At 47.7% G+C, this 249,022-nt stretch overlaps 1 protein-coding gene across 2 annotated transcripts; it reads right to left on the reverse strand.

Moving 5' to 3' along the window:
• Positions 1-66,333: 66,333 nt before the first annotated feature.
• FGF12 (fibroblast growth factor 12) lies at positions 66,334-239,260 on the reverse strand. Of its 2 annotated transcripts, none has more exons than XM_058188945.1 (5): positions 239,092-239,260; positions 116,625-116,735; positions 108,529-108,632; positions 71,451-71,649; positions 66,334-66,889 (listed from the first exon to the last, which is right to left on the reverse strand). In XM_058188945.1, exons 1-5 carry the CDS (start codon positions 239,102-239,104, stop codon positions 66,771-66,773), a joined length of 546 nt encoding a protein of 181 aa, XP_058044928.1. In that variant the 5' UTR covers positions 239,105-239,260; the 3' UTR covers positions 66,334-66,770. The 2 variants fall into 2 exon arrangements, with proteins under 2 accessions (XP_058044928.1, XP_058044927.1); XM_058188944.1 differs by lacking the exon at positions 239,092-239,260 and adding an exon at positions 141,974-142,172.
• Positions 239,261-249,022: the final 9,762 nt, after the last annotated feature.

Genomic DNA, 249,022 nt, shown 5'->3' on the forward strand with positions numbered 1-249,022 from the left:
AGAATTACATTAGGCCAGCCCTGTGCGATAAAACAAAAAGGTCTTTAGTTCACGTCGGAAGGTCCGGAGGTCAGGGAATTGATGTATCCCCGGAGGCAGCTCATTCCAGAGAGCAGGTGCCCTCACAGAGAAGGCCCTCCCCCTGGGAGTCACCAGTTGACATTGTTTGACTGATGGCATCCTGAGGAGACCCTCCCTATGGGAGTGCACACGTCGATGGAAGGCAATTGGTGGCAGCAGACGGTCCCGTAAATAACCCGGTCCTATGCCATGGAGCACTTTAAAGGTGGTAACCAACACCTTGAATTGCACCCAGATGACCACCAGAAGTCAGTGCAGCTTGCGCAGGAGAGGTGTTATTATTATTTTTTTATTATTATTATTATTTATTTGATTTTTATACCGCCCTTCTCCTGAAGGACTCAGGGCGGTGTACAGGCAAAAATAAAAACAGGCAATACAATGTACAATTTAAAATGCAAATTAAAAAACTTATTTTATAATTGGCCTAAAAAGTTTAAAATATATAATGAACTAAAACCCCATTTAAAATTATTAATAGAAAATTTAAAATCGATAAAATTTAAGCCAGCCCCGCGCGAATGAAAAGATGTGTCTTCAGTTCGCGGCGAAAGGTCCGAAGGTCAGGTATTTGGCGTAAACCCGGGGGAAGCTCGTTCCAGAGTGTGGGAGCCCCCACAGAGAAGGACCTTCCCCTGGGGGCCGCCAGCCGACATTGCTTGGCGGACGGCACCCTGAGAAGTCCCTCTCTGTGAGAGTGTACGGGTCGGTGGGAGGCATGCGGTAACAGCAGGCGGTCCCGTAAGTACCCAGGCCCTAAGCCATGGAGCGCTTTAAAGGTCGTAACCAACACCTTAAAGTGCACTCGAAAGGCCACAGGTAGCCAGTGCAGTCTGCGCAGGAGCGGTGTTACATGGGAGCTACGCGTAGCTCCTCTATCACCAGCGCAGCTGCATTCTGGACTAACTGAAGCCTCGAGTGCACCTCAAGGGAGCCCCATGTAGAGAGCATTACAATAATCCAAGCGAGAGGTAACGAGCGCATGAGTCACTGTGCAGAAGGCATCCCGATCAACGAAGGGCCGCAACTGCCGACCCAGGCGAACCTGGTGGAAGGCCCTCCTGGTGATGGCCGTCAAATGATCTTCAAACGACAGCCGTTCATCCAGGAGGACACCTAAGTTGCGCACCCTATCCTTTGGGGCCAGTAACTGCTCAACAGTCAGCTGCGGCTGCAGCTGACTGAATCGATGCTGGCATCCACAGCCACTCCGTCTTGGAGGGATTAAGCTTGAGCCTGTTTCTCCCCATCCAGACCTGTACGGCTTCCAAACACCGGGACAGCACTTCAACAACTTCATTGGGGTGGCCCGGGGTGGAAAAGTACAGCTGGGTGTCATCAGCGTACAGCTGGTATCTCACCCCGAAGCCACTGATGATCTCACCCAACGGCTTCATATAGATGTTGAACAGAAGGGGCGAGAGAATCGAGCCCTGCGGCAACCCACAAATGAGGCACCTCGCGGCCACCTCTGCCCCCTGTCAACACTGCTCTGCATCGGTCGGAGAGATAGGAGGAGAACCACCGATACACGGTGCCTCCCACTCCCAATCCCCCCAACCGGCGCAGCAAGATACCATGGTCGATGGTATCAAAAGCCGCTGAGAGATCTAATAGGACCAGGGCAGAGGAATAACCCCTGTCCCTGGCCCTCCAGAGATCATCCACCAATGCGACCAAAGCTGTCTCCGTGCTGTATCCGGGTCGGAAGCCGGACTGGAACGGGTCTAGATAGACGGCTTCATCCAGGTATTGGGGTAGCTGTCATGCCACAGCACTCTCTACAACCTTCGCAACGAAGCGAAGGTTGGAGACTGGACAATAATTACCCAAAATAGCTGGGTCCAGGAGGGCTTCTTGAGGAGGGTCTCACCACCGCCTCTTTCAAGGCGGCAGGAAAACCCTTCCAACAGAGAAGCGTTGATAATCCTCTGGAGCCAGCCTCGTGTCACCTCCTGAGTGGCCAGTACCAGCCAGGAAGGACACGGGTCCAGTAAACATGTCGTGGCGTGAAGCCTCCCCAACAACCTGTCCACGTCCTCGGGAGCCACAGGGTCAAACTCATCCCAAACAGACTCGACAAGACGTGCCTCCTCTCCCTCGCTTGGATCATCCCAATTTCGGTCCAGACTGTCCCAGAGCTGAGCGATTTTATCGTATAGATAACCACTAAACTCCTCGGCTCGTCCCTGCAAAGGGTCATCCCGCACCTCCTGATGAAGGTGGGAGCGGGTCACCCGAAACAGGGCAGCCGGGCGGTTATCTGCCGATGCAATGAGGGTGGAGGCGTAAGAACGCCTCGCCTCCCTCATTGCCACTAGGTAGGTCCTAGAATAGGACCTAACTAGTGTCCGATCAGCTTCGGAACGACTGGACCTCCAGGTGCTCTCTAGGCGTCTTCTCTGGCGTTTCATCTCCCTCAGCCCCTCGGAGAACCAAGGGGCCGGACGAGATCTGCGCCGGGTCAGAGGCCGCAAAGGCGCGACACGGTCCAAGGCCCCAGCCGTGGCCTGTTCCCAGGCCACGACTAGTTCCTCAGTCGTGCCGTGGGCCAGATCCTCAGGGAATGGCCCAAGCTCCGTCAGGAACCTCTCAGGGTCCATCAGGCGCCTGGGACGGAACCACCGATACACGGTGCCTCCCACTCCCAATCCCCCAACCGCGCAGCAAGATACCATGGTCGATGGTATCAAAAGCGCTGAGAGGTCTAATAGGACCAGGGCAGAGGAATAACCTGTCCCTGGCCCTCCAGAGATCATCCACCAATGCGACCAAAGCTGTCTCCGTGCTGTATCCGGGTCGAAGCCGGACTGGAACGGGTCTAGATAGACGGCTTCATCCAGGTATTGGGGTAGCTGTCACACAGCATTTCTACAACCTTCGCAACAAAGGAAGGTTGAGACTGGACGATAATTACCCAAAATAGCTGGGTCCAGGAGGCTTGAGGAGGGTCTCACCACCGCCTTTCAAGGCGCAGGAAAACCCTTCCAACAAAGAAGCGCTGATAATCCTCTGAGCCAGCCTCGTGTCACCTCCTGAGTGGCCAGTACCAGCCAGGAAGGACACGGTCCAGTAAACATGTAGCGTGAAGCCTCCCAACAACCTGTCCACGCCCTCGGAGCCACAGGGTCAAACTCATCCCAAACAGACTCAACAAGACGTGCCTCCTCTCCCTCGCTTGATCATCCCACGGTCCAGACCATCCCCGGAGCTGAGCGATTTTATCGTATAGATAACCACTAAACTCCTCGGCTCGTCCCTGCAAGGGTCATCCCGCACCTCCTGATGAAGGAGGAGCGGTCACCAAACAGGGCGGCCGGGCGGTTATCTGCCGATGCAATGAGGGTGGAGGCGAGAACGCCTCGCCTCCTCATTGCCACTAGGTAGGTCCTAGAATAGGACCCAACTAGTGTCCGATCAGCTCGAACGACTGGACCTCCAGGTGCTCTCTAGGCGCCTTCTCCGCGCTTCATCTCCCTCAGCCTCGGAGAACCAAGGGGCCGGACGAGATCTGCGCCGGGTCAGAGGCCGCAGGCGCACGACACGGTCCAAGGCCCCAGCCGCGCCTGTTCCCAGGCCACAACTAGTTCCTCAGTCGTGCCGTGGCCAGATCCTCAGGAATGGCCCAAGCCCGCCAGGAACCTCTCAGGGTCCATCAGGCGCCTGGGACGGAACCAACGATAGGTTCCGCCTCCGCATGGTGAGTGGCGGTTCGGAAGTCTAGGAAGGAGAAAATGATCAGACCATGACATTGGTTCTGTTACTAAATCATCTAATTCCAGATCATTTAACCACTGTCCAGAGATATAAATCAGATCCAGCGTGCCTCCCCATGTGCGAGGGGCCATCATTTACTCGAATCAAGTCCAAGGCCATGGAAGCCTGAACTCCCGAGGCTGCAGTCGAACAAGCCAGCTGATGGTAAGTTGAAATCCCCATGACTATAAGTCTGGGGTCCCAACGGCCACAGCAGCAAGTACCTCCAACAGCTCAGGCAGGGCTGTGGTCACGCAGCAAGGAGCCAGGTACGCATCAACAAGCCCAACTGATTCCTATGGCCCCACCGCACATAGAGGGATTCACAGCCGCAATCTGAGGAACAGTGGCCTCCTCGGCTCTAGATCTTCCTTAATGACAACCGCCAGCCCCCACCCCTACCTTGGGCCCTCGGCTGATGAAATGCTCGAAACCTGAGGGCACAGCTCAACAAGGGAACCCCTCTGGACCCAACTAGGTTCTCTGTAATGCCCATAAGGTCCGCGGACCCCCTGAATAAGATTGCAAATCAGGGAGCTTTATTAGCCACGGACCGGGCATTACATAACATCAGCCAAGATCCAAGCTCTGAGGATCATGGCCGAGGAACGGGTAGGGACTGAGGCCGGAGCACGTGATCGCCAGACATTGAACACGTTCCCAACCTCGATACGCCCTCTCCGCCATATCTGCCTCTCCCACTTACCGACAGATCGAACAACCCTCTAGTCCTGGAACAGACCTCCCCTGCCTTCAGACCAGATGAAGTAGTGCACGAACACACAGGGCTGGATCCTCCCGACGGGTTCTTTCCCCACCACAAATCTCTCCCCTTAAAAACCCTTATTTAAAAATCTATTTAAAACCCCACAAATTCTTCTTGGCCGCATGATACCTCTCTGGGTCCCAAGACCCTTCATTAAGGTAAGCCTCGATAACTTGAGGGCTCATTCCTGAGGCGGGGAACCTCAGTCGTAATAGTTCGCCAGACGAGTATCTCATGGAGAAATAGTCAGTATAACCGCAGGAGAATGTCCATCCTTAGCCGTCGGAGATGTTCCAGTCGTATCAATAGATCACCAAGACCCGACATTAAATAGTCAGCTGTATGGGTCCTAGTCCGTAGAAGTCCATGGGACCACAAGAATAGAAAGGTCTCCCTCGGATTCCCGGCAACGCACCATCATGGGACAAAGACCCGTGCAGTACGATAATTGGAACGACACCGCCAGTGCCATCAACGCCGTCCATGCCGCCACCACTAAGCCGCCAGATTATACCGCTGGGCCCAATATGGCTCCAGCGTGCCGCTGTGCCGCTGTTGAAATTGTCCAGGCCAAGCCGCCTCTCAGTCGCTGATGGAAAGAGCAACTCAAGGAGAGGTAAGCCGTTGATGGTAATTACGGCATTTTGGCAGGCCATGGCAAAAGTCAGCAGTGGGGAAAGAACGATGTTCCAGTCCATGAGGGGAGGGGAGGGGGCGATATTCATGCCCATGCAGGTCCCGTCCCAGCAACTGATGTTAACTGCGGCCCAAACACCCGGTGCCCAGCATACTGCCGTCGATGTCCTCCGTCGGTGTTCGGGACACTCCCCAGCCTTTGATGATATCCGCGGCCGAAATGGCCGAAAAACAGCTGAATCATGCCGGGCGTCTCCTCGTGCCCCCCCCCAACATGGCCACCGCCATCCGCTGCTTGTTTACAAACTCCGGCTCCGTACTCGGCAGCCGAGAGCTCAATGAGGTCCAAAGACCTCGCTCTCGGCGGCCGGAAAGATCACAAAACCGGAGCCAGAGAGCAAGCAGCTAGGCGACCGGCGGAACGGCATTGCGGCCCAAGGACTTCCAGCCGCCGTCTCCGCAGAACTCAAGACACCGCCATAACGCGCATGCGCAGAAGAGTCTACATGGGAGCCTCGAGTTACTCCCTCTATTACCCACGCAGCCTCATTCTGGACCAGTTGGAGCCTCTGGATGCTCTTCAAGGGGAGCCCCATGTAGAGAGTGTTACAGTAATCCAGGCGGGAAGTGATGAGGGCGTGAGTGACCGTGCATAAGGAATCCCGGTCTAGGAAGGGATGTAACTGGCGTATCAGGCGAACCAGATAAAAAGCTCCCCTGGCGATGGCTGTCATATGCTCTTCTAAAGACAGCCGTACATCCAGGAGGACGCCTAAATTGCGAACCTTCTCTATAGGGGCCAACGACTCGCCCCCAACAGTCAGCGATGGAGTCAGCTGGCTGTACCGGGATGCCGGCATTCACAGCCACTCAGTCTTGGAAGGGTTGAGTCGAAGCCTGTTCTTCCCCATCCAGACCCGCACAGCCTCCAGAAACCGGGACATCACTTCAACGGCCACATTGGGGTGGTCAGGGGTGGAAATGTACAGCTGAGTATCATTAGCGTACAGATGACATTGCACTCCAAAACCACGAATGATCTCAGCTAGCGTCTTCATGTAGATGTTGAACAGAAGAGGTGAGAGAACCGACCCCTGTGGCACCCCACACATGAGGTGCCTCGTGGCCGATCTGTGCCCTCCTGCCAACACCGTCTGCGACCGGTCAGAAAGATAGGAGGAGAACCACCGAAAAACGGTGCTCCCCACTCCTAAGCCCTCCAGCCGTCGCAGCAAGATACCATGGTCGATGGTATCAAAAGCCGCTGGGAAATCTAATAGGACCAAGGCAGAGGAATAACCCCTGTCCCGAGCCCTCCAGAGATCATCTACCAACACGACCAATGCTGTCTCCGTGCTGTACCCAGGCCGGAAGCCGGACTGGAACGGGTCAAGATAGACAGGTTCGTCCAGGTACTGGGGGAGCTGTCGCTACCACACTCTCGACAACCTTCACCACAAAATGAAGGTTGGAGACGGGACGATAATTCGATAAAACAGCTGGATCTAGGGAGGGCTTCTTGAGGAGGGGCCTCACCACTGCCTCTTTCAAGGTGGTAGGGAAGACACCCTCCATCAAAGAAGCGTTGACAATTCCCTGAAGCCAGCCTCGTGTAACCTCCTGTGTGGCCAGTACCAGCCAGGAGGGAATGAGCTCATTCTCCCTCGAGCCAACCTCCAAGGAAGAGGAGTTGACCAAGAGAAACATCACACTATCCTTGGATAATGGTCATTCCTGCTGAGGGCTCCTCCTGCTTCCCAACTCCCAGGAACCATCAAAGTTATTGGTCTCTTACCACAGAGGGTTCTCTCCATCTCTCAGAGGATCAGGGGTGGAGGTCTTCACACTAATGTCTTCGGCTCTGCACCAGGGTCAACCTGGCCACACTGGTCTAATTTGGGATACTTTAGGGTCCTGGCTGCCCTTCCAATTTGGGATTCTTGCCCCTGCCCTCCTATCTTCTCTTCTCTTCTCTTCTCTTCTCTTCTCTTCTCTCCTCTCCTCTCCTCTCCTCTCCCCTACTCTACTCTGCTTGTTTTATTCCTGTTCTGTTCTGTTCTATTATTTCTATTCTATTCTATTCTATTCTATTCTATTCTATTCTATTCTATTCTATTCTCAAGCAATAGCAATGTGCAGGCATGAGATGGCAGTTCTGACATCAAAAGTCTTCTAATCCAGGGGTCACCAACTTTTCGGACCTCAGGGACCAGTGTCAGGCCTGGAAACCATACTAGACTTTAGGGTTCCAGACGCTGCCACATTTTTCCCCTGAGGGGAAGAAGGGGGGTTGAGGGGTATGGTAACATTCTTCAAGTGGTCAAGGTCGGATGGTGTTCACATCTGCAGGAGGAGTGGCGAGAAGATATTCGAATGAACTGGGAGAACGTGGGACCCATGCGGGCGCAGCTACAGGTGATTTTGCTGGTTCAATGAACCCTCTGGCTAGGTTAGTGTCAATGTATTTTCTTAGTTCAGACATTTCGGCTGGCGTCATTGAGTACATTTTGGGTTTTGGTAATTTTGCCCCCGGGTGCAATTCAATTGCGCAATCAGTTGGTGGGGGGATAAAAGGTTACATTCATCCTCTCTAAAAATGTCTGATAAATCCATGTATGCTTTAGGGATGCGTGGTTCATTAAGAGATGGATTGGATATGGTGGTTGTTGATTCCCTCTGGTGGTCATTTTGGATAAGGTTTTTTTTGGCAGGGGGAATTGGGTCTAAGGGTCTGAAAGTCCATATAATTTTCCTGAATCCATCCTCCCATTTGATTGTGGGTTCCCATTTGTCCAACCAAGCTAAACCCAGGATGATAGATTCTGACATCTTTGGAATTACTATGAATCTTATAAGTTCATGATGGGCTCCAATTTCTAAGCGAACCAGTTGTGTGATTTGGGTCGCTGGAATGCCGCCAATCAAGGTTCCATCTACTTGGTGGAATTTAATTGGGGTTTCAAGGGAAATGTTTTTATACGGAGTTGGGCGACCGTAGAGGTTGAAATTAGGCATCTGGTGCATCCTGTGTCCACAATAGCCTCTAAATCTTTTTGGCCCTCCCCTGGAATTATTAAGTTTACTTTGATAGCAAAGGAGGAATGGGTACACTCACCTTTGGGTCGCTTTTCGCTTGGTTTGAGTCGCCAGGAGGTGAATCAGATGACGAAGGTTAGTGGATATTTCAGTAGGGAGGTTTATGGCTTGTCTCACAAAGCGACTGGTATTCGGATCTTTCGAGGGGCTCATGGTCGGGTAGCAGTTGGTGGGATACTGTGGAGGGGTGTTGGGGCTAGGCAACTGGACGCCCATGTCCTAGTTTTCCACAACGTAGCATTTGATTGTTGTTGAAGGCTGAAAGGTTGAGGTGTGGTTGGTCTTAAGAGGAGGGTCTTGTAGGTGGTCGTTGTGGAGTTGTAGTTGGTGATTGGCTTTGAGGTTGAATTCTCTGTCCAGAGCTATGGACACGTTGTACCAGTCATTTAGTTGTTCTGGGATTCCTCTGGTGGAGCAGGCTTTTCTGATGTTTTAATCGATTGCCTCTTTGAAGTAGTGGAGGAGGATGCGATCTGGCCAATGTCTAAGATTACCAGCAACCTTCGAAATCCCATACAAATTGTTTTAGAGGCCTGTTACCTGCTTCATAGTTTTTAAGGTGGTTTCACATTCTGCAATTAGGTCATCATCTTGAAACCGGTTTAAGCAGTGCCATAAATCCGTGAACATCGCTAGTTCTGGTGCACGCTCATTGTGTAGTTGAGCTATCCACTCTGGAGGCTAGCCCCAAGCTAAACCCAGGATGATAGATTCTGACATCTTTGGAATTACTATGAATCTTATAAGTTCATGATGGGCTCCAATTTCTAAGCGAACCAGTTGTGTGATTTGGGTGGAATGTATCAATCAAGGTTCCATCTACTTGGTGGAATTTAATTGGGGTTTCAAGGGAAATGTTTTTATACGGAGTTGGGCGACCGTAGAGGTTGAAATTAGGCATCTGGTGCATCCTGTGTCCACAATAGCCTCTAAATCTTTTTTGGCCCCTCCCCCTGGAATTATTAAGTTTACTTTGATAGCAAAAGGAGGAATGGGTACACTCACCTTTGGGTCGTTTTCTGCTTGGTTTGAGTCGTCAGGAGGTGAATCAGATGACGGAAGGTTAGTGGATATTTCAGTAGGGAGGTTTATGGCTTGTCTCACAAAGCGACTGGTATTCGGATCTTTTCGAGGGGGTTTGCGTGGTCGGGTAGCAGTTGGTGGGCGATACTGTGGGAGGGGTGTTGGGGCTAGGCAAACTGACGCCCGATGTCCTAGTTTTCCACAACGGTAGCATTTGATTGTTGTTGAAGGCTGAAAGGTTGAGGGTGTGGTTGGTCTTAAGAGGGAGGGTCTTGTAGGTGGTCGTTGTATTTATTTTATTTATTTATTATTCGAATTTATATACCGCCCTATCTCCCAAAGGACTCAGGGCGGTTTACAGGCATATAAAACATCAATATCAATATACAAATTAAAATAATCCTTAAAAAACTTATTCTAGCGCCCGAATTATTAAAAATAGAAATATAAATATAGAAATATAAATAGAAATATAAATCAAATATAAATATTAAAATCAATTTAAAACCCCACTAAATTTAAAAAATCTAAGCCAGTCCTGCACAGATGAATAAATGTGTCTTAAGCTCGCGACGGAAGGTTCGAAGGTCAGGAAGTTGACGGAGTCCTGGGGGGAGTTCGTTCCAGAGGGTGGGAGCCCCCACAGAGAAGGCCCTTCCCCTGGGCGTCGCCAACCGACACTGCCTAGCTGACGGCACCCTGAGGAGTCCCTCTCTGTGAGAGCGGTACGATGGGTGAGGGATATCTGATCTTTGTAGGCGGTCCCGTAGATAACCCGGCCCTATGCCATGGGCGCTTTAAAGGTGGTCACCAAAACCTTGAAGCGCACCCGAAGGCCACAGGTAGCCAGTGCAGCCTGCGCAGGATGGTGTTATCGGGAGCCACGAGGGGCTCCTCTATCACCAGCGCAGCCGCATTCTGAACTAACTGCAGCCTCGGATGCCCTTCAAGGAAGCCCCATGTAGAGAGCGTTGCAGTAATCCAGGCGAGACGTCACAAGGCGTGAGTGACCGTGCAAAGGCCTCCCGGTCCAGAAAGGCAACTGGCGCACCAGGCGAACCTGGTAGAACGCTCTCCTGGAGACGGCCGTCAAATGATCTTCTAGAGACAGCCGTTCATCCAGGAGGACGCTAAGTTGCGCACCCTCCATCGGGGCCAATGACTCGCCAGTGGTCAGTCATGGATTTAGCTGACTGTACCGGGATGCGGCATCCACAGCCACTCTGTCTTGGAGGGATTGAGCTTGAGCCTGTTTCTCCCCATCCAGACCCGTTGACGGCCTCCAGGCACCGGGACAGCACGATAGCGTTGGGGTGGTCCGTGTGGAAAAGTACAGCTGGGTGTCATCCGCGACAGCTGGTACCTCACACCGAACCCACTGATGATCTCACCCAGCGGCTTCATGTAGATGTTGAACAGAAGGCGAGGATCGATCCTGCGGCACCACAAGTGAGGGGCCTCGGGCCGACCTCTGCCCCTGTCAACACCGACTGCGACCGGTCGGAGATAGGAGGAGAACCACCGATGAGCGGTGCCTCCCACTCCCAATCCCTCCAACCGCGCAGCAGGATACCATGGTCGATGGTATCGAAAGCCGCTGAGAGGTCTAATAGGACCAGGGCAGAGGAACAACCCCTATCCCTGGCCCTCCAGAGATCATCCGGAAACCGGACTGGAACGGGTCTAGATAGACAGTTTCATCCAGGTGTAAGGGAAACTGATATGTTGTGGAGTTGTAGTTGGTGATTGGCTTTGGAGGGGGTTGAATTCTCTGTCCAGAGCTATGGACACGTTGTACCAGTCATTTAGTTGTTCTGGGATTCCTCTGGTGGAGCAGGCTTTTCTGATGTTTTAATCGATTGCCTCTTTGAAGTAGTGGAGGAGGATGCGATCTGGCCAATGTCTAAGATTACCAGCAACCCTTTGGAAATCCCATACAAATTGTTTTAGAGGCCTGTTACCTTGCTTCATAGTTTTTAAGGTGGTTTCACATTCTGCAATTAGGTCATCATCTTGAAACCGGTTGCGAAGCAGTGCCATAAATCCGTGAACATCGTTTAGTTCTGGTGCACGTTCATTGTGTAGTTGAGCTATCCACTCTGAGGCTAGCCCCACGTTCATACCATCCGAGATGGCATTGATTAGGCTTCTTTCTGATGGGTATTGATGTCTATATTGTTCAACATAAGCCTCAATTCTGCTGAGAAAGTAAGCCAGGTGGTGTGGATTCCCATCAAAGGTTGGTTTGAAAGGGGGAGGGGCTGGGTGAGGGGGTGCAGGTGGGTTTAGCTGGCCTGCTTGCGGTTGAAGAGGGATTTGTGGGAGGGCCGTTGCTATTGTGGCTGGTTGCTGAGTTGTAAAGGGGGGTGGAATTCCCCCTGGCTGCTGAGAAGGAAGTCCTTGAAATGCTTCAGCTGATGAGGCAAAAATCGGCCTGGGGCCCCCAGGAAAGAAAGGTGCTGAACTGGCTGGTTGCCATTGGTATTGGATCCATCCTTGTCCAGGATAAAATGCCCAACCAGGAGGAATAGAAGCAGCAGGAGGCAGCATAGGCCTCTGTTGGCGGGAAAAGTCAATTGGAGGGGAGTTGTGATTCAAGTCCCTGGTGCTGCCTGAACTCCTGCCGCCTGAAGGAGGGAAGGAGGTCCTCCCAAGTCATCGGAATGGCTTCGAGCTTCAGTAATTTCTCCCTCTCTGGTGGGAGGGAAGGTGAATTTAGGCTGAGCTAAAGGCTCTCGAGGTGGGTGAGCTGAGCTTATACGAGGCCTCACTTCCAAAAGCTCAAAAGTTTCCGGGAGGTCTAATAGGGACTGGGATTTCAGGGGGTTTCTCAGGTCCCAATCCAGTGACTCTCCCGATTCTCCGGGTTTTACTGTCCTCCATCGAGGTTGAGAAGAGAGCTACATTCATAATTTTAAATCCCACGGACCACTAATATGATCTGCTTAATGACCAACTGGGTGGGTGTGGCTAGGTGGTCATGTGACTGGGTGGGCATGGTCAGCTCGATGTCGCTTACATTGAGGGGTGCCTCACCGGCCTCTACTCGCCCCTCCCAGCCACTCCTCACCTGCCCAGCCAGGCTCCTTAGGGCCCCAACAGGAAGCAGTTGTTGGAGCTAAGCAGCCACCAGGAGAAAGAGTTGGCAAAACAGCTCAATTCAAATTGGATCTGACCAAGAAGGAAGCTCAGTGGAAGCACCTCACTGAGGACTATGAGCATAGGCTTTCCAAGCAGAGGGAAGACCTGTGGAAATGCAAGGCTAGGTATCGGTGCCTGTAGGTTCAGTAGGCTGAGATGGTCAGCCAGTTCCAGGCCATGATGCAGTCCCACCGGAACAAGGCCCTCCGGCTCTTTGCCACCAGCGGCATTTCCCTCCAGCCTTTGCCCAAAGCCCCACACCAGGAGGCTGAAGCAGACCCCAAGTCAGAATTTCTGCCCCCCTCCAACCCGCACAAAAAGACCCCATAGAGGGAGACTCTCTGCAGCAACACAACCATTCATTGCACTCATCCAGCCGTAGTTTGAGGACCCCTGATTTAGTGCAATATAAAAAATGCAAATAATTTTTCTGCGGATGACCAAAATTTTATCATGGACCACCAGTTGGTGACCACTGTTCTAGTCCAACCGCCTGGCCAAGGCAGGAGTCCTATCATCCCAGACCAATGGTTGCCCAATTTTTTTTCCCTTGGAGACCTGCACTGGCGAAGCACCCACAACCTCTGGAGGAAAGCCATTCTATTGATTAATTGTTCAAACTCTTAGGAAATTCCTCCTTGGTTCCAGGTTGGATCTCCCTCCTTGTCTTCCCCTCAGCTATTATGGAGAATAAATTGGCCCCTCTTGCCTGGGGCAGCCATTCAAGTCTTGACAGATGCTATCATGTCACCTTTAGTCCTTCCCTTCCTTAAACTAGACATACCAAGCTTCCTTAACATGCATTATAGGTGATCCTTGACTTATAACTGTTCATTTATTGACCGTTTGAAGTTACAATAGCACTGAAAAAAGTGACTTATGACCATTTTTCACAGTTATGGCCTTTGCAGCATCCCCAGGATCATGTGATCAAAATTCAGACGTTTGGCAACTGGTTCATACTTATGACTGTTGCAGGGCCCCTGAGTCCCATGATCCTCTTTTGTGACCTTCTGACAAGCCAAGTCAGAAGCTAGATTCACTTAGCAACCAGGTTACTAACTTCTCAACTGCAGGGAGTCAACTCTGAAACGAAACTGGCTGAAACCATCTTTTTCTGCCTCGTGGTTGCTATGAGCCCGGGGGGGGGGGGAGGGAGGGGGAAGTAGATAGACTGGCTAACAGTCAAAGCAAAACGTTTTTCTTGTGGGAACCAAGGTCATCTCAACAGGTGGCAGTTGAAGGAGGAGAGGAGCGATCAAGCAGCCGGCCAGCTACTTTCATTGGACAATGTGACCGGTGACATCTGTGGAGGGGGAACATTTTGCTTTTTTAATTAGGTGAAAACCATGGCAGCTTTCAGAGTTGGTTTTCACCGGCTGTGCCAGTATGATGTCTCCAAAAAGCATCTTCTTTCAGGAATCTACCCGCCTCGGAGTTCTGTTTTTTGGCAGATGCGTTACTTGAAACCCTGACACAGGGATTCACTTAACAACTGTTGCAAGAAATGTCATAAAATGGGGCAAATGTCTCACTTAACAACAGAAATTTGGGGCTACATTGCGGTCGTAAGTCAAGGACTAGCTGTGTCTGGTTTAGCCTCCGAAGCATCTTTAGCATCTTCGTGTCTCTTCTCTGCATTCTTTCTAGGGCCTTTTCCGTATCGTGCAACCAGATATGAGAGACTTTAGGTCGCTTCTGAAAGCTTTCTTTTCAAAGCCGCGTCTCCTCCTCACTCATCTATCGAGCCAAATGCAGGGATCGAGTTTTGCACGAAGAGTGGCTCCGCTTTTGTGAGGCCAGGAGGGATTAAATTCCACAGATGGCCCCTCGTTGTGCTGGAATTTGGGACTTTGAGAGCCAAGAAGGAAAGCTATTGATGGCTCATGTCTTCCCTTTCGTGTCGCTTCCTCAGCAGAAGAGAAGAAGAGGCGGAGGGGAAAGGGTTCCCCTGACTCTGCTTTTCAGACCAGCTTGGCAGTTATTAATGCCTCCGCTCGAGAGTGACGGCTCAGCCACACAGCTTCATCCATCATTTATGGGCCATTTCAGCGGCCTGCCTGCAGCCCCGCACACGGTCACCTCTCCAGCGGGGGCATCGTCTGTATCCATGCTCCCAAAGGACTACAGAGCTGGGTCTGGCTGAGGAGAGTAAATTCTGATTTCTTGTATTGCTCATGTCAGAATAACAGAACAATAGAATTGAAAGGGACCTGTGAGATCTTCTAGTCCAACCCCTTGCTCAGGCAGGAGATCTTATACCATTTCAGACATTCCAGGCTCTTCTTGAAAGCCTCCAGAGATGGAGCACTCACCACTTCTAGGGGGAAGCCGTTCCACTGATTGTTTTAACTGTCAGGAAATTCCTCCTTCGTTCTAGCTTGGATGTCTCTCTAATGATCTTTCATCCGTTGCTTCTTGTCCTGCCTTCAGGTGCTTTGGAGAATAGGTTGCCCCGCCCCCTTTCTTCTTTGTGGCAGCACCTGAAATATTCTCCCAAGCCTGCAAAAAGACCAGTTGCGACCAGCCTGCCTTCCATAGAAGACTTGTCTATTGTGCGGGTCAGAAAGAGGGCTGAGGAAATATCTGCAGAGCCCTCAGACCCTGAATTCTTTTGGCTCCTCCCTTCAAGACGACACTACAGAAGACAGAAAGAAAGTTTTCCCCTCCTGCCTTCACTCGGCTGAACAGCTCATTCCCTCAGTGCTGCCCTAATGCCTGTTAACCCTTGTATTGTGGCTGTAGTATTATCGTTTATCCTTCTTATCTTCTTTACTCCTCCTTTTGCAACGTGTGGCTCCCACTATCACCCGCGTAGCTGCATTCTGAACCAACTGGAGCCTCCGGGTACTCTTCAAGGGGAGCCGCATGTAGAGAGCATTACAGTAGTCCAAGCGAGAGGTAACCAGAGCATGAGTGACCGTGCATAAGGCATCCCAGTCAAGGAAGGGGCGCAACTGGTGAACCAAGCGTACTTGGTGAAAGGCCCTCCTGGAGACGGCCGCCAAATGATCATCAAACAACAGCCGCCCATCCAGGAGGACGCCCAAGTTGTGCACCCTTTCCACTGGGGCCAATGATTCGCCCCCAACAGTCAGCCGCGGCTGCAGACTGTACTGGGGTGCCGGCATCCACAGCCACTCCGTCTTGGAGGAATTGAGTTTGAGCCTGTTTCTCCCCATCCAGACCCGTACAGCTTCCAAACACCGGGACAGCACTTCGGTGGCTTTGTTGGGATGGCCTGGGGTGGAAAAGTACAGCTGCGTGTCGTCAGCGTACAGTTGGGACCTCACCCCAAATCCATTGATGATCTCACCCAGCGGCTTCATATAGATGTTGAACAGGAGAGGCGAGAGAATCGACCCCTGCGGCACCCCACATGTGAGGGGTCTCGCGGTCGATCTCTGCCCTCCCGTCAACACCGTCTGCAACCGGTCAGAGAGATAGGAGGAGAATCACCGAAAAACGGTGCCTTCCACTCCCAAACTCCCTAACCGGTGCAGCAGGATACCATGGTTGATGGTATCAAAAGCCGCTGAGAGGTCTAATAGGACCAGGGCAGATTAAAAACTCCTGTCCCTGGCCCTCCAGAGATCATCAACCAATGCAACCAAAGCCGTCTCTGTACTGTACCCGGGTCGGAAGCCGGACTGGAACGGGTCTAGATAGACAGACATACTCTCAACAACCTTGGAGACAGGACGATAATTTCCTAAAACAGCCGGGTCCAGGGAAGGCTTCTTGAGGAGGGGCCTCACCACCACCTCTTTCAAGGCGGCGGGGAAAACACTCTCCATCAGAGAAGCATTTATAATCCCCTGGAGCCAGCCTCATGTCACCTCCTGTGTGGCCAGCATCAACCAGGAGGGGCACGGGTCCAATAAACATGTGGTGGCATTCAACCGCCCCAACAACCTGTCCATATCCTCGGGAGTCACAGGGTCAAATCCATCCCAAATAGTCTCAACAAGACATGTCTCCAGCCCCTCACCTGGATCTACCCACTGTTGATCCATTCCGTCCCGAAGCTGAACGATTTTATCATATAGATAACCACTAAACTCCTTGGCACGGCCCTGTAAGGGGTCATCCTGCACCTCCTGATGAAGGAGGGAGCGGGTCACCCGAAACAGGGCCGCCAGGTGGTTATCTGCCGACGCAATGAGGGAGGAAACGTAGGAACGCTTCGCTTCCCTCAGTGCCACTAGGTAAGTCCTACTATAGGACCTAACTAGTGTCCGGTCAGCCTCGGAATGGCTGGATCTCCAAGCACTCTCTAGGCGTCTTCTCCGGCGTTTCATCTCCCTCAGCCCCTCGGAGAACCAGGGGGCTGGTTGAGATCTGCGCCGGGTCAGAGGCCGCAAAGGCACGACATGGTCTAAAGCGCCAGTCGCGGCCCGTTCCCAGGCCGCAACTAATTCCTCAGCCGTGCCGTGGGCCAGATCCTCAGGAAATGGACCAAGCTCCATCAGGAACCTCTCCGGGTCCATCAGGCGCCTGGGACGGAACCAGCGTGTTGGTCCTGTCTCCCTGCGGTGTTGAGCGGTGGTCTGAAAGTCTAGACGAAGGAGAAAATGATCTGACCATGACAGTGGCTCGGTAATTAAATCTCCTAAATCCAGATCATTTAATCACTGTCCAGAGATAAAAATCAGATCCAGTGTGCCTCCCCCCATGTGAGTAGGGCCATCAACTATTTGTGTCATGGAGGCCATGAACTCCCGAGCTGCCGTTGATGACAAGCCGGTTGATGGTAAGTTAAAGTCCCCTATGACTATAAGCCTGGGGGTCTCCACCACCACCCCAGCAAGCACCTCCAGCAGCTCGGGCAGGGCTGTAGTCACGTAGCAAGGAGCCAGGTACGTGATCAACAAGCCCACCTGCACCCTATGACCCCATTTCACAAAGAGGGATTCACACCCGGCTATCTGAGGCACAGTGGTCTCCCGCGGTTCCAGACTTTCCTTAATCACAACTGCCACCCCCCACCCCTACCTTGGGCCCTCGGTTGATGGAATGCTCGGAAACCCGGTGGGCACATTTCGACAAGGGGAGTTCCCCCTTCTGTGCCCAACCAGGTCTCCGTAATGCCCATAAAGTCCGCGAATCCCTCCTGCATAAGATCGCAAAGCAGGGGGGCTTTATTGACCACGGACCGTGCATTGCACAGCATCAACCAGAGGCCCAAGCTCTGAGGATCCTGGCCGCCTGGGGAACGGGAGAAGTCTGAGGGGTCGGGGCATTTGATCGCTTTTAAACAGCGAGCACGCGCCCCCAAAGATCGATATGGCCCCTCACTTCCACTCACTTACGAACTACCCCAATGACAATGGGTATCACTGACCTTCCTGTTGGGAATATTCAATACGAAATATAGTAAGGAAATAGGATACTTAATTTTACATATAATAACAGCAGCCAGAATAGCATACACACAGAAAAAAGAAATAAGAGAATGGGACAAAAAAGAAAAGTACAATTAAAAGAAACAAGGGGGGAAATAAGGATGTAAATATGAGAAGAATAAGGAAATGAAGCTGATGTAAAGAAGGAATATATGCTTTATGTCAATGTATGTTATAACATAACATAACATAACATAACATCAGAGTTGGAAGGGACCTTGGAGGCCTTCTAGTCCAACCCCCTGACCAGGCAGGAAACCCTACACCATCTCAGTCAGATGGTTATCCAACATTTTCTTAAAAATTTCCAGTGTTGGAGCATTCACAACTTCTGAAGGCAAGTCGTTCCACTTATTAATTGTTCTAACTGTCAGAAAATTTCTCCTTAGTTCTAAGTTGCTTCTTTCCTTGATCAGTTTCCACCCATTGCTTCTTGTTCTACCCTCAGGTGCTCTGGAGAACAGCCCAACTCCCACTTCTCTGTGGCAGCCCCTGAGATATTGGAACACTGCTATCATGTCTCCCCTAGTCCTTCTTTTTGTTAAACTAGACATACCCAGTTCCTGCAACCGTTCTTCATATGTTTTATCCTCCAGTCCCCTAATCATCTTTGTTGCTCTTCTCTGCACTCTTTCTAGAGTCTCAACATCTTTTTTACATCGTGGCGACCAAAACTGGATGCAATATTCCAAGTGTGGCCTTACCAAGGCATTATAAAGTGGTACTAGCACTTCACGTGATCTTGATTCTATCCCTCTGTTTATGCAGCCCAGAACTGTGTTGGCTTTTTTAACAGCTGCTGCACACTGCTGGCTCATATCTAGATGGTTATCCACTAGGACTCCAAGATCCCTCTCACAGGTACTACTATTGAGCAAGGTACCACATATACGGTACTGGTGCATTTTGTTTTTTTGGCCTAAATGTAGTTCCTTACTTTTTCACTGTTGAATTTCATTTTGTTAGATAGCCCAATGTTCAAGTCTGTCAAGATCTTTCTGTAACTTGAGTCTATCTTCTGGAGTGTTGGCTATTCCTGCCAGCTTGGTGTCATCTGCAAATTTGATGAGTTCCCCATCTATCCCCTCGTCCAAGTCATTGATGAAGATGTTGAAGAGTACTGGGCCTAAAACAGAGCCTTGGGGTACTCCACTGCATACTTCCCTCCATGTGGATGTAGTTCCATTGAGGACTACACGTTGAGTGCGGTTGGTCAGCCAGTTACGAATCCATCTGGTGGTGGTGCTGTCTAACCCACATTTTTCTACTTTATCTAGTAGTAGGTTATGGTCTACTTTATCAAATGCTTTACTGAAGTCCAAGTAAATTATATCAACAGCATTCCTCTGGTCTACTAATTTTGTCATTTTGTCAAAGAATGCGATAAGATTAGTCTGGCATGATCTGTTTTTGACAAACCCATGTTGGCTTTTGGTTATTACTTTGTTTGCTTCTAGGTGTTCGGTGATTCGTTGCTTGATTATCTTTTCCAGAATCTTCCCCGGTATTGAGGTCAGACTGATAGGTCTGTAGTTTCCTGGATCTGTTTTTTTTCCCTTTTTTGAAGATGGGAACTACATCAGCTCTTTTCCAGTCCTCTGGCAGCTCCCCTGTGCTCCAGGATCTTTGAAAGATATAGTTCAGTGGTTCTGAGATCACGTCTGCCAGTTCCTTCAGAACCTTGGGGTGTAATCCATCCGGTCCTGGTGATTTGAACTCGTCTAGGGTAGACAGGTGTTCACTTACCATTTTCTTCCCTATTTTAACTTGTGTTTCTAATCTGTTTTTTGTAGTGCTGTTTTGATAGGTTGGATTGTTTTTCCTTTTGTGTAAAGACAGATGCAAAATATGAGTTAAGTAGATCTGCTTTCTCCTGTTGCTTGTCATCTTCTTGCCACTTTCTCCCAGCAATGGGCCAATTGTTTCCTTGACTTTTTCTTGTTTTTAACATGTTGGAAGAAGCTTTTTATTATTTTTACTTTTGTCGCTAGCCTTTGTTCATTGTGAGCCTTAGCTTTCCTCACTTCATCTTTACAGGCTCGGGCTGTTGCTGATATTCTGCCTTAGTTATTTGCCCTCTTTCCACTTTTTATATTTGTCCTTTTGTCTTTCAATTTGTCAGATAGTTCTTTATGCATCCATGCTGGTTTCTTTTGTGATCTACTATTTTCTTCTTCATTGGTATTGTGTTAGACTGTGCTTTTATAATCTCACTTTTCAAAATTTCCCAAGCTTCTTGAGTTGTTTTCCCCTGAGGATTCTCATCCATTGAATCCTTCTCAAGATCTCTCTAAGTTTATTGAAATTAGCTCTCTTAAAGTCCAAGACTCTAGTTTGACTTTGTTCTACTACTTGTATTTGCTTAATGTTGAATTCCAATATTGCGTGGTCACTTGCCCCAAGGTTCCTGTAGTTTCAACACCTTCTATCATTTCATCTCTGTTAGTGAGAATTAAGTCCAATATGGCTGATCTCCTTGTCGCCTTCTCTATTTTTTGGGAAACAAAATTGTCTGCTAGGTATGGTAGGAACCTGTTGGATCTCCCACTTCGTGCAGAGTGTGTTTCCCAGTTGATGTCAGGGTAGTTAAAATCCCCATTACTACTGTGATGTGCTTCCTACATACCTTAGTTAGCTGACTAGCAAAAGTTCATCTACTTCCTCTGTTTGGTTGGGTGGCCTATAGTATAGACCTATGGCAATATCGTTTTCACCCTTTTATATTGACCCAAATACATTCAAGATGATTTTCATCATTGTTGTGCTCTATTTCTGTAGAGATGTAGTTATTTCTTATATATAGTGCAACTCCACCTCCTCTTTTATTTGGTCTATTTCTTTTAAATAATTTATATCCTCTAGCTGTATGTTCCATTTGTCAGTTTCATCCCACCAAGTTTCCGTAATGGCAACAATATCATATCTACCCTCATTTACTTGGATTTCTAATTCACCCTGTTTATTCCTCATACTCTGTGCATTGGTGTATAGACATTTGAGTCCATTTGGATTGATCTTGTGTTTACTGTCTACATAACCTGTGTTGACTGCCCCTACTTTCATGCCACCTGTTGGTTTAGTGCACATGGTATGGCACTCACTGTTAAATGCTTGGTTTTGCTTGATAGCATGGTTGATAGTCTTACCCATACAGACATCTATGTTACATGCACTGATAACCCTTTTAGTTTTCGATTGCTGGGGACAGAAATTTTCTATATCAGTTAATTCTCTGTCCCCACTGTTCGGTTTAAATGTTTATCCAGAAAATCTGTGAATGTATTGCTAAGTAACTCAGTCCTTTCTTGATGGATGCAATCCATCTCTTTGTACAATTTTTCATTGGACCAGTTGCAGACATCATGACTAATAAAACCAAAGCCTTCCCTTTTACACCACTCCTTTAGCCACACATTAAACTCCACTACACACTGGCCTTTACCTTTTTGTTCCTTATGTACTGGTAAAACCTCTGAAAAGTTAAGCCTACAACCTATGCTATTAAGTTCATACCCTAAGCTCTGGAAATCATTCTGCACAGAAAGCACATCCTTTTGGGACAGATCATTTGTGCCAAGGTGTATAATAGCATCAACATCAGAATCCTTACTGGCATTCTTGACTATCTTAAGAATACGTCTCTTGTCTCTGCTGGCAGTAGCACCAGGTAGACACCTGACGTCTTTCAAAACCTCCATATCCTTTCCTATGTATTGTATTGTTATGTATTGTTCTTTCTTGTTAAAAAAATAAAAGAGAGAAGGGACAATGGGTCTCACTGTCACATGTTTCATCCATAATCGGGTAGTTTTGATGGCCAGGTCACGATATTTCGTGATTTTTTCTGATTGTTTTTCGGGTTCATCTCTAGCATCTCCTGGTACCGCAATGTCAATAAATTGTACATTACGGTTTTCGACTACTGTGATATCTGGTGTGTTGTATTCCAAGTGACGATCCGTCTGTATTTGAAAGTCCCACAAGATCTTCACCTTCTCATTTTCGATAACTTTTTCCACTTTACGTTCCTATGACTTTTTGGATACAGGTAAGTCGTATTTTTTACATAATGACCACTGGATTAATTGAGCAACTCGTGTCTAGCTTTGTAATCAGTTTGTGTGATTTTGCTGCATTCACATATTAAATGTGAAACAGTTTCGACTTTGTCATTGCAAAGTCAGCAGTCTGGATTGTCGGTGGATTTTTGTATCTTCGCTTTCATGGCATTAGTTTGTAGTGCTTGTTCTTGAGCAGCGAGTATTAAACCTTCCGTTTCTTTCTTGATGGTTCCCATCTTAAGTCATGCCCATGTCAAGTTATTATCACATTTTCCTTCAATGTTTTTCAAGTGCTGTCCATGCAGAGCTTTGTTTTTTCATCCATTTAATCTGTCATGCAACTGTTTTTCCTTATATTCTGCCTTTGTTTCTGTTGTTTTTATAATGTTCTCCATTTTCACAGCCTGCAGCAATTTTTCTGTACTTTGGTTCACATAATCATTCAAACTTTGTTTTTCTTCTTCTACAGTTTGATGGATTTGCAATAGCCCTCTGCCCCCTATTTTTCTTGGCAGGTATAACCTGTCGGTGTCACTTCATGGATGTAAAGCGTGGTACATATTCAAAAGTTTACACGTTTTCTGGTCCAAGTTTTCTAGTTCAGCCACAGTCCGGTTGATGATTCCAGCTGGGTAATGTATCACTGGAACTGCCCATGTATTAATGGCTTTAAATATGTTTCCAGCATTCAGTTTTGATTTTAATATTTTGTGGACCCTCCTGATGTATTCCTTTCACGTTGACTCTTTGACTTTTCCTTTCAAGATATTATCTGCTTCCAATATGCCTAGGTATTTGTAACTGTCATCCTTTGCTAATGCTTTCACAATGCTTCCATTTCCCAGTTCTATTCCTTCTATTTTTTCCATTTTTCCTTGCTGCATGGATAGTATAGCTGTTAAGGTTCCAGAAAAACCTCTTCTGCATAAAAAAAACTCAGAAGCCATTGTTTTTCAGAGTTCTTTACTAGCATGAGGAAACTGGCACACGATGAGTGAAATTCCAATAATGAATTTCCGGATTCTTTTCCCAGTTATACAAACCCCAAGAGTCCCACCCCCCTGACCCCTTTGATGGTCACATGGTCCCACTTTCTCCCAGTTCATTCGAATATCTTCTTGCCACTCTTCCTGCAGATGTGACCTTGACCGCTTGAAGAATGTTACCATACCCCTCAGCCCCCCTTCTTCCCCTCAGGGGAAAAATGTGGCAGCGTCTGGAACCCTAAAGTCTAGTATGGTTTCCAGGCCTGACAATAGCACATTTTTCAAGTCCAAAGTTCATTCTGGTGTCTCTGCTGAACAGTTGAACTGTTGAGTATTGATTCAAGTTTAGTGGGGCTTTTCGCATACAGTTTTAAGTCATCCATGTATAGTAGCTGGTTTATCTTGCCACGTTGGCTTGAGATTTGGTAGCCCAGTTTTGTGTTTCATAGGATTATTGTTAGTGGAATTAATGCGATGTTGAACAGTAGTGGCAACTGTTAATGGCATTAGTTTGTAGTGCTTGTTCTTGAGCAGCCAGTATTAAACCTTCCGTTTCTTTCTTGATGCTTCCCATCTTAAGCCATGCCCATGGGATGATGATGATGATAATGATTATCGTTTATTGATTAAACATGAAACTCCGTCAACTGAACATTTAAAAATGTATCATAAATATTGACTGGTGCTGATGGTATGTATGATATGTATGATAAGTAGTATGTTGGACCAGCTGTTAACCATTCTTTGCTTGTTGCATTTTGAAGCATTTCATCAAATTGAGTGGCCATGCAGTGATGGAGGCTGATCATGCAGTTCGTCCAGGCCAGGTGCACTCCAGTTCTTGACCTTCTTTACTTGTTTTGCAACCATATCAGTTGTTAATACAATATTCTCAGTTGTTCTGTCCCCCCACCTCAGTCCGGGAGACACGTGAACTGACTCAATTAGCCAGCAATTTAGTCCACGGCAGCTATCAGCTCTGGCAGCAAACCAGCGATCGTCTGTCAAGGTTTTCTTTATCTTCCCTGATGCCGGAGTCACAGAAGCTCGTTACCAGAGCAGCCAGGAAGTCAGGAACAAACAGCAATCCAGGCCAAATGCTCAGTCAAATAGTTCAGCTCAAGTTTTCTCCAATCAGTTTGTTTTGTCCCTCACAAAGTAGTAGAGCAGCCCCTCCTGCTTTTATACCCTGTGGGGTGTGGCTCCATGACTCAGCACTCTCTAGGCCTGCCCCACCCCTTCTTTTGTTGTTCCCACCTCTCTTGTCTACGAAACCTGGGATTTAACCAGGACTGATTGTCCACAGCTGGGTCTGGAAGCATTACCTGGGCGGGGGGGGGGGGGATACAGGACACAGAGGCCTCGTCACCTCCTCCACCTGGCCTTCCTCTGGCTCCTGGAGCTGAGCCAGAGAGGCCGGCCCTGCAGAGGGGAGCCCTGACGGCCCTTCACCCTCACTCTCTGAGTCACTTTCTGGCAGGGGGCCAGGCCCGGGGAGTGGGGGAGGGGGCTGGAGCCACAACATCAGTTTTGTTTCGTGTTGCTTGTTTTTGACTGTCTTTGATCCAGGAGGCAGTTTTATTGTGTCCCACTGGTTTTTCCCACAGTTCTTTCAAAGTTTTTTCTTTACATGGGTGAACATTAGTTTGGACTCGACTTTCATCAAGTGACCGGTAGAAGAGGTGTTGGTTTCTTCTTCTGGACATTTTCACAATATTGTTATTATTAGTTTTTTGTTTTTTTGTTTTTTTTTGTTTTTGTTTACATTTATATCCCGCCCTTCTCCGAAGACTCAGGGCGGCTTACAGTGTATAAGGCAATAGTCTCATTCTATTTGTATATATTTTACAAAGTCAACTTATTGCCCCCCCAACAATCTGGGTCCTCATTTTACCTACCTTATAAAGGATGGAAGGCTGAGTCAACCTTGGGCCTGGTGGGGCTTGAACCTGCAGTAATTGCAAGCAGCTGTGTTAATAACAGGCTTCTTAACAGCCTGAGCTATTCCGGCCCCTTATTGACCTTATTGTTATGATAATGTTGTTGTTATTGTTATTATTTATTGTTTGTGGCACAGTCAGCCAGATGTTCAAATTGGATTTGGCATTTTTGTCTATCTATCAAGCTCTTTTCAAGGACCTGGGATGATGAAGAGATTGAAGATGATGAGGAGGAGGAGGAGGAAGATGGATTTTGTTGCTTTGCATGTATACTCAGAGCTTCTTCCTTCAACCATGGTCACGTGGTTGAATGAATAAAACTTTACTTCTAACAGGAGTAGACGTCTACATTTGTATTTGCGTTTATTTGTGATTCGGCTGAGAAAATTGGGCTAAGTAAATTCTTCCAACACTCTGAACAGTTGCATTGCGTGAAAGCTTCCCAAACAAGGCATTTCTTGAGCCCCTCTCCGTGGAGTCCTGTCCAGAGAGAACATGGCAGGCAGGGAGAAAGTTTCTCATAGCTTAGCAGAACTCTTGCAGGAGGCTGCAACCGCAGAAGGCAGCATCAACCAGGGACAAGAGGTGTGTGTGTGTGTGTGTGTGTGTGTGTGTGTGTGCCTGTGTGCGTGTGTTGTGTGTGTGTGTGAAGGGCATTCCTTTGCTTTTCCCTGGCCCTTGCCTGACCTACTTAAATTACATTAAAACATAATCAAGGCCCCGTAATACCTGATCTGGGAAGAGGGAGCCCCCCCTTCAATGCTTCTCCTGTGTCCTTCGAGACTTCCAGCCAAGGGCATATTAGCGACTGGCTCCCAAGCGCTCCTGCTCCCAACGAAGAGCAGAATTTGAAATAAACGCTGCCGCATTGGCCCTTTTGCCAGTGAGTCTTCATGTTTTTTCTTCTTCTTTTGCCAAGGATGTGGCGACTGTCTAGACGGGCTGGCATCTTTCCAGTTGGCATAGACTTCGAGAAATTTGACAGCCTCTCAAACCTGGGTTGGCATCTCTTGAATTTCTTCCAGAACGCTTATCTAAGGAGGTCAGGCACAAACAGCCCTAGAGTTCAAACAAGCTACTTTATCGTTCTCTGCCTATAATACAGGAATTCTCCCAGACTGGAAAGACCAGAAAACAGAATAACAGAAGAGTTAGAAGGGACCTCAGAGGTCTTCTAGTCCAACCCCTTGTTTAGGCAGGAAATCCTATACCATTTGAGGCAAATGGTTGTCCAGTCTCTTCTTAAAAACTTCCAATGTTGGAGCATTCACAACCTCTGGAGGCAAGTCGATCCACGGAATAATTGTTCTAACTGTGGAACAACTTGCCTCCAGAAGTTGTGAAGGCTCCAACACTGGAAGTTTTTAAGAAGAGACTGCACAACCATTTATCTGAAATGATACAGGGTTTCCTGCCCAAGCAGGGGGTTGGACTAGAAGACCTCCAAGGTCCCTTCCATCTCTGCTGTTGTGTTATATGAGACTCAAAGGCATTTGGGGAGAGGGTCAAATCTTGCTCTCTTGTGTTTGCGTAGGGGGTCTAGGCTAATTCACCTCTTGAGCCCCCCTCCTTGGTAGAGTGAAGGCGATCCTGACTCTGCAAAGAAACCTACCAAGAAGTACAGAGAGTTACAACAATTCGCTTAGTGACCATTCAAAGTTTCAAGGGCACTGAAGAAGTGATTTAGGACCCTTTTTCATACCGATGACCGTTCCAGCATCCCCAGGGTCACCTGATCAAAATTCAGATGCTTGATAACTGACTCATATTTATGACGGTCGCAGTGTCCCGGGGTCACATGATCCCCTTTTGCGACCTGCTAACAAGCAAAGTCAATGGGGAAGCCTGATTCACTTAACGACCGTGTGACTGACTTAACGATGGCAGTGATTCACTTAACAAGAAAGGTCGTAAAATGGGGCAAAACTCACTTAACAACTGCCTCACTTAGCAACGGAATTTTTGGGCTTAATGCCGGTCATATGCCGGTCATATGTCAAGGACCACCTGTAGATGATGCTTTTGTGCCCTTTTTTATGTAATAATTTTCCATGACCAGCCAAGATGTGGTTTTTGTATTTTGATGAATTCTCACCCAAGGTGTTTATTTTATTTATTTTATAATAATTTCACCACCCAGAATTCTCCAGCTGGCCAAGTTGTTAACATGGTTTATTCAGAATGAATAATAATAACAGAGTAACAGAGTTGCAGGCCATCTCGTCCAACCCCCTGCCCAAGCGGGAGACCCCGGACCATTTCTGATAGATGGCTGGCCAGTCTCTTCTTGAATGACAACAGTTCGTTTAGTGACTGTTCAAAATTACGACGGCATTGAAAAAAGCAACTTTCGATCATTTTTCACGCCGATGACCATTGCATGGTCACGTGATCAAAATTGACTGACTCATGTTTATGACGATCAGAGTGTTGTGAGATCACCCTTTGGTAACCGTCTGACAGGCAAAGTCAATGGAGAAACCAGATTCCCTTAACAACCGTGGCAAGAATGTCCGTAAAATGAGGCCAAACTCACTTAATAAATGTCTCGCTTAACGAGAGAGATGTTGGGCTCAACTGTGGTCATAAGTCGAGGACTACCTGCGCCTAAAGAAACTTAAGTCCACTTCAAAGAAGTTGACTACAAGAAACACCCACTTCCTTAACCTTGCCTTTATTTCCTTTTCAAGAAATGACATTCTGCTGCTTTTTGCGAAGAGACAAAATTCTCTTGTCAGAGAGAGGGGAGAAAACTTGATTTGATTTTTATTTTGTGAAGGGCTCTTGGCTTTGCTTTCTGTCCTGCGCAGATTGCAATCAGTTTAAGAGAGTTGCAAGTCAATAGACCATCTGCCAATCAAGGTGATTTATGGGCAAGGACAGGTCAAAAAAGCCACGGGAGGCACGGCAAGCCCCGCCTCTGTTTGCATGCAGTCCCGTGTTTAAAACTGAATATTTACATGGGTGATACATGCAAAAGTGGGGGAGGGGCTGTGGTCACATCGTCCCAGCCTTCCTCTTTTTTTTTTTTTTAATTTGAATTTATATCTGCCCTTCTCCGAAGACTCAGGGCGGCTTACACTATGTCAAGCAATAGTCTTCATCCATTTGTATATTATATACAAAGTCAACTTTATTGCCCCCAACAATCTGGGTCCTCTTGAATTTATTGACACACAGAGACACATATTTATATTGTAAGCTGCCCAAAGTCATTGGATACGAAATGCCTGGCAAGTAAATTTTGCAAATAAACAGACAAACGTGCACATACCTGTTATGGAGATTTCCCTTCTTGCTACCTGATCTTTAATTCTTGACCCCTTGTCAGTTCCTCAGGAAGAAACTTTGGGGGACTTTCCATTTTGCAAGTTTACTTTGAGCTGCTGAAATGGAAAGAATAAGATTAAATATTGGAGCATTTTTTAAATTCAAAATATATACAGAAACAAAGACAAAAAATCCCCAGGAAGAAACACACACAAAGAAAGACAAAGAGAACAGGAAGAAAGAGAAAGAGACACACAAACACACACAAGAAAAGAAAGAACAGAAAAACACACAAACATACACAAAGAAACAGGAAGAAGTGGAATGAGATGTACAAACAGACACAAACACAACAAAACAAAACAAAATTCATCAACAACTTTGCGGAATCTTGATCTTGGTGTACACTGATTCTGGTTTGTTTCCCGTGCAGGAGAGGACTTGTCCTCTGAACCCACAACTACCAGGCCTACTTTGTTATTAACCCGCATGAATTTGCATAATTACATTTGCATAATGATGATGGGGGCCTTTATTGCTGCTGCCAAGAGGGAGAGGCAGATCATTTATAAGGAAGGTTGAGGAACGTCAAGGAGCTTCTGGAGGACAACACAAACTTGGGACCAGATAAACAGAGAAAGGACTGAGGATGGTGGTCCCAAAGGGGCTTTTTCAAGAGGCAACTGGACTTTCTTGGCTTTTCTTTTGAAGACATTTCGCTTCTGCTCCGAGAAGCTTCTTCAGCTCTAAGTGGATGGTGGGACTGAATGGAAGGATTGATACTCCTTGCAGACAGCTGGTCATTTGAATCCTTTGAGAGGGTCGTTGAAGCGTCTAAAATGATGCAAATGACCAGCTGTCTGAAGAAGCTTCATGGATGGGAAGCGAAAGGTCTTCAAAAGAAAAAAAACCAGAAAGTCCAGGTGCCTCCTTCCTTTGGGAAGACCCTCACCTGGAGGACGGAGAATCTCTACAGACCTTCGACTGAGGATGGAGCCCACCCAGATAGTGTCTGCAGATTGAGGGAATTACAGAAGAAATTGTAGAAATAGCACTATATTCCAAGGTCTCCCAGATCCTAAAGAAAAAGATTTCTAACTCTCTTTATTCCTCTGAGACCTTGGGGCTCTCGGAGCGTGGCTCTTTTCTTGCAGGCATTCCGTGACCCAACTAGGCAACACCTTCAGTGCTAGAAGGGAGTGGGATTTGTAAGAGGAGGAGGAGGATGACAATGACCACAGCGGCTGTGGGTGCTCTCTGAACTTGGTTGTTTTCTTGTGGACATTTCATTACCCAACTAGAGAACATCATCAGTGCTAGAAGGGAGTAGGTTTGCTCTCCCACTCCCTAGTAGCGCTGCTGATGTTCTCTAGTTTGGTAATGAAACGTCTACAAGAAAACCACCCGGCTCAGAGAGCACCCAGGGCACTATAGTTCATCCCTGAGCTGAGACTTCTGTCGTTATGGCAACTAGGGAGAAGATGGCCTTCTGGGGTCCCACCAGGTGACTTGATTGGTTGACTGAGCCCAGAGAAGGGAGTCCTCCCCCCCCCACCGTTCCCTGGCCTCATAGGGTCGATGTGTGTAGGATCACAGTGTCACAGTTCCTGTGATATTTGGGCATTTTTCAAATCTTGGCTAAAAAGTAGAAAAGGAAGGAAAGGGTGCCAAAAGTCCTCAGAATTTGGCTGGGCAGCAGAGTCCAGAGAAGTAAATGAATTTCTTTAGCCAAATAGCTAGAGCCAGCTGCCGTCTTCTCCCAAGGAGGAATTAGGGCCTTGAACAGTTGAGGAACAAGCAGAAATTGGACGAATGTGGGATGCCCCTGGTTGTGTGTGCCAAGGAAGGCGCCCTGGTGGCTCAAAGTCTTGAAATTGTCAGAAAGCGAGTTTGGCTCAGACCTGATCATTCAGAATCATGGAAACCCATCTTTGGTTTCAGTGGGTCTTTGATGCTTTCTAAACCTGCTGGTTTTCTTGCAAATGTTTCATGACCCAACTAGAGAACATCATCAGTGCTACAAGGGAGTGGGAGAGCAAACCCCCCCCCCCTTCTAGCACTGATGATGTTGCTGAGTTGGGTAATGAAACATCTGCAAGAAAACCAGCAGGCTCAGAGAGCAGCAAGGACCCCACAATCCCCCTCCTCCTCCTCCTCCTCCTCCTCCTCCTCCTCCTCCTCCTCCTCCTCACTTGCCACCAAACATTGTGGTTGCTCCAGTACTGGAGGTTTACAAGAAGAGATTGGACACGGATAACCATTTGTCTGAAATGGTATTGGGTCTCCTGCTTGAGCAGGTGGCTGGACTAGAAGACCTCCAAGGGCCTTTCCTATTCTCTTATCCTCTCCACAAGCACACTCCTTTCTGGACTGATGATGTTACCTAGTTGGGCAATGAAACGTCTGTAAAGAACAAGCTCAGAGAGCACCAAGGACCCAAAGACAAACCCTGAGCTACAAATCTCTTCTCTTCTTTCTCTCCTCTCCTCTCCTCTCCTCTCCTCTCTTCTCCCCTCCCCTCTTCCCTCCTTCTTCTCTTCTTTTCTCTTTCCTTCCTCCCTCCTCCTCCTCCTCCTCCTCCTCCCTCCCTCTTCCCTCCTTCTTCTCTTCTCTTCTTTTCTCTTCTCTCTTCTCTCCTAATTCTTCTCATTTATTCTTCTCAGAAAGGGGCTCGAGGCTCTATGTTTGGTTCTGTTCCGTTCTTGGTCTTTGTCTGGCCTTTTTTTTAATCATAGCAGAATGAGGGATGTTTGCTTGCACAATATTTGAGGACAAACACAGCTCTATATGAGCATCTGCTAGTTCAAAAGATGTTTACAGAATAATAGCAACAACGATGCTCCAAAGTTTATTTTTCCTTCCTTCAAGCTAATAAGAAGAGATGAAATGGAAGTTGTCTAAGAGCTACGGTGCTCCTCCCTCCCTGCTCCTCTAGAGGTGCAGAATTATTGCTGAAAATGACACTTTTAAAGGATATTGATTGCTGAAAAGCATCTTAGGAAGACTAGGGCTTGGTATCCCAATTTTATTTTTGTTCATTTATGTGGAAACTAGGAAAGGGTGGAAAACAGGGAAACTGGACTTCCTCCCTCCCTCATCTATCTTCCTTCCTTCCTTCCTTCCTTCCTTCCTTCCTTCCTTCCTTCCTTCCTTCCTTCCTTCCTTCCTTCCTTTTTTCTTTCCTTCCTTCCTTGCTTTCCTTTTTTTTCTTCCTTTCTTCCTTTCCTTCCTCCTCCCTTCCCCATTTTCCTTCCTTCCTTTTTTCCTCCCTTCCTTCCTCCTTCTTCCTTTCCCCATTTTCCTTCCTCCCTCCCTTCTTTCCTCCCTCCCTCCTTTTAACTTCCTCCCTCCCTCCCTTCCTTCCCTCCCTATTTCCTCTAGCCTCCTTCCTTCCCTGGCTAGTAAGTGTAAAGGTACTTTGAATTTATGCTCAAAATGTGATCAAGAGCGCACATATTATCTTGCTTGGTGGACCTGTAAAAAAGCTTTTAAAAAGTTGGACTCAAATACATGAACTAATTCAGATTATTTTTAAGATTAATATGCAGTTGGGACCGGAGGCTGGGATTGATGGACTAAAGTTAGAAAAAAAAGTAATGGAACTTTGTTTTTGTGTAAGAAAACTGCAGCAATATTATTGTTTGCCCAAAAATGGAAAGATTTTGGCATTATCCGCAACGGAGGGATGCTTGGTGAAGATGATGGAATTTGCTGAGGTGACAAAACCGACTTCTTTGATCAGAGAAAAGGCAAAATCTACCTTTATGGCAGACTGGGAATCCCTTGGGGGTTTTTTGTGTGAAACAGACTATTGCTTAACACATTGTAAGCCGCCCTGAGTCTTTGGAGAAGGGCGGGATATAAATTCAAATTTTTAAAAAATGAACTTTTGATAGATGACTTTAATAATTAGAAAACAACAACAACAACATTATAAAATGAATGAAAGTCACACTGTAACAAAGGAATAAGAGGCGGATTCACACTTATAATTGCTGTAAAAGAAAATGACGTTATTTCTTTATATATTTTTTCTTTTTTTTTTCCTTGCATGTTTGTCTTTATTCATTTATTAAACTTTGTTTATTCGTTCAGTTTCTATTTGTATGCCACCCGTCTCGCCTAGAGGCAGCTCTAGCAGGCTTAAAATCAATACGACATCCACCAAGAAGAAACATTAAAACAACAAATATTAACATTAAAATTGACTTTCAAAGTTAACATTCTTTAGAAAGCCTTTCTCTTATTCTATTAGTTCTGCTCGCTTTTATCTCTCATGTTGAAAATTCTGATCAATTTATTTTTGAAAACTAAGCAGGAAAAAAAGTCTTGAAATGGAAAACTGCATAGCGGGAGAGGAACAAGATCTGTCTGGAGGCACCAATTGCAACAATTTGGGTTCTCCATGTTCCCTGGGAACAAAGCTCAAAATAACTTGCACATTTTTCCAAACTCTTCCAACAAAATGATTAGCACCTTGTACTGTTTGTTCATGCTTGGAACATCACAAATGGGATTTATTTTTTATTTTTTTTAAAAAAACAGAAATGCTCCCTTGGGACACAGTTTCTGATACGTGGGAAGGCAGGGTACCCTCAACACAAAATGGACAAGATTTTCCATCCCCCAGGAAGAAAACTCCCCCCCCCAAAAAAACCCACCCATCTTGTGTTTGGAGGTCTGAAGGCTCTGAATGGTGTAGGGTGTGATGGCAAATCTATGGCGCGTGTGAAAGAGCCCTCTCTGCGGGTGCGCACGCCACGGCCAGCAGCTCTTCTGGTTTCTGGCGCACGCATGTGTGCCGGCCAGCTGGTTGTTGTGAGCGCCAGAGTGCCGGAATCCAGAAGACCAGCTGGCCAGTGCACATGTGCACGCTGGAAACCAGTTTCCGGCACTCTGCGTGTTCCAGTTTGGGCACTCGGTGCTGAAAATCATTGCTTGATTTGCTACATCATCACTGGCATAGGGTTTCCTGCTTTGGGGGGGGGCAGGGTTGGACTAGATGACCATCAAGATCCCTTCTGACTTTGTTATTCTATTCTATTAAGAGCAACCAGGGTGATGAGGGGACTGAAAGCTAAAACCTACGATGAACAGTTGCAGGAACCGGATCTGGCTGGTCTAGGGAAGAGAAGGACCAGGGGAGACAGGAGAGCATCTTCCAATATTGGAGGGGCTGCCCCAGAGAGGAGGAAGGGGGTCAAGCTGTTCTCCAAGGCACCCAAAGGCCAGACAAGGAATAATGGATGGAAACTGATCCAGGAGAGATTCAACCTGGAAATAAGGAGGAATTTTCTGACAGTGAGAACAATCAACCCATGGAACAGAAGTTGCCTTCGGAAGTTGTGGGATTTCCATCACTGGAAGCTTTCAAGAAGAGTCATTAGTCAGAAATAGTGTAGGGTCTCCTGCTGAGCAGGGGGTTGGACTAGATGACCTACAAGGTCCCTTCCAAGTCTGTTAATCTGTATTCTGTAATCTGAGACATCTTGTTAAATGAGTTTTGTCACATTTTACAACCCTTCTTGCCACAGCTGTTAAGTGAATCACTGCAGTTGTTAAATTAGTAACACGGTCATCCAACCGTGTGAATCCAACTTCCCCGCTGAGTTTGCTTGCCGGAAGGTCACAAAAGGAGATCACATGTCTTCACGGACACTGTGACCGTCATCAGTACAAGTCAGTTGCCAAGCGTCTGAATTGTGACCCTGACCCTGGGGATGCAGCAGGGGTCACATGATCAAAATCCAGACATTGGCAACTGACTGACAGTTCTGAGAGCTTCAATGTCCCAGGGTCACATGATCCCCTTCTGCGACCTTCTGACAGGCAAAGTCAATGGGGAAGCCGGATTCACTTAAGGACTTTGGCAAGAAAAGTTGGAAAATGGGAGAGAACTCACTTAATGTCTCACTTAGCAACAGAAATTTTGGGCTCAATTGTAGTCATAAGTTGAGGAGTATCTGTAGTCAGTGGAAGGGTTTCACTCCAGAAGTTGTGGCTGCTCCATCTCTGGAGGCTTTTAAGAAGAGACTGGACAGGTGTTTGTCCAGAAAGGTCTCGGGTCTCTTGCTTGGGCGGGGTTGGGGTGGGGGTTGGACTAGAAAACCTCCGGGGTCCCTTCCAGCCTTACAATTTTATGCAACTTCTTCCGGGGCTGCGGAGTCTTGCCATTTCTCCGTGACAAGCCAGAGTTAGTCAGCACATTATTTTCAACTGCAAGTCAAAGAGAGCTTGGAACCTACATTCCTTTGGCCAATTAAATTATTGGGCATGAATTATTCAGAGGGCCATATGGATGATAAATAGACGTGGAAGGAATTCGGTGCACCTGTGGTCATGTCAGCCAATGCTGGGAACAAAGCAAAGCCCCCTCCTTCTCCTGTCTTTCTGTCTCTCTCCCTCCCTCCCATCCACCCACACTCTCTCTCTCTCTTCTCTCTTCTTTCTTTCTCCCTCCCTCTCTTTTTTTCCTTCCCTGTCTCTTCCTTTCTCTCTCTCTCTTTCTCTCTCCTCCCCCCTCTTCCTTTCTCTCTCTGTCTCCCTCCCTCTCTCTCTCTCTCTCACACACACACACACACACACTTTCTCTTTCCTTCCCTCTCTTTCTCCCTTTCTCCCTCCCTCTCTTCCTTTCTCTCTCTGTCTCCCTCCCTCTCTCTCTCTCTCTCACACACACACACACTTTCTCTTTCCTTCCCTCTCTTTCTCCCTTTCTCCCTCCCTCTCTTCTTTCTCTTCTCTTTCACCTCTCTCTCTCCCACTCTTCCCTCCATCTTACACCTCCACAAGCATTCAAAAAATATTTTAACACCACTTTAACTCTGGGGTGGAAACATGGAGACAGGAATTCCAAGTGAGATGGAACAGCCTCCACCCCAATCAATCAGTCAATCAATCAATCAGTCAATCCTAATCAATCAGTGCATAACAAGAATTTGGCAGATCAGACCAAAGGCTTCCTCCCATCCTGCTCCCTTGTACCATCCCTCCCAGCAGCCGCCAGTCAGTGGAAGTGTTTAGCAAATGGGGTACGAAGGGAATTCTCCCCTTTTCTGATGGATCTGTTTGGGGGCCGACTTGAGGTCCTTGGTCGCCTGTCCCGATCTGAACCCTCCCTGAAAAGGGGTCAAGAAAATTCTGCTTCTTCTGAGGTACTTGGAAGTTGTAGGCCAACCGTGTTGTTAATAGCTTTCTCTGCAAGGGAAACGGGCAGGGCAAAAATGGAGAAATCCAGGGGGATCCAGGGAGGAATTGACTTTTCACATCTGGCAGCTGTGGGGAATACCAGAATCAGAACAGAGCTGGAAGGGACCTTGGAGGTCTTCTAGTCCAGCCCCCTGCTCAAGCAGGAGACCCTAGACCATTTCAGATAGGTGGCTGTCCAGTCTCTTCTTAAAAGCCTCCATTGATGGAGCAAACACAACCTCTGCAGGGAAGCCCTTCCACTGGTTAATTGTCCTCACTGTTAGGAAATTCCTCCTTAATTTCAGGTTGTTTCTCTCCCTGATTAGTTTCCATCCGTTGCTTCTTGTCCTGCCTTCGGGTGCTTTGGAGAATAGTTTGACACACACACCCCTCTTCTTTGTGGCAGCCCCTGGAAGACTGCTATTATGTCACTCCTAATTCTTTTTTCCCTAGACTAGCCAAACCCCAAATCCTGCAACCGTTCTTCATATGTTTTAGTCTCCAGGCCTTTGATCGTCTTAGTTGCTCTTCTCTGCGCTTTTTCCAAAGTCTCAACCTCTTTTTTGTAATGTGGTGACCAAAATTGATGCAGAATTCCAGGAGTGGCCTTACTAAAGCTTTATAAAGGTTTCATAAACCAACTTCTGGCTGCCTTCTTCTCCTGCTCCTAGCTGGCCCTCTAACAGACTGACATCTCTAAATCAACATTCAGGAAGAAGAGCAGTCGATCAGCGGAAGGGCTTCTTCCCTCCAGAGGTTCTGGGGGCTCCATCACTGGAGGCTTTTAAGAAGAGATTGGGCAGCCATTTTCCAGGATGGTATCGGGCACTAATGGCTAACCTTTTTGCCATCGCATGCCAAAAGTGGGGGGAGCATGGGGGGGGGGCACGTGCATGCCAACACCCATAATTCTATGCGCCCCACCCCCTGTGCATGTGTGCGCAACACACACACCCACATTCCCCCCCCCCACGCTTTTGGCACACAATGGCACGGTGCACCTGGTAGGCCTGTTTTTTGCTCTCCCCCTGCTCCAGAGCCTCTCTAGGAGCCTGGGGAGGGCAAAAACTGCCTTCCCCTCCACCGAGGCCCTCCAGAGGCCGGAAATGGCCTGTTTGCTGACTGGAGAGGCTCTGGAGCCTGGGAAGAGCAAAAAATGGCCCTTCTGGTTCCACCGGAAGTTGGCAAATGGGCCATTTCCAGCCTCCGGAGGGCCTCCGGGTGGGTGGGGAAAGCCGTTTTTGCCCTCTCCAGTCTCCTAGAAAGGCCCTGAAAGCCTGGGAACAGCAAAAAACGGGCCTTCCCACCCCAGGCCCTCCGGAGGCAAGAAACAGCCTGTTTCCCTACTTCCGGTGGGACCAGAAGGCCTGAAAATCAGCTGGCAGAGCTGAGCTCACGTGCCCACCAATCTGGCTCAGTGTGCCAACTGTGTCATGCGTGCCAAAGGTTCGCCACCATGGGTGTAGGGTTTATCTGCCTGAGCAGGGGGTTGGACCGGAGGACCTGCTGGGTCCTTTCTGTTATTTTGTGAAGACATTTGCATTTGAGGAAAGTCTCTGCAATCAACACCCATCTGGGGCACCTGATGGTTCAAAGCAAACGGTCATCTGTGGTCCACCCTGGTCATTTCAGACCGCTCAGTTCCTGCACAGGCAGATGGATGGCCCTGCTTGCTTGCCGAAAGCTGGGAAGGCAGCAGCTCTGATTGATTGATTGATTGATTGATTGCTTCAGTCACTCTTTTATTGAGCTGCCCTCTTTGCTCCTGTGTCTTTGGGTGGGGGGCAGCGTTTGAAGGGAAGGCACCATAGAAAAGCTTAAAACCAATTTCTGCTAAAACCTACAACGCAAAACAAAAAATTGCCCTGTAGCAGCAGAGTAAAGGGAGGCAGCTGACTGGAGCCACCCAAGCTTTTTGAGTTCATTTAGAGGCCTCTCCAGGCTGAACGTTTCCACAGGGACCAGAGCCTCTTCTTGCATGTTACAGAATAATAGAATTGGAAGGGACCTTGGAGATCTTCTAGTCCAGCCCCCTGCCCAGGATCATAGAATTCTAGGGCTGGAAGAGATCCTGGAGGTCTTCTGGTCCAGCTTCCTCCTTCAGAGAAGGATGGGGCAGTGGTGGGGCAGCTGCTCTCCTTCTTTCCTAAAGCCATCCTCAGCTTTCTTAGCAACCCACCCAATCCGGGGAAAGCACTCTGCACGGGTCCAGATGCAATCTCCCCACATTACTCCACCCTTTCCCAGCTCTCTAAACTGGGAGCATCTGGACTGCAGAGATACAGAAATAAATCTGTTAAATAGCGTCTATAAACAGCTCCTTCAAAATGATCCGTTTTAATGGAAATCCTCAGAGGATGAACCTCCAGGCCTTGACGCAGCCTTGAAGCTTCACACAAGCTGTGTACACGAAACCTGTCCAACCTGAATGGCCACACACACACACACACACCAGTTAGCCAGGCGTATCAGCTATCCAAAGGGCTTGAGTTTGTAAAATACACGGCACTATTAAAACTAAACAAGGGAATGCTAACAAAGCTGAATGTGTTGTGTGAACCCTTGGGAAATTTCTGTGTGTCCCCCCCACACACACACTTTTTTTTTTATTTTGTCACAACAGTATATGTAAACATTGATATAAAACAACAACACATCATAAAAAGAAAAACATACATATAAGCAAAAGTATGCAACAACTATATTAATTTGATATAATGAAAGGGAAATAGGACAGGAACGGTAGGCACTTTTGTGCTCTTATGCACGTCCCTTATAGTCCTTTTAGGACTATGTTATAACGTTGCCCAGTTATGGGCCCAGCCTGCTCTGCCCTGCAATATTTGGGGGCGGGGCCCTTTGTTGGGGGGGGGAGAATTTGGTTGCAAAAATGCCAAGGGGTGAGCAGCCTTGGAGGGCCTATGTTCCTCATTTTCCTCTCAGCCCTGCAAAACCAGAAATCTCCCCCCACCACAAGCAGCAACCGAGACTGTGCAGGGGGGTGAGGGGTGGGGAGAGGGGGGGCAGGAGAAGATAATCCGACAAGACAAGAAGATCTGAAAGGCAGGAAAGATGGAGAGATCCCAATTTGGCAGCAAGAGGAGTTTCTGCAAAGGGGGGTGGGAGAGGGCGGCCACAGCTTCCAAAGGCCTTTTATCCATAATTGCCATCAGAGCTGATGTTGGGGAGGGAAGCAAGGAGGAAAGGGGTCCCCTGCCTCTCCCTCAGACCCCCAGGAGGGAAGGAAAAGAAAGGATGAAGAAGGGAAGGGGAGGGAAGGGAAGGGAAGGGAAGGGAAGGGAAGGAAAGGAAAGGAAAAAGGGGAGGGGAGGGAAAGGAAGGGAAAACCCTGCAGGGAGTGAAAGCACACACATACACACAGACAGACAGACACACACAAGCACACAAAGCCTTTCACCAGGGCAGAGCTGGCATTCCGAGCCATGCCAAGGTAGGCCACCCATTCTTTGCCCTTTCCATTGGCCATGCTGGGGGCAGGGGGGAGCCTCCAATCCCTGTTGGGGCCCCAGTTCCCCTCCGTGTGCCAGGGCAGAGGAAGGACCACAGCAGGACTTGGCCTTCTCCAGGGCATGCCGATGGCCTGCGTCTGGCTACAGGGATCCACAAAGCCTCACCACTGGGGGGGAAAGTCCTGAGCTGAGCTGAGCATCACAGGCACTTGGCTGAGTTCCAGCTACCGGGGTTCCAGATGCTGGATCCAGTGGGCCTCTGGGGGGCAGCAAAGAGCAGAGTTTGCTCCCTGGCTTTCTCTCTGCTGCCGTCTGGTGGCAGCTTTGAGTTTTGTAGTCCAGATCCAGCAGCTGCCACAGGAAGCTCTTCTCAAATGTCACTGGATGGATGGTAAATAAACACAAACACACGCACACACATTCACTCACACAGTACATACAATCATACATACATGTGTGAGGTCCTAGAAGTTTCCCCGAGCCACTGAGTTGCCGAAGAGAGTGAGACTCAAGGTGAGGCTTGCAAAAAATATCAGCTTTTATTTATGGCCATAGCAAAAGCTGGGTGACAAAACTATATCGAGAACATACAAACAAAATGCACGACACACCCTGCAAGAGTGGCTCAGAGTATTTATATACATTTTACGCAGATAGAAACAAAGTTTACCCAATCAGAGACAAAGGTTCCTTACCAAGGTGGTCTTTGTTCAGGCTCTGTCCACCTTATCTATGGAGTATTCCTATAGTATTCCTTGTGTAGGGGCGGCTCTCCCTCCCCTTTGGCCAAGTTGTTTATTCAGCAAAATACTTTCAGGATTCAGAATTTATGAGGCAGGAAAACTCCCTAGTCTGCTTCCTTTATCTATGGGGCCTGATATTCCAGGGTAACAGTTTCTTCTATATTTTCAAGGATGTGCCTAGCTTTCAAGCCAAGAACCCAAGCGAGACACAGAAGCAAGATAACCAACTGTTGGAAGAAATATCCATCTGGGTTCAGTTCCAAGTGGGGACAAAGACACTGGAAACATGGAGGCTGCTTGGAAAGATGGTTTAATGGTGGTCAGGATCACATGGCTTGAGTTCCTGAACAGAAAAGGGCGAGATCCTGTGTGCTCCCTGGTTTTATGCTTTTTCTGAGCTTTGAACTTTCTGGGGCACAGGAAGAGTACCCTGATTGGCTGTCAGACTCCCAGGGGGTGGGGGTCTTAGCTAGCCTTGTAGGTTGTCCCTCAAGCTTGCCTGAGCCTTGCCATGTGGTGAGTTTCAGTTCTATTGTGTTGCAAATGATGGGGGGATTGAGTGAGCTTGGCTGAAGCCTTAATTGCCCATTGACAAAGGTGGGGAGTGGCAGGAAGTTGCTTTGACTTTAAAACATGTTTCTCCATTTCTCATTCAGGGAACTATATTCTGCCTTTTAAATATTTTCTAGAATATTTTCATTCTTCTAGGAGGGGGGTGGGTGCTAAATTCCTACACAACTAACCAGTACTAATACTAACCAGTATCAAGGCTACAATTTACTAAGCTAGAATTAGTTCCTAACAGCTAATTCCTGACAGTATACAACAAGATGAGCAGAAGCCAATAACAAAGCTTAATTCCTAACTAATATTTCTAGCAGTATACAGTATCATATCAGAAGCAAACAGCAAATATTGGTTTAATCAGTAACAATTATAGAGTAACATAAGCAATTTATAATAAAAGGAAATATCCAATATTCATTTGATTCATATACTCCTTCACATACATATATTGGAAATTCTGAGGGGATTTTCCCCTTAGATCTCTCAGCAAAAGGAGGGTGCTGCTGGAAACCCGAGTTATCTAATACCAGCTGGAAACTGGGAGACCCTGAGTTCAGGTCCCGCCTTAGGCATGGCATCTGGTTGGGCGACTCTGCCCCAGTCCACCTCACAGGGTTGGTGTTGTGGGGAAAATAGGAGCAGGGAGGTGTGTGGAGTATGTTCACCGCCTCAAGATACTTGTTAAATTAGTAAAGGCAGGATATAAATTAAATTAAATTAAATTAAATTAAATTAAATTAAATTAAATTAAATTAAATTAAATTAAATTAAATTAAATTAAATTAAATTAAATTAAATTAAATTAATAAATAATAAAATAAAATAAAATAAAATAAAATAATAAATAAATCGCACACATAGACATGGGGGGAGGGGGAGGAGATAGGGAGGGTAGGGAAAAGGCAGCTTCCAGAAAAGTGTCTTGGTTCAGGGACTGGAAACATGAAATAATGGAGCGGTAGGGCTATTTTCCTTCTCCACGAGGCCATGGCTGAATTGGTTGGGCTTCATATCGGCCTGCCACTGACAGACTGACAGATGTCATGTCCTCACACATCAGCTGGGGATCTCAGCCGCCACCCCAGCCGAAATGCAGCAGGTCGCAATGCAAAAACCGTACTGGGGGAAGCTGCGGAGGGCTCAGGTGGGGGCTGAAAAGGAGGGAGGGAGGAGGCGCCCCGTTGCCCCTCTCCTGGCAGCTTCCGGTGGCTCAAGCATGTTGCAAAACACAGGCAGTCCTTGACTTACGACCACAATTGAGCCCCAGATTTATGTTGCTAAGTGAGACAGCTGTTAAGTGAGCTCTGAACCCGTTTTACGACCGTGCTCGCCAACGTTAAGTTAATAAATGGTGGTTCGGCAGCTTCCCCATTGACTTTGCTTGTCAGAAGCTCGCAGGTGTCAGGGTTCCCAGTAACACACCCATAGCGGACAAAACTCCGAGGCAGGTGGATTCCTCAAAGAATAAGTTTATTGGATATGTCATGTTGGCACGAGCTGGTGAAAACTGACTGTAAATGTTCCCGTGATTTTCACCCAGTTAAAAGCAAAAGTTTTTCACTTTCTCAAATCAATCAGTCACACGGTCCAATCAGGATACTGTCCAGTTGCTAGGTGACTCCAGTTCCCGCCTTCTCAACACCTGCAGGAATGTCCTTGGTTCCCACGAGAAAGTATTTTGCTTTGGCTACAGCACAGGGGTAAAATGCACTTTCCCTTCCCTATTGGATTGGAAATGTGAGTGTGCGTACAGGTGTATGCTCTTCTGCACATGCGCAGAGGGTCAAAAACAGGATGTGATGACATCCCGGCGGGTGGGCGGAGCCTCTCACCAGCCAGATAGATCTGGATGTATTTCACCGCTGCTACAACACCCCAACTGTCTCCATTCCCCACTCCCTGCCTCTCTTCTCCAGAGCAGGGGTCCCCAACCTTGGTCCCTTTAAGACTTGTGGACTTCAACTCCCAGAGTCCCTCAGCCAGCAAAGACTCTGGGAGTTGAAGTCCACAAGTCTTAAAGGGACCAAAGTTGGGGACCCCTGCTCCAGGGTGTCAGCGCTGAAGTCTCAAAATGGCCTCAGTCAGGTGACCTCGGGACATGGCTATCGTCACAAGAACATGCCAGTTGGGGAGCGTCCGAATTTTGATCATGTGGCCATGGGAGATGCTTTTTCGGTGGCAGGGTAACTTGGAAGGGTCACTAAACAAACTCTTGTAAGTCAAGGACTACCTGTAACAGAGTGGGAACCCTAGAGGTCTTCTAGTCCGATCCCTTGCTCAGGCAGAAGACCTCATTACCATTCCAGACGAGGGACTGTCCAGTCTCAGGTTTCCTGCCTGAGTGGGGGGTTGGACTAGAAGACCTCCAGGGTCCCTTCTAATTCTGTTATTCTGACTTGCTTCCAGAAGTTGTGGGTGCGTCATCCCTGGAGATTTCTGGAAGCAACTTCTGGAAGCAAGTCAGAATAACAGAATTAGAAGGGACCCTGGAGGTCTTCTAGTCCAACCCCCTGCTCAGGCAGGAAACCATATACCATTCCAGACAAATGGCCATCCAGTCTCTTCTTAAAAGCCTCCAGTGATGGAGCACCCACAATTTCTGGTGGCAAGCTGTTCCACGGGTTAATTGTTCTCACTGGCAGGAAGTTTCTCCTTATTTTTTTTTTAAAGGGGCAGGACTGCTCCCCCTCCCACTGCTGGAAGGAGCCCAAGACCATCCTCTGTTCCCAGGCAGGTAGGCAAATGCAACCTCCCAGGCAGAGATGGGACAAGCAGCCCACCCCCAAAGAAAGGCCGCTCCCACCCTTCAGGCCTGCCAAACTCCCTCAGAAGAACCTGGCTGGGAAGCAGAATCCAAAGGCCTTTTTGGTCATTCTAAGGGCCAGAAAAGTATTTGCTTTTAAGGAGCTGGGAAAAAAGAGGGTGGGGGGGTTGCAGAGCTCTCTTATTCTCACCTTGCTGGGTTGCAGCTTGAGCTCATACAGAGAGAGAGAGAGAGAGGGAGGGAGGTAATTTACAACACATATAAATGCAGGAGAAAGAAGAAAGTGTTCATTTCTAACACTGGGAATTTTGCATCTGTTACAGGCCATTAGTATTTATGGGGGCCGTGTTTTATTCAGGAGGACGTGGGGGCTGCTGCTTCCCCAGGCGGCTCCTATAAAATGGATGGAAATGCAGGCACTCGGGAGAAAGCATGGAGGGCCACTGCACCCACCCAGCCCTGAAAAGCCAGACCTGGGTTCAAGACTGTGCGTTGCAGGATGTGGCAGCCCCCCCCTCCCACCTCCCGAGGCTCTCTGGCAAGGTCTGGCCCGAGGACTCCCCTGGCAGTCCTGGCATTTGGCCCCCTTAAAAGCAGCTGCCAGCTGCCGATCCCTCCTGGGAACCGCCTGGCACCTGGGGCTTTGCTCTGCCTTCTGACGGTCATCTTCCAGGGGTCTGCTTGGGATTTGATTCTTGGGCCGGGGGGGCTCCAGGGAGAGCCTCGGACGGGGGCTCTGGGCTGACATCCCCCCCCCAGGACCCCCTCGCTGCATCTCTTCCAAGACAAGCCTGGAGTTGAGGGGGGGAGGGGTGGATTCCATGCCCCCTTTCTGTGAAGTTGGTTGCCACTCTCCACTACAGACCGTTCTCGATTTACAGCTGTTCATTTAGTGACCATTCAAAGTTTAAAAAGTGACTTAGGACCGTTTTTCACTCTTACGACCGTTGCAGTTATCTCCCACGGTCACCGGATCAACATTCAGATGCTTGACAATTGACTCCTATTTATGACGGTCGCCGTGTCCCGGGGGTCACATGATCCCCTTTGGGGACCTTCTGACAAGCAAAGTCAAATGGGGAAGCCAGATTCACTTAATGACCATGTTCCTAACTGAAACAACTGCAACGATTCGCTTAGTAACTGTGGCGAGAAAGGTCATAAAACGAGACAAAACTCCCTTAATAGCTGTCTTGTTGCAACGGAAATTCAGGGAAATTCAATTGAGGATTCCCTGTGAGGTGTTCTAAAGCGAGGCGGGCGGTCTGGGCTGAGTGCGAGAGCCCACCCAGGTGGCAGGAAGCCGCCTTCTCTGTTGCACAGGCCACACAAGGTTGTTTGGGCGTCTTTCTGTGCGTCTGTTTGAAGGAGTGCTGTGATGCCCACCCCTCCCGAGCTTAATAACCCCCCCCCCCTTCATCTGGATGTTAATGGCACGTTTTTTATGGAGAGGGAGCTGTGGCACAGAGCTGCCTGTCACAATAATCAATGGCAGAGCTTGTGAAACGGACGCCTCACCCATCCCGAATCAGGTCTTGAGCGGGAGTGCTGGACTCCCCCTGGGCAGAAGCCCCCCCCCCAGAAGGAGAAATGTGGGGGGAGGGACTTTTCTAGGTTGTTTGGAACCCCCTGTCCTTGCTGGGGGGGGGGAGGGGAGGAGGCAGCAAATGTCTTTGCCAGGCTTCCTTCCTCCTTTAGAAACAGAAGGAGAGAAGAGGGGAAAAACCTCAGGGGATAACAGACGAGCCGTTTCCCCTTTTAAATCCCGGAGGGGAAAACACGGGGACCCCACACTGACTCAGGAATCGGGGACCTAGAAGGGTAAAAGATACATGAGATGCATTTTTTTTAAAAAAAGAATCAAGAATCGGCAAACGGAGCTCCTGGTATCCGTAGTTTGCTGGACCGTCTAACATTTTAAAGCCATAAAGCGTGGATCCATGTTCACACAACACACCAAGCCCTGCTTACAGGGAAAGGCTTCGGGATCCATCAAGGAGAATCTCAGGGCTGAAATGAGGTGGTCTCTGAGCAGACGTTTCATGAGCCAGCTAGGTGACATTATCAGTGCTAGAAGGGAGGAGGATTCTGGTAGCACCTGCCTCGTTTGGGTCATGAAACGCCTGCAAGAAAAGCGCCAAGCTCAGAGAGCCCCGAAGAGCCTTCAAACACTCAGAGATGGTGCATTTAGCCAGGGCCAGTGATGGATCATTTGGGGAGGGGGAGGGAGGGGCATCTTGGCATGCTGTGCCACATGGTTTGCCCAGCCAACCTCCCTCCTGCTGCATCTTTCCCTTGAGACATCTTAGGACCTGGGGGGAGGGCAGGGACCCTCCCACTGAAACATCTTTAGGGCAGACACCAACCAGCACCCCCCCTCCCTTCCCCCCCAGCAGCGACCTCCGCTTCTGCCGCCCACCTCGTGCCAACCGCAGGCGGAGAGCTGCAGAGACCTGGAGAGGAGCATTGGCGGTGCCAAGGGTCAGATCTGGGAAAGGAGGAGATGGAAAAGCTGGCCTTTGCTGCAAGGCTTGGGGACCAAGGCAGAAGCGTCACACGGGTGTGTGTGTGTGTGTGTGTGTGTGTGTGTGTGTGTGTGTGTAGTTGAGCAAATTCCAACAGAGTGAATTGTCCCATTGATCCTGAACCCCATCGAGTTGGAGCAGTCTTGGTAAACCTTCATCATGCCGTATTTCTGGTCTGCGCACATCAAAAGTCTGAGTCCAGATGCATCTCAGCCCAGTCTGTTCTCTCTCTCCCTCTCCCTCTCTCCCTCTCTCTCTTTCCCTCTCTCCCTCTCCCTCTCTCCCTCTCTCTCTCTCTCTTTCCCTTCATGCCTTCGGCTCAAGAAAGTGGAGCATCTTTTTTTTAAAAACAAAGAAGCAAATGACAAACAAGCCTCATAAAATGGATTTGTATTTGTGTTGCTTTCTTTCATGCACCACACATGCATTTCATGTATCAGCTGCGTTTGGCGTTTTTGAGTTTGGACAAGCAGGTTTGCAGAGAGGGTGTTTTAACAGAGGGTCTGTGTGCGTGTGTGTGTGTGTGTGTGTGTAATTCATAAACTCCGGTGCGTGTGCCAGTCTGGGACATTTCTCCATGCTTTCCTGGGGACCCCGATCTCCAGCAGATGGAGAGAGCCAGGCGTTCTGCTGAGACCGGCTCATAAATATTCAAGTCACTGCAAAGGAGTTATTTGATCTGGGATATCAAAGCCTGCAGCGGGCTGGCTTCTGATCGCCTTTCTCTGGAGGGCCAGGAGAGGGGGGACTTTTCCCCACCCATCCTACGGAACATCTGCCCACCAGGCATCATCAAGGACAGGCCCAGGATCAAAACGACACCGGATGGCTCCCTATCACGGCTGCCCAAATTTCCACATGGGAAGTTCAAGGAGCAACTTCCTAACAGCGAGGACAATTCATCAGTGAAGAAATTGTGGGTGCTCCATCCATCCCTGGAGGTTCAGACAGCCAACTGCCTGAAATGGTAGAGGGTCTCCTGCTTGAGCAGGGGGTTGGACTAGAAGACCTCCAAAGTCCCTTCCAAGTCTGTTATTCTGAACCTTGTGTAGATGCCTTGCAGGGACTCCACAGCAGGGTGTGCTGTGCTGTGGCCCCTTCTGGAGCTTTCTGGCCCAGACCCTGCAGAGACCCCCTGCGTGAGGGTCTCGTGAGTCAATGTCTGGTCCCCATGATCAAGAGCTGGTTTGGTTTGGTGGCTAAGGGGCTGCCCCAGAAAACAGGAGACTGGAGTTCTAGTCCCACCTTAGCCAGGAAAGCTGGCAAAGTGACTTTGGACTAACTACCAGGAGATGCTAAAGTGCATCCTTGCAATTGTTAAGTGACACGGTTGTTAAGTGAATCTGGCTTTACTGGTCAGAAAGTTGCTAAAGGGATCACATGACCCCAGGACACTGCAAGGGTCCTAATAATGAATCAGTGTCTGAATTTTGATGACGTGACCCTGGGGGTGCTGGAATGGACGTTAAGTGTGACAAACACTCACCTTTTTCACTGCCATTCTAACTTTGAACAGTCACTAAATGAAATGGTTATAAGTCAAGGACTATCGGTATTTCTCGTCATCTATGTGTGGAGAGCTCGTTCCGTCTCCCAACCGGCATCCTTCAGAAGTTTAGAATTTAGAATGGAATAGAGCTGGAAGGGACCTTCGAGGTCTCCTAGTCCAACCCTCCGCTCAAGCAGGAAACCTTATGCTATTTCAGACAAACGGCTGTCCAGCCTCTTCTTAAAACCTTCAATGATGGAGCACCCACAACTTCTGGTGGCAATCTCTGTTCCACTGGTCAATTGTCCTCACTCTTAGGAAGTTTCCCCTTAATTCCAGGTTGCTTCTCTCCCTGATGAATTTCCATCCGTTGGAAGATGCATTGGAAGAATTACCTACAATTGAAGAATGGACACTCAAAGTATCAAATCTGGCAGAGATGGCAAAAATCTCTGCTTACTTGAAAGACTATACACTAGAAAAATATATTTTAGAATGGAAAATGTGGATTGATTATATTCAAAATAAGTATCAGATAAAAAAATATCGAATAGCATATGAGTAAATTTAGGAAATATTTTGTATTAGATATAGTTTTGAAGGAGAGGGGAATTGAGAGTGTGACTAAGTGTGGTGTGACTAGAGATTATAATTTAGGAATTATTTTGGATTATGATTGTTAGTTTTGATACCCTGCATTTTGTTCTGGGAAGTCGGGGTGGGGGTGGGGGTAAGGGGAGGGAATTGGGGGTTTGGTAGAGATGGAGTGATGGTTAATGTACAGGGATTATTGAAGATGTATAAATATAATTAATGCAGGGTCGTGTCTGCCCAGTTACCATTTTAGAACGGTGGGGAGGGAGAAAAGAGAGAGTAGGAGGTAGGAAAGAGGAGAAGAGGAAGGAAGAGGGGTAGAAGAGGGAGAAGAGTGTAGGGTGGAGGGAGGAGAGGATGTAGATAAGAGAAGGAGAGGAAGGTCTGGAAAGTAGAAGAAGGTAGAAGAGGGAAGAGTGTTAAAAAGGGGGGTGGTGACTGGGCAAGCCCGACTAATTGTATATAACTGTACATTGGATGAATTATTTGATATGATTGTAAAAATAAAACTTTTTATAAAAAAAAAAAAGAAGATGCATTTCCAAGATGGCAGCTGTCTCCAAAGCCCCGCCCCTTTTTTGCCCACGATGGTCATCAGCTTAACTTTTTTCTCCCATGGAGAAACCCCTGCCCAGATCTTGTCCCCAAGAAAGGGTGACGGGGCTGTGTGTGTGCATGTGTGTGTGATTAAGGAACAACAAGGTTCCTTTCTCTGAGGATTTGCAAAGATCCAGCTGGATCAGATTCATCTGATATCTTTGTCATTCCAGGTCTCTCTTTCTTTTTTTTTTAAGGTGTGCTTTCAAAATCCGCTTCAGTGTTTTTGGAACATTATTATTTTATTGCTGCTTTATTGCTTTGATTTTGGGGGTGTTTTATTGCCCTTTGATAAGCTCTTCCTGCTTTTGCCTGTTCCGCAGTTCCTGCTGCAGTTTCTGTATTTATCGTTTTACTTTCTTTATAATGTCTTTTAACCGGCTGGAAATGCCCAGAGAAAGGCAGCTCCTGGGTGGGGTGAACCGTTCAGGAGCCATCGAAAGGAACCGAGAGATGCCACTTCCAGAGGGTTTCCTGCCTCCCTTCTGCCACTTTCTCGCCATGAGCAGCTCCAAGTTTTAAGGAGGCTCAAGATGGTATCTGTTCTGTCCCGCCCCTCCTTAATGTCTGTAGTTGTACAGATAATGTAAAGAAGAAGAAGAAAAACTTTGATTCCAGGCTCATGGTCACCATCTTGATTTCTTTGACCCACTTCCCCTGGGCAGCCCAGGTTGGCATTGGTTGCCACTGCTTCGAACCACCAAGAGGCAAGATTGGAGAGAGAGAGAGAGAGAGAGAGAGAGTGGGGGGGGGTGGATGGATGAGTGGATGAATGGATAGATGATGTGATAGATAGATAGATAGATAGATAGATAGATAGATAGATAGATAGATAGATAGATAGATAGATAGATAGATAGATAGACAGACAAACAGACAGACAGACAGACAGATATGATAGGGAGGGAGGGAAAAGAGAGAGAGAGGAGAGAGGAGAGATGGGTGGGAGAGGAAAGAGATGGAGGGATAAAAGAGATAGAGCTAATGATGATTGATAAAATCGGTGTGTCATCTATCTATCCATCATTAATTTGTGCCAAACTGAATAGGAGCAAACCATTGTGCTTTTTGAAAAATGAAACCGTTGCTTCTTTCTATGGATGTTGGAATTTCAAGGTCATTTCAAACCGCTCAGCTTCTAAATTGCAGCCGCTCAGCCCCTGCCCTCCCCCCCCCTCTCTCTCATACACACACACACACCCATGGAGTCTAGCATTTTCTTCTTCGGAAACTGTCTGGGGGGGGAGGGGGGAGAACTAATCATTTGGATCAAGCAACCAGAGGAAAATACCACTTTCCAGCCCCTGAGGGACGTTCAGGAAATGGCTTCCCTGTTTTACTGCAAATTATCTTGTTGGAGAATGTGAAAGGCAAAAGGGCTCCCCAAACAGCTTGTTCCCCTTCAGCTGAATTCCAGCAGCAGCCCAGGCTGGGCAGGGGGCCAAGCGGGTGGGCTGAGCCGGGTTGGGGAGGGGAGGGGTCCACTGGGCATGTCCAAAGCAACCAAGACTGGCAGATCAGAGGGCTCTAGCCAGAACCAACTGGCAGCATTCATGTCTAATAAATAACAGGAAAGTTTAAAAAGCGGCTTAATTAGGAACACGACAATTAGTAAAGCACACCTGGAATACGGCATCCAGTTTTGATCGCAACATTACAAAAAAGATGTTGTGACTTTGGAAAAAGTGCAATGAAGAGCAACTAAGAGGTTTAAAGGCCTTGAGGCAAAAACTTACGAAGAACGATTGCAGGAATTGTATATGGCCAGTCTAGAGAAAAGAAGGACGAGGGGAGACATGATAGCAGTCTTCCAATATCTCAGGGGCTGCCACAAAAAAGAGGGAGTCAAACTATTCTCCAAAGCACCTGAAGGCAGGACAAGAAGCAATGGGTGGAAACTAATCAAGGAGAGAAGCAACCTGGAACTAAGGAGAAATTTCCTGACAGTTAGAACAATTCATCAGTGCGACAGAAGTTGTAGTAGGTGCTCCATCACTGGAGGTTTTTAAAAAGAGACTGGACAGCCATTTGTTTGACATTGTATAGGGTCTTCTGCTTGAACAGGGGGTTGGACTAGAAGACCTCCGAGGTCCCTTCCAGCTCTATTCTCTATTCTCTGCCTTCAATTTTCCTAACAAATATACGCTCACTTGCAAATAAGATGGATGAAATACTCCTCTTAAACAAATACTATTCTGATTTTCGCAATTCAGCAGTCCTATGCTTCTCTGAAACCTGGTTAAATGAATCAATTGAAAATAGCAGCCTGAACATTCCAGGATTTAAAATTGAACGATCAGACAGGATTCCAGAAACATCTGGTAAAAAGAAAGGAGGAGGCTTATGCCTATATATTAATACAACCTGGTGTCAAGATTTTAACATAATTTACAAATTCTGTGACAACAATTTAGAGACTCTAATTATCAACTGCAAACCTTACTATTCGCCTCGTGAATTTTCCTCATTTCTTCTAATTGCTGTTTATGTCCCACCACAAGCCTGTGTAAACGAGGCATTACGAACTCTAGCTGACCAAATCATGGAGGCTGAAGCCAAACACCCTGATTCACTGGCCATTGTTTTGGGAGATCTAAACAAGGCAAACTTAAGGAAAGAACTACCAAAATACTTTCAGCATGTCAATTGTCCCACCAGAGGCAAGAATACTCTAGACCACTGCTACACAACACTAAAAGATGCCTATCGGTCTTTACCACGTGCAGCTGTAGGACACTCTGATCATTGCATGATTCACCTTGTACCTGCTTACAGGCAAAGACTTAAAGCCATAAAACCAATAATTAAATCAGTGAAAACCTGGACGGAGGAATCAGAATTAAAGCTACAGGCATGTTTTGACTGCACTGATTGGAATATTTTAAAGATACCTCTGCAGACCTGGATGAACTCACAGATACTGTAACATCATATGTCAGCTTCTGTGAAGACCTATGTGTACCTACAAGGAACTTGCGAATACACAGTAATAACAAACCTTGGTTTACACCTAAACTTAAGCAGCTACGACATTCCAAAGAGGAAGCCTACAGAAAAGGTGATAAAATGCTGTACAATCAGGCCAGAAATGCACTAACAAGGAGATCAGAGCAGCAAAAGAAGCTACTCTGAAAAGCTAAAGAATCAATTTTCAGCAAATGAACCAGCAAACATGTGGAAAACTCTTAAAAATATCACCGGCTATGGCAAACCTCCTTCCCAGGCTGAAGGTAATCAACAACTGGCAGATGACCTGAATGAGTTTTACTGCAGGTTTGAAAGGAAACTACAGCCACCTATCTCCACAACCCCCATCTCAGACACACCAACAACAGCCAAGCCTCCTACAATTGACCCCATTTCATTGGGTTCACAACCCCTAGTGATCACAGAAAAGGAAGTGCAGGACCTATTTCACAGACAAAAGCCAGGAAAAGCTCCAGGCCCAGACAAGATAACTCCTTCTTGCTTAAAAGTCTGTGCTGACCAATTGGACTCCATCTTCACCCATATTTTCAATAAATCACTAGAGATGTGCTATGTTCCTTCTTGCTTCAAATGCTCTACCATCATCCCAGTGCCGAAGAAGCCCACCATCAAGGAACTGAATGACTACAGACCAGTTGCTCTAACATCTGTAGTCATGAAAACCTTTGAAAGGCTAGTGCTTTCCTACCTGAAAACCATCACGAATCCGCTCTTAGACCCCTTGCAATTTGCATACCGAGCAAATAGATCAACAGATGATGCTGTTAATATGGCTCTGCACTACATCCTACAACATCTTGAGTCTCCAAAGACCTATGCAAGGGTCCTTTTTGTAGACTTTAGTTCAGCATTCAATACCATCATTCCAGACATTCTTCTAACTAAGCTAAACCAGCTACAGGTACCGGAACAGACTTGTAAGTGGATCACAAGCTTCCTAACAAACAGGAAGCAGCAGGTGAAGCTAAGCAAGATCACATCAAATACCTGTACAATTAGCACAGGGGCCCCCCAAGGCTGTGTGCTCTCCCCACTTCTCTTCTCTCTGTATACCAATGACTGCATCTCCAATGATCCATTTGTTAAGCTACTGAAATTCGCAGATGACACAACAGTGATTGGTCTCATTCGAGACAATGACGAATCCGCATATAGACGAGAGGTCGAACGACTAGCCTTGTGGTGCAACCAAAACAATCTGGAACTGAACACACTCAAAACCGTAGAAATGGTGGTAGACTTTAGGAAAAACCCTTCCATACTTCCACCTCTCACAATACTTGACAACACAGTATCAACAGTAGAAACCTTCAAATTTCTGGGTTCTATCATATCGCAAGATCTCAAATGGACAGCTAACATCAAAACATCATTAAAAAGGACAACAAAGAATGTTCTTTCTGCGCCAACTCAGTAAGCTCAAACTGCCCAAGGAGCTGCTGATCCAATTCTACAGAGGAATTATTGAGTCTGTCATTTGCACCTCTATAACTGTCTGGTTCGGTTCTGCAACCCAACAAGAAAAACACAGACTTCAGAGGATAATTAGAACTGCAGAAAAATAATTGCTACCAACTTGCCTTCCATTGAGGACCTGTATACTGCACGAATCAAGAAGAGGGCCGTGAAAATATTTGCAGATCCCTCGCATCCTGGACATAAACTGTTTCAACTCCTACCCTCAAAACGACGCTATAGAGCACTGCACACCAGAACAACTAGACACAAGAACAGTTTTTTCCCGAAGGCCATCACTCTGCTAAACAAATAATTCCCTCAACACTGTCAGACTATTTACTGAATCTGCACTACTATTAATCGTTTCATAGTTCCCATCACCAATCTCTTTCCACTTATGACTGTATGACTATAACTTGTTGCTGGCAATCCTTATGATTTATATTGATATATTGATCATCAATTGTGTTGTAAATGTTGTACCTTGATGAACGTATCTTTTCTTTTATGTACACTGAGAGCATATGCACCAAGACAAATTCCTTGTGTGTCCAATCACACTTGGCCAATAAAATTCTATTCTATTCTATTCTGATTGATTGATTGAAGGGTCAGCATGGAGAAGGCTCTGCGCATGCGCAAGATGGCGCGGCGCTGAAGATTTACCGTCGGCGATCGAGCGGCTTTCCGAGGATGGCGACGCCTGGACCGCCTGCTTAGCTGCCTGCCTTGCCCAGCCCGGTGCATCATCTTTCTGGCAGCCGCGGGAGAGGTCTTCGGATCTTTTTACACCCGCGGCTGCCGAGAACGAGGCTGGGAGGGCGGAGCGGTGGACTGCGGCGGCCATGTTTTCCAGGCTTAAGGAGGTGGGGCGATGAGTCAGCTTGTCTCGGCCGGCTTCTCGGCCTGGAGCTTCAGCCTGATTTCTGGCCTGGCCGTTGGCTTCCTCTTAAGCGGCTGCCTTCTCCCCTGCCACGATCTGGGACGACCTGGATTTTCCATCTTCCACGATGTTGGAGTTTCTCCGGCTTTTCCGGCTTTTCTCCTGTTGCCAATTTGCGAACTTGGCCCCTTCACATCCTCCGGCCTCTCGGGGAGGCTCAGCCATTTGGACAGGCTTGGCCTCCTGGAAGGAGAAGCTCGGAGAGATCTGGCTTCCGGGATGGTTGGATCTACTAGGGGGGTGTCAGAGATGGAGGTGACCCCCTGGACGGTAGCTTTCTGGCCACTTTTGGAAGCAGATGTTGGAGGACTTTGGGGAGGCGACGGAGGTATTTTTGATCTGTCCCTGTTTAACCATCTCGTGACTGTTGTAGTTCCAGCTATGCCTCTCCCCTTGCCATTTGAGATCTTTATGGCTGGGATTGGCCCTATTTGGGCTATTGGGGAGAGGCGTGAGACTTGTTTGGGGACAGAGGAGGACATGTGCCATGACCGATGCACCCCCACCCCCGTTCCAGGATGTTTGGATGAGGCTTGGGCAGATTGCCATCTAGACTGTCCTTTTTGTTTTCCATCTGAAGCCCATCCTCATTTTGGACTATCATCATATCATGACAATTCTGCCACTCGGAGATGGACCCTTCTTATTGCCGATTTTTATTTTTTATCTGTTTATCTTCAGTTGTTATGCACTATTCGTCTTGTGAACTCTTGCGCCTGCAGTGCCCCTCGCAGGAATGGCCCTCTCGTTACCAAGGGCCGGCCTCAATGGCGGGTCTTGGGACCCACAGAGGTGGCATGCGAAGAGAAAGAGCCTTTGGGGTTTTTTAGATAGGGCATTTTTAAGGGGTGGGAGGGTTAGGGCGGGTGCTGGGGGTAGCCCGTCGGGAGGGAAACCAGTTCCTGTGCATGCTCGTGGCGATTATTTAGTGGGTCCGGAGGTCATGGGGGGGGAGTGTGTTCCTTTTTGTGAGGTGGCTCCATTTGCACGGTAAGTGGGAGGCAGATATGGCGGAAGGGGGGGATCGTATTGGTTTAGGGGGTCACGCGTTCGATGTTTGCAGGCGATCGCGTGCCCCGATCCCTCTGACTTCTCCCGTTCCCCGGATGGTCAAGACCCTCAGAGCCTGGGCCTTCGGCTGATGTTATGCAACGCACGGTCCGTGGCCAATAAGGCCCCCCTAGTACATGATCTTATTCAGGGGGGCGCCGCGGATCTTATAGGCGTTACGGAGACCTGGTTGGGCACTGAAGGGGGCGTGCCCCTGGTCGAAATGTGCCCACCGGGTTTCCGTGCATTCCATCAGCCGAGGGCCCAGGGTAGGGGTGGGGGGGTGGCGGTTGTTATTAAAGAGAGCCTAGAGCCGAGGGAGACCACTGTACCTCAGATTGCCGGGTGCGAATCCCTCTTTGTGAGATGGGGTCATCGGTGTCAGATGGGCTTGCTGGTCACGTACCTGGCTCCTTGCTGCGTGACAGCTGCCCTGCCTGAGCTCCTGGAGGTGCTTGCCGGGGTGGCAGTGGAGACCCCCAGACTTTTAGTCATGGGGGACTTCAACTTGCCATCTGCTGGCTCGTCATCGACAGTGGCTCGGGAGGTCATGGCTTCCATGACGGCCTTGGACCTGACTCAAGTAGTGGATGGCCCCACTCACATCGGGGGTGGCACACTGGACCTTATTTTTATCTCTGGTCAGTGGTTGAAGGATCTGGACTTGAGAGATGTAGTCATAGAACCTTTGTCATGGTCAGATCACTCTCTCCTTCGCCTGGACTTTCTGACCGCCACTCAACACCGCAGGGAGACGGAACCATCACTTTGGTTCCGTCCCAGGCGCCTGATGGACCCGGAGAGGTTCCGGACGGAGCTTGGGCCACTTCCTGAGGGTCTGGCTCACGGCACGGCAGAGGAACTAGCCGCAGCCTGGCAACGGGCTGCGGCTGGGGCTTTAGACCGTGTCGTGCCTCTGCGGCCTCTGACCCGGCGTAGATCCCAACCGGCTCCTTGGTTCTCCGAGGAGCTGAGGGGGATGAAACGCCGGAGAAGACGCCTAGAGAGCTCCTGGAGGTCTAGCCGTTTAGAGGCTGATCGGACACTAGTTAGGTCCTATACTAGGACCTACCTAGTGGCACTGAGGAAGCGGCGTTGCTACGCCTCCTCCCTCATTGCGTCGGCAGATAACCGCCCAGCCGCCCTGTTCGGGTGACCCGTTCCTCCTTCATCAGGGGAGCGGGATGACCCGTGCAGGGACGCTGAGGAGTTTAACGGTTATCTATACGATAAAATCGTTCAGCTTCGAGACGGTCTGGACCAAAATTGCAGCGACTCAGATGAGGCATCTGAGGGTGGTCTTGGTGATATTTTTTGGGATGAGTTTGACCCTGTGGCTCCCGAGGACATGGACAGGTTGTTGGGTAGGCTGAATGCCACCACGTGTTTACTGGACCCGTGCCCCTCCTGGCTGGTGCTGGCCACTCAGGAGGTGACACGAGGCTGGCTCCAGGCGATCACGAATGCTTCCTTGTTGGAGGGAGTCTTTCCGGCCGCCTTGAAAGAGGCGGTGGTGAGGCCCCTCCTCAAGAAGCCTTCCCTGGACCCGGCTGTTTTAGGTAATTATCGTCCGGTCTCCAACCTTCGCTTCGCGGCGAAGGTTGTAGAGAGTATGGTGGCACATCAGTTTCCCCTGCACCTGGATGAAACTGTCTATCTAGACCCGTTCCAGTCCGGTTTCCGGCCCGGCTACAGCACGGAGACGGCTTTGGTCGCGTTGGTGGATGATCTCTGGAGGGCCAGGGATAGGGGTTGTTCCTCTGCCCTGGTCCTATTAGACCTCTCAGCGGCTTTTGATACCATCGACCATGGTATCCTGCTGCGCCGGTTGGAGGGATTGGGAGTGGGAGGCACCGTTTATCGGTGGTTCTCCTCCTATCTCTCTGACCGGTCGCAGACGGTGTTGACGGGGGGGCAGAGGTCGGCTCCGCGGCGCCTCACTTGTGGGGTGCCGCAGGGGTCGATTCTCTCGCCCCTTCTGTTCAACATCTATATGAAGCCGCTGGGTGAGATCATCAGTGGCTTGGTGTGAGTACCAGCTGTCGCTGATGCCACCCACCTCTACTTTTCCACACGGGCCCACCCCAATGAAGCTATCGAAGTGCTGTCCCGGTGTTTGGAAGCCGTACGGGTCTGGATGGGGAGAAACAGGCTCAAGCTCAATCCCTCCAAGACAGAGTGGCTGTGGATGCCGGCATCCCGGTACAGTCAGCTGAGTCCTCGGCTGACTGTTGGGGGCGAGTCATTGGCCCCGATGGAGAGGGTGCGCAATCTGGGCGTCCTCCTGGATGAACGGCTGTCTTTTGAAGATCACTTGACGGCCGTCTCCAGGAGAGCTTTTCACCAGGTTCGCCTGGTGCGCCAGTTGCGCCCCTTTCTAGACCGGGATGCCTTATGCACAGTCACTCACGCCCTCGTGACGTCTCGTCTGGATTACTGCAATGCTCTCTACATGGGGCTCCCCTTGAGGGGCACCCGGAGGCTCCAGTTAGTCCAGAATGCGGCTGCGCGGGTGATAGAGGGAGCCCCTCGTGGCTCCCACGTGACACCTATCCTGCGCAGACTGCACTGGCTACCTGTGGCCTTCCGGGTGCGCTTCAAGGTGTTGGTGATAGTCTTTAAAGCGCTCCATGGCATAGGGCCGGGCTATTTACGGGACCGCCTACTGCTACCGAATACCTCTCACCGGCCCGTGCGCTCTCACAGAGAGGGACTCCTCAGGGTGCCGTCAGCTAGGCAGTGTCGTCTGGCGACGCCCAGGGGAAGGGCCTTCTCTGTGGGGGCTCCCACCCTCTGGAACGAACTCCCTCCAGGACTGCGTCAACTTCCGGACCTCCGAACCTTTCGTTGCGAGCTCAAAACATATTTATTCATCTGCGCGGGACTGGATTAGATTTTAAATTTATTGGTTTTAAATGGGTTTTTATTTTTTATATTATTTTTAATAATGGGCTATAGAATAAGTTTTTTAACTGTTATTTTAACTTGTATTTATATGTATTTTTTAATTGCCTGTGAACCGCCCTGAGTCCCTAGGGAGATAGGGCGGTATACAAATATGAAAAATAAAAATAAATAATAATAAATAAAATAACACACCAGGCCTACTGGGATGGGTCTTCCACATTTGCTGGTTGAGGATTACGGGCACTGAAGTCCTGGCCCTTTGACGGGTGGTGGAAAAGGATAAGGGGTTAAAAACCATTCCAATATATCCGTGTCTCTCAGGATCTCAGCAAATAAATACAAATATATGCTAATACATGTTCATAACAAAAAGAATTATGAGCAGAAGACTTTGAATCCCAGAAGGACCGAGAAATTTGGGCATCTCAAAAATCAGCCTAGGATGTTCTTCTTGATGTGAAGGATGAGGGATCCTTCATATGAAACCCAATTCTGCATTTGAAGCATTTAATATCCTCTAAACAGGGATTTATTTTTACTCCAACTTCTGGTATTATTTGCAACTCTTGTGTTCTACAATGGCTCTTTTAAATGGGTAGAAATCTGATTCCAGATGGAAATCCCAACAGATCCTTGGCCCAAGCCAACAAGGAGGTCCTGATGTATCGGTAGTCCTCAACTTATGACCACAACTGAGCCCAACATTTCTGTTGTTAAGTGAGACATTTGTTAGGTGAATTTTGCCCCATTTTACAACTTTTGTTGACACAGTTGTTAAGTAAAACACTGCAGTTGTTAAGGAAGCAACACGGTTGTTAAGTGAATCTGGCTTCCCCATTGACTTTGCTTGTTAGACGGTCACAAAAGGGGATCACATGACTCCAGGACACTGTGGCCGTCATAAGTATGAGTCAGTTCCCAAGTGTCGTAATTTTGATCAAGTGACCACAGAGATAGCACTTAGACTTGTATACCGCTTCACAGTCCTTTTACAGCCCTAGGAAGTTTGCAAAGGCAGCCTATTTGCCCCCAACAATCTGGGTCCTCATTTTACTGACCTCAGAAGGACGGAAAGCTGAGTCAACCTTGAGCCTGGTGAGATTCGAACTGCCAAACTGCAGGCCGTTGGCAGTCAGCAGAAGGAGCCTGCAGTACTGCACTCTAATCACTGCACCACCGTGGCTCAGCGGTCATAATTTGTAACTTTGAATGGTCACTAAATGAACTGTTGTAAGTCGAGGACTGCCTATACTTGACCGGAGAAAAGGCACGTTCATATTTGGGCTCTCCTGGCCGCAAACCAGAGGAGGGGTGTCTCTCCTGACAACGAAGGACCCCAGAAGTAACAGGAGGGCCAAAGCACACAAAAGCAATTGGTACATAGAAGGCAAATTGTATTTATGGGAATTCTCTCCAGGGCAAAGCACCTGATTATCCAGGCTAACAGCAGAGAATAAACATTGAGAACATAGAATAACAGGGTTGGAAGGGACTTTAGAGGTCTTCTAGTCTAACCCCTTACTCGAGCTGGAGGCCTTTATACCACTGCAGTCAGTCGCTGTCCAGTCTCTTCTTAAAAGCCTCCAGTGATGGAGCACCTAGAACTTCTGGAGGGAAGCCCTTCCACTGGTTAATTGACCTCACTGTCAGGAAATTCCTCCTTAGTTCCTGGTTGCTTCTCTCCTTGATTAGTTTCCACCTGTTGCGTCTTGTCCTGCCTTTGGCAGTGCTTTGGAGACTAATTTGACCTCCTCCTCTTTGTGGCAGCCCCTCAAATATTGGAAGACGGCTATCATGTCTCCCCTGGTCTTTCTCTTCACTAGACCAGCCATGCCCAGTTCCTGCAAACGTTCTTCATATGTTTTATCCTCCAACCCCCTAAATCCTCTTGGTTGCTCTTCTCTGTCTCTTTAAACTCGCTTAAAGTTTTAAAATTATCAAATTGATTTTATGGGTTTTAAATTTCTTGTAAATTTTATAGGGAAATATTTTATTTAAAGTAGCCCTATGGAATAGGTTTTTTAAGGGTTGTTTTTAGCTTTGTATGTGTTGTTTTGCTTCCTTGTATTTTATTCTGGCTGTACACTGCCCTGAGTCCTTCGGGAGAAGGGCGGTCTATAAACTAAAATATTCTATTCTTCTATTCTATTCTGCACTCTTTCTAGAGTCTCCACATCTTTTTTATAGTGTGGTGACCCATTTCTGACATTGCTCCTCAAAAGCTATGAAGCACCCTCATGGAGCTGGTCATCATCTCCATTGTTTCTGTCTTCTTGTAGGGATGTCCAGGGATGTCCACTGGTGTGTTACAAAAAATAATCTAGATGATGGTCAGTTAGAATGAAGTTCTAAAAAAGAACCATGTGAAGTTTCTGTTTCCTTGTAGCCACCATATGCCTCTTCAGGAGGCATCCAGTTTTGGTCACCACACTATAAAAAAGGATGTGGAGACTCTAGAAAAAGTGCAGAGAAGAGTAACAAAGATGATGAGGGGACTGGAGGCTAAAACATATGATGAACGGTTGCAGGAATTGGGCATGAAGAGAAGGACCAGGGGAGAAATGATAGCAGTCTTCCAATATTTGAGGGGCTGCTATAGAGAGTAGGGGGTCAAGCTGTTCTCCAAAGCCCCTGAAGGCCAGACAAGGAATAATGGATGGAAACTGATCAAGGAGAGATTCAACATAGAAATAAGGAGAAATTTTCTGACAGTGAGAACAATCAACCAATGGAACAGAAGTTGCCTTCAGAAGTTGTGGGAGCTTCATCCCTGGAAGTCAGAAATGGTATAGGCAGGGTCTCCTGCTTGGGCAGGGGGTTGGACTAGATGACCTCCAAGGTCCCTTCCAACTCTGTTACTCTGTTCGTTCCTGCCCAACCAACCCCTCAGAAGACACTGGCCAGAAAATGTGCAGCTTTGCTCCTCAAATGGTGCCTCCTGCATACTGAGAAGGAACCGTCGGCAGAGAAGACATGTCTCCCATATTAGGCTGTTCCTTACAGTCCAAGCAGAGTCCTCTGGGCCAGTGGTGGTTGGAGGTCCAGATGCTCCTCACCAAGGGAGACCGAGGGGGATTCTTCTCATTCTTCTGCCTGACCATCTCCTTTGCTGGGTCCCCCCCTCCCCCTCCCCAAGAGAAAGGAAGGGAAAGCGACTGCAATGAGACGACTCTGGGAATTTGCAAGGAGCGGCTTGCAGCCCGCAAGGGAAGCTTTAATGCACTTAATTAGCTGGCATGTGGCCAAGCGGTGTCTGGATAGGAAGGCATCATTTAGCCAATAAAGAGCTGTCACCCACCCCACATCCGCTGCCTGGAGTCGCTGCCTGGAGAGGCAGCCAAAGCTTTCCCTGCATGGCACGGGGGGGGGGGGCGCAAGGGGCCCAGGAGAAAGGCTCCTCAACTCACTTTGGGGGGGGGGGTTGTAAGGCCTTGGTAAAGCCACACCTAGTACTACATCCAGTCTTGGTTTCCACGATGTAAAAAAGATGTTGAGACTCTATAAAGAGTGCAGAGAAGAGCAACAAAGAGGATTAGGGGACTGGAGGCTAAAACATACGATGAACAGTTGCAGGAATCAGGCATGGCTGGTGTAGGGAAGAGAAGGACCAGGGGAGACAGGACAGCATCTTCCAATATTTGAGGGGCTGCCACAGAGAGGAGGAAGGGGCTCAAGTTATTCTCCAAAGCACCTGAAGGCCAGACAAGGAATAATGGATGGAAACTGAACAAGGGGAGGTTCAACCTGGAAATGAGGAGGAATTTCCTGTCACTTGAGAACGTAAATCTTTCCATTCCCCACCATCCAGTCAGAGCTGAAGAAGCTTCTGGGATGAGAAACGAAATGCCTTCAAAGAAAAAGCAGAAAATCCAGTTGCCTCCTGAAAAAAAGCCCCTTTAGGTCACTAAGAACAATTAACCAGTAGAATGGTTTGCCTCGAGGAGTTGTGAGGGCCCCAACACATTTTTAAGAAGAGACTGGACAGCTACCTGTCTGGAATGATACTGGTCTCCTGCCTGAGCAAGGGGGTGGACTAGAAGACCTCTGAGATCCTTTCCAATTCTGTTCTTCTATTATTCTGGTTGGATATTGATCTGCCTGGGGTTATTTATTGATTAGAAAGCTTATTTGGCTGTCCAACATACTCATGGTGACTCTGGGCAACTTACAGAAATAAAATCCAAAGCCAAACTCAATAAATTCCCACCTCCCTGGTGACAAAATCAGATGTAATGCTCAGGCTGCGAAGGGCCAGGATGCTGGGGAGGGCAAGGTGGGGGCAGAAGGAGTTTTCTCAAGGGTGATAGAGTTGAGAAGGTGGGGGGCAGAGAGACTTGCTTAAGACTCTCATATCTCAGATCTTCTCATATCTCTTTGTCGGGGCTTCCTTAAGATGTTTTGTGTGGGAGGAGGAGGAGAAATAGACTGAGGGGTCCTGGGTGCTCTCTGAGCTTGGTTGTTTTCTTGCAGGCGTTTCATAACCCAACTAGGTAATATAATCAGTGCTAGAAGCTAGTGGGTTTTGTGGAGAGGAGGAGGAGGATGGTTTTGTTTACTGCAATCCTCCAGGAAAAGCAGGTAAACATGTTTCCGATTTTTATCACCTGTTTTTCACAAATAGTACTAAATACCAATATAGTTACCTCCGTCCACCCTGATCTCTCTGCCTGGTTTTGACCTTACAATGACCGTCTGAAAAAGGTTAAATTGGGGTGGGGTGGGGGGTTGGTGGCACCGCTGGCTGACCTTCCCTCACCCAAGTTCCACTCCGGTGGGCCAACCTCACCTCACCACTTCCTAAAGGAAGCCCCCGCCCCCACCCCCGCCGGTTGCTGCCACTTTGACAAGGAAACCCCTGCCAGCTTCCTGCTGAATATCTGGGGAGTTCTGGGCTTTTCCCCGCCTCCGGGGGTGGGTGGATGAATTGGGGGAGCGGCTCAGCTGGTCTCCAGCCTGTGAACTACGTGCTGTCCTGCCGCTCCCTTTGGACCGATGCTCGCTCCTTCCTTGGCAGCTGAGAGTTTCCGTAATAATAATAATAAATAAATAAAACAACCCACTCCCCCCACACCTGGTTGGCCAGCCCCCCCCCCGCGTTCTCCCCATAACTGGGTAGCCCCTGCTAATTACGGTCCCTGCGGAAGGGAAGCCCCCTCCCCTCCACCAGCCTTCGCCTCCAAGGCCATCAGCTTGAGAGGGAGCCCAGATGGAGCAGAATAAATGCAGTTGCGCACCGTTGAGCCACCTGGCAGGAGAGGCTGCGCCTTCCGCCGGGGCCCTTTCAGGAAACGTTGCAGTGCCATCATTTATCTTGCAAATGACAGGCAGCCTTTCCTGAGCCTCGGACACGTTGTTCGAGCCGGGCCGGCAGCCGCTGCCAAAGGGAAGGCTTACATCACCGGCGCGGCGGAGGCCGTTTAACCGCATGACGGATGGCCGAAGGTGTGCAAAGCTCACGCTCCAGTGCTTTTTGCAGGGGTGAACCTGAAGGCTCCGGTCGGCCTCTAGGGGGTTTCAAGAAGGGCGACGTCCGAGTGGGTGGGAGTGCTGCACCCTCCGCCCCAAAAGTCGCGATTTAAAACTTTTAATATATTTTTTTTTGTAGAACAATTATCCAGTGAAACTCCTTCCCTCCAGAAGTTGTGGGTGCTCCATCACTGGAAGTTTTTAAGAAGAGACTGGACAGCCACGTCTGGAATACGAAAGGGTCTCCCTGCTTGAGCAGGAGGTTGGACTAGAAGACCTCTGAGGTCCCTTCCAACTCTGTTATTCCTTCCTTCCTCCCTCCCTCCCATCCCTTCCTTCAAAAAAGTTTTTAAAGAAGAGACAACCACTTGTCTGAAATGGTATACAGGTCTCCTGCTTGAGCAGGGGGTTGGACTAGAAGACCTCCAAGGTCCCTTCCAAGTTGTCTGTTATTCTGTCGTTCCAGATTAACTAATCCTAAATTCTGGAGGCTTCCCTCCAGAATTTAGGAGTGCTCCATCACTGGAGGATTTTAAGAAGAGATTGGACGGCCTTTTGTCCAAAATGGGATAGGGTCTCCTGCTTGAGCAGGGGTTGGACTAGATGACCTCCAAGATCCCTTCCAGTTCTGTTCCATACTGATTAAATCGTCTTGGGGGGTTGTGCTGGGGAAGGGCCAGGTTTATTCTTGTCTCTCATTTATTCAGTCACCCCTTCCGCGTACACCCACCTTCCTACCTAGCCAGCAATCAGTGCAGTGAGAACGGCGTGTCTAAAAGACCAGAAGGGGAATAAAATGAGGCATATATAGAAAATAAAATTAAAAGTGAGACCTCCTTCACTTCTGATATTGTTAACGGTTTAAGATCTGGCCCAAGAGGAGGAAGGCTTTCCGGCTTTCCTAATCACAGAAGCTTCGTCTCCCTGGACTGCAGCATCCATCCGATGAGGTTTGAAGGGGCCGGTTTAGCTCACGCTGGTAAAGCCTGTTATTAAGAACACAGTAGCCTGCAATTACTGCAGGTTCGAGCCCGGCCCAAGGTTGACTCAGCCTTCCATCCTTTATAAGGTAGGTAAAATGGGGGGGGCAATAAGTTGACTTTGTAAAAATATACAAATAGAATGAGACTATTGCCTTATACACTGTAAGCCGCCCTGAGTCTTCGGAGAAGGGCGGGGTATAAATGTAAAAAAAAAAAAAAAAGGTGGGCAGAATGGGAAGGGAGGCCACCAGGCGATCCCAGGTCTCCAAAATAATAGAACACTTAAGAAGCAAAGCCTCCGAATAGCTGGCTGTTAAATATGGGAGTCACTTTCCAAAGCCAGCTTGGGGCTGCCCCACACTGAGAGCTGCTCGAGAGGAGACTCCCTGGGGCGTTGAGACCGGAGCATCTGAGCATGTTTGTCCCAAGGAGGATGAATGGCTGTGCAATCCTCTTGAGAAGAAGCCAAGGGAGTGGGTCTGCCCCACAGAGTTCTTCCGTTAGGGACTCACTGGCATGGGTGAGATTTCCCGAGATCTCTCCCCCTCCCCCCCCCCAACAACCTCAATCTATGCCATACAAGGAATCCTTGGTGCTGATCAGTGAACTGCCCTGAACATTAAAGGAACAAAAGGGAAATTAAGAGAATATAACAGAACGGGAGTTGGAAGGGACCCTGGAGGTCTTCTATTCCAACCCCCTGCAAATCAGGAGACCCAAGGCCATTCAGACAAGTTGCCTCTTGAAAACCTCCAGTAATGCAGCACCTACAAATTCTGAATTGTACAGCCTCCCCCAGCTTCTGAAATACACACACACACAAAGAGCCAGGCCTTTGCTTTGGGGAGGACAAACATGGTGGACCAGGAGGGGATGGTTAACATTGATTGGAGCTTTTATTCTCTGATTTCTTTCTTTTCCGGCCATGAGGAGCTGAACTGGTGGTTGGTGGAATGATTGACAAACTCTCCCCGCCCCCACACCTCCCGACCTCTTATTTTTAGTCTTTACTTAATTGTGGCTAATTTTAATGCTTTTATATTTATGATTTTATGGAATTGTCAGCTGCCCAAAGTTCCTTTGGATAGTGAAATAAGGAGGGGAGGTGGAAAAAGGAGAAGAAAAGGAAGAGGAGGAGGAGGAGGAGGAGGAGGAGAGGGGAATGATATAGATATAAATAGATAATAGATGAAGATTATAGAGATAGATAGATAGATAGACAGACAGACAGACAGACAGACGGTAGATATAAACAGATAGGTGATAGATGATGGGCATGATAGATGACAGAAATGGCAGATATGAGAGAGAGAGAGAGAGGAAGAGAGAGAATGAGAAAAAGAAAGAGAGAAAGAAAAAGAGAGAGAGATAATAGTCAATGGGAGAGCACAGTTGAGTTAGAAAATAAAATATCTAGCAGGCCATTAGGACAAAGGAGTCCTGGAGAGATTAAAAAAGTCAAGATGTCTTCAGTGCCAACAACCATCTTGGATCCTCACCCCACACATCTCCCCCTCCCCCCCCAAAAAAAACCATCAAGCCAAGCAAGAGATCCACAAAGGCCCCCTGGATCCAATCTTCAGAGATCGCTTTTGCAAAAAGAGGCCCACCAATCCCCTCCTCAGTTTCTCCGGGAGAAAGAGAAAAGGAAGGTGCATTGGATGCCTTCACCACCTCGAGTTATTTGTTAAAATAAGCAAGGTGGGATACAAATAATAAAATAAAAAATAAAGCGTATAAAATAATGAAATTAAATAAAACAAATAAAGCAGTGGCCTTAAATCACGCAAAAGATTGAGATGAATAGAGGTGAATCTACGTGTCCTGGGATAATGTTGCAGGATCCAATCTGGATCGGTCACCAGGCCCAAGTTTAATCTTCCCAGCGTTCGGATTCGTGCTGGAGCCCCATCCTCAGGGAACGTCTCTCTCACCAGAAGGCGGCCTATTCTACGCATAGTATTTATGGGAGTGCCCGATTGTGGGTGGCTTGTTTTAGTGGTTGATACGAGTGTTGCTGGCCAGCTATTGCCTAAGTACCCGATAAGCTCGGTGGTAAATCAGCACTTCTGTTGACTGACAAGGCTCCCGTTTCCCAGGCTCCCATCATTTCCCTGGCAGTTTTTGTACCTGCTTGGCCAACAATCTTCATAGCTGCAAAATTCAATGCATGTCCTTGTTCATGGCGGTGTGAGGATGGGCTCCAACACGAGTATGAAAGCTCGGAAGACTAAGCCTCTAGTCCCTGGGGCTGACCCAGACTGGACCCTGCCAGAGTCCTTCCTACTTGCCTCTCCACCAACCCAAAAGTCCTGCTCTTTCCGATTTGTTCAGCTTTCTCCCTTTGCTTCCCTATCACAAAGAAAGTTCACGTCTCCAAAAAGCAAATCTGTTTTATTTTTAAAGATAACACCTTTATTATGTATTTATTATAGATAGATAATAATTTATTTATAATAATATTAATAATAATTGTTATGCAGAGTTGACCAATTCCCCCATCCGAGTAAACGGAGCAGAGTTTTGCTGTTTCAAATGTAAATGAGAGTCCGGATGGAATTTATATTCAATGACGCTCTCCTTGCCTCCACACTCAGTTGAATATATATTCCCTTGCAGGGGCGACTGTGCGTGTGGGTGTGTGCAAGAGTGTGTGTGTGTGTGTGTGTGTGTCTGTTTGTGTACGCTGGACTCTGTCCCAGAGCAGGAGGCGCGAACGCCTCATCCTACGCGGAGAGAAGTCGCCCGTGGATCTTGGCTCCAGCCTCGCTGGGGTGGGGGGCGGGCGGGCGGGCGGGCAGGTGGGGGACGGTGGGCAAGTGGCAGGGAGAGGTCCCCCGAGAGGAGGAAGGTGTTGGTGGTGGGCACTTGGTCAGGCTATGTGGAGTCCTGGTTGACCACTTTGCCTCCGTTCATGGTGGGCGTCCCCGAACTCTTCCGAGAACGTCCTTGCTTCTCTCCGATCTCATGCAGGGAAGGCTCTCTGTACATGCACACTGCGGGCAGGAGAGAGAGAGAGAAAGAAAGAGAGGGAGGGAGGGAGGGAGTCAAGGCATGGTACCTACTAGCCGCCCCCACCCACCCACCAATGCACAGCCACCTGACTCAGCAGCCCCCCACCACTGTCCCACCAGGATGAGTGCAAAATTTCTGTTGCTAAGCCAAACAGCTGTTCTTGCAAGGTGAATCCCGTGCAAACACGGAGGTGAAAAGAATCTGATTTCCCCCAATGACTTTGTAAAAGAATAACAGAGCTGGAAGGGTCCAGCCCTCTGTCCAAGCAGGAGACCCTGCCTACACCATTTCTGACAGATGGCAGCCCAGCCTCTTCTTGAATGCCTCCAGTGATGAAGCTCCCACAACTTCCGAAGGCCACTTCTGTTCCATGGGTTGATTGTTCGCACTGTCAGAAAGTTCCTCCTTCCTTCTAGGATGAATCTCTCCTGGATCAGTTTCCATCCATTCTTCCTTGTCCGGCCTTCAGCTTGACCCCCCTTTCTCCTCTCTGTGACAACCCCTCAAATACTGGAAGATGCTATCGTGTCTGCCCTGGTCCTTTTCTTCACTAGACTAGCCAGGCCCAGTTCCTGCGACCATTGATGGTAGGTTTTAGCCTCCAGTCCCCTCATCATCTTGGTTGCTCTTCTCTGCACTCTTTCTAGAGTCTCAACATCTTTTTTGTAATGTGATGACCAAAACAGGATGCAGTATTTCAGGTGTGGCCTTATGAAGGCTTATAAAGCAGTACTAATACTTAACGTTATCTTGATTCTATGCCTCTCTTTATACAACCAAGGATTGTATTAGCTTTTTTGGCTGCTGCCTCACACGGCTGGCTCATGTTTAAGTGATCATCCACTAGGACTCCAAGGTCCCTCTCACAGTGACTGTTTGTGCCAGGGTTTGCCTAATCTGTATTTGTCCCTTTGGTTTTTCCTGCCCAGGTGTAAAACTTTGCTTTTCTCCACATTAAATTCCATGTTGTTGGATAGGGCCCATTGTTCGAGTCTGTCAAGATCTTTTTGCATCCTGAATTTGTCTTCTGGGCTGTTGGCTGTTCCTGCCAGTTTAGAATCATCTGCAAATTCCTCTCTCTCTATTCTCTCATCTAAGTCATTGATGAAGATATTGATGAGTAAGGGGCCTGAGAGGGAACCTTGTGGTACCCCACTGCTTACTTCCCTCCATGTAGACTTAGACCCGTTAAGGACTACTCGTTGAGTACGGTTTGTCAGCCAGTTGCGAATCCATCTGGTGGTGATGCTATTTATTTCTACCTTACTAAGAAGTAGGTTGTGGTCTACTTTGTCGAATGCCTTACTAAAGTCTAAGATTCCTGGTAGGCGTGGCCTTTGCTATTGCATTTCTTTGTGGCTGTTGAAAGTAAGTCAGGTAGTCCTTGACTTACAACAGCCATTTAATAACCATTCAAAGTTACAACGGCACTGAAAAAAGCGACTTAGGACCATTTTTCACACTTACAACCATTGCCGCATTCCCAAGGTCACATGATCCAAGTTCAAACGCTTGCCAACTGACTCATATTTATGTCCATTCCTTTGTCCCGGGTGAGGGGGGGGGGAGTGTTCGTGTGATCCCCTTTTGTGACCTTCTGATAAGCAAAGTCAACAGGGAAGCCAGATTCACTCAACGACCGTGTGACTAACTTCACAACTGCAGTGTTTCACTTTACAATGGTAGCAAGGAAGGTGATAACATGGGGCAAATTCACTTAACAACCGTCTGGCTTAGCAATGGAATTTTGGAGCTCATCTGTGGTCATAAGTCACGGACTAGCTGTAAGAACATCAGCCATGCCCTGCTGGAGGGGACCCCTGGCCCATCTAGTCCAGCAGCCAGCTCTCCCAACGCTCCACCAATGGCCCAAGGAAGCCCAGTCATCTGCCAGTCACGGCCTTCAGGGCATCCAGGGCCTCGGGGTTGTCATGGAGTCCTCCAACTCTTGGTGGGAACCAGCCAAACTGCTAGTCAGCACCACCTCTCAAAGCAGTGAATGCCAAAGCTTGAATTGTGTGTTGTGTTAAAAAAAGAAGTCGTCTTTTGTCTGTCTTCGCTCTTGAGGATTCCATGGGTCATTGGGTCACTTCTGGGTCTGGTCTTTGGGGAAGAGGAACGCAGCTTCTCCTTGATGAGCCTCATCCGTGCTTCGGTAGTCCTTCATTCATCTCCTTTCTAGGCTAAAAAGCCCCCAGAATTACAAGCTTCATCAAAGAAAGCTTTGGGTGTCCAACTTTGGCAACTTTAAGACCTTCTCAGAATTCCCCAGCCAGCACAGAATTCTGGGAGTTGAAGTCCACCTGTCTTATCAAGTTGCAAAGTTTGGAGACGCAGCCATAGAGGGAACATCCTTCAACTTCTTTGTCATCTGATTTGGACAATCAATAAATACCCAATTTAGCTGTTTGTCTCTCAGCTTTTATACCAAGTTTTATGATTTAATTTCCTGACACTTTATCGATCTAAGCTCCCCAACATTTTATTTTCAGTCTTTAAAAAAAACCTCCCAGCTTTCTCCACGTTGTTTTTCCAATCACCCCATCTGGCATTTCAGTTTGGGCTGGAAGAAGAGTTTGCATGCATCAAAATTGGGGGTCTGCCCCTCCCTCCCTCCTTCCCTCCCTCCCTCCCTCCCTGGCTGTCTGAATGCCACCCGGTTAATCTGGCTATTTTAGATGGGCCTCCAGTCGTAAATTGCCAGGAGCTTCTTGGGATTATAAAGGAAGGGAGTTTGTCCTTGGCTTAACCTCCGAGACCGATTTGACAGGCTGCAAATTCTCGCCAGCTGTATGATTGCAGGATCCAGTCGGTCCCTTTTTCTCGCCTGCATCTGCTCCAGAAATTGCACTTAAAAAATATAATAACCTGGCCTGACCCACACCTCCAAAGTTTACACCCTTTTTGTGATGTGTGCATTGGTGTCCTTCAAGCCATCCTATGGGGTTTGGAATAACAGAAGTAGTCCTCGACATACGACCACAATGGAGCCCAGAATTAGTGAGACATTTGCAAAGGGCGTTTTGCCTTGTTTTAAGACCTTCCTTGCCACCGTTGTTAAGTGAATCACTGCCATTGTTCAGTGAATAGCATGGCTGTCAAGTGAATCTGGCTTCCCCATTATGGAGAAATTATGGAGCTTGCCCTGTTTTACGACCTTCCTTGCCGTCGTTAAGCAAATCCTTGTAATTGTTACGCTATTGAGATGGTTGTTAAGCAAATCCAGCTTCCCCGTTGATTTTGCCAAAGGGGATCACTGGCCCTGGGACACTGCGACCGTCATAAATACGAGTCAGATTGCGTGACCATGATCGTAACTGTGAAAAATGGTCATAAGTCACTTTTGCAACTTCAAATGGTCACTAAATGACCTGTTATAAACCAAAGACTACCTGTATCCGTTTATATAGAGGGTGTCCTCTTCTTATGACCACAACAGAGCCCCAGATTCTCATTGCTAAGCAAAGCGGTTGTTAAATGAGCTTCGTTCCATTTTACGACCTTCCTTGCTGCCGTTAAGTGAATCTCTGCCGTTGTTCAGTTAATAATAGGGTTGTTAAGTGAATCTGGCTTCCCCATTGACTTTGCTGATCAGATGGTCACAAAAGGGGATCACTTGATCACTGGACACAGCAACTGTCATAAATATGAACCCGTTGCTAAGTGGCTGAATCAGCGTCATAAGTCATGTTTTTCAGAGCCATGTAACTCCGAATGGTTACTAAACAGATGTCTGTAAGCCGAGGATGGCTCTAGTGGAGCAGGTGGCAGGTTTTGGGGGAGGGGGCTTGGAGGCGTGCAGATCCCGGTCGTGATACCCCAAATTAAGGCTGGAGGGGGTCCCCCCCCAAAGGGAGCCGGCTCCAGAGGGGCTCATCAATCTCCGTGAATAGCAGAGAGGGAGGGAGGGACCGGGGGAGGGGCTGGATCGGCCCCGGATACTCCAGAGCTGAGCCAGTTGAGCTTTCAAGATGAGGACCCCAGACCCTCTTCAGGGGCTGAAAGGCAGGGAGGGAAAAGGGCCAGGAGCAGACGTGGCACAAGGGGGGGAGGGGCTGGGGGGGGGCTCAGAGGAGCTCCTGTTTTCTGGGGGTGTCCAAGCAGAGGATGCAGGGTCCCCTCGCAGCGGGTGCAAATCTGCAGGACCAGATCCCTGCAAACGGGGTTCCAGGAAACCCAGCAAGGACATGCAACAAACAAACGGTGTCACTTTGTTCATCTTCACTCTGCCTTTTTTGCTCCACGTAATCTGAGTTTCTCAAATGCACAAGGACCCCACGAGAATTCTCCGACCCCTGCACAGCCCCCTCGTGGTTGCCGGCACCCCCTTCTGGGCTCAACCCCCCCTCCCCCAATCAGGTGGGGGGGGGAGGAAAGAAGACTCTCAGCTGTGGAAAGGCCAGAGGGGGAGAGAGAGAGCCTTTGGGTAGAACTTTAGCTTGCTCGAGTCAGTGAGCCCAGCTGCGTCTGAACCAGAAAAGCGACCGACATCTCCAGCCCTTCTCCCAAGCCAATGCTGCCCCACTCCCACCCACCTCATACCTTCTATGGGTTTGGGTACAAAATGTGAGGACGGTTTGGTCTTTTTCACTCGGTTGCCTTTCATAATCTGCCCCTCTTTATTGAGTCCCAAGAACCAAGCTCTCCCCGATTCCTGCTGCCGGTACAGCGTGGAGGAATAGATCACGTAGTAGTTTTCGAAGACGGACTCCTTGAATTTGCACTCGGGTGTGAAGATGTCCTAGGGCAGAGCAGAAGGGAAAGGAAAGGGGGAGGGAGGGAGAGAGAGAGAGAGAGAGGTGAGCACACCGGCCGGCCACAAAAATCCCCTGGGGGTCTTGAAGCCCAATTCGGATGGGTGGAAAATAATGTCAGAGGAGGCAGAGCCCCTTTGGGGAGGGGGATTGGAGGGGGGGTCTGCAGGGACTCCGGGAGAGCAGGAGAAGGTCGACTGGGGAAGACCCAGCAGCAGCAGCAGCCAACCGAGTCTTGCCAAGGTGCCACCAAGAACCAAGGATCTCCCCTGCCCTGCAGCGCCTGGCACCCTATTCAGAGCTGAAGGGCTCTTTGGGGCTCTCTGAGTTCAGCGGTCTTCTTACAGACGTTCCATTACCCAACTGGGTAGCATCATCCGTGCATTGAATGTCATCACTAGCAGTGAGGATGTTACTTAGTTGGGTAGTGAAACAACCCAGCTCAGAGAGCACCAAGGGCCCCACAGTCCTCCTCCTCCTCCTCTCTTACAAGCCCCACTTCCTTCTAGCATTAATGATGTTACCTAGTCAAGTCAAGAAACATCTGGAAGAAAACCGCCAAGCTCAGAGAGCATCAAGGACCCCACCAGTCCTCCTCCTCCTCCTCCCTGTACACCCCACTCTACCAGGCTATCATGTTTCCATGAAAATAAGACCCGGTCTTCTATTTTTGGGGCTCCCAAATAAGCACTAGGGCTTATTTTTGGGGAAACGCGATTTCAGTTGATCAGCCCAGCCACCGCAGAGCACACATAAAAGGCGACAGGCTCTCGGGGGCGGGGGGGGGAACGATATTGTCCGGTAGCAACTGCAGCCCACTGGTCAGTGCACTCTGGGGCAGGTGAGTCCATTACCTGTCTAAGCAGCAGAGAGCAGCAGAGGCGCAGGGGGCGGGGGGAGGCACACAATCCAGACGTGCTGTGTGGGCTGCAGGAAAGCTGAGACACGACACGGTGGGATGGAGCAGGTGGGCGATCGCGGAAGGCTCATCTTTGCGTCTCTCGGCTTGCCCACAGCCCGCACAGAATGTCGGAGTTGCCTGCCTCCCCCCCCCCTTGTGCTTCTGCCTCCAGCTGCTGCCAGTGCTGCGTGCAAAGACAAGCCCCACCAACTCTCGGTTTTCCCACGGCCTGCACATCTGGATTGTGTGCCTCTCCCCCTGCCTCTTCCTCCGCCTGCTGCTTGGACAGGGATTCAAGTCACTCGTGCTGCGCAGGCTGTGGCCTTCACCAGGGCTTATTTTTGGGCAGGGCTTATATTGGGTGCAGGCTTCAAATTCAGACTAGGTCTTATTTTCAGGGAAACACGGTATTACCATAAAGGTCAGTCCTCAATTTATAATGTAAATAAATGTAAATGTAAATAAAAATAACCATTTCCTTAGTGACCAAAGTTTCAAACATGTTATTGGCGACCGCTTTTCACCCTTGTGACCGCTGCAGCATCCTCACATGATCAACATTTGGACACTTGGCGACCGGCTCGTATTTGTGACGGTTGCGGTGTCCCTGCTGTCACATGATCCCGTTTTGTAAGATTCACTTAACGGCCACTGTCACTAACTTAACCACAACAGAGATTCACTTAACAATGATGGCGAGAAAGGTCGTGCGATGGGACCAAACGCACGAGACAATGGTCTCAATCTGCAAGGGAAATTTGGGGCCCGCTCGTGAGGTCGTAAGGCGAGGACTCCTTTGTATCTCTTTTTTTTGGGGGGGGGCTGCGTTCGTCCGGCGTAATGTCTCCCAGCCGGAGGCTGCAGTTTGGGGCAAGTTGCAAAAATCAGTGATTAAATGAATTAAATTAAATGGTTAATGATTAAATCCCTCACTCAGCTGCCGTAGAGGAGGCAGAAGGTCAGGCCAAGGGCAGGAAAAGAGGAGAATAAAAGGAGGAAAGGAAATTGAAGACAGGAGAAGGAAGGAAAGAAAATCTGTCTCCAGGCTTTTCAATTCAGCCTTGTTTCTAACACACACACACACACACACACACACACACACACACACACCCCTACCTCTTCCATTCCTTCTAGACCACATTTGAAATCCTGGTTGCAGGACTTGGGTGTGTCATGCAGCAACCCAAGTTTGGCGAGGGAGCTGCTGAGTTTGGCCATTTCTGGTGTAGCAACTCAGCCCATTTAAGGTTCAGGGTGCAGGGCCAGAAAACGGGGAAAGCCAGTTGTGCAAACAGAGTAGATAACATAAGTCTCAGGAGCAAAAATGCGTAGGAGAGGAGAGGAGAGATTAACAGAGTTGGAAGGGACCTTGTAGGTCATCTAGTCCAACCCCCGCCCAAGCAGAAGACCCTGCACCGTTTGTGACAGATTGCAGTCCACTCTCTTCTTGAAAGCCTCCAGGGATGAAGCTCCCACAACTTCTGAAGGCAACTTCTGTTCCGTGGGTTGATTGTTCTCACTGTCAGAAAATTCCTCCTTATTGAAGGAGGTTGAATCTCTCCTTGTTCAGTTTCTCACCGTGTCTTGCTCAGTCTTTACTCCAAAGGGCTGCCCAAAGGCCTCCTGGCCAGGCGAGTGGCAGGAGGTGAGGCTGGTACATCTGCCTGCTGCCCCTGCCCATCTCTACCCCAGACTGCTCTTTCCCCTATGAGGCTAAAGGAAGCTTTGATAACCTCTACGAGAAACTAAAGTTTCCCCTCGCTGAGCCGTTTTTCCCAGCCCAGCTGCAGGCTGCCATCCAAGGACTGGCCAGGGCTTTTCCAGAGAGACCAAGCCGGCCAGGTGCTGCTCCTTTGGGAACACAGGCTGCCCATGGGATGGACGGGAGGAGTTTGTCAGCTGCACGCGTGTATGCGTGTATGGGTGTAGCTATGTACAGTATGTGTGTATGTACGAATAGGTATGTATGAATGAATGTATGTATGTATTAGATTTTATTTATCTTCTATAGCCACCCATCTTAAAAAGTGACTTTGGACAGTATCTATCATCAATATCTATCTACCTACCTATCTATCTATCATCTATCTATCTACCTATAATCTATCTCTGTCATCTATATTTATCTATCTACTATCTATTCACTATCTTCTTTCTTACATACTTTCATCTATCTTCTTCCTATTACCTTTTACCTTTCTAAATACCTTTGGTCACCACAATGTAAAAAAGATGTGGAGACTCTAGAAAGAGTGCAGAGAAGAGCAACCAGAATGATTAGGGGACGGGAGGCTAAAACATACGATGAACTGGGCAGTTCATACGATGAGCAGGAACTGGGCATGGCTAGTTTGATGAAAAGAAGGATTAGGGGACATCATAGCAATCTTCCAATATTTGAGAGGCTGCCACAGAGAAGAGGGGGGTCCACCTATTCTCCAAAGCACCTGAAAGCAGGAGAAGAAAGAACAGATGAAAACCAATCAAGGAGAGAAACAACCTAGAACTAAGGAGAAATTTCCTGACAGGACAATTAACCAGTGGAACAACTTGCCTCCAGAAGTTGTGAATGCTCCAACACTGGAAGTATTTATGAAGAGATTGGACAACCAATTGTCTGAGGTGGTGTGCAGGGTTTCCTGGGGGCTTCAGCTTTGTCATCCCAATCACACCCTGCACAAGCCTCCCAAATTAGGTCCTGTCCTCCCAAAGCCCCATTTTCCCCCTGAGAATCCCAGAGCAGCATTCATATTTCCCTTGACAACAACCCTTCAAGGTAGGAGAGACCGAAAGCGAGAGACAAACAGATGCAGGCCAAGGTGACTGTGTGAGCTTTGCAAAGTCTGGGCGTTCTGCACATACACACCTGACTGCGTGTGCACACACACACACGCACACACCGTCTGCTTAGCCCAGGGGAGGCGGCTGTGCAAACCTCAGACCTGCTGGGTTTTGCAATTACCACAAAAGGACACAGAGGGCCCTGGATGTAAAAGGATGCCGTTTAATTTAATTGGCAGGGCAGCCGGCAAATTGTCTCGCTTTAAACTTCCTATTAGGGCCGAGGAAAGCCTCATTTACGGCAATTGGATTCTCTCTCTCTCTCTCCGCTTTCTCTCTCTTCCTTGTTCTATCTCTCTCTCTTTCCCTCCCTCTCCCTTTTTCTCTCTCCCTCTTTCTTTCTCTCTCTCTCTCCCTTATTCTCCCTCTTTTGATCTCTCTCCCTCCTTTTCTGTCTTCCTCTATCTTTCTCTCTCCCTCTGTCTTTCCCTCTTCCCCATTCTCTCCGTCTTTCTCCCTCCATCCCTCTCTTTTTCTCTCCCCCTTTCTCTCCCCCCCCAACCTCAGCAGAGTGATTGAGTGGAAAAGAGGCTGTTTTTCAGGCTGCCAATCCTGGGGGCACCCAAGTGCCAGGAGCACATTATGGGGTGGGGGGGTGTCCCTCCCAGAGGCCTCCCAAAGGATGACTGCAAAGGCTGCAAGATGACCTGAGACACCCCCGCATGGCATGGGGCTTCCAGACCCCAGAGGGGCTTGGGGTTTGCCCAGAGGGAACCTCCAGGAGACCCTGCAGCTGCATCCACACAGCAGCCAAAGTTTGCACCAACTCAGCCCATGTAAGGTTCAGGGTGCAGGGCCAGAAAACGGGGAAAACCGGTTGTGCAAACAGAGTAAAAAAAGAGGTTGAGAAAAGTGCAGAGAAAAGCAGTTAGGATGATTGAAGGCCTGGAGGCTAAAACAGAGGAAGGACGGCTGCAGGATTTGGGTTGGGCTGGTCTAGAGAAAAGAAGGACCAGGGAGGACATGATCCAATATTTGAGGGGCTGCCACAGAGAGGAGGAAAGGGGTCCACCTATTCTCCAAAACCAAGAAGAAGCAACGGATGGAAAGTAATCCAGGAGAGAAGCAACCTGGAACGAAGGAGGAACTTCCTAGCAGTGAGGACAATTAACCAGTGGAACAGAAATTGCCTCCAGAAGCTGTGGGCGCTCCATCACTGGAGGTTTCCAAGAAGAGACTGGACAGCCATTTGTCTGAAATGGTGTGGGGTCTCCTGCTTGAGCAGGGGGCTGGACTAGATGACCTCCAAAGTCCCTTCCAGCTCTTTTCTGATTGAAATGCAAGCTCTGCAGACAGGAAAACGTGCCTCTCAGCACTGGCCAGCCAGCAGAGAGCCTCACCTTTGCAGCCTACTATTTTTTATTTATTTATTTTTATTGATTTTATTTGCATTTATATCCCGCCCTTCTCCAAAGACTCAGGGCGGCTTACACTATGTCAGGCAATAGTCTTCATCCATTTTGTATATTATATACAAAGTCAACTTATTGCCCCCCAACAATCTGGGTCCTCATTTTACCTACCTTATAAAGGATGGAAGGCTGAGTCAACCTTGGGCCTGGTGGGGTTTGAACAGTTGCTGTTAATAACAGGCTGCATTAGCCTGTTGAGCCACCAGAGGCCCTGCACTACCCTGCACTGAGCTTGTGCAGACCACTAAGGGGCCCCTACCCACGTACAGAGTGCTGGGGCGTCCCAGGAGGCAACCTTCCCCTCCCCCAATCCCCATCTTTGGCCCCAGTGCAGCTGCAGGAACTCCATGGGCAGCTGTTGCCAAAATAAAAGCAAGGGAGGCAGAAGAGCTGGATGGTCTCTTGGGGTTCCCTGCATTTTGGAGACCACCGATCCTGAGAGCCGGCCAAGGCAGGCCAGGTTCACCTCCGGCCACGTCCTCCAAGGTGGGGCTCACCTGGCAAAGCTGGTGGCTCAGAGAGAAGCAGCAGCTGCCTGGGAACCGCGGCACCCATCGGCCTGTGGCATTCCTGCCATGGCTCCAAGGCAGCGCCACTGGAATCCGAGCCCAAGCCAGCGGAAGAGAGGCAGCTTGGCTGACCCTCCTGATCCCTCTGCTGTGCCGTGGCCCCAAGCCCAATTTTGGAGGTGGGAAGTCAATTTTCTCTGTCACTAAAAGGTCCCCCAGGCGCTCCTGCCAAGCTCAGCGTTCAGCTGCTGACAAGTTTGTGACAGGCCAACCACAGCAGGACCGTTAGCCCCTGGCCTCGGGCAGAGAGTGGAGGAAGGGAAAGAAAGATGGAAGCGAAGGGAAGGAGGAGGCAAGACGAAAGGGAAGGGAAGGGAAAGGGAGGAGGGGGAGGGGAAAGGAGGGGAAGAGGAGAAGAGAGGGGAGAAGAGAGGGGGAGAGCGGGAAGGGAAGGGGAAGAGAGGAAAGAGGGGAGAAACCTGGAGGTTTTTAAAGAGGAGGTTGGACAACCACAGTGTCTCCTGTCCAAGCAGGGGGTTGGACTAGAAGACCTCCAGGGTCCCTTCCAACCCTATTATTCTACGTCCCTTCGACCTCAGCTGCCAGGGCATGACAAGAGAGGAGGAGGAAGATCTTTCCCCAGCCACGATTTGGAGTTTCCTAGAGATCCTGCAAAGGATCCTTGCCTGATCCAGTCCCAGATCCCATCTCTAGCTCCTCGGATGCCACCAGCTCCGCTTCTCTTCCTTTCACGCCTGAGCACCTTCTCAATTCCAAACCAGGCGGCTAATTTTAGCCCAGCTCCTGGCTTTCACGGATTGCATAATGTTTGAACTGATGTTCATGAAGCTTGCAGGGGGACGGGGGAAGAAAGAGATTGCGATGGAGCCCAGCAGACAGAACTGGATCCTGGGATGTTCTGCTCCATTAATTTCCTGGGCTCTGGATTGAAGCCAAAATCTGACTTTCGAAATGCCAGCACAGCCCAACACAATCACATGGCCCTCCTGGTTTGAAGGGGAAGGAGAGAAACACCCACCCCCACCCCCCACCCCCACTTACACTGTATATTTCCCCCTCCCCCATTGAGAGAGGAGGAGGGGGGAGGGAATGGGGATCCCCCTTTGGAGGAAATCAAGCATCCACCCCAAAGAAGAAGGGCAAACCCGTCTCTGCCTTGGGGGGCAGTTGCAGCTATGAATTCCAAATAAATTAGCAAAGTTCATGGTTTAATTGGGGAAATTTGCACTTGAATGCATCAGCCTAGAAATTCATATTTGCACTTATAGTTCAGTTCCTTCAAATGCTTTCTGACCTCAGACAACCAAGGCACAATCTGGTCCAGATCTAGACCGCACCAGGGCTTTATTCTGCTCATGGTAGAATTTATAAGTTGGAAGGGACCTTGGAGGTCATCTAGTCCAATGGGAAATCCAGCAAGTCTTGTGTCCAATGGAAGGGAATATTTGTAGGTCAGGGTGAATTATGGGGTCCTTGGAAGAAGGAGGAGGAGGAGGAGAAGGAGAAGAAGACGGTGACTATGGACTCTGTAACAGAGTTGGAAGGGGCCTTGGAGGTCATCTAGTCCAACCCTATATCATTCCAGGCAAACGATTATCCATGGAACCTGACATCTACCTGAGCCTCCTGCCTCCTCCATTGCTTAGAGGCGGGATGCCAGCATGCCTGGCCCTCTCTGGCTGAGAAGTTGGCTTGTAGCAGAAGTGAGAGCAGGACTAGAGACTTCCTGGATCATACCAAAGAATGCTGCGGTGTCAGCGGGACTCCTAAGGTCATCTAGTCCACACCCCTCTGCAATTTGTAGGAAAACCGATTTCAACCAGTCCTAAAAAGCTGCAGAGATGGAGAGCCCAATGAACACTGGAGGTTTTCAAGAAGAGACTGGACAGCTATTTATCTGAAACAGGGTCTCCTGCTCGAGCAGGGGGCTGGACTAGAAGACCTCCAGGGTCCCTTCCAACTTTGTTATTCTGTAATAACTGACTCAGGGGTAAGGGTGCTGCTTTCAGGGGGATTTTTCTGGATCCAGATGGCTGAAGGCTCTGAGGCTGATTTCCCTGTGACTGCGCCCCCAATTCCTCCTCTGGGGGCTGATGCCCAAAATCCAAAAAAATCAACATTTCAACAGAAAGGAAGTTGCAGGATCGAAAGACTTCCAAATAATCCCTGATGGAAATTGTATTTTTCTTTGGGTATTCCTGAACTTCCTTTCCACAAGCTTCTGAAGGACCTGGGACTCAAGTACAATCCCCTCTTCGCTCAACTAGCCTCTGGGGCAGGAGGGGGGCTGGGGGGGGGCGGTTTGGGCTGGTTTCAATTCAGCCAATAGGCTTTTCAGCTGCTCAGGGAGCTGCTTTAGGCCGCCCCCTCCTCCTCCCGCCTCGACCTTTGGGGTCATGGGCTGCGCAACTGAGCCACATGATTCAGAGAGACTGTCCCTTGTATAGAAAGAGGGGAAGCCCCACTCTCTACCAGCACTGGTGATGTTATCTAGCTGGGTCATGAAACGTCTGCAAAAAAAGCCAGCATTCCCCAGAGAGCACCAACCCTGCAGTCCTCCTCCTCCCACTGATGATGTTACCTAGCTGGATCATGAAATGTCTGCAGGAAAACCAACAACAACCAAGCTCAGGGAGTACCAAGGACCCCACAGTCCTCCTCCTCCTTTTCCTCCTTCCCCATTTCCCTCCTAGCACTGATGATGTTGCCTTGTTGGGTCATGAAACGTCTGCAAGAAAACAACCACCAATCTCAGAGAGCACCAAGGACCCCGCAGTCCTCCTCCTCCTCCTCTCTGCAAACCCCCCTCCCTCCAAGCCCTGATGCTGTTCCCTAGTTGAGTCATGAAACGCCTGCAAGAAAACCACCCAGAGAGCCCCAAGGAGCCCAGAGTTGAGTCCTGAGCTAGAGAGATTCTCTTCCATTGGACACAAGACCTGCTGGATATCCTCCCTCCAAAGTGGGGAGGGGGGATGTCTCTTCGTTATTTCACTGCAACTATAATTGGCCAGTTAAAGCTAAGTAGCTAACCAGGGGTCTTCAACAGGAAGGCAGCCCCCCCCCCACCCGCCCCCCCCCCCCCGTCACTGAGCAAAGGCACCAAATCCGACCCAGAACGAATCATTAAGGCCCTGCGGAGATCTTTCGGGGTTCTTTTCATTCTGGAGCCGAGCGGGGATCAAGGGTTCAGATTCTGCCGCTCGCTCCATTCTTCTCTTCCTGCCAATCCTCTTTCTGGCAGGATGAGGCCACAGTGGATCTGGCTGCCCCGAGCGAGGGCAGCACTGCCCATGTGTTTAAAGACAAAATGAAACGGCAGCTGCAGGAAACCATCAATTTCCCCAGAGCCTGTGTTTATCCAATGGATGAATCGCTCAGAGCGGCTGAAGAGGGAGAGATGAAATCAAGCAGAGAGAGGAAGAAGGAGGGAGGGGAAGAAATAGAGGAGAGAGGGGGAGAGGGCGGGAAGAGAGGGAGAGTTTGAGAGGGGCAGAGGGAGAGAAGGCTGTGGGGCCAATCCCTGTCTGCCCCTTGGCAGGCAGCTGCGAGGCCTGTCTGCTTTATGCCCACCCACCCTGCCTGGCATTTCCCAAGCAAGCCAGGCCTTTTCAGGAGGAGAGGCAAAGATATTTACCAGCGGTCCTCAACTTACGACCGCAATTGAGCCCAAGATGTCCATCGGTAAGTGAGACAGCAATGACGTGAGTTCTGCCCCCCACGGCCTCTCTTCCCGGTTGTTAAGTGAATCCCTGCAATTGTAAAGCCGCAGGGTTGTTAAATGAATCTGGCCTTCCTGTCGACTTTGTGGGTCGTAAGGTCGTAAGAGTGGATCACGAGACCGTGGGACGCTGACCGCCATAAATGTGAGTCTGTTGCCACGTGTCCCAATTTTGATTGCTGCAACTGTCATAAGTGTGAAAAATGGTCACAAGCCCCTTTATCAATGCCCTTGCAGCTTTCAACGGTCACTAAACGAATGCATGTTATTTGAGGACTTCCTGCATATCCTAAATTGGGAACCGCCCATCCCCCTCACGCAGCAACTCACGGCTGTTGATCAAGTTAAATATAAAAAACATAAACGCTGTACATAAATATTATATTTATATTTTATTAGGAAGCAGTTAACATTCAAAGTCACAAAGGCCAGGAGGCAGAGGGGCCCCACAGCTGCCTTCTCCTCTTGGAAGCCCCCAGCAAGTGTGAAAAATGGCCGGAAGTCACTTCTTTCAGTGCCTCTGCGACTTCAAACGGTCACTAACTGAACTGTTGTAAGTTGAGGACTCCCTGAAGGGGCTTGTGGGAGGGAGAGTAAGAGCCCTCAGGGCCTCCAAGTCATGTACCGCACTTATACAGAGGAATTTATACAGAATGTATCCACTTATACAGAGGAATTATTGAGTCTGTCATTTGCACCTCTATAACTGTCTGGTTCGGTTCTGCAACCCAACAAGAAAAACACAGACTTCAGAGGATAATTAGAACTGCAGAAAAAATAATTGCTACCAACCTGCCTTCCATTGAGGACCTGTATACTGCACGAATCAAGAAGAGGGCCGTGAAAATATTTACAGACCCTCGCATCCTGGACATAAACTGTTTCAACTCCTACCCTCAAACGACGCTATAGAGCACTGCACACCAGAACAACTAGACACAAGAACAGTTTTTTCCCGAAGGCCATCACTCTGCTAAACAAATAATTCCCTCAACACTGTCAGACTATTTACTGAATCTGCACTACTATTAATCTTCTCATAGTTCCCATCACCAATCTCTTTCCACTTATGACTGTATGACTATAACTTGTTGCTGGCAATCCTTATGATTTATATTGATATATTGATCATCAATTGTGTTGTAAATGTTGTACCTTGATGAACGATCTTTTCTTTTATGTACACTGAGAGCATATGCACCAAGACAAATTCCTTGTGTGTCCAATCACACTTGGCCAATAAAAATTATATTCTATTCTATTCTATTATCACAGTCGCAGAGGATCCTCTTCTGACCTTCTGAGAAGCAAAGCCAAAGGCGGAAGATGGAGTCACTTGTCAGCTTAACAAATGCAGTGATTCGTTTAACAACGGCGCTGAGCAAGGTCTAACATGGGGCTGGAACTCATTTAGCAAGGGTCTCAGTGACGGTCATAAGTCAAGGACTATCTGCAAAGCCATTGGCTTGGGCCTTTTCAAGGGGATCTGGCTGCCCCGAGCGAGGGCAGCACTGCCCATGTGTTTAAAGACAAAATGAAACGGCAGCTGCAGGAAACCATCAATTTCCCCAGAGCCTGTGTTTATCCAATGGATGAATCGCTCAGAGCGGCTGAAGAGGGAGAGATGAAATCAAGCAGAGAGAGGAAGAAGGAGGGAGGGGAAGAAATAGAGGAGAGAGGGGGAGAGGGCGGGAAGAGAGGGAGAGTTTGAGAGGGGCAGAGGGAGAGAAGGCTGTGGGGCCAATCCCTGTCTGCCCCTTGGCAGGCAGCTGCGAGGGCCCGTCTGCTTTATGCCCACCCCACCCTGCCTGGCATTTCCCCAAGCAAGCCAGGCCTTTTTCAGGAGGGAGAGGCAAAGATATTTACCAGCGGTCCTCAACTTACGACCGCAATTGAGCCCAAGATGTCCATCGGTAAGTGAGACAGCAATGACGTGAGTTCTGCCCCCCCTTTACGGCCTCTCTTCCCCGGTTGTTAAGTGAATCCCTGCAATTGTAAAGCCGCAGGGTTGTTAAGTGAATCTGGCCTTCCTGTCGACTTTGTGGGTCGTAAGGTCGTAAGAGTGGATCACGAGACCGTGGGACGCTGCGACCGCCATAAATGTGAGTCTGTTGCCACGTGTCCCAATTTTGATTGCTGCAACTGTCATAAGTGTGAAAAATGGTCACAGGCCCCTTTATCAATGCCCTTGCAGCTTTCAACGGTCACTAAACGAATGCATGTTATTTGAGGACTTCCTGCATATCCTAAATTGGGAACCGCCCATCCCCCTCACGCAGCAACTCACGGCTGTTGATCAAGTTAAATATAAAAAACATAAACGCTGTACATAAATATTATATTTATATTTTATTAGGAAGCAGTTAACATTCAAAGTCACAAAGGCCAGGAGGCAGAGGGGCCCCACAGCTGCCTTCTCCTCTTGGAAGCCCCCAGCAAGTGTGAAAAATGGCCGGAAGTCACTTCTTTCAGTGCCTCTGCGACTTCAAACGGTCACTAACTGAACTGTTGTAAGTTGAGGACTCCCTGAAGGGGCTTGTGGGAGGGAGAGTAAGAGCCCTCAGGGCCTCCAAGTCATGTACCGCACTTATACAGAGGAATTTATACAGAATGTATCCACTTATACAGAGGAATTATTGAGTCTGTCATTTGCACCTCTATAACTGTCTGGTTCGGTTCTGCAACCCAACAAGAAAAACACAGACTTCAGAGGATAATTAGAACGGCAGAAAAAATAATTGCTACCAACCTGCCTTCCATTGAGGACCTGTATACTGCACGAATCAAGAAGAGGGCCGTGAAAATATTTACAGACCCCTCGCATCCTGGACATAAACTGTTTCAACTCCTACCCTCAAAACGACGCTATAGAGCACTGCACACCAGAACAACTAGACACAAGAACAGTTTTTTCCCGAAGGCCATCACTCTGCTAAACAAATAATTCCCTCAACACTGTCAGACTATTTACTGAATCTGCACCAATATTAATCTTCTCATAGTTCCCATCACCAATCTCTTTCCACTTATGACTGTATGACTGTAACTTTGTTGCTGGCAATCCTTATGATTTATATTGATATATTGATCATCAATTGTGTTGTAAATGTTGTACCTTGATGAACGTATCTTTTCTTTTATGTACACTGAGAGCATAAGCACCAAGACAAATTCCTTGTGTGTCCAATCACACTTGGCCAATAAAAATTATATTCTATTCTATTCTATTATCACAGTCGCAGAGGATCCTCTTCTGACCTTCTGAGAAGCAAAGCCAAAGGCGGAAGATGGAGTCACTTGTCAGCTTAACAAATGCAGTGATTCGTTTAACAACGGCGCTGAGCAAGGTCTAACATGGGGCTGGAACTCATTTAGCAAGGGTCTCAGTGACGGTCATAAGTCAAGGACTATCTGCAAAGCCATTGGCTTGGGCCTTTTCCAAGGGGGATCTGGCTGCCCGGAGTGCTTGACAGATGCCCCTTCCTCAATTCGGCCGTCCAAAGAGGAGAAGCTTTACAAGGTCCGGTTCAGAATCGGGCAAAGCCAAGCCCTGGGATCTCTGCACCCCTTTAGCTCACTCCTCCTCCACATGCTTAGTGGGACCCCCAGGCCGTTTCTAAGGGGCACAAGGGGTGGGGGGGGGAGAGAGAGAGAGAGAGAGAGAGAGAGAGAGAGAGAGAGAGAGAGAGAGAGAGAGAAAAGAGCCATTGGCATCCCCCCCCCCCCCGTGCCTGGCCCTGTTCCTCCACTTTTTTGCAAATTTTATGACACCGGATGTTGAGGCATCCATCTGTCAGTCAGGCAATTCCACATGCAGAATTTGGTATGCAGGGAGGGGGAGGGGAAGAGGAGGGGGAGGGATGCTCCTAGAGGGCTACTTGACCTGTCAGCAAAGGATACTGCGGATCCCCTCAGGCCAGCCCCCTCCCCTTTTCTTCAGCTTCCCACTGCTCAAATCTGTGAGATGTTTGCTTTGTCCCCGCTCTGTCTTTCCCTTTCCAGGGCATTTCTATTCCCTTGCAATCTGGACTCTATCTTGTCCTTCCAAGTAGGAAGGGGGCATCTAAGCCTTCCCTTCCAGCAGGGATAAAGGAGGGAGGGAGGGAGGGAGGGTTGCAAAGGGGAAAATCGAGATGCAACTAGACACAAAGACAGTTCCTTCCCTCCTGCCATCACTCCGCTGAGTGCGGCCTTTCTGGTATTATCCTTATCCTTATTCTGTTGCTTTGCATGTACATTGAGACCTTCTGCAATGGAGACGAATTCCTTTTGTGTCTAATCACACTTGGTCAAATAAAAATATTCTGATCTGTTCTAGTTCTGCTCTATTTCTATTTCGGTTCTGTTGTCCTGTCCTTTGTGTCGTAAGTCAAGGACTGCCTATATATTGGTTTAATAATGGACACGTCTCCTCCCTGGCCATCTCCCCTAACCCCCCTCCCCTACCAGGGAAGGCTGATGCCCCGGAGAAGATGGGTTACTTTTAGCACTATGGACAGCTCTAAAGTCCCCCCTCCAGATGTTCAGAGTTGTGGCCGTTGTTCACACTGCAGGGGTGCCTAATCACTGCATTGCCACGCTCTCTGAAACCATAAATTAAAAATAGATTAAAAATGGGTGGGGGCAAGAGAGCGCTTCTCTCGGTTCCTGTGGACACAGCCTTGGATGGTCCTGCAAAGCTCTGGCCCTTGAAGGTGGTTTTAATGAGTCAAAGTCAAGGCAGGTAGAGCCCCTCCCCCCTCCCCTTATTTCTCAATAAGAAAATCCTTTCTTACTGAGCACCTAGAAGCCAAACGTGGCAAATTTCAAGTTTGTAGGCTTTACAGTTCTGGAGATTTTGTGATGATGTGTGAGTGGTTTTCACTTTTATATATATAGATGCTGCTGAATTCTTTACTTGGGTGCTGGTTGGATTGCTGCAAACTCTAACATTTCTTTGCCACAACTTCTGGAAAGCTCATTTCCAGGCTAGTTGACCCCGTGAGATCCCCTGTCAACCCTGTCAGGCTCTCCCTCCCACAAGCCCCTTCAGGGAGTCCTCAACTTACAACAGTTCAGTTAGTGACCGTTTGAAGTCGCAGAGGCACTGAAGTCCTGTCAGGTAGGCCAGACCAAAGTCAGGCACAGCTTGGATTCCAAGAATCTGATACCTCAATCCAGCTGTGGAACGGAGCTTGGCTGGGCCGGATGGTGCCGTGTGGCTTTTTTTTTTTTTATTGAAAGAGTTTTAAAAAACAAAAACATTTTCCCCCCCTTTTTCCCCCCTCCCTCCCAAAAAAAACCCAACCCCTTCCCCCCTCCCTCCGGCTTCCCGGGTCAATCACAAGGTATTGTTATACATAAACCAAACATAGAATAAAATTTTCCCTTCCAATCCAAATAACCACATCCAAAGCTTTTCATCTCCCAACCCCCTCCCCATTAGATAACTTTCTAATTATTCAAAGGCAATCTGATATTTCTTAATCTGATATCTGTTTTGTAGATAATCAATCCATTTTTTCCATTCAATTAAATATCTTTCCTGCGTATTGTCTTTTAAAAACGCTGAGATTTTAGCCATCTCAGCCAGATTAATAACTTTCAATATCCATTCTTCTATTGTAGGTATCTCTTTGAGACGTTTCTTCCAGCTACTGTGAGTTGTAGATTTTTGCGTATGTTTTCATTATTTTAAGCATGGTAAGCTGCCCAGAGTCAAATACAGGAGACGGCTGGCCATGCAAATCCACTAAATAAATCAATAAATGCTATTTTATTGCTGTGTGGAGAATTGTGGGGTCCTTTCTTCCTTGCAGACATTTCATGACCCAAACTAGGTAACATCATCAGTGCTAGAGAGGAAGGGGGTTTATGGAGAGGAGGAGGAGGAGCATAGCTGGCTGGAGAATTCTGGGAGTTGAAGTCCACAAGTCTTAAAGCGGCCAAATTGGAAGACCTCTGCACTAGCGAGTTCCAAACAGGATTAACCCTTTTGGGACAGGACAAAGCCAGCCAGAAGCTGCCCACTTCACACGTTCCTTCACGCCTCCTCCCTTAATCCACCAGGAAGCACCTTTAATTTCATTTGTTAAAAAACCAAAGGCGTGACCATTGCTGGTCACACCTATAACTCCATTTCTGAAGTCAGAAAGGCAGATGCGGGAGCCGTGGGGCAAGGGGTGGGGAAGCCGCTATTATCGCTCATAAATTTAATTCCAGCTCAGCCGTGCCCGGAACAGGATTTCCACAGAGCAGGAGGCAAATTCACCCAGCAACTCCATAAATAAGGCAGGGGAAAAAACGTGGCTGCTAAAGAGGTTTTCACATGAGACATCAAACCACCTTTTAAGCCAGCAGCGGTTTTTGAGCATGGAAAGGATTTTCCAGCCTAGAAATCAGGAGAAATTTCCTGGCAGTGAGAACAATTAATCAGTAGAACAGAAATTGCCCCCGAAATTGCTCCATCACTGGAGGTTTTTATTGGACAGCCATTTGTCTGGAATGGTCTAGGGTCTCCTGCTTGAGCAGGGGGTTGGACTAGAAGACCTCCATGGTCCCTTCCAGTCATAGGTTTCTATAATTCTATGAGGCTTCGACATTACCAACCAAGCTGCCCTTGTGAATTTCACAGTTGGGATTTGGGGTTCTTGGTAATATTTATTGGCTGAGGAAAGCCAGATTCAACAACTTTGGGTGATTAATTGTTTTGGAAAGAGGTTGCCTGCCGAATCAGCACGATCCCTGCCTATGGGAAGCAGGAGACAATTTCTCACCAAATGGCTGAGCATCTGTTGGGAGAATGAAGGATGGAAAGGACGGCAGGTTTTGATTGGAGTCTTTCTCCGCCCAGCAAGTGCTCCGGCTGCCAAGGAGGCCCCTCTCTGCCAGGTGTACCTGGTTATGTGAAGACCTGGCAGGGGCATCGGCCAGAGAACTAAGCCTGAGGACAGGGATTCTCACTCGGGCTCTCCGCGCTTTAATCTCCTGTGTGCATCCAGCCCTCTGGATAATTTAAGGCTGGGTGCACTATACAAACTTCAAGTGTTAGTTAATCTGTTTCCTAAGTTAGGAAGGAGCTATATTACATTTATTAGGTGAGTACAGCTGCCTTATGTTGACCGAAGAGAGTATTTGTAGCTCCGGTTTGAACTGTGGGGTTCTTGGGGGTCTCTGAGTTTGGCTGGTTTTCACAGATGTTACATTTTCCAGCTAAACTGGGTAAGTATATATTAACATATATAAACAGAGAGCAAACCCCACTCCCTTCTAGCACTGATGATGTTACCTACTTGGGTAATGAAATGTCTTCAAGAAAGCCACCAAGCTCAGAGAGCCCCAAGGACCTCACAGTCCTCCTCCTCCTCCTCTCCACAAACTCCTCTCTCTTCCGGCATTGATGATGTTACCTAGTTGGGTAATGAAACGTCTACAGGAAAACAACCCATTTCAGAGAGCACCAGTGACCTCATATCACTCTGTCAGGAATTTACCCCTTATTTCCAGGTTGGCTGTCTCTTTAACAAGCTTCCCTCCATTCCTTCTGCTTTCAGGTGCTTTGGAGCAGGGGTCTCCAACCTTGGTCCCTTTAAGACTTGTGGACTTCAACTCCCAGAGTTCCTCAGCCAGCTGAGGGACTCTGGGAGTTGCAGTCCACAAGTCTTAAAGGGACCAAAGTTGGAGACCTCTGCTTTGGAGAACAGCCCCTCAGATACTGAAAGATTGCGAAAATGTCACTCCTAGGCCTTCTTCCCATTAAACTGGATAGACCCAATTCCAGCAACTGTTCTTTATATGCTTCCCAGGCTAAGGCTGAATTCCCACAACCAGGAGTCTGACATATCTGCTCAAGGTTGGCCCATCCTTCCCTCCTTCCCAGGTCATCAATCTGAGGACCCAGATTGTTGGGGGTGGGGAGAGATGCTGACAATGTAAACTGCTCAGAGAGGACCGTAAAGCAGTAGCAGCACTTAGCTATTGTTGTTTATAGGCCATGCAGGCTCCCCTGGCTTGCTGAGTAGCATGTCGTGGGCGTATTTTGTCACATCCAGATATATGTCTGGAGCATTCCCACAATCGCCTGAGAAATTACTCGATCAAAAGTAAGATACAGCCAGCCGGACAAGAGCGATTCTCAACAAATCCTGGCTGACTTTTGAAAGTGCTGTATTGTTTTTCAGATGCTGACAGATAATCTGGTGATGAAGTGCATCTGTAAGATTTTAGGCACAATGTCAGACCCATCGACCAACCGTAATGTCGTTTTCCACCTTTCTGAAAACCGAGACAAGATTTGCCCTCTAGTACTGCACTTCTTCTTTTTACAAGGTTTTTTAAAAAAGTAATGGGATATTAGATAGTTCGGTCAGACAACCAGCAAGCTTCTTTTAAAACTCTAAGAAACCATCTATTATTTGTGGGGATTCAAAGTCAGAAGATAGCAAAGAACCATAGGTTGGAAGGGACCTTGGAGGTCTTCTAGTCCAACCCCCTGTTCAAGCAGGTGATCCCAAACCATTGCAGTCAAGTGGCTGTCCAATCTCTTCTTAAAAACCTCCAGCGATGAAGTACCCACAATTTCTGGTGGCAAGCAGTTCCGCCGGTTAATTATTCTCACTGTCAGAAAATTCCTCCTTAGTTCTAAGTTGCTTCTTTCCTTGATTAGTTTCCACCCATTGCTTCTTGTCCTGGTGCTTTGGAGAATAGTTTGACTCCCTCTTCTTTGGGGCAGCCCCTGAAATACTGGAAGACTGCCATCATGTCTCCCCTAGTCCTTCTTCTCACTAGACTGGACATACCCAGTTCCTGCAACCGTTTTTCATATCTTTTAGCCTCCACTCTCCTAATCATCTTTGTTACTAAGGGGTCAGGAAGGGTCTGTTGGGGAGGGCCTGTCACTCAAGATCCTTTTGAACTTTAAGTCTCTCTTCCAAGGTGTAAAGATCCCTCCTTGTCCACCAAGCCCCTTGCATTTCCTACGAAGATAAGCTTTGAGAGAGATCCTTCAATCACAGAATACAGAATAACAGAGTTGGAAGGGAGCTCAGAGGTCCTCTAGTCCAACCCCCTGCTCAAGCAGGGAGACCCTTTCGCATTCCAGACAAATGGCTGTCCAATCTCTTCTTAAAAGTCTCCAGTGATGGAGCAGCCACAACTTCTGATGGCAAGCTGTTCCACTGGTTAATTCTCCTTAATTCCGGCTTGCTTCTCTCCTTGGTTAGTTTCCATCTGCTGCTTCTTGTAGATCTTCCTGCTGCCCAGTCTCTCCTCAAAGGAACCTCGGAGAAAGTTGAGGATACTCATCTCTTATCATTTTATGATTTTCACTCGCAGCCGGGATACCGTTTTGCTTTGTTTTTATTTTGAACCTATTTATTAGGATTCCATCTTCCTCTTTTATGAATGTATCAATAAAGGGTTTACGTAGCCCACCCTTAATCAGTTCGGGTCAAAACTGAGCAAGTGCATTTGCGAAGCAGGCTACACGGAGCCAGGTTTAATCGTGGTTAGGGGCAGGAGGACACTTTGGGACTTGTAGCACACGGTGCCAGTCAAAGCGCCGGGGTTTGTTTAGCACTTGGTGAATTGTGCAAACGCAGAAGAGGGTTAATTCAGAATCCAGGTTAAGTGTTTGATGTGAACATCGCCTTGGAGAGTTGCTTGGTGAACATAATGTTACAGTGATGAACTTCTGGATCTTCTGGAGTAATGAAGGACTCTGGGGAACCCACAGCGCACACGGCCTGCCTGCTAATCTTTAAAAGCTTCCTTAATTACAGTTGCTTAAGCGCTACTCACACACACAAACCCTCACACGCACACCCTGGCTTGCTTCACTGCACCCTGGCCACGTAATGGATGTGGGTAGGGAAGGACAGGAGCAAAATTGAACGCTACGGTTGCAAGGGACCTTGGAGGTCTTGTAGTCCAACCCCATGGCCAAAGCAGGAACCCTTATACCATCTCAGACAAACGATCGTCCAATCCTTTCTTGAAGACCTCCGGCACCCACAACTCTGAGAGGCAAGCTCTTCCATTGGTTGCCCCAAATCTCTCTGAATGGCTCCATCACCCCTCAAGGGACAAAATACAGTAAGGAAGAGAAAAAATTAAATAACCCCGTCCCACATCCCTTAACGGCTGCCTTGGTAAGACCACAGTTGGAATATTTCATCCAGTTTTGGTCACCACAATATAAAAAAGATGCTGAGACTTGTGGAAAGCGTGCAGAGAACAAAGATGATTAAAGGACTGGAGGCTAAAATATATGAAGAGGTTGCAGGAATTGGGTATGGGTAGTCTAGAGAAAAGAAGGACTGGGGGTGACAGGATAGCATTGTTCCAATATTTGAGAGGCTGTCACAGAGAGGAAGGGGGTCAACTTATTCTCCCAAGCTCCAGAAGGCAGGACAAGAAGCAACACTGATGGACATAATTTAGCATTCCATACATGAGCAGAACCAACACAATATTGCAGCCAATACAGACCGCAAAACGAGAGGGGTGCATCCTATGTTGTTTCTGTAACCCAGACTGCACCCCCCCCAGTACATGGAATTGTACCCTTCCCCCCCACCACCACACACACAACTCGGTTCCCCCTTTCTCCAACCTGTTATTTATTCTCCCTAATATTTTATGCAACAGAACCTCTGCTATAAATCCAGAATATCTCCTCCTCAAGGACCCAGATTGTTGGGAGTCGTAGGCTGACTCTGTAAACCGCTTAGAGAGGGCTGTAAAGCACTGTGAAGCGGTATATAAATCTAAGTGCTATTGCTATTATAATATTTGAGGGTCTGCCCCAAAGAAGAAGGGGTCCACCTATTCTCCAAAGCACCTGAAGGCAGGACAAGAAGCAACGGATGGAAAATCATTACAGAGAGATCCAACCTAGAATTAAGGAGAAAGTTCCTGGCAGGGAGAACAAGCAACCAGTGGGAGGGTCTCCCTCCAGAAATGGTGGGTGTTCCAACACTGGAGGCTTCTAAGAAGAGACAGGACAACGATTTGTCTGAAATGGTATATAAGCTTTCCTGTTCAAACAGTGGGGGTGAACTAGAAGACCTCCAAGGTCCCTTCCAACTCTGTTTTTCGGATCTGAATTTCATCGACAATTTAATGTTTGTTAGAACCTTGTAAAATTATGGAACTGCCCACTACCACATACGCTGAACCGCAAACACAGCACATTTTATGCCAGTGGGATTGTTAATGATTTGCTGCTCCCAAATGCATTAAAAATGAGATAAGCACTTGGGGGAACCACTGATCAAGAAAACGCCCAATCACAGTTAGAAGGATATACATATTGAAAAGAGGGGATGAAGGAAGGACTTGGGTTTGCTTTTCCAGCTGCCAAACCAGAGGCTTCATCTTTGGGCAATACACTTTTGTGTGTGTGTGTTTGTGTGTTTTGTGCAGTGTGTATTTTGATATACAGCTTTGATAGTTTCTGAGCTTTTATGATATTTTCGTGACATCAGCCTTGACCAGAATCCTTGAGAAGGGGATATTCTGGATTTATAGCAGAGGTTCTGTTGTATAAAACATTAGGACGAATAAATAATCAGTTGGAGAAATTGGGGGAGAAGGGTACAATTCCATGCACCTGGGGGGGGGCACACTCTGGGTGAGAAAAATGTCACTCTCATTTTGTGGTCTGTCTATTGGCTGCAATATTGTGTTGGTTGTGACCATTTATGGAATGCTAAATTATGTCCATCAATGTGATGCCGGGGAGACCTGCTTCCCCTTGGCTGCCATGGGGGCTGCAGACCTCTGGAATTCCTCTCCAGCTGGAGTCTCAGCTGCCCCCCCCCCCACAAAGGATGCCGCCATGTCACACAATCACAAAGTGGGTATGCAATGCAGAATCCTCCCTCCTGGGACTCAGAAGGGAGGTTGATTTAACTGGTCAGCCACGATGCCTGAGGTTAGAAAGCATTTAAAAAACTCTTGAATTGCATGAGTCTGTAGAGATTCTCAGTCATCCAGGTATTGGCTGTCCCAAAGGTGCTTTTTTCAGGAGGCAACTGGACTTTCTGGGGTTTTTTCTTTGAAGACGTTTTGCTTCTCATCCAAAAAGCTTCTTCAGCTCTGACTGGAGGGTGGGGAAGGGAAGGATTTATATTCCTTGCAGACAGCTGATCATTTGCATCCTTTGAGAGGGTCCATGAGGCCACTTAAGAGGTTTGTCTGTGTCCTCAGGGTCACCTGAGTGGTGCAAAGGGTTCCTGTGATCTGCAATTTTTCAGAGCTGGAATTTCAAAAGCTGCAAATTGTCAGAGATGAAGAAGCTTCTTGGATGAGAAGCGAAAGATCTTCAAAAGGAAAAACAAGAAAGGTCCAGTTGCCCCCTGAAAAATAAGCATCTTTGAGTCAACCATGACTGGATGAGTGAGAATCTCCACAGAAAAGTCTGGATGGTTATGGAGGAAGCCCCACCCAAGGAAAGACCCCCGAAGAAAGAGGCCAGAAGGAAGGGCTCAGGGGCCGAAGGAAGGACCAGCAACTGCTCCAAAGTAACCAGGCCAATTTTTGGAACCTCCCGGACTGAGGCTGGATCTCTTCCAAGCCCTTCTCCTCCCCAAGCCATCTGCCATCTCCTCTTTCCGACAGAAGCTTCTACATGTGACAGATTGCCAGGAGAAGATAATGGGGGGTTTCCTTGCTCTTCTGCATATTTGCAAATAAATCGGGGCTTTTTGGACATTTCCTCGGAAAGCAACGCAGCGGGACGAAGAGCCTCGTCTGCAGATCTCTTTCCTCCTGCCCGGCTCCGTTTCACACCTTTTTAACTTCTCAGCTGGGGAAAAGACGCAGAACCCCCACCCCACCCCCGTTAAATTGTCCTTCACGGAAAATGCTCCTCACAATGGCAGCCCAAAGTCTCTTGTTCCAGCCATTATCCACTCCCCCACTTCCCTTTTCATAATCTGCCTGATGCTCGGTTGGAGAAGGGGGGCTACGTCCCTTGGAGAAACCCCTGCACCCTCTGAAGCCGTTTCCAAAAATATCTAGGCACTTGGAATTCTGCATCCAGTTTTGGTCACCATAAAAGATGTTGAGATCCTGGAATAAGTGCCAAAAAGAGCAACAAAGATAATAAAACAGAAGGATGGTTGCAGGATTTGGGTTTGGTTGGTCTAGAGAAAAGAAGGACTGGGGGGGAGGGGACATGATAGCAGTGATCCAATATTTGAGGGGCTGCCACAGAGAAGAGATCGAATTATTCTCCAGAGCACCTGAAGGAAGGACATGAAGCAACGGATGGAAACTTATCAAGGAGAGAAGCAATCTGGAATTAAGGAGAAACTTCTTAACAGAGTGGACAATTGATGAGTAGAATGGCTCTCCCTCCAGGCATTGTGGGTGCTCCATCACTGATGGTTTTTAAAAAGAAACTGGACAACCATTTGTTCAGGATGGAATAAGGTCTCCTGCTTGAGCAGGGGGTTGGACTAGAAGACCTCCAAGGTCCCTTCCCACCCTGTTATGCTATGATTTGTGTTATTTTGCAGCTGCAGCATGCGGCTCTCGGCTGCCTCTCCAACCCCACCAGGGAGCTGCACAGGATTTTCTTCCTGTCCCAGGTGGGCCGTTTCTGTTTTTCTAGAAACAAGAACACCCTGGAGCACATCAGCTCCCCAACAGGTTTCCTCCCAATCCTCCCGTTCTCTTGCTGCAAAATTCACCTGCTCGCTGCCTAAAACTGCTTGATGGGATCTGAATTGTTTCCTTGCTCAATCTGGATCTGCCAGCTGAAGGTCAATGGAAGGGAACCTCCGAAGATCACAGCTGAAGTGGGGGGTCCTGGGTTGAAGCTCTGAACTGGGCTGTTTCCTTGCAGACATTTCTGGGTAACATCATCAGTGCTAAAAGGGTGGGGGGTCTGCAGAGAGGAGGAGGAGGAGGAGGAGGACTGTGGAGTTAGAAGAGATGGGGGGGTTGGAGAAAGGAGGAGGAGGAGGACTATGGGGTCCTTGGTACTCTCTGAGGTTGGTGGTTTTATTGCAGACGTTTCATGGCCCAACATCGGTACTAAAAGGGAGGGGGGTTTGTGGAGAAGAGGTGGAGGAGGAAGAGGACTGTGGGGCTTTGGTGCTCTCTGAGTTTGGTAGTTTTCTCAAAGACGTTTCATGACCCAACTAGGTAATAACATCAGTAATTGAATTTAGATTTGCTGGTTGCCCAATGATGCTATTTGAGAGCAAATTTTCACAATTTCAGAACATATTTTAACCACTAACTGGGTAACATTAGCCCAGAAGTCAGAGAGAAGCAAAATATATGCAGCTAAGTCTTTGAATCGTAGTGGAAAAAGTGACATAACCAGTCCTCATGATCTGATTGTGAGATCCACGGTCATGAAACCCAAAAGTCCCAAACTTCAGGCCATGGACCACCAGTACCGAGCTGCGGAAACCGGAAAGTCCAAGAAGCAGAAACACAAAGCTTCATTTGGCTTGTGCGGGATTAGATGGTAACGCAAACCCATCCCCTCCTTTTCCCCGCCCCCCAATCACCACCACTGGCCCATGGAGCCAGACAGGTTGGGGACGGCTGACCTGACCCAAATTCGGGGGCTCGGCAAACACTGTGTACAGGTAATCCTTGAGTGACCACCATTCATCATGAAAAAAAGTGACTTACGACTTACGCTGCAGCATCCTCAGGGTCAGCATCCCAGGGTTATGGGATCCCCTTTTGCGACCTTCTGACAAGCAAAGTCAACGGGGAAGCCGGATTCACTTAAAACCGTTGCCACCGTCGTTGAGTGAATCACCACAGTTGTTACATTAGTGTGACTAATGTAACAACTGTGGTGATTCACTCAACGACGGTGACAAGAAAAGTCTAAGGACACACATTAAATTCCAGTTAAACTGATTTATTGCTCCTACCTGTACCTCTGCACAGGAATCTAGTCAATTAGAAGGCCTGCAAGGTCCCTTCCAACTCTGTTGTTATATTATATATTAAAACAGTCTGTGCAGTCCTTAATGTTTGAGGTTTTCTTGCAGACGTTTCATGACCCAACTAGGGAACATCATCCATGAGAGGAGGGAGTGGGGTTTGCCCTCAGTTTACATACAAGCGGCTTGCCCTGTCAGTCTGGGTGGGAGTGTTCTTGGTAGCTCTACTCCTGAGTACAGTAGTTCCACTCCCACCCACACTGACACGGCAAACCACTTGCAACCCAAGTGGCAACCCACGGCAAACCACGGCAACCCAAGGAGCTGCTGATCCAATTCTACAGAGGAATTATTGAGTCTGTCATTTGCACCTCTATAACTGTCTGGTTCGGTTCTGCAACCCAACAAGAAAGACACAGACTTCAGAGGATAATTAGAACTGCAGAAAAAATAATTGCTACCAACCTGCCTTCCATTGAGGACCTGTATACTGCACGAATCAAGAAGAGGGCCGTGAAAATATTTGCAGACCCCTCGCATCCTGGACATAAACTGTTTCAACTCCTACCCTCAAAAGCAGCTATAGAGCACTGCACACCAGAACAACTAGACACAAGAACAGTTTTTTCCCGAAGGCCATCACTCTGCTAAACAAATAATTCCCTCAACACTGTCAGACTATTTACTGAATCTGCACTACTATTAATCGTTTCATAGTTCCCATCACCAATCTCTTTCCACTTATGACTGTATGACTATAACTTGTTGCTGGCAATCCTTATGATTTATATTGATATATTGACCATCAATTGTGTTGTAAATGTTGTACCTTGATGAACGTATCTTTTCTTTTATGTACTCCGAGAGCATCTGCACCAAGACAAATTCCTTGTGTGTCCAATCACACTTGGCCAATAAAATTCTATTCTATTCTATTCTTCTTTATAAACAAGTCCCCCTGCCTTCTAGCACTGATGACGTTCCCTAGTTGGGTCCTGAAACGTCTGCAGGAAACCCACCAAGCTCAGACAGCACCATGGAGCCCTCATTGCAACCCTGAACTACAAAGAGCCTCTTCTATCAGTACTAAGTTTATCCAAATATGAAATGCTGAGATTTGATCACATTCACTGAGCAATCCCCGATTGCTGGCTTCATTTTAAAAAAAATTAAAGCAATGGCCCAAAAGATGAAAAACACTGAAGGAGCCCAAGGATCAGAAGCTACAAAAAAGAGGAACATCGCTGCACTGCCCAGCTCACATTTGAAATAATTATTCTCAAATTGAAAATGCAAACAGGGGAAACTTGGTCTCTGCACTAACAACCTCCATGCAGTTTCCAGCAGAGGATCTGGTTTTTGGTATCTTATCGTGTTTCTCCGGCAAACTTTCTTGGCCAACGAACAAATAAAAAGTCAGAAGACTGGAAACCACTGATCTTAAAAAAGAAGGGCATAAAATGCCAATATTTCTGAAGAATTTCTCTGACCGTGCATCCAGACCGAGCTCCGTTTAATTAAAAATACATTCTCCCGCAATCAACAAGACCTACTTTCAGTGCTGAAGGCTGCGGGCTTATCAAGACGTGAAGCGGGGGAGGAGACATTATAATATTCACAAGATTTAGAGAGGCTCTTGATTCATCTCGCTAACAGAGCACCACAAAACCAACAACGCTGTTATCCTGATGAGGAGAGCCACCACAACAGAAAAGTTGGTGAGAAATGAAGCTGGCCTGCGATCTTGTATTTGTCAGGGTTCATTTATTTATTTGATTTATATCCCACCCTTATCATATTTACAAATGACTTCAAAGCAGTAAACATATCCAACACATCTTCTTCCTCCTATTTTTCCCACAACAACAACCCTTTGAAGTGGATTGGAACCGGTTCAAAGTCACCCAGTTGGCTTTCATGCCTAAGATGGACTAGAACTCCAGGTCTTATTTTTGTATTAAATTTATCTTTTACCAACAAAGAAATAAAGGGAGACTGGTATAGATCTATTTCAAGCTATTTAGTTCTCATCAGCTAGCCATTTACCCTTCTGGTTCAAATCGGTAAACCATAAATTTAAGTCAAAAATAGTTTGTTGTGAAAGCGACTGCCTGCGAAGGCCCCTGGACTGAGGCTGAAAGGTGAAAGCAGAAGCAGTCTGCTCCATCCCATAATTGGGTAGGACAGGTTGCCCTGACAGACTGGTCCCACCAAAACCTTCCCTGCTTTGTCCCAATGATTGGCACAAAGTCACCCGGCGACTTTCAAGCCTCAAGGGGCTCACAGGGTGGTGGTGTTTGGCCCAAAGCCATTTCAACCTTAAGTGGGAGACAGTCTTCCGTTTTCTAGCCCGGTGTCTTAACCACTAGACTGAATTGCCTTTCTCATGTAACTTCCTCCGTGCAAAGGGGCCCCACAAACCCAGAATGGTGGTTTGGAGCAACACGGATTCTCGTTTCTTGAAAAGCCCCTGTGGCATGGCGATTCAGGCAGACTCTACATGGGAGCCTCTGCCTTCAACCTCTTTCTGCCAGGAGCTTTCAAAGGCGTGTCCTCCTTCTGCTGGCTTTAAGGCTGTGCAACAGATCTAAGTGGAAGCTGTTAGAGATTCTTTCTGAAGTTAAAAACTGCTTTGCTTCTCAGAGATAAAGCAAAATTGCTAGCAGGAGGGTCGGGAAGTTAACCTGACTTGCTGCCAAGGTCCACAGTTCAAACAGACATAAAACAGACAGACCAGGCAGTGATACATAAAAGCCCTAATTCTTTCTCTAACGGGAAGGTAGAAATTCACCGAATTGTTCGTCAACGAATCAAGCAGAGCTTGCAAACGTAGAATCAAGGTTTGCCGATTCTAAACTATTGCAGGGAAGAATATTGACTCCAAACCTACAGTAAAGGGCAGGCGAGAGAAAAACCTTTTTTTTTTTTAATGTTGAATAGTTCAGAAATCGGTGCCAATGTTGACGGGTAGCTAAATTCCTGCAAAGAACAGAAACCTGCAATTGTTTGTGTCATTTTTCCCCCTGCCAAACAGCTTGGACTTTGACACGTTAATTTTTAGAATCGCCGTCCCTGCGGGAACCTACAATCCTATACTTTCCCTCAATCAACAACAATACAGGCGGCTTCCTTTCTCACACTTATGGATTTCTCGTGACCCGTTTAAAAAGTCACTTCTCACATTTTTCTCGTTGTTACCTCCGAGAGCCTTTCGATCACAATTCGGCTACACCCGTTCCAAGGCACACTTCCTGCAAAGCTAATCCCCCGGTAGATGTGGCTTTCAGCCTTGTTTGCCTTTCCTTTGGGATATCGTTCTTCCAACTCTCATGCATAAATCCAGCCTTTACACACACACACACATATTAGAATACCGCAGAATCCTGTTAGAATACTGCATCCGGTTTTGGTCACCACACTATAAAAAAGATGTTGAGACAGGGACGCTGCAACGGTCACAAGTGTGAAAAGGGTCATAAATCACTTTCTTCAGGGCCGTTGTAACTTTGAACAGTCACTAAACAAACTGTTGTTAAGTTGAGGACTACCTGCTATCTGTCCCATACTCAGAACCTCCCATCGTCCACTATCACCCTTACACCACACAGAATCAAGCCAGTTATAAGTTATAGACCCTCTTATCTCCTTTTAAATGTGGATGGAACCTATGCTGAAGCCAGCAGATCTGATGCAAGCAAACCTTTTTCTAAGAAAATGCGGATTATTCCTCCCTCTCCTTCATTCTGGGGTCTTCCAATGACTTTCTCATTTAAATCCAACCATCCATGTCACCTAACAGAATAAAAGTTTACCCCTTGGACCACAGTTATTCACAAGCATTATTGATTGATTGATGTGAATCCCTCCTTTCAGTGGTGAAATTCAAATTTTTTTACTACCGGTTCTGTGGGCGTGGCTTGGTGGGCGTGGCAGGGGAAGGATACTGCAAAATCCCCATTCCCTCCCCACTCTGGGGCCAGCCAGAGGTGGCATTTGCCGGTTCTCCGAACTACTCAAAATTTCTGCTACTGGTTCTCCAGAACCTGCTGGATTTCACCCCTGCCTCCTTTGTTATGTTTAACTCAAGGCAGAGAACACATTCAACACATCATCTTCATCCTAATTTCCCCACAACAACAACCACCCTGTGACGTGGGCTGAGCAAGAGGGACAGGCCCAAAGTCACCCAGCTGGCTTTCATGCATAAGGCAGGACTAGAACTCTCTGCCTCCTGATGATTGGCCCAAAGTCACTCAGTTTTTAGACCTAAGGCAGAACTAGAACTCAGAGTCTCGTAGTGATTAATCCAAAGTCACCCAGCCAGCTTTTACACCCAAGGCAGGACTAGAACTCTCCATCTCCTGCTTTCTAGCCTGGTACTTTAACCTCTAAACTAAACTGGGGTTTACTGAATTAGGTGACATTAATTCTCCCATAATCATAATTCACTGGAACACAACATTCAGCTATTCCCCTCCCATGGAGCCTGACTTTCACACACAGTGGAAACAACAAAGATGACACCAGTGATTTTTCACAAAATTTGTATGCCACCCAACTCTCAACAATTCCCAATGAGTGCTTTGTGATGTTCAATCGATCACGATAGACTCACGTGTTCAACAACTCTACCCCACAAGTTCAGGCAACCTTCAATCTTAGTTTCATAGCCACACGTCTGTTTTTCTTTCTTCCGTCTCATTTGCAAATTCCAAATCACCGCAACCAGGAACCTAAGCCCAGGGTCAGCCGGTGGACTCTGCCGTTAAGTGGGCATTTATCCATGGTCTTTTCTCCCAGAGTCTGAAGTTTCACCAAATACCACCCTGGTTCCATAAGTCACTACTACTACGTTTATCCTGCCTTGGTCACTTTGCAAATCTTGGCACCTCAACACAACCACTTGTTTGCTCCAACACAACAAAATTCTCCAAGGAGAAAAAATGAGATTCATCCCAGAAGGTGCTTCTCGCTTTGGGGACAACCGAGTCTCTTTAGCAGCAATCAGCCCAGCCTGGAGCCTTCCGTGCCTTAAAGGGGGAAATTTTTGTTTCCTTGGGAGGGAGACCCAGCAGGCACAGCAGATGGACTAGCGAGACCATCCGTATCCAGTTCTGGTTGTCATGATACAAAAACGCTGCTAAGACCCCAGAAAGTGGGCAGAGAAGAGCAACAAAGACGATTAGGCGACTGGAGGCTAAAACATACGAAGAATGTCCCAAAGGTGCTTTTTTCAAGCATCAACTGGATTTTCTGGTTTTCCTTTGAAGACATTTTGCTTCTCATCTCAGAAGCTTCTTCAGCTCTGACTGGATGGTGGGGAATGGAAGGATTTATAATCCTTGCTGACAGCTGGTCATTTGCATCCTTTTAGAGCTGAAGAAGCTTCTTGGATGAGAAGCAAAATGTCTTCAAAGAAAAAACAAGGACTCCAGTTGCCTCTTGAAAAAACACTTTTGGAACAAACATGACCTGGATGACTGAGAATCTCCGTAGACATATGAAGAATGGTTGCGGAATGGGGTTATGTCCATCCTAATGAAGAGGAGGACTAGGAGTGACATGATAGCAGTCTTCCTATATTTGAGGGACTGCCACAAAGAAGAGGGGGGGGTCCCCCTATTCTCCAAAGCACCAGAGGGCAGGACAAGAAACAATGGATGGAAACTCATCCAGGAGAGAAGGGGGCCTCTGTGGCTCAGACTGCTAATGCAGTCTGTTATTAACAGCAGCTGCCTGCAATTACTGCAGGTTCAAGTCCCACCAGGCCCAAGGTTGACTCAGCCTTCCATCCTTTATAAGGTAGGTAAAATGAGGACCCAGATTGTTGGGGGCAATAAAAGTTTGTATATAACTTTGTATAAATATACAAATGGATGAAGACTATTGCTTAACACAATGTAAGCCGCCCTGAGTCTTCGGAGAAGGGTGGGATATAAATGCAAATAAAAAAACAAAAAACAAAAAACCTGGAATTAAGGAGAAACTTCCTAACAGTGAGAACAATCAACCAGTGGAACAGAAGTTGCCTTCAGAAGTTGTGCTTGCTCCATCACTGGAGGTTTTTAAGAAGAGACTGGACAGCCATTTGTCTGGAATTATATATGGTCTCCTGCTTGAGCAGGGGGCTGGACTAGAAGACCTCTGAGTGTCTTTCAAGCCTAGGATTCTATGATAATGGAAGGAAGGAAGGAGGGAGGGAGGGAGGGAGGGAGGTACAATGGATGGCAACTAATCAAGAAGGGAAGCAACCTGGAATTAAGGAGAAACTTCCTAACAGTGAAGACAGTTAACCAGTGGAACAGAAGTTGCCTTCAGAAGTTGTGGGAGCTCCAGCACTGGAGGTTTTTAAGAAGAGATTGGACAACGATCTGTCTGAAATGGTCTAGGGTCTCCTGCTTGAAGAGGGGGCTGGACTAGAAGACCTCCTAGGTCCCTTCCAACTCTGTTATTCTGTTACTGTTGGAGAACATGGCCGGGTTTGTTGTCTACGGAGCGTCTCCATCATCCAGGTCAGGGTTGTCCCAAAGGTACTTTTTCAAAAGGCAACTGGTCTTTCTTTGCTTTTCCTTGAAGACGTTTTGCTTTTCATCCAAGAAGCCTCAAGCTTGGATGAGACGCAAAACATCTTCAAGAAAAAAACACAAAAAAAGTCCAGTTGCTTCTTGAAAAAACACTTTTGGGACATGACTGGGCTCCTAAGAAGTTCCTGTGGTCTCCTGGGGCCGCTGTCGTCCTCCCCCTTCCATGCCAATCGATTTGCAGACCTGGAGAAAACACCCTGTGGCACCTTCAAGCCAAGGAGATTTATTGTGGCGTGGGCTCTCCTGGACGTTTCTTCTGATAAAGTGGATTGCGATCAGCCTCTTCGGTAATCAGCGGATTCATCTTTCAGGTGCCACCGGAATCTGGGTTTCTTTTTGCGCAAGAGATGTTGGCAGGAGCAACTCCCTGTAAGCAGCCACCGGCCACTGGGCTATCTCGTCTTTATTATCTTGGAGGACAAAGGGGGGAGAGGGAGACGGTTCTCGGTCTGGAGGTGGGGGGGGGCCTTTTGTGTGGTTTTGACATTCGGAGTTGCAAAGTTGGCGGCGTCAGCATTGGGAAACGTAGCACAATTACAGCAGAAAATTCTATCTCTTCATCACCAATTACCAGACTGTACAGCACTTCTCAAACTGAACGGGGGGGGGGGGAAATTGGTTGGCAGACTGCAGAGTTGTGAGCTTCCACATACACACCTTCACTGCAGCAATTAACATCCTTGGAAAGATTTATTTCCTGCTCGTTAAAAGGGAGAGAAGGAAAGGCAGCCGGGACCGTTTGAATCGGAGACTCTCACCCACCCACCCACCCACTCCAATCGGGCATCGCCCCTGCCTGCCCACTCCAGAATCTGCCCAGATTGGAAGTGGAATAAAATGTTGGGGTTTTTCCCACCCCAAAAAAAGGAAAGGGCAAATTTTTTCCAGTAAGGATAAAAGGGGGACAACTTTTAGAATCGTCCCCCAACCCTTTTAATCAACTCTTAACTGACAGTGCCCCTGGGAATACACTGAGTGGCAAGGGGTCTGAACAAGACCCTCCCACATTTTATTTCAAGTGGGGCTTGCAGGGGGTGGGAGGGGGTTTGTGGTTTTTAATTTAAGAGTACTTTATTTATTGGTCCAAATTTATAGCCTGACTGGCTCTTAAGCAAGTCCCGGCAGCTTCAACTAGGGAAGAAAATATATATATAGAAATACTTGCATTTTTTTCAGTACAGACCGTCCTTGATTTACAACAGTCCATTTAGTGACCGTTTGAAGTTGTAAAGGCACTGAAAAAAGAGATTTAGGACCATTTTTCACACTTACGACCGTTGCAGCATCCCTGTGGTCACGTGATCAAAAATCAGACAACTGACTGACAGTTTTGATGGTCGCAGTGCCCCGGGATCACATAATCCTCTTTTGCGACATTCTGACTGGCAAAGTCAATGGAGAAGCCAGATTCACTTAATGACCGTGTTTACCAACTTAACAGCTGCAATGATTCACTTAACAACTGGGGCAAGAAAGGTCGTAAAATGGGGCAAAGCTCCCTTAACAACTGTCTCACTTAGCAACAGAAATTTGGGGCTCAATTGTGGTCATAAGTCGAGGATTACCAGTATTAATCACCGAGAAAAAATAGCTATAAAGAAATTTATGACTGCTGTGAGCAGGTGGGAAACAAGGCGGCTGCAGCAGAGAGGTTGTGGCTGGAGAAATCTTAAAGCGTGGGGTGCTTTGCTTCTGCTCTAGATGGGCAGTTTAACAGGATAGCAGAATTGGAAGGGACCTTGGAGGTCTTCTAGTCCAACCCCCTGCTCAAGCAAGAGACCCTTAACGACTGTCTCACTTAGCAAGATAAATCTTGGGCTTGCTTGTGGTCGTAACTCGAGGGCTACCCCTACATGATTCGCTTAACAACTGCAGTCATTCCCTGACGAGTGTGGCAGAAAAGGCGGCAAAATCGGCTGCAGCACTGCCTTGCTTAGCGACAGACATTCTTGTTTTCAGCCGGTCGTAAGTTGCTTCAGCTACTGCTTGTAAGAAGAGAAAGGCTGAGCTGATGAATCCATCTGCTTCGTCCTTTGACCTGAAGATGTTTCTAGGGAGGAAAGGAAAGCTGTGAGGAAGCCAGGCACCTTCCCCACTTCGACCTCTGGGGCTGCGAGGAAGTCACGCACAACGGCACAACAGCATTGTGGGCTCCCAACTGTGTCACAACAGGCAAAGCAGGGTAGCTCTCTTTTTGGAAAAAGGCTCCCTCACGCCGAGAAAACCCTCCATACAAAATCAGAGGAATCACTGCCAAAATCGGGACGGTGAAATTTACAAAATTCATATACAGCTAGTCCTCAACATACAACAGTTCATTTAGTGACCATTTGAAGTTAGAACCAGGAGTGAAATCCAGCAGGTTCTGACAGGTTCTGGAGAACTGGTAGCAGAAATTTTGAGTAGTTCGGAGTACCAGCAAATACCACCTCTGGCTGGTCCCGGAGTGGGGAGGGAATGGGGATTGTGCAGTATCCTTCCCCTGCCACGCCCACCAAGCCACACCCACAGAACCAGTAGTAAAAAAAAATGGATTTCACCATTGGTTGGAACATCACTGAAAAAGTCACTTAGGGTCATGTTTTACAGTTATGACCGTTGCAGCATTGCCACAGTCACCTGATTGAATTTCAGACACTCGCCAACTGGCTCGTGTTTATGACGGTCGCAATCTCCCAGGGTCATGTGATCCCTTTCTGACAAGCAAAGCCAATGGAGAAGCCGGATTCACTTAACAACCATGTTTCTAACTTAACAGCCACAGTGATCCACTTAATAACGGCCGCAAGAAAGGTGGAAAAATGGGAAAAAACTCACTTAACAAATGTCTCAATAAGATTAATTTTGCGTCTGGAACTTTGGCGACTTTAAGACTTGTGGACTTCCAACTCCCAGAATTCTGGGAGTTGAAGACCATCTATCAGCAAGTTGCCAAAGATAGTTGGCTGAAGAATTCTGGGAGGAAGTCCAACCTTCAGATTGCAGAGGGTGGCCAGCTGGGGAATGAGAGAGTTGAAGTCCACCCATTGTCATGTTGAGAAAGGATAGCTTGGCCTCCACTGGTGTTACAGAAACTGCAGTGGGAGGAGAGGCTGTGTGAATCTGACAGGGCCCAGACCGGAGTCTCTTCGCTTGCTCAAAATGTTGCTTTCCGAGGGGACCAGAGCAGGTCTGTCCTGCCAAAATCTTGGGGAAGCCATCCAGGATTTTTCCTGGCGACCAACAGTTGCCTTCTTCCCTTGCCAGCCAGCCTCTCCCACAGCCTGGATGGAACCCTCACCACATTTCAGACATCAATACAATTGAACGTGTCCAGAAATATTTTACAAGAAGAGTTCTCCACTCCTCTGAATACAACAAAATACCTTATGCCACCAGACTTGAAATCTTGGGTTTGTTTAGAAAATTTAGAACTCGGCCGCCTTCGACAGGACCTGTGTTTGACTCATAGAATCATCTATTGCAATGTCCTTCCTGTTAAAGACTTCAATCACAACAATACAAGAGCAAACAATAGATTTAAACTTAATGTTAACCGCTTCAATCTTGATTGCAGAAAATATGACTTCTGTAACAGAGTTATTAATACTTGGAACACACTACCTGACTCTGTGGTCTCCTCTCAAAATCCCCAAAGCTTTAACCAAAAACTGTCTACTATTGACCTCACCCCATTCCTAAGAGGACTGTAAGGGGCGTGCATAAGAGCACAAACGTGCCTACTGTTCCTGTCCTATTGTTTCCTTTCAATATATCAAATTAATATAGTTATCACATACTTATGCTCATATATATGCTTATATGCTATATTATATATATATTATATTATATTGTATTTCATGCTTCTGCTTATATATACTGTTGTAACAAATAAAAAAAAAAGGAGAGAAGGGGCCAAGCCAGGAGGAATTTTCTGACAGGGAGAAGAATCGAGGAACTCATGACAGGAGTGGAACTGCACCCATCCTGGGCAAACCGGGTCTGACACAACCAAGAGATGAGAAAATCTTTGGCTGAGCCTGAGCTGCAGCTGCCTCCCCAAACCCACTGCCCATCCCTTACCCTTCCCGGCTGCTGTTTATTTTCATGCAAAAAGATGCAGCAGAATAAAAGGAGAATAGGCTAAGAAGGGAGAAGCAAACTCTCCCCTGGGACCAGCAGCTATTTAAAAGAGATGAATGCACACACACACACACACACACACACACACCCCATTGTTTAGAGCTTGGGGGGGGAGGGGAACGTTCCGCCCTCATAAAAAGCCACTTCTGCATAATCATGATGCTTTGAAGTGCAATCCAGAGCTAGCATTTCTGCTTTGCAGCCTGAATCCCCTCTGTCCCAACAGAGACTTCAATCAGAATACAGCTGGAAGGGACCTTGGAGGTCTTCTAGTCTTACCCACAGCTCAAACAGAAGACTGTCTCAAAATGTCTGCTGGGGGTTCCAGAAAGCATTAAAAACAACACAGAACAGATGGATTCTCTCCAGCTGATCGAAGGCATTGAAGGCTGCGCAAGTAGAGGTAGTCCTTGATTTATGACCAAAATTTCTGTGGCTAAGCAAGTTGTGCACCATTTCATGATCTTTCTCTGCCACAGTTACTAAGTGAATTGCTGCAATTGTTAGGAATACGATTATTAACTGAATCCGGCTTCTCCGTTGACTTTGTTTGTCAGAAGGTCATAAAAGGGGATCACAGTGCCCTGGGACCCTGCAACCGTCATAAGTATGAGTCGGTTGCCAAGGATCTGAATTCCAACCACGGAAGCATTAAAAAATGGTCATATGTCACTTTTTTCAGTGCCGTTGTAACTTCAGTCCCTAAATGAACTGTTGTAAGACAAGAATAACCTGCAATTTACTTTAAATAACTCTTCAGTAGGTAATTCCTATGCTCTTTGCTAACCATATAGGAGCAATAGAATAGAAGAGGAAAAGAGAGGAGAGGAGGGGAGAGGAGAGGAGAGGAGAGGAGAGGAGAGGAGAGGAGAGGAGAGAGAGAAGAGAAGAGAAGAGAAGAGAAGAGAAGAGAAGAGAAGAGAAGAGAAGAGAAGAGAAGAGAAGAGTAGTGTAGAGTAGAGTAGAGTAGAACAGAACAGAACAGAACAGAACAGAACAGAACAGAACAGAACAGAACAGAATAGAATTCTTTATTGGCCAAGTGTGATTGGACACACAAGGAATTTGTCTTTGGTGCAGATGCTCTCAGTGGACATTTATTGTAATTTTCCTCCTCCGCCCTCAATTCCCCCACATCAGTTTTCCTCACACTTTTGCTCCTGACAACTCCAAACAAAAAATTAACCCAGATCCATCCACCCTCCAGGTACAAGACCACCTCCAGGGCACTTCAGCACACACTTGGCCAGGTACAAACATCACATATGTTCACAGAGAACCATGTTCACACCCGTGTGTATGCCACCAACAGCCATTCTGCTCAGAATCTCTGTCTCCCAATCTGCCTTTCTTAAGACATCTGGATAATGCCAGCCAAGCTGCCCACTCAATCATCATCTGTCACAGAAAAATCACCTCAAGATAATCATTTTCGCTCTTTCCACAACAAGACCTCTCTTACCTCACATAGTAGCCAAGCCTCCATATACTGAATGCTGTCAACCTACCATACTTCCACGAAAATAAGCCCCAGCACGATTTTTTTTGGATACTCACAATATAAGCCCTACCCCCAAAATATGCTCCGGTTAAGGTGGTGAGCCAGATGAACACACATTTAGTGCCATATTTTCTCGAAAATAAGAACTAACCAGAAAATAAGCCCTAATGCATCTTTTGGAACAAAAATTAATATATGACTCGGTCTTATTTTTGAGGAAATAAGCTATTTCTCACTCTTTGCAACCTACAGATGTCACAAATGTCCTCAGATAAAGCTGCCTTCTCATGCAATCCCTCCAGGCAGCCCCCTCCCCAAGAGACCACCCTCTCAAAAGGAGACGTCCCCAGAGACACTTACGGAGCTGTAGAGGTACCCCTCGCCATTCATGGCCACGTAGAGGCCAGCCTTGACACCTTGGATGGCCACCACACGAAGGCCCACTGGAATGAGGTTGAAGAGGGCTGGAAGAGAAGGAGGAAAAGAAGAATGAGCCTGGGGCTAAAAACCGAGGAACCCCTTCCTTCCCACACCCCAAGACAGAAGCATGGCTTCTCAGGAACCAACCCCAATACTTTCTTGCTACTTTTGACCAGGAGAAGGTTCTCAGGCAAACTAGAAACAGCCAAAGAGTCATGAGAGATCCATTAATCATAGAATAACAAGAGTTGGAAGGGACCTTGGAGGTCTTCTAGTCCAACCAGTTGCTTAAGCAGGACACCATCTAAAACAGCGATGTCCAACTTTGGCCGCTCTAAGACTTGTGGGCTTCAACTACCAGAATTCCCTAGCCAGAGTTCTGGGAATTGAAGTCCACTGTTTTCAAGTGTGTTGACTGGGGAATCCTGGGAGTTGAAGTTCACAAGTCTTAAGAGTGGCCAAGGTTGCCACTCTTGCCTGCCCTAAAGGATGGGATCATGAACACCCCTGAAAGGCTCTGCACTTCTCCATGGCTATTACGTTCAATCGCTTCATTAGAGGACTGGCAGATTAAGCTTTGGGAAGGTACAAATGTTTTCCAGCTTAAAAAATAAGTCCGATACTAACTTAGTATCAAACTTAGTTATATTGAGATGAGTGGACTTCAACTCCCATAATCCCTCAGAATGCTTTGAGACGGGTAGACTACAACTCCCAGGATTCCCCAGCCTGCATGTTTTACGTCAGGTGGACTTCAAGTCCCAGAATCCCCCAGCCAGCAGACTTCTCTCAATTCTGAGAGTTAAATTCCATGTATCTTGAAGTGTGGAAAACTATATTAACTATAACCGAATTTGGAAATTATTTATGGATTCTAATTATGCACATAGCCATCTGGAACATCCAAAGTTCGGGTTTCGTTCCAGAAAAGGTTTTATAACATTAGATTTTGACTGGCTGGCTATGAACAGTATTAGATTAATTAGAAATTCTCATATATCATTGGCCCTTTTTGATATAGCTCAAATGGGACACTGGTTTACAACCTTTTATTTATTATTTATTTATTTATTTATTTTTCACATTTTGATACTGCCCTTCTCCGAGGACTCAGGGCGGTGTATAGCACAGATAAAAGATAAGTACCAAAAAATTTAAAATACAATATTCATTAAAAAAACTAATTCGATAGGCTGAATATTAAAATAAGTGTATAAAATTTTAAATAAGTTAAACCCCTTAAAAACCCCACTAACAAACCCACAATTAGAATTTATCATTAGGCCAGCCCTGCTTGGTGAAAGCAGAAAGTTTTGAGCTAGCGCTTAAAGGTCCGAAGATCAGGGAGAAGACATAGCCCCACAGGTAGTTCATTCCACAGGGCCGGAGCCCCCACAGAGAAAGCTCTCCCCCTGGGGGCCGCCAGCCGACATTGTTTGGCCAACGGCACCCTGAGGAGGCCCTCCCTGTGAGAGCGCACCGGTCGATGGGAGGCTACTGGAGGCAGCAGGCGGTCCCATAAATATCCCGGTCCCATGCCATGGAATGCTTTAAAGGTGATGACCAAAACCTTGAATCGCACCCGGAAGACCACCGGCAACCAATGCAGCCTGCGCGCAGGAGAGGTGTTACATGGGAGCTACGAGATGCTCCCTCTATCCCCCGCGCGGCCGCATTTTGTACCGGTTGGAGCCTCCTGGTGCTCTTCAAGGGGAGCCCCATGTAGAGAGCATTGCAGTAATCCAGGCGGGAAGTAACGAGGGCATGAGTGACTGTGCATAGAGAGTCCCAATCCAGGAAGGGTCGCAACTGGCGAATCATTTGTTCACCACAGGTCCCCTTTAAATACGTTTTGTGGCCACGGAGCCCCAAGACTTAATTCAAGATTTAAATTATAGCATTTCTTCATGATTTCACAGACCCCGTGACAACATCGCTCCCCCTCCACCAGGTTCTGTGAACCACAGGTTGAGAACAATTGAAATAATAGTTTTTAGAGTGCTAAGCCTGTTGTATGTTTATTTTGATATCTTTACCAGTCAAGTGTGGCTTGCATTTTGTAAATTCTGTCTGCTTTTTGATTTTTGGCAAATCTTTAAAGTATTCTCTTTTAACTCCCTTCCTTCTTTTTTCTTTATTTTTGTTTTCCAAGTATCTTTGAAATAAAAACATTTCTAAAACCAAATAAAGTTGGCAGAATTCTCCCTATTTGCTTTCCGGCTACCACCTGTTCATATTTTTTTATTATTTCTTTGATACTATTGATAGCTCCAATCCTACTTTGGGAATTTGGATTGGATTTGGGATGCGTAAAAAAGAACAAAGCAATGGCTATAAATGTTCTCGCAGACCATGTAAAGCTGTATAATCAATGACATCTGATGAATGAAAGACCAAAAACATGTAAGCAAGAAATTGCTTCAACTTGTTTGCAAAATATAATAGGGGTCCCAGAAATGGAGGGTTTCAGAGAGAAGATCCATGCCCCACATCCCTCATAAGGTGGCCCCTCAACAGGTCCTCTCTTAATGGCTGGACTGGACAGACACCAATCCTGCAGCTGCATTTTGTCCATGCTGTGGCTTCCAAACCATTTCTAAAGTCCATCATATTTAGAGTCAGCAACCATTGTTACTCTGGGTTCTCTTCAGATTCGCCTTTTACTAAAGATTTCCATGGAGAAATATAAAGAAAATTTGTACAAGATGTTTTATAGAAGGCACTTTGCGCCGGCGAGGTTGGCAAAGATGTTTAAAGATAAATCAGCTAAATGTTGGAAATGCTACCAGATACCCGGGTCTTATAATCATATGTGGGGGACATGCATAGAAGCAAAAAAAAAAAACCTGGACAAAAATACATACATGGCTGGAAAAGATGATAAAACCACACACTGACTTAAAACCAGAAATATTTCTGTTGGGGATTTTACCTGAAACCTATAGTAAGAGGAATGGATATCTAATTATTCATATATTAACTGCAGCTAGAATTGTATTTGCACAAAACTGGAAAAGGAAAGAGATCCCTACAGATGAGAATGTGATTAGGAAAATAAAAGAATGTGCAGAAATGGATAGATTAACACTTGCAATTAAGGAGAAAGAACAAATCAAATACTACATGACATGGGAATTGGTTTTATCGATGGTTAGAAAATAAAATCGAACTTAGAAATAGGGAAATAAAAGAAGATTAATGAAATATAGAAAATATGTTAAGAGAGAAAACACGGTGATGATGATGATGATGATGATGATGACTATTAGGATTATTATGTTTAATATTACTATTATATTCTTGTTAGAAAATATGTTAAGAGGGAGATGTAAATATATTTATTATGTTCAATATTAGTATTGTAAAATTAGAGAATTAATATTAATAAATGAAAACTGTTGTAAACTTTGATTATTAATGCACAAAGATTTTTGTACCCAGACAACACACTGTTTAGTGGAAGATGGAATTATTATACTTAAAAATAAAAAATATTATATATATAAAAAAGATTTCTATGGAGAGGAACATTTGTGAGTTTTATACCAATTTTTTGAGGCCCTGCTTCAGGAGGGCTACCAATATAGGTTTTTAAGTATCTATAGCAGGACTACCAGATTCTGTAACCGCTATGTTCCCTGGCTGAGGAATTCTGGGAGTTGAAGTCCACAAGTCATAAAGTTGCCCAGATTGGAGACCCCTGCCCTAGGCCATCCATCTGATAAACTCACAAGATTTGCTTTTCTCACCGTGTACATGTACATTTCTCGCCAAGTACATCCGAACTAGACTTTGTTTCTCTGTGTCTTATTAATAAGTATATGTGCATATGTGGGTTCATGCATACATTTTTGGGGTCATGTTCATGTAGTGTATATTGGAAGTGGAGATCCTTTGAGAGTTGTATGGAACAAAATTTCATTTTAAGAATGCCCATTAGTCTACATTTAAAGAGACAATAAAGTTATGTCCACCTATGGCCTTGGTAAGGCCACACTTGGAATATTGCATTTAGTTTTGGTCGCCACGATATAAAAAAGATGCTGAGACTCTAGAAAGAGTGCAGAGAAGAGCAACAAAGAGGGGACTGGAGGCTGAAACATAGGAAAAACGGTTGCAGGAACTGGGCCTGGCTACTCTAGTGAAGAGAAGGACCAGGGGAAGACATGATAGCAGTTTTCCAATATTTGAAGGGCTGCCACAGAGAGGAGGGAGTCAAGCTATTCTCCAAAGCACCAGGAGAAGAATGGAGGGATGGAAATTAATCAAGGAGAGAAGCAACTTAGAACTAAGGAGGAATTTCCTGACAGTTAGAACAATCAGTGTGGAACAACTTGCCTGCAGAAGTTGTGAATGCTACAACACTGGAAATTTTTAAGAAGATGTTGGATAGCCATTTGTCTGAAGGGTTTCCTGCCTGGGCAGGGGGTTGGACTAGAAGGCCTCCAAGGTCCCTTCCAACTCTATTCTATTCTATAGAGTTATTCTAGTCTAGCCTAGTCTAGTCTATTCTATGCAGTGATTATAGTGTAAGTTACCAAAGGACCCAGCTTCAAGCAAGGTTGTAACTGGGGTACCAACGAAATCTGGACAACCTCAAGGGGTCCCACTTAGCCATGAAAGGCAGATGGATGACTTTGGGCCAATCACGAAGAGATAGTGACTTCTGGTCCCGCCTTAGGCACGAAACCCATTGGGTGTCTTTGCACCAATGATCAGGAGGCTCTGAGTTCAAATCAGTCATGAAAGCCAACTTTGGGCCAGTCACTCCTTCTCAGACCAACCCACCTCACAGGGTTGTTGTTGCAAAGAAAACAGGAGGAGGAAGGTATGTCAGATATGTTTGTCACTTCTGAGTTATTTGTAAAAAACAAAAAACAAGAAAGGGATATAAATAAGCAAACAGATTTCTCGCTACCTTGGACACAAAGCCCGATGGTGATCCTGGGCCAGTCCTCCCTCACGGGGACCAGAGGGAGAAGAAAGCAAGGACAGACCTGGAAGACGTTGCTAAAAGAACGGCAGAGCTCAGTTTCCCAGGAGTCAAGGCCGGCTTAAGAAAACAATAAAAATAAAGAAGCCAAACCCTGATAGCCAGCTTCCCCCTCCAATGCAACAGCTACAGTCCCCAGAATCAATAATTAACCATGAGGCTGTCAGACTAAACGGTCCCATGAAAAGCAATAAAAAAACTGAAAAGAACAGGCCCCCAAGAGTTGGACCTCATCATAAATCAGTTCAATTAAGCAGGCACCAGAATTAAATGTCGCTTAACAAAGGATTTTGGCAGGGGAAGAGAGAGGCCCAGGGGGAGGGGGGGCTAGGTGGGGGAGGGAAATCTCCCTCCTCCTCCCGTTGCTGGGACTGTCTCTGCAGCCAAGGACAGAAAGGGCTGGTCCTGAGGAAGCTGAGGAGGAGGAGGAGGAGGAGAAAAACCAACTGCGGGGTCCTCCTCGTCAGTGCTAGGACCGATGATGTTACCGAGTTGAGTAATGAAAAGTCTGAAAGAAAGCCACCCAGCTCAGAGAGCACCAAGGACCCTGCAGCGACTCTTCCTCCTTCTCTCTGCAAACCCCACTCCCTCTACTAGCACTGCTGATGTTACCTAATAAATATACAACAGCCCTACTCCAGGGATCTAGTGCAGGGGTTTCCAATCTTGGCAACTTTAAGGCTTGTGGACTTCAATTCCCAGAGTTCCTCAGAATTTTTTTTTTTTATTTATTTATTTATTTATTTATTTATTTGTCAAACACAGCAGTATATATAAGTATAAGCGTGAAATAACCATACGAATTGAATACAATCAAAGGGAACATTAGGACAGGAACGATAGGCACGCTGGTGCTCTTATGCACGCCCCTTACAGACCTCTTAGGAATGGGGTGAGGTCAATAGTAGATAGTCTTTGGTTGAAGCTTTGGGGATTTTGGAAAGAGACCACAGTCAGGTAGTGAATTCCAGGCATTAACAACTCTGTTACTGCAGTCATATTTTCTACAATCAAGATTGGAGCGGTTCACATTAAGTTTAAATCTACTGTGTGCTCATGTATTGTTGCGATTGAAGCTGAAGTAGTCTTTGACAGGAAGGACATTGTAGCAGATGATTTTATGAGTTATACTCAGCTTATGCCGAAGGCGATGGAGTTCTAAATTTTCTAAACCCAGGATTTAAAGTCTGGTGGCATAAGGTATTTTGTTGTGATCAGAGGACTGGAGAACTCTTCTTGTGAAATATTTCTGGACACACTCAATTGTATTAATGTCCGAAATGAGGTGTGGGTTCCAGACAGGCGAGCTGTATTCGAGAATTGGTCTAGCAAATGTTTTATATGCTCTGGTTAGTAGTGTAATCTGTTCTGTTCCCCCCCACACACACACCTCAGTCCGAATGTCTGCCAAGGTTTTCTTTATCTTCCCTGATGTTACTGGAGCACCCAGGAAGTCAGGAACAAACAGCAATCCAGGCCAAATGCTCAGTCAAATAGTTCAGCTCAAGTTTTCTCCAGTCAGTTTGTTTTGTCCGTCACGAAGTAGTAGAGCAGCCCCTCCTGCTTTTATACCCTGTGGGGTGTGGCTCTGTGACTCAGCACTCTCTAGGCCTGTCCCACCCCCTCTTTTGTTGTTCCCGCCTCTCTTGTCTACGAAACCTGGGATCTAACCAGGACTGATTGTCCACAGCTGGGTCTGGAAGCGTTGCCTGGGCGGGGAGAGATACAGGAGACAGAGGCCTCGTCTCCTCCACCTGGCCTGCCTCTGACTCCTGGAGCTGAGCCAGAGAGGCCAGCCCTGCAGAGGGGAGCCTCGATGGCCCTTCCCCCTCACTCTCTGAGTCACTTTCTGGCAGGGGGCCAGGCCCGGGGGTGGGGGCTGGAGCCACAACAGTAATCTTTCTGGAGAAGAAGCTACGCAAGATTAAGTTTACAACTCTTAAAGCCTTTTTGGCGATGTAATTGCGTGGCCTTTGGCACTTAGATCGTTTGATATGAAAACTCCGAGGTCTTTGATGGGGTGAGGGTCATCTACAAAGTAATGTCCATCAAGCTTGTATTTAGTGTTCTGATTCTTTTTTTCCAATATGTAAAACAGCATTTGCTGGTTAAGATTTGGAGTTGCCAAATTTTTGACCATTCCGACACAAAGTCAAGGTCTTTTTGAAGGATAACTGCATTGTTGGTAGTGTTAAATAGTTTAACAATATCCGCGAAGAGAACACAATTACTTATAATATGGTCACAGAGGTCGTTAATGTATAATATGAAAAGTGTTGATCCTAGAACGCCGCCTTGGGGGACACCGCTATTGACAGGAGCGGGATTTGATAGAGCATTGCCTATTTTGACCACTTGTTGTCTGCTTGACAGGAACGCTGTTATCCAATCATGGAGGGGTCCGGAGATGCCATAGGATTTTAGTTTTAGAAGAAGTTTGTCATGTACCACTGAGTCAAAAGCTTTACAGAAGTCTAAGTAAATTGCATCTATTGCTTTGCTTTCTGGGAGTTGAAGTCTTAAAGTTGCCAAGATTGGAGACCCCTGGTCTAGTGGGAGATTCCATCACAGAATTCTCAATGAAAACCTCAATAAAAACGCAGCCGACAGGAGGGGATCCACTGCGCCAGGACCTGGAGGTTCTGCAAACCAGCAAAGTCAATGGGGCAGCTGGATTCACTTAACGACCATGATCCTCATTTAACAACTACTGGGATTCATTGTGGCAAGAAAAGCCGTGGGGCAAAACTCACTTAACAAATGTCTCACTTAGCAACGTAAATTCTGGAGAATTGCAGTCGTAAACCAAGGATTACCTGTTTTCTCTGCTGCTGTTAACATTGGGAGCCAAGCAATGTTTTTTTTAAAGAAAAGTGTGAATAAGGATCCAGGGGAGATTTATTTAAAAGGGAAGCCCAGCCACTTGAGGGCAACAGCTCTCTGAGCCCTGACTTAACCCCTTCCTTCTTTAATCTCACGGACCCCCTTCGCCCTCGTTTAGAAGAAAAAAGAAGCCTGATTTGGGAGGGCAGCAGGAACTCACTATAGTCGCTGTTTTCGTCTTTGGTGCCATCAATCGTTCCGTCCGGGTGCATCTGTAGGAAGAATTCCTGCTGGCTGAATAACCTGGTCACGATCCCTTTCAGCTGGGGTTCTGCAGAGGAGGAGGGGGAGGAGGAGGAGGAGGAGGGGAGGAGGAGGAGGAGGAGGAGGAGGAGGAGGAGGAGGAGGAGGAGGAGGAGGGGGAGGAGGAGGAGGAGAAGAGAGCCACAGGTCAGGCCACGGCCTCTGCCGGTCAGGGATGCAGGCACATACCCACACCCACACGTACAAACATTCGTAACACCGGGGAGAGATCCTGCCCAGGGCTTTTCCCGATGAATCCCCAAAAGATCAAAGGTCAGCCTGGCCAGGAGGAAAAGGGCCCCGTCACCCAGCTGGGGTCTCCCGTGGCAGAGGCTACTTGCAGCAGGAGCAAGCCATGTGGCCACTTACCCCATCCCAGCAAAGGCTGCACCTCGAATTACGACCACAATTTCCATTGGTAAGTAAGACAGTCGCTAAGGGAGTTTTTCCCTGTTTTACGATCTGTCTTGCCACAGCTGTTAAGTGAAACACTGCAGTTGTTAAGTTAGGAACACGGTTGTTAAGTGAATCCAAGCCGTCCCATCTCATTTCTGTTTCTTAGCCGAGGATACCCAAAAATACTTTCCACGGTCATGTGGACAGCATGGCTCATGGAACATTGTTGCCTTCCCACTGAAGTGGTACCTATTTATCTACTCGCATTTGCATGCTTTCGAACTGCTAGGATGGTAGGAGCCGTGGTGAGGAGCTCAGCCTGTTGTGTGGTGCTCAGATCTCAAACTGGGGCTGCCAGATCTCCAGCCAATAAGCTCAGTGTCTTTAATCACTTAGCCATTGTATCCCATATTGAGCCATACCTGTAGTTAACTCTAATTACGTCACCCAACCCCAACCGTCACACTGTACTGCTTTATAAAGCCTTAGTAAGGCCACACCTGGAAAACCGCGCCCAGTTTTGGTCACCATGTTACAAAAAAAGATGTTGAGACTTTGGAAAAAGTGCAGAGAAGAGCAACTATGAGGATGAAAGGCCTGGAGAGTAAAACATATGAAGGAAGGCTGCAGGTTTTGGGTCTGGCTAATCTAGGGGCAAAAAAGGATTAAGGGGGGACGTGATAGCAGCATTCCAGTATTTGAGGGGCTGCCACAAAGAGGAGGGGGGGTCCACCTATTCTCCAAAGCCCCACAAGGCAGGAGAAGAAACAATGGATGGAAACTAATCAAGGAGAGAAGCAACCTGGAATTAAGGAGAAACTTCCTAACAGTGAGGACAACTAACCAGTGGGTGGGTGGGTGGTCCCTTCCAGATCTATTCTGATTCATTAACTGTTAACTGATCTGCTTGGAGACCATCAGCTCAAAGCTGTGATGTTTGAGCTGATCCTGGGCATCAGGAGATCTCCTACATCATGAAAAGATCAAGCATCAAGCCCAACCTTTGGAAATGCCAACCGGTGGAATTTCTGGACTTCCAGGCATCTCTCTCCCCTCGGGGAACTGAATCTCCTGTGACGGCTCTTGTCGTGGGAATCTGGGCTCCTGCTTTCCCTCCGGCCACGTTCTTCATCTGGATTTAATCCCTGCAGATGCCTCCTGCTTGCCTCGCAAAGGAATCTCCGCACAAGACTCCAGGAAAGCCGACACCCTCTCCTCTCCAGCCGAAAAAATGCAAGCTCCTAGCCAGACTTATCACCGTTCCTTTAGTGACCATTTAAAGTTAACAACAGCACTGCAAAAAGTGAGCTATGATCGCTTTTCACACCTGAAAGGTTGTAGCATCTCTGGGGTCACATGATCAAAATCCAGACATTCGGCAAGTGGCTGCTATTTGCTAAATTTCTCTTTACTTCTTACTGGCTCCAAGCTCAGCCAAGGTGTGAAGGCTTCACCTTGTCCACTTCTCCTTGTCTTTCTCCATCACCATTCCTCCTCCTCCTCCTTCTGTTCTTCCACCTCCCACTGAAGATGTCACCTAATCTGGCCATGAAACATCTGCTAGAAAAACCACCAAGGTGCACCAAGGACTCCAAAAAGCAGGACCATCCTGATCCAGTAGATCCACATGAGATTCCACTCAGCAGGCCCCTTCATTTCATTCTCATCTAGTCCAAGGTCTCCTTAGCACCTTCTCTCCCTGGGCTCAGCGGAGGCCTCCTGCCGTATTAATTGCATTATCAATTTATGCAAATGGCCAAGGGCATATTCCGCTGCACATTCCAGGCCGGAAGAGCCGCTAAAGTCAATAATGGTGTGCAAAGCAGATCCTCGCTGGCCAGGAAGAAGCCACGCTTGAGGGAGCATCCCTCAAAAGCAGCCAGAGGGGGTGAAGATGGCAGAGACAAGGATGAGATTTGTTGGCCAAAGCTCAGCTCAGCTCTGCAGCTGTTGCTACCCTACAATTATTAGTAGAAAGCAAGTGACAAAGGGGACCTTCTAGGCCTCTGCATGGAGGCACCACGGAAGCACCATCTGTGAACTAGAAAAATCTGTAATCTAGAAAAACGTGGGATAGACAGCATCACCACCAGATGGATTTGTAACTGGCTGACAAACCGTACTCAACAAGTAGTCCTTAATGGTACTACATTCACATGGAGGGAAGTAAGCAGTGGGGTAATACAAGGCTCCGTCTCAGGCCAGGACTCCTCAATATCTTCATCAATGACTTAGATGAGGGGATAGGATTGCAGGATTTGGGTTTGGCCAGTTTAGAAAAAAAGGACTGGGGTGACAAGATAGCGGTCTTCCAATATTTGAGGGGCTGCCTTAAAGAGGAGGGAGTCAATTTATTCTCCAAAGCACCAGAAGGCAGGACAAGAAATGATGGTTTGAAACTAATCAAAGATAGAAGCAACCTGGAATTAAGGAGAAACTTCCTAACAGTGAGGAAGCTGTTTTACAATTAACCAGTGGAACACCTTGCCACAAGAAGTTGTAGGAGGGAGGCTTTTAAGAAGAGATTGGACAGCCATTTGTCTGGATTGGTATAAGGCAGGGGTATCAAACTCAAGGCCTGCGGGCCACATCCGGCATGCAGGGTGTTTAAATCTGGCCCGTGGGCTGGCCTGGGTCCCCCTGCGTGAACAGTTTTTGGCCTCCCTGGCCTCCAGCAGAACTCTGCCGGCCAAAAACGGACCACACAGAGGCCGTGTAAGGCCCCTGTTTTGGCTGTCAAGGTGCTGCAAGAGGCGTCACTCCGTCCTGTCTCCCCTTCCCCCCTCCCTCCCCCTCCCCGCAGACCCACGGAGGAGAACTACAGTGCTGATCCGGCCCTGACACCCCTCGTATAAAGTCTCTGGCTTCAGCAGGGGGTTGGACTAGAAGACCTCCAAGGTCCCTTCCAACTCTCTTCTGATCGAAACTGAGCGTGAAGCCCCTGAAAGGGGGTGGGCGATGGGGGTCTGGCTTGCTTGAGCCTTGCCAAGGGTGGGCATCCTTCTGGAAGGTTCCTCTTTCCTAAACCCAGTGGCTCCTCTTTGAAGTGCAGGTTCATAAAGGGAGGAGGGAGGGAGGAGCAGGAGCCGCCTCTGACTCATCCATCCCCTTCCCAACCCAACCCGAAGCTCCAGCCTCCTCAGGAGAAAAGAGAAATGGGAGGAAGCCGGATGCCAAGCCCCCGTCGGAGCAAAGCAGCCGCTGCCAAAACCCAGGAACCCCAGGAAGGCCTTTCAAGCAAGGAGGAGGCTACACATGGGCTGCACAGTGGGTGGATGATGGGAGTTGAGGTCCTACATATTTGAAGGGGGGTAGTTTCCAGGCCAGCCCCTTGCAGACCCCCTTCCTTTCGCTCAAAGGGGCGGAGAAGAATGTCAAGGGGAAGGCCTCTTGGTGGGCTTCTGGCAAGTCCTTGAGGGGTCCTTGGTGCTCTCTGAGCTTGGTGGCTTTAATCAGGATAGAGCTGGAAGGGACCTTGGAGGTCTTCCAGTCCAACCCCCTGCTCAAGCAGGAGACCCTGTACCATTTCAGACAAGTGGCTGTCCACTCTCTTCTTTAAAACCTCCGGTGATGGAGCACCTACGACAACTTCTGTCCCACTGGTTAATTGTCCTCACTCTTAGGAAGTTTCTCCTTCATTCCAGGTTGCTTCTCTCTTGGATTATTCCAAAGGTGCTTTTTTCAAGAGGCAGCTGGGCTTTCTTGCTTTTCTTTGAAGACGTTTCGCTTCACATCCCAGAAGCTTCTTCAGCTCTGACTGGATGGTGGGGAATGGAAGGATTTACACTTCTTGCAGAGACAGCTGGTCGTTTGCACAACGTAAGAGAACAAACCCATCAGGACTAGATTCAGCCGTCCATCTGCATTTAAAAGACCAAGGCTGCTCTTTTGAAGACAGCAAAGTCCACATTTTGGACAGAGAGGACCGCTGGTGTGAAAGAGGGGTCCAGGTGGCCATCTGTGTCCAAGGTGAACAGCCCCTCTCTCAACAGAGAGGGAGGGATACAACATCATCTATCTCCAGTCTACAACATGATCCTTTGAGTAGTTCCAAAGAGGCTTCATACTCATTTGCACTACTCGGGTGACCCTGAGGACACAGACAAACCTCCAGGTGGCCTCAACGACTCTCTAAAAAGGATACAAACGACCAGCAGTCTGCAAGGAATATAAATCCTTCCATTCCCCACCATCCAATCGGAGCTGAAGAAGCCTCTTGGGTGAGAAGCAAAACATCTTTAAAGAAAAACCAGAAAATCCACTTGCGTCTTGAAAAAGTATCTTTGGGACAACCAGGACCTGGATGACGGAGAAGCTCCATAGACACTTTCCTTGGTTAGTTTCCATCCATTGTTTCATTATCCAACTAGGCAAAATTCTCAATGCTAGAAAGGGTTTGTGAGAAGCAGGGAGCAGTTACCAACTAGGTAACATCCTCAGTGCTGGTTTTTTCCCTGAGGCTGTTACCTAGTTGGACCATCAAACATCTGCAAGAAAACCACTAAGCTGAGAGACCACCAAGGACCCTGCCTCCTTCTCTTTTAACACTAATGGCGTTACCTAGTTTGGGTCATGAAACGTCCGTAACAACACAACCAAGCTCAGAGAGCACCAAGGATCCCTCATTTCAACCCTGAGCTACAGAAAGGATCAGTTGTTCTTGGCTGGGCCTGCAATTAATGTGCAATTAAGACTCTGAAAAAAATGTGTCAGAGGAAGGCAAGGCCAGCCCTGCAGAGGGACCTCTGCTGCCCGGTGGGACATTGTCCCTGGTGGACCCAGCAGCCTCTCAACATCAGCCATCCTGGGAGGGGTTCTGGACAAACAATGGCAGCAAAAATACCCTTTCATAAATTGCTGCCACCTCCCGAGATCTCCTGCACTACTGAAATTAAGTGGGGTGGAATGGAGAGGATGCCCAGAGGAATGCCGCCTCCACAGGGCAGCCGTCCAAGAACTGACCGTCCGAGGGCCACAGCAGAGCCCTGGACAAAGGGCAGGTGAAGAAGTGGGACACAACCACGTCACACTCTGGATAGCAACAGGCAGGCAGGCAGTCTTTGACTCACAACCCTAAATGAGCACAAACTACAATTGTAAATCACTGCAGTTGGTAAGTGGGTCACCACACAACCGGGCCTGATTTTAAGTCAATTTTTGCAGCAGTTGTTAAATGAACACTGCAGTCATTAAGCGAATCCGTTTTACCCAAGAGGCACTTTTTTTCCAGAAACTGGAAATAAACCAGAAACCAGCAAAAAGCATCAAAATGCACACACCTGACAAACACACACACCTGGATGGTTCAAACAGCTTTAAAGGCAATCTGTTTGTCACAAAATGCGATCCTATGACTGCACTGTATATGTGTGCAGCTATCATAAATTTGAAATTGGGTCTTTTTGTAACTTTGGTAGCTTTTGTAAGTTTAAATGGCCACTAACTGACCAGTCGTAAGTCAAAAACTACTTGTATTTTCAGTTTCCTATTAATGGGTGGAAAATTGCATGCAACCCAAGTTCTAATAAAGGAAAATATTTGTAGCTCAGGGTTGAACTGTGAGGTCCTTGATGCTCTCAGGGCTTGGTGGTTTTCTTACAGACATTTCATGACCCAACTAGGTAACATCAGCAGTGCTGGAAGGGAGTGGCCAAGGAGAATAAATCGTCGTCCCTTCTAGCAGTGATGTTGTAACCTAGGTGGGTGATGAAAACAACCCCGCTCAGAGAGCACCAAGGATCCCTCAACTAAAGTTCTCCATCATCTCACTACTATTTTTTTTGCTTATATAAATGTGAATTTGGGCTTGAAAAAAAGTAGAAGCTCAACTTTATTCTGATGGACAGTTCTCTGCAGAGCATATCCTCTCTGTGCTACAAAGGCCGTCCTTGGATTCATTGGTCCCCCTTCAAGATTCCTTTCCTAGAGCTCAGCAGGCTCCATCCAAGGAGCTCCCCTTGCACCTTCTGCCTTTTCCCTTGGCAAGGGGAACCACCCCCGTTGCAAGGAGATTTACCAACTTCATCCCACCCACCCCTCAAAAAACCTTCCCTCCAGTGCCCTCAGGCTCCCAAGGGTGCCCCCCCATCCCCCGCGTCTTCCCCTTGCCTTGGCCCCTTCCCTGGAAGGGAATTCCCTCATTTATCCCTGCCCTCCTCCCGTGGGGAAAAAAAGTTGCTTTCCTCCCACCCACGTCCTTCTCCACACTCTCTTGCTTCACGGGGGAGAAGGAGCAGCAGTCTGGCTAAGTGACAGCTTCTAAGGAGGTGAAGAATGATGTGTTAGTTCAGAGATCAAGGGCGCCTTTGCAGAGATGAGATGTTTCTTAATCATAAAGCAAGTTTCACAGCTGCCATCCAGGAGGAGGAGGAGGAGGAGGAGAGAAAGGCAGGAGACAAGATGGCTGCAGAAGACACAGACAGGGAGTCTTTGGCTTACAACCATCCGCTGAATGACCGGTCACTGAAACAAGTCACCAGTTGTCACCCTTACAAACTGGTGCAGCAGCCCTGCAGGTCACGTGATCAAAATGTAAACACTTGGCAACTGGCATGTATCTATGACGGTTGCAGCATCCCGGGGTCGACAAGCAAAGTCAACGGGGATTCACTTAATAACTGTGTGAACAACTGCAGTGATTCACTTAATAACCATGGCAAGAAAGGTCATAAAATGGGGGAAAACTCACTTAACAACGGTGTTGTTTAGCAATGCAAACTTTGGGTGTCAAGGACCATCCTGATTTTACAAAGAATTCCCGGCTACTCTTTGGTGGAGTTACTTGGCCAAAGCCCACAAGGTAGGCCTTCAGATACCACGTAGTGCAGGGGTGGGGAACAATGGCTCTTTTGTGACTTGTGGACTTCAACTCCCAGAATTCCTGCTCCCAGGAATTCTAGTTGAAGGCACAAGTCATCAAGGGCCCATCGTACCCCACCCTGACAGAGTACAACCTCCTTCAACAGAATGTGTTCCAGCCTTGTTGGAACTCACCACCTGACAATTCTGAGCTCACAGTCTCAATGCATCTGGAAATGGCAGGCGGCTGGACTAGAAGACCTCCAAGGTCCCTTCCAGCTCATTCAATTCTATTCTAACCCCACAGAGTGATGGGCTTCTGCTGCTTCCAGGTTGGGAGGTTAAAGCCCCAGTTTTTCATCCTTCTGTTCTTCACAAGGAATCCAGCCGAGTGACAACGGAGCACCTGGAAGCTCAAGAAGGCTGCTGTGTCCACCCAAGGCCAAAATAGACGCAGCAAGTGGATTATGAAGAGGCAGAACATCAACGGCGGATCTGGATAATGATCAAGGAGGCCACAGACAGAATCTGTAATGGGAAGGAAACTCTAACTGGCACCAGTGGGAGAATTTCTCCTCATACAAACAGAAACTCATCAGAGGGACGAAGGGGGCAACCCAGGAAATGGATCAATTTCTACTTTCTCACCTGCTGGGTTCCCAATCATTGCTCCTCCCTAGGGGTGAAATCCAGCAGGGTCTGACGGGTTCTGGAGAACCGGTAGCGGAAATTTTGAGTAGTTTGGAGAACCGGCAAATACCACCTCTGGCTGGCCCCAGAGTGGGGTGGGAATGGGGATTTTGCAGTATCCTTCCCCAGGAGTGGGGTGGGAATGGGGATTTTGCAGTATCCTTCCCCTGCCACGCCACGCCCCCCAAGCCATGTCCACCAAGCCACGCTCACAGAACCGGTAGTAAAAAAATTTGGATTTCACCACTGCTCCTCCCAAAAGGTGTCTGTGTTATTAAACAAAACACACACACACCCCAAATGCAACTAATTTCAAACAGGGTTTTGAGGTCAAACTTTTGAGGAACGTCAAGTTCCCCTCCAGTTCCTGGTCCCTGTGCCAACATCCTGTTAATCTGAGGCCCATTCACACAACACTTGGTGTCGTACCAAGCCAGTTAAAGACCGAGGCCGGACATAGGTCAACCTGAGAGGTGGGGCGGATGTCCAAGTCCCCCACACATCCTGAAACAGGGGAATCCCTCAGAGACAGTCACAAATGCAACCCAACAAGCGATTTCACTGCCCCGCCTAGATGGTGTACATATGTTGCTTTCACTCTCTTGAGCAGGGACCTTCAAACTTGGCAACTTTAAGACTTGTGGACCTCAGCATGGGGAATTCTGGGAGTTGAAGTCCACAAATCTTAAACTCGCTGAAGTTGAAGAACGCTGATCTAGACAACCATATCAGTCTATGGTAGCCAAAAATCAGAAGGACTGATGGTCGAAAAAAAGTGGTACCAGATTCCTCCTAATGAAAGAAATGGCAAATAAAGATATTCAATTCAATTCTTTAAGCTTCCCTGTTATTAAAGCCACTCCGTTAGTCCCCAAAATCAGCCACTGAGATTTCTAGACTCTCGCGTGAATGCCACAAAGCATTGTGAGCCTTTCAGACACTTATAGACCCCAGATAGAAATAAACAAAGACGCGTTTCTGGCTTTAAAAGGTGCCAACACACAAGCTTCAAAGTTCCTAAGATCAACAGTCACTACTCAGGGCCAGAAAACACTGAACTTAATGTACATCCCGAAGACTGAGTAGCCCTCCCCTAAGGAGGAGACTTTGGGAAAAGTGCAAGCAAGAGCAACTGAGATGATTAAAGGCCTAGATATTAAAACATCTGAAGAACGGTTGCAGGATTTAGGTTTGGCCAGTCTAGAGAAAAGAAGGACTAGGTGGGGCATGAGAGCAGTCGTCCAGTATTTGAAGGGCTGCCCCACAGAAGAGGGGGTGTCAACCTATTCTCCAAAGCACCAGAAGGCACGACATGAGGCAACAGAAGGAAAATAGTCAAGGAGAGAAGCAACCTGGAACTGAGGATAAAGTGACAGAAACTAACAGTAAGGACAATCAACCAGTGGAATGACTTCCCTCCAGAAGTTGTGGCTGCTCCATCAATGGAGGCTTTTAAGAAGAGACTGGACAACCATTTGTCTGCAAAAATATATGGTCTCCTGCTTGAGCAGGGGGTTGGACTAGAAGACCAGCTCTATTCTGATTTATTGATATGAAGATATGGGTTGGTCTAGTACAGGGGTCTGCAACTTTAAACACTCAAAGAGCCATTTGGACCCATTTCCCACAAAAAAGAAAACACCGGGAGCCACAAAACCCTTCCTGTGCCTGACTATTTCCTGAGCGGCCATAGAACTAGCATATGTAGTTGAATTAAATGTTCTCTTTGGAAACTTTTCTTTTCTTGGATTTATCCATGGCTGGCCTACCAGGGGTTGAAAAGCTCAATAAATCGCATGCCGGCAAGCGTAGCACATTGGCGGTTGTGACACATATTTAGAGTGATAGGGAGCCGCAACAGAGGGGTGAAAGAACCACATGCGGCCACAGAGCCGCAGGCTGCTGACCCCTGGTCTAGTAGTTTAATGAAAAGAAGGACTAGGGGTGATATGATAGACATCTTCCAATATTTGAGGGGCTGCCCCAAAGAGGAGGAGGACAATTTCTTTTCCAAAGCATCAGAAAGCAGGACAAGAAACAATGAATGGAAACTAATCAAGGAGAGAAGCAACCTGGAATTAAGGAGAAACTTCCTCACAGTGAGAAATTGTTGGTGCTCCATTACTGGAGGTTTTTAAGAAGAGACTGGCTAGTCACTTGTCTGAAAATATATAGGGTGTCCTGCTTGACAAGGGGGTTGGATTAGAAGACCTCTAAGGTCCCCTCCAGCTCTGATTGATTGAGGATGTTAGGTTTCCAGTCCAACCCAGCTACTGTCCTAGTGGTGTGAGTAATTCCCACCAGGCTGTGACCTTCCTGGTGCCCGAAGAGCATTTGATGTGTTGGGAAACTGCCCACCTGGCTGGAAGGAGGGGTCAAGCAAGGGCTTAGCTTGGAGTCCCTTGCACAGTCGCAAGAAGCATAAGCTTGACCTACCCCGAGATCCATGAACCTTATGCGGTCATTCCCAGGGGAAGGCGAGCAGGCTGGAGATTCTTGTAACATAGGCGGACATCAGTAAAGTTGCTTATTTTATCTATTTACAAGCAGCTCTGGGGAAACTGCCAGAATCCTTCCTTGCGGCCACCCTGGAACGGTGGTGCAGATGCCTTCAAGTGATGCGACAACCCCTGATAGAGCCAACGGACCAGTAAAGCACATCTGCAGAAACAGCAGCTGGACAACGGGATCAACATTCTCTGCCGATTGCCTGGAGTTCAGTCCTGAGTGGGCTCAAGATTGACTCAGCCTTTCATCCTTCTCAGGTAGTTAAAATGAGGACCTCTTGGAGGTCTTCTAGTCCAACTCTCTGCTCAGGCAGGAGACCCTATAACCGTAATGGCGAACCCATGGTACACGTGCCAGAAGTGGCACACAGAGCCATCTCTCCTGGCACACGAGCCGTTGCCCATTGGTCTTCCAGGTTCCGTCGCGCCGGCCAGCTAGTCTCTGCATGCGCATGCATGTCAGAAACCGGAAGAGCAGCCATCCGGCACATGCATGAGCCCCGGGCGGCTGTTCTCCCAGTTTCCAGCACACGTGCGCTCCTGTTTCGGCACTCGGTGCTGAAAAAGTTCACCAACACTACCCTACACCATTTCAGAAAAATGGCTGTCCATTCTCTGTGGCAGCCCCTCAAATATTGGAAGATACTATCATGTCACCTGCAGTCCTTCTTTTCATTAAACTAGCCATGTTCACTTCCTGCAACCATTCTTTATACATTTTATCCTCGAGTCCCTTAAACCTCTTTGTTGCTCTTCTCTGCACTCTTTCTGGAGTCTGAACATCTTTTTTATATTGTGGGGGCCAAACCAGGGTGCAATATTCCAGGTGTGGCCTTACCAAGGGATTATAATGTGGCACCAAGACTTCACATGGTATTGATTCTATCCTTACGTTGTAAACCATCCAGAGATCCCCGTAAAGCTTTGTGGGGCAGTCTATAAGCCTAGATGCTAAATTTCCAGAAGATGCTAAGAGAAGAGAGGTGACCCATAATCCCCCCCCGGGAGGGCCTGCCAAGAGCCTGTAGGAGCCAAGATGGAAAAATCTCCAAATGTCAAGCGACAGGTTTTATAACCCTGTAATCTGATTAGTTCCATTTGAGAAATTAAAATCAAGCCTCTCGACTTCCTGGCTTCGACGTTTGCTTGGCAAAAGATTTGCACGTCCGACGCGCCTTTTCTTAGGAGGAGCTGCGGGCAGCTCTTCCAGTCCCAGATCTCTTTGTGATCTCTTTCCCCCCTCCACCCATTTCATTAGCACAGTAACTTTCCATTGATATCTGCCAGTTTCCCACCATAGCCAGGATCCCAGGGGCAGAAACCTCCATCCCTTTGGGGTCATTGGGTGGGCCTCACAGACATCTGGGCCACCAGGAATATTGCAGGCCAATATTGTGCAACACAGTGGCCACAGCTCTCTTCGTCCGTGCGCAGGATGGGGACCAGCCCAGGGTCACGGCAACAGGGAGATGGGCAGCATATACATTTCATAAGCAAACAAACGAATGGACTAGCAAACTGGACTGTTCCCAGAAAAATGGTGAGGCTAAAAGAAGACACCACCGTGGAATTTGGATTCATGGCAGAAATGGATCCAAGCTTGTGGGCCACACAGTTGATTCCTACCTGGTTTATTCGTGGAAAGAATCCTGTTGGTCTGAAAGTACAAATCCCCCACCGTCTCTTTTATAGCCTGAGAAACTAGGGAGGGTCACTTCTGAGGCTCTTGCCCCACCCATTATGCAAATGAGGGCTCAGCCGGGCTCTTTTCTGACTGTTCTCTAAAGAAGTTGGGGTCTCCAACCCTGGCAACTTTAAGCCTGGTGGACTTCAACTCCCAGAATTCCCCAGCTAAGTTGAAGTCCGCCAGGCTTAGGGTTGCCAAGGTTGGAGACCCCTGCTCTGTTGTTGTTGTTAGATGCGAAGTTGTGTCCAACCCATCGCAACCCCCTAGACAACGTTCCTCCAGGCCTTCCTGCTCTCTACCATGCTCTGGCTCTAAGGCAACAGCTACGCCCCTGCTCTAAAGCTACATTAACAGAATCTTGCAAGTCTGAAAGTACGAATCTCCCAACATCTCTTTACAGTCCAAGAAAAATAAGGAAGGTCCCTTCCAAGACCCTCGCCCATCCAGCTGACGGCTGTGCCTTCTTTTATTTCGCTGTTCCTTGAAGCTACATTTACAGTGTCTTGCAACTCTGCAAGTACAAATCTACCACTGTTTATATTATTTTTTAACAATTTTTATTAGTTTATAATATAGCATACAAAGAAAACACAAAAGTAAATAGTAGGGAAGGGAGAAAGGAAGAGAAAAGTGGGGGAAAGCGAGGGAAAAACGAGGAAAAAGAGGCCTGGACTTCCGACTCCCTTTGGTGCAGCAGAATAAGGCAGTAACATCAAATCACAGCTTTCGACTTTTCCATAATAATATAGACTAACCATTTCTATAATAACAAATCTGTCGGTAAAATCCAAAATCAAAGTTTCATTTTTTTCCCCAACTCAAAGTCCAGAAGCGGTTTCCAAGTAGAAATAAAAGTCTTTGTATTATTTTCTTGGATCAAAGCAGTCATTTTAGCCATCTCTGCTAACTCCATCAGTTTTTGCAGTTTTTACCACTGTTTCTTTTAAAGCTTATGAAACTAGGGAGGGTCTTTTCTGAGCCTCTTGCCCCACCCACTATGCAGCCCTGGGTTACGCCGTCTCTTATCTGTTATCTGTCCGTTTCTCTTGGCAGCATCTCTTCCTCCGTCTCCCAAGGCCTTTCCTGCATCGCATTACAAAGCCCCAGGTACTTCCCTAAATAAAGTTTTAGAAAATTCAGAAAAATACCTACACACAAACAAATCAGACAATCCCTCTATAACACACACACACACACACACATGCACGCACCCACAAAGATGTCTTGCATAAGCAAAACACAAGCTCATTAGCTCACCCGTAAACAACCTACACTTTTTTTAAAAAAGCAAGCAACGAAAAAATGCCCCAGCTCAACCGGCACAAAGCAAAGACCCCCTCGCCTCCCCAGGAGGGTCCCCTATCACTGCAACTTACCTTTCCATGTTTTCTGGGCAGTGGGGCAGGCTTCCAAGCAAAACCCTGAGTTGTAGCCACCTGACATGTTTATAAAGGCGGCCTGGGGGTCCGGGAGGCATTTTTGCAAAGGAAGAGGAACGCTAGGAGGTGGGGGGCTGTGTTTTTCAGCCCTCCAGCTTCCCATTGAATTCAGTGTGGACCACAAGAAAGCATTGTTTTGAACAGCCAGAGAGCCAAGGAGCCAAAGGGCCCAAGAACCTCCCCAGCACAAGGGCCCCTAAACCTACATCTCTCCTGCTGTGGCAGAAGACACAAACACCCTAACGGGAGACCTCTTGTTTAAACCGAGATCCAGCTGAAACCTTCCTTCTCCATCTTCTGGCTCACGTGCTGCTCAAAGTGTATTTCTTGAACGCTTCCCTTGGTCTCCATCCAACCTGAAATGGCATGAATGATCAACCCAAAACCTGGACCAGCCAGGAACTTTTCAGAAAGAGCTGAGTTATCAGCTGCATCACGTGCAGGATTCAGAGATGGACGAGGCTGCCGGAGGCAACTTCTCGTCTCTCCTGTGTCCAAACATCCACACACCAAATTTCATTTTCTTTGGAAAAAGGATTTTTTTCCTTTAAACGTTAGAGGACAATGAACAGGACAGGGATGGCATAACTCACACTCGGTTAATGGGAGACCCTCTTGTCGTCCCTTGACCAGAATTCTTACAGACGTTTTGAAAAGGAAATTTGTTTGGATTGCAAAGAACGGAAGAAGCACCCTGCAGGATCAGGCCAAGCCCATCTTAGTCCAGCAATTTGCTTTCCTGGTCAACCAGGTGCCTCTTTTGGGGCAGCAGGCAAGACATGGAGACCTTCCCCTCTCTGACCACTGTCCCTCTGCAACTGGAAGGCCTGGGGCCTTGGCCGGCCCATGACAACAGCCTGCCAGGGTAGATGGGTCAGGGGGTCCAATCCAGCAGGCCTCGGCTTGTGTTCTTAGGCCGACTTGGCTGCTCCAACCCTACATGGGAGTTGAGTCTTCAAATGTCAGGCACCAGCAACCAGAACCACTCATGCAAATCTCAAGAGAAGCTTTATTGCTAATCACCCACGTTACAAGAATCTCATCAGATTGACTGCATTCCCTTGGGAACAGTCATATAAGGGTTCTGGGGAAGGCCAGGCCTATGACGCTATCTGCACTGCAAGGACTCCAAGCTTGGCCCCCTCCTGACACCTCCCGCCAGCCTAGCTGGAGATTCCATGGGAGGGAGGGAGGGAGGGAGGGAGGGAGGGAGGGAGGGAGGGAAGGAAGGAAGGAAGGAAGGAAGGAAGGAAGGAAGGAAGGAAGGGGCTTCTACTAGACTGGAGTGTTAAGAGGGGAGCCGAGATTACAGTCTTTGCACTGAGTAATATCAGAGACCAGGAACCAGAACCACTTGTGAAGACCCTCATGAGAAACTTTAATGATGGTCACCCACTTTACAAGAATCTCATCAGACTGACTGCATCTCCTTGGGAATGGTCAGATGAGGATTCTGGGATCTGGGGAAGGCCAGGCCTGTGCCGCTTTCTGCACTGCAAAGACTCTAAGCTAGGTCCCCTCTTAACCCCTTCCTCCAGGCTCGCTGGGAGCTCGACCACACCAAGACTCTTGGCAGATCGCAGACATGCGTTGATCCAGGCCGGTCTAAATTACAGGGTTATCCTGTGCCGTGTGAAGAGATTGTGGGTGGGGGAGGTCAGAGGAGGTGTTTGACTCTATTCTAAAGAGAACCTCCTTCCTATCTTTTTCACTACAGTGACGGGTCTGAGGGCCTTTGTTCAGAGTTTGGAAATTTCCTCTTTCACAGCCATGCACCAGTCAAAAGGGGTGCCGTGCCATGTGGGAATGTCAGCACCCAGGAACGCCTGAGAGTCGTGAGTCGAGCAGCAGAGACTGTGGGCCGCTTCCCCAGACTGCAACAGCTGCTTTTGAGACTCATAATTGCAAGCAAACGATTTGCAATGCAAATGAGCCGCATGGGAGTGTGTGGATGTGTGTGGATGCCATCTGATCCTTTGCACACTCATGCATCTAAGAAACAGACACGTGTGAGCACATACGGTATACTGGCTGTCTGCACAATGTCCTGGCCTCAACCACAGAACTAAACGACTTTCTCCCTAGGGAAAAGGTCTGGTGGTACCTTGGCCCAACAGGCTCATCTGGGGGAATGGGGGTTATTTGATGGTTTAGGTGTTAAGTGATCTCTGCCTATTTAATATATTATTCTGCATACTGTGCTAAAATAGAAAATGTGCTAATTCAATAGTTATACCGATGTTTCTCCACCACTGCTTCTCCTTCTCCAGGTTAAAATGCAGTCTTGCAAACTAACTCTGCCCATTGCCAGCAGTTCAATCCTGACTGGCTCAAGGTTGATTCAGTCTTCTGTCCTTCTAAAGTTAGTAAAATGAGGACTCAGATTATTGGCTAGTATGAATGTGTGTTGTCACCGAGCTGGGGAGGGGGTTTATTTTATTATTTTTCTTTCTTTTATATGACGTTTTTATATCCTTGTAAGATGCCTTGAGATGCCATGTGCAATGGCAACATGCTGACTCTGTAAACCACTTAGAGAGGGTTGTAATACACTATGAAGTGATATATAAATCTAACTGCTATTGTCTTCTCTTCCCTTCCCTTCCCTTACTTTGTGGCACAGTGGTTAGAATGCAATACTGTAGGCTAATTCTGCCAACTGTCAGGATTTCAATTCCGACCAGCTCAAGGTTGACTCAGCCCTCTGTCCTTCCAAGGTCGGTAAAATGAGGACCCAGATTGTTGGGGGCAAGAGTCTGACTCTGTAAATTGCTTAGAGAGGGCTATAAAGCACTGTGAAGCAGTATATAAGTCTAAGTGCTATTGTTAGTTCTATTTTCCTTCTCCATCACCCTTCCTCTTCTTCCTCCTTTCTCTTCCTACTCCTCCATCACCCCCACTTCTTGTCCTTCTCCCATCACTCCTCCTCCTCCTCCTCCTCCTCCCCTCCCTCCAAAGCAATACCAATTGTCACTTTGTTCTGGGAAAAAAATGTGGAAGAGCTGAGCAGTGATGTTTTGAGGTGGGGAAAAAGGGGACAAGATGAAGATGAAGCCTGCACAATCAGTCAATCAATCAATCCCCCCACCCCTTCTCATGGGCATGTTACACCCTCTGTGGGCATTGTTGCCTTCCTGCTCAAACTGGGATGCCAGCCTCACCCATTCAGCCCGCTTCCAGAAGAATTGGGGGGAATGCTGTCTCCAGCCCCACCCGACCCCAACCATCTTACAGAATCAGATGCCGGGGATGGTGAAAACTATCCCCCTAAAACACAGCCTAGACCATCCGCATATGTGTTGGGGGTGGGGGTGGGGAGTTTGCTTTTTGGAGAGCTTAAGCATGGGTGGGTTTCAGCAGAATAACCTTGAGAAGTCACAGACAGAATAAACGGGACGCTGGGCAGTGCCCACCCCTGGTTTAAGAGGTCCAGTGTAGAACCGTGGCTTACCTTACAAGCCAGGTGTAAGAGTTATGCCATAAATCACAGTCAGGGAACTGTGAAGTTGGAAGGGCCACGAAAATAATTTATCCAAAGAGACCCATGGACTTCAATTCCCAGAATTCATCAAGGAGTTCTCAACCTCAGCCAATTTAAGGCCCGTGGACTTCAATTCCCAGAGTTCCTCAGCCAGCTCAACTTGAATTGGAAGTCCACCGGTCTTAAAAGTTGCCAAGGTTGAGAAATTCTAATCTACTCCAACCTCCTGTAACCTGTATTAAATTGCGTGAAGTCCAAGGAGCTCTTCTGAACTGCTGAACCAAAACCGACTGTTGCTAGTGATAAGAGAGCTGCGGTGCCATTCAAGGCCACCTCCAGCACAGGATTATGGGCCACGGAAAGGACAGGACGGAGCAGTTTCCTGCTAGGATCCAGAGACCTGCCTGATCCCGAATCATCTCACCCAAAAGCCATTCGGAAACACTGGGGGCAAGCAAAGCCTTTGGCTCCTCCCACCCTTGAGCATTCAACCCACGTGCAGTGCCCCCTCCCCAGAAGAGCCAGCTTCCCCCCTGCATGGGCTAAGAGCAAAAGTGCAGTGGGAAAAAAATATAGGATTTTATAACCTTTTCCGCCCTAGTTGTTAAGTGAATCCAGTTCCCCCAATGGCTTTGCTTGTCAGAAGGTCACAAAAGGGGATCACATAACCCTGGGAGACACTGCGACCGTCATAAATATGAACCAGTTGCCAAGCGTCCAAATTTTGATCACGTGACCCTGGGGCTGCTGCAGTGGTCGTATGTATGAAAAATGGTCATAAGTCACTTTTTTCAATGCCGTTGTTACTTTCAATAGTCATTAAATGAAAATGGTCACTAAATGAAACTGTTGTAAGTCAAGAACTACCTTTATTGCAAAATTTAGAGCAATCCCTAGGGCCCGGTTGGCATGCATTTGGGGTTCCTCCCCCAAAAACGTGGCCTACACTGCAGAATTAGTGTGGCCTTCACCTCCACGGAAGGTCTCAGCCTCAGCTGCCACGTTCTACTGCTCACCTTCAGACCTTAACCTGGAAAGCAGGAAGCCTCCAGAGATGCCTACTAGCCAGAAGACTGGCAGTTCCTGGGAAGACGCTTTGTGCTTTGGGCAGCTTGCAAGTCCAATTTGGCTGATTCACACACACGCACACATCCAAGCCTGCAAATGAAGCAAAGGGTGGGGGCTGTGGCCATTCTCCCCCCACCTTGGAAGGATAGAGCCAGGAGAAGTGGGTGGGGTCTGAAGCACCCCTGCCTGGGTTCCCACCAGGCCCAAGGTTGACTCAGCCTTCTATTCTTTATAAGGTAGGTAAAATGAGGACCCAGATTGTTGGGGGCAATAAAAGTTGACTTTGTAAATAATTGTTGTGCCTCGCCCGCCCCCGTCTCCGCAGCCGGGCCCCTCCCATCTCCTGTTATCTGAGCCAGAGACTGATAGTGAAGAAGAATGGCCTGGCATGCCTCCAACCTCCAGCCCTGGCACCATGCCCAGACAGACTGAGCAAATAAACCTCCCCCCCACAGCGTGTGAGCAAGCAGCCAGCCACGAGCTAGAATTGCCGGCAGCTGAAAAAACGTGGACAGATCCCCGCTTCTGGAGAATGGAGAGGCGACGTCAGCAAAAGGAAGGGAGGGGCAGGCCTGATAAGCCCAGAAAGGCCTGAGCTGGGTGGTCTTGATGCAGATCTTTCATTCTCCAACTAGGCAACATCATCAGAGATGGGAGGGGGAGGTGTTTGTTCTCACTCCATCACTCTCTACTGGCGCTGATGTGACTCAGTTTGATAGTGAAATGTTTTAAAGAAAACAACCGAGCTATGAGAGCACCAAAGACCCCCGAGCCCTCCTCCTCCTCCTCCTCCTTTTTCCTTTCCTTCTTTCTCCTTCGTTTTCCTTATGCTGCTCCTCCTCTCTAGAAACCCCACGTCCTTCTAGCACTGATGATGTTACCTAGTCAGGTCATGAAAGGTCTGCAAGAAAACCACCCAGCTCAGAGAGCATCAAGGACCCTTCATTTCAACCCTGAGCTGCAAAGATTCTCCTTGACTGGTCTGAGAAAGTCCCTCCCGGACCAAGGAGAGTTTAGGAAAAAACTCCACCGGCAGCTCATTTGATGTGAGATAACTTTACTCAAGACCCATTCCTCTCTTAATATTATCAGTAATTTCAATCATATTAATAGTATTATTAATAGTTATTAATTAAACAGATTCTCGAGCAGAAAGATACTATCAGCCCAACCACATCAGCCACTGCATTGGCTCAAAGGAACCACGGGACCTTGGAGGTCTTCTAGTCCAGCCCCCTGCTCAAGCAAATGGCTGTCCAGCCTCTTCTTAGAAACCCCCAGCGATGGAGCACCCACAACTTCTGGTGGCAAGCTGTTCCACTGATTTAATTGTCCTCACTGTCAGGAGTTCTAGATAGGATCTCTCTTTGATAAGCTTCCATCCATTATGTTTATGGAGATTCTCAGTCATCCAGGTCCTGGTTGTCCCAAAAGGTGCTTTTTGAAGAGGCAACTGGACTTTCTGATATTACAGATTACAGAATAACAGAGTTGGAAGGGACCTTGTAGGTCATTTAGTCCAACCTCCCACCCAAGCAGGAGACCCTACACCATTTCTGACAGAGGGCAGTCTGGTCTCTTCTTGAAAGCCTCCAGTGATGAAGCTCCCAAAACTTCTGAAGGCAACTTCTGTTCCATGGGTTGATTGCTCTCACTGTCAGAAAATTTCTCCTTATTTCCAGGTTGAATCTCTCCTTGTTCAGTTTCCATCCATTATTCCTTGTCTGGCCTTCAGGTGCTTTGGAAAATAGCTTAAGCCCTTCTTCTTTGTGGCAGCCCCTCAAATATTGGAAGATGCTATCCTGTCTCCCCTGGTCCTTCTCTTCACTCTTCACTCTCTTCTCTTCACTATGAGACTATTGCCTTACACACTGTAAGCCGCCCTGAGTCTTCGGAGAAGGGCGGGATATAAATGTAAAAAAATAAATTAAAAAAAAACCTAGAGTAGCCAGGCCCAGTTCCTGCAACCGTTCATTGTATGTTTTAGCCTCCAGTCCCCTCATCATCCTGGTTGCTCTTCTCTGCACTTTTTCTAGAGTCTCAACATCATTTTTATTGTGTGGTGACCAAAACTGGATGCAGCATTCTAGGTGTGGCCTTACTAAGGCTTTACAGAGTGGTAGTATTACCTATTACTTTGAAGACGGTTCACTTCTCATCCAAGAAGCTTCTTCAGCTCTTCTTCTTCTTGAGAAGAACTGAACCCAAAATTTCTCTTGCGAAGGAAGACTTGATTTGAAACCCGGAGGCTGTAGGAACCCTGCAAGGTGGCCCTTCCTCCCCCGCCGCCATTCTGTCCAGCTCAGTTTTGTCCCATTTTACGGCCTTTCTTGCCACCATTGTAAAGTGAATCCCTGCCATTCTTAAGTTAGTGAGACAGTTGTTAAGTGAATCCAGCTTCCCCATCAGAAATTTGCAAAACACTGCAACTGTATTAAATATGAAGCCATTTTTGAGCATCCAAATTTTGGATCAGGTGAACACGGGAATGCTGCAACGGTCCTAAATGTGACAAAGGGTCGTAAATCACTTTTCTCAGTGCTGTTGTAACTAAAACAGCCGACTAAACCAACCGTTGTAAGTAGGGGACTGCCTGTACTACTTACAAGGCCACTGTAAGGCCACTGTAAGACCCGATTCAGAAGAGCCTCTTTGCAGCTGATGGAGAGCTAGACAGAAGGGGGGGGAAGGGTTCCTGCAGCCACCAGATGTCAAATCAAGCTTGGATGTCGCTTTCACACGACCCCAACAAAAAACAGGGATCTTTATTTCCAAGCAGGGGGGTAGAACTCATGGACACCTTGTGTCCGACGGTTCCAGAGGTGGCTCTCCTCAAGGGAAGCCAAGCCTTTCCCCCAAGAATAGCGGGTGCAGAGTGTGGGATAATTTCACAGCACCTGCTGCCTCTCTGAATTGGGTGGGGGGACTCCCCCCTTGCTCAGGGCAGCTGTTCAGGTTCCAGCGTCCCAGGCAGATGGCTGCCCAGCCTCCGCTGCACCGTAGGAACGTGTCTGCCCCACACTGTGGGAACACCCGGTGCCCAGGCTCCCTTCCCAGGGAAGGAAGGGAGGGGGACTTGGCCCTCTATGCAGACGGAGGCAGAAGACTCTTGCTGCTGAGCGCGGGCGCCAAGCAATGTGCCAGCAGGCTGGGCAAAACACCCACCCACAGCCCAGGGCCCCCAGCCAGCTGGCAGCTGCGTCCCTGGGTGGGAGAATTTCTTCCCAAATTCTAACAAGAGGACCGATAAAGTAGAATATTTGTAGCTTGGGGTTGAAATGAGGGGTCCTTGGTGCTCGTCTCTGAGCTTGTGGTTTTCTTGCAGATGTTCCATGACCTAACTAGAGAATAACATCAGTGTTAGAAGGGAGAGGGATTTGTAGATGGAGGAGGAGGAGGAGAAGTTCCTTGAGCTTGATGGTTTTCTTCCAGACGTTTCGTGACCCAATTAGGTAACATTATCAGTGTTCCTGAGTAGTTACCCAACCTAGAAAGCCACCAAGCTCAGGGAGCACCAAGGACCCCACACATTCCCTGATCTGATTCCCTCGTTTTTACCAGGGGTCGTGCATGAGGCTGAAGGAACCCAGGCTTCCTCAGACAGCATGCTGAAAAATTGGGGCTGGGGGAGCGGAGAGCGAAAAGACACCTGAATTATTCCTGAATCTTTCAGGAGCTTCTGCCTCACCAGGAAAGGCCAGGAAAGGCCTCTTCCGTTTGCTCCAGCAGGGAGTGGATCGGGTGCGAAAGGCAGGGCAGGAGGACGGGTGTGCCAACCGCTGTGGGAACACACGTTTCTACAGCATTGCGCCTTCCGTCTAGATTCACATCACACCCTGAAAAAATATATTGGAGCTGCCTGGTAGCAATACAGCTCAGCTCCTACAACACAGTTATAAAAAGGAGAACTGAGCCAACTCTGAAGGGCCCTTGGTGCTCTCTGAGCTTAGTGGTTTCCTTGCAGACATTTCATTATCAAACTAGGTAACATCATCAGTACTAGCAGGGAGAGGAATTTGCTCTCACGCCGCTTCCTACTAACACTGATAATGTTGCCTAGTTTGGTAATGAAACATCTGCAAGGAAATGACCCAGCTAGAGAGCATCAAGGACTGTACAATCCCCTTCCTCCTCCTCCTCCTTTCCACAAAACTTACTCCCTTCTAACACTGATGATGTTAGCTAGTTGGGTTAAGAAACGTCAGCAAGAAAACAACCAAGCTCCGAGAGCAATAAGGACCCCATCATCCTTTTCCTCCTCTTCCTCTTCCTCTTCTCCTCTCCACCCGTCTCCTTTCTAGTTTAGTAATGAACGTCTGCAAGGAAACCACCAAGCTCAGAGAGCACCAAGGCAGCCCACCTGCCTCCCTCTGTCTTCCTCATCATCGCCCGAACCCGTCCTCTCCAAGAGGGGCCCCTTCTAAGCCATAGCCACCAATTCCATGCGAAGACAACTTCGGAGAGCTCACATTCACACAACACCCTTGACCTGGCTTTCTTTGTTTGTTCCATTTCTATAACCGCCCATCTCAGTCAATGACTCGGGCAGTTTGCAATTCAAAAAATATATTACACTTAAATATTTTAAAATAAACAATAAGAGCATCCAAAATAAATAAGCAGCCGAGATTCTTGGCCAGTCAGCAATGCAGCCAGGAAACGGAGCTCTTGACACACTCAGGGGCCCAGCCACACAAGGGAGCCAGGTTTCCAGGGTCTTATGAAAGCCGAACAGGGTTGTTGGGGGGGCCACTCTGATCCCTGAAGTTCCACAGAAGGGGGCCACGTCTTCCAGCTCCTGCCAGCCAACACTTTTGGTGGTTGAATTAAGCCATTTTGTGGGTTCATACAACACCCTTCGCACTAACAAACGGGAACTACTTGTGCAATACACATGCAACCTGAACCAAGGTGAACCCTAATCAAATACAGGCTGTCCTTTAGTTCATTTAGTGACCGTTCAAAGTTACATCAGTGCTGAAAGAAGTGACTTAGGATCGTTTTTCACGTTTACGGCCATTGCAGTATCCCCACGGCCACGTGATCAAAATTTAGATGCTTGGCAACTGGTTCATATTTACGACGGCTGCAATACCCTGGTGTCACGTGATCCCCTTTTGTCTGACAAGCAAAATCAACAGGGAAGCCAGATTCACTTAATGACCATGTTACTAACTTACCCATTGTGACGGGATCCCTTAGCAAGAGTGGCAAGAAAACTCACGAAATGGAGCAAAACTCACTATGTTTCACTTAGCAACATAAACGTTGGGCTCAATTGTGGTCATAAGTGGAAGACTACCTGTATAACATGCCTCACATGAATGCAGCCATTTGCACGTTGGTGCCCCAGCTGGGCGAAGGGCAAGGACGGGGTTATGGGTGCCCACAGAAGCCCCTCCCTCCCTTCCTGTGAGCGGGACATCTCTGAGCCATTTCTCCTGCGAAGAGTCTTGGACCCCGAGGGGATCCGAAGGAGACCTGGGCAGTGACCCAGCCCAGAGAGGTTCCCAACCTCAGCAGAAAAAAAGCAAAGCACATCTGAAATGTGGGAATGAAGTCTGCGGTTGTTGGGTTGTGTAGAGCTAACTCAAGTGCCTTCCAAGCAAATGCCCAGCAGAAGAAATTCCAGCTGTTCTGCTCTGAGCCCACCTTGAACAGCTGGTGAGAAAGAGCCTCCGAGATATGCTAAGGAATCAGTTCCTGCAGACACACACACAAACATACACTACACACCTGAGATCAACAGCAAGAGGCCAGGTCTCTCTGTCTTTTGATGGAGGGAGAAGGTCAGCACGGGTAGAGGGACCTCAATTAAAAGGAACCGGATCTAGTTGGAAACACAGCTTGGACTGGGAAGAGATCCATAATCGAACTGTGATCTCCAACCAAGAACCAGGCGCGAGAAAACTCCCAAAGTCCCCTTCCAGAGTAGCCTCAAGAGGAAAGATATCTCTAATAAAGGAGAATACTTGCAGCTCAGGGTGGAGTAGCACTGATGATGTTACCTAGTTTGGATAATGAAACCGTCTGCAAGGAAACAACCAAGCTCAGAGAGCAGCCAGGACCCTTCAAATATATTCCCCTTTTACAGGCAGAGACACTGAGATCCAGCTGGAACCAGAATTACGTGCAAATGACAAATAATGGCTCTCCTTTGGGTCAGGAGGTCATAGCTGCCAGGACACCCCTTGTTCCCCCACCCCCAAACCCCTCACAGCCATCTAATTACTCCACACACCAATTCAAAGGATTGACCTAACACGCCGAACCACAAAAATCCAAATCAGATTTAAAACTAGCCGAGGTTAGCCTGAGGCCTCTACCTCTGCTGACCCGAGCCTGCCCCCCCCCCCGCATTGGCCCCTCGATTGGGGCTGCCCTCCCTTTCTCCTGCCACAGTTGGGTGGCCACTATCCAGTTCAATGGCAACTTGATGCAGCATTTACTTCTGTGCAAACTGCAGTGAACAAACCCAGCCAGATCGGAAGATGGAAGCAGCAGCCTCCCCCCCCCCCAAACCCATAGAAGCCCCCAATGAAGGCAAAAAGGCAGGGCTCCCCGCAAAAAAGACACCGGTTTGAAAAACACGGGGGGGGGAGGAAGAGGGGCATTTTCTCCTGGTTAAGAAGCCAGCCAGCATTGTGCAACTTCTGAGGAGGTTATGCTGGGACCCTGACTCAGCAACCCAGGGGCAGTTTGCACACCTAACGTGCCCAACCTTGTCAAGGAACTGCCCCCATTCCTGGGACACCCCAAAGGCTCCGTAACCCAGCAGATCAGGCTGGCACGACAGGCCGAACTACAGAACAGGCCAAAAGGCTTTTCTTTGTGGGGACTGAACACCAAGGGGCGATCCAGGGGGAGACCCGGGGGCTTCTCCAGACGGTGAGCGGCAGCTGCTGCGGGAAGAGGCAGACGGACGAGGGGACGGGCTCCAGTCCAGTCCTTCGGGCTGGAGACCCTCGGACGACCCTCGCCGGGCTCCCCGGACGCCGCGCATTCAGCCTCGCCCAGGATCAGGAGTCGCGCAACGCTCCGCACCCGAAAACTTCTCTCCCGAGCGGGGGTCGCCCGATACCCCCAAAGCCCCACCGGGAAGACAAGTCCGCGGCCGGGCGCGGAGAGCAGAGGAGATGGAGCCTCCCGCTTAGGCGCAGTCTACCTCCCGCCCCCCTGCGGGCCGGGCCGGGGACCCACCTGGCCTCCTCCGGACGTGCCTCTTGCGGCCGCTGCAGAAGCGCACCTTGCTGAAGACGCCCAGCACGTGCCTCTCGCAGAGGGAGCGCCCGTCCTTGCTGGGGCTGGAGCGGCGCTTGGAGGCGGAGACGCGCTCGCTGTTGGACTCGCGCGCCTGCCGCTTCTGCCGGATCAGCGAGCTGGCGATGGCCGCGGCCATGGCCGACGGGGCGGGCAGCGCTCACAGGCCGCCGGCCATCCTCACCGCCCGCCGCCGCCGCCGCCGCCCCAGCCCCATCGGCCCCAGCCGCCCAGCTCCATCCGCCCCGGGACGGCCGGACCGGCGCCCTGGCCCCGCCGCCGCCGCCGCCCCCCAGCCTCCGCTCGGCGGCTCCGGGAAGGAGCGGGAGGAGGACCAGCAGCAGCAGCAGCAGCAGGAGGAGGAGGAGGAGCCGGCGGGGGTCCCGAGCTGCCCGGCCTCCCCGCCGCCCGCAGCCGGCCACGCCTCAGCGGCCCGACGGGGCGGCGGCTCTCCCGCACTGCCCGCCCGGCCTCGCGGGGCAGCAGCGGCTGGGCAAAGCGGGAGGAGGAGGAGGAGGAGGACCAGAGCCCCGCATCGCCAGGCCCCCCGGCAACAGCTCCGGAGCCCAAGCGGCGCCGCCCGTCTTCGCGCTGCTGCTGGCGGCGGGGGAAGGCGGGCTCTGCCGCGCGCCCGCCCCCCGCCGCCCCGGCCCCGCGCCCCCGCCCCGCATCGTCCCGCGCCCGACCCGCGCGCGCCGCCGCCGCCGCCCCGGAGATGCTGCGCTGCGGAAGGGAACGGCGGCGGCTCCGGGCCCCCAGCCCGCCCGGCCCCCTTCCCTCCCCGCCCGGCGCCCCTTCTACGCAAGCCTACGTGACCGCGGTGGGGATGAGAGGCTCGGCCGGCGGGAGCAGCTTCCTCCGCGGAGGCGTCTCTGCCTTCCCGACCCCTCAGCGGGAGCTCCTGACCTCCCCAGCCAGCCCCGGCCCTCCTGGACCCCCGCCCGACCCTCCTGCCCCTCCCCAGGCCGAGACTCCTACAGCCCCTCCCCCCCGTCCTCCCCCTCCCCAGCTGGCACCTCCAGAAACCCCCCTGCCCTGCCCTGCCCCGCCTCGCCGGGACCTCCCCACGCCCCCCGAGCAGCCGCCCCGGCCAAAGCGGAGGGAAGGCGAGGCAGAGCTCCCAGCCGGCGGAGGGTCCGGCGACCCGTGGCGCTGCAGCGGACGAAGGGAAGGCGCCGGTTTCGGCACACGCACCCTCCCATCCCGCCAGGACCCCCGCCCCTTTCCCCTTGGCTAAGCTCCAGCGGGGAGACTGGCGGGGTCCAAGCGCTTCTTTCTCTGCCTCGCTTCCATCTCTGACCGGCGGCTGCGAGATCTCTTTGGCGGGCTCAGGATCATTCCCGACTGGATCAGCTCCTTCAGCCAGATTCCCAAGACCGCTGAAACTCGGACTAACCCACTAATTTCATGTTCTTTATGCCCTGTATTTCCATCGGATTTCTGATTGGTTATTGCTCTGCGGAGCCTGGCTTTCCACCTGCTCTCCAACACGGTTCCCCCCTCAACCCATCTGAGACCCTTCTCAATTCTTTGATTTTACTACTCTGAAAAAAAAAAATCAGCAGAGTTGCTCCTTGACTTACAACCACAATGGAGCCCACAAATTTTCATCGCTAACCTAGGCAGTTGTTAAGTGAATTTTGCTGTGTTTTATGATCTTTCTTGCAGCGGCTGTTAAGCTAATGATTGCCGTTGTTAAGCAAATCTGGCTGTCCCATTGAGTTTGCTCATCAGAAGGTCAGAAATGGGGATCGCGTGACCCCAGGATGCTGGAACCGTCATAAGTACATGCCAGTTGCCGAGCATCTGTATTTTGATCACGTGACCCTGGGGATGTTGCAGAGGCCGTAAGGGTGAGAAACGGTCCCAAGTCACTTTTTTCCGTGCCGTTGTAACTTTGAATGGTCACTAAAAGAATGGTTGTAAGTCGAGAACCACTGGTATTGATATTCCTGTTGGTGCTGGAGGCCGCTGTCCTAAGATGAGAAAAGTCTTTTCCCATTCCTTGCCATTTTGCTTCAACCACTTGGGTTTTGAGGCTGGGGGTGAAGCTAAGCAAATTGGAGGATGAGAGACTAGGGGCCTTTCCAGAGGAGGTGCAGGTTCCTCTGTGCTGTTTCTAGCACAAAAACCTGAAAGCTGATCTAAATTGGAGGAAAAGGGAATAGAAATTAAGTCAGTGCTGAAAAGAAATGACAGACTTGAGGATGAGTGAAGCCCTCCATCAGTCTGTCCGTCAGCGCAATAATACTGGACAATGGCACTTAAATGGCACAAAAAAAGTGACCTTAAGATGGGTGGGCTATAAATTTTATAAATAAATACAGCTAGACCTCAACATACAACCACAATGGAGCCCCAAATTTCTCTTATTAAGTGAGACATTTTTAAGCGAGTTTTGTCACGTTCTGCTACCTTTCTTGCCACTGTTGTTAAGTGAATCACTGTAGCTGATCAGTGATTAACCTGGTCGTTGAGTGAATCTGGCTTCCCCTCAGACGGTCACAAAAGGGGGGCCACATGGCTGACCCACCCCTGGGGCATTGTGGCCATCGTAAATATGAGTCAGTTGCCAAGGATTTTTTATTATGTGACCCTGGGAATGCTGCAACAGTCGTAAGTGCAAAAAACAGTCATAAATCAGATTTTTCACTGCTGTTTACAACTTCAAATGGTCACTGAACGAACTGTTGTAAGTCAAGGATTAGCTGTAAATAAATAAGCAGCACAAAAGGAAAGATCAAGTTCCGAAATTCCATTTTCTTCCAGTTGTGGAAGAAAGAAAACACAACCATAGTCCACACACTAGGGCACTTGCCTGCATGTACACATACACACAAACACCCCACAAGTTGTGGCTGCCAAGGCCGGTGACCCCCTCGCCCCATTCGTGACCCAAAGCAAAAACGGACTTGGCCCCTTAGAATTAATTGGCCTTAATCAACCCCATTTCAGACCGAACGTTGCTGCGTGGCACAAGGAAAAAAAGGCATTTGGGTGAAACTGTGTGTTTTACTCACCAGTGGAAGAATTGGATCACAACGCAAGCAAAGAGCCACGGAGGGAAAGACTTTGGGCCCCCATCCAAAGAGAAATCTATGTTCCTGCCGCCCCACATTGGTCCTGCTTTTGTATTTATAAAGAAAATAAAACCCGTACCCCAAATTCCCCAAATTCCCAAAAGCCTTCCAGGGGAGTTCCCCAAATGCTAATATTAACCAACTAGAAAGAGATACTCAGTTAGTAGGAAATGACTTTTCTAGGTTCCCATTCACAAAGATCAGCCCTCCCCAAACTTGCCAACTTTAAGACTTGTGGACTTCAACTCCCAGAATTCCCCAGCCAGCTTTGATGGCTGGGGAATCTGGGAGTTGAAAGTCCACAAGTCTTAAAGTCAAGTTTGGAGTCCCCATTGCGGAGAAAGATTTTCCTTCAGCAGCTCAAACAACAGCTGAGTTTCTTGCTACAATACATCTGATTGGCAGTCCTGCCAGAGGATCATCCAACAGCCTGCCTTCAGAGGCCAACTGGGGATCAGGGCTATCTGCCTACACCCCCCCAAGGATCCCTTCAGATCACAGCTAAGTCCTGGACATTACAATATTGACAAGACTGTGTACGCTGCTCCTAACACAGCTGGCTTTGCTATGGAGGTCTTCTAGCCCAACCCCTGGCCCAAGCAGGAGATCCGATTCCATTTCAGACAAACGGCTGTCCGCTCTCTTCCTAAAAGCCTCCATGATGGAGCACCCACAACTTTTGGTGGCAAACTCTTCCACTGATTTATTGTCCTTGCTGTCGGGAAATTCCTCCTTAGTTCTAGGTTGGGTCTCTCCTTGACTGGTTTCCACCCGTTGTTGTTGTTTCTTCTCCTGCCTTCTGGTGCTTTGGAGAATAGGTGGACTCCCTCCTCTTTGTGGCAGCCCCTCAGATATTGCAACACTGGTATCGTGTCACCCCTGGTCCTTCTCTTCTTTAGACCAGACATATCTAATTCCCTTAACCATTCATCATAATGTGGTGACCATTACAAAAAAGATGTTGAGACTTTGGAAAAAGTGCAGAAAAGAGCAACTAGGATGATTAAAGACCTGTAAAATGTATGAAGAACATTTGTTGCAGGAATTGGGTCTGGCCAGTCTAGAGAAAAGAAGAATTGGGGTGACAAGATAGCAGTCTTGCAGTTTTTGAGGGAATACTGCCACAGAGAAGAGGGGGGTAACCTATTTTGCAAAGCAGCAGAAGGCAGGACAACTGTTCTTTAAGTGACTGCCCAAAGTTAGAACGGCACTGAAAAAAATGACTTACGACCATTTTTTCACCCTTATGACCGTTGCAGGATCTCCATGGTTACGTGATCAAAATTCAACAGTGGGCCACTGACTCACACTTACGTCGGTGGCAATGACTCCTTTTGCGACTTCCTGAAGTCAACAGGGAACCCGGATTCACTTAACAACCGTGTTACTAACTTAGCAAATGCAATGATTCACTTAACAACTGTGGTAAGAAAGGTTTTAAAGTAGGACAAAATTCGGTTAACCACTGTTGATGAAATTCTGGGCCCAATTATGGCCGTAAGACACAATAAAATATAAATGTATTTGTAACTGCTTTTTCTTTAGAAGTCCTTTTTCCTTCTTTCTCCTGACTTCCACTCCTTATTTGACTGATGTTTCTCTCTCAAGGTTTGTCCTGTTTTTATTCTCCCAAGTATGACTTTAATAAAATTCACACCCGTCCACCCACCCACAGATAAATGGAGAGATTAGTGTCTCTGCCACTGATTTTTTGTCAAGTTGCTGTAGAAGAAGGAATGTTTGCATTTATTTTCTGGAACTATTCCGGCTGCTTTGCAGCCAACACAACTGTTGTGTCTCTGACACCTGCTGTTCAGGTATGAAAATTGCACTAACTTTCAAATTGCATCTAATTTCAGAGTTAAAAGGTAAAAAGTTCCCCTCGCTAGTCGTTGCTCACTCTAGGGGGTGGTGCTCATCTCCGTTTCAAAGCCGAAGAGCCAGCGCTGTCCGAAGATGTCTCCGTGGTCATGTGGCCAGCATGACTCAACGCCAAAGGCGCACGGAACACTGTTACCTTCCCACCAAAGGGGGTCCCTATTTTTTCTACTTGCATTTTTATGTGCTTTTGAAACTGCTAGGTTGGCAGAAGCTGGGACAAGTAACGGGAGCTCACCCTGTTACACGGCAGCACTAGGGATTTGAACCGCCGAGCTGCCGACCTTTCGATCGACAAGCTCAACATCCTAGCCCCTGAGCCACCCTTTCAGAAGGGTCCTTTAAAGGAGGGGTCTCCAGCCGTCAGATAGCTGGCTGAAGAATTCTGGGAGTGGAAGTCCACAAGTCTTAAAGGGGCCAAGGCTGGGGGGGGTGGGCTGCTCTACGGCATACGTACGATCCCTGATTCAGGGATCTCCCTAGGATCTGGCTTCATTCTCCTTCCCCACCACCTCTGCCCCATTCATTCCCACCCCAGATCAGCCAGTCTTGAGGATTCAATTCTACCTTACAGGGTTGTTGGGATGGCTACTAACAGAATGCTTGAATATTCCAATAGGCTAAGAACCAACAGCCTTTCAAGATGCATTCATAAGTTTAACACGGCAGAGAGTTCCTTTTTCAGGTTAGAAGACAGAGAATGCTACAGTCGTTGCTTTCTGAGCTTGGTGGTTTTCTTGCAAATGTTTCATAACCCAGCTAGGTACCATTATCAGTGCTAGAAGGGAGTTGGGTTATGCGGTATATAAATAGAAAGCAACCCCCCTTCCTTCTAGTGCTAGTTGGGTAACAAGATGTCTGCGAGGAAAACAAGCTCAGAGATCACCAGAGCCCCCACAGTCCTCCACCTCCTCTTCCTCTCCACAAACCCCATCCCTTCAGCCACTGATGATGTAACCTAGCTGGGTCATGAAACGTCTGCAAGAAAACCACCAAGCTCAGAGAAGCACCAAGGACCCCACAGCCCCCCCCTTCTCCTTCTCCTTCTCCTCCTCTCCACAAACCCCATCCCTTCCAGCACTGAGGATGTAACCTAGCTGGGTCATGAAACGTCTGCAAGAAAACCACCAAGCTCAGAGAAGCACCAAGGACCCCACAGCCCCCCCCTTCTCCTTCTCCTCCTCTCCACAAACCCCATCCCTTCAGCCACTGAGGATGTAACCTAGCTGGGTCATGAAACGTCTGCAAGAAAACCAAACAGCACCAAAAGATCCCCCCAGTTCAACCCTGAGCTACAAAGATCCTGATGGTACCAACTTTAAAAACTCCACCGGTGGTTGGCACCTCACTGTGGAAAGCACAATTTCCATTTTTGGACTCCTGCCTTTCTGCCCTGCAATAGCACCGTTTGCTAAGGGTCTCCAGAGAAAGACCCTGGGGGGGGGCAGCATCTCCACCAGAGCCCTTCCAACAAGGACCCCGAAGAACGGCTCTGTTGCTGCGGCCAGCTCTGCCTCCCAAATTCAGGCTGGGTGCAACCGAGCGGGAGTCGAAAGCCGCGTCCTTGCTGGCTGTTGCTCCGTATGATCCCCTCCCCTCCCCAGCTCTTGTCCACCCCCTCCCTCCCCCGCCCCCTCTCAGCTCCTGGAAAAGCCCTGCAGAGAACACCCCCACGGCTCAAGCCAGAGCAGCAGCCCTGCTTAGAGCTGCCATCTGCAGCCCCAGCCCTGCTTGTTCAGGAAAAGCAAGGAGGAAGCTTTAAGCTGTATTAATATTTCATGTCTCCCAGGCAGCCTCCTCGCATGGAGCGGATGATTAAAATTCATCTGGAAGGGAAGAGGAGAGGAGGAGGAGGCCTCTGGATCTTCCCATGGCAGCCTTCCTGATCTTGGGTAGCAGATCCCAATCCCCTCGACTCCCCCGGCTAAGCTTCTCCACCCACCCACCCAGCCCAGAATTCAGTCTCTGGAGGGTCCCCTGAGCTTGTCCCAATTTCTGTGAATCCTTCGTATGGGGTGGGGTGGGCTCTAGATTCAGACAGTTGGAAGGAGGGGGCTGATCTATGCAGCAGGAACTCCTGGTTGCAAACCACTTTGGTTGCTGCAGCCTCAGCGTGGCCTTTTTGTTCAGCCACAAGGCGCCACGGATGGTTTATGGAGTCTTCCAAAAACCTTTGGCCTCATCAGGGCTGTTGACAAGCACAGCGATTCTCTCTCGGCCTGGTTGTGTTTTCTCAGAGGAGACCTTCGCATTGCCTGTCTCGGATCTCCTTGACTTGACTTGATTTCAGGCCATTTCCATAACAGCAAAATTGTTTGGGATTTTTAGTTCTCTTTATTTAGTTCACAAAATAGATTCTGAGACTCCAGAAATAATGCAGAAGAGCAACAAAGACAATGAGGAGACGGGAGGATAAAACATACGAAGAAAGGCTGCAGGAATTGGCTACGCCTAGTCTAGGGAAACGAAGGACTGGGGTGACACAGGATAGCAGTCTTCCAGTATTTGAGGGGCTGCCCCAAAGAAGAGGGGGTCCACCTATTCTCCAAAGCACCAGAAGGCAGGACAAGAAGCAACGGATGGAAACTCATCAAGGAGAGAAGCAACCTGGAATTAAGGAGAAATTTTCTGACATTAGTGGAACAATTTGTCTCCAGAGGTTGTGGGAGCTCCAACACTGGAGGTTTTTAAGAAGAGACTGGACAATCATTTGTCAGAAATGGTATAGGGCTTCCTGCCTGAGCAGCGGGTTGGACTAGAAGACCTCCAAGGTCCCTTCAAATTCAGCTATTCTATTCTATTCTATTCTACTCTACTCTACTCTACTCTACTCTACCCTTCTCTACTCTACTCTACTCTATTCTTCCAAGACTGCTATTCTGTAATTCTATATTGGGGACACTTCATTATCAGATTAGGAACCTCACCAGCCTTCTGACAAGAGAATGTGGGGTCTTCTATCCTTTATCGTAGCCAACCAACCCAGGGGGGTCTTGGGGGTAAGACGCAGCCCTGGAGATGCAGCTTGAAGGCACTCCACTGCCTTGTGAACCTTGCAACCTTCTGAATGTTTTAAACATTTTTTTTAATGCTCATTAGTTTTAGCGGTCCTGAACTCTGTTTTTAGCCTGCGCTTTTATTCGTGTGTTCGTATGGCTTTATTAGCCTCTTGTAAACTTCCCAGGGTCACTCAGGTGAGATAGGCGGTGTAGAAATGTAATAAATAAAATATTAAAATAAAAAACCCTCCCTTTGCTGTGTCAGGGCCCTGGGGAGGTTCACTAGCCCAGTGATGAGTGGTTTGCAAACAGAAAACTTAGCTTGAAGAAAAGCAGGAATTCTCCAAGGGATGGAAATTCCTGGAAGGGCCTGGAGCAGAGATACCTGGGTCTCTGAAAGCAATCTAGACTCAGGGGAACCGGTGCTGGCAGGGTCTGGCTCAGCCCAAGTGGAGAATCATAGAATCCGAGGGCTGGAAGGGACCTCAGAGGTCTTCTAGTCCAATCTTCTGCTTGAGCAGGACACCTTATATCAAATGGTTGTCCAATCTCTTCTTTAAAGCCTCCAGTGATGGAGCAGTAATCAACTTCCACTGATTGCCTGTTCTAATTTTCAGGAAGTTTCCACGTATTTTTAGGTTGGATCTCATAGAATTGTAGAATTATAGGGCTGGAAGTGACCTCAGAGGTCTCCAGCCCCTTGCTCAAGCGGGAAATGCTCTTACCATTTCAGACAGAGTTGTCCAATCTCTCCTTGAAAACCTCCAATGATGGAGCAAGCACAACTTCTGAAGGCAACTTCTGTTCCACTGGTTGATTGTTCTCACGATCAGGAAATTTCTTCTTAGTTCTAGGTTGTTTCTGTCCTTGACTAGGTTCCATCCATTGCTTCTTGTCTCGCCTTCAGGAGGCTTTGGACTCTCAGAACAGAACAGAATAGAATAACAGAGTTGGGAGGGACCTCAGAGGTCTTCTAGTCCAACCCCCTGCTCAAGCAGGAAACCCTACACCGTTTCAGATAAATGGCTGTTGAGTCTCTTCTTGAAAACCTCCAGTGATGGACCACCCATGGCTTCTGGTGGCAAGCTGTTCCACTGATTAATTGTCCTAATTATCAGGAAATTTCTCCTTCATTCTGGGTTGCTTCTCTCCTTGATGAGTTTCCATCCATGCCTTCTTTTCCTGTCGCAGGAGTTTTGGGTACAAGAGGTACACCGCCCCTCCCCCTCTTTCTTGTGTCAGCCCTTCAGGTATCGGGGGATGGTTATTATGCCCCCCTTAGTCCTTCTCTGCTGACCACTGGCAGATTTTAGGCTGGAGTGGGGGGAGGGGCTGGGGGAGCAGGAGGCGGAAGCAGTTTCTGCCTGACAACAGACGTTCCCTGCCTCCCTTTTCAAGGACTCCTCAACCCCTAAATCAAAGCCGGGGCTGGGGAATGACTGGAAGTCAGCCGCAGCAACAGCAGCCTGCAACCAGGGTTGTCGGCCAGCATATCCTTCCCGGGAGCCGCAGGGGGGACGTCAATTCCCTGGTGGCTGGTTGTTTTCACCAAAGCTGCCACCGAGGAAGCTCTTGTGAAATGCCATGGCACGGGGGGGGGGGGGGGGGTGGGGGGCGTGGGGGGGGGGCGGGGGAGGGGGTGTTTGCTGGAAGGCTGCTGTCATGTCTCCCCCCCCCCCAGTCCTTCTCTTGGCCAGACTAGACAGACACCATTCCCTTAACTGCTCATTGGGCCGTTCAGCCTCCAGACCTCCTGACGTCTTTTCTTCTTCTTCCCTGCAGACTCTTCCAGGGTCTCCACCTCTTCGTGGTGTTGGGGGAACCAGAACCAGACACAGCGTTTCAAGGACAACCAGTCCTTGACTTACGACAAGCATTTTGCAGTCCAAACGTCGACGAAATTAGACTTTCTGTGGCTAAGTGAGAAATCTCTTAAGGGAGGTTTGTCCCATCTTATGATCTTCCTTGCCACAGTTGTTAAGTGAATCACTGCAGTTGTTAATTTAGTCACACGGTTGTTAAGTGAATCTGGCTTCCTCGCTGACTTTGCTTTGAGGATCATGTGATCCCGGGACACTGTGACCGTCATAAATATGAGTCAGTTGTCAAGCATCTGAATGCTCTCTACATGGGGCTCCCCTTGAAGGGCATCCGGAGGCTTCAGTTAGTCCAGAATGCGGCTGCGCGGGTGATAGAGGGAGCCCCTCGTGGCACCCATGTGACACCTCTCCTGCGCAGACTGCACTGGCTGCCTGTGGCCTTCCGAGTGCACTTTAAGGTGTTGGTTATGACCTTTAAAGCGCTCCATGGCATAGGGCCGGGCTATTTACGGGACCGCCTACTGCTACCGAATACCTCTCACCGACCCGTGCGCTCTCACAGAGAGGGACTCCTCGGGGTGCCGTCAGCTAGGCAGTGTCGTCTGGCGACGCCCAGGGGAAGGGCCTTCTCTGTGGGGGCTCCCACCCTCTGGAACGAACTCCCCCCAGGACTTCGCCAACTTCCGGACCTTTGAACCTTCCGTCGCGAGCTTAAAACACACTTATTCATCTGCGCGGGACTGGATTAGGTTTTAATTTTACTGGTTTTAAATGGGTTTTATTATTTATACTGTTTTTAATAATTCGGCCTTGTAGAATAAGTTTTTTAATTGTTATTTTAATCTGTATTTATATGTTTTTTATTTGCCTGTGAACCGCCCTGAGTCCTTCGGGAGATAGGGCAGTATATATAAATGTGATTAATAAATAAATAAATAAATAAATAAATATAAATCATGTGACCGTGGGCATGCTGCAATGGTCATAAGTGTGAAAACTGGTCATAGGTCACCTTTCTCAGTGCCATTGTAATTTTCAACAATCACTAAATGAACTGTAGTAAGTCAAGGACTATTTGTATGGTGCAGTGCAGAATGAAGCACTTCATGCGATCTTGAACACATTAACACTTTCTGCGATCTTGAAAGTATCCCTCTGTTGATGCATGGAGCCTTGGACCTCTGGTCCACGAGCTCTGTTTAGCAGAATAATAGAGTTGGAAGGGACCTTGGAGGTCATCTAGTCCAACCCTATGCCAGGGGTACCAAACTCAAGGCCCGCAGGCAGCATCCGGTCCACGGGGTGCTTAAATCCGGCCCATGGGGCTGCCCTGGAAATAGCGAAGGAGTGGCCTGCAGTGCCTCTGCTGGCCAAAACGGGCTGCGTGTGCAACCTCCCACCCCCCTACCCACCCCCCAGCCTGTTTTTAGCCTCCCCAGCCAGCCTCCAGCTCCCTGCCGGCCCAAAGCAGGCCACTCAGAGGCCTCCCGAGGACCCCCCTGGCCTGTTCTGGCCGGCAGGGTGCTGCAGGAGGCATCCATCCCATCTCCCTCCCCCCTGCTCCCCACTTACAATGCTGATCCGGCCCTCCCTCCAAGAAATCCACTTTGACACCCCTGCCCTATGCCGTTCCAAACAAATGGCTGTCCAATCTCTTCTTAAACCCCACAACTTCAACTCAAGGAAGTATTTTCTTTAAACCCCAAACAAAGTTTTGAAAAAACAGCCCCTTCCTTCCCTCAGCATCCCAGGCATGAGCCCTGCGTGACCGTTCCTCTTCCCCTGTCCCTTCCTATTTGGTGCTCGGTTAAGGGCATCACCTGGCACAAAGCAGAAGCCCGTCTGATCTTTGGCACACATACGGACGGGACATTCAGCCTGTTTTGGCTTATTTGGCCAGCCGTGATGAGACAGGGAGTCCCTCTGGTTGCAAAATGAATCAAAGCTGGCTGGGGGATTCCGGGAGTTGAAGTCCACGAGTCTTAAAGTTGCCAAGGTTGGAGACCTCTGCCATAGACCCTTTCACTAACGGGAGGGAGGCCAGCATGGGGCACCCCAATCTTCCAGACCCCCCCAGGACCCGGAGAGGCCTAAAAATCTCAGTATGAAAACCGTTGGGAACCTAAACGCCAACAGCATTTGCCAGCTCTCCTGTTTTGCTTTAGAAGGGCAGGAATCTGCTGTAATAAACAGAGAATGAGCAGAAAAACTTCCTCTTTTGGAACAGCCTCCCTCCCCAAAAGTCTGGGGCTGCAACTGGGGCTTGCACAATCTGTGGGGCAACCTCAAGAGATTGGCAGCCACAGAGAAAGAGAGACGGAGAGATAGGAGGGAGTCGTTGCCGGACAGGCCCCCAAGCCTGTGATAGGGTTCCCCTCCCCCTGCCGCCCCATCCTCCCTGCCTCAGGAACCCCCAGGTCTGCCCCACATGAGCACTGCTGAGCTGGAGAGCAGCTTCCCCTCGGGAGGAGGCCAGCATGGGCACCCCAATCTTCAGACCCCCAGGACCCGGAGAGGCCTAAAAATCTCAGTATGAAAACCGTTGGGAACCTAAACGCCAACAGCATTTGCCAGCTCTCCTGTTTTGCTTTAGAAGGGCAGGAATCTGCTGTAATAAACAGAGAATGAGCAGAAAAACTTCCTCTTTTGGAACAGCCTCCCTCCCCAAAAGTCTGGGGCTGCAACTGGGGCTTGCACAATCTGTGGGGCAACCTCAAGAGATTGGCAGCCACAGAGAAAGAGAGACGGAGAGATAGGAGGGAGTCGTTGCCGGACAGGCCCCCAAGCCTGTGATAGGGTTCCCCTCCCCCTGCCGCCCCATCCTCCCTGCCTCAGGAACCCCCAGGTCTGCCCCACATGAGCACTGCTGAGCTGGAGAGCAGCTTCCCCTCGGGAGGAGGCCAGCATGGGCACCCCAATCTTCAGACCCCCAGGACCCGGAGAGGCCTAAAAATCTCAGTATGAAAACCGTTGGGAACCTAAACGCCAACAGCATTTGCCAGCTCTCCTGTTTTGCTTTAGAAGGGCAGGAATCTGCTGTAATAAACAGAGAATGAGCAGAAAAACTTCCTCTTTTGGAACAGCCTCCCTCCCCAAAAGTCTGGGGCTGCAACTGGGGCTTGCACAATCTGTGGGGCAACCTCAAGAGATTGGCAGCCACAGAGAAAGAGAGACGGAGAGATAGGAGGGAGTCGTTGCCGGACAGGCCCCCAAGCCTGTGATAGGGTTCCCCTCCCCCTGCCGCCCCATCCTCCCTGCCTCAGGAACCCCCAGGTCTGCCCCACATGAGCACTGCTGAGCTGGAGAGCAGCTTCCCCCTCGGGAGGAGGCCCAAAGCCCCGCCAGTGCCAGCTTCTCCCTGCTCTGAGTAGACCAAGACCAGGATTTTTTCCTAGGCTGCCAGGTCAGGCTCCGTCATCTGAGGTGCAATGCTGCCCCCCTGTGGCCAATTGGAGCACCTGCCACTCAAGGAGAGAGATTTCTGATCCAGGATTTCCTGCTGGACACACGCCGGACTTTCTCTCTGCTCCTCCACCTGGAGACAGGTGTGAAGACCCAGACAAGACCCTGATGGATTGTCAGAACCTCCCTTTCTTCTCCTTCCTACTTTTCCCGTCTTCCTAAATGACCAGAAAGTTTTGTGGGACGGATGAACAAATGAACTGGAAAAAATGAGAAGTATTTGCTATATAATGCCCTTATTTTTCACATACCCAATACCGTCATTCATTATTCCACCTGCAGTAAGTCTCCTTCTGTCATTCAGGTAGTCCTCAGCTTATAACCACTCATTTAGTGACTGTTCAACATTAAAACGTCACTGAAAAAAAGTGACTTATGACCATACTTACAACCGTTATAGCATCCCTATGATCAAAAATTCAGATGTTTGACTCGTATTTGTGACGGTCACAGTGTCCCAGGGTCACATGATCCCTTTTACGACCTTCTGACAAGCAAAGTCCATGAGGAAGCCAGATTCACTTAATGACCATTTCCCTAAGTTAATGACAGCAGTGATTCACTTAACAACTGTGGCCACAAAGGTCATAGAACGGGATAACGTCCCTCAGTCCAGCCGGGGATAAGAAAGGAGGCTTCATTTCTGTGAGAAAGGGAACAAAAGCACCAAGCCAGGGGGCAGCCACTGATGCTGCTTCCATGGGATCTAAGAGGGAGGGGAGAAAACCAGGGACTAGCAACGTCCTCGGGAGTTTCTCTAAGGTAGCCCTTGACTTACAACAGTTCATTCAGCAGCTGTTCAAAGTTACAACAAAGTTGCACTGAAAAACTTACGACCATTTTCCACACGTACAACCACTGCAGCAGCCCCAGAGTCAAGTGATCAAAAATTTGGACGCTTCATAACTGACTCATATTTATGACGGTGGCAGTGTCCCACGCTTACGTGATTTCTCTTTTGCAACCTTCTGACAAGCAAAGTCAATGGGGAAGCCAGATTCACTTAAGAACTGTTTTAACAACTTATCAACTACACTCATTCACTTAAGAACTGCCGCAAAAAAGGTCATAAAAATGAGGCAAAACTCATTTAACAATTGTCTCACTTAGCATTGGCAATTTTGGGCTCAATTGCGGTTGTAAGTTAAGGACTACCTGTATTGTGGTTCACCGACTGACAGACTCTTGCCGGACTAAAGCAATTATCTACATAACTAAACATATCCTCTGTGAACTGATTCAGAACAGAGCTGGAATGGACCTTGGAGGTCTTCTAGTCCAGCTCTCTGCTTAAGCAGGAAATCCTAAACCATTCCAGACAAGTGACTGTCCAGTCTCCTCCTAAAAGCCTCCAGAGATGAAGCACCTACAACTTCTGGTGACAAGCAGTTCCACTGATTTATTGTCCTCACTATCAGGAAATTTCTCCTTAGTTCCAGGTTGCTTCTCTTCTTGATTAGTTTTTTTTTTTATTAGCATTTATATCCCGCCTTTCTCCGAAGACTCAGGGCGGCTTACACTGTGTTAAGCAATAGTCTTCATCCATTTGTATATTTATATACAAAGTCAACTTATTGCCCGCAACAATCTGGGTCCTCATTTTACCTACCTTATAAAGGATGGAAGGCTGAGTCAACCTTGGGCCTGGTGGGACTTGAACTTACAGTAATTGCAAGCAGCTGCTGTTAATAACAGACTGTCTTACCAGTCTGAGCCACAGAGGCCCTACAGTTTCCATCCATTGTTTCTTGTCCTGCCTTCAGGTGCTTTGGCGAATAAGTGGACCCCCTCCTCTTCTTTGTGGCAGCCCCTCAAATATTGGAAGACTGCTATCATGTCACCCCCAGTCCTTCTTTTTTTCTAGACTAGCCAAACCCAAATCCTGTTTTATTATTTATTATTTATTTATTATTTAGATTTTTATTTTGTTTGAGCCTCCAGGCCTGATGTGGAGGGTCCGCCCTCACTCTCTTCCTGCCCCCCAGACATTCCCAGCTCTGCTGTCTCTTTGTCCTCTTGGAAGGAGACCCTCCCTCCCTCCCTCCCGGGACCCTGGATTCCACCACAGGGAACAAGCCCCAACCCAGCAAATGAAAAGATAGAAGCCAGTTTGGAGAAGGAGACTCCTTGGCATGGCTTGGGTTCCTGGCCAGGGACGCCTGCCTTCTTTCCTTCAAGTAGGGCTATTCTGCATGTGAGAACAGGTCTGTTCGCTGGGCCTGTCCCCATAAAGTAATCAGAAAATGATCAATCTATGGGGAGTCTCAGTCATTCAGGTCAGGGCTGTCCCAAAAGTGCTTTTTTTTTTCCCAAAAGGCAACTGGACTTTCTTTGTTTTTCTTTGGAGAAGTTTCGCTTCTCATCCAAAGAGCTTCTTCGGTTTGGACTGAATGGTGGAGGATGGAAGGATTAATATTCCTTGCAGTCCTCTGGTTGTTAGCACTCCCTCTCTGAGAAGCTACTTGGAAGTTTTTCTGTGCCCTCAGGGTCACCTGAACAGTTTCCAAGGAAAAAACAAAGGAAAGTCCAATTGCCTTTTGGAAAAGCACCTTTAGGACAAAATGATTGGTCCTGCTTTGGCACCATCAGATCTCTGCCCCCCCAATCCTGCAGAGAAGACCCTCTCCACAACTCCCCCCCTCCCAATCCAAATCAATCACACAGCCAACCAGAGACAGCACCAACCCACGGAAGATGCCCTCCCCACCAGCAGTTCACCTCCCAAGGACCCTGACCTGATGCAATCTCCTTTTTATGATAGAATAGAGCTGGAAAGGACCTTGGAGGTCTTCTAGTCCAACCCCCTGCTCAAGCAGGAGATCCTAGACCATTTCAGACCCATCACAAGACTCATTGATGACTCACCCTGACCCATCACAAGACCCTCACTTGACCCACCTACACCTGAAGCCCTTATAAACAGAAGAAGAAAGACACCCCATAAAGCAAGGATCTCCAATTGTGAAAAGTTCGCTCCCGTGAACTTCGCACAAAACTCAAACGAAGGCAAGACGAAGGAGAAACCAACCTTTACATTGACTACTGTGCTGACTGTATAAAATGAAAAACCTACAGTCAATTGGCCAACATCCAACCCCCCATCAATCAAAGCATCCAACCATCCATCGCACCGAACTTCCAATCATCTGTCATACAAAAATCTCAAGCAACCATCGCTCAACCAACTAACCTCCATCCATCCGTCGTACAGAACCCCCAACCATCCATTGTTCAACCATCCATTGTTCAACCAACCGTAGCTCAACCAACCAACCTCCAACTGCCCGTTGAACAGCACCTCCAACCATTCGTACCTCAACCAACCAACCTCCAACTGCCCATTGAACAGAACCTCCAACCATTCTGTTGTGGCTCCAGCCCCCGAACCTGGCCCCATGCCCGAAAGTGACTCCAAGAGTGAGGGCGAAGGGCCGGTAAGGCTTACCTCAGAAGCACCGATTCCTTTGGCCTGGCTCCAGGAGCCATAACCAGGCCAGTCAGAGGACGTAATGAGGCCGACATCCCCTGATTCCTCCCTTCCTCAGGCTATGCCTACAGACGCAGCTGATAACCATACTAATCAAGCCTGGACCGACCCGCGCTTCAGAAGATTAGAGAGGCGGCATCATCAAAGGGAAGGGTGGGGCAGGAGCCCCACTCCACAGGATATATAAGGAGTTTTGGGACTGTTCTCACTTCTACAGGAAGCAAATTAGCTGAACCGTGTCGAAGTGAGCTGAAGTCTTAATCTCTTTGAACTTTTTGGCAGGCAGCTGCGTTTTCTCGGCCAGGACTGATAGGAGCCGTGTAACCACTGGCTGTAGGCCAGCTCGTTACTCCAAAGTGAGGACAGAGACAGAACACATTCGTAGCTCAACCAACCAACCTCCAACTGCCTGTTGAACAGAACCTCCAAACATTCGTAGTTCATCCAACCAACCTCCAAATGCCCTTTGAACAGAACCTCCAAACATTCGTGGATCAGAACCTCCAACCAACTATCATCAATAACTAGATACGCATGCCCCTTATTTCCCCTTCACCTAACGCTGCAGATCTTAAATGCAAATTTAACCAACAACGACCTAACACATATAGATTTCACTGAAGAAAATGTTGAAAAAGCTCTTCACAAACTGAAACCATCCCTATCTATAGGACCTGATGGACTATGTGCATACTTCTTAAAAATGCTTTCCACTAATATAGCAGAACCCCTAAGCATAATCTTTGGAAAAGCCTTCACGACCAGTTCCCTTCCCAAACTTTGGTCACTAGCCACGGTCATCTCTGTCTTCAAAAAAGGAGACCCCAGCTTAGCTGACCATTTACAGACCAATCTCTCTATGCTGCGTCACCTATAAAGTTATGGAATCTATCACCAACTAATCCATTACCCTCCACCTAGAAAGAAACAATCTACTCTCTAATAAACAATTTGGTTTCAGAAAAAATTTATCATGTAAACTTCTTCACTGCAAAAACATACGGGCTACAAATCTTGATCAAGGCAAAACAATAGATACAATTTACATAGACTTCTGTAAAGCTTTTGGCTCAGTGGTACATGACAAACTCCTCCTAAAACTAAAATCCTACGGCATCTCTGGACCCCTCCACAATTGGATAACAGTGTTCCTGTCAAACAAACAATTAGTGGTCAAAATAGGCAGTGCCCTATCAAATCCTGTTCCTGTCAATAGCGGCGTTCCCCAAGGCAGTGTTCTTATTTATTTATTTATTTATTTATTTATTTATTTATTTATTTATTTATTTATTTATTTATTTATTTATTTATTTATTTATTTATTTAGATTTTTATACCGCCCTTCTCCTGAAGGACTCAGGGCGGTGTACAGCCAAAAAGATAAAAACTCAATATATATACAATTAAAAACAAAAATTTAAAACAGAGCATATTACAAAAGGCCGACATTAAAAATTTAAAGATTTAAAAATTTAAAAACCCTAAAACGATAAACCCCAATTAAAATTTAATAAAACTATTAAGCCAGTCCCGCTTGAATAAATAAGTATGTTTTTAGCTCACGGCGAAAGGTCCGAAGATCAGGCACTTGGCGTAGGCCAGGGGGAAGTTCGTTCCAGAGCGTAGGAGCTCCAACAGAGAAGGCCCTGCCCCTGGGGGCCGCCAGCCGACATTGTTTGGCGGACGGCACCTGAGAAGACCCTCTCTGTCTTGGACCAACACTCTTCATATTATACATTAATGATCTCTCTGACCATATTACAAGTAATTGTGTTCTCTTCGCTGACAATGTCAAACTATTTAACACTACCAACAATACAGCTACCCTTCAAAAAGACCCTGACTTTGTGTCGGAATGGTCAAAAACTTGGCAACTCCAAATCTCAACCAGCAAATGCTCAGTCTTACACACTGGGAAAAAGAATCTAAACACTAAATACAAACTCAATGGACATTACCTTACAGATGACTCCCACCCTGTTAAAGACCTTGGAGTTTTCATATCCAATGATCTAAGTGCCAAAGTCCACTGCAACTACATCGCAAAAAAGGCTTTAAGAATAGTAAATCTAATCTTACATAGCTTCTTCTCCAGAAACACTGCACTACTAACCAGAGCATAGAAAACATTTGCTAGACCAATTCTTGAATACAGCTTGCCTGTCTGGAACCCATACCACATTTCAGACATCAATACAATTGAACGTGTCCAGAAATATTTTACAAGAAGAGTTCTCCACTCCTCTGAATACAACAAAATACCTTATGCCACCAGACTTGAAATCTTGGGTTTAGAAAACTTAGAACTCCGCCGCCTTCGACAGGACCCATAGAATCATCTATTGCAATGTCCTTCCTGTTGAAGACTACTTCAGCTTCAATCACAACAATACAAGAGCAAACAATAGATTTAAACTGAATGTTAACCATTTCAATCTTGATTGCAGAAAATATGACTTCTGTAACAGAGTTATTAATACTTGGAACACACTACCTGACTCTGTGGTCTCTTCTCAAAATCCCCAAAGCCTTAACCAAAAACTGTCTACTATTGACCTCACCCCATTCCTAAGAGGTCTGTAAGGGGCGTGCATAAGAGCACCAGCGTGCCTACCATTCCTGTCCTATTGTTTCCTTTCATTATATCCAATTAATATAGTTATTACATACGTATGCTCATATATATGCTTATATATTATATAGTTATTTTCATGCTTATGCTTATACATACTGTTGCGACAAAAATAAATAAATAAATAAACAAACAAACAAACAAACAAACAAACTTTAAGACTTGTGGGCTTCAACTCCTAGAGCTTTGCTGGCTGAGGAATTCTGGGAGTTGAAGTCCGCAAGTCTTAAAGTTGCCACGGTTGGAGACCCCTGACTTAAATTCCGCTGAAGATGTTACCTAGCTTGGTAGCGAAATGTTCAGCAACCAACCCACAAGTTTAAAGGAGAAACGTTCACCTTCATCCTACACCCAAATTACAGTATTTGCCACTATTGGAAGGACCTTCTCTCTTTTGTAATGCAACCTGCCTGTGAGGGGTGAACCTTGATTGTGCCCAAACGCACCCCTCCTCCTCCTCACCCCTGTTCTGAGGACCTCTTGGGCCAGAGGGGGGAAAAACAGGTATTCAACCTGTGTGCTGTCATCACACCTCTAGCGGGCACCAAAGCCACGTGCTGCGCTTTTTGCATCCAGCAGGGACCAGAGTGGAGGCTGAGCCTGGTGGAAAATTCTTCCCACCCGGAAGAATTTGGGGGTCTTTGGGGGTCTTTAGCTCCTCTGAAACAGTCATGTCTTGATTCAGGACTTAAGGGGGTGGGAACCTGCCCCCCCCCCAGCCTCCTGGTGACCAATTCTTCTACAGAGGAATTATTGAGTCTGTCATTTGCACCTCTATAACTGTCTGGTTCGGTTCTGCAACCCAACAAGAAAAACACAGACTTCAGAGGATAATTAGAACTGCAGAAAAAATAATTGCTACCAACCTGCCTTCCATTGAGGACCTGTATACTGCACGAATCAAGAAGAGGGCTGTGAAAATATTTGCAGATCCCTCGCATCCTGGACATAAACTGTTTCAACTCCTACCCTCAAAACGACGCTATAGAGCACTGCACACCAGAACAACTAGACACAAGAACAGTTTTTTCCCGAAGGCCATCACTCTGCTAAACAAATAATTCCCTCAACACTGTCAGACTATTTACTGAATCTGCACTACTATTAATCGTTTCATAGTTCCCATCACCAATCTCTTTCCACTTATGACTGTATGACTATAACTTGTTGCTGGCAATCCTTATGATTTATATTGATATATTGACCATCAATTGTGTTGTAAATGTTGAACCTTGACGAACGTATCTTTTCTTTTATGTACACTGAGAGCATATGCACCAAGACAAATTCCTTGTGTGTCCAAGCACACTTGGCCAATAAAAATTCTATTCTATTCTATTCTATTCTATTCTATTCTATTCTATTCTATTCTATTCTATTCTATTCTATGACACCCCAAGCCTGCAGGGACGGTCAAGTGACCCTTCAAAGTTACAACAGCCCTGAAAAAAGTGAGTTATGACCGTCTCGTGATCTCCTTTTGTGACCTTCAGACAAGACCAGCCCCGTGGGGAAGCCCGATTCACTTAACAACCATGTTATTAATTTAAGAAGTGCGGTGATTCACTTAACAGTGGCAAGAAAGGAAATAAAATGGGACGTAGCCTACTTAACAGATTACTCGCTTAGCAACTGAAATTTTGGGCTCCTTCGTGGTCATAAGTCAAGGACTGCCCATACTCTGGTCTGCTGTCCCATAAACTGGGTTCCGCCATTGGGAAGGGCCGGGGCCTCCCGCAACTGGCCGGCATCTTCCCGCAAGGAGGTCACCTTGCCCAAAGCCTTCAGGTGAAGTGGGGGTGGGTCTGAGGGGGGCTTGGGGAACTAACCGCAGAAGGGAAAAGGAAGGGCCCACGCAGGGGGGCCCTGGGGTGGGGGCCATTCCCACCACAGGATCCTTCCTATCCCAACTGGCAGCTGGGAGGGGGATTTGGGGAAGGGGGGCGCAGGTACGTTCCAAAGTACAGGGAACCTCCAGGGAAGCCACAAGTCGCTTCCTTCTAGCTTTGGGCAAGAGGATTCACACACACACACACACACACACACACACAGACAAACTGAGGTTAAAGGTAACCCGCCTTGGGAATCACACAACGTGCCCAAGAGCCCTCCCCTCCCTTTGAGGGGTGTTGGGAAGGGACCCCAAGGGCCAGCCAGAAACCCTGCAAGGCAGCCGTGGGGAGGGGGGCTACAAGCAGGGGGGGGGCCTGACCCCCGGGCTAATTGGGGGGAGGGGGTAACAGCAGCGGCTGTTGAGATTGCACATGGGGGGACTTCCGGGTGGCTCCACCTCTTCGCTGAGCCCTAATTAAAGGGGCTCCGCACTGAACATCGTAAAAGCCAGGAAAAGCCGGCTTTAATCTTTTTCTCTGGATGAAAGAGGAAAGATAAGAGCAGCAGGAAATGTTGGTAGACCTCCCCAGAGGCTTTGTTTTAATTAAGCAGAGCTTCGAAGGGTTGATGGGTCCCATAAATATTCCTGCCATTCTCCGACTTCAGTGCGCTCCTGCAAAAGCAGGAAAAGAAGAAAGTGTCCATCTCTGCTAATTGTCTTATCTTTATGGATCTCTTTAAGCAGACGGAATGAGTGCCAGCGGACAATTATTGGATTGCAAGTATTTTTGACTTCCTGACTTCTACCTTCTAAAAAAGAGAATTTTTTTCCCCTTTGTTCTAATTGACTCTTAAAGATGGCGCCTGAACGGGAGTGAAGTGACGAATGGAATTCTAAACAGTCTGTCCAACTAAGAAGATAAGAAATGTTATGTGTGGATTTTAATGAAGTGAACTGAGCTCTCCTATACTTAAAGGGGAAAAGAGAAGTTTCTAGACTTATATTTTGTGAATTTTAAAACTGAAATGGCTACTAAACCACCTAAGACTGGGGGCAGAAGGGGTTCTGAACCAGCTTTAGAAGATCTGATTAAAGAGCAAGGGAAAGTGTCTGAAGAAAGGTTTAAGGAGATTATGGATAATAATGAGAAAATAAGAGAAGAAATAAAAGAGAATAATAAAAAATAAGAAGATATCTTGATGGCTTTTCAAGGTTTGGCAAAAAGACTGGAGGTGGTGGAGGAGGAGGTGCAAGAAATTGTTCAGTCAAATCAACAAATAGAAAATAGAATGGGGGGAATGCAAATCAAATTGGATAAAAATGAAGATCAAGTGGTGGTGATGCAGTATAGAATGATGGAAGGAGCTCTGAGAATTAGAGGTTTGAATGAGGACAAAGGGGAAGATTTAAAAAAAAATTTATCAGAAGCTCTGGCTGAATTTATTGAACTTGATCCACAAGAGGTTGCTTATCAAATTGACAAAATTTATAGAGTTAATTCTTGGATTGCTAGGCAAAAGAAACTTCCTAGAGACATTGTGGTTTATTTTTTGAAAAGAACAGTGAGGAATCAAATTTTGCAAGTTGCTTTTCAGAAAAACTTGAAAATAGGGAACAGGAGTTGAAGGTTTTGAAGAGATTCCTCCCAAGATGTTAAGGGATAGAAAGGACTTTACATTTTCACTCAAGAACTTAAGAAATACCAGATTCAATTTAGATGGGAGGTTCCAGTTGGCTTGACAGTGTATTATCAGGAAGGAGATATCGTATTGACACAGTGCTTAAGGCCAAAGATTTTCTTTCTACAGTGCTGAAATTTGAAATAGAAATAATAGAAAAAGAATTCAAGAGACTCAAATGGGTGTGGAAGCTGAGGTGATTCCAGTGATGTTACCATCAGAGGAACAACCACAAGAACAAAGACTGACGAGGAGCCCTTAAGCGTAAAGAAAAGGAGCAACAAACTCAAAGTAAAGTTCAGGATTCTGCTACAGAAGCGGTGGAGGAGCACGGCCGAAGATACGGGAGGCGATCTTCAGTTGATTGCTCAAAGGCTTCAGCAGCCCAGTAATGGCAAATAAAATCTTGACTTGGAATGTCAATGGTTTGAACTCAGCTCAGAAGAGAAGAAAATATTTCATTATTTGAAACAATTTAAAATGATGTTATTTGCTTACAAGAAACGCATATTAAATTATCAGATCAAAAGTACCTAATAAACTCAAAGTTAGGTAAACATTTTGTTGCTTCAGCTTTGGAGAAAAAACATGGCATAGTGGTTTATTTGAGAAAAGATATACCAGCCAAGTTAATAGAGGCAGATATTCACGGAAGATATATTGCTATTGAACTTACAATAGAAACAAAAAGGACTCTCTTGCTTGGTATATATGCACCCAATCAGCAACAAGAAAAATTTTATAGAATGTTATATGATAAGTTGAATCTATGGGATTATAAATCGTGCATTATATTGGGAGATTGGAATGGAGTAATAGATACGAAAGGACAAGAGAATTTCTTCCAAGAAGATACCTGCACATGCAAAGCTGCCTAAATCCTTTTTGATATGATAGAAGATTTTGAATTAAGAGATGTATGGAGACTGCGAAATTTGGAGGAAAGAGACTATACTTTTTTCTCTGATAGGCATCAATCCTTCTCACGTATTGATTTTATTTTAATTTCTAATGATTTGCTTTTTAAAGTGAAGAAAACTAAGATATTTCCAAGATGTTTGTCTGATCATAGTCCTGTTTGGATGGAATTGCAATATGGAAAAGAGGGTAGAAGAACTTGGAGATTAAATGAAAATTTGTTTAGATATCAGGATAATGTAAATCAATGTAAAAAGCAGATGAAAGAATTTTTTGATTATAATTTGAATAATGAAACATCGATAGAAATGGTTTGGGACTCCAGTAAAGCCTTTATGAGAGGTGTATTAATATATCTTAATAATAGACAGAGAAATAAGCAACAAAGACAGCGTAGGTATTTAGAAGAGGAAATTTATAAGAAACAACAATTATTAATACATAATCCACATGATCAAAAACTTAAAGATGCAATAAAGTTACTACAGAACCAATTTAATATGATAATGGCTGATCAGGTGGCAACAAATATACAATATGCCAAACATAATACTTTTTGTAACGCAAATAGACCTGGTAGGTGGTTAGCATATACTTTAAGGAAAAGACAAAAACAACGTACTATAGAAAAAATAGAATACAAAGGTAAAGAGAGATATCAACAGGATAAAATTAAAAAAGCTTTTTTAGAATATTATACAAATTTATATCTTAAAGATAATATATTGAATAGGGATATTGATAATTATTTGAAGGAATATAAGGTTAAAAATTTAACTTTAGAACAAACGGATGAATTGAATCGGCCTATAACCTCGGAAGAAATTATTTTGGTAATTAAACAATTAAAAACGGGGAAAACTCCTGGTACAGATGGGCTCACAGTTAGTTATTATAGGAATTTACAGGATGAGATGTTAGGTCCACTTAAGGAATTATTTAATCAGATACAACTAGGAGGGGAATTCTCATGGAGAACCTCTTTATTTCATTGATACCAAAAGAGGAACAGGATTGTTCTAAACCTGGGAATTATAGGCCAATCTCACTTTTAAATAATGATTATAAGATTTTGTTAAAATAATAGCTAATAGATTAATGTTGATTCTGCAGCGAAGAATTCATAATGATCAATCTGGATTTATAAAAGGGAGACAGATGAGGAATAATGTTAGGCAGATTGTTAATTTACTGGAGTACTTAGAAAAGAAAAATTTTATTCCAGCAGCATTTATTTTCTCGATGCAGAGAAAGCTTTTGATCGATTGCATTGGGATTTTTATTTAAATTAATAGAAAAGATGCAATTTGGAGATGGTTTTTTAAGAATAATTAGGGCAATTTATGGAGAGCAAACAGCACAGATTATAATCAATGGTAGCTTAACAGAACCTTTTAAGATTGCGAAAGGAACAAGACAGGGATGTCCTTTATCACCATTATTGTTTATTTTAACTCTAGAACCATTATTGGATAAAATACGAGAAGTAAAGGAGATAGAGGAATTAGAGTTAGACAGTATGAATATAAGTTAAGAGCTTTTGCAGATGATTTGGTGATTACTTTAACAAACCCTATAAATTCTAGTAAATCTTTGTTGGAAATAATTGATCAATATGGGAATGTCTCAGGGTTTAAGGTAAATCAGAAAAGACAAAAGTGATAATAAAATATATGGCCAGACAACAGAAAGAAAAACTAGAGGAAGTAACAGGATTTGAAATTGTAAAGAAGGTTAAGTACTTAGGGGTTTATATTACGTCGTCAAATGTGAAATTGTATAAGAATAACTATGAGGTTTTATGGCAAAAGTTCAGAAGGAGTTGATTGTTTGGAAAAATTGCAATTATCTTTGCTGGGAGAATTGCTGCTATTAAAATGAATGTTTTACCTAGATTTTTATTCCTCTTTCAGATGATACCAATAATTAAGAAAGATAAGAATCTTGAGGAATGGCAGAAGGAATTAACAAATTTATATGGGAAGGTAAAAAGCTAGGGTTAAAATGAAAATAATTCAAGATTCTCGGAAAGGGAGGTTTAAAATGCCTAATTTTAAATTATATTATGAAGCAGCTGCTCTCTCTGCAATAAGTGATTGGTTTAATTTAACAGAGGACAGAATTTTGAATATAGAAGGTTATGATTTGCTATATGGATGGCATGCATATTTAATTTATGACAAAAAGTGGATAAGGCCTTTAAAAATCATGTGCTAAGAAATGCCCTTCATGTGTTTGGAAAAATACTCTTATAAACTAAATTATAAGGTTCCTATATGGGCAAGTCCTAGACATACAGTAGAAAATATAAACATAGAACAGAATCAGGAAATGATTACATATAAAGATCTTTTGTATACTGAAAGAGGTAATTTGCAGTTAAAATCTCTGCAAGTATTAAGGGAGGAAGGGAAAAATTATACTTGGTTTCAATATGAGCAACTACGTGCTAGATGGAAGGAGATCAGAAAATTGGTATAGAGCAGAATGAGGAAATTTGGTAAAGCAAATTAGAAATCAGTCTCAGGAGCATATAAAGAGATTGTATAATGTGTTACTTGAAATAGATTCTGAAAGGGACTTGGTAAAGGACTGTATGATAAAGTGGGCACAAAATTTTCAGGAGCCAATATTATTGGAAACGTGGGAAAAATTTGGGTTAGAAATGTTAAATTCACGAGGCACAGAATCTGAGGGAAAATTTTATAAAATGTTTTATAGATGGCATCTAGATCCTAAAAATTATCGTGTATGTATCCAGAAATGCAAGCAAAATGTTGGAGATGTAATTGTGATGACGCTACATATTTTCACATTTGGTGGACTTGTAAGGACATAAAGGCCTTTTGGATAAAAATTTGGTGGATTTTACAAAATGTTCTGAAAAGAAGATAAAGTTCCTGCCGCAATTTTTCTTGTTGGGAATTATTACGGATTGTACAGTAATTGAGACTAAATTGATTTTAAATCTAATAACTGCAGCAAGATTACTAATAGGACAATATTGGAAGAAAAAGAAGTACCAACAATAGAAGAATGGATATTGAAAGTTGCCAATTTGGCTGAGATGGCGAAGATATCAGCCTTTTGAAAGACAATACGCAAGAAAGATACTTAAAGGAATGGAAAAATGGATTGACTATATTCAACGTAGATATCAGACTAAGAGTTATCAGACTGTTTTGAATGATTATGATGTATTATTTTGATTGCTTTTGGGGAAGTTAGGAATTGATGATTGTAGGGGTATAATTAAGTTGGGACGAAAATTTTTAGCATATGTTTGTTTTATTTTTAACTATACCTTGTGCTCGTTCCGGGAAGTCGGGGAGGGTTGCGAAGGGAGGGGGGAGGGGGGGGAAGGGGGGGGAAAAATTTTGTAAAACTTTTTGAATAAAAAAAAAAAAGAGATTGCACATGGGGGGTGGGGAGAGGGAGGGGGAGAGGGGGATGCAGGGCTGAGGCAGGCAAAGTCTCCCACCACAGGAAAGGAGAGTCCAGGTGGAGGCAGGTTAAGCCACTGATTGTGTTAGAGATGCACCACAGAATGAAAGGAAGCCTTTGAAAAGCCGGGCTAAATTCTTTCGTGAACTCAGATCATTTGTCTGAATATTAGTCCAGAGACTCTGCCATCCATCTGGCTTCCCTCAATTTCTAACCTGTCACCCATCTATCTATCTTTCTTTCTTTCTTTCTTTCTTTCTTTCTTTCTTTCTTTCTTTCTTTCTTTTCTTTCTTTTTCTTTCTTTTTCTTTCTCTCTCTTTCTTTCTCTCTGTCTATATCTATTTATTTATCTATCTATCATCTATATTTATGTATCTCTTTAAATCTATCTCTATTAATCCATCTATCATCTATTATCTCTGTCTCTCTAATCACTATCTATTATGATCTGCCTGCCTGCCTGCCTGCCTGTCTATCTATGTCATCTATATCTATGGATGTATCTATGGATGTCTATATCATCTCTATCTCCATCTACCTATCTACCTATCTACCTATCTATATCTATCTATCTATCTATCTATCTATCTATCTATCTATCTATCTATCTATCTATCTATCTATCATCTCTATTTATCTCTATCCATCTATGTGTCATGTATCTATGTCTGTCTGTCTGTCTCTATCTCATCCTAGTGTGTTTAGGCCCTCTGGCTGGCAAAGAGCCAGCATCCAATTCATGTCCAGGAACTGTGAAGCCCTTATTTCCATTTTTTTTTATTTTATTAACAACCTATAATTGGATTTGTCTTTGTAAGTCAAGTGCTGGGTCTCTTTCTGGAGATGAGCTTCCCCGACTCTTAGCATCCCTTTCAGCATCAAAGAGATTAATAAAGCTCTTGCCTGAATTGCTCTCTCTCTCTCTCTCTCTCTCTCTCTCTGTGTGTGTGTGTGTGTGTGTGTGTGTGTGTGTGTGTGTGTGTGTGTGTGTGTGTTACTTGTGTGAAGGAAAGAGATCTGAGGCACTGCCAAATCAGCATCCATTAAAGACAAACGGCACCTCACTCCAGCAGAGAAGCAGCTCGTGATGGGGGGAGTACATGGAGGGGGGGGCTGTATCCCTCATCAGCTGCCAGTCCTGCCACCTCCCAGGCTGGCATCACGTCTGCTGGGTTGGCTGCAGACGCCTCCGGGGGTGGTGGTGGACCTCTGGGGCAGACATGATCTAAGCGGCATCAGAGTCAGTGATGAGACCTCCGGGTGGGGGCTGCCCAGAGGGAACTGCACCTCCCCATTTGACCCCCTTCCCCCACCCCTTTTGTCTGACTGTCTCTGACTGTCGCTGCAGCTGCTCTGCTTAGGATTCAGAAGAGCCAAGGCAGGATGGAGAGCCGGCATCATGAGGCTGGGCTGAGCCCACAATTTTAATCAGCCTTTTTATCTAAAATTATCAGCTGCCGAGAGGAGTGGGGGGGGGGTCTCTTCTCTTCCCTGAGAATTCAGGGGCCTCGGAGTCCACAGGAGTGAAAGCCGAAAGTTTGGGCTCTCCAGGAGACAGATCTGCAGTGAGAAAAAGGCCACAAATGATGCACTACAAGTCCCAGCATCCACAGCCAGGAGAACTCCCTTTCCATCAGCCACTGCTGCACAGAGGTTTCCTGGCTTCTGTGCCACGCAATGCAGCCCCTGGCGCCTCCTGCCCCCATGTGGCCTGTCCTCTGCCCACCTGTCAATGTTGAACTACAGAGCCCGGCATCTACTTCAGGGGATACGTTTGCCCAGCACCCCCAAGCAGCACCCCCCCAAATCTAGCCAAGATGCAGTGCCCAAGCTTAGCCCATTGGGGAAATAGGGTACCTGGGACTTTAAAGCAGTACCTGTCCAGCGCAGGAAAATCAGGAAGTCCTGGCAGTTTAAAATGAATATAAAGTTTATTGCAAACTCATGCTCTCTAGAAGAATCTGAACTACTAACGGTCAAAACAAATTGGTAGCAGATCAGAGTCCAGGGAACTCAAAGAGGGCTGGACTTTGATCTCTTGTAGGGACAAAGGAACTCAAGACTGATGATGTGCTTGACCCCTCCCTCAGCTGGGTCATCTCCTACACCATCACTTTATACTGCACTGATGAGACCACCCTTGGTGTGCAAATGCCAGCCTCGCCCATTGCCCCTGCCACAGGATGGGCTCTACTGTGGTCGCTGTGGGTTTCTGTCCAAAGCACACTGAAGAGTCACAAGCACCACACCGATTGTCTTCAGAGGCAGAAAAACTCTCTTCCTCAGACACGGGGGGGGGGGGGCGGATAGGTTATCCCATGGCTCAGGAAAACTTTTCCCTGTCAATCAAAAGTTTAGTTTTGATAAATTTTAGCTAATATTTTAATGTTACAGCAATTGAATCAGTTTTTTAAATTTGATAGTGTATTTTAAATTTTTGGGGATTCTTGTCGTTTTATTGGCTGTACACCGCCCTTCGGAGAAGGGCGGTATAAAAATATGAATAAATAAATAAATAAATAAATAAATAAATAAATAAATAAATAAATAAATAAATAAATAAATAAATAAATAAATAAATAAAAAAATAAAAGTGGAATGTGCCAAGGGTGCTCCGGGCTCCCTCTTGAGTTTCGGCTATACAGGACGCAGTGCAGAAGGGAGCAAAGGAAGGCAAGAAAAACCAAGTCTACGCGTACAGACCAGGTGAAACTTGGCTCAACAGCTGTAACTGTGAGAGGGATCTTGGGAGTCATAGTGGACAATCCCTTAAATATGAGCCAGCACTTGCTACGGCTGCCCAAAAAGCCAATGTAATCCTAGGCTGCATCAACATAGGGATAGAATCAAGATTACGGGAAGTGTTACTACCCACCCACCCACCCCCGGACTGCACTAGTGAGGTCACACCTGGAACATTGTGTCCGGTTTTGGTCACCCTGATACAAAAAAGATGCTGAGCCTCTAGAAAGAGTGGAGAGAAGAGCAACCAAGAGGATTAGGGGGCTGGAGGCTAAAGTGTACCAGGAAGAGCTAAGGGAACTGGGTATGTCTAGACGGACAAAGAGAAGGACCAGCGGTGACATGATAGCAGATCGTTTCCCTGACTAGTGTCTGACTGTCAGGGGCTGGTGCTCATCTCCGTTTCTTGGCCAAGGGAGCCAACCTTGTCCGAAGACATTTTCCATGTGGCCAGCGTGGCTATACACCAAAGGCACGTGAGATGCTGTTACCTTCCCACCGAAGGGGTACCTATTAATCTACTCACATTTGCATGCTTTCAGGAGGGGGGCAAGGAATGGGAGCTCACCCCATTGCTCAGAGTTTGGGTCTTGAACCCAGGCTGTCACCTTTCCATGACAAACTCAGCTTCTTTAATCACTGAGCCATCAGGCCAATATTTGAGGGGCTGCCATAAAGGAGAAAAGGTCCACCTATTCTCCAAAGCACTTGAAGGCAGGACAAGAAGCAACAGATGGAAACTAATCAAGGAGAGAAGCAATCTGGAATTAAGGAAGAATTTCCAACAATGAGAACAATTAACCAGTGGAACGACTTGTCACATGAAATTGTGGGTGCTCCATCATTGGAGGGTTTTAAGAAGAGACTGGACAGCCACTTGTCTGAAATGATACAGGGCTTCCTGCCCGAGTAGGAGATTGGACTTGAAGACCTCTAAGGTCCCTTCCAGTTCTGGTATCCTGTTAACCTGTTAAAAGATTGTGACCCATACCTAAAACTTCCTCCCCACCCCCCCGACCTCCCCCTTTTGGGACATTGCAGAACATCACAAGAAAGAGCCAAAGGAATCGACCCCTCATGAGTCACCCTGTGCCAACCCTCTTCCTCTTCCCAGCCATCTTGCAGGACTGGCTCTTCCCTCAAGCCTTGCGCCTGGTGTGTGTGTGTGTGTGTGTGTGTGTGTGTGTGTTACAGAATCTTGTCCCTTGAGTTGCAGTATATGTTGGCCTTGGGTGGCTTTTTCCCATGGGGGTGCCTTTATTGTATAATGTTGCTTTCATCATGCGTTACTCACAATCACATTTTTCCAAGCGGGGTGGCCATACCAATTCTATACATAAACAAGTAGACTAAAAAATGGGTTCCTTTAAAAGGTCTTTCAGCATTTAGCAGACTATAATTCCCACAGTTTTTTGGGGAAAAACCAAGACAGTTCAACTCACATAAAGGCAACAAGGATTCCCAGATTGGGACACCCACCCACTCACCCACACACGCAACCACCCACACAAACACACTGCTGTGCCAGGATCGCCTGCCACCTGAAAAAACTTGGCTCTGTTTTGTGACAGCAGGAAAATATTGTGACCTCGGGGAGTTTTTAATTCATTCTCCTTTTTGTCAGTCAAACCAGATCAAATTTATGATTTCTGCTTTGCTCAGACCCTGCCTGGTTTTTCTGTTCTGCTTTTGCCTGTTTCTGGTTGTGTCTTGACTCTGAAAGAAAGACAAGAGCGTTTTTTGGCCTGGAAATAGTGATAATTGTATATGTGGCTGAATCCTTCACCCCAAACCTTGTCATCTCTGGGCAGCTCCCAATACAGGCAAGTTTCAAACTGAGTCATTAAAAATTATTAAAATGATGAAGTCAGATAAAATCAAGGAAAACAAAGGAAGTTAATAACTAACAGCTCTTCAACAGTTAACAAAACAACAGCATTGGAAAGGACCCTGGAGGTCTTCTAGTCCAACCCCCTGCTGGAGCAGGAGACCTTATATACCATCCCAGACAAATGGTTGTCCAGTCTCTTCTTAAAAACCTCCAGTGCTGGAGCAACCACAACTTCTGGAGGCAAGCCGTTCCACTGGTTAATTGTCCTCACCGACAGGAAATTTCTCCTTAGTTCTAGGTTGCTTCTCTCCTGAATTAGTTTCCACCCACAGTTAAAAGCCAATTTAAGAGGATGGGTTTTAAGATGAATGAAGAGAAGATTTCAGCTGCTGAACTCTGCAGGGAGTCTTTGCTAAATAGCTGAAGTGGAAAGTAAGGAATCTTGACCACCTGACACCATCATCCAAGTTCATGACCAGCATAGTGGAATCTTGCCAATTGGTGTCCGTAGATGTCATGGGATGTGCAAAAGGCCTTGGGAGACGGGACAAAGAGATGCTGCCCAGGGAGCAGGCAGATAAGAGACTGCTGAAGCCCACAGCTGGAGAGTGATTGACGCAAGAGGCTCAGAAGACACCCTCCCTCATTTCTCGGGCTTGAAAGGAGATAGGATAGAGAGAAGAATTGTACTTTCAGACTTGCAAGATTATGCCAAGGTTATCAGGCATGAATAACCAGGTCCATACGGAAAGTCCAAACACAGACCTTCTCAACTAACGGTTAGCTAACGGTTGGACTTGGTTTGCTTGTGACTACATAAGGACTCCTCTTTTGACTCCACCACCAGATTCTGTCACCTCTTCTCCTACACACTCCTTCCTCATCATTCCCCATCTCCCTCCCTCCCTCCCTTCCTTCCCATCTTGTCAGGTGATTATCTTATCAGGACCTTCAAAGACCTTCACACATGAAGGTCCAATTAAACCTCTTTATTGCTAAAGAGCCTCTTTATTGCACAGGAATCTTCTCACCTAACGGTCAACACCTGCTAAGAGTTGAATAAGGGTCGTTCATACTCAAGGAGAGTTGGACTGAGTTTGCTTGTGGCTACATAGGGATTCTAGGCTGATCCCTCTTTTGACTCCTCCGCCAGGATCTGCCATTTCTTCCCCTACAGTGTAGCCTTATAGTACGGTAGGATTAGCTGATTGTGTTTCCTGTCTGAGCTACCTGGTAAGGATGACATCATCCTTGCAAGTCTGAAAATATAGTACAATCCTCCACCCCCACCCCCACCCCATCTTCTTTACTGCCCAAGAAATTAAGGGAAGGTCCCTTCTGAGTCCCTCGGGCCAGCCCAGCTGTGGGCTAGGCTGCCTCTTGTCAGACAGTTTCCCAAGTTACATCTTTTCATCCCTCTACCAAGGTTTTTCTCGTGTGCCCTTGTAGGAGATGCGGGAATTCTGCTACCCCTCTCGCTAATTTTTCCCCCCAGGCTCTAGATTCCTTCAAATATGTGGAAAAGCAGGACTCCCGAGACCATTCCTGTGAGAAAGACCCAGCAGGGATGACTGAGCCAAACCACACCCGGGCCAGAAGGACTTTTCAAAGGAAAGGCTCACAGCCGGAGTAGGAGGCAAATACTGGAGCCGCGAAGTCGGATGGCAAACAGCAACTCCGAAATAGAAAGCTGGGAGCCTTCCAGAAGTGGGCCTTGTCAGCTGCCCAACCGCTCAACAATCACTGCAATTGCTCTCGCCAATTAGTCCACAATCTTGAATGCAGCCCCCACCCCCAAATCAAGAGTCTTTTGTGCTATTCTGGGGACAGTTTCCAATCAACCGTTTTCAGTTTCAAATACAAACCAGTGCAGTCATCAGAAAGCAGAGAGTGCTGGAGTGGAGGGGGGGAGACAGGGAAAGAGGGAGAGAAAGAGAGGGAGGGGGAGGGAGAGGGAGAGAGAAAGAGAAATGGAGAGAAAGACAAAGGGAGAGAAAGACAAAGTGAGAAAGAGAAAGACAAGAGAAAGAAAAAAGAGAAGCAGGGAGAGAGAAAGAGTGGGAGGGAGGGAGGGAGAGAGAAAAAAGAAAGAGTGAGATAGAGAGAAACAGAGACAGCAACAGAGAGAGAGAAAGAAAAAGATGAAGAGAGAAAGAGAACGAGAGAGAAGGAAAGAACCAAAGAGAAAGAGAAGGGAGGGGGGAAAGAGAGAGAGAGAGAGAGAGAGCGAGAGCAGACCATTCTTGGCCGAAGAAGTTCCCGGATTCTTCCTCCTGGGGACAAATGGGAGGGCGGGGGGCAAGGAGGACCAAATTGGAGAAGACCATCATGTCAATGCTGGGGCTGAAGGGGACTTGCCAACCTGCCTTCCTAACTGGGATGGGCTCCTTCCTGGCCCCATTTGGTTGCTCCGAAGCATCCATCCGCCCATCCTTTTGCCCTCCAAGACGAAGCCAGCTAACTGCTCATTAAAGGCAGAATGCCGGACAAGCCCCTCTTGCCAAGCTCTCTTAGATAAGCCAGTTAGGAGAACGTCCCCTTTGAACAGCAACAGGTTCACACAGATCCTGCCCTTCCCTTCCCCACCATCCAATCAGAGCTGAAGAAGCTTCTTGGATGAGAAGCAAGACCCCTTCAAAGAAAAACCAAAAAGTCCAGTTGCCTCTTGAAAAAAAGCACTCTTGGGACAACCAGGCCCTGGAGACGGCCCCCGACTCCATCGTCAGCTCCTGCCCTTTGGAATCCCTGGTTGACGCCTGACTCCTGTCCTGTGGAACATCTCCCCCCTCCTCCCTGGAATGAGGTCGGCTCCCCCCCTCCTGACCCCCTAGGAGCTGAAAGGCCTGGGGCTCCAATGGGGGACTTCATCAAGGGAGTGGTTGACAAGACACCCCCCCACTCTCCCTCCTCCCCATTTTTTAGTTAGGGTGAAGTATTTATATTTTTACAGTATTTTATTCATACCCTTATAGCAATAGCAATAGCCCTTAGACATATATACCGCTTCACATATAGTGTTTTTACAGCCCTCTCTAAGCGGTTTATAGAATCAGCCTCTTGCCCCCAACAATCTGGCTCCTCATTTTACTGACCTCGAAAGGACGAAAGGCTGAGTATAGGTTTTATATAGTTTTATCCTTTTAATATTGTAAGCCACCCTGAGTTACCCTGTGGTAAAACGGATGGCCAATAAATTTAATCAATAAATAAACAAACATGCTAAGAAAGAAAACAACTTCTCCCAGCTGCTTGACCTGTGCAAGAGAAGTCCTTGACCCGGTTGAACATGAGCTCAGCCCACCCTCGTTTTGCTACTTGGAGAGATAACAGACAAGAGTAACATACTGTAGTCGGAAGGGACCTTGGAGGTCTACTAGTCCAGCCCCCTGCTCAAGCAGGAGACTCTATACCATTTCAGACAATTCACTGTCCAATCTCGTCTTTAAAATCTCCAGTAATGAAGCACCCACGATTTCTGGAGATGACCTGTTTCACTCGTTAATTGTCCTCACTGTTAGGAACTTTCTCCTTAATTCCAGGTTGCTTCTCTCCTTGATTAGTTTCCATCCATTGCCTCTTGTCCTGCCTTCGGGTGCTTTGGAGAATAGGTTGGCCCACTCTTCTTCATGGTAGCCACTCAAATACTGGAAGAGTGCTATCATGCCCCCCGCCCTTCTTAAATAAGCAACTGAAGCAATAGTCCAGAATTAAGATGAAGCAGGAGTCATTCAGGACTCAAAGCCAAAGATGCATTTGACATCAAGACCCATAACCAGCCAAGATGTTCTCCACTGAAAGCCCTTCTTTCATCTGAAGCCAGCGTTTTCTCCTTTGTTTGCCCAACATCTGTTTCAGAGCAACACCCATCATCCACACCAAGAACCCCAAAGCAGAAAGTGGATTTAAGGGGCAAGAGCCTGGAGTTATTCTTGCCAAGGGGCAACATTTAACCAGGATGGGAAGAGCTGATGCTGATCTTGATGGGGCTTGCTGTGGCTTAGCCATTGTGTAGGCTCCATTCTATGGGCGGCCTCAGAAAATAAGGGAAAGTAAAGACAGTCAAGCAATGGAACAGAAGTTGCCTTCAGGAGTTGTCGGAGCTTCATCACTGGAGGCTTTCAAGAAGAGACCAAACTGCCTTCTGTTAGAAATGGTCTAGGGTTAGGATTAGGGTGCTTGGGCAGGGGGATGGACTAGATGACCTCCAAGATCCCTTCCAACTCTGATTCTATTCTATTCCATTCCATTCCATTCCATTCCATTCCATTCCATTCCATTCACCATTCCATTCTATTCTATAGCACAGTCTAAACCATGATAGAAACCTGAAAGGATTGGGGGGGGGGAGGGGAACAGAATGACCATGAAGAAGCCAGCTATTAAGGAAGACACAAACTGCCTCCTTCCATGATAGACCTCAAGATTTCGCTTTTATTCCTGGGCAATTCAGCAACTTCTTCCATCTCTTGCTAAGTCTGTGCCTGTGGCTGACCTCAACTGAATCCCAGGACTGAGTCACATTTAGGAATGGGCAGACTCTTGTGGGACTGTCCTCCCAGACAGAAGCCACCCCTGTGCTGCCAACCTGTTCCTGAGGTTGTGCTGCATCTCTTCAGCCTTCAAGAGAAACCTCTGAGGGGGTGAGCTGTGACCCCAAAGGATTGTGAAACAAGGTACGGCTCTGTCTTCAAGGGGCCAACACTGGCAGTGGAGTAGAGGAGGAGATGTCTACTTTTAATAGGTTTTTTTAACCATTCATACTTGATAGCATCCAGACAACTTTCTGTAGCAACAGCTCCCCGTGTGCTGGGGCTTGTTTTCAAAGGCTCATTTGAGGAAGGGTCTGTCTGTATCTGCCCAACACAGATCCCCACCCCAGACCTCCAGGAAGTAAGGGAACAGAGGGTTTCAGGAAGGGTCTAGAAGCGGTCAATTGCCACTGGAGCCAAGTCAAGCCAACAATTGAGACTCAGCCGTTATAATAAAGATTATCTGTAGCTCAGGGTTGAAATGAAAGGTCCTTGGCATTCTTTGAGCTTGGTGGTTTCATGATGTTTCATCACCCAACTAGGGAACATCATTTTTTTTTAAAATTTACATTTATATCCCGCCCTTCTCCGAAGACTCAGGGCGGCTTACAGTGTGTAAGGCAATAGTCTCATTCTATTTGTATATTTTTACAAAGTCAATTTATTGCCCCCCCAACAATCTGGGTCCTCATTTTACCTACCTTATAAAGGATGGAAGGCTGAGTCAACCTTGGACCTGGTGGGACTAGAACCTGCAGTAATTGCAGGCAGCTGTGTTTTAATAACAGGCTTCTTACAGCCTGAGCCACACCGCGGCCCACATCAGTGATAGAAGGGAGGAGGAGGAGGAGGAGGAGGAGGAGGAGGAGGAGGAGGAGGAGGAGGAGAACTGTGAGGTCCTTGGTGGTCTCTGATGGTTTTCTTGCAGATGTTTTATGACCCAACTAGGGAACATCATGAGTGACAGTCACTAGTCACACTAGCACTGATGGTGTTACCTAGTTAGGTCATGAAACAACTGCAAGAAAACCACCAAGCTCTGAGAGCAACAAGGACCCTTCATTTCAACCCTGAGCTACAAATATTCTCCTTCATTAGAACTTTAGTTGCCTGCAACTTTCCAGCCACTAACAGGAGACTGTGAAAATACAGGTAGAATTATGATTGGAGAGGAGGAGGAGGAGGAGGAGGAGGAGGGCTGTGGAGTTATTGGTGCCCTCTAAGCTTGATTGCACATATTTCTTGTTTTCTTGCATGTTTCATTATCCAAAGTAGGTAACATCATCAGTGCTAGTGCCTAAAATGTTACCTAGTTTGGATAACAAAACATCTACAAGAAACCTCCAGGCTCAGAGAACACCCTGGACCTCTCAATCATTACAGTTTATCTGAGGCTGTATAGTTTATCCAGGGGAAACAGCCAGAGTTTGCCTGTTGCTTGATAATTTATAAAAACACTCAAAGGCAGCGGCTGGGATCTTCCCGAAAGCCCCTTTCCTCTGCTTATATTTCTGCTGTATCCCAACTGCTACATGAAAGTGAAAGTGAAGCAATATTAAAAGTCACAAGGGATCTTCCTTTGGGCCCTGCAAGGCTGCCTGTGTTGGCAAAAGGAGGCCAAGGAAGAAGCTGGACGAGGGGATGGCATGGGCGGCTGGGGAATGGCTGCAAAGATACCATGGCCCAACCTGAAGCAGAGAGCAATACTCTGCAAAGCAGAAATCAGGAAAGGTCCAGCTGCAGGTTGTGGGTACCATTTGGAGGCCACCTGGGCCCTTCCCCCACTGATCCTGCCCCAGAGGAGGAGGAATCAAAAGGAATTCCATGAGGTTTTTAGAATCAGAGTTCACGATCAACTTTTGATAGCCACAACTTTATTCTGAAGGCTTCCTTCAAGATTACCTTTCTCAAGTCAGCTACCAAGGAAAGAAGGCCACCACAACTGTGTTTATGTAACACTTGAAACCACGTCAATTAAAATTCAGCCTCATCAGTTGAACCCCTTCCCAGGTTTGATTACTTTTAACCCTGTTTGTTCTTTTATTCTTTGATTTAGTGTGCAGTGTGAACCTACCCGATCAAGGATTTTAAGACTGAGAGAATTGAGCCAACCCAACAGATGGATTAATTTGTTCGTGAACTTGTCTCTGTTTTGCGTACCCAGATAATAAGTGGCCAAGTGAAACATCATAGCTCAGCAATATAAAACCAGCAATATAAAGATTTTAAAAGAACTTGAAAACAAATAGAAAGGGTGGGAAGTACAAAATGATATTTGAAAGGACTGAGAAGATACTTCCCCTTTGGTTACCCTCTGCCAGATCTCAGAAGGAATCACTTGCTTTTCTGAATCCCTGCAGGGATCCTGAATGATTCAGAAAAGAATAAGACAAAATTTGCAAGCATCTTCAGTGACTGTGTCTGCAGATTCTCAGTCATCTGAGTCCAGGTTGTCCCAGAGGCGCTTTTGCCAAAAAGGCAACTGGGCTTTCTTGATTTTTCCTTTCGAAAACATTTCGCTTCTCCTCCAAGAAGCGCCTTCAATTCTAACTTTAGTTAGAACTTTAATTAGTCAGAACTGAAGAAGCTTCTTGGAGGAGAAGTGAAATGTTTTCGAAAGGGAAAAAAAATCAAGAAAGTCCAGTTATCTTTTGGAAAAAGCATTCCTTTGGGGATATCTTCCATGACAAAACTCTTTCCCTCCCTCCCTCCCTCCCTCCCTCCCTCCCTTCCTTCCTCCCTCCTTCCCTGCCTCCAAGGGCCTTTAGAAGCTCTACCACAATGGAAGGGAGGAAGGTGAGGGCTTTCCTCATGGCTGGTCTCAGTTCAGGTGGAAAAACCAGGAGCTTCTTCTCGAAGGCTGGCCCCTCTTGGCCCCAAATTCAGAGCAGGAAATCAGCCGCACAGGCAGACGCCCCAGAGGGAGTTTGTGTGTCCAGCAAGACAACACTTGGGGAGAAGCACAACTGCCACACCACAACCCCAGGAGCACAAGTGCAAGTGCACCGGTATGTACGTTTGTCCTGCTTGTTCCACGTCTCCTAAGAATGTGGCCTTTGCTGAAACATCCATCGATGCACGTCTTGATGAGCGATCTCGTTTCAGGGTAAGAAGGAAATACAACACACGCACAAACACACACACTGAGCACCACCCCCAGCCTCCGTCCTTTCTATGGAAACTCAGGAAGAGTCTCCTCCTCAGGCAGGAGAGGCTTTCTCTCCAGAGAGGAGACCTTTGCACAAGAAAACAACACAACCGTTGCCAAGGCGATGGCAGCCAAGTCACACCCTGGATCGCTGCTCTTTGGAAGGAGCCTTTCCGAGTGGGGATTAGCAGATCGCTTAGATCCACCTTAAGTTGGACTCGCTGACATGTCATGAAACCTTGTGTGGCTTTCAAGTTCCCCCAAACTCTTTTTCAGTTTGCTGAGAGGGCAGAGATCCTGAAGGGAGGGGAACCAGAACTGCCATCCTAAGACGGAGGAAGCTGCAAAGGTGGTTTGAAAGTTTCCAGGTTGGAGTTATGTCAGCCTGGCCTGTTTTGGCAGCTCCAGTTTGGTCCTGTCCTTCAATCAATTCAGCCCGATTTCTATGGCATTGTCACCTCCTTTGCATTAGACAGAGTTTCTTGATTAGCTGAGAAAGACAAACTCTTGGTAACTGGAAGATTTACCCATGCTGGGAACACCACCAATCTCTTGAAGAGTTCAATCCAAGACTGAGCATGGATTCAGGAGAACATTCTACTTGGTCAAAGATAAATGACTCCCAAGTTAGGATTTGCCCAATTACACAATTTGTAATTTTCATCTTGCACTCTGTGAGTTCAGCATCACAACAAGTGGTTGACAAAATCCTTTCTGTATGTCTCTGAATATTAGTAGTTCGAGTTGGTAGTTACTTTGTTGGTTTAAGCTCCGAGCTTGGCGATTTGGTGGAGACATCTTCAGGGCACTTTGGATTGTGCTCATCTGGGGGAGGACTGGTCTTTAAATACCTTTTTGAGTCCTGGTCTGATTTTGGGTTGTGCTCCCCCAGACGAGCACAATCCAAAGTGCCCTGAAGATGTCTCCTCCAATGGGAACAAAACGTCTGCAACCAAATCGCCAAGCTCGGAACTCAAACCAACGACATCCTTCCTGCATGTTAAGGAGGGCAACTTTTTCAGGGTAGCGGGCTATGATTTGCTCCCTGATGAGCTGGGGGGGGGCTGAAATTACAGCACCACAATCACTGTCTGTTGATGACAATGACGATGATACTAGATGTCACAGGATGTGGGTTTTGCCGTCAGTCTTTAATGCTGCTGTCCCATGGCCAAATTAGAGCCGTTAATTTCAGGGCCTTTTGAGGAGCTTGGGAGAAGATAATAGAAACTGGAACAAAGTATTCCAGAGATCTTCCAATTCCACCCTTGCTCTGTCAAAATGAAAATGTGCTTTTGAAAATCAGCCATATCACAACCAAATTTCAACAAGACAGCCTTGGGACAATGGGCAGGGGGGCTACAAATAAGGGTTGGGGGCAGCAAAAAAAACCCACAATAATTTTAGGTTACAAAGCTACAGTCCAAAGATTTGACAAAGAAAAGTAGTTTTAGTGAAGAACTTGCTTTGTGTGCTTCCAATAAAATAAGATCATCAGTATAGAACTATGAAGTAAATGTATTTCCGCATGTTGGAAGGTTACTCCACACTAGGTTTATAGAAGCCTCACCTGAGAAAACACAAATATATCTTCAAGTATTCCTTGGTTAAAATAAATGTGATGCACAACACTGGGAAATCATGAGAACCAGAAATTTAAGAGCCAGAAGAGAAGTTTGCAGTTTTCAGCAAGTGACTTTCTCTGTTGCAGTCCAGGAAGGTGGCCTGGAAGCTTACCTGAAATCCACATTCCCCTCTCTTATCAGCTGCCCAGGGAACCAGACCATTTATTTATTTATTAAATGTACAGGCTGCTCCACTCACTGATAAAGTAACCCTGGGTGGCTTACAAACAGTAAAAAGGTAAATAGAAAAGCAATTATTTACTTTTCTGCCAGAAACCTGGCTTGCTGTCCCTCTGACCCCGCCTCCCCCCCTTTTTTTATGAACTCCTTCATTTCTGTGCAAAGGAACAGGCTGTTTCTGAGCCATCTCAGGTTCTTAAAGGAAAAGGAGGTTGATTTATGCCCTGGGTCCACCCCATCAGCAACTCCCCCCATGGTGACCAAATCTCAACAAAAAAGATTCTGGCTTTCTATCTTACAGTGATCTGGCTTGTTTAATCTACCAATTAACCATGGTTGGTTGCCACACACGCCTGCTTCATGGGTGGGGCCACAGTTTGCCTCCCAACCTGTTGGGAGGTGCAGCAATCAACCAAGAGGGTTCAGGCTAAACATTTCCAGCCTGCTGGTCACTAAATTTGCAGAGATGGCAAGCCTCGTGCCCCTATATACCCACATTATGCCCCAAAACAAATTCCGTACAAGCCTCATCACAACAGATTCCCATCTTCTGAGGTCTGCTCCTAAACACAACAGCTAGCTTTCAAAACAATGCTGTGTAGAAGCTACTCTGATCTTATTCAGACATTCATGCAATATATTTAACCATAATGGCTCCATTCCCACGTTAACCCTGCTTAGTGTCAACCTTTGGTTAATTCATGGCTTAATGTATTGTGCAAATCAGGAAAATGGGTCAATTCAGAAATCAAATGAGCATCTTGTGTGAACACAGTCCTGATATTTGCATTAAGATTTGAGCCCTGCCTCTCACTCTGGTTGTTGTAGGTACATTTACACACACTAGAGGAATGTGTCACTTGTGAAGAGACATGGATGCCACAGGTCTAATGTGAACTCAAGAAAAGAGGCATCTAAGTCCAAAAAGTGCTACAGACTTCTAGGTTCAAGTAATATACCAGACAAGACAAAAAAAAGGGGGGGATCAGCAACTGTGTGAAAAATTAGCTATTTTCTTCCAACGAAGCAACACAGTCATCTTAAACCACAATAGCCTTTACACTTGGAGCAACACGTTATACGAACAGAGCAAGTACCCTTTGCATGAACTCAGACTGAAACCCTGCACACACACAGCAGGATTCCTAAAAGGACAGGATGCCTCTAAGAACGATCAGAGTGCTTTTCCTCTGCTCGTGGCCAAGGTCCCGGGTTCGAGAAAAGAGATGCCAGATTGTTGACAGTCAACTCCGCTTTCCAAGTTATGGCAGGAAATCATTTTCAGCACCTTGGACAGCGGCGGGTGCGCTGTCCAGGGTCCTGCACCCCGATCCACGCCCTGCTCGTCCGATGCTGGGGGTGGGGAAAACCTGCTTGGGAGGCCAGGGGACCCCCTCGGGCCTGAGAGGGGACATGCCGGGGCCCGACCCACCTGCCCCCCACCACCGCCGGCCCTGCCACCCACCTGGGGAGCTGCTGGTATTCAGGCGCCCTCCACAGAGGCACTGCAGCATATGCCTGCTTTTGATCCAGAGCAGCCCCGTGATCCTCATGGAGTCCCGCCGCGGGGCCACAAAGGCGCCCGGGACCCCCGCCGGCAGCTAGCGGCCGCCCTGGGCTGGGCAGCGCGCGCCACCGCCGGGGGTCCGGCCGCCCAGAGGCCCGGCCGAAGGGCGCATGGAGGCGGCGGCGAAGTTGCGGATCGGCTGCCTTCCGGAGCGACTTGCCGGGACTTGGCCGGTGGCGGGGAGGGGGGGAGGGCGAGGCGGGAGACGGACGTCACGGCCCGGAGGGGGAGGCGGTGCCGGGCGCTGGCCGCACCCCCTGCCGCCGGAACAGCTGCCGGGCTCTGCACCTGGGCCGAGGGGGCTTTGGGGGGAGGACCCTTCTGGTCCCTTCGCCCACTTCCCTCCTGGCCACGGGCCACCTGAGCACAGCGGCACCGCCGAAAGTGGCCGGATTCCGCCTTTGCAGCGGTTCTTTCCTGAACTCCGCCGCCTTCGATATGACCTGAGTTTAACTCATAGAATAATCTGTTACAATGTCCTTCCTGTGGAAGACTCCTTCAGCTTCAATCGCAACATTACACCAGCACACAATAGATTTAAGCTTAATGTGAACCGCTCCAATCTTGACTGCAGAAAATATGACTTCAGTAACAGAGTTGTTAATGCCTGGAATACACTACCTGACTCTGTGGTCTCTTCCCCAAATCCCCAAAGCTTTAACCAAAAACCGTCTACTATTGACCTCACTCCATTCCTAAGAGGTCTGTAAGGGGCGTGCATAAGAGCACAAACGTGCCTACCGTTCCTGTCCTATTGTTTCCTTTCATTATATCCAATTAATATAGTTATTACATACTTATGCTTATATATATATGCTCATATATTATATAGTTACTTTCATGCTTATATATACTGTTGTGACAAAATAAATAAATAAAAATAAATAAATAAATAAATAATAAACTGGCTATAAAGTCCCTTTGCAGCTCTTGGAGTGACCAGCCAGTCCTCGGACACTACAGTCTTGTTGAACTTTGATGGCTGCAGTTTACAGAGTCTAGAACAGGATGTCTCCACCATGGCAACTTTAAAGTGCCTGGAGTTCAACTCCCAGAATTCCCCAGCCTGCCTGGGGAATTCTGGGAGTTGAAGTCCATGCATCTTAAAAGTTGCCAAGGTTGGAAAAACTCTACATTTATGTACAGAACAGAATACATTTTTGGAATTGCAAAAATACAACCCAACAGACCATGATTTAAAAAAGAAGAAGAGGAAGATGGGGGAGAGGCATTTTCAGACTGGGGAAAAGAGAGTGTTTGAGCATATGCAGAGTGCTATTCTGTCCCCCAACCAATACTTATAGGCTTGTCTCTGGATGGCCTGGGCACAACATACATTTAATAAACAAACAAACAGATAAAAATACAGGAATTTGGACTGGTCTCTCCACCGAAAGAAAACACAGTTATGAGATCATGATGTGACCCAACTCAGCTGGTTGTGTGAATCCTCCATACTCCTCTAACCCAGAAAATTATTAATTAGTTGGTGTTATTTCTGCTCACTCAATATACTGCCTCGGCCCTCGAGTCCTGCCCTGTACTTAGCTTAACAGGAGCTCCCAAACTGCAGAAACTTCCAAGTGGGCAAATGCGCGTCTGATCTTTAGACACAAAAACTGGCATGTGGGGGACGGATGAAGAAAAGATGGATCAGCTGCAAGCAACTTCAGCGAGAGGGGCTCTGAGACCCCAAAGAGTGGTGGGGTGGCCTTGCATGGAAGGGGTCTTGGACAGACAACATCTGCCTGGATTATGAGGTCTTAATTGCACAGGTGCCAGTCTTATTTTGGTTAACAATATTTATAATAATATTTATAGCTCCAGGTTGAAATTAGGGGCTCTTGGTGCTCTCTGAGCTTGGTGGTTTTTTATTTTATTACCTAACTAAGTAACATCATCAGTGCTAGAAGAAAGTGGGGGGTTTGCACAGGGGTGAAATTCAGCAGGTTCTGACTGGGTCTAGAGAACTAGACCTAGAGGCAATTTTGAGTAGATTGGAGAACCGGCAAATACCACCTCTGGCTGGCCCCAGAGTGGGGTGGGAATGGAGATTTTGCAATATCCTTCCCCTGCCAAGCCACACCCAGAGAACCAGTAGTAAAAAAATTTGAATTCCGCCATTGGGTTTGCAGTAAGCATCTTGAACCAGCAGATAATTGCCAGGAGTCAGCGTGGATCTGTCAAGAATAAATCTTGCCAGATTAACCATCTCATTTCTTAATTAGATGATTTCCTTAATAGATTGTGGAGATGCTCCGATTGCCATGTAACTCAATCTCAATAAAACCTTTGACAAAATACCTCCAGGCTGCTGATGATCACATTAGTGGGTGAAGGGCTAAGAGTTTAATTGATACACAACTGGCACAAAAATCATAATAAATTAACAGGGTGGCCAGAAGGCTCCATTCAGGATCTTCTCCAATTGTCTGAGACAGTGAGACAATCAGAATCTCTACAGGCAGATCCTCTACAATGTCTTCATACTTGGCTGGAGAAGAGGGAGAGAACAGCTACCAAACCTGTGGGTGACATACATTTGAGCACAGAGATGTTGAGACTCACAAAGGGTGCAGAGAAGAGCAGCCAAGATGATTAGGAGAGTGGAGGCTCTAAGACATATGAAGAATGGTTGCAGGAATTGGGTATCTTCATCTAGTGAAAAGAAAGACTAGAGGTGACATGATAGTGTTCCAATAGAGGAGGAGGAGGAGGGGAGGGAGGAGGAGGAGGAGGGGGGGGAGGAGGAGGAGGGGGGGGGGGGTTGATGGATCGTTGATGCTCTCTGAGCTTGGTGGTTTTCTTACCAAACTGGATAACATCATCAGTGATGCTGGGCCATTCAGGGCCAAGAGGATTCTGCTGCTGAGCAACTTGCCCAGGGAAGATGAACCTTGGTTGGAGGCCATGCCAATCCTGCCAATTGTGGAGAATATGCCCTCCCCAGGGATCCTGGACCTCTCGGCTCCCCCCAGTGAATGGAGCAGCTCAGACATTAAGAAAAGAAGCAACCAGCCAAGGTGGGCAGAGATTTGCAAGGAGCCTCTGTGGGAGGCCAGCCTCATGTGCCACACCTCACCTGCAGGCATGTATGTATATATGTGTGTGTGTGTGTGTGTGTGTGTGTGTGTGTGTGTGTGTGTGTGTGGCTTTACAGTTAACTGGCCATGTATCTCTACTGCTGTGTATTTCATTTTTTAAAAAGTGTTTTTACTGTTTTAATTATATATTTTTGAATTGTAAGACTCCATAAGTCATTGACAAATGGGTGACTATAGAAATTATGTGTGAGAGAAAGAGGGAGAGAGGGAAGGGAAAGGGGGAGGGGAGGGGAGGGGAGGGGAGGGGAGGGGAGAGGAGAGGAGAGGAGAGGAGAGGAGAGGAGAGAAGAGAAGAGAAGAGAAGAGAAGAGAAGAGAAGAGAAGAGAAGAGAAGAGAAGAGAAGAGAAGAGAAGAGAAGAGAAGAGAGAATAAAATTAGCCTAAACTCCTGTGGATCAAGTGGGGGTAAGTGGGGCACACAGATTGACAGAAGAAAGGGGGGTCTTCTCCTTGGGAAAGGAACAGCACCTGGCCCATAACCATCATCTGAATGAACACAGCCCTCCTGGCATCCAAGGCGGGTGGCAGAAGGAGAACAACCCCAGGACTGGGCTGTCATTAAGCCGGGCTGAAACCAGTGACAGACAACTGCCAGACAAAGCTTGAGCTGCCTTTCCTCCTGAAGAATGCTTGCTGAGCGGAGGGAGGGTGGCAGGAGCACCCTGAGGGGGTCTGGGGCCAGATTTTCAGGGCATGGGGGGGCTGCGAACCCCAGAAAAATCCTCAGCATAAATGAAAAGGATCCCATAAGAATGAGGGGACCCAGATGGAGAATCGGCTGAGCCTCTCCTTCTTAAGAGACCTTCTCGAGGCCCTCAGCTCTTTGGCGGAAGGGCTGCCAACTTCCTTCTCCCACGTGCCCCGTTGCCAAGCAGAGGGTGCAGCTGCTGCTCCTTCCCCCCAGAGACCCAGGAGGATGACGCCGTGGGGCCTGGGGCCTCCCCGCTGCTGGGGAGCAGGCAGAAAACAGCAACAGGCAGGTAGACTGCTCCACGCTGGCATGCCAAGGGCCTCAGGTGCAATCAAGCATCATAGGTAAGCTAGTGACTGAATTAAGCCACTTCCTGGGCTCGTCCATGGAGCCATGAACTAATGAACAAATTATGGGGGCTGGGCACATTTTATCAGAAGAAAACATGTGATGACATGGAGGAGCTGGATACTCACAGGCATTTCTTCTCTATAAAGGGCCTTTCGAGGATTCTGATCAAGGTTAGCATGTTGTGTGAATGATCCACTAGGTTGGGGGTGTCCAACCTGGGCAACTTTAAGCGTTATGGACTTTAAGACTTGTGGACTTCAACCCCTATGCTGGCTAGGAAATTCTGGGAGTTGAAACACTCAAGTCATAAAGTGGCCAAGATTGGAGATCCCTGCACTAGACAATTACACAACTGATGAAGCGCACTGCATGAACACAGCCGGTGTCTAGTTGTGGTGTTTTCAGGAGCAACTCACAATGGCCACTTCCTTTCTACAGATACCAAAAAAACCCAAACCACAACCTCCAGATCTAAGAATTCTATCAAAATGCTGACTTTTTTCCCCTCTCCACACATTCTCTTCCCCAACCGCCCCCGCCAGGTGTTATGGGACCTGGAATCCAAAATATCCAGAAGGTGACACTCTGGGCAAAATGTGTCTCTTTTTGTGCAGGTGCTGATGTGTTGATGTATGTACGAACCCATGACCAAAACACACCCACTAACCCACTAAGCCATGAAGAGACTTACATAAATATGTTGGGGCAACTGAGGTAGTTCTCAAATTACAAGCACAATTGAGCCCAATATTTCTGCTGTTAAATGAGACAGTTGTTAAGAGAGTTTTGCTCCACTTTATGACCTTCCTTGCTACAGTTGTTAAGCAAACTTAACAACCTTCCTTGCCTCTTCAATTGTTAAGTTTGTCACATGGTTGTTAAGTGAATCTGGGAAATGTTAAGAGGGGGCTGAGCTTGGAGTCCTTGCAGTGCAGAAAGCACAAGTTTTCCCCCCCTCCCGCTCTTAACACTCCTGTCTAGTTGGAGGTCCTTCCTCCCTCTCTTCCCTTCCCTTCCCTTCCTCCCTCCTTCTCCTTCCTTCCTTCCTTCCTTCCTTCCTTCCTTCCTTCCTTCCTTCCTTCCTTTCTTCTGTCCTCCTTTCCTTCCTCCCTTCATGTGATATAATCTCCAGGGAGGCTGGAAGGAGGTGCTAAGAGGGGCCCTAGCCTGGAGTCCTTGCAGTGCAGAAAGTGACATAGGCCTGGCCTCCCCCAGAACCCCTGAAGCCTCATCTGTCCGTTCCCAAGGGGATGCGGTAAGCCTGACGAGGTTCACGTTAACGTGGGTGACTAGCAAGAAAGCTTCTGCTTGAAACTCTTCACGAGGGGTTCCGGTTACTTCTGGCAGCACCAGACATCTGATAATGGCCAATTGAGGAAAGGTGGTCCAGCCTCTCGACCATTCCAGAGAGCATCTGAGGAGCCCCCATGAGTCTCCAACCAGTTTCACACTGGATGTCTATGTCTAATAGAAATCCTTCCATCCTCCACCGTTCAGTCAAGAATGAAGAAGCGTCTTGGATGAGAAGCAAAACATCTTCAAGGAAAAACAAGAAAGTCCAGTTGCCTTTTGAAAACACAGCTTTGGGTTTCACACCGGATATCCTAGCAGTCCAAAAGGGACTTCAAGGGTAAAAACTTTGTCTGACTTCTCAAGACCCACCAACTGCTGTCCTGGACCAAGAGCTTTAACTGTATCCAGAGTTAGGCCCTCAAGGCAGCTTTTCTTGGTTGAAACCTGCTGGGCTTCCTTTTAGTGTTAGATTTATTCTGGGAGAACTGATTAGGGATCATCTGAAAGAATTCTCATTAGGCTCTTTGAAGCATCTTAGAATTTATCTGTTTATTTTTTCTTGAATCCTGATTATCTGTTTGTTTTTTCATTGATCTCCGGAAATCCTCTCAAATGGAGGTTAATCTTTAAGCATCTTGAACCAGCAGATAATTGCCAGGAGTCAGCGTGGATCTGTCAAGAATAAATCTTGCCAGATTAACCATCTCATTTCTTAATTAGATGATTTCCTTAATAGATTGTGGAGATGCTCCGATTGCCATGTAACTCAATCTCAATAAAACCTTTGACAAAATACCTCCAGGCTGCTGATGATCACATTAGATTAGTGGGTGAAGGGCTAAGAGTTTAATTGATACACAACTGGCAGAAAAATCATAATAAATCAATTGGGTGGCCAGAAGGCTCCATTCAGGATCTTCTCCAATTGTCTGAGACAGTGAGACTATCAGAATCTCCACAGGCAGATCCTCTACAATGTCTTCATTCTTGGCTGGAGAAGAGGGAGAGAACAGCTACCAAACCTGTGGGTGACATACATTTGAGCACAGAGATGTTGAGTCTCTACCAAGGGTACAGAGAAGAGCAGCCAAGATGATTAGGGAACTGGAGGCTCTAAGACATACGAAGAAGAGCAGTTGCAGTTTGATGAAAAGAAGGATTAAGGGGGAACATAATAGCTTTGTTGTTAGTTGCGAAGTCGTGTCCAACCCATCGTGACCCCATGGACAACATTCCTCCAGGCCTTCTGTCCTCTACCATCCTCTGGAGTCCATTTAAGCTCACACTGACTGCTTCAGTGATTCCATCCAGCCACCTCGTTCTCTGCCGTCCCCTTCTTCTTTTGCCCTCAATCTTTCCCAGCATTAGGCTCTTCTCCAGTGAGTCCTTCCTTCTCATTAGGTGGCCAAAGGATTTCAGTTTCATCTTCAGGATCTGGCCTTCTAAAGAAGGATTAACCTGATAGTAGTCTTCCAATATTTGAGGAGGAGGAAGAGGAGGAGTGTGGGGTCCTTGGTGGTGTCTAAGCTGGGCTGTTTTCTTGCAGACATTTCATGAACAAACAAGGTGACATCATCAGTGCTGAAGAAAGGGGAGTTTGTGGAGAGAGGGGAGGAGGAGGGGAAGGGAGGAAAAAAACTGTGGCGGCTTTGGTGTTATGGCTGCTCCATTGCTGAAAGTTTTTTTATTTATTTATTTATTTATTTGTCATAACAGCATACATAAGCATAAGCATGAAGTAACTATACAACATATAAGTATATATATGAGTATAAGCATGTAATTATTATTATTATTATTATTCGTATTTGTATACCGCCCTATCTCCCGAAGGACTATAACTATATAAATAACTATATAACTATATAAATTGTTATATATATATATAAAACATATATATAACTATATAAATAACTATATAACTATATAAATAACTATATAACTATATAAATTGGATATAATGAAAGGAAACAGTAGGACAGGAACGGTAGGCACGTTTGTGCTCTTATGCACGCCCCTTTTCAAAAAAAGACTGGACAATCATTTGTCCAGAATGATATAGGGTCTCTTGTCTTGGGCAGGGGGTTTGACTAGAAGACCTCCACAGTCCCTTATGATCCTAGGATGTTATGGTTGTGAAACTCCACTTGAGACAATGAACACAGCACTGTGCCTTCACAAATCCTAATTCTGGCCTCTTCACAATTGTGAAGATGCCACTTATTACCGTATATGGTGGACTTGTAAAAAAGTTAAAGCATTTTGGATTAAAGTATGGTGGATTATGCAGAATATTTTGAAAAAGAAGATTAAGTTTACTCCGCAGTTCTTTTTACTAGGAATAATTATGGACTGTACAGTTATAGAGACTAAATTGATTTTGAACTTAATAACAGCCGCAAGACTTTTGATTGCTCAATATTGGAAGAAAGAAGAATTACCTACAATTGAAGAATGGACACTTAAAGTATCAAATCTGGCAGAAATGGCAAAAATCTCTGCTTATTTGAAAGACTATACACAAGAAAAATATATTTTAGAATGGAAAATGTGGATTGATTATATTCAGAATAAGTATCAGATAAAAAAATATCGAATAGCATATGAGTAAATTTAGGAAATATTTTGTATTAGATATATTTCTGAAGGAGAGGGGAATTGAGAGTGTGATTAAGTGTGGAGAGACTAGAGATTATAATTTAGGAATTATTTTAGATTATGATTGTTAGTTTTGATACCCTGCATTTTGTTCTGGGAAGTCGGGGTGGAGGGCGGGGGTATGGGGAGGGAATTGGGGGTTGAGGCTAGAGATGGAGTGATGGTGAATGTACAGGGATTATTGAAGATGTATAAATATAATTAATGTAGGGTCGGGTCTGCCCAGTTACCATTTTAGAACAGTGGGGAGGGAGAAAAGAGAGAGTAGGAGGTAGGAAAGAGGAGAAGAGGAAGGAAGAGGGGTAGAAGAGGGAGAAGGAAGGTGTAGGGTGGAGGGAGGAGAGGATGTAGATAAGAGAAGGAGAGGAAGGTTTGGATAGTAAAAGAAGGTAGAAGAGGGGAGTGTTAAAAAGGGGGGGGGTGACTGGGCAGGCCCGACTAAATGTATATAACTGTACATTGAATGAATTGTTTGACATGATTGTAAAAATAAAACTTTTTTACTAAAAAAACCAAAAACAAATCCTAATTCTGATGCTCTATTCTTCAAATAACCACCAGGGGGCACCAAAGCCTTTCCACAAAGCAACCTTGGCTGATTTCCTAACCACTTAAAAGTCTTGCAGCTGCTGAGTCTGGGCAGTCCAAGGCTTGGTAAACTCTCCATTGAACTCCAAACCCGCTCAAAGGTTAATTGCAACTATTAGTTAACAGCTCTGGCACCAAAACTCCAAAGCAGTAAAACACAACACAAACTCTGATTGTTGACTACTGATTTTTATGCTTTATAATTTCCCTAGTAAAATCACTGCAAAAAGATCATAGCATCTAAAACGAACACCCCAAAATTGCTCCCCAAACCAGTAATTTTCCACTGAGGAGTCATTTTACTGAGCTGTGGACTTATGGCTAGTCCAGAGAAAAGGATGATACGAAAGATATGGCTAGTCTAAGGAAGAGAAGGACTAGGGGTGACATGATAACAGTCTTCCAATATTTGAGAGACTGCCCCAAAGAAGGGGGGGGTGTCAATCTATTCTCCAAAGCACCTGAGGGCAGGGCAAAAAACAATGGATTGAAACTAACCAAGGAGAGAAGCAACCTAGAACTAGGAGAAACTTTCTGACAGTTAGAACAATCAACCACTGGAATGTCTTGCCTTCCATGATTGTGGGTGCTGCATCACTGGAAGTTTTCAAAAAGAGACTGGGCAGCCATTTAACTGGGATGACATAAATTCTCCTGCCTTGAGCAGGGGTAGGACTAGAAGACCTCCAAGGCCCCTTCCAACCCTATAATTCTATGATTCTATTAGATTCAACCTGGAATTAAGGAGAAACTTCCTGACAGTGAGAACAATGGAACAGCTTCCCTCTAGAAGTTGTGTTTGCTCCGTCACTGGAGGTTTTCAAGAAGAGATTGGACAGCCACTTGTTTGAGATGGTCCAGGATCTCCTGCTTGAGCAGCGGGTTGGACTGGAAGACCTTCCAACCACATGTTTCTATGATTTTATAATCACGAGGTTGGACTAGCAGACCTCCAAGGTCCCTTCCAGCTCTATTCTATTCTATTCTATTCTATTCTATTCTATTCTATTCTATTCTATTCTATTCTATTCTATTCTAATTCTAATTCTATTCTGTAATCTATATCCTATCCTATTCTGTAATCTATAGTCTATTCTATTCTATTCTATTCTATTCTATTCTATTCTAATTCTTATTCTAATTCTAATTCTTATTCTTATTCTATTCTGTAATCTATATCCTATCCTATCCTATTCTGTAATCTATATTCTATTCCATTCCACTCCACTCTATTCTCTATTCCTATTCTTCTACTCCAACTCCCAGAATTGAAGGCTAGCAATTTCCCATTGAGGAGAATCTTTCAGGGAACATGCTATTTTTTCCCCCAAATTGCTCCTATGGTGGGTTAAAATTGTGCCACTGTTTAAGAGCCACAAGATGGAGCAAGCAAGGAAGGCATTGCTACTTAAATATAGTTTATTTCCTGGATTTCTGATGGGACCAGAATTCTCAGGCCGAAACACACATTCCACCAAGAAGGAGTTAAAGCCACCAAGCAGGTTCAGCTGCTCAAATTAGGACACTCGGCGCATTTAAAAGCATGCTCACTCTGTCGAGTGGCATTTCTCAAATGTGGCCTTTTTAAGATGCGTGGACTTCAACTCCCAGAATTCCTCAGCCAACTTGGGGCCTCTTGACTGCAACACTGTTTTGCTGGGCTGGGATTGGATGCTTGTAAGGAAAGGCTGCAAGAAATACTCCAGATCTGTTTTTATGCCTTTCCAAAGCATCCAATCGCTTATTCAGATCGTTTTCAAACTGCCTGTTTTGAGTTTGGGGTGGGGGAATTTTTAGCGGGTGGAATGCAGAGTTGAGCTAAAAGTTCAGAAACAATTCCAGGCTCTGAAGGACTTTAGCCCAGGGGAAGAATTGAGAACTGAGTTTACGGAAGAGAGGGGACTGAATTGTCTTTGCCCATCTTGGTTTGCTTTGATTCTTTTGAGACTCCAGCTCAGCATTTGGCATCTGTTAGGCTACAGTTTTGTCTCCAACCTGCTAACTGGGGTGCTGAATCAAGCCACATTGGGGGTCCACATGGAACAGTAAGGCTGCTATGCTTGGAAGCGGAGGAGATAAAAGGAAAACATGGAAGCTGGATACCCTCCAAGCCAACCCCAACCGGAGTTCAAAGTAACTGAAAGAAGGTTGGGAAAAGGGCTGGTCCAGGCAACTGTCCAGAATCTCTGGAGATTCTCCGTCACCCAAGACACAGTTGTCCCCAAGGGGCTTTTCCAAACGGCAACTGGACATTCAGGTTTTTCTTTGAAGAAAATATAGGGCCTCTGTGGCTCAGACTGGTAAGACAGTCTGTTATTAACACAGCTGCTTGCAATTACTGCAGGTTCAAGTCCCACCAGGCCCAAGGTTGACTCAGCCTTCCATCCTTTATAAGGTAGGTAAAATGAGGACCCAGATTGTTGGGGGGCCAATAAAAGTTGACTTTGTATATAATATACAAATGGATGAAGACTATTGCTTGACATAGTGTAAGCCGCCCTGAGTCTTCGGAGAACGGTGGGATATAAATTCAAATTAAAAAAAAAAGATGATTCACTTCTCATCCAAGAAACTTCTTCAGCTCTGACTGAGTTTTGGGGAATAGAAGGATTTATATCCCCCACCATCCAGTCAGACCTGAAGAAGATTCTTGGTGGAGAAGCAAAATGTTTTCAAAGAAAAAGAAGAAAGTCTAGTTGCCTCCTCCTGAAAAAAACCACCTTTGCACCACAGTCATAAAACAAGCGCAATGGTCATAAAGTGAACATCACTTTACAGTGAATGCCACAGTCATTAAGCAAACCCATCATTCACTATGGGGTCTTTCTGCCGAAACCAGAAATCAGCTCTTCCCAGAGTCACCTTGAATGCGAGATGGGTGGCATATAACTTAATTAAAAGATTGTAAATCCCAGTCACATGATTCAGATCACCAGAGTTGGGAGGGACCTCAGAGGTCATCTAGTCCAACCCCCTACCCAAGCAGGAGACCCAGCACCATTTCTGACCGATGGCAGTCCGGTCTCTTCTTGAAAGCTTCCAGGGATGAAGCTCCCACAACTTTTGAAGGCAACTTCTGTTCCATGGGTTGATTGTTTTCAGTCAGGAAATTTCTCCTTATTTCCAGGTTGAATCTCTCCTTGGTCGGTTTCCATCTGTTATTCCTTCTCTGGCCTCAGGGACCCTGCAAATAGCCTTCAAGTACCTGAAATGCAGTCACATGACCATGGGAGAGTGACAGCTGCCAGAACTTTGGAACCGGGCCATAAGTACCTTTTGTGGAGGGGCAGTCAGCTGTAGCTGAAAGTGGTTGCTAAGCGACCAGTCATAAGTCAAGGACCTCCTGTATTTTGTGGAGTGGTTGCCATATCCTCAGAGGAGTTCCTGTTGACGACGGATGACTAGTAGACAAGATCAGCGGCACGCAATTAAAAAATTAAATTAAATTAAATTAAATTAAATTAAATTAAATTGTGATGGCTGGCCCTGAAATATTTTAAGTACAGGTAGTTCTCAACTGACACCCCTTCTGTGATTGTTCAAAGTTAAAACAGCACAGAAAGAAACGTGACCTGTGACCATTTTTCATACGTTCACGTGACCCGAATTCAGACACTCGGCACCCGGCATGTCCCTAGGAGGGTTGCAGGGTCCTGGGATCAGGTGATCACCTTTTGCGACCTTCCGACAGCTGTCAAGCATCCCGTGGGGACGGTGGGGATGCTGCCAAGGTCATAAGTGTGAAAAAGGGGTCCTGAGTCTCCTTTTTCTGTGCCGTTGTAACTTTGAACAGTCACTAAACGAACTGCTGTAAGTCGAGGACTACCTGCACATTATTCACAGTTTGTGACCACGCCTGTCTTGTGACTGTCCCTGCACTTTCCTGGCAAGTCAGAAAATCCGCCTTGGGAGGAAAGCTCTTAAGCCCAGCCAGGCCCCCTTTCCTAACATTTCCACAATAATAGGATCTTTTAAGTTAAGCTGCTCTTCATTAACCTCATTTCCCCTTAGTTGGGTTAGTTTAGTATTTGTCTCAATATCCAGGGGGTTTTGGGGGTGTTGTGGCCTCCTCTGCCATTCAGGCTGAAGCAGCAATTTTTCTTCTAAGCAGCAGTAAGACAGTCTTCCAGGTAGGCCTTGGCCATGGTCAGTGGGGGGAGGAGGAGGGGGAGGGAGAAGAAGTAGGAGGGGAGGGACAGGGAGAGGAGGGGAGGGGAGGAGGGGGAGAGGGGAGGAGGGGGAGAGGGGAGGAAAGGGAGGGGGAGGGATGGAGGAGGAGGAGAATTCATCAATGCTAGAAGGGAGAAGGGTTTGAATGGATGATGATCCCTAGTTGGGTCATGAAATGTCTGCAAGAGGAACCCCCCCCCCCAGCTCAGAGAGCACCAAGGAGCCCACAATTCAACCCTGAGCTAGAAAGATCCTCCTTTCTGGGCACTGAAGCTCAGGCCAGACGCATCCTAACTAAACCACATCCCAGCCTTCTGCTCTCCAGCCGTGTGAATCCGTTAATGGTTCTCCTCGGCCACTAATTGCAGATATCAAGTAAGGACCAAAGAAGGATTCTATAAATAAGAAGTACGGTTGTCCTCAACTTACAGCCATAATCAACGTCCCCTACGAGGTTATTTTTGCCATAAACTGATAGTAAACATGGAGGCATCTTTTCTGGCCAAAATGTAGCCAGTCGTGGCCACGTGATTGCCGGGCATTTCAAATGGCCATAAATGCAGACGCATGACGGGGTGGGGGGAGGGAATGGGTGTCAGAATTTGGAAGAGGGGTCATAAACGGGTTGAAGAGCCCTGGTGGCACAGGGCTTATAATGCAATACTGCAGGCTAACTCTGCCCACTGCCAGGAGTTCAATCCTGACCGGCTCAAGGTTGACTCAGCCTTCCGTCCATCGGAGGTCGGTTAAATGAGGACCCAGATGGGGGGGAGGGCAGAGGCTGACTCTGTAAACTGCTTAGAGAAGGCTGTAAACCACTGTGAAGTGGTGTATAAGTCCAAGTGCTATTGCTATAAATAGCTTTTGGGGTAGGGTCTGTTGCGACTTTGGAGGGTCTCTTAGCAACCGGTCGTAAGACGAAGACTGCCTAAATACTGAGGTGTGTTTTCTTGTCACCCAAAGGGAACGAGGTACAGACTGTGGCAGACTCCGCTTCGGGTGGTTTCCTCCTTTTCCAGAGCTGAGTGCGAAAGAGACCAACTAAATCCTGAGGCGCTGGGCAGCGTTAGTTCCTCCTGCTGCAACAGCCACTTTGAAGCCTTCGGGAACAAGCCATTCTCGGGGGGGGGGGGAGATGAGCCCCGATGAGCTGCACCTTCTCAATTCCTTTCTCTTCCTCTTCCTCTTCCTCCCACTAAGTGGAAGACAGCAAAGAAGGAGTGGCAACTTCATGGCTCCTTCTTCCACAGACCCAAAAGTCCATCTTTTCCAAAGAATCCCCCACCAAGTGACCTTCAGCCCCCCCTTCCCCTTCCTTCTCCTTGATGTCCTCCCCCCCCCTTGGACCCCAACCACCATTCTAGGTTAAGATCTCTGGATTAATCGTTGGGCAGCTCCAAATCTCGGTTATTCTTCAGACTGTCAAATATCCATGTTCGTTTGCAATTTGTGATCTGAAACTCCTGAATATCAAGGGATTATCGGATTTTCTGACATGCTATTAGCCTCAAATAGTCTTTAATAAATGAAAGGGGGAGGTTGTGGAGTAGAAATCTTCTTAGTAACTGAGCGTGTTTGTGTCCTAACAGAGTCAGTGATGAGGGCAGCCCTGGTTCATAAGGAAACTTATTGATTCACTTAACAACCGTGGTGAGAAAGATCATTGATGGGGGCAAAACTCACTTAATAACTGTCTTGCTTAGTAATAGCAATTTTGGGCTCAGTTGTGGTCATAAGTCGAGGACTACTGTAGGACCCAAAGGGTACCACAATTCCCATTGCTCTGTGAAGTGATTTTTAAAGAAATTGTGCCCCACTGAACCATCTTTTTTTGCCACCGTTGTTAACCAAATCTGGTTCCCCACCCCCACCTCAGTGACTTGGCTTGCAGGAAGCTAGCCAGGAAGGTGGCCGGTGGGGATCACGTGATCCCAAGAAACAATCCAATCACCTGAATTGTGATCGCGTGACTGTCGGGATGGTCGTAATTGTGAGGACCAGGGGAAAGTCCCTGCTTTCAGTGCCGTTGTGACTTTGAACAATCACTAAACAAAGGGTTGTAAGTCGAGGAATACTTACAAACTAAATTCCTAGGAGGAGTTCCCAAAGACACTCGTGGTATGGACAATCTCCCAGGGAACACCGGTCTCCCCAAGAACAAGCCAATCAATCAATCAATCAATCACTCAGGATAGAGCTGGAAGGCACCTCGGAAGTTCTCTAGTCCAGGGGTCTCCAACCTTGGTCCCTTTAAGCTTTGCTGGCTGAGGGACTCTGGGAGTTGAAGTCCACAAGTCTTAAAGGGACCAAGGTTGGAGACCCCTGCTCTAGTCTAACGCCCCGCAGGAGACCCTATACCAGTGATGGCTAACGTGTGTGCCCACATCCATAATTCAACGCCCCCCCCGGGCCCTTCCCTCCCATGCATGTGTGTGTGTGATCCCCCCCTGCTCCCCCCGCTTTTGGTACGTAATGGCCCAGTGGGCCCAGAAGGCCCGTTTTTCACTCTCCCCAGGCTCCAGAGGCTTTCTAGGAGCCTGGGGAGGGTGAAAACGGCCGTCCCCACCACCCCCCGGAGGCCCTCCAGAAGCCAGAAACAGATTGTTTTCTGACTTCCGGTGGGACCGAAAATCAGCTGGCCAGCACGCATGTGCACTGGAGCTGAATTAGGGCAACACTCGCATAGCCACAGATATGGCTCCACGTGCCATAGGTTTGCCATCACGGCCCTAGGGCATTTCAGACCGGTGGCTGCCAGTCTTTTCTTAAAAACCTCCAATGATGGAGCAGCCACAACTTCTGAAGACAAGCTGTTCCACTAATTAGTTGTTCTCACTATCAGGAAATTCCCCTTATTTCTAGATTGGATTTGTCTTCCATTAAGCTTCCATCTGTTGCTTCTTGTCCTGCCTTCTGGTGCTTTGGAGAATAGGTGGACCTCCTTCTTCTTTGTGGCAGCCCCTCAAATCCTGGAATGCTGCTCTCATGTCCCCCCCTAGTCCTCCTTTTCTCCTGACTGGCGAGACCCAAATCCTGCAAGCATTCCTCAGATGTTTTAGTCTCCAGCCCTTCAACCATCTTAGTTGCTCTTCTCTGCACTTTTTCCCTACCGGTTTGTTCCTTGTTTTTCTGGGGTTTGGCAGCTGCTCCTCCCAAACCAGCCACGTGAAGAGTGAACGGTGCCACGAGAGACCACGCTGGACTCACCCAATGGCTGTCATTTAGAGGAGCTGCCTTGGGACACAGAAAACCATCAGAGAGCCAGGAGAGAAGCAAAGGGCCAGCCATTTTTAACAACTCTTTTAATTGAGCTGAAGAACAAGCGGAGGGCAGCTTTCTGATTGGGGTGGGGGGGGCAGGCAGGTGGATCTGGCGAAGGCTTCAGCTATGCAACCGGAGCAAAATCATTTCCCTACATGCTAACCTCATCCACGGGGAGAATTAAAGGACTTTGGGAACCCCCAAAACAGGAATAGGGTTAACAATTAACCAACCCTAAGGGCATCAGATTTAGCCCAGGCGTGGTCTTCAAAGCCAACCAGCCAAGGGGAAGAGTCCACAAGACCATCCCAAAAGTGTTTTTCCAAAAGACAACTGGAAATTCTTGGGGTTTTTTTCCCCTTGAAAAAGTTTCACTTCTCATCCAAGAAGCTTCTTCAGTTCTGCGGTCTAGCATTGTTCTTCAGGCATCTGTATCAGATCACCCCACTTCTACTACTGCTGATGTGACCTAGTTGGGTCATGAAACAACTGCAAGCAAGAAGCCAGGCTCAAGAGAGCACCAAGGCCCCCACAACCCCTCCTCCTCCACTCTTCTCGCTTCTAGCACTGATGATGTTACATGGTTGGGCCATGAAATGTCTGCAAGAACACCATCAAACTCAGAAAGCACCAAGGACCCCACAGTTCAACCCTGAGCTACAGATATTTCCATCTATTCCTCAAGAGAGGCTGCCTGTCCTTCCCCAAAACAGCCTTTAAAGAGAAGTTGCATTCTTACTTCCCATCACAAGCGACCCAATTATTGCAAGGGCTCGATCCACCAGCACCCATGAGACAAGTCGTTGTTCGAGTGCAGCTCATGAAATGTTGGAGCATCACAGCCCAACTCTAGCCTGGGTGGAAACTACACCAGGGAGCCCCTGTAGGAGCAAAATAGGCAGAGCTGGTGCGTAGAGTTAAATGTCTCACCAGCTTGGCGTCGTTGTGTTCCCATAAGAGCTCAAAGTCCAGCCCCTCCTGAATTCCCCATTGATCCTGTCTGGCACCAATTCAGTTTTGAGCTTTAGTTGACCAGATTAATGCCAAGCGCAAAGAATCGGGGCCACTGGTTGCTGCACAGAAGAGTTATTCAAGATTTATTCTGGAATGGTCCAGGGTATCCTGCATGAGCAGGGGATTGGACTACAGGATCTCCAAGATCCCTTCCAATTCTGTTTCGGGAGGGGTTGGAGCACTTGTGGGAATGCAACAATTCTAAGCTGATGATGCATTTAATTCTGCCCCCCCCCCAAACTGCCTGCTCGTCTCCTACAGCCCTCTCCCGGCAGACTGGGTAGTTGGGCCACAAAGTCCTCCTCTGGAATGAAGGGGGCTGCTCAAGACCCCCCAGCTCTTTTCCAGGAAGAAAGCGCCACACTGAAGCAACCAAGCAGGAGATACATCAAGTCTACAATTGGCCTAGGAACCAGTTCTGAGGGGCTCCAAGCAGGATTATCCGATTGCAACCGGGGGAGGCCCTTGTCCCCCAGCCCAGCAAAGCCCCTGTGCCACTTCGGTCCGCAGTGCCTTTCCCCCAGCCCCACTGAGCTGTAGGCATCGTCCTACTGAATCCCCTTCCTCCAATTTAGCCATGTGAGCCTCTTTCCGGAGGCTCAGCCTTCCCAATCTGCATGGACACCGACACACACAACCTCCACAATAGCAAATGTCAGAAATTCCCAGGAGAGAAGCCGAATTTGGCACTGCAACCCCTCCCTCCCTCCCCTCCCCTCCCTTTTATCCTACAGTTCTAAGCTTCTTGGCGGTTGAAAAATGAACTCCTCCAACAGTCAAGCATCTTTGGGAAACATCCGAGCAGTCAAAAGCAAATCTGGAGATGAAGAAATAATTACATCTGAAGTAATAATTCCCGGCTGGATTCTGCTAATTAGTTCCTTGGGGTGGGTGCCAGAGAGGGCGGCCATTTGTCCTGTCCATCTCAGATTCCCAGATGAGTTGGGCTGATCGAGGGAGGCAAGGCTGGGTCCCCTTTTTCTTCCCTCCTGCTCCCACTGCATGAGAAGACTGGTTGCACTTGGGAAGCTGGGACGGGTCACGATGAAGGAGTCATTTGCAACTTATCAAGGAGAGAAGCAACCTAGAACTAAGGAGAAATTTCCTAACAGAACAATTAACTAGTGGAACGATTTGCCTCCAGACATTGTGAATTCTCCAACACTGGAAGTTTTTAAGAAGAGATTGGACAACCACTTGTCTGAAAGGGTGTAGGGTTTCCTGCCTAAGCATGGGGTTGGACTAGAAGACCTCTAAGGTCCCTTCCAACTTTGTTATTCTATTGTTGTAATCACCTGCAGCCCCTTTGAAACCTTCCAGAGCAGAGACCTTCCTGTGGCCTCTGTTTGCCTGCCCTTCAGCTGGTTATTTCTGGAAGCCAGAATTTCTCAGCTCCTGCGTGGCTCCTTCTCAGCCTGGTTGATCTTCTTCCCTTTCTCCTTCACGTTCCTTCTCCGATTTCAGGATCTTGTCACCTGACGATCAGGAGGCGCCTCCTGTGTTGAGCTGGATGGCAGGACAATTCAAGGAAAAGTGCCCAACCGACAGTCCCTCCTCCAACCAACAATCTTGAGAAGTTAGAAAGATGGACTGAAGGATGTGATGGGGAAATCAATCAACGTAGCTGCTCACTTCAGGAACCGATCAAATGGTGGACAGGACAGGACGTGGAGTGATAGGATCAGAATCAGGATCAGAATCTAGCTGCAAGGGACCTTGGAGGTCTTCTAGTCCAGCCCCTGCTCAAGTAGGAGATCCTATACCATCAATCAATCAAGGACAGGAAGGCCAAACTCAATAGAATGGCAATACAGGTAGTCCTTGAATTACAACCACAAGTGAGCCAAAATTTCTGCTGCTAAGCGAGACATTTGTTAAGTGAGTTTTGCCCCATTTCACGACCTTCCTTGCCACGGTTGCTAAGTGAATCATTGCAGTTAGTAACAGGGCTGTTAAGTGAATCTGGCTTCCTTGTTGATTTTGCTCATCAGAAGGTGGCAAAAGGGGATCACGTGAGCCCGAGACAATGCAACCGTCATAAATACGAGTCAGTTGCCAAGCACCTGAATTCTGGACTGGATGGTCTCAGGGACCCCCCTCCATGGCGGGGGGGTGGGGGGTGCGGGGGGTGTTAATCCGAAAAAAGTTTTAGGCAAATAAAGCGAAGCCTCTTTTCTTCTGGCTTAATGGGGCGCCTCTGCCTTCATTCCCCACTAGCTCCGCAGGGTGATGCCTTTCCTTCTGCTGATTCTTAGCTTCCGAGGCTGTCAGTTGGCAACGTGCTGACTGGCCAAATACAATCTGTTCAGATAAATTACCCCCGGAAGGAACGTGGCTTGATTAGCCTAAATAGGGCAGCCTGGAGCTGGCGCGAGAGAGGCTGAACTCCAATGCTCGGCTCAGTCACGGGACGGATCGCCGTTCTGCAGGTCCCTCCTTACCCAGCTCAGCTCCGGGGCTCCCTTTGAATCAGCTGCTAAGGGAGGCCAGGATTGATCTTGGCTTGTTTTGGAGAGGGCCGGAGGGTGGAGCAAACCCAGCTTCCCTTTACGACCTCCTAGCTCAGAGCGCTGTCGGAACTCAGAAGGCACTCGGGTTAAGGATGTCGCCAGACCCCAAAGAGCTCAAGTCCTGTTAAAAAGATGCTGAAGCGTTCAGAGAAGATCATCCACTGCTTGTCCTGACCGATGTAATGATGCAGCTCTTGGATTCACACAAAGGGCATCTGACTTCTTGTCAATCACATCTGGGTTTTTTTTCTTTTTTTGTTTACATTTATACCCCGCCCTTCTCCGAAGACTCAGGGCGGCTTACAGTGTATAAGGCAATAGTCTCATTCTATTTGTATATTTTTACAAAGTCAACTTATTGCCCCCCCAACAATCTGGGTCCTCATTTTACCTACCTTATAAAGGATGGAAGGCTGAGTCAACCTTGGGCCTGGTGGGATTCGAGCCTGCAGTAATTGCAGGCTGCTGTGTTCTAATAACAGGCTTCTTTACAGCCTGAGCTATCACGGGTTGTCAACAGCTGTTTCCTCACGTCCGTATTAGCTACAATCAAGCCATCCTGGGAGGCCGCCAGCCCCGGATTGCCCCACGTGGCCCTCTGCACCTGGTCCTTAAGAGTACCTGACAGGTCCCTCTGGCAGGAGGAGGGTCTGCAGAGGGTGGTCCCAAGCAGGTTGGACCCTCACCTCCCCACAGGTTAAGGGACCTTTGGGGCAGGTGGCTATAAATCACCTCCCCAATGAAGCTTCTTCCCTTGGACTTCAATGGGTGGCAATCATTTATTTTTATTTTATTTATTTATTTTATTTAATTTTTATACCGCCCTTCTCCCGAAGGACTCAGGGCGGTGTACAGGCATAATAAAAACCAACAATACAATATACAAATTTAAAATCCAATTTAAAAAACTTATTTAAATTAGCCCAATAATTAAAATTTACTCTACTAAAACCCCATTTAAAATTAATAAATTTAAAATTTAAAATCCCAATTTAAGCCAGCCCCGCGCGGATAAAAAGGTGAGTCTTGAGTTCGCGACGAAATGTCCGAAGGTCAGGAATTTGGCGTAAGCCCGGGGGAAGCTCGTTCCAGAGTGTGGGAGCCCCCACAGAAGAGGTAGCACCTCTTCAACCCAAGAGGCTGAAAGTGGGGTGACCAGGCATTGTCTCGGGGGACCCTGAAGGACAGAGAGCTCCACTTTTGGGAGGGAGGGGCGGGGAGAGTTGAGGGGTCCTTGGTGGTCTCTGAGCTTAGTTGTGTTCTTCCGGACATTTCATGGCCCAACTAGGGAACATCATCAGGAGGATGGAGGAGGAGGAGGAGAACTATGGGATTCTTGATGTTGAGTTTGCTTAACACTGATGATGTTCCCTAGTTTGGCTAATGAAATGTCCGGAAGAAAACCACCCAGCTCAGAGAGCCCCAAGGAACCCACATTTCAACCCTGAGCTGCAAATATTCTCCCCTAGGGGTAGTAGGGGCAGAGTTGCAATACAACCACCCTCCGCTTTGAAGCCCCGGAGGAGAGAGTCAACTTCCAAGAGCCAACGGAGAGTCCTTCGCTTGGCTACAAAGGGGCAACTCCACCCTGGTGCCCCCTCACAAATGAAGCCGGCTGAGCGGGCAAATCCTGCAGCAGAGAGCGATGAATGCAGCTGACCCACAATGAGGCCCACAATCCTGCTTGCCCCAGAGGGCAGCTAGAGGTTTTGGGCAAGGTCCCCGGGGCTGCCAGGCTCTTTGCAAGCAGGCAGAAATGGAGGATGCCGCCACTTCGGAGCACTCAGGCTCCCTCTGCCAGATGACGGTGAACGTGATGGTGATGATGATATCCATTCAGTCGCGTCTTCTGGGCCAGGGGGACTCCCCACCACAGCTTCTCTGAGTGCTCCTGTCTTCTGGCTGGTGTCCCTTTTGAGGGTGTCCAGCCACCATCTTCTTTGGCGGCCTGGTTTCCTTTGACCGCTAACTCTTGCCAACATACAGCTAGTCCTCGACTTACAACAGTTCATTTAGTGACCACTCAAAATTACAACAGCACTGAAAAAAGTGACTCATGACTGTTTTTCACACTTACGACCATTGCAGCATCCCTGCAGTCACAAGAATCAAAACTGGGATGCTTGGCCACTGACTCGTATTTATGACGGTTGCAGGAACCTGGCATCACGTGACCCACTTCTGTGACCTCCTGATAGGCAAAATCGATGGGGACAGCCAGATTCACTTATGAACTTAACAACTCTGGAAAGAAACATCGTAAAATGGGGCAAAACTCACTTAATTCCTCTCTCATTTAGCAATAGAAAGTTTGGGCTCAATGGAGGTCATAAGTCGAGGACTACCTGTGTTTCTCACCCATCCTTCTCTACCCCCTGTTGATGCAGGGCCAGACGGGGGCTGGGCAGACAGGCCCTGAGTGGAGCCATCGGCCTCTGTCCTGTGTCCCCAACTCCAGAGCCATGGGGGGGGCAGCCAGCACTTGCCCCCCCACTTTACTGACGAGGGCCCGGCCAATGCTTCAGTCCACCACCACCCTGCGCTTCTCCTTGGCCCCTTCCCCCCCCCACCCCCCAGGAAGGATGAGAGATGAGGAAATGGCCTGGGTGACTCACCTGGCTCGCCTCCCACCGTCCCCTCTCAGGCTGGGGCTGCCCATCGGATGTGCCCCTAACAAGAGCTCTAACACTGCCATGGCCCTTCCTGTGTCTTCTTCCCACCGGCCAAAGCACCAGAGGGCATCTAAGGAGCTTCCAGAGCTGCCCTCCCCAACCCGCTGCCCGCAAGCTGCAACCTTCGGGGAGGCTTCCTTTGAAGGCCGAGGATGGCACCCACCCAGATTCAATAAAAAATGCCAGCGGTTCGTTCAATCCCCCCCCCCCCGGCCAAATCCTTCCTAAGATCAAGTACCTGAAGAGAAGAGGATATTCCAGAAGCAGAGGAGCTCAGCCTTCAGCCCCACAAACAACCGGAGGGGTCCAACGGAGACCCCATTTCTGCCTTCCCCTCACCACCAGCCCCTCCCTCTGCCTGGCTCTGGTCCTTGTGGGGAAGGTGACCCAAGTCAACATCTAAGCAATAAAGGCAGAGAGAGAGAGAGAGATTTGGATACATGCTAGATGATAAGGAGAGAGAGAGAAATAAGAGTGAGAAATAAGGGGGGGGGATAGATGGTAAGTACAAAGAGAGTGATAGATAGATAGATAGATAGATAGATAGATAGATAGATAGATAGATAGATAGATAGATAGATAGATAGATAGATAGATAGATAGATGAGAGAGAGAGAGGGAGAGAGAGAGAGATAATGAGAGAAAGAGTGAATATATGGGGATCAGAAAATTCAAATACTGTATTTTAATATCTCAGATTTAGAAGCTGGAAGGAGAAATTGACCATGCATAACATCAAGGAGAGTCATTTCCTCGCCAGTCCATAGCAAAAGTGAAAAAAGAAATATGTTAGGAAGGATCTAATCCTTAGAAGGTCACTTCCAAGAGGAAGGGGCCGAAAACACTTTGCCCTCCACAAACCCAGGAGAAAGCCTCCCGGAGGTAGCTTCTTCCTGGCCAAGCCAAGCGCCCAAGTCCAGGGTGGCCTCCCGCCCCTGAAGCCTCCCTCAAGGTGCTAGGATTGGCAATCTGACATTGGGTCCTTTCTTTCATTCTTCATACAGAGCCTGACTTTCTCTCAGCTACGCCCATCCCACCCCCGTTACCCTGAGCCCCCAATTCTGGGCTGTCAGGAACTTTTGAGGCCAGTTCCTGGCATGTTTAGAGCCCCCTTGTACATTTCCCTTACAGGCGCAATTTCTTCTCTTAGAAACCCCAGCTTGGTTTTTCTGTCCTTTTCTTTTTTCTTCCTTGATAAATGCTGAACGGCAAAAATGCACCTGTGTGTTTCCTTGCGATTCAGGCACACGCGATCCCTCTCTTGCTGCAAAGAGCAGGGTGGCCAAGCTCTCCAGCTGTCCCTGGACCAGGCGCCAAGGATCAGGACTCAGAAGATTCATTGTTCAAGCCGAAACACAAGAATTTAGTCAACTAATATCCCAAAGGTGCTTTTTTTCAAGAGGCAGCTGGACTTTCTGTTTTTTCTTGGAAGATGCTTCAATTCTCACCCAAGAAGCAAAAAGTCTTCAAAGAAAAAAACAGAAAGTCCAGTTGTCTCTTGAAAAAAGTACCTTTGGGACAACCAGGACTTGGATGATGGAGAACCTCCATAGTCAACTAATAGCACTAGCAATCGCCCCTAGACTTATCTACCGCTTCACAGTGCTTTACAGCCATCTCTAAGCAGTTTACAGAGCCGGCCTCTTGCCCCCCCCAACAATCTGGGTCCTCCTTTCACTGACCGGGGAAGGATGGAAGGCTGAGTTGACCGTGAGCAGCTCAGCACTGAATGGTCAGCACTAAATTGGTGCTAGATAAGGGTCAACAGCATTCAAGGAGGACTGGACTTGGACCCCTTGTGGCAACATAGCATCTCTAAGCTGATGTCTGCCCCTCCCCCTCCCAGCTCTGCCTGTTCTTCTCCCACCCCTTATGGCCGACAACTGCATGGAGAAGGAGACCCACTTAATCAGGCTGGCTTACTTGCAGCTGGGCCCAGCCAGGACCAAAGCAAACCTCATGGTGAAGTCTAAGCAAAATATAAGTGACCCTTGACTTATAACCATTTGTTTAGGGATCGCTCAAAGATACAACGGCACTGAAAAAGCGACTTACGACCGTTTTTCACACGTACAACTGTTGCAGCATCCCCATGGGCACCTGATCAAAATTCTGATGCTCAGCAACTGGCTTATATTTATGACGGTTGCAGTGTCCTGGGGTCTTGGGATCCCCTTTTGCAACCTCCTTACAAGCAATGGGGAAGCCAGATTCACTTAGCAACCATGTTACTAACTTAACAATTGCAGAGATTCGCTTAACAACCCTGGCAAGAAAGGTTATAAAATGGGCCAAACTCACTTAAGAACTGGAATTTTGGGCTCAATTATGGTCGTAAGTTGAGGACTACCTCTATTTCTGCCTCCCCCAGTGATCCCCCTGCTTGCCAGACCCCAACGCACCCCACGGCTGGGCTTCTCAATCGGGGCATCTAAACCATTTTTTGAGCTTTGCGAATAACCTGTGGATCAACACATGGAGTTGGGGCCTTGAAGTTGAACTCTAGTCTATGAAAAGAAGGTCTTCCGATCCCCAATCCACGTTTGGCCCCCACACTACAAAAAAGAGGTTGAGGTCTTGGAAAAAGTGCAGAGAAGAGCAACTAAGATGATCAAAGGCCTGGAGACTGAAACATAGGAAGAACGGCTGCAGCATTTGAGTTTGGCTAGTCTAGAGAAAAGAAGGACTGGGGGGACAGGACAGCACTCTTTCAATATTTGACGGGCTGCCCCAAAGAACAAGCAGTCAACCTATTCTCCAAAGAAGGCAGGAAAAAGAAGCAATGGATGAAAACTAGTAAAAGAAAGAAGCCACCTGGAATTAAGGAGAAATTTCCTAAGAGTGAGGACAATTAGCCAGTGGAACAGCTTGCCACAAGAAGTTGTAGGTGCTTCTTGGAGGTTTTTAAGAAGAGAGTGGACAGTCAATTGTCTGAAATGGTATAGGTTCTCCTGCTTGAGCAGGGAGCTGGACTAGATGATCTCCTAGGTCCCTTCCAGCTCATTCTATTCTATTCTAATATTTGAGGGGCTCCGACAAAGATAAAGGGGCCAACCTATTCTCCAAAGCACCAGAAGGCAAGAGAAGAAACAACGGATGGAAACGCATCAAGGAGAGAAGCAACTTGGAATTAGGGAGAAACTTCCTAACAGTGAGAACAATTAGCCAGTGGAATAGCTTGCCTCCAGAAGTTGGAGGTGCTCCATCACTGGAGGCTTTTAAGAAATTGTCTTGGGTCTCCTGCTTGAGCAGGGGGTTGGACTAGAAGACCTCTAAGGTCCCTTCCAACTCTTCATTCTATGTTCTTCCTCCAACCAAGCTGGTCTCATGGAGACCAGGTGGTTGTGCTCTTGGCAGTGGGACAGCATGGCAGCCAGACCCCACTTAGCTTCTGGAAACCAGCCAAGATCAGCAGAGAGCTGCCAGCTGCTTCGCACCAGGAACTAAAATGACCTTTCAAACTTTGTAATTCGATGACAACCGACAACCGTGCTTGGCCTATTGTAGGAATGCAACCATGGGGGGGAGGCGGGGGTGTGCGTGTGTTAACTGGCCTGGTGCAAACATGGCTGAACTGAGTCGCTCCTCTCTCCTGTACAGACCCCCCCCCTCAAACAGCTGTGTCTGGGGACCCTTGGCATGGTCAAAGGCTACACTCTGCTCTGAACTGCAGCCAAAGGGAGCATCCAACTATTGTTATTATTATGGTTCATCGCACAGTCAGCCAGATGTTCAGATTGCATTTGGCATTTTTGTCCAAATCAAGTCTTTTCCAAGGACCTGGAAGAGGCAGATGTTGTGGTTTGATGGTGTTAAAGGTTTTGTCGCAGGATGCAAGTTGTTTCGAGTAAAGCTGCCTTTTTGCAACTGACTGATGGGGATTTTGTCAATGCCGACGGTGTTCAGCTGGTTATTATTATTGTCGTTGGTCACATAGCCAGCCAGATGTTTAGTCTGAATTTGGCCTTTTCATATACTTGTCAAGTACTTCCCAAGGAATTTATGGATGTTTGATGAGTGGTGCCGTGGCCTAGAGGTAGAGTTTTCGCCTTACAAACAGGAGGCTGTGAGTTCGATCCTAGGTAGAGGCAGATTTTCCCTTTCTGGGCACACTGAGAATATATCTGCTGAAAAAAAAACTCTGCATTGGCAACAGGAAGGGCATCTGGCCTGTAAACACTCATCTCCATTCAGTTGCCCAGACTCTACCTCGCAAGGGCTCATGGGGTCATTAAAAGAGGAGGAGGAGGAGGAAGATTTGTGGATATATATTTTTTGACAAATTTTTTATTATTTTTTGTAAAACATAAAACAATCATTTTGAACCGAATATCAGTCAGGTACATCTTTAAACATATTTCAAGATTCACCCCTCATTACATTAAATCCAATATATTTCCTTTTCCCTTATAAAATTATTTTTGTTTGCACGTATTTTTCCCAAAATTCTATTCTATCCCCCCATTCTGAAATCAATATTTAAATCAAGTCTAGTCCCCAAATTATAAACCCCTTCTACTCCTTTAATCCAAATATAACAGTCGTTTAATCTCATAAAAAGCTACAAGAAAAGAAAAAACAAAAGAAAAAACAAATGTAAAATATCTCTTACATGACAATTCAGTTTCAATTTCATATTTAACTTAGTTCTCTTTCATTATATTCAACTATTTCCTCAAAAATTTAACACTCATTTCCCTCTTTCCCCGTTCTATTTTATAATCCTTTCCTCCATTCCCCGAAACAACATTAACATTAATAATTATTCTATCATAATAACACATCATATTCTTACTTAAATGACATAATTGTCTGCTTAATTTTTAATATATTTAAATCTAAGGTAGCCTTTTATATTTAAATCAGAGGTCAGCCATCCAATATCCTTTCTTGAAGCTGTCATGCCATCAGGGGAATAGCTCTGAAATCACAAAAACCATTCCATTCGTAACTATCTTTCTCTGCCTCTGAATAGATTTGTGGATGTTTCATGGTGTTAAAGGAATTATCATGGGATTTAAGTTGTTTCAAATAAAGCTGCCTTTTGCAATTGACAGATGGGGAGTCTGTCAATGCCACTGGTGTTCAAATGGTGCTCCAGATGTTTTGGGATTGCACCCAAGGCGCCTGTGACTACCTTGCTCTCTTTTGGCACAGTCATTCTATTTCTATTTGCAGGTCTTTGTGTTTTGTTATCTTCCTCAATTCCTTCTCTTTTATTCTGCTGTTCCCGGCACTGCCATGTCCACTATCCAGACTTTTCTGTCTTTCTTATCGACAACGGTTAAGTCTGGTGTGTTATGTGGCAGGTCCCTGACTATCAGGTGCCTATCTGTCAGCAAGGCTGGCTGGAGAATTCTGGGAAATGAAGTCCAAAGGTCTTAAAGTTGCCAAGGTTGGACACGGCTGAGTTAGAAAGTTATAGCTTTAGCCTGGCAAGATTCGGCCCATTGGTGTAAGTCAATAAAGAACCAATTGGATTTCATTGTGTCTTCTTTGAGCTTGGGCTTAATGCTCCTCAGCTGCTGCTACTAGGCAAAATCTGTCCTCTGCTGCTCCCGGTCAAAGATCAGGCCTCCTGCTACGCCAGCCCAGAAACTGAGTCCCCTCTAGACAGGAGATACAGGTGAAGAACATATGAAAGAGATGCTTTTCGAGCCAGACCTGGCAATGGTGGAAGGGGGTAGAGAAGAGGAAAGTGGGGAGACATTGCTTGCAGGAAAAACAGCTGGGAGCCTCAGCCCTACCTGGCAGGGCAGAGCTGCAGCGGCTGAGTGAGTCACACAGATGCCTTCCGTGGCTGCTTCCTGCCTGCCCGCCTCTCTCAGTCTGATGCGAAGAAAAGGCCGGCAGCCTCAGCAGGAGAAGCTGCAGCAGCTGGAGATGGGCAGCCTGGCTCCCTCTGCATTCCAGAGAAGGCATCGGCCTCTTGGGAAGCGGGGAAAGCAGCCAGCTGAGCCCTTCAGCGATGGTCCCCATCAGGAAGACATCAGCCCCACTTTAACCAGGTACCCCATCTGTCCATCTGAGTTTCTGGTTGGCTGGTCCAGCAGACTCATTCAATCAGAATAAAGCTGGAAGGGATCTTAGAGATCTTCTAGTCTATTCCCCTGCTTAAGCAGGAGACCCTATACCATTTCAGAGAGCTGGCTGTCCATTCAGTCTCTTCTTTAAAGCCTCCCTCCCTCAACTTCTGGTGGCAAGCTGTTCCACTGGTTAACTGTCCTCACTACTATGAAGTTTTTCCTTAATTCCAGGTTGCTTCTCTCCTTGATTAGTTTCCATCCATTGTTTCTTGTTCTGCCCTCTGGTGCTTTGGAGAATAGGTCGACCCCCTCCTCTTTGGGGCAGCCTTTCAAAGATCCAGGAGGGAAGATGCTCCTTTGGTCTTCTGCCCCATTGGAACCACTCCTCAATTCCCCCAGACCCTCAATTCTGCAGCTCCACTGCCTTCCTGGACTGGCACTCAGGAGAAGTGGCAACCTGGTGGTGCTGAGGTGCATTTAATTCCAAATTGGAATTAGATGCACCTTGGAAAAAGCTATTCTTGGGCCAGTAACCCCACTGTCCTAAGTGGGGGGGGGAGGCTAAAACATACAAAGAATGGTTGCAGGAATTGGGTATGTGTAGTTTGATTAAAAGAAGATCTAGGAGTGACACGATAGCAATCTCCCAATATCTGAAGGGTTGCCACAAAGAATTATTCTCCAAAGCACCCAAAGGCAGGACAAGAAGCAATGGGTGGAAAAAGCAACCTGGGTAACTAAGGAGGAATTTCCTGATAGTGAAGACAATTAACCAGTGGAACAGCTTCTCTCCAGAAGCTGTGGATGCTACATCACTGGAGTCTTTCAAAGGTAGACTGGACAACCATTTGACCAAGATGGCATAAGGTCTCCTGCGTTGGACACAAAAGGGTTAGACCAGACCTATAATCCCATGTTCTACTTTCTTGCCTCTTCCTCCGCCATCTCAGCTGGTTGTTCTTGGTTTTCTGGAAAGTGCCCAACAGTTCATGCATCTCTCCAGATGTGGTAAAAGATGAGGATGGGAGATGCAGATCAAAACAACTAGAGGATTTCAGAGGGGTGGAAAGGAAACATGGTTTCTTGATGACAGTTTTAATTGACTGACTTTTGTCCCTCTTCACATGGAATTTAAGATGCTATCCTTTGTTGCGTCCAACCTTGGCCATTTTAAGACTTGTGGGCTTCAACCCCCAGAATTCCCCATCCAGCATGCAATGAGAAGGAGGTTGAATACCCAGATAAACAGGGATTGACACCAGACAAAGTATCAAGTGGAAAACAATATCCTACTCAAAGGAGAAAAACACCCCCTAGAATCACTGGCAGGGCAAGCTTCTGTACCTAAAAAAAAATCATGGCTGGTTCTGACAGTTGAAGTCCACAAGTCCTAAAAGTCTGTAGAAATTCTCCATCATCCAGGTCATGGTTGCCAGAAAACCATGAACTGGATGGCGGAGAATCTCTACAGGCTTTTAGCTGTGCAATTTGGGATGAAAACCCTTTGAATGGTATGGGAGTAGGAATGGATTTCCAAAGGAAAAATTGCAGACTACAGGAACCATTTGCATCACTCAGGTGACCCTGAAGACACAGACAAACCTCCAAGTGGCCTCAACGACCCTCTCAAAGGAGGCAAATGACCAGCTGTCTGCAAGGAATATCACTCCTTCCATTCTCTATCATCCAATCACAACTGAAGAAGCTTCTTGGAGGAGAAGCGAAAGAGAAACAAGAAAGTCCAGTTTAAAAAAGCACCTTTGAAACAAGTCTTAAAATGACCAAGTTTGGAGATCCCTGTTCTGATAGATCAGCCATTCTACTGCTGTCCTTTTCCCCTTAGCATCCAACTCTGCTACCTGAGAGCTGCAGAGCCAGGGGAGACCATGGAGGTCAGTGAGTTTGGAAAAGTGGAACTGACCAGCTCTTATAAATGGAAAGACACTCTTGGATGTTCACAGCTGCTGGCTCTCCCTTGGCCCCTTCCTGGCTCCAACGGGAGCTGACGTCCAGCCTTGCCCAGAATTTCAAGAGTCATTAAGGAAATGCATCCAAGTGCCAAAGTCAGCCTAACCTCTTACAAAAGCATCAGATCTTCCTTTCGTCTTTAAGGGCGGAATGAAAAGAGGGTTGGGTGGGTAGCAGCCAGAGTGATGGATTTAAAGGGAAAAATAAAAATAACCAGGCAGCCTTCTTTGCATTGTTGCAAGGCTTAGTGAGAGAAAACACAAAGCGACTGTGCTTATTGCAACAGCAATAAGTCGCATAAGCCCAGAGTTTGCATTTTTCTTCCTGAAAAGGTAGCAAACATCTTGTTTCACGTCAGCACTTTTTCATTTGGGTCCCTGGTTGGGCAGAACTTTTGCGACCTGCCCAGAGTCGCTCGAGTGAGGTGGGCAGCATTTACATTTTGTAAATAAAGAACACATAAAATAAGAAGACATTCCTTGCAGACGTGAAAGGGGCACTGATGCCGGCCGGCCGGCCGGAGTTGGCCACATCGGTCAAGGTGAGCCTCTCTTGCAAATTTCCTTTGCCAAGTTCACACCACGAACTTCAGGTCAAACATCTTGCAGGTCTCAATAAAGGAGACTATTCATAGCTCAGAGTTGAAATGAGGGGTCTTTGGTGCTCTCTGTGATGATCTCAGGTGCACTGATGATGTTACCTGGTTTAGGCAGTAAAATGTCTGGAAGAAAACCATCAACCTCAGAGACCACCACCACCACCTCATCATCATCTCCACAAACTCCACTCCCTTCTAGCATTGATGATGTTCCCTAAATGGGTCATGAAGCATCTGCAAGAAAACTACCAAGGATCCCACAGTCATCTTCTTCCTCCTCCTCCTCTTCCTCCTCCTCCTCCTCCTCCTCACCCCGCAAGCCCTTCTAGCACTGATGATGTTGCCTAGTTGAGTCATGAAATGTCTGTAAGAAAATAGCCAAGTTCAGAGAGCACCAAGGACCCCACAGTCTTCCTCCCCCTCCTCCCCCTCCTGATGATGTTACCTAAATGGTAATAAAAGGCCAAACACTGCAAAAAAAAAACACCACATATTGCACAAATCCAGAAAATGGGACATTTCTTAGCAGAGTGCAACCATTGCCACATTTGCTGGAATTTCACCAATGTCCCAATGAGGCTGCCCAGCGTGTCGCAATTGCACTAGGGAGGCTAAATAAAAAAGATAGGACAGGACAGGACAGGACAGGACAGGACAGGCCAAGACAAGACAAGACAAGACAAGACAAGACAAGGCAAGGCAAGACAAGGCAAGACAAGACGAAGCCAAATTCACTTAACAGTCATGTGACTGACATCAACTGCACTGATTCACTCAACAATTCTGGCAAGAAGATTGTAAAATGGGGCAAAACTCACTTGTGAGAATGTCTCACTTAACAACAGAAATTTTGGGCTCAATTGTGGTCGTAAGTCCTAAGGACCACCTGCACAGGATATCCTCCAAGGGTGGCTCTCACCTTTTCTAATTTCTAGGGCTGCAGAACAACCTCGAAACCCAGGAGCTAAACCCCTGTGCCAAAATCAAGTTACAAATTGCAAGCTAAAAATAGGAGACTGCATTATGAAGAAATAAAATAGGCACCCTTCCCCAAGAAATTCCATCCTGCCCATTTAAAAGGCACACACAGAAATGAAGCCAGAAATTACCAGGCTGCCCAACACAGAGACTACCCTGGTTCCACTCGCATCACCTCACTGTTTGCAACCGTGACTGGCTGGCCTGGCTTCCATTAACTTAAATGGAAGTTAAGTCACCCTAAAAATCAGGCTTTCGCATCTCAAAAGCCAACACTTTCCATTATAAGTGTGTGTTTGGGGGGATCCATCAATTCTGTTTAAAATAAATGGATCTTGAGGGAGTACTCTCCCCCTTCCCCATCCTGGGCCAAAGACCAGCACTTCTCTCCCAGTGGTCCCAGAGGAGATCCCTCGTTTTAGGCCAGTGGGCTTCTCCTTCCAGGGTTTTTTTTTGGGGGGGGGATGGGAGCAGGTTCTTCTCAAATTCATCTGAAAGCAGAGCAGAACTGCTAAAGCAAGCACAACTTGACTAGCAGCCTGTAAGACAAGAGCAGGCCCATCTGGGAGGTGGAGTTAAAGACGTTATCAGTTTAAAATCATTACATTTCCACAAATAGCTCTAATTTAGTCCTGAACCTTAGTAGACTAGACTCCTATTTTTAGGCTTGAGCAATAAAACTTCTTAGCTGTAATTTAATATACAGTCCTAAATCTTTGTGCCTGGCGCACACACATCATTTGTGCCCTTTGCTAGCAATGGGAAGGAGGCAGAATGCAAGGCAGACCGAGCCGATCCTGGCTGGTATCTAACCAAGATAAATAATTAGCCAAATCTTTACAGCAAAAGATATTTCACTCCATCCCCAGTTTGTCTCTTGTGAATGGTGTGTAGATGTGGCTTATCTCTAGGTGTCTCATCGTAACCATCTGTACTGTGTCATCAGCCATCAACAGATCCACAAATTAAATGACACTCACACAGCATTCAAAGAGAGAATACAAATCTAAGAAGGAAAAAAAGACAATACACCCTCCCCAGCAACCCATAGCCAGGTAAGCAAGGATTGGCACCAGGCAAGCTATCAAGCAGCAAACAAAATCCTACTCAAAGAACTACCAAGGAGGAAAACACTCCCCGCCCACACACACACACACACACACCCCATCACTGGCAGAATGAGCTTTTCACATGGATAATGTGACCTAGTCAGGAAATGAAACATCTGCAAGCAAATAAGTCAGCTCAGAGAGCACCTGGGAGCCTGGAGAAGGTTAGCTAGGCGACTGCAGCGTCAATGAGCATTATCCTGTCAGTGAGAACAATTAATCGGTGGAATGGAAATTGCCTCCAGAAGTTGTGAGGGCTCCATCAGTGGAGGTTTTTAGGAAGAGATTGGACAGCCGTTTGTCTGAAGTTTCTATTTCAATTCAGAATAGAGCATGAAGGGACCTTGGAGGTCCTCTAGTCCAACCCCCTGCTCAAGCAGGAGACCCTACCGTACAAGAGAAAGAGCAAACTGAATATTATATGATATGGGAAGTATTTTATCAATGGTTGGAGAATAAAAACGGAGTTTGGAAATAAAAGAGACCAAAAATAAGTGGAAAATATATTAAGAAAGAGTTATAAATAAGATGAAAATTGTTAATATATTTATGAAGAGAATAATGATATTTGATGTTAACAGGGTATTATTAAAAGGTGCTAAGAAAATGGGGAATTTTACAATATTTAAATGTGTAATGTACTTAACATGTTATAAAATTAATGTTAATGTGAACGTGAAAAATGTGATAAATGATGAATGATGTAGCACAGAGATGTATGTACCCAGACATAAGGAAAGATGGAATGTTTTATATTTGTTTTGTGTTAAAAAAAATTATATATATATATACAAAACAGGAGATTCTATACTATTTCAGACACGTGGCTGTCCAGTCTCTTCTTAAAGACTTCCAGTGATGAAGCTCCCACAACTTCTGGTGGCAAGCTGCTCCACTGGTTAATTGTTCTGTTAGGAAGTTTCTCCTTAATTCCAGGTTGCTTCTCTCCTTGATGAGTTTCCATCCATTGTTTCTTGTCCTGCCCTCTGGTGCTTTGGAAAATAGGTTGATCCTCTTTTCTTTGGGGCAGCCCCTCAAATATTGGATCACTGCTATCATGTCTCCCCTAGTCCTCCTTTTCTCTAGACTGGCCGCACGCAATTCCAGCAATGGTTCTTCATCTGTTTTAGCCTCCAGTCCCCTAATCATCTTTGCTGCTCTTCTCTGCACTCTTTCCAGAGTCTCAACTTTCTGCAAGCCAGCACTGCAAGAGGTCACTCTCCAGAACAGAACATGTGGGGTCCAGGACATGGCTTGAAAGTCCTGGGTTTGTGGCACCAGGTGAAAAAGCTGACTCCTTCATAAACTGTCAGCTGACTGAGGAAATGGTTTCCAATCACTCTCTGCTAGACAAAGGTGAGAGGCCACTATATGGAATATTAACTGGGTCTGTTGCAGAGCAGGCTTGGGGGAGTAATTACTGGCCTCCTAGTGGACCTTGCCTTCAAGGACGGGGGCGTCTAAGGCTAGAGCTCCGAGGAAAGGAGAGAAAATTGGCCTCTGCAATCTAACCTAGCTACCGAAATGGATAGACTGCTCTGTGAATGAATAACAGAAGAACAGAACAGAATAGCAGAGTTGGAAGGGACCTTGGAGGTCTTCTAGTCCAACCCCCTGCTCAGCCAGGAAATCCTATGCCATGCCATCTACTTAATGTCACCTCCCCATCACAAGACCCTCACCCAATGTGACCCTCCTGAAGCCCTTATACAGTAAGCAAAAGAAGAGCCACATTGGGGTTCCCTAAATTCCGCTGAAGATGTTACCTAGCTTGGTAACAAAAAGCTTAGAGAATGAACCTCCACCCTCATCCTATGTCCTAGACTGAGGTTCCCAACTTTTTTTATACCCCGTACCCCTAGAATGTTTCTGATATATTCTCGCACCCCTTACAAAAGTAAATAATTATATGCATATAATTATGCATATACACTATAATTTTGAAACTTCTAAATCCAGGTTTTTGCACCCCCTGGAATATCGTCTCGCACCCCCAGGGGGTGCAGGCAACCCCGGTTGGGAACTCCTGCCTTAGACAAATGGTTGTCCAGACTTTTTAAAACCTCCAGTGATGAAGCATCCACAACTTTTGGAAGGAAGCAGCTGCACTGGTTATTTCTTCTCACTGTCTTAGTTCTAGATTGGTTCTGTCCATAATTAGTTTCCATCTGTTGCTTCTTGTCCGTTGCTTTGGAGGATAGGGTGGTGAAGACCATCCCTGCCGAATTAGAACACAACTCTGCTCCCATTCTTGACAATGACCAACCTCTGCCTCCAAAAGGGAGTCACAGCAATGCATGCCCCAGATCTGTGGTTCAGAGTGGACAAGTTCTGTTCCTGAAGGAACAGCAGAAGGAGCTGTGAAGGCTGGAACAGGCTGCAGGCCCATCTTTGGAGAACTCAAGAACCCAACAGGTCTACCCTGAGCTGCCTATTGGAACCAAACAAGGTACCAAGCATGGTAGGTCCCTAACTTCAGTCCTTCTGATCCACCTATTCTCCAAAACACCTGAAGGCAGAACAAGAAGCAACAGATGGAAACTAATCAAGGAGAAAAGCAACCTAGAAAGAAGGAGAAATTTCCTGACAGTGAGGACAATGAATTGATGGATTGGCCTCAGAAGTTGTGGGTGCTCCAACCCTGAAGGTTTTCAAGATGGCCATTGGACTGAAATGGCATAGGGTCCCTTCCAACGCTGTTGCATGAAAAGCTGCAACCTCTCCATCTCCTCTTCAGAGCCATTATTCTGCAGCACTGACCACAGATACAAATTTCATTTCATTTCATTTTCATTTATTAAATTTTTATACCGCCCTTCTCCCGAAGGACTCAGGGCGGTGTACAGGCAAATAAAAACAAACAAGACACTATATATAAAATATAAAATTAAAAAACTTATTATAATTTGCCTAAAAATTTAAAAATCTATAAAAACTAAAACCCCATTTAAAATTAATAAAAACTATAAAATCCATAAAAAATTAACCCAGCCCCGCGCGAATAAAAAGATGTGTCTTCAGTTCGCGGCGAAAGGTCCGAAGGTCAGGTATTTGGCGTAAACCCGGGGGAAGCTCGTTCCAGAGTGTGGGAGCCCCCACAGAGAAGGACCTTCCCCTGGGGGCCGCCAGCCGACATTGCTTGGCGGACGGCACCCTGAGAAGTCCCTCTCTGTGAGAGCGTACGGGTCGGTGGGAGGCATATGGTAACAGTAGGCGGTCCCGTAAGTACCCAGGCCCTAAGCCATGGAGCGCTTTAAAGGTCATAACCAAAACCTTAAAGTGCACCCGAAAAGCCACAGGAAGCCAGTGCAGTCTGCAGGAGAGGTGTTACATGGGAGGTACGCGACACTCCCTCTATCACCCGCGCAGCTGCATTCTGACTAGCTGAAGCCTTCGAGTGCACCTCAAGGGAGCCCCATGTAGAGAGCATTACAATAATCCAAGCGAGAGGTAACGAGTGCGTGAGTGACTGTGCACAAGGCATCCCGATCAAGGAAGGGGCGCAACTGCCGAACCAGGCGAACCTGGTGGAAGGCCCCCCTGGAGGCGGCCGTCAGATGATCTTCAAGCGACAGCCGCTCATCCAGGAGGACCCTAAGTTGCGCACCCTATCCTTTGGGGCCAATAACTGCCTCCAACAGTCAGCTGCAGCTGCAGCTGACTGAATCGAGATGCCGCATCCACAGCCACTCCGTCTTGGAGGGATTAAGTTTGAGCCTGTTCCTCCCCATCCAGACCCGTACGGCTTCCAAACACCGGGACAGCACTTCAACAACTTCATTGGGGTGACCCGGGGTGGAGAAGTACAGCTGAGTGTCATCAGCGTACTGATGGTACTTCACCCCAAAGTCACTAATGATCTCACCCAACGGCTTCATGTAGATGTTGAACAGAAGGCGAGAGAATCGACCCCGCGGCACCCCACAAGTGAGGGCCCTCGCGGTCGACCTCTGCCCTCCTGTCAACACCGTCTGCGACGGTCGGAGAGATAGGAGGAGAACCACCGATAAACGGTGCCTCCCACTCCCAATCCCCCAGCCGGCGCAGCAAGATACCATGGTCGATGGTATCAAAAGCCGCTGAGAGGTCTAATAGGACCAGGGCAGAGGAATAACCCTGTCCCTGGCCCTCCAGAGATCATCCACCAATGCGACCAAAGCTGTCTCCGTGCTGTAACCGGGTCGGAAGCCGGACTGGAACGGGTCTAGATAGACGGATTCTTCCAGGTATTGGGGTAGCTGGCCACAGCACTCTCTACAACCTTCGCAACGGCGAAGGTTGGAGACTGGCCGATAATTTCCCAAAATAGCCGGGTCCAAAGAGGGCTTCTTAAGGAGGGTCTCACCACCGCCTCTTTCAAGGCGGCAGGAAAACCCTTCCAACAAAGAAGCATTTATAATCCTCTGAGCCAGCCTCGTGTCACCTCCTGAGTGGCCAGCACCAGCCAGGAAGGACACGGATCCAATAAACATGTAGTGGCGGAGCCTCCCAACAACCTGTCCACGCCTCGGAGCCACAGGGTCAAATTCATCCCAAACAGACTCAACAAGACGTGCCTCCTCTCCTCGCTTGGATCATCCCAATTTCGGTCCAGACCATCCCGGAGCTGAGCGATTTTGTCATATAGATAACCATTAAACTCCTCGGCACGCCCCTGTAACGGGTCATCCCGCACCTCCTGATGAAGGAGGAACGGGTCACCAAACAGGGCGGCCGGGCGGTTATCTGCCGACGCAATGAGGGTGGAGGCGAGAACGCCTCGCCTCCTCATTGCCACTAGGTAGGTCCTAGAATAGACCCAACTAGTGTCCGATCAGCTTCGGAATGACTGGACCTCCAAGTGCTCTCTAGGCGTCTTCTCCGCGTTTCATCTCTCAGCCTCGGAGAACCAAGGGCCAGACGAGATCTGCGCCGGGTCAGAGGTCGCAAAGGCACGACACGGTCCAAGGCCCCAGCCGCGGCCTGTTCCCAGGCCGCAACTAGTTCCTCAGTCGTGCCGTGGGCCAGATCCTCAGGGAATGGCCCAAGCTCCGTCAGGAACCTCTCAGGGTCCATCAGGCGCCTGGGACGGAACCAGCGTGTAGGTTCCGTCTCCCTGCGATGGTGGGTAGCGGTTCGGAAGTCCAGACGAAGGAGAAAATGATCTGTCCATGACATTGGTTCTGTTACTAAATCGCCTAGTATCAGATCATTTAGCCACTGACCAGAGATATAAATCAGATCCAGCGTGCCTCCCCCCATGTGCGTAGGGCCATCATTTACTCGAATCAGGTCCAAGGCCGTCATGGAAGCCTGGAACTCCCGAGCTGCAGTCGATAATAAGCCAGCTGATGGCAAGTTGAAATCCCCCATAACTATCAGTCTGGGGGTCTCAACTGCCACAGTGGCAAATAACTCCAGCAGCTCGGGCAGGGCTGTGGTCACGCAGCAAGGAGCCAGGTACGTGATCAACAAGCCCAACTGATTCCTATGGCCCCACCTCACATAAAGGGATTCACAGCCGGCAATCTGAGGAACAGTGGCCTCCCTCGGCTCTAGATCTTCCTTAATGACAACCGCCACCCTCCACCCCTACCCTGGACCTCGGCTGATGGAATGCTCGGAAACCTGGGGGCACAGTTCGACGAGGAACCCCCTCTGGCCCCAACCAGGTCTCCGTAATGCCCATAAGGTCCATGGACTCCCCTGAATAAGATCACAAATCAAGGGGCTTTATTTGCCACGGACCGGCATTACATAACATCAACCGAAAATCCAGGCTCTGAGGATCATGGCCGCCTGAGGAACGGGTAGGGACTAAGGGGCCGGAGCACGTGATCGTTTTCAGACATCGAGCACGTGCTCCCACACTCGATATGGCCCCTCCGCCATATCTGCCTCTCCCACTTACCGTACAGATTGAACCACCCTCTAGTCCTGGAACGAACCCTCCCCTGCCTTCAGACCAGATGTAATAGTGCCGCGAACTGGTACCGGGCTGGATCCTCCCGACGGGTTCTCCCCACACCCGTCTTATCCCCCCTTTAAAAACCCTTATTTAAAATCTATTTAAAAACCCCATACATTCTTCTTAGCAGCATGCCACCTCTCTGGGTCCCAAAACCCTTCGTTGAGGTAGGCCCTCGATAACTTGGAGGGCCATTCCTGCGAGGCGGGGGAACCTCGCAGTCGAAGGAGGTCAATAGGCGAGTATCTCATGGAGAAGAAATAATAAAAGGCAAAAAAGGGGGTCCATCCCTAACCGATATAGGCATCACAATCCTTCAAATGACCCGGTCAAGACACGCTGTAAGTTGTTAAAAATTTAGAAAGGTCACTCTCCGCAAGCTGGTAATGGTGATAAAATGTGGCCCAAAAAGCCACCAGCGTGCTTAACGCGGCCGAAGATGACGCAGCAGAAGAGGGTTAGCGCGGCCAAAACCAAGGCCGTCATCGATGTCGTCGATGGAAATCGTGGCCGATAGCGGGCCACTACCATACCTCCACTGCAATTAAAGTTCGCAGGCCGCGGCCAGGAACAGGCTGGGGGGGCCGACCGATGTCCAGGTGGATTAGAAGTCCGAACTCATACCGCCGCTGATGGTAGCCGCGGCGCAGGCTGGGGGTCGGCCGATGTCCAAGGCCGATAGGAAGTCCGGAATCAGCTGATGGTGATCGCGGCATGGACGCCGCCGATGGGTGGGCCTCAGGCGCAGGCTGAGGGGTCGGCCGATGTCCAAGGCCGATAGGAAGTCCGGAATCAACTGATGGTAGTCGCGGCACGAACGCCACAAATGGGTGGGCCTCAGGCCACACCAGGCCGGCAAGCCCCACCCCCCATCGCCCATCGCCGAAACTGGCCGCCGTATCCGCTGCCTGTCCACGGCTCCGTTCTCGGCAACCGAGGGTCTTCCAAAGCCCGAAGGCCTCTCCCTCGGTTGCCGACATGCTGCTCTCCCGGAGCCAGCTGCTCTCCCGGAGCCGGAACCAGGCCGGAACACCCCCCCATCGCCTGAAAATGGCCGCCGCCATCCGCTGCTCGTCCGCGGCTCCGTTCTCAGCAACCGAGGGGCTTCCAAAGCCCAAAGACCTCTCCCTCGGTTGCCGACATGCTATTCTCCCGGAGCCAGCGTTCCAAGCAGCCCGGCGGTCGGCAGAAGCAACGCCTCGGCCAGGGAATGCCCCGCTTGCCCTCTCCACGAAATCAGGTCGCCGCCATTTCGCGCATGCTCAGAAGAAGCTTTGGCTCAGTCTGCTTTGATTTAGAGATTAAAAGGCTCAATCTGCTTCTATTTTATTATTATTTGTTCCTACAGTGTATTTACTGTCCTTCAGCCAGAAGGAAGCCAGGACAATATACTACCAAATATTGCTTGAACTCAATTAAGAGAACTAAACCTGCTTTCCCCATTCAGGGTGAAACAGAATCTTCTCTAACAAGCAAGTAATTGCTGTCTGCAGATGGAGGGGCCTTGATTTACCATCCTCATTAAAAGAAGTCAGAAAAGTACAGCTCTATGTGGAAGAAAACCCACCAGACACCAGCAGAAGCCCATTGAGTCGACTGATGGAGCAGCCTTTTCACGTGGTGTTTTCCTCCTCTGATTCCAGTTTTCTCTCTGCAGCAAACCTTCCATGAAGCCTTTCTAGAACCAGAGTGCCTCACAAGGGACTAGCAGCAAAAATCCAATTAAAAGGGGGGGGGGCCGTTACAGGCAAGGGGTGGGCATGTTGGAGTTCTCTAACCACGGGGCAGAGGAGGAAGGGACAGCACTGGGGAATAAGGAAGCAAAAACCAGGGATTCGGATCTTGACTTCTCCAAGCATTTGACACAGCAGGAGGTTCTTCCAAAAGACAGACATACTGAGCGGCTCTTCCAAGGGAACAGGCTGAGCCCCCCCCCACAATTCCCCATCAGAACAGCCAAGCAGAGGGGGAGTTCTGGGAGCAGAGGTTGATGCACCTCAAGGACATCAGATTGGAGAGAATGCTGAAGATTAGGGGGGGCTTTCCAATCTCAGAGGCCAGACCAGTGAGTTCTGCAGCTGTCAAAGCACGCTTTAGAGCGGAATAGAGCTGGAAGGGACCTTGGAGGTCTTCTAGTCCAGCCCCCTGCTCAAGCAGGAGAACCCTTCCCATTTCAGACAGGTGACTGTCTAGTCTCTTCTTAAAAACCTCCAGGGATGGAGCACCCACGAGAGTGTGATAGGATGTCTCGGGAGATTCTCAGTCATCCAGGTCATGGTTGTCCCAGAGGTGCTTCTTTCAAGAGGCAACTGGACTTTCCTAAGAAAAAAACACCTTTGGGAAAGGGAGATAGAATGCAGCTGAGATGCAGAGAAGAGCAACAAAGATGATCAGGGGGCTGGAGACTAAAACGTACCAAGAACCCTTGCAGGAATTGGGTATGTCTAGACTAATGAAAAGAAAGACTAGGGGTGACATGATAGAAGCATTCCAGTATCTGAGGGGCTGCCCCAAAGAAGAGGGGGGGGTCAACCTATTCTCCAAAGCACCTGAAAGCAGGACAAGAAGCAAAAGGTGGAAACTCATCAAGGAGTGGATTCATCTAGAATGAAGGAGAAATTTCCTGACCGTGAGAACAATACCAATGAAGAATATTTGTAGCTCAGGGTTGAAATGAGCTTTATGGCTTTTTCTCGCAGATGTTTTACTACCCAAACTAGGTAACATCATCAGTGCTGACTAGCTAGAGACCATCTACCATTCCAGTCAAATGGCCATCAAGTCTCTTCTTGAAAATCTCCAGTGAAAACGTCCAGAAAGCCCTGAGGACACAGATTGTCCTCCACGTGGCCTCAAGGACCCTCTCAAAGGATGCAAATGACCAGCTGTCTGCAAGGAATATAAATCCTTCCATTCAGTCCCACCATCCAGTCAGAGCTGAAGAAGCTTCTGGGATGAAGAACTGTCTTGAAAGAAAAAAACAGAAAATCCAGTTGCCTCTTGAAAAAGCATCTTTGGGAGAACCATAACCTGAAGGACTGACAATCTCTACAGGCTCCAATGTTAGAGCAGCCACAACTTCTGGAGGCAAGCCGTTCCACTGGTTAATTGTTGTCCCTGTCAGGCCATTTCTGACTGTCTAGGCTGAAGGAAGCCCACAGTGCAAATTCTGTGGGGAACAAGCACATCGGAGTTGTGATCAGGCACCCCTGTGTGAATGAGGAAGGCAAACAATTAAGGAACTGTAAAAATCTCTGCATAGAGACGTACGCTAGGCAAAGTCTGTTATGCTAAGGCCACTGCAGATATTAGAAGAAGCACATAATTGCTTGAAAAAAAAAACCTGTGACAATAAACATCACTGAAACTTTAAAACACCGCAGGGGGAGCGGGTGTCTGAAAATTTGTGTCTCTTTTCTCTCCTCCAAGGATTGAGGGCTTCCAACTTTGCTGTAAGTTGAGACTGAGAATGTTGGCTCCTTTCTCCAAGCCACCGCTTTCTAGATGGGTTGGACCACAACACCCATCATCTCTAGCCACCGTGGTCAAAAGTGGGGGGGCTGCTGGTAGGACTCATGATCCATTGGAAGTCTTCAGGTCAGAAGAGAGCTGTATTCAGCTGGCCCAACTTTAAGCCATTCATGTGTCTCACTGCATGGTGCACAACCGCCAGCTTGGGCGGATCCCAAAGCCGAAGACCCAAGAGAAGACCCCTCCCCTTCTGTGGGACTATCCATGTTTGCAAGCAGATTTCAAAGCAAGCTCTTGGTTATTGGAACCCCTTCGGTTAAAGCTCTGTGCTTAAGCCACGCTTGGACTGAACAAAAGATTTGTGAGTTCACACAACAGATGAAAACAAACCTCCACTAACCCTGAAAAGGTTTGGCATGACACGTGGGAAGCCAATGGCCGGGAATCTTGCAATTCTCCACATTTGGGGCCAGGTCCTTGGCTGGTTCTGCCAGCAGAGCAATGTGACTTGAACCACAGATGCTTTGCATTCGTGTATTTTGAACGTTAATGGCTCTGTTCGTGAAAATGCTTGTAACTCAATTAGGAAAGAAGTACATTTGCATGACGCACTTAACTTAATGTACCTCATCCTTAGTTGTTTATTTATCTTAGTCATTTATATACTGGGCAAACCCATCCCATTTCTCAGCTTTTAGTACACAATGTGTTGCATGAACCCCTCACAATGGGCTCATCCAGGAAGCAAGCTAAGCATAAGGTTAGCCTACCCTTCAAAGCACCAGAAGGCAGGAGAAGAGGAAGCAACGGATGGAAACGAATCAAGGAGAGAAGCAACCTGGAACTACGGGGGAATTTCCTGACAGTGAGGACAATTAACCAGTGGAACAGCTTGCCACCAGAAGTTGTAGGTGCTCCATCACTGGAGGCTTTTAGGAAGAGATTTGTCTGGAATGGTTTAGACTTGAACAGAGGGTTGCATTAGAAGACTTCCATGGTCTCTTCCAACTCTGTTCTTCTGTTATGTTGGCGAAATGCTTTGGATGCAATATCAGAAAGTAGAACAGAAGCTGAAAAAAGGAAAACATTTCAGAGAACAGGCATTGATTGCGTCAAGAGGGATGGAGATCTAGGAAGGCAACAGCGCCTGTTCCTTGGCCGCTGTTCTTTAGGTGAGGATTTTTGTCTCGCTAAGAGAAAGAAAGAGTTTCCTGCCGAAGGTGAGAACCCAAGAAAAGGGAGAGATGGAATCGGGAGGATTTTTTTCCTTCCTCCAGAGAGGTCAAACTTTCTTCTAACCTGGGCCATCTAGGAGGGAAGGAGGGAGGGAGAGAGGTTCTGCTTATGTCAGTGTCCACATTAAGACCCACGTGGCTCTTCCGTTGGACGAGCCCAATCGATGCATGCCACTGTTGCAAAAAAGATCAGGTTGGCTGAAGGCAGGAGGACACAACCACATACACCAAAAATGCAGCCCAGGAGGAGAAAGGAGTTGGCTCCAGACCTCAACACCTGCATGGACTCTGGGACCGACCTTGGGAGACAGGAAGAAGAGCTGCCGCCTAGAGAAGCCATCCCAGCAAAAGGTATCTTGGCCTCAGAAGGAAAAGGGGGGCTGGGAAGCGCCTCAGAAGGGGCCAGTGAGGGGCAAGCAAGCCCTCCCCTCGTAAATAGCTAAACTAAGCAACATTATTATTCTCTGCCTATTCTGAAGGAAAGATTATAAAGATGGAGCCCTCCTCCACTTTGGAAGGCTCAATTGGAGGGAGAGTAGCCAAATCCACTCGTGAAAAGCTCTCACGTCTCCCCTAATTCTTCTTTTTTTCCAGACTAGTCAAACCCAAATCCTGCAACCGTTCTTCCTATGTTTTTTATCTCCAGGCCTTTAATCATCTTAGCTGCTCTTCTCTGCACTTTTTCCAAAGTCTCCACATCTTTTTTGTGATACGGCGACCAAAATTGGGTGCAGAATTCTAGGTGTGGTTTTATTAAGGCTTTATAAAGCAGTACTAACGCTTCACATGATGTTGATTCTAAGCGATGCCCGTTTGCACGGGGATGACAGCGCAGCCCAAACCCTCCACATCTTTAGCTGGAGGGAGGGAGCTGTTCCTCCTGCTGAGTGTGCTGAGCCCTTTCTGAAAGCTCAGCAAGACGGGAGCCTTGGGCAAAGGCGAGCTGGTTTGGAGTCTTTGGAGAGAGTCTCTGCACTTGGTCACCAAAGTCCACCAGCACCCAAAGGAAAAAGATCAGCGGTTTTTGTGAAAATTGCTGGCAAGCACAAGACTGCTGAGAAAAGCTGAGTGGAGAGGAGGAGACCCTGGCGGGTGGGGCGTCCACTCCCCAGGGGCCCTTCTGTGAGGTGCAGCTGCCCCAGAAACACTGAGATTGCTTTATGCTGCTGCTTCAGCCCTCTATCCTGTTGAAGACTACTTCAGCTTCAGTTCGCAACAATACACGAGCACACAATAGATTTAAGCTTAATGTGAACTGCTCCAATCTTGATGCAGAAAATATGACTTCAGTAACAGAGTTGTTAATGCCTGGAATGCACTACCTGACTCTGTGGTCTCTTCTCAAAATCCCCAAAGCTCTAACCAAAAACTGTCTGCTATTGACCTCACTCCATTCCTAAGAGGTCTGTAAGGGGCGTGCATAAGAGCACAAACGTGCCTACCGTTCCTGTCCTATTGTTTCCTTTCATTATATCCAATTAATATAGTTATTACATACTCATACTTATATATATGCTTATGTATCGTATAGTTATTTCATGCTTATGCTTATATATACTGTTGTGACAAATAAATAAAATAAAATAAATAAAAATAAAAATCAACATTTTACAGCCCTCCCAAACTCCAGACTCCAGGGCAGGAGAAGAAGCAACGGATAGAAAATAACCAAGGACAGAAGCAGCCCTGGAATTAAGGAGAAACTTCCTGACAGTGAGAACAATTAACCAGTGGAACAATTTGCCTCCAGAAGCTGTGGGAGCTCCATCACTGGAAGTTTTTAAGAAGAGACTGGACAGCCACTTGTCTGAAATAGTATAGGATCTCCTGCTTGAGCGGGGGGCTGGACTAGAAGACCTCCAAGGTCCCTTCCAGCTGTAGTCTATACTAAATTCTTTCCAAAGAAATCTGGTTTCTCCTCTTCGCCTACCCAGCCATGCTTGGCTGCCCTCTGACTCTCACCACTCTGCTCCACCTCAGTTCCCAGCCTTGGCTCAAGACCTCCAGCTCCCCGGACTGGCACTGCTGCAACCTCACCTACAAATCTCTGCCCCTCCCCCCGCAAAGAGCAGAGCCCCCCCCCTCTCATCTGCAACCCCGGGGTGGGGGTGTTAACAGAGGGTGGCTTCCAATCTTTCTAGGAAGTCTCTCTCACCTTTTAGAGCCCAAACGAAGCCTGCATTTAAATGGGAAAAAAGCACGTTGCCATTGCTTGGATAGCACCTAGCACTGTGGGGAGGCTGCAGCAAGAAAGGGGGGCTGCCTTCAGAATGTCTTTGCAGCCCCCCTTTCCCGGTTTGACATTTGAAAATCATTTCGAAGAACATTCCAGAGCCTTTCTGTACATCAATCTCTTCTTGCACTCGGGGGAAGCTTGTAGCTTGTGACCCGAGCAGGCAGTGGGGATCTGTTCTGCCTAATTGGCAGCCAGGCACCCCAGGCTTTGCCTCGGCAGGGGCTGGCTATTGTGAAGAGGGAAGAGGCCACCCAATTATTACCTAAACTTGTGAAAGGCTCAATGATTAAGGGAAGAAGTTCCAAAGGTAAAAGAAGCCAGGAGATCAGCCCATCTTCAAGCTCCACGCCTGCTCACCCGGTAGTTCCAATAAAGGAGAATATTTGAAGCTCAGCTGTGGGGTCCTGGATGCTCTCTGAGCTTGAATGTTTCCTTGCAGATGTTTCATAACCCAACTAGGTAACCTCATCAATACTACAAGGTGGGGTGGGGGAGAGTTGCTCTCAATTTATATTCTAGTGGCTCGTCTTGTCACTGTTGGTGGGAGTGGTCTTGGAGGTAATTAAGATTAACATCAGATCGACAATCAACAAGTAAACAATACCCAATCAAGGAACCCCAAAGAAGCTAACGGTAAACAGTCCAACCAAAACACCTCCAAGGCCATTCCCACCAACTCTGACAGGAAAAGCCACCAGGTATAATAATAATAACAACAGAGTTGGAAGAGACCTTGGAGGCCTTCTAGTCCAACCCTCTGCCCAGGCAGGAAACCCTACCCTACACCATCTCAGACAGATGGTTATCCATAAACAAAGAGCAAACCACACTGTCTTCTAGCACTGATGATGTTACCTAGTTAAGCCATGAAACTCCTGCAAGAAAACAATCCAGCTCAGAGAGCACCAAGGACGCCACACTCCTCCTCCCCCCCCCCACTCCTTCCTTCTCCTCCTCCTCCTCCTCTCTGCAGACACCTCTCTCTTCCAGGACTGATGTTGTTACCTAGTTTGGGTAATGAAACATCTGCAAGAAAACAACCAAGCTCAGAGACCGCCAAGGACCTCATAGTCTTCTTCCTCCCCTCCCCTCCCCTCCTCCCTTTCTCCTTCTCCTCCACTCCACAAATCCCCTTCTAGCACTGATGATGTTACCTAATTTGGTAATAAAACGTCTGCATGAGAACCGCCAAGCACAAGGATTCAGTAGTTGATGATGGTCGATCAACTAACTTTAGGTGATGGTCTAAATGTCCATTGTTCATTTCAGATCTCTACTAGTTCACCCTTAGCCCCCATCAGTCCAACCCCATCCCCACCCCCACCCCCAGAAATCTTCCCCCTTCCAGGGTGCCCCGATCAAGCTTTTCTTTGTTCCAGAGAGACCTGAAGGCAGCCCAGCTCAGCAGAAGCACCGATTGAAACCAAGCACCATTTCTATGCCTTCATAGTCCCAACCCCTGATGGCTTCTATCCACAATCTGGCAGATGAAGTGGGCATTTGAGAAGAGGAAGCATTAAAAGAGCCCACATCTCCATCCCCATCCCAGGCCGTCCTTCTCAAAACCTCAAAGCCACCTTCCTTGGGCCACCAGAGCCCTAAGTGTCCATTCTGAGATGGATCATGGATGTGTGGTCATTTTTCCTCTCCCTTCTTACAGCAGCTCCTTTTTAACCATTTTTATTTATATATTAATGCATATCTTGCCTTTATTATTGTTATAAGTAAGTTGAGGCAGCCAACAAACCTAATACTCCTTCCTCCTATTTTTCCCACACAATGCCACTAAATCAGCAATTATACATAAATAAATCTACCAATAGTGGTCTACGGAGATTCTCAGTCATCCAAGGTCAGAAGGGACCTAGGAGGTCATCTAGTCTAACCCCCGGCTAATCAGATCTGCCTAGGGAATGTCTTGTGGCTTTTTCTTCTTGCCCAACTACAGCAGCTTCTTTTCAAGGCTCGGCCCTCCCACCCCACCCCACAGTCTCTTAGAACAGGGATGGGGTCCCTCATTATCTCAAGGGCCAATGTCTGAGCACATTTTGTGAGCTACAGAACATCAATGCTCAATCCCTGTGGTGGAACCACCAGCTGAAGGGGAGGGGGCTCCGCTTGGGGAATCCAAGAGACATTCCAGTTCAGAGTCTGTATGTGGGGGAACTGATACAACTTTATAAAGTCTTTGTAATTTCATTTCATTTCATTTCATTTATTTGATTTTTATACCGCCCTTCTCCCAAAGGACTCAGGGTGGTGTACAGGCAGATAAAAACAGACAAGACAATAATCAATAAAATGCAAAATTAAAAAACTTATTATACTTTGCCTAAAATTTTAAAATATATAGAAATTAAAACCCCGTTTAAAATTAATAATAAAACTATACAATCACCCTTGGAATCCTGCATCCAGCTTTGATCACCCCAATACAAAAAACAAGATACTGAGACTCTAGAAAGAGTGCAGAGAAGAGCAACTAGGATGATGAGAGGACCGGAGGCTACAACATATGAAGAACGGTTGCAGGAATTTAATGTACATTTAATTTAATGTAAAGAATAGAATAGAATAGAATAGAATAGAATAGAATAGAATAGAATAGAATAGAATAGAATAGAATAGAATAGAATAGAATAGAATAGAACTTTATTGCGGTCATAGACCAGAAATGTAAAGGATTCCTTGGGGATCTTGGCCCATCTGGATGACTTTCAGGCCCATTTGGAAAGAAAAGTCTCATTGGCTGGAGAGTCACCAGCCACATCAGAAGAAGCCCACAGGTAACATAACATAACATCAGAGTTGGAAGGGACCTTGGAGGCCTTCTAGTCCAACCCTCTGCCCAGGCAGGAAACCCTACACCATCTCAGTCAGATGGTTATCCAACATTTTCTTAAAAATTTCCAGTGTTGGAGCATTCACAACTTCTGAAGGCAAGTCGTTCCACTTATTAATTGTTCTAACTGTCAAGAAATTTCTCCTTAGTTCTAAGTTGCTTCTTTCTTTGATCAGTTGAAGTAGGTGGAGTAAATGGAGGCTGAAACGTAGGAAGAACGGTTGTAGGAACTGGGTATGTCTAGTCTAAAGAAGAGAAGGATTAGGGAAGACATGATAACAGTCTTCCAATATTTGAGGGGCTGCCACAGAGAGGAGGGGCTCAATCTGTTTTCCAAAGTACCAGAAGGCAGGAGAAGAAGCAATGGATGGAAATTGAACAAGGAGAGATTCCACCTGGAACTAAGGAAAAATTTCCTGAGAGTGATAACAATTAACTAATGGAACTTGCCACAAGAAGTTGCAGATACTCCATCACTGGAGGTTTTTAAGAAGAGATTGGACAGCCGTATGGATTTCCTGCTTGAGCAGGAGGTTGAACTAGAAGTCCTATAAGGTCCTTTCCAATTCTGTTATTCTATGAGGTCAGACCGCTGGGTCTGTATTGGCCATTTCTCTAGAGTGCCTTCTCGGAATGTCTGGTGAGATTCTTGTAATATAAGTGACCAACATTACAATTCCTCCTTTTGACTATCCCTGAGTGGTTCTGATTGTTTGCACCGGACAATCCTCAAGCCCAGGGGTCTCCAAACTTAGCCACTTTGAGACATGTGGATTTCAACTCTCAGAATTCCCCAGCTGGCTGGTGAATTCTGGGAGTTGAGGTTCACAACTCTCAAGTGACCCCCATTCTAGCCAAAGGATCATCCAGTTGGGTCTCCTTATCCAGCCTCTTGGCTTTTCTTAATGATCAGAAGATGAGTGTTGCAGTGAATGAGGGCAGATGGCAGAGAGCTGGCTGGCAAGAGAGCTGGGCAGGGCTCCTTGGTGAGGAGCTGGTGACCTTGTCTCTCCTGCCATTTGCCAGGAGATGTCCTCTTGGCCTTTCTTGGAGGAATCAGACTTTGAGCTTATCCAGAAACGAGTCAACTCACATGGAAGCTCTGGGTGTCCCAGAGTTTAAACGGGGAGCTTTCGTCTTTCCAGGATCTGCCACTAAAGCCAAGTCTTGTCTCCCAGGCCACCACCACCCCCTCTGGCTTTTCAACTGTGGTTGCCTCTGCACAACCAGAGTGACTGATGCCAGGGATGACATCCCAGCCCATTCTGGAGTGAAGGCTCCCAACTCAGTTCACTTGGCCTCCGTAACAGCAACCCACAAAGGAGCTTTTCCTGCTTGGCCTGGCTCAAAGTCCCCCAGGGAGCTTCCATGCTCGAGACACAGAAGGACCCGCATCCCCCACTCCTGAGCCAAATCGTGAAAAACCCTGCTGGCACTAAGGGCCACTCCATGCCAAATGGCCCAGGAGTGTGGGAGCTGGGGCTCTCTGAACTTGGGGATTTTCTTGAAGAAATAGCTAATGTTCCTCCCCTCTTCTACCACTGTTGATGTTCCCTAGTTGGGTAATGAAACCACCAAGCTCAGAGAGCACCATGGTCTCTGCAGTCCTCCTCCACCACCACCTCCTCCTCCTCCTCCTCCTTCTCCTCCTCCTCCTCCTCGCAACCTCTCCTCCCTTTTAGCAGTAATGATGTTATCTAGTTGGGTAATTAAATATCTGCAAGAAAACCATCAACCTCAGAGAGCGCCAAGGACCACAAAGTCATTATGTCTGTCTGTCCGTCTGTCTCCCCCCCCCTCCTCTCCTCCTCCTCATCTCTACAAACCGTCCTTCCTTTTTAGCATTGATGATGTTCCTTAGTTGGGCAATGAAACATCTGCAGGAAAACAACCAAGCTCAGAGAACACTAAGGACCCTCCTACAGTCTCCTCTTCCTCCTCCTCCTCTCCACAAACCGCTCCCCCTTCTAACACTGATTATGTTACTTAGCTGTGTAATTAAACGTCTGCAAGAAAAGAGCCAGGCTCAGAGAGCCCCCCCCGCAGTCATTGTCCTCCTCTTCCTCCACTCCACAAAGCCCACTCCCTTCTGCAACTGATGATATTATGTACTTGGGCCATGAAACATCTGCAAAAAAGCAACCCAGCTCAGAGAGCACCGAAAACTCCACAAAGTAATGAAGGCAAGGTAAAAAAAAATATATAGGGCCACATTATCTAATCAGATCAGTGGCTGCAAACATCGACATAATAAGATCGGCGGGGGGGGGGGCAGGGGCTTGGCTATATGAATATGGCTGAGCATGTTGGGCAGAGCTAGTTCTCAGATTAGGTCCTGGCCCAATAACCAGGTTAAGTGCCCTGTACAAATTCAAACTGTTGGTGGAGCGTGTGTTTCTACCCACCATGAAGCCAGACCACAGCTTCAAAGCCACCAGATTAAGAAGTTGGTGGAAGGCAGCTCCGGTGAGTTTCCTTTCGTGGCTTTTTCTGAAGGAAAAGAAAAGTCACCCTCTAAATTCCCTTTTAGGCAGGATTTTAGGCAGACGAGGGAAGATCTTCGGCCTACAGCTGCGCCTCAAATGGGCTTCTCCGAGCTCAGCAGAAAGCAGAGGACCTCCCTTGATCTTGGCATGACCACCAAGGGCTCTGGTCAACTGAGGCCTCAGGAAGGGCAGGTGGAAGTTACAGTTTCTGACAGGCCAGCAAAGGCTGTTGAAGGACATCAGACTCAGCTGAACGGTGTCAGGAGATCTGGGGCTTCTGGGGTCAGGAGGACACTCAGCACATGCAGGGAAGGGGGGGTGACCTTGCATTTCACTCACCTACTAAGTCTTGCCTCCTGGGGGCCCCTCCTCCTGCCTGTCTCTGCACCCCGCACTCCCCAAATCAAGTGCCTCACTTCCCTTTCATGCTCCCATCTCCTTTAAAGAGTGTGTGGAACGGCTCTGACTGCAACTTCCCACTTTGGGCCTATGAAGCCGGCTCGCTCCTGAAGTGGTGGGTGTTCCGTCACTGGAGGCTTTTAAGAAGAGACTGGACAGTTACTTGTCTGGTATGGGGTCTCCCACTTGAGCAGCAGGCAGGACTAGAAGACCTCCGAGGTCCCTCCCAACTCTGTTATTCTGGTTTCTGGGTGTAGGTTTCCCCTTACAAAACCTCTAAACCTCCTGCCATGTACCCTTCTGGACCACTAGGGCGGCTCAATTGGTAGAAAACAACCTCCCCAAAAACCCCTCCTGGTCTTCAGATTCAGCCCTGCTTCTGAGATGCTGTAAATCCAAGTGGATGAACCTACAGAAGCAGAAGACAGAAGGCAGACTGGGAAATTCCTTCTTTTTAAGGCTCTGATAAGCTGCACTCAGAGAAGGAAAATGCCCCCAAATCAGCCACCTCTGTGCCTCGGACAAACTAGGCCAGTCAACGGTCAAATCCTGGTCTCTGGGAGGGGGTGCAGTTAGCATGCAACTCCCCAGGGATGACCTGAACAGCCATTCTCCACAGGGCTGTGGGGAAGGGAGGGAAGTGCTCCCTGGGCCAAGGTCTCACTGTGGAAGAATAGCAGGAGGATCCCAGGCCCCACAGCTGCCTCTGCGCCCCTCCCCCCACCCACCCACACACACAAGAAGGAACTTTGCAGCCCAAATGAGATTTGAAATATTAAGAATGGGTGCAACAAACGGCTGTTATTCTTGGGAAGAGCAAATTGAACAAGGAGGGGATATCCAAGCAGGGAATTTGAGGCTGCACCTGAGCTGGCCTGAATCTGAGGCATGACAAGGGCCTGGATGTCCGAAAGACAGTGGCTGGCTCTTGGTCATGCAGGTGAATTGCTGCTCTGTCTGGTTACTAGTCCTCATGGCTGCAGAGAGACAGTTGAGAGGTACTGACAGTTGAGGGCAACCAAAATTGTCAGGGGAGTTTGGAAAACAGTTTGGGATGCTTTTGTGGACCAAAAGAAGGGGGGAGAATCGTTCAAAGAGTATGGGGGGGCAGGGAGGTAGCTTCCCCAATACCAGGGAATACTGGGAGTATTTAGAGAAGCTGAAAAGGTGCCAAGACGGGTACCAGGGCTGTTACTTTCCAGCAGGGGGCATGGGACCATCCCACCCCCACCCCCCCAGTCCTAGGAGATGGGAAGTTCTCTTCTCCTGCTTGCCAGCTGACCAGCCACTTTGGGAGACAAGCTTGGCCTGTGGGGGGGTGGGGGCTGTTCTTATGTGCTTGTGAAGGCAGGGCCACCAAAGGCCTAACTCTGGGCAGCCCAACCATCTCCCACAGATCGTCCCCAAACCAGGAGTCCTTGCATGCCCCTCAGGCACAGAGGGAGGCCATTCCTTGGGGACCCATTCACTGAAGGTCCCCTAGCTCCAGCCTGGACCGGAGGCTCTGACCGGGGGCTCTCCAGCCTCTCCCCGCGTAAACCTTCTCTCGCCCCTTCTCCCCAGCGACCCCCACAGTGTGCCCGAAAAGATCTGCGGGGGTTTCACTGCGCCCAGCCAGGCGGCCGAACCCCTCGGCTGGGGCAGTCTGGGATCGCCGACTGGCCCTGCTCGCCGCCCCGCACCTACCCGGCCGGCCCTTTCCTTGCCCAGGTCCGAAGACCCACCCAGCCGGAATCGTGACTGTGCAGATCGTGGGCTATTATTATGCCGCTCCACTCCCGGCTCCCCTATTAAAGGGGCAGCCGGCAACATCGCCACGCGCGGCGGGGACACGCCGGCCGACCGGCCTCGGCAAGAATTCGGCGGGAGCATCCGTGTCCCCGAGAAACCTCCCCGCCGTCGCCGCGGGACAGAGCGCAACTCCCCGGGCCTGCGCCCGGCCTCGGACCCCTTTCGCCGTCCAGGGCGCCTCGAGGGGAGGAACGGACCCCCGCTCACTCCACTGCTTCATTCCCCAGGTCCACAGGTTTGGCGGCCCCAAAGTCAGAGGCGCCGAGCCCCGCGGGAGAGGCGCGCCGGCTGCTCCTCCCGGGTCAAGCGAGGGGCTGGAGGGTCAAACGGGAGTCACGTCCACCCACAGCCCCTTCAGGGGAGACGGCTGGAGGCGCCGTTCCCGTCCGGCAGGGATCCCCGCTCGCTGTTCAGCACCGCCAACGCGGCGGACCAACCACTCGCGCGCGGGACGCCCCCTCGACCCCCGCGGCCGGGAGCCGGAGAGGAGGAGGAGGAGGGGGAGGAGGGCGGCTTCGGGGCTCCCCCAACCGGCCGGGCTACCCGACGCTCCGCGCTCCCTTCCGCATGCAGCAGCGGCGCGGCCCACCGGGGACGCGGATGCCCTGCGCTGCCCAGCAGCCGCGCAGCTGACGGCCGCGGAAGGGGCCTAAGGCTCGGGGCCTGCCGCCTCCGCCGCCTCCTCGGGCGCAGCTGCGGGGGCGAGGGCGAGCTGGAGCCGCGGCGGGGGCGGCTGCTGCATCGGCCGTCCGCGGGCCTCGACGGGCAGGGCCGGGCTCGCTGCGGCAGTCCCTCCGCGCCTACCTTTGCTCTCCATGGCGGGGCGCCGGGAAGTTGCCGCGAAGTTTCAGCCTGGGTCCTCCTGGGCGGTCCCGGGACGAGCGCCCTGCTCCGGGGCTGGCGGGGGCGCCTGCGGGCTGCTGGACGCGGCGGGCTCTGCTCCCGACTCCGGAGGCTGCAAGCGAAGCACCGGCGCGGGGCATGAGAAGCGGCGCCCGCAAGGCGGAAGGCGGGAGGAGGAGGAGGAGGAGGAGGAGGGGCGGCGGGGCCAGAGCTGCGCCACGGGGGCGGGGCCAGGCGGGCGGGAGGGGTTACCTGCGGAAGGCGGGTCGAGCGCCGAGGAGCTGTCCGCCGCCGCCGGTGCTGCAGGTAGGACTGGCCGCGCAGCCCCTCGCCAGCCTCGCCGCGCCGCTTCGCAGGGGAGTCGCCAGAGCGCATGCGCCGCCGTCACCGCCCTGCCACCGCCGGCAGCCCTCGGGGGATCCCCGCCGCCGGCAGACCCCCCCCCGGCCTCCCCCGAGGGCCCCCGGAAGGCGGCCGAGCCCCTGCGCCCACCGGTCTCCTAGGCCGCCGCAGGGCCCGGAGGATCGCGGCGGAGGCGCGTGCCTGGCTTGCAAGTGCCCGCAGAAGCCCGCCTGGCCTCCCCCTGCTTGCTCCGCCGGCCGCGCGGGAGGGTGCCGGGGGTCTGCCGTCTGCTCCGGTGAGCGATCCCTCGTTGCGTGGGGTCCTCCCGCGCAAAAGGACCGGCGGGGGGTGGGTGGAAGGAAGGAAGCGCTGGAAGGGGGCTGGGACCCTCCCTCCCCGTTTTCTGCTCCCTCCTGGCCTGCCAACCAATCCCCCCTCCTGTCTCTCCTGGCTGAATGGGCAGGCCAAGGGCCTCTTTACACCACCGCTTTCCCTTGAGGAAAGCCCAACTGCCCCTCCCAGCCAGGTCTTCATTTGGGCATCTGAAGCGCCCGCTAAGCAGTTGGGATTTGGCAGCCGGAGGGATGGTGCGGGCGGCTCCTGGAACCCCTTCCTCAGAGCCAGCCAAGGCCTGCCAAAGCCACTCCCGCTCAGGTGAAGCCCCTTCTTGGGGGAGACTGGCCACCAAAAGCGGCATATTCCACAGGTTAGAGGTTTCCCATTCAGCTCTAGTTGGTATCTGGTTAGTAGCTGCTCAGAGGTTGGATTGTCTTGACTTCCTTGTCAGAGGTGGTGCCAAAAATACTGGATCGACTTTTCCATACTGTGACCCTGTACGATGGTAGAAGTGGGGAGTGGCCGGCCCAGAAACCTAGAAGTGGAGAGAGAGAGACAGAGAGAGAGAAAGAGAGAGAGAAGAGAGAGAGAAGAGAGAGAGGAGAGAGAGAGAAAGAGAGAGGGAGAAGGGAGGGAGGGAAAAGGGAGAGAGAGGAGAGAGGAAGGGAGAAGAGAGAGAGAGGAGAGAGGGAGGGAGAAGAGAGAGAGAGGAGAGAGAGAGAGAAGAGAGAGAGAGAAGATATATACGCTATAGAGCACTGCACACCAGAACAACTAGACACAAGAACAGTTTTTTCCCGAAGGCCATCACTCTGCTAAACAAATAATTCCTGCAACACTGTCAAACTATTTACTAAATCTGCACTACTATTAATCTTCTCAAAGTTCCCATCACCAATCTCTTTCCACTTATGACTGTATGACTATAACTTGTTGCTGGCAATCCTTATGATTTATATTGATATATTGACCATCAATTGTGTTGTAAATGTTGTACCTTGATGAACGTATCTTTTCTTTTATGTACACTGAGAGCATCTGCACCAAGACAAATTCCTTGTGTGTCCAATCACACTTGGCCAATAAAATTCTATTCTATTCTATTCTATTCAAAGAGAGAGAGAAAGAGAGAGGGAGAAGAGAGGGAGGGAGAAGAGAGAGAGAGGAGAGAGGGAGGGAGAAGAGAGAGAGAGGAGAGAGGGAGGGAGAGGAGAGAGAGAGGAGAGAGAGAGAGAGAAGAGAGAGAGAGAAGATATATACGCTATAGAGCACTGCACACCAGAACAACTAGACACAAGAACAGTTTTTTCCCGAAGGCCATCACTCTGCTAAACAAATAATTCCTGCAACACTGTCAAACTATTTACTAAATCTGCACTACTATTAATCTTCTCATAGTTCCCATCACCAATCTCTTTCCACTTATGACTGTATGACTATAACTTGTTGCTGGCAATCCTTATGATTTATATTGATATATTGACCATCAATTGTGTTGTAAATGTTGTACCTTGATGAACGTATCTTTTCTTTTATGTACACTGAGAGCCGATGCACCAAGACAAATTCCTTGTGTGTCCAATCACACTTGGCCAATAAAATTCTATTCTATTCTATTCAAAAGAGAGAGAGAGAGAAGAGAGAGAGGAGAGGGAGAAGAGAGTGAAAGAGAGAGGGAGAAGAGAGACCCTCCTCTGGGCCCACAGAGTGAACGGCCATTTCTTCTAACATCAGAGGAAGCATAACTAACCCTCCTCCTAAACCTCCTGCTGCCCATTGCAGGGAAGTCATTACAAGTAGTCCTTGACTTACAACTTTGTTTAGTGACTGAAGTTATGGCACTGAAAAAAGTGTCTTATGATCGGTTTTCGTCCTTACGACCGCTGCAGCATCCCCATGGCCACCTGATCAAAATTTGGATGCTTGACAACTGGCATAAGGATTGCAGTTTTGCGACCTCCTGGCAAGCAAAGGGGGAAGCCAGATTCACTTAACAACTGTGGTAAGGAAGGCTGTAAAATGGGGCAAAAGACTCACTTAGCAAGAGAGATTTTGGCCTCCATTGTGGTCATGCGCCAAGGACTATCCACAACGCTCCTCACCCAGCACTGCAATGATGGAAAATCTTGGAGCCCTTCCCCCAACCGCCTGTGGCACGAGGGCCATTTCCCCCTCCTTCTTCCCACGGAGGGAGGGTTAAGGCAGGAGCCTGCCAAGATGGGAGCCCCCCAAAGACCCCTCTGTCGCCCTGCTGAGTGCCGATTCAGGCTAGAAGCCTCTTAATATGGAAGGGGGTTCCTGAGTCTGCACCCAGATACTCTTTCTAGGGTCCCAAGGAAGAAAGGTAGGTGTCAATTTGTTCCTTTATGGACCCCCAAAGTACAATATTGTCTTAAGGACTTTCTAATATCCTCAAGCTTCTGAGAAGAACTTCATCTTTTAAATCGGAGCCAGCCGTGTGCGGCAGCTGCCAAAAAAGCCAACGCAGTCCTAGGCTGCATTAACAGAGGGATAGAATCAAGATCACGTGAAGTGTTAATAACCACTTTATAAGGCCTTGGTAAATGGTACAGGTCTCCTGCTTGAGCGGAGGGTTGGATTAGAAGACACCCGAGATCCTTTCCAGGCCTATGATCTTGGGCAAAGGGTTGGACTAGATGACCTCCAAGGTCCCTTCCAACTCTGTTATTCTGTTCAGAGAAAGAATGATTTGTAGAAATTTTAACAGGTTAAAACTGTGTAACATATCCATTGTACTGGATTTATCTGAAATCTACTCAAATTTGTTTGGAGTTTTAATGGAAGAGAATAATGCAGACACCTCCTTAGTTTCTCTGGAGACCTTCAACTCCTCCTAGGAGTACTTTTAGCCGTATTTAGATATGAATTACAATGATCATAAATGGCAAAAGATAAGAAAATCAGCCAGAATGAAACACATAATGACATTTGCTGGGCTGCGGAATTCTGGGAGTTGAAGTCTGCATATTTTAAAATTGCCAAGTTTGGGAAACATGTGTTTAGCATGTTATGTGAATGTAACTGATTATAATTTAGTCAGTAAATCACAATTAAGCAAATAATAGCCTATTTGCTTCATGGTGTGAATAACGTGATGAATAATTCCAGTTGTGAAGCCAGCCCAATTAAGGGAAATAGCCCTTCCTGCTTCTGAAGTTTCTTCCAGGGATCCAGGAATATGCTAACCAGATACCCAGCATAAATCATCCACTTTGGGCAATTCTTGACAAATTGGCTGCAGATTGAAAATATACATTTTATGGCTCCTTGGAGGACAGTTAGTCTTAATCAATTTTAAGGGCAAGTTTCTGCAAAAAATGAAGAAGTTTGTTGGGTTCCCCCCCCCCTTTCTAAGCACTTTCTAACGCTCAGGAAGGCCTGGAGTAAATGCAACCAAACAGGAGCGATAGCCAGATTCATTCTTATATTATGCTGATAAAAGTGGCAGAAATTCATTATTTCTGTGCCCCGATTGTGTCGTGGTCTAGGGTGACCTATTCCATCTGGGGAAGGAAGGGTCATGGAACCTTTTATAGAGCCAAGGGGAAGAGTATTCATGTCATCTGGTAGATAAAATCAGGGGCGAATCAGAATAACAGAGTTGGAAGGGACCTTGAAGGTCTTCTAGTCCAACCCTTTGCTCTCAGGCAGGAGACCCTATATCATTTCAGACAAATGACTGTTCAGTCTCTTCTTAAAAGACTCCAGTGATGGAGCAGCCACAACTTCTGGAAGCAAGTGGTTCCACTGGTTAATTGTTCTAACTGACAGGAAAGTTCCAGGTTGCTTCTCTCCTTGCTTAGTCTCCATCCGTTGTTTCTTGTCCTGCCTTCTTTGGTGCTTTGGACTCCCTCTTCTTTGGGGCAGCCCCTCAAATATTGGAACACTGCTATCGTGTCACCCCTGGTCCTTCTTTCCATTAAACTAGACATTCCATATTCCTGCAGTCTTTCTTTGTATGTTTTAACCTTGTTAAGATATTTAAATTTAGTGCCTGGATCCGTGGGATTGTGCAGTGAGCCAGAACACACACTTGTGGTTGATTGATGGCTCCGGTGTAAGGCAATCTGCACTCTGATTGGTTACTGTAGGTGTGGAGGGTGGTTTCCCTTTTTTCCCGCCTTTTTCTGCTATGCGCCCTTTTGTGCTCTGTGATTTACCTCATGATGCTCCTGTTTGCCTGTCTTGTTTGATGTATTTATAAATATATTTATTTATATAAAGCTGCAAGTTTGCATCAGCGTCTCTGACTCCACCTGCTGCACAATTCCCTGACAAGCTTCCATCCCCATCATCCTCTTTGTTGCTCTTCTCTGCTCTACTTTCTAGAGCAAGGGTCTCCAAGCTTGGCAACTTTAAGACTTGTGGACTTCAACTCCCAGAATTCCTTTGCTGGCTGAGGAACTCTGGGAGTTGAAGTCCACAAGTCTTAAAGTTGCCAAGCTTGGAGACCTCTGTTGTAGAGTCTCAGCATCTTTTTTTACATTGCGGTGACCAAAACTGGATGCAATATTCCAAGTGGGGTCTTGGAAGTCAACACAAATTATTCTGCAAAATTCTCTGTCTCCTGACCAGATGGACAAACTTCCATAGGGCCAGTCCATCCACCTGCCTGTAAGATCCAGGCCTGTGTGTGACTCCACGCGATGGTGCCTGCCTCTTTCAGGGAGGGGGTGGTCTTGGGGTCCTTAAGGGGGCAGGGGTACGACCCTCCCAATAGGAGCCAGCAGTGTGCAGCGGGAAGCAAAAAAGCCAATGCAATCCTAAACTGCATTAACAGAGGGATTCAATCAAGATACTAATACCTCTCTATAAAGCCTTAGTAAGGCCACACCTAGAGTACTGCATCCAGTTTTGGTCGCCATACTATAAAAAAGATGTTGAGACTCTATAAAGAGTGCAGAGAAGAGCAACAAAGAGGATTAGGGGACTGGAGGCTAAAACATACGATGAACAGTTGCAGGAACTGGGCCCGGCTAGTCTAGGGAAGAGAAGGACCAGAGGAGACAGGAGAGCATCTTCCAATATTTGAGGGGCTGCCACAGAGAGGAGGAAGGGGGTCAAGCTGTTCTCCAAAGCACCTGAAGGCCAGACTAGGAATAATGGATGGAAACTGAACAAGGAGAGGTTCAATCTAGAAATAAGGAGGAATTTTCTGACAGTGAGAATGTCAGAATAGATGTTGCCTTCAGAAGTTGTGGGAGCTTCATCACTGGAAGCTTTTAAGAAGAGACTAACTGCCATCTGTCAGAAATGGTGTAGGGTCCCCTGCTTGGGCGGTGAGTTGGACTAGATGACCTACAAGGTCCCTTCCAACTCTGTTAATCTGAAGAAGAGCAGGCAAAATTGGGGATGGAATTAAGTGTGTCCTCAGCTTAGAATCTTTACATAGCCACAAACGGTCTAAATCCAACCCCTCTTGTCTCAAAGGTGCTTTTTTCCCAAGAGGCAGCTGGGCTTTCTGGTTTTTCTTTGAAGACTTTGTCTTCTCCTCCCAGAAGCTTCTTCAGCTCTGACTGGATGGTGGGGAATGGAAGGATTTATATTCTTTGCAGACATACATGTACACTTTAAACTTCACTAAGACAGAAGCTTGTCCACCCTAAGGATAAAGCATCCAGACACAAACTGAGCAATGTAGTATATGCAGTACAAGGCAGTGAGATATGCAGATCTGTACATTGGAGAAACAAAACAACCACTTCACAAAAACATGGCACAACATAGGAGAACAAACCCATCAGGACAAGATTTAGCAATCCATATGCATTTAAAATTCAAATACCACTCTTTTGAAGAGAGCAAAGTCCCCATTTTGGACAGAAAGAACTGCTGGTTTGAAAGAAGGCTCAAAGAAACCATTCAGTGTCAAAAATTGACAGCCCTCCTCTCCACGTCGTCATCTATCTCCAGCCTACAACACAGTCCTTTTGGCAGTTCCAAGAAGGCTCCACCCCCTTTTGCACCTCCTGGGTAACCCTGAGGACACAGACAGACCGCTTAAGTGGCCTCAATGACTCTCTCAAAGGATGCAAATGACCAGCTGTCTGCAAGGAATATAAATCCTTCCCTTCCCCACCATCCAGTCAGAGCTGAAGAAGCTTCTGGGATGAGAAGTGTAATGTCTTCAAAGGAAAAAACAAGAAAGTCCAATTGCCTCCTGAAAAAGCACCTTTGGGACAACCATGACCTGGATGATGGAGAATCTCCACAGATGTCCAACCCTTCTTAAATTCCATTGACCGTTTTACAAAGCCAATTTACTGTGGACTGTTAAATGACTGTATTTTTGTGTATGGGCTTGAGCAATAAATCTGTGGAACTGCAACTCCACGTAAGGTGCTGATCCTTTGAGCCTGACATCACTGGATCCCTTCATTTTGGACAATTATTGTCCAGGCTCCAATCTTCTCTTTGGTGGGAAGCTGATCCAGAAAGTGGTTGGACAGCAGCTACAGGAGATCTTGGAGGAAACAGATTTTCTGGACCCATTTTATCTGCAGCTGGGCAGGAGGGATGCATCCGTCCATGTGCTCCTTGATCTCTCAGTGACTTTGGATCCTCTGGACCCTAATCTGGCCAATGAGTTCTTACTTGCAGGGCAGAGGTCAGCAGAGTCTCAAGCCACCATGAGGCAGAGTTGTGGGTCAGACATTGCAATACATTAAAAATGTCTGTCAGACCTCTTCCTTTGGAGGAAGAGCATTGCAAATTTTGCAGGAAAGATCCCCAGGGAAGAAGAGCCTCGGAGGAAGCTGCAAACAATTTGTCCACAAAAGAATCACTTCCCAGAATGCAGCAGGGAGATTGAGGCCTGTTTGAAGGGGGTGCATTGCATTAGAGCAGAAGCTGAGAAGAAAGCTCCCATTAAACCGGGAGGATCTGGTTTAATGGCAGCTGGATCCAGTCCACCCCGGAGTAAGCTTTGGATACTTGCCGGGAAACCATCACCCTCCCGATGCGAGTGATGCAGAAGTCAGAGTGCTTTCTGGTGGGTTTATATGAATATATGTGACAAAGGCAAGTCATTTGCTTTACCAATCTCATCTTTGGCTTTTCTGCCCTTTTGGAAAATCAGGCCAGGTAGAAGGAGGGTCTTGGTCCTCTTAATGAAACAGGGCCATCTGTTGGGATCCAGTCCTGCTGCTGAGGTTCCCTAGTTGGGCCATGAAACATCTGCAAGAAAACCACCAAGCTCCGAGAACATCAAGAAACCCATGGCTCTCTCCTCCTCCTCCTCTCTGTAAACCCCACTCCTTTCTAGCACTGATGATGTTACCTGGTTGGGTCATGAAACGTCTGCAAGAAAACCACCAAGCTCAGAGAGCACCAAGGACTTCAGGAATACAACTTTCACATAATAACTGAAAATGATACATAAAAACCACCCACTTTAATTTGCAACCTGATTTGTAGCAGCACTATGTATTTCTTTCCTTGCCCCGTGTCCCAGTTTTTCTTCATAAAAATCAAAACATCTCCCATTATTCTGAGAGCGGGTAGATCAGGCTGAGAAAGGAAGAGCAAGACTATGGCTGATGGTCACAATTTCTAAATCAGAATCAGAATAGAGCTGGAAGCGATCTTGGAGATCTTTTAGTCCAGCCCCTTGCTCAAGGAGGTAATCCTATACCATTCCACACAAACGGCTGTCCAATCTCTTATTAAAAGCCTCCCTCCCATAACTTCCTGTGGCAAGATATTCCACTGGTTAATTTTCCTCACTCTTAGGAAGTTTCTCCTTAACTCCAAGTTGCTTCTCTCCTTGATTAGTTCCACCCATTCTTTCTTGTCTTGCCTTCTGATGCTTTGGAAAAGAGGTGGATCCCCTCCTCTTTGTGGCAGCCCCTCAAATATTGGAGTGCTGCTATCCTGTCTCCCCTGGTCCTTCTCTTCCCTAGACTAACCATGGCCAGTTCCTGCAACCGTTCTTCATATGTTTTAATCTCCGGGCCTAAAATCATATTAGTTGCTCTTCTTGGCACTTTTTCCAAAGCTTCAACATCTTTTTTGTAATGTGGTGACCAAAACCGGATGCAGGATTCCAGGTGTGGCCTTACTAAGGATTTATAAAGCGGTGCTAATACTTCACGTGCATTTAATTCAATGTCCCTGTTTATACAACCAAGGATCTTATCAACTTATTTGGCGGCAGCTGCACACTGTTGGCTCACATTTAAATGATCGTCTACTAGGATTCCAAGGTCCCTCTCAGTTTCCATTTTTGTGCCAGGTTTTGCCTAATCTGTACTTAACATAACATAACATAACATCAGAGTTGGAAGGGACCTTGGAGGCCTTCTAGTCCAACCCCCTGCCCAGGCAGGAAACCCTACACCATCTCAGTCAGATGGTTACCCAACATTTTCTTAAAAATTTCCAGTGTTGGAGCATTCACAACTTCTGCAGGCAAGTCGTTCCACTTATTAATTGTTCTAACTGTCAGGAAATTTCTCCTTAGTTCTAAGTTGCTTCTTTCCTTGATCAGTTTCCACCCATTGCTTCTTGTTCTACCCTCAGGTGCTTTGGAGAACAGCCCGACTCCCTCTTCTTTGTGGCAGCCCCTGAGATATTAGAACACAGCTATCATGTCTTTTTATTAAACTAGACATACCCAGTTCCTGCAACCGTTCTTCATATGTTTTATCCTCCAGTCCCTAATCATCTTTGTTGCTCTTCTCTGCACTCTTTCTAGAGTCTCAACATCTTTTTTACATCGTGGCGACCAAAACTGGATGCAATATTCCAAGTGTGGCCTTACCAAGGCATTATAAAGTGGTACTAACACTTCACGTGATCTTGATTCTATCCTCTGTTTATGCAGCCCAGAACTGTGTTGGCTTTTTAACAGCTGCTGCACACTGCTGGCTCATATCTAAATGGTTATCCACTAGGACTCCAAGATCCCTCTCACAGGTACTACTATTGAGCAAGGTACCACATATACGGTACTGGTGCATTTTGTTTTTTTGGCCTAAATGTAGAACCTTACTTTTTTCACTGTTGAATTTCATTTTGTTAGATAGCGCCCAATGTTCAAGTCTGTCAAGATCTTTCTGTAACTTGAGCCTATCTTCTGGAGTGTTGGCTATTCCTGCCAGCTTGGTGTCATCTGCAAATTTGATGAGTTCCCCATCTATCCCCTCGTCCAAGTCATTGATGAAGATGTTGAAGAGTACTGGGCCTAAAACAG

Source organism: Ahaetulla prasina, chromosome 6 (assembly GCF_028640845.1).
Source record: "Ahaetulla prasina isolate Xishuangbanna chromosome 6, ASM2864084v1, whole genome shotgun sequence".
NCBI lineage: Eukaryota > Metazoa > Chordata > Lepidosauria > Squamata > Colubridae > Ahaetulla > Ahaetulla prasina.

Excerpts from the sequence above, each read along its gene's own strand:
- FGF12 (XM_058188944.1), bottom strand. The coding sequence starts at position 142,172 with ATGGCCGCGGCCATCGCCAGCTCGCTGATCCGGCAGAAGCGGCAGGCG. Across the intron at positions 116,736-141,973 it reads GCACGTCCGGAGGAGGCCAG|AACCCCAGCTGAAAGGGATC; the intron begins GTGGGTCCCCGG and ends CCTCCTCTGCAG. Across the intron at positions 66,890-71,450 it reads TGTACCCAAACCCATAGAAG|TGTGCATGTACAGAGAGCCT; the intron begins GTATGAGGTGGG and ends TCCTGCCCGCAG.